Genomic DNA, 288,358 nt, shown 5'->3' with positions numbered 1-288,358 from the left:
GAACACTTCGTACATGTGTACAAATTATAAAGCATAATTCCTTTATCAATTTATAATTAAAACGGTTAGAGACTGATTGTCACTAGAGATCCCTCAAAAGTTCTTGGCAATCAAATTACTTTGGGCCATCAAAGTCGTGACACTTGTTAGCCTATTCAACTTGCTCTTTGGAATCTTGCTTTGCTTGTGCACTTTTTTTTTTTTGGGGGGGGGGGGGGATTCTTGCTTAAATAGGTAATTGACAAAAAGGATTCACAATATTAGTCACTCTTCACAGGATGATTTCTTTCTGATGTTCTCTTCAAACTTCTTAGCATCTCCTTCATGTTTGCATTTTAAAAAAAAACCTCAGGGATGGATTGTAGATGTATACAATAGTCAAATCCCTAAGAGTTATAGAGCTTAACCCCCCATCCTGCCCAAAGAAGAATTCTTTACAATCCTAGCACTGTACAATGAAATCATAATGCAAGTTGACCATACCAACAACAAAGTTGTAACTAGAGTACATTCTCTTTTCATTGCCAAATTCTTCTAGATTTGTATAAAATTCAGTGAATCATCGTGATACTCCATGCATTTGTAAAATTCAATGATTGGATAATACTCCATACAGACCTGATCAAAAGATTGTAGCATAACATTAGCAATAAATGAAATGAGGATAGTGTGACACACTACTATACTTTTTTGCTACTCTTTTGTTGAAAGCAAGAGTGAATAGGCTTCAAAACACATTCAAAATGAACTTAAGAGCCTCACACAAATCCCTCGGGGAATCCTTTTTCAAACCAAAAATAACTTTTTCGTTGCTCTTTTGTTTGAAAGCAAGATTGAATAGGCTTCAAAACACATTCAAGAAGGGTACATTCTTAATCAATTTATCATGCGTTGCTTTCATGATGTGTAAGTAACTACCATTAAAAAAAACCAACAATACTTTTTTCACCCATACCACATCATCCCTAAATGAAACCAAACCTGCCTCATATACATAGATTCTTGAATGAAGAAGGCTGCTATCATAGACCATGTAATTTAATATATAGGATGGGAGTTGTGCTTATCTTGCCAATATTGCACATTCTCATCCTCACTATGGCTGCTGTCTACCTGATCTGCATCCTTCTTGGCTTTGAAGCTCTCTTGTGACTCCTACATCACTACTCTCTAGTTTGTGCATTATCCTTTTTAACTAATCAATCATTATTGTTTTTCTCAATATTCAAAGGGCTCTACATGTTGCCAAGCTATTAGTAAAGAACCTCCTTTCATGGCCTTTGAGCATCACAAAGAATCAATGCACTTCTCCTGTGCTTCTCTTCTATGCTTTTCTTGCTTGACCATTTTTTGTCTTCCGTTTCTTAGGCCTCAATAGCCTCAGCTTATTCTCAAACATGTAAGGCCTTCTCTTGGTCTTCCTTTACCTAAGCTTGTGCCTACTCTACCTTGGCTTCTACACCCTCCCCAAGTTGTCTCTCATGTAGTGCAACCATCCATCAATAGCTTCACCTATTTCTTCTTTATAGTTCTTCGTAATTTCTTTGAAATTAGTCCCATCAAATGCACTCCAATTCTAATGGTCTGAGATGACAATATGGCATAGTCTTGGAGATTGCCTTTATGAAAGAGACCAAACATCCATTCATTTTCTCTACTGCAATCTGAACTTGCCAAAACTTCATAGTTTGTAAAGAATTTCTTTGTCTCCTTCAAAATATTGTGAACATATGGTGGAATACTTGAAGCCTTAACTCCACAATATTTGCTAATTTGAGTGTCAGGGAAGAATCTTGAAGTTCCTTTTTATTCCATGGATTGTCCAAATAACTTGCTTGCAAAGTACCTCAAGGGATGCCAAGAACATGCGCAATTAACCTTTCATCAATGTGAACTTTTTGATTTCGACATACAATATATCTCTCGCTCATATTCATGGTATTCTTCATGCTGGTGAAGTTGATAATGGGATGCATATTGGGCACCTTGAATGACCATTTTGGAAGACTAGGGGAGCATCTCTTTACTATGCAGAGGGATTGTAGTTCATGAATTCAAGAGTGACAGAGGAGCTAGACGATGAGTTTTGAGAACTTGGTGTGTCCAAAGAGATATATTATGTACATGGGATAAAAACTAAAGGAATTTCAAGATGCCTAAGTGCAATATGGGAGTAAGATTGAGAGGAAACAATACAAGGAGTGAGAGTCAAACTCAAGAGGAAATAGTGCCGGCCATAGGCTTGCATGTGATTAAGTAGATTGAGTTCCAATTTGTTGGCATGCATGATGTTTAATTCCATCCATCACAATGGTTGTCTTGCATGTGACTAAGGAAAGATTGAAGTAATCATTACCCAAAATTTGCCGCTTCCTAGCCACAATAACTTGCCTAAAATTTCCTTAATATGGTCATGCACACAACACCATTCTTTGGTATTGATGCTTTGGTATTGATACCAAACACCCTCATGTACTAAAAACCATGTGTCCAAAAAACAAGAACCACGTGTCCAAAAACCAAGAACCACCTCATTGCAATTTCTTTAGGGCTACCAAGGCCTGTTGGCATGTCCATTTGGCTACCAAGGCCTATTGGGACTCCTATCTTATGGCTGGGAAAAAGGTGATCTCTTATTGTATTCACTAATTACAAGGCAAACTATTGACAAAGAGCAAACATTGGAAGATGGGGAATTTGTGCCCATCGGCAGGGAAGAAAAATACACTTTTGTGAATAGTCTACTTCTATTTTTACAAGTAGACAAAATAACTAGTCTCTATTCTTAGTTCACTTTCATTAAACTAAGGTGTCATATGGAATGATGCAACTTGTCACCTCTTGTAAGAGAATCAAGCAAGGGCTGTTGAAAAACTTAGTCAAGGCATAGGACATTTTAGGTTAAAGGTTGTAATGTTTAAAAAGGAAGAAATAACCCAAAGAGTAGCTCCTTATGGAGTAATAATATTCAAAGGCCTTCAAATGAGCAGTAACATGTTTGACACAATGTAAGTCATTTCCATTGTCCTTTTGCAAAACAACTAACAAACATTAGACTAGCATCAGGGTTCCAATTGTTGAAATTATCCCGGTTGTTCAAACAATAAGCTGGTTTAGGCAAAACCTTGGTTGGCTTTAGGAACCAATGTGATAACTCTCCTAATCTATCCCAATGTTTGGAACAACAAGTAGCATGGACCTATCATACCAATACAATGGTTTAGAAACTAGCCCACTGGTCAAAACAAATCAAGAACCACCAGGCTAGCGTCACGATTCTAATCACTAGGTTGGTTTAGAGACTAGCCCAATGGTCCAAGAATAAGCTAGTTGGGCACTAACCCAATGGTTGGAATAGTACATATTTGGTCTTGTCTTACAACTAGATGGTGCTAAAACTAGCCCATTGGTCTAGTTAATAAGCTTGTTGTGTTGATGAATATATTTTATTTTTTTAATAGTGTAATCTTCTTAATCTGCTGGAAGCTCATTTCCCACCTAGTTGCTTCCAACCACCAAGCTGGTTTAGTCCATAATGGCTGGTCCAATCATTAAGTTTGTTACCATGTTGAATCATATGGCTTATTACAAATAATTTCATATGTAGTGCCTTTTTCTTTATGGCGTTAATTTTTTGAATGTGTTGGAAGATCAATTTCCTCGAGCAAACATAATTTCAAACAAGGATATTGTATATATGAACATACCTTAGATTTATGGTTGAGAACTAAAAGAGCCAACTAAGACAAGATCTCAAATTACTGAAGGATACAATTACACTAGTGATAGATTTTGCATTATCGTTAGGACATAATCCAACACATGATTTGCCAATTTCTATGATTATCCAAGATTACTGAGAACCAACTTATGAGAAGTGGGATGTAGCACTTTATAGTATTCAAATGTTTGTCTACTCTCATTTAATTAAGCTATTAAGTTTTTGATACAAGACATATCTCAAGTAAATAAGGAAAAATGGTTCCTCAAAAGGGATGTGGAGATGCATTTCATGTCCCTATCTTAGACACTAGGATGATGGCAACTATGTATATGCATATATTTACAACAAAGAATGTACTACCTTAAGTATATTCTGATCGCAAAACATATATGAAATAAGCCAATGATTGTCTACCATGGTTTAGTATTATCTAGAACAAAATAATGGCAAGGAATTTCACATTGACCGATGTGTTACATGTCAATGGTATCATTAAGAATCTATCTGGGATTTTAAAGATGATGCAACATCTAAGTGTTATCAATGTGGAGATTACCCTACTTCTTTCTAATGGATTAATTTGTCTTGTGATTTCTCACACTAATTTGAAGGATTCTCTTGAGTGAGGATTCTCTTAGATGCTTTGATTTGCTTGGCTACTCTTTGCCCAGTCTAAATCGTGAGCTAAATAGAGGGTCTTGAAACTCAAAATATGTAGAGGGACCCACTATGCAAAGGAAACAAAAGTTACAAGGAGTAGGGTCTAAGCTTAAGAGGAAATAATGATGGCAGATGTTCACCATGGATGCATGAGAGTAAGTAATAGGAAGGCTATCAGGTTGGCAAGCGATCTAGGAGATTGATGGCCATCGAGCTAACTTCAAGCTAGGAAACTGGTGGCTACTAGGCTGGCAGGAAAAGCAAGAGAACTGTTGCCTTTTCATTTATGTGTATAGGTATATGATGGAGTGGTCAGTACAATATGCAAAAGATGTTCCTACATGTTTGTTAGTTACGTGAATGTTGGGCCAGATGTGGTCTAGTTGAGACGTCTAAGTTGTAGTGGGTTCATTGAATTGCAATTTAATCGAAAGACATCATGTTTTGGAGATTGGTTGATTGTGGTGTTTTCTTTAACATATCAATATTGAAGTCCCCTATCAATATTATTCTTGTGCTAATTTCCATAATGTTTGCTAGTATGCTCTTGAGGTAGGAGATGAACATATTGTATTTTATGGATGGGGTTCTATAGATGTTTAAGATGATGTAAGATCCCCTTTCTCACTTATTTCAACACTTGTAATTTGAATCCCTTGTTCTATTGAATGTTCAAGAATTTGTATCAAAAATGGTTTTTCTAACTAGTCTGTATGACCCTGAGTGGGAGTAGTTAGCGATTGTGTGGAAGTTATTAGACACAAATGCTTTTGGATGTTTTGTTCGAGATTCTTGTAAGCAAATGATATATGAGTTCATGATATGGTTTATTTTGTTAATATCCGCCTCATCTTTTGGTAGGGATCTTGTGTTGAGTGATTGAATGAGTAATGTATTTGTGTCTATGTCTTCCAATGTAAGCTACATTATAGTTTTCCATGATGCTTCTCTAGTGAGTCACTCCATTTCCTTTTGAACATTGCTATGAACATTGAAGCTATCATGGGTCAAGTAAGTATAGGTTTTGTATGTCTTTTATGCAAGATAACACTATGTATGTGAACCCATGTGTACGCACTTCTTTTGGCGAGGAAGCAAGATTTTGCATTGTCATCCCCTAAGCTCAATGGATTGTTCTTGCTGCTACTGGTTGTATAGGGAATTTCTCTCATGTGAGGATTCTTGTGATTCTAAATATGGGTATCTAGTCTGTATGTATAGATGGTGTGAATGCATTCTTATTTGCAGTTCTTGTTTGCAAGCCAGTGTCTTTGTGAGGAAATAGTATCCAAATGATCTCCGTTGTCATATAAGTTGATGATGTCATGAAGATACCATCAACTCCATTTACCAAGCCATCTTGTTGGTTGAGGTTTCATGAGCATAGTTCAACTAACATGCCTTTTTTAAATTCTATTATTGTACATAGATCATTTGTCATTTTATGGTCTTCTAATAGTTTCAATTTTGTGGGCATTGCCTTAAAGTAGTTGTCTATATCTCTAAAGATATGTTTCTAGTTGCTGATAGAGAGATGCAAGGCCTTTTGATTGTGCTTATTTGTTTGAGAGTTTGTGTAGTAGAGGTGTGGAAAAGTGTGTTCTTGTGGTACTAGTCGCAAGCACATTTGGTTAATGTAATCCACTCGAGTTTGTGTGTGCATAGAATTTCTTCGCTGCTTCCATAATGAAGGCATATCCAATCCAATGTCATACATATTCCCATCGGTGGTGTTGTGTCCAACATGCACTGTTAGGTGGGTTGGGTCATTTTCATTTGTATCATTATGAGGTTGTCATATTCTACATGTTCCTTTTGTTAATAATTGTCAAAACTCTAAAGAGGGCTTGGCTTCATTTACCACCCAGCCATTGGATCCCCACGTGAGCCCCTTCCCTTGCCTTAATACCTTTTGTGAGCTCCCTCTAGAATCCACCCCTGAACCCAACACTTGCCAAGTGTCTCCTTGTTTGGTGTCACGTGTCCCACTAGGAACCTTAGAAAGGGCTCCCCTTTTGCACCCCTCATTTATGCTTAAGTCTAGCCTAGACCCAAGCCTTCATAGCCACACCAAAAAGTAAGTGTTGTCAAGCCCTCTAGTTCCCCACCTCACCATAATCATGTCATGGTCCTTCCGTGATTATGGTTGACATAACATTCCCTTCCCCTTAAGAATGGTTTGCATCCTCAAAAACAAAATTGGGAAACCTCCTCTGGAGATTGCTTACCTTTCCCATGTTGAACTCTCTTCAAGTTTATCTTTCCACTTAACCAGACATTCTTGCCATATTGTATGCACGTTCTTTTTTCTTGTCTATCTAAAATTCTTTTGGTTTGTGTGGTAAAGATGCAGATTAAATGAGTTCAACTAGAACTTCATTTCCGATGAAATTATCATCATCTCCTAATTTCCTTTTAAGCCTGCTCACATGAAAAACTGGATGTACTCTACATCCTTCGAGTAAGGCTAATTTGTAAGCAAGTTCTCCAATTCTTATAAGCATTGTGAATGGTCCACAATACCTAGGAGACAACTTTGGACATTTACCTATCTTTAGGAATTCTGAAGATTCAGGTACCCTAAGGTAGACTTTCTCATTTACTTTAAACTCCAACCTTCTACAGTGGGGGCTTGCATAACTTTGTGCTCTATCTTGAGCTCTTCTTATGCTTCTTCAGTGAACTTAAGCATAAGTGATATATATCTTCAAGAAAGTCTTTGGATGCTTGAACCTTCTCTTTTTCAAGTCCCACTACCATTGGGACTCTTCGTTCAAATCCATACATCATCATGAATGGACTAAAACTTGTAGCTGAATGTTTGACACTGTTATATGCAAATTCTAATATGGGAAAATATTGTTCCCAATTATTTTGCCATTTACTTACATATTCTTGAAGCATATCTTCAATGATCTCATTGACCCTTTCAGTTTGAGCATCATTGTGTGGATGATCCATGGTGCTCATATTCAATGAAGTTTCCAACCTTATAAACACAGCCCTCCAAAAATGGCTATTAAATTTGCTATCCCAATCACCAACAATATCGGCTAGTAGCCCATATAATTTATAAATATGTTCCATGAATATCCTAGCTAATTTTGGAGTTCTAATGTCTTCATTAACAGGAATAAAATCAGCCATCTTGGTCAACCGATCAACAATTACCCACACAAAGTTGTGCCCCCTCTATGTTCTAGGTAATCCCACAATAAAATCCATGGAGAGGCTTTCCCATTTGCCAGGTGGAATCTCCAATGGGTGTAGGGGACCTCCTACCTTAAGGCATTCAGCCTTATTGACCTAGCATTTTTGGCACTTCAATACATAGTCTTGAACATCCTTATCTATTCTAGGCCAAAAGAATTGCCTTTTCAAAAGCACAAATGTCAACTGAATTCCCAGGTGTCCAGCACTCGAACTATTATGGCATTCAAATAGAATTTGGTGCCTAATGTCATTATTATCTGGGACACATACTCTACCCTTGTAGAGCAGGTAGCCATCCTCAATAGTATATTTTTTCCAATTGAGGCCTTTATCACACCAACTTGTGGTGTGTTGCCATTTCCATGTGACTCCTCAGTGAAAGCCTCTCAATTAATTTGATCCCTATTTCTAATTGCTTTCCAAAGTTTAGAGAAGTAAGGATCAAACTCACATTTCCCTTTTAAGGACTCTAGGAAATTATTCTGAAATCGAGTAAAACTTGTTAATGAAAATGGCAGTACTTCAAACTGATCATGCCCATACTTAGTACAAAATGATGTCTTAGAGACATCCTCTTCCCTAATTTGTACTTAGTGATATCCTAACCTTAAATCAATTTTAGTGAAATATTTTGCCCCTTGCAATTGATCAAAGAGCTCATCAATGCGAGGCATAAGATACTTATTGTTTTATGGAGATTTTATGTAATGCTCAATAATCTATGCATAAAAGCATAATACATTCCTTTTTCTTTACCAGTAAAATTGGGGTAGACCAAGGTAAGCTACTTGGTCGAATTTGTCTCTTCCTAAGGTATCTAGTTAATTGTCTTTTGACCTCAAGTTCCTCAATTTGACTAAGCCTATATGGGGGTTTACATACAGGGGTAGCTCCAAAACTAATTCATTCAAGCAAATCATTTTTTAATGGAATTTCTTTTGCATTCCAATATGTTATTTCAAGAAGCTAGCTGCTTAGAGTCACAATGATGTGAACACATGGCGATTTGACTCAAGTGCAAGAAACACGTGACTTCAAAGATTGATTTGCCCTCAAAACTACACCAATGCAAATTCAAAAGAGAATGTTGTTATGGGAGATAATAGACCTCACAAAATAGAACAAATTGCACTCTATGTCATCTTTGTTTCATCTTGATCAAAGTATGGCAAACCTTTCAATTTCCATAACTTCTGATCCAAAATAATTTTTTAGGAAAAGTTCATTGTAGCTCACGCACAATACTTGTCACATCATATGTGAGCTTTAATCAGTCTTACTTATTAGCTTCATCATCGGATCCATATCTTGTTTAATTAAAGCATCAAATCTATTTTATGATCTACATCTCTCTCAAGGGGCAAAATAAAACGAAAAAACATCTTTTAATTCCAACATTAAATCATTGAAAGAAGATTTATACTTTTTAACATTATAAAAAACAAGATTACTTCTTTCCAACGTAGAAGACATAAAACCACTAATAAAAGTAAGTTCATAGAGGTATACCTCACATTCTTCTTAGTGTAGTACTCGTTCCAATCCCATCGCACAAATAAGAGGAGAGTTGGGCACATCATGTTCTCCTTAAATGTGGAAGACTCTACCATCTTTTTCAAACATAATGGAGTTATTGAGATAACTCTGCTGTAAGCTATGCCCAAGACTAGACAATCATTCTCGATGAAGAACAACATCAATTCGATTAAGATGCATAATTTGGAAATCCAAGGCATCCTGACAGCCTTGAATATCCACCTCTAGACCATGTATCTTGGTGTCCCAAACCTTCTTATCACTTCCCTTTTCCAAAGAGACCACATATTTATGGGCACTTGGACTCTCAAGCAATTTTAATTTCTTAACTAATGAGTAGTTCAAGAAATTAGGTGTTGCACTATCATTGACCATCACTCTTACCCTTTACCCCTTTATTTTTCCATGCATCCTCATTAAATCATGAGGACCAAAGGTGGGCTACCACATTGTCGATGATAGACAGCACATGTGGGTGCTATCCTCATCATAGACCTCCACCTCAGTGTACTTTTCAGTACCATTAAGTGGCAACACCTGCACCACATGTACTTGTTTTTGTGGAGGCCTATTTGGGGCTTTAGCTCCCGCTTGCTTATTTTTAGGGCAATTCCAAGCATCATGGTCTTTGCCCAAACATTTGAAGCAAATATTTTCCTACCTAGCCCTTTCATAATCCTCTTTCTTCAAGAGAGGATAATTTTGTGTTTGAGGTTTCTTAGGTGGTGCCTGAGAAGTCTCCTTCATAAAGTTCCCCTTCCTTTTCAAATTGAAAAATTTGTTGAACTTAGGAACAAAACCTGTTTGTTCCAAAATTCCAACTTTGGATTTCCCCATGGTATCATCATATATTTAGGCATATGTAATTGCTGCTTCAAAGGTTTTGGGAGAATTTCTTTTTACCTTAACCTTATAAGTGTCTTTGACACGTCTCACAAAACCACTTATCTTTTTGAAATCATCAAGTCCTTTCAGCTTAAGAAGCAAATGGGCGATGGTGTTGGTTGGAACTTGGGGAGGGTAGTCTGAGTTAGGGAGTGGTTAGGAAGTTGATTAGGTTAAGGAGTGGTTAGGGGGTTTAGGGGGGGTGCATGCGTGTGTCCGTGCACACGCATGTGTGTGTGTGTGTGTGTGTGTGTGTGTGTGTGTGTGTGTGTGTGTGTGTGTGTGTGTGTGTGTGTGTGTGTGTGTGTGTGTGTGTGTGTGTGTCTGTGTGTGTGAGTGAGTGAGTGAGTGAGTGTGTGTGTGAGTATGTGCATAGTTCAACTAGATTTAGATGCTCGTTTGGGAGAGACTAAAATGAAATCGTTTAGACGTCACAAGCAGTTGTAGCTTGAATTAATAGATTTTGGACTACTTTTTTATTAGCCTCTCCTTTAATGCTACCCTTCATCATGGCTGAGTCTGCCCTTCACCTCCGGAGTGTCGACTGAAACTCATTACAAAGACTGTGTATAAATGGATGCTCAAGTATGTGTGGGTGTGTGGATTTGTATGTGTTTTTATACTATGGTCTACCCCCACTGTTGGGCGCTGATGACATCAGTGGGGATGCCATAGTAGCTAGTCCCTGATGTGTGTGATGGAGTTTATAGTTTTCAACCTTGTGAGTGACTATCATGAGATTGAAACTGCACTATGTTGTGTTTTTAGAGGATGAGTTTGGGAATGTTCCTGGATTCATCATCTGGGTATATGTGCATAGTTCATGAATGCTAGTATGCCAAAAAGATAAGGAGGGAGGGAGAGAGAGAGAGAGAGAGAGAGAGAGAGAGAGAGATGATTAACACCCATCATGAGACAACAAAAACTCTTCAACATTAAGTTAGTTGATCATAATAATTATTTACACTGTTGTCTAATCATTTCATAAATAACATAGCACAATTGTAAATAACATTTCCAAAATTTTATGCAGTGACCTTATGTGTAGGATTCTCTGTCAACACATATTGGTACTTCTAAAGATCTATCTTAATCTGTTAGGACCATAGCGCATCTAATAGTAGGGTCCACGGACATGCTATTTTGTGCACGTTAACATGTTTCATCCAAAGCATATCCATAGCCTGAGAATCCTAATTCTCATTGTGTGCAAGGTTGCCACCAGCACTAGCTCAATCGCCTCAACAATCATTGCTGTCAAGGTCTACCAGCCCAAACTCAGCCTCTAAAACTACTCGTTTCCGTCAAGGTCTATCTTTAGGACTGTTCCAAAGCTTGAAAGACCCTACAAGCCACCATTGCCTTCTTGTTTTGGCCGAGCTTTGTTTAGAGCTACTCCAACAACAGCTCGACGAACTCTGTAAGTATGCCATTCATTAGATTGTACAAAAGCTTCCACCACACTCGCCATTCTTGTCTATGTTAGGCCTACTCATAAAGCCCACCAGTCAATATCTTGACAAATTACCATTGCAAGAATAGCTCAAAAGAACCTTTGACTACAACTTGAATTGTGTTTACACAGCTGGATAGAATGGTAATCTTGGAGCTTACATGATGGAATCCTATTTTTGTTGACGAAGAATGTTGCGTGCTTGAATCCCTCTTTCTCCCGACAGAACATGTTGCAAGAAGACGCTATGCTTTTGATATAATCATATAGCATTGATCTTTGCCCAACATGACCAAGCAAAGGTCAAATCTTTTGCACAAGTGGTAGTTTTTTGTATAGGGGCCTCACCAATGGCAGCCTAAACCAAGCAAGGTGAAAGTCTGCAAGAACAAGCTGAGAACCTTCAACAAGAAAACAGTGAGCTAAATATATAGATGGACGGTGTCCTCAATTGTCTAGCCGCAATGGAGACCCAACTAGAGAAGCAATCTAGCCCCGAACGCAACAAGACACTATACACCAATGTGTTAGTGACTCCCTTTGCATGTCATTTCCAAGCTTGATAATTTGATTTCGCATTAGGTCAAATCAAAAATCAACAAATATGTGGATTTAGAACTTGAGAAGAAATCTAGGGAGACGCTTGCTCTTAAAGTGAGGATTGGGGGGTTGCCAGAGCAATCACAAAGTGAGGATCTTCAAGTTCCTTTACTGCTTGAGCAATGCGATGATATAGCAAAGCCATGCCCATGCTCACTTGGGACACTACATTAGTAAAGGCATCCAACATACACCACAAAATCATGCCATCATGTCATTCAAGACACGAGAGGACAGGTTGGCAATTCTTCACCAAACCAAAGGCTTTAAAGGCACAAAGATATGACCAGAAGATTTTTCACCCCTCAACAGCTTAGGATGAAGGCTGAAGCTCTCCCCAATGGTATGGCTTTAGGTCTCTAGAAATGTCTCAGTAGAACCTAGTGTACCTAAAGTACCATGGTTGAACAAATTCATCCTTAGCAATATAGCAACCGATGGAAGTGCAAATAAATAAAACGATGTCAATTTTCAACCCCCCATTGTAGATCTCTCATGCCCAAGCCTTCTTGAAGATGTACAAATGTATTGATGGAAAGGGTTTTGGTAAAGATGTTTCAATGTCGCCCATGGATGGAATGGATCTGTCTCAATACAATCCTGAATGTAATGCTGATGGTTTTCAATGTGAGCATGAAAAACGCATGATATTGTTTGCTATGGCGATGCAACTCTGATTGTCACAGTAACTGGGAGTGGCCACGCTGTCTTTCGAAAGATGTAGATCATGTTTTAACTTCCTTAACCACATGCATTCCATAGTGGTGGTGTCTGTTGCCTTATATATCAAATCACTGAGACCCTAGTTTGCTGTGCCATGAAATGCAAGCTAAACTCTGTTACGCTCAAGTCGAGGTAACATGACCTCGGAAGGGTCAATCGACATTTTCCTTTAAAGGATCAATGTTTGTATTATATTTGTTTGGACTTCATGTAAATGATAAAAAAGGAATAAAGGTCAAGGTCCTTGGTGTGGGTGACATGGCACTAGACTAGGTGGATCTAAGGCTAAGGGACCTTAATGCATTAAATGTACCTAGGGGCAGATGAATTCAAAGATATCCCAAGAGAGGGGTAAATGATGCATTAAGGAAGGACCCTAAATTGAGGACATGTGGCATACTAGATCCATCTAGGGAGTTTTGGGGCTCATTGGAATTAAGCAAGCAGAAAGCTTTCATGTAAGGATTTCTTGGGATTTCAGTAGAGAAGCTTGCAACTAATGAGGTTGGCTGGGAGGATAAACTAAGTGCGTGTGCCCGTGATTCAATGAAAAGCTGGAAGAAATCAGATTGGGATGTATCATTTGGTATCAGAGTGCAGAATACATTGCGAGCGGTCTGGGACTGGCTGGGCGTTTGACGATGGACAGTGTGGAGCCCAAACTCTACGTAGATAGTAATTGGGGATTCGTAAGTCTAGGTAGCGTGGATGAACAGCAGGTGATGGTGCAACTGTGGGTTCACGCATGTCATCACAGTGCTAGTCACGGCACTAGCTGTTGTAAGAGGGTACGGTTCACGTAAGCTGGTGACGAAATAGGTGACGGATGACGATACAGCTAAACCGCAGGTTCATACCTTGGTATCTCGGAAGGCAGACATGATGCAATTTTTGGACACCCGATGGTTTACAGCTAGCTTAGGGCCAGGGAACTTTGGCTCTTGATACTTGCATGACATGGAGGCCCTTCAATGTAAAGCTAGAAGGAACAGGGTATAAGCACTGCCTCTTTTGAGATTCGTGTGCAAAGTTTTGCCGCGCCTCCAAGAAATGAAGAGAGGACCAAAGCGTAGTCACTTGAGACTGGCAGTTGCCTAGCTCGAGGCCCTGCGTGTGAACAAGCCCTTAGAAGCAGGAAGCGCACCTTGGTGGAGTCAATTGTAGACACTGCGCAGAATCACGCTTATAGCATACCTCAGCATGTGTTGTTCACGTGGAAATACAAGGGGCCTTTCGATTCTTTTTTCCCTCTATTTTATTTGGTTAAATTTCTGAAGTTTCGAGGTGTGTGAGTTGGATTGGGAACAAATTTATGCCTTTGGATTTAAGGGCTTGAGGTTTCTTAGATTGTAGGAGTTTCCCTAGTATAGGGAAAAGGGAGTTTGGTTACAGTGTGATATATACTTGGTTAGTTGTAAAATTGGAGGTTGGACATGAGTTGGACATTCAATTTGTAATTACAGTTGCAAGCGGTGCCTTTTTTATTATTTAAAAAAAAAAACACACAACCCCATTGACCTGAATGGAAGTAGAAGAAGAAGCTTCTAGGATGGATCCCGTAGAGTCGGGAGTCCGGCCGACCTCGCAGGTGTCGTGCCCAGTAGGTCATACATTGTCAAGCAGAATTGCAATGTTAGAGGATGCCTTGCAACAGATTTTAGCATAGCAGTTACAAACAAATGTAGGGCAATCTGAGCTCAGGAAAATGGTGCATAGTATGTCTGCCAGACCATCTTGTGAGGAGAAAGGTAAATCTCCAATGGGACCGAAGTCTAGTGTTCGTACAGTCGAGCCTAGGAGGGCTAAGGTGCCTAATATGGCCAATTATAGGCCAGAAAAGTATTCTGGTCGGATGTCTGACCATAGTTCCAATATCATTGACACCTGCTTACACAAATGGGACAAGGCATTCGCCATTTATGAAATCAGGAATGATATGAAGAAAATCCGCGAGGCTACCCATATGTTTAATGAGGCAGTGAATAGGTGGTGGATAAAACAGTAGAAAGATGGAGTAGCATCCACTACCTGGGAGGGGTTTAAAAAGGAATTTAGAAAACACTTCCTACCTCCTGACGAAGCATCCCGAGCTTGGGATCGAGCTTGGGATCAATATCAAAACCTTCGTCAGAGAAATTTATCAGTGGCAAAATACACTGATAAGTTTAGAGAAAGTGTAATGAAGGTTGATGAACCCTTACCTCAATCAATCCAAGTAAAAGATTTTATCTTTGGATTGAATGATCGGATAAAGATGGAAGTTCAGGCTAAGTATGCAAACATGCTAGATGAAGCAAAACCATAGCCCTGAATATGAAGATGCAAAAGGGAACAGACCAAGTGGGTTTGTACAGGTTGGGACTCAGTATGGGTACCCGAAGAAAACTGGGTTTAAGAAGAAGTGGATTAGCAAAGTGGGTGCCTCACAGACTAGTGGTCAAGCCAAGCAAGCAAAACCAGTTGAAACTCCTAAATCAAGTACCACCATTGGAATGAAAAGAAAATTAACACCAATGGCAGCCCGGGGTTGGGCGAAGTCCTCTTTGAACCCAGAGCAAAGGGAAAAAGCGAGGAGAGAAGGCTTGTGTTTTGGTTGCCTTCAGCCTCATCAGTGGAAAGATTGTCCACGGAACAAAGATCATCGGATGGCTGAGATGATGGTCTCAGAATGTGACGTGGAAATGGAGGGAAGTCCCAGAGTAGAACAGATGCAGATTTAGCTAGCGGGATCTTCTCAAAGGCTGGCACCTTTTTTGTTATGTGTGTCTGTTGCTAAGTTAGTAACTAGTGCACCTGATAATATCCTGTCAAAGCCCGCAGCGACGGGGTATACAGCCTTTAATGATATGGAGTTAGTTAAGATGAAAGGGCAAGTAGCTAATCATCAGGTCATTGTGTTGTTTGACTCAGTGTCAATGCACAATGTAATTGAACTCCAAGCTTGTAAAGAGGTTGAAGCTAAAGACTAGCCCGTCTGACTATGCATATACAGTCAGGATGGCAGACGGAAGTTCAACTGAAGTATGGGACCAAAGGGTTACCCAGTTAGAGCTTCGAATTCAGGACTATGTTGAGAAGCTTGACTTTGAAATGACTAAGCTTGCTCATGCAAACATAGCCCTGGGTAAGGCTTGGCATTCTAGGAAGAATCTAGCCATAAATTGAAAAAAGCACATTTATCAATTCAAGATGAATGATGTGTTGTATGTCTTACGAGGTGAAAGGGATATACCTCGAGGACCATTGGTTTTCGCGATGGAGATTCAAAAAGCTCATGAAGAGTTTTTGTTTCTTTGTATAGCATCGGTAGAGCCGATTGATGATTCTTCGACTAGCACCGATGTTCAAAATGGAGAGATGGCCAAGCTGGCTGATCAAATAATAGAGGAGTTCTTTGATTGTTTTAGGGATGAGTTACCTTATGGGTTACCTCCAGAGTGGAATGTTCAGCATAAGATTGAGCTGATCCCGAGGGCAAGACCTGTAAATAGACCTCCTTATAGGTTGAGTTTTACTGAAGAGGCGGAGGTACGAAGACAACTGGAAGAATACCTCAAGTTGGGGCAAATTCAACCAAGTTTTTCACCTTTTGCTTCGCCAGTGATATTAAAGAAGAAGAAAGATGATACTTTTCGTCTCTGTATAGATTACAGAGCATTGAATAATATCACTATCAAGCACAACTATCCGATGGCTCGGATCGATGATTTGCTAAAGTTGCTGATGTGTTGTCACGCATTATGCATAATATGAGTTTCATGGTATTCGAGAGTGCTCTAATGACCGAGATAAGAGAAACTCAAAAGGTGGACGAGTTCCGTCCAGAGCCTTTGGCCTAAGGCTCATGTGTTCAAACCTGGGGAAAAGGATGACCTGGCATCCAGAAAAGGCCAAACTTATGCAAGATATGCCATAAGGGATGGTATGCTAAAAAGAAATGGCAAGGTAGTAGTACCTAATCAGAATGATCTCAGGAAGAGAGTCATTCAACAATGCCATGATAGCCCATGTGCGGGACATCCAGGAGTCGAGAAGACCTATGATCTTGTAAAGCGAGATTTCTTTTGGCCAAAGATGAAAAAGCATATTCATGAATATGTGACACGTTGTTTTTCATGTCAGGTAAGTAAGGCAGAGCAGGTGAAGCCACCCGGACTTTTACAGCCCTTGGAGAGACCACTAGGTAAGTGGGAGAGCATTTCCATGGACTTTATTGTAGGTCTACCTACGACACAATGTGGATATGATTCTATCCTTGTGGTGGTTGATTGTCTTACCAAGATGGCTCACTTCATTCCAACTAAAGAGTCTGTTAGTGCCCCGCAAAGTGGCAGATTTGTTTATTAGACATATATTTCGTTTGCATGGATTACCCAAATCCATAGTGTCAGACAGAGATGTCAAACTTACTGGTCATTTTTGGACTGCAGTATTTGAGACACTAAGGACTGAGTTGGGAATGAGCAGTGGGGATCATCCAGAAACGGATGGTCAGATGGAAAGAGTCAACCAAATTTTAGAGGATATGCTTAGAGCATATGTGTCATTGAGGCAACATACATGGGACAAGTGGTTGCCATTGTTAGAGTTTGCCTACAATGATAGAAAACATTCCTCTACAGGGTTCAGTCCGTTTGAGCTGAACTATGGTTATAGGCTAGTGAATCCAACTATAGTTGGAATACCTCAGAAAGTGCCTAGTGCTATGAACTTTGTGGTTCAGATGCGGGAGATGCTAGCACTTGCTAGAGCTAACATCCGCCAAGCTATGGATAGAGCTAAGGTGTATGCGGATGAAAATCGATCCGCTAGAGAATTTAAGGAAGGAGAAAAAGTTTTTCTCAGAGTTCCTTCGCACTCTAAGTCTTTGACTGCAGGAGAGTGTGCTAAGTTATCACCTCGATATTGTGGGCCATGGTTAATTCTAAAAAGAATAGGCAAGGTAGCCTATAAGTTAGAATTGCCATAGGGTTGTAAGGTGCACCCAGTGTTTCATGTTTCTCGTTTAAAGAAATTTTTGCATACAGGTGACTCACTAATCGAAGGTGTTGTTTTGTTTCAGGAGATAGAGGATAATGCAAGACGCAAACCAATAGGAATCCTAGACCGAGGAACAATGCAAGTGCGCAATCGGAAGATACCCACGGTGTTGGTTGCATGGCATGGTCTACCTCTATCAGAAGCTACCTGGGAATCCATATATCAGTTACGGAGAGTGTTCCCAGACTTTATCATCGAGGACGCTCATGTCTGAAGAGGGAAGGAATGTTACGCTCAAGTCGAGGTAACATGACCTCGGAAGGATCGGTCGACATTTTCCTTTAAAGGATCAATGTTTGTATTATATTTGTTTGGACTTCATGTAAATGATCAAAAAGGAATAAAGGTCAAGGTCCTTGGTGTGGGTGACATGACACTAGACTAGGTGGATCTAAGGCTAAGGGACCTTAATGCATTAAATGTGCCTAGGGGCAGATGAATTCAAAGATATCCCAAGAGAGGGGTAAATGATGCATTAAGGAAGGACCCTAAATTGAGGACATGTGGCATACTAGATCCATCTAGGGAGTTTTGGGGCTCGTTGGAATTAAGCAAGCAGAAAGCTTTCACGTAAGGATTTCTTGGGATTTCAACAGAGAAGCTTGCAACTAACGAGATTGGCTTAGGATAAACTAAGTGCCTGTGCCCGTGATTCAATGAAAAGCTGGAAGAAATCAGATTGGGATGTATCAAACTCAATGAGAAACAATGGCCCAAAGTGGATCATCAGTCATCAACGTCCTTGACCAATCATAGTTTGTATACCCAAGAAGGTCAATGCCAAGCATAATGCAAACCAAAAAGTAAACTGATGAAGCAACCTTGTAGCATAAGCAATGTCAAACCTTCTAGAGCGTAAATTTAAGGTTGGCCACTTACTATCTATAAAGCATACCATCAAATTATTATGTTGTGTTATACTTATTGAGCTTGAGGCCTCTTGGAAGTTGACCAAACGGGAGACAGTCATCACGTACAAACTGGAGGAGCAAAACTTCATTCAAGAAAAATTAAAACTGACATAACTAGATTAACCCAACTACAGTTGGTATACATGACCATACCATTGTAACATTCCTGAAAATCTCTGCTCATAAAGTACCGTGGAAATGTTTTCTTAGTACTTTAGGGTACCTAAGTAGCTGGTTGCACAAACTCATTCATAGGAATATAGGAACCTATGGGAGTACAAATAAATAACAATATGATTTTAACTCTTAAACTTTGCATCATATTATCATGTGATACAATTTTTTATCAAAGATACATGCCTCAGTAGATATAGCACCTTCTTAAGCAAATGAAAATACAAGACATAAAAGCCGCAGTAGCAAACTCCAAATCTGAAATACTAGAACTAGCTCACAGAAGACTTTGTCCACGTTAACAAGGGAATTCAACTTAGGGGGGACGATCACACTTACAAAATCATGAAAATGTCATAAATTGTACTTAGCAGAAATCAAAAGAGGTCTACTAATATGGAGAAAAAGAGGCTGGATTTCTAGAAACTCTCAACCTTGTTCAATAAAGCACATATGATCCCAACTCAATTTCATCCTTTGATTCTCCTGGTCTGACTCTGCCTCACTTATGTTTCTGTTCTGCTAGCATCAACATTTCAAGTAAGAGGAATAAACACTACCATAGTTACACTAGGATTACCAATAGACCTCACAAGAAAACTATCCATTCTTGAAAACATGAATGTGGTTAGCATCTCTGACAAGAATAGTTCACTGCTCTACTTCGGATATATTTTGATATATGTGCTGTAGCCGAATGACAGTCTCTGCAAGCCTGAAGATTTTTTACAACATGTATGGGTACCCCTTGGGTGTATTAATCAGAGCACAAGCGATAGCCAACTTTCACTCTGCCCACATAACTCAAATTTCTTTAGATTATCAGGTATGTCCCGAGATAGCAGATGCAAATCTGGTACATATCCCTCTTCCCTTATTTTGAAAGATCTTCAAGCTTTGCATATATATAATTGCTTTGGGAATGTCCTCTATCCCCTAACAAAACTGAAAGCCGAATCCCGATAACATCAGTCCACAACTCTATCCTGGCTTCTTCCGTGCTTGTTCTTTTAATCTCATTAACTCAACCTGCCTAGTGTCCTCCTGCATGTGAGCATCTGCATAGATGTTAGACATCAAGACATAAGCGGCGGCATCCTTTTTATCCAAATCCACTGCATGTTCAAAGGCCCACCTTCCAAGCTCCACATTCCCCCACTTCCGACAAGCACCCAACACAGTATGCCACAACACGAGATTATAATTGATTGGCATCTTCTTTATCATCACTACTGCCTTGTCTAATTGGCCTGCACGGCCAAGGAGATCAACCATGCAAATGTGGTGCTCAATAGTTGGAGTGATGCCATAGTCTTTGCTCATGGATTCAAAGTATGTCTGGCCCTTCTCCACTAGACATGTGTGACTGCATACAGTAAGAATGCTAAGAAATGTGACCCCACTTGGTTTTATGTCTTCTGCTCTCATTCCGTCAAACATAAGAAAAACCTTATCACTATCTCCTAGCTGGGCATACCCTGTGATAAGTGCATTCCACGAGACTGCATCTCGAACCGGAAGTTTATCGAACACTACCCGTGCATTTGCAAGCAAGCCACACTTGGCATACATATCAACCAAGGTGCTACCAACAAAAAGATTTCGTTCCAACAACCCCATTCTCGTAATCTCAGCATGTATTTCTTGGCCCTTGTCTATGGCTCCTATGCTGCCACAAGCTTTCAAGCTGCAAATAAATGTGACCGCATCAGGAGAGACACACTCCAATTGCATCTGTTCGAGACAGTCCAGTGCATCCTGACCAAGATCATGTTCAGAATACCCTGCGATAAGTGCATTCCAGGAGACTGCATCTCGAACTGGAAGTCTGTCCAACACTTCCTGTGCATTGGCAAGCAAGCCACACTTGGCATACATATCAACCAAGGTGTTGCCGACAAAAGGATTTATTTCCAACAACCCTTTTCTCACAATCTCAGCATGTATTTCTCGGCCCTTGTCTATGGCTCCTATGCTGCCACAAGCTTTCAAGCTGCAAACAAATGTGACTGCATCAGGAGAGACACCCTCCAATTGCATCTGTTCAAAACGGTTCAGAGCGTCATGACCAAGGTCATGTTCAGCATACCCCGAGATAAGTGCATTCCAGGAGACTGCATTTTGAATTCGAAGTTTGTCGAACACTTCCCGTGCATTTGCAAGCAAGCCACAATTGGCATACATATCAACCAAGGTGCTACCGACAAAAGGATTTATTTCCAACAACCCATTTCTCGCAATCTCAGCATGTATTTCTTGGCCCTTGTCTATGGCTCCTACGCTGCCACAAGCTTTCAAGCTGCAAACAAATGTGACTGCATCAGGAGAGACACCCTCCAATTGCATTTGTTCGAAACAGTTCAGTGCGTCCTGACCAAGGTCATGTTCAGCATACCCTGCGATAAGTGCAGTCCACAAGACTGCATCTCGAATTGGAAGTTGGTCAAACACTTCCTGTGCTTTTGCAAGCAAGCCACACTTAGCATACATATCAACCAAGGTGCTACCAACAAAAGGATCTCTTTCCAACAACCCCATTCTCATAATCTCAGCATGTATTTCTCGGCCTCTTTCTTTATCTTTCAGCCTGGCACAAGCCTTTAGTAAGGCCACGAACGTATACCCATTAGGATGTACACAATCGTCCTGCATTTTTTGGTGCAGTACGAAGGCATGCTGTAACTCGCCACAGTCAACATAACCTGTGATGAGAGAATTCCAGGAATACGCATTCCGATCAACCAACCTATCAAAAAGCTGCTGGGCATCACACATGCTTCCAATTTCCACCAACATTGGGACGACGTAGTTCCCGAGTGACTTATGAGCTTCCAGCCCACTTTTGCGCAAATAGGCATGCAAGCGGAGCGCATACGCTGGATTTTTGTGTTTTTTGCATTTGCGCAAGATGCGTGTCAAGTTTTCAACCGAAGGCGGATTGGGCATGCGTTCCAAAGAAGCGAGTGCCTCCTCTAAGCTAAGCTCTGGCAGTTGTGCTATGGGGCTGTGCATGGCGTTGTTTGCAGTCTCCATTTTTTTGCAGCGTGCCTTTAGCCCAACTGGGATTGTACCAGCCGTATATCCATACCGACTTGGTAAGTTTCTGCTTGAAATCTGGGGCTCTTGCGAGGGTCTGCTACGAGTGAAGAATTCAATCTACAGCTAAAAAAGGATTGAGTTCAGCTCGTGGTACACGTACTTCGTTGTTTCGGGCGAAGTACTCTTTCCATGAGCGCCCAGTACGTGATATATCTGCTTTTGCAGAAGTGTGTCGCTTGTGTGGTACAGGATGACGCTCAATCACAGCATTCCATACATATCTCTCTCTCTCTCCCCACTCAATGCCACCAGACCTCTGTGTTGTGTGTTTGATCCTCGGATCTACTTCCAATGAGCTCCTTGGAATTGTTAACAAGGTGGAAATTTCAGTGAGGGTGTTTACACACTACAAGTACTGAACTCGTGCTTTGCACGGGCAAAGATACATGACCATCCTAAACCACTCCTCATCTCAACGTGGATCTTTGATTCTTAAATTTTGGCTAAGTCTTAACGCATGGCTTTGAGACCTTCCCTTTCATTCCATTAACCTTCCATCTCCTTCTTCCTCCCGAAGGTGACCTTGTGACCTTCCATCTCCTCCATTCCCTTGACCTTCTATCTCCTCCATGCCCCTAAAACTGCGTGTTTGCTTTCCACCTCCTCCCCAAAGCTTGCCTCTTGTCTTTCCACCTCCTCCCCCCTCCAAGCCTCCATCCAAGAGCTCCTTCTTTGTGACACGTGGTAGGCTCTTCACCTCCAAGCTACCACATGTCCTCTCCTTTTTTTTTTTGGGTATTCGTGGGGTTAATAGGTTAAAGATGGGGCCCAACGTTTATTGAATGCATCTCCACCGTGGGCGGGCAATGAGCGGGCAATCTTGCCTGTCCATGAACCTTGGGCATGCCCACTGTGGGCCAAGTGTGTAAACACCCTAAGCTTGCCAAAGGAGATGTGACAACCTCACCCTTTGATTATGACAACCCTTAAAGCCCCTCTCACTTTACCCGTTATCATAGCCTTCCTTTAAAGCCCTTGCACAATTCCCATAATAAGAGAACCCAAAACAAGCTCTATGGCTTTGCCTTTGGCATGCCCAAAAAACCCTCCTTGTCCTTCTCTCTCTCTATGAAAGCGACTGGCTATATTTACGCCTCGGGATGGTTGTAGATCATGCGCGTTTGTAGTTTTGTTCACATGGAAAAATGTGTCCGGCTTTTCAACGCCCATGGTCAACATCCTTTTCCGATGGCATCTCCCACTTCCTAGTCACGTAAGTGGCACACTTGCCATGTCGACATGCCCCATCACGAGACAAGCCACAAGAGACATTGGGTGGGTAAGAAGTATCATCTCCTACACATGCAAGAGATTTATGAATTCAATAATAGCAAGTGATTACTAAAACAAGGAGATATCCAAGCTAGTAGCAAGAGACACTAAAAACAAGATTCGTAGCACCTTCCAAGACATGGGGTGCCTTTGAATTTTCTAGAAGAGACAATTCACCATCAACTGACTAAGATCCAAAATGATGGAAGAGAAGAAGTTTTCCTTCTCCCAAGAAGTCCTAAACCTCACCTTTTCCTATCTTCGCAAATTCAAACCTTGATGGTGTTACAATGTTAGAGGCAAGCCATAAGAGACATTGGGTGGGCAAGAAATACGATCTCTTGCACAAGCAAGCAATTTCTAAATTCAATAATAACAAGTAATTGCTAAAACAAGAAGGCTCCTAACATATTTGTAAGCACTAAAAATTGGCCACCATATTTGTCGGATGTTTATTCTGCTTGTTCAGAGATGGGACAAGTGACTTAATTTGGTAGCTCTAAAAATTTGGATAGTTACAACCAACAAGTTTGTAATTGGCAACTTCAAAAAAACCAATGAATTAGTTTGGTAGCTGTAATAGTGTGGACAGTTACACGCACCAGGCTTGCATGTGGCCAAAGTCATTATGCAATGAGGACAATCTAATCTAGTGGGATCTCGTGGGATTTGGAAATGACTAGACTCTAGTGGATAGAAATTTTGGGTGCCAAGATAAATTCCACAAATTACAATGATCTATATGATTGGCTCCAATATTTGATGCTAGGCTAGGAATGTGGTGGGTCCTACTTATTTAAGTCCCATCTCCACCATCTTGCTTCACTCTCCTACTTCATCCTGCTCTCCACGATCATCTTTAAGCTCCATCTATGCCAACTATCCCTCACATTCAAATCTAGGTGGATTCTTGTCGTTAGCTTCTCACAAAGGGTGGCCATGCATTGCCACCACCAGATTATGTCCAATGTAATCCAAGACCTCACATGGCAGGGAAGTATGCCTTACAAAGTGGAGATTTGTCCAATTTTTGAATCCCTCTTAGAGGGGATTTTTTTGCTAGTTTCTTTTGGGCCTCATGCCCTTGTTGCCAAAATGGTGAACATGTTTATGGGGTAGTTTCTTCAGTTACCCCTCATGATGCAAATAGCCATTTGTAGGCCTCACCACCAAAATAGTCTGCAAAGGTGTTTGCTTCAAAGAAAATTTGAGTAGCTAATGAAGCACAATATTCTCTTATTGACAAGCAATGAATGTATTTTTAAAGTGAATTTTCCATTTGGAGGCCTCACCACTAGAATATTCTTCAAGGTGTTTGATTAGAGGAAAAGTTGAGCAACTAGTGGAGCTCAATATTCTCTTGCCCAATGGTAAATCTACTCCAAACTATCATAATTGTTAATTATGATATAATAATTAAGATAATTGGGCAATTATATCAAACTATCATAATTGCTCAATGGTGAATCTACTTCAAACTATCATAATATAATTGTTAATATAAAAATAATTTTTTGCTTTCTCAAACATGAGTGGTGTCGAGAGTAGTGTGTTTATTAGCACTGCCTACTTAGAGGCAGTGCTATAGTCCTTTGTGAATTTCAACATATAATTTTTAAGAAAAGTTAGTTGAGTTGGCATGCTTTCTTTAATTAATTGAACTTGTATGCTTTTTATGGAGATCATTATACAAAGCTTTTTCTTTTAGGTAAAACTACCTTTCAATAGCCCAACTCACTAACAAAATCATGTGGTATGCCGCCGTCACATAATATATAGTGAGCCAAATTAAGTTAGGCATTGCCAGCCTAGTGGCCATGAAATTTCTAACTCACATCTAGCCCAGTGGCCATCATTCTCCTAGCTTGCTTGATAACCTAGTGGCCCTCACTATTTACTTACTTCGATGCATGCATGGTGGTCATCTACCATCACTCTTTCCTCTCTACCTCACTCCCTACAAGCCTTTCCTTGATCCCTCTCAAGACCACTCCTTGAAACTTTTGTTTACTTTGCATATTAAATCCTTGGCAAAGAGTGGCCAAGTGAATAAAACCACCCCCCCAAGAGAATCCTCACTCAAAAATAAGGGGAAAAAAAGAGGCTTCCTTGTGAAGGGAAGAATCTCCTTGATCAAGGCCTCTTCTTGAAGTTGGGGTGACCATTTAGACAACAAGTTGAGCCATTAGAAAGAAGCAAGGTTACCTCCACATTGATAACTCTTGGATGTTGCATCATAAAAAGATGCATGTTGAAAATTCCACTTGTTTGTGATGTTTTACTATCTTTTTCTCTCTCTTAATTTAACTACACTTGTTGAGACAAATTCTTGTTGATACCACAAACATGTAAAATATCAGTAAATGTGGAATTCTTTGCCATCATTTTCTTTTGGAAATACTAAATCATGTTACACAATTAATATATCGGACCGTCTTAGTTCATATATGTTTTGTAATGAGAATATACTTAGATAGTACACAAAGTTTTCATAGTGTTAGAGTTTAAGATAGAGACATGATGTGCCTCTCTTTTGAAGAAACTTTTTCCCTTCTTTCCTTGAGATATAGCTTATATCTAAAACTTAATATTTTTAAATAATTGAGAGTATACAAACATTTTCATACTGTATCTATGATTTGCAAAATAGCTCAACCAAATGAGAGTAGATAAACATTTCCATATTGTTATGTGAAAATCTGTATCTATGATCTTTGTTGGAAATTTTAAATACCAAATGTACACAAAACTGATACATCCCACTTCTCATAGTCAATGGTCTTAAATTTCTTCATTAACATTATAATAATTATGGAAATGGGTAGATCACATGTTTGATTGTGTCGTAATGATAATCCAAATCTATCACTCTTAAATTTCTAGAATTTCTTGTCTTGTCTAGCTCTTTTGCCCATCATCCATAAATCTAAGATGCACTCACACATATACAATATCCTTGTTAGGCCAAGCGCCTGGCCCAGTGGTCGAACGTGTGTGTGAGTGAGGGGGTTGTGTATTCTAAACCATCCCAATGATGATAATCATCATTCTAACTTTGTGATTGTTGGTTGTTTTGACCAATGGGCTAGTTCCAAATCATCTAGTTAGTAAGATAGGCCAAGCTTACTTATTGTTCCAACCACTAGGATTGTTAACAGTAGTGGTTGACACCACCACATTTTGGTACCTCGATGTATTCTGAGCATTAGTATTTTGTTAACACTTTGTCTTGGATCCAGATGCGCGCAAAATGATTGTAAAAGGAGAAGAAGAGAGAGGCACAAAGAAGAGGGTTGGCCCTTCCTTCAAAAGTTATGTGTAAAAGGCCAAATGGTTGACTTTGGTCTTCTCTTGTTGTATCCTCTCATTGGATTCCATTGGAATACAAGCTCTCTTTCATCTTGTGAAGTTTTTTCTTGTTTCCTTTGCATGTTTTTTGTGAATTCCATGTTATCTTCCCCTTTCCCTTCTCCTTGCATACTCCCCCTCCCTTCTACATTCCCCCTCCATACTCCCCCTTCTTCTCTTATGGATTCATGATTACAACAAGTCGGGAGTTGATAGAGTGACACTAGTGGGATGACATTGCATGCATTGCTCTTCATCCAGAGTTGCTTGGAGGGAGTACCTCATCGGTGTATTGGCTAGATCCCCATGACATGTGAGTCATCGCCAAAGACCACACATTTTTTGCACCATTGTCGGGGAGGGTGCCAAGTACACTTTTTCATGCATTGTCTCTCTTATTATCTTCCCATTGCAAAATGCTTAGTAGAATAACAAAAAGCTATTGGTTTTGGAGTGTAGGAAAGGTGTGAGTGAAAAGAGGAGTGGTGAAGTATTTTTGAGTGATTTGCAGTGTTTTTAATTGTTAGATTATAGGAAAGGTAGTTGAGGTGATTGGTAAGGCATTTTTGCTATCAAATGCAATCAAAAACACTAAAAAAAGAGGCTCTATGTGAATTTTCAATTGGTTTGAAATGGAGATGACATAAAATGTAACCATGCCACTAGAGCATAAAGACTTTGGCCAATATCCTAAAATAGTGGATGGTGGGGAAGGTGTCAATATTCTCACAAAGGATCTCTATGGAGAATGGGGCCTCCCACCAATGAGGAATGCCCTCGGAATGCCACATTCAACATACACCTCACCGAACACACCAAAATGAAGCCATTGGGAATTGTTTAGGCAAACCAAAGAGCAACAACAAAGGGTAGGGAACCAACACACACATAGTATTGACACAATCATTGAAGACACCACCAACCCAAGAGTAATGGATCTACATGCAACTCATCGCCAATGGGCAAGATCAGATTGGTGGTTGAGAGCCCAGAGTCCCTCCCATAGTTGATCCTCCTCGAGACCCTCGAAGGGCCTAACTTGATGAGGTCTTGGTTATTTCCATGATCTTAGTTTGTATTTTGTGGGTGATCATGCTTCTTAAGGTCTCAGAGACATGCTAGAGGCCAAAGCAAAAAGAATAAATGAGAGGGCAAGATTTAGAGTCATGCATAGGTGGAGGGTGACATATCGAGGATTACAAGCAAACCTGGTAGGGAGAAGGTTGGTTCTAAACCATTGCATTTACCCTATATCTATATTTTATTTGTCTTGTTGGGATCATTCCAAATCTTACTTGGAAAAATTCACTAGAGTTTGTAGATCCTTTTTGTGGGGAGGGCACTCCAAAATTTCTAAGGCTAGATGGTCTAACTGGGAGCATCCTTTAGAATTCCGCACTCAAACTTTTTGGATTTTCATAATTTCAAACATTTAGAAAAATCCCTTCCAATTTGGTAAGTAGCCACTGCATATACCATTACCACTCCAGCTTGAAGCATTGATTCATCTCCCACAACATTTATGGATAATGTTGGTGCATAATATAGCTTCAACCTATAACCATTCACCGGTTTCAAAACTGCATTGCCATACATATCCTCCAATCTAAATGTTCCTTCTCCCAACACGTCCATAATTTTGTAAGGACCATTATATCTCAACTTAAGGTTTCTTGGATGAGGACCTAACTTAGAATTAAACATCAATACTAGATCTCCTTTCGAAAACACTTTAAACTTGAATTACTATTTATCCAAGCTTGCCTTCTCTTTTGAATCACATCTGAAATATAGGAACTCGCCACCCTGTCTTCCTCCAGCTTCAACAATTGCTGAATCCTATGATTAATTGATTCCTCTAGTGACAATCTATTCTCAGCTATTTAGAGACTAGGTATAATAAACTCCATTGGGACTACCACTTCACATCCATAAACAAGGCAAAATGGTGTCATTCTTGTAGTTACCTTATAGGCGTGTTCATGAAATGAACCCCTTGATCAGAAACTCTCTCTATTGGACAATCAAACCTGGTTATGATATTGTAATAGATAAACTTAGCTGTGCTAGCTATTGTATTATCTCACAAAGCAATTACCTCTACCCACTTCATGCAATAGTCGGTGGCTACCAAAATATACTTATTGGTTGCCAGTATACTTAGTCAAAGGTTTGATTGGACCAATGAAATTGAGTCCCCATTTCTGGAATGGACCCAAAGGTAAGATAGGTTGATGTGGCATCCAATTTGCATCTATTGTCCTACCATCTCTCTGACATGGTAAACAAGTTTTGGCAAATTAGTGAGCATCTTTCAACACTGTAGGCCACCACAAACTTGCATGCAGTAACTATTTTCCAGTAATATCACCAAAAAATTGACCTCTTGAATTTCTAGCATGTGCTTCCATTAGGACTGCTTTCCTTTCATGATCTGGTACACATCTTCAAATAATCTGATCAATAGCTATCCTATACAAAACTCTAGCTATGACAAAAAATGGTCTACCTTGCAACACGAATTTCTTCCTCTGATCTCTTGATAGTGACTAAGGTACCATCCCCTCCATCAGAAAAAGAAGCATTCTATCATACCAATCTTACCCACCATCTAGGTTGACAGAATACAGATGTGCATCAGGTAAATCATCCTGAATTCCCAAAGGTGCCTCACCATTCATCAATTGGCTTAAATAATCCTCAACAACATGCTGCTTACCACGTGTATGAACAATGTCATAATCATATTCTTGGAGGATTAATATCCATCTAGCCAACCTTCTAGACAACTGTGGTTTGTTTACCAAATAAATGAGAGCTTGATGATCCACATGCAAGATCACTTTATTCCCCAATAAATAGTGTCTCAATTTTTTGAGAGCATAAACCATTCCCAATGCCTCCCTATGAGTAACACTATCATTCTGCTTTGTTTTTGCCAATCTTTTACTGGCATAATATATGGGCTGAAACCACCTTTTAACAAATTTTTGTGTTAACACTGCACCGACAGCCACATCCGAAGCATCAACAAAAATATGAAATGGTAACTTCCAGTTAGGAGATTTAAGAATTGGTGCCACAACTAACATATTCTTCAATAAAACAAAAGCCTTTTGGTGTTTCTCCTCCCATTTATAAGCTCCTCCATTCCTAGTAAGTTTTGTCAATGGTGCACAAACATTGGAAAGATAGTGCGAAATTCTACTATGCCATTTTATCTGCCCAACAAAGTGTGAAAAACTGTTTAAGAGTTCTTGGTGTAGGAGCATTCTGAATAACTTCCACCTTCCGTGGATCTATCGCCATGCCTTCTTCAGAGATTATATGACCTAATAGAACACCCCTCTTAACTGCAAAAGCACACTTCTCTAGATTAAGACTAAGCCGTGCAATTTTGCATCTCTCAAGGCATAATCTGCGATGTTGCAAATGCTCCTCCCTCTTTCCAAACACAGAGAAATCATTAAGAAAAATTCTGATAAAATTTGTCAAGTATGGATCAAAGACTTCCTGAATCCACTTCTGAAATGTGGGAGGTGCATTCTTCAGACCAAAGGTACATCTCATGACTTACCATAGCACCAAGCATTGTGTCATAGAAAGGTAATGGAAAAGGACATGTTATTGTTGCTGCATTTAGCTTTCTATAATCAACACACACTCTAAGTTTACCATTCTTTTTAGGTACTATGACTATGGGTAAAAGCCATGTTACCTTATCCCACTGGGTAAATAAACCCCACCTTGAGCAATTTACCAATTTCTTCCTTCACCTTCTAAGCATAATTTGGGTTCATTCTGTATCTTTGTTGGATCATTGGTACAAAATCCTTGCTTAAGTTGATCCTATGTTGACAAAAATATAGAGCAATCCCCTTTATGTTTGTATAATGCCAGGCAGATACACCCTTGAATTTTAGCAACAAGTGTTTCAAATTTTCATGAAAATTTTCATCCAACAAAGCACTAACATGCACCATCTTTGGATCTTGTTCTATTCCGAGATTCATCTCTTTGAGTCCATCCTCTTGAACTCTTGCACAACTTCTTAAGTGATCTTGAAATGTTGTTTCTGCTTCAATGATTGAATTAGAGGTAGAAAAATAGATGGCAACATATATGTAACAACTTACTCATGACCTACTCAAATAATGTGCAAAAGCCACATATGTTGACTTATGCCTACTAACCTTTGCAAACACATTAAGAATTGATGTTGTATTCATAATTTCATCTCAAAACTTATCTATATCCATTGCCACTCTTCTAGAGGCACATAATTTTTCAAGATCATCTTTGCTCTCACATCAGCATACTTGATAGAGCACGATGCTTGATGTCTATATCTATTCCCTATATGCCTTGTCTACACTTGATGAGGGAATCACGTCTACCTAAATATAAATCAATTCCACTAAAGTACAATATGCTAGACTACATATATGGTATGACTATCCATAACCTTCCATTGTAGCTATCATGAAGATTGGCAAGTCTGCAAGTCACTATATGAGCAAAAAATCTTGCCCATGGGAGTAGTCACCAGTAGTGAAAGCCAAGGGCAAGGAGTAGTCACCAATACTTAACTCCAAGGTCAAGGGACACAACATGTACATATCATAGGAATACCAAGAATTGGAAGGCACTCATCAACAATGACCTGGTTGCTACCCTCCCCATGCCCTTCTTAAATCCCCCAAGCATTGGTGTGTTTTTCTAGCATAAATGTTACACCATCATGCCCTAAGCCAATCATACTACTTGATGATTGGGATACGTTTCCCCTTTCATATCCCTCAAATCAAGACCTTAGCATGCTAGCCTTGTAACCTGATTAGTGGTCTTTTAAAATGCTTTTGATTACAGCTTAGTGATATAATACTAAAACATCATGGATAGGACTTTCGAACTTTGAGCCTCTGCTCCTACAAGAAGGGGCATAACAAAATAGGAAGGCCCTTTAGAAATCCAACACTGGTCTACAATAGAGGAACTTGCTACTGAGAGAACGATAGTTTTTTATCCCCCTTTGCCTATCTAATGGCCCTTTAGCCTTTTTTATTTCTCCCCATTATCAAATAAAGTCTCGAGGGGATCACATAGTGTTGGGATATCTCAAGGTGTATGCCTCAGGCACACCTTATGTTTCTATGTGTGAGTGCTAGAGGCACAGTTAGGTGCCCACAAGCACAGTTAGGTGGTGGAAAAGCCACATAGGATGATTGAGTGAATCTAGGAGCAGATTGAGGAGATGATTGTGGAGCTTTGAGGTCATCAGTGATGTCAGTGACCTTGTATGAGGTGCCTACTTAAGGACCTCTCTTTTCTTCATTCCATAAGCAAGTATTCTGATTTTGTGTCCACTCTACTCTTTCCTTTCAGTGTTCCAACATGGTATCAGAGCCATTTGATCCTCCTTGAGCCCATTTCTGCCACATGATCATCTTCTTCCTCTTCTTCTTCTTCACCATCTCTCCCTCTTCTTCCAAAAATTTTCTTGAGATTGTTCTCCTCCGATTCTCACCCATTTCCCACGCCCTTCCAGCCGGAGATCCCTCTTGTTGGGGCAAATTTCGGGCTGCAAGGAATTGAAGAATTACAAGCTCTGCTGGTCGCCATTGTATGAAGTTCGTCGAATCTTCTTGCTGCGTTTTCTCTGCGCCTGCTCTGTCTTTGTCTAATTCCTTTCAGGGCAAGCTTCTCCATACCTAGAGATACCTTGTGCTGAAATCTGAGCAGCAATGGCTGCATATTGAAGGAGAAAACAGAGAAAAACCAGTCGACTTTGTCGAAGAAGGAGAAGGCGACCTGACACATTTTTTCACCTCTTCTTCCCAGTGGATCTACTGTGGTATACCAGCTTTCTTTTGCCTTAGAAAGCCCCCTTTCTTTTGCTTTGAAGAGTGAGCTATGAGCCCTCCAAGTTCAGCTCTCTAGTTTTGACAGTTTTGACAAGCCTTTGAAAATGATGCTACATAAAATGCTACTCTAGCATTTCTGGTCTTTTGAAGTTTTCAATAACTTCACTACAAGTGTTGCTTCAATTTTGTTTTGACTTGCTAGACCTGGTTTTGATTGGAAAGTGTTTATTTCATCCACTTCTATGAAGCATGTAAAAAGAAGCATCATTGTTTGAAATCTAGTCACTACTATTTGCTACATCAAGTGCTCATATTTTGGAAGTCTTTCAGTTATTTTTGCCTTGTAAGAGAGATAGACACTACCCAATATCTGGGTTAGACCCTCTCATGGCTACCATATATAATCTTGAGAAGTTCAATGGAAAGGGCTTCCATACATGGCAAATGAAGGTGAAATTTGCATTGATGCGGGAGAACTTATGGGGACTTGTCAAACCTACTCCTACCACTTCTTCTACGGCCTCCAATGCTGGACAATCTTCAACTCTGACACGACCGGCAAGGGATCCAGCAAGAGAAGAAAAAGCATATGGTATAATTGCTTTAGCTTTGGGTGATGATTACATACATCATATCTCTGACTTGGAGTCTCCTTCGGAAGCTTGGCAGAAGCTAGACATGATTTTTGGTGCAAGCTCTCACATCTCTAAACTATCACTTAAAATCTCTTTCTTTGAATTAAAGATGGCAAGTGATACTACTTTAGCTACTCATGTCAACTATATGCGGAGTCTTATGACTCAATTAGCTTCTATCAACTCTCCTATCACCCCTGATGATGCTATGGCAGTGTTACTTAAGAGTATGCCTGAAAGTTTTGATCACATGGTTAGCACTTTGAAGAATCTTCCCAATCCTAACCTTGAAGGCATTATCTCAGCTCTCCAAGAAGAAGAAAGGCATATGGAGCTAAGGAAAGGCAATGACACTGCTTATGTTATGAAATTCCAAAAGGGCAAGTATACTCCTTGCAATCACTGTGGAAAGACAAATCACCTTTCAAAGGACTGCTTCAAAGTTAATCCATGCAAGCACTGTGGCAAAAATAACCATAGTGAGAAGTTTTGCAGAGCCAAAGAAAAGACAGAAAATGCAAATCTACTTACAGTGAATGAGCCTCCACAAGATGAGGCATCCTTTGAAGATTATGCATTTTAAATCATCTCTATGTATGCTCCAGATCTCTCTTTTTATGTCAAGGTACTCAGCCTAGATAGTCCTCCAAAATGAATGAAAATAAACTATTGTGTTTTGTGTGTTTTGTAAACACCTCTGGTCACCTTATGATGTAGGCCATGTGTATGTTTTGTTCCATGGTACCTCCTGCAGACATTGTGTGCATGTACATGCAGGGGAGATAACCATTGGAAGGACTGTTTGTATCCCTTTTTGTTTACCTTACACCCAAGGGAACCCTTGCTAGCATGAGAACCTAGCCATAGATTTATCCTTGACCACCATGAGATGGCATGAGAAACTATGAGACTAGATGTATCCTTGACATAGCCTGAGGCATTTCCTTGAGGGGGGGTTTGTTGGGATATCTCAAGGTGTATGCCTCAGGCACACCTTATGTTTCTATGTGTGAGTGCTAGAGGCACAGTTAGGTGCCCACAAGCACAGTTAGGTGGTGGAAAAGCCACATAGGATGATTGAGTGAATCTAGGAGCAGATTGAGGAGATGATTGTGGAGCTTTGAGGTCATCAGTGATGTCAGTGACCTTGTATGAGGTGCCTACTTAAGGACCTCTCTTTTCTTCATTCCATAAGCAAGTATTCTGATTTTGTGTCCACTCCACTCTTTCCTTTCAGTGTTCCAACACATAGCATATATGTAAGTTACCACGTGCATTCAAATGAAGGGGTTTCCTAATTCAAATCTTTAAGGTAAATTTACAAAAATTAATTTATAGATGGGTTTTTCAAAGCAATTTATAAAAAAAAACCCGTAAGCTCATAAAGAAAAAGGGGTCATTTAATTCATGAAACTATTTTAGGAAAGGGTTTTTTACATACCCTTTGAATGCACATTATACATAGGGTCTACTATATTAGTAGGTGCACCCCCTGAGAATAAAGTACAAGGTTCCCATGAGGTAAAGCTACAAAGCAAATTATGAGAAAGAAATATGCACAATTTATAAATTAAAGGCATTGGCCCAATAACCTAAAACACAAATGTCACACTAAATGAAATCATCATGTTCCACAAGGGCATTGACCTTGTTCTCATCATACCAAAAAGAAATTTATCCTTTACATCATACCATTGTCTTCTCCACACACAACCGATTCTCAAGCTGCTCTATCCCCCTCTTTCAAAAACTAAACTTCCTACCAAAAAAAGTAGATTCGAAAACAAACTTTTTTATCTAAAAACATTTGCAACTATATAAACATCTGTACATAAATAAACATAAACATATAAATTCAAAAACTAAAAATTTCACAAATTTAAAGTAATAAAATATGAAAAAATAAGCATGTATTGAGATAAAAGTGTAAATGCATATTTACTTTTGGTACACACATGAAAAGACTTCACATCTTAAAACATCTATAACTATATAAATGTTGGTACTAAATGCATACAAAAATGAAAGTTTAAATGTATATTTATTGACTTTAAACCATACGTAACCTTGCAAAACTATATAAACATCACTAAAAGCATTCAAAAACTAAATTTGGTAGAAAATTAAAGTGTAACTACAAAGAATAAATCCACTTATAAGACCTAAAGCATTCTTAAGAATATAAAAATATTTTCAAAAATGTACCATCACTTCCTAAGTCCTAGAATTAAATTTTGGACAAAATCAAAGAATAAAAATGTGAAAGATTGAATCTTTATACTGCCACCTCCATCAATATTAGAAGAATGGAAAACAACTTCTATAAATTCCATTTAAAAGTTTGCAAACAATTAAAAATCTACAATATATTCACAAATCTCTCACGACTTCCTGGTATATTGAACCTTTCAATGTAGTCAATACTATCCACAAATAAAACAGTGTCATATTGTCCACTGATACTAGTCATTAAGGCATGTTCACCAAATAAAAGATGAAGAATATGCTTTTTCTACATAGTAGAAACTCAAATCCGTCAAGAAATTTCTAAACCAAAGCCCGTCAATGGATTCCAAAGCATTATTCTTACACTTGGCAACTAGCTCTTGTCTGGGAGTAGTTTTGCTATGTAGTAAAAACTAAGATCCCTCAATAAAATTGTGAAATGACATCCCTCACCATAGCTCACAGGATAGAGAAAAACATGTATACCCATTTCAATATATCCTCGAACAGAACCATGTAAATGAACTTATTTCATGTAGAGATTCAAAGGGACAGAAGACTAGGTCCATGAGATTGGACAACATCCACAAAGGAAATCACTTTAATCTACCAACATAGGAAATGGCACATGGAGGCCAATAGAATGCAACACACTGCAGCAGTAGAGCAGACGCATCCATGCCTTTCCATAGTATTATGTAGAAGAGAGACAAAGGTACACCCACCATCACAAGAGCAAAGTGCAAAGAAATTGCTGAAATCTTACAACATAGAAGAGAGAGAGTTTCAACCACCATTAGAACTATGTAGAAGAGAGACAAAGTCTCACCAACCATTAGAAGAGAATAGCATGCAAAGCATGCAACAAAACTAGTGCATAGTGAAATGAGGCAAAAAGGAGAGCATGCAAAGTGCACATGTTATCCCTTGGGTTAGGCTAACATGGATCTATAGGTCTAAGTGTGGACACTGGGTGCCAACCTGGGAAGCAGTGGAGTCTCAACTGAACACCATTTTGTAGCAAAGGTGTAGGAGATTGTGGTGTCACCACCAATCAAGACATGTGGGTTGGCACACCAAGTGCTAGAAGGTGGTTTTGTTAGGTAGTTGATATGTTTGTAATAGGAAGAGAAGAGAACAAGAGAGAAATGTGTCGAGTTCTCTTCTTTTGACCTAAGCTTGCTAGGATAGGGAGTTTTCATTGCAAGTTGAGGTAGCTTGGTTGTACTTGAGATAGTTTGAGTGGTTTCAATACAAGTGGATATTGTTTGCTCATGTACTTGACTTTGTTGATGTAATGCACTTTGTATTCTTCTAAGTGTATTCTTTAAGTGTGTGTGTGTGACTCGATATTCTCTCATCATCATATAGTTCTCCTATCATAGCTAACCTTGAACTTCAAGTGAATGTTGTCATTTGTTCTAGCATGTGAGCACTCCATCCTTAGGACTACAAGAGAGGAAATATTCATCGAGAATGGCACTAGGTTTGGTTAACACCAAGCACCTTTTCTAAGTTAGATACAAAGTTCAATGCCCAAAGGAGGCTAGTGTAAGAACCAACTATCCAACATGAGTAATGAGCGTGGGTGATTTTTTCATATTAGTTTCGTTAAGAAGAGAAACTTTTATATTGGTGTTGAAAGTTTGTATGCCTTGATAAAAATAAAGGTTTGAAAAATTCACCAAATTTTGAAACTTTTATGAGAAAAAATTCAATGTTTCGCCAGGATTTACAACTTTTTCTTAAAATTCAAAAGAAAATATATAAAATTGTAATATACTCTATAAATATTGTGAAACTAAAAAAACTAGTTCGGTAAACTTTTGCCAAGATTTTATACTAATATATAAGTATAGCTTCGATAAAAAAGATCCCTGGTAATGAGCGTGAGGAGAGAGACTTGGCTACACTACCCCAGGGGTAGAAGTTGATTACTATAGAGAGCTAGAAGGATAGAACATTGGTTTTGGGATGAGGCATCCCAGGAGATTGGCAGATGAAGGTCCATCCTCACAAGTGGAGTTTGAGCATTCATCTACAGAGAGCTTGGATTTTGAGTGGATTTCCATTTCCTCAATGGAACATCAAAATCAATGCAAAGACAAACTCCAAGGATGAAGAGAGCATCTTCAAAAATACTGAGCTATCATTCCAAAAGAATTATACCAGGAAAGATATGAAGGTATAGCTAATGGTCCAAGAAACAACCGATGGGAAGAGTGGCATGCTTCTGATGGAGAGAGACACCACCAAAGACCCAAGGTGAATGTGGAGCAACTAAGTCAATTTTCTCGAGTTCCTCTTACAAAAGATAGAAATTCTACTCGGCCAATATACATACATCAAATTGTACCTCTACAACCTGAGGACAACACTAACCAACTAAGGGAGAGTCTACAACAACCTCATATACATGGTGGTTATGGTAGGTGGAAGGATAGTAACTCAGTCCTTCCAAGTGGAATACTTGCCTACTCAAGTTATGGAGCAGAGTAGTCTAAGTCTAGCAGCAACATTAAGGTCAAATTTCAAAACTTCAAGGGCATATATGATGAAGGCCCCTATAGTCTCTTGCAGATCTTCTTGCATGTCTGTCACATCAATGGTTCAACAACAGATGAGGAGTCTTGGTCTCTATGGTGTGATCCTTTATGTAATTTCTTCCCTTCTTGGAAGATTTCTTGTTGCAAGGACTTGATTTATAGTCACTATTGCTGTAAGAGTCAGTCATGCCATCCTTGATGTCAATTACAGCTTCATGAGCATTGCAAAAATGTGCATAGTTTTGCTAACTTTTTTCATATCTTTGTGAATGGCCTTTATTACTCCAGAGATGAATCATGCAATTAGGTACTTGTCTTCAAGATGGGGAACATACTTGGCTATCAATATCTTCATTCTACCCAAGTGTATTCTAACCTTCTCCTTTTTTTGTGTTTCCATAGTTCCTAGTTGGAGGACAGGGTCATCTTGTAGCCTTTTGGTTTGGAACCTTCTTTTGAATTGCTTGGATAGTAGTGTCCATGTGGCTCTTTCCTCTACAAGAAGATCTAGGTACCATTTCTAGGTCTCATCAATTAACAACATGGGAAACTATGCGGCATTAATCTCATTTGATTGGTCACCTCTAGCACAACATGTTGTGTCAAAGAGTTGAACGAATCTAATAGGATCCCCTCATCCATGGTACATTGGAATTTCTAATCTACCAAAGTGTCTTCTTCCTCTCTTTTTTATGTTATTGTTGCATCATTGATTGATAAATCATTGGGATGTAGAGTGTCAATTACTATTTCTTCTTTCAGCCTTTGCTCCTCCATGACACTTGTCAATAGGGAGAGGTTGAATTCTTAGAGAGCATCGAGAGTAGAAGAAAGTTCTCATAAGTAGGTAGGTGCTAGAATTTTTCGTGATTTGAAGTGCATACACAATGCTTAATTGTGCTTTTACGTGAATGCATATTACTCTGAAGTCTGTCTGAAGATAGTGGGAGAGAGGGAAGGAGTCTCACTTGCGGCTTTCTCACATACACAATGGGGGAATACACACAAAGGTGGAGGCTGAAAACATTTTTCCTCTTCTTAGTTGTGAAAGCCAAAAAGAACACTAGTACAAAGAAATAGAAGAACCCTATATGTGGGTCTCAAACCAAACTCAACTAACTAAGGTGGCATACTAACTGAGCCAGGAACTAGAGTACATAAGGATAGCTGTCATCCAGCTATTATTCATGGGCGGTGTACCAACCACATCTGCAGCTAACAAGTCGGTGACATAAATGAACAACAGTCACCCTGGCATATCACGAGTGGAGCTCGACATCTCAACACTCCCCCTCGAGCTCAATCCCAAATCTTGCACACAAAGCAGGTCTCTGAACTTGCGCAGATTCTCTGCGCCCAATGCCTTCGTGAATATGTCAGCTACCTGATCCTCTATGATGACATAAACTAGATTGATAAGACCTAGTAAAACCTTCTCCTGCACATAGTGATAATGCACCTCAATGTGCTTTGTTCTAGCATGATAGACTGGGTTATTTGCCAAATGTATACTGCTCATATTGTCACGAGAACTGGACCCTGATGCATATCATAAAGTAGCTTATGCAACCAAGCTACCTCACATGCAACCATTGTTGCACCCCTGTACTCAGCCTCTGTGCTTGACAAGGCAATTGTAGGCTGTTTCTTACTACTCCAAGTGACTGCAGACTCCCAAAAGAGAACACATATCCACTGGTAGATCGTCTATCAGAAATACTGCCAGCCCAATCAGCATCAATGTATCCATGCAACTGTATCTGAACCCCAGTCTCATAAAATAGTCCATACTGTGATGTGGACTTCACATACCTGAGTATGTGTCTAGCCACATCCGAATGTGGTTTCCTTGGAGCCTGCATAAACTAACTTACCAGTCCAATAGCATAGCTCAAATCTGGCCTGGTGATAGTCATATAAATCAAACTTCCTACTATGCATCTGTACATAGTAGGGTCTTCCAAAAGCTCACCTGCATCTACGCTCAGCTTCACATTCTACTCCAAAGGAACTGAAATAGGCTTACAGCCTGTCATCCCATATTTGGATAGCATGTCCAATCCATACTGCCTCTACAAGAGCTGTATCCCACTTGGTGATCTAATCACCTCAATGCCCAAGAAATAACGTAGCTCTCCCAAATCCTTCATCTCAAACTTGTGCTTCAATAGCATTTTCACATGAAGGATATCTTCATCACTATCACCTGTGATAATCAAATCATCAACATAAATGACAAGCAACATAATACCTTTCTCTGTTTTTCTCACATAAAGTGAGAAATCTGCCTTGGAAATCTAAAAGCCAATAGTGACAAGATACTATCCTATCTTGACAGACCATGCTCTAGGTGCTTGCTTCAAGCCATACAAGGCTTTCTTCAATCTGCAAACAAACTTAGGATGAACAGCATGAACATAACCTGGTGGCTGCTCCGTAAAGACCTCTTCTTGCAAATCACCATGCAAGAAGGCATTCTTTACATCCATCTGATGTAAAGACCATCCATTTAATGCAGCCATAGCAATGACTGCTCTTACGATTGCCATCCTTACAGCCGGACTGAATGTTTCTTCATAATCAATGCCATATGTTTGTGCATACCCCTTGATAACTAATCTTGCCTTGTATCTGTTCACACAACCATCTGCATTGTGCTTCACCTTATAAACCCACTGACAGCCAATTGCATTCTTGTCTTTAGGCAAAGGCACCAATTCCCATGTAGCATTTGCTTCCAAGGCATCCATTTCTTCATCCATGGCTTTCTCCCATTTTTCTTTTCCCATGGCTTGCTCAAAAGAAGTGGGTTCTAGTTCCTGTATCACTTTGACCATATAGGCATAGTGAATGGTTGTAAATCCATCATATTTAAGCCTATCCATAGGATACCTAGCTTTGGTAGACCTGCGCAAAATAGGCTCACTTCCAGGTGCTCTCAAAACATCCCTAGTCTTCCTTACTCTAGGTGTAACAACAGAAGGAATACCCAACTCATCATCAATGCTCTGTTCTGAGCCACTGGATTAACCATCCACATAAAAGTGACATGCATTCACATCAAACATGGGCTGATCTACCTTCTCTTTTCCTTTTTGTGATACCTGCATACCACTATCTGCATTGCTTTGAGGAGATTCCTCTGATCTCAATCTACCTGTCCATGGCAAAGTATGTGAACCACTGCCAGAGGACACTACAGGTCCACTAATATTTTGTGATTGCTCTTGTGAATTCTGTCCAGCATTACCATTTTGTGCATTTACATCATCATTCACATTTACTGGTTTATACCAACTGCTCATCTCATCAAAAACAACATCTCTGCTCACTGTAAACTTACGAGTAGAAGGGTTATAGCATCTATACCCTTTCTGCTACAGAGAATAACCAATAAAGATGCACTTCTCAGCTTTTGGATCCAACTTGGACCTCAACTCATCTGGCACATGAACATAGGCAATGCACCAAAAATTTTCACTGGTTTCCTAATATTATACATCTCCTCTGGCGTCATGCCATGTATTGCTACAGTGGGAGTCCTGTTCATTATGTAAACTACTGTAGCAACTGCTTCAGCCCAATAATAATCTGGTAGGTCTTTTTCATTTAGCATGGCCCGAGATACCTCTCCAATATGCCTGTTTTTCCTTTTTGCAAGTCCATTTTGTTGTGGGGTATGACTACATGAGTATTGCTGCTTTATGCCATGCTCCTGCAGGAACCTTGCAAACTTGTTTGAGAGGTACTCTCCCCCTCCATCTGACCTTAGCCATTTTATTTGTAGGCCTATTTCTTTTTCAACCATAGCTTTAAAAGCTTTGAAATGCCCAAATACTTCACTTTTCTTTTTCATAAAGTACACCCAAACTTTTCTATTGTAGTCATCAATAAAAGTGACAAAATAATGATAGCCTCCAATAGATGTAGCTTTAGTAGTCCAGACATCAGAGTGGATTAATTCCAATGGCTTCTTACTCTCTTGAACATGTCTAGGAAATGGTTTCCTTGCCTGTTTTCCAAATTGACAGGCTTCACATACCTTATGCATTTTTGTAACCTTGAATTTAGGCAATCCTGCAACAATATTTTGGGCCTGCATTGATTTAAGTCAATGTACATTAACATGACCAATGCGTTTATGCCAGATATCAATATCTACAACTACACCGATCCCATGTGCAAACATTGCTACACTCAATTTAGGCATGTCCACATCCAATGTAAACATTGCAAACATTGCTACACTCAATTTAGGCATGTCCACATCCAATGTAAACATCCTGCCCTTCTTCTTTCCTTTTGCTATCAAGCGACCGTTATTTTTCATATCCTCAACAAAGCATCCATGAGGATTAAATCTGACCTGCAAGCCCTGCTCAACCATTTGACCAATAGAAACCAGGTTCTTGGTGATATTCAGGATATGAAATACATCAGATAGGTATTTCTTTTTCCCATCCTGCATAGACAAAGAATTTTTACCAATTGGCACAATAGAATGTGCAATATCATCACCAATCTCCACAAATCCTGGTCTTTCCATTTTCCTTGCATCCTACATTAATTCTGCATGACCTGTCATGTGGTTTGACGCACCTGAGTCAACATACCACACATCATTGCTTTCTTCTACACTTGTCATAGGTTTGGTCATGTGGTGCACCATAAACATATGCTCATTTTTGTCATCACCTTGTCTACTAGAAGATGCATAATTCCCTTGCTGCAATTTTCCATTCATGATGTCATTCTTCTTTTTATAGCAGTCTTTAGCCATATGACCTATTTTACCACAGTAGTAGCATTCAACATTGCTGTTTGCATTTTGGCCTCTCTGCCATCCACCATGACCTCTTTGGCTCCCCATGCCTCTAGAGTTACCACGTCCTCCTCCATAGGACTGGTTTTCTTGAGTTTGCTACATATTCTGATTTCTACCATGGCCTCCAGATCGGCCTACTCTACCTCTACCTCTACCTCTTCCAGCATTTGAGTAGAAGATAGTTTCTTTTGAAGTTCCTCTTGCAGAAGATGCACCACCATTTCTCTGCTCTTTAGAAATTAGAAGAGCAAACAATTCCTCAAAATCAAGAAATTTTTCACGAATGGTAATGGATGTCCAGAACTGTGCATAATCCTTTCCCAGACCATTCAAGGTCATAGAAACTAAATCATCATCTTCCATTGGCGACCCAATGGAAGCAAGTGCATCTGCAATTTTCTTCACGTTCATGTGGTAGTCATTGATGCTCATATTTTCTCTCTGCACATTGTGCAACTCCTGCTTGAGCTGCATTTTCCTGGCTTGTGTATTTGTGCTGTACATTTTTGCCAAAGTACCCCATGCCTCCTTTGGCGTACTTGCATCCTGAATATGCACAATCATGGAATCTGAAATATTGATAGACAGCTAGTACATAACTTTTCTTGCTCTCTCATGCCATCCTTTAAATGCCTGCATTTCCTGTTGATTAGGAACGTTAGGAAGAACTGGTTCTTCTTCATTTCCTGTAATGAACTCCCAATAGCCTTTTCCCATAAGGAAATTCGTCATTCTAAACTTCCATGCTTGGAAGTTGTTCTTGTCAAGATTTTCAATGAGAATCTATGAAAGAGAATTAGATGCCATTATAGAACACTGTAAAATATTCTATCACTGCAAAAAACACAGCTTTTGCCTCACAAGGGCAAATTTGCAAAACTGACGAAAGTGGTATTTGACCAGACAATCACTTCCTAGTGACGATTTTGCATGAACGGTCAAAAAGGATGATTCTGTAACTCCCAATATCTCTGCGCATAGGCATATGATGCAATTTCTGTGGCAACTTTTCACCGACCTGTGGAGGAGTGGTCGCACATCAAAAACAGGGCCTTTTTCTCAATGCTTGTGGAGAACTTCCACCTCCAAAACGGGCCCCGAAATGGCCTCGAATCAGAAAAATAAAGTCACCGAGGGCATTGCCTGGACCCGCAGCATATACTGCCCTCTCACCACACCGCGAAGGGCATCTCAATCTGAGACAATGCACTCTTGCACTTTCCGGCTGTGCTACCTGTAGAGATTTGCTCCCAAACTCGAAAAAGGAAAGCAACACTGGTCCTCTTACCAGGACACCATGAACTTGGTTTGCTTTCTTGAGCTCCTTACCACGAACCAGGCTCTGATACCATGTGAAGATAGTGGGAGAGAGGGAAGGAGTCTCACTTGTGGCTTTCTCACATACACAATGGGGGAATACACACAAAGGTGGAGGCTGAAAGCAATTTTCCTCTTCTTAGTTGTGAAAGCCAAAAAAAACACTAGAACAAAGAAATAGAAGAACCCTATATGTGGGTCTCAAACCAAACTCAACTAACTAAGGTGGCATACTAACTGAGCCAGGAACTAGAGTACATAAGGATAGCTGTCATCCAGCTATTATTCATGGGTGGTGTACCAACCACATCTGTAGCTAACAAGCCGGTGACATAAATGCACAATGGTTTCCTGGCATATCATGAATGGAGCTTGATATCTCAACAGTCTGCAATTTATTTCAACCTCCTTCATAGCCCAAGAATGGCAACAAATATGTGATCAACAAGCCAAAATCAATGCCTACATGGTGGCAACTACTAGGACCCCAAATGATGGACAAAAGATCCAAATAATTTATTTTTATGTAGATCTTTGTGTGTGTGAAATTTGGGTTCAAACAGGGTGCGGTTTGGTCACTAAATGGCCAAGATACAAGCCCTTGAAGAAGGGGCAAAAATGGGCAATTTTTTGCTAAAGGCCCCCCTTTTTTTGGTTGTTGTTGTTGTTGTTGGAGGATTGGTTAATCTAACCTAACCTTATGTCCCTAGCTATAGTTAACTAGACTAACCTATGGGTTGCCTCCATTTTAAAAATTTTTATTTTGAATAGTTGATTAACCTAATCTAACCTAATGTAGTTAGTTATAACTACCTAGGATTAGTTTCTATCTCAACTCTCTCTACACTCTCCTTCTCTTTCTTACTCTCTCTCTCTCTCTCTCTCTCTCTCTCTCTCTCTCTCTCAACACACACTCTCTCTCACCTCTTCTCTCTCACTCTTTCCCTACTCTCTCTCTCTCTCTCTCTCTCTCTCTCCACTGCAACTTGTATCGGTCAATGGTCGTAGGGGTAAAAGCAGGTGTTGGCACCAGGTGGGCACATAGAGTAGGGTGGATAGAAATTGAGGTCAGAGCATGGGCGACCAGATTGTTCTCGATGGCATACATGACTTGTTAGCAACAATGACCTACAAAAATTAGTGACGCTAGTGATGGCGTTCAGTGGCAGTGGCAATTACGTCAGTATTTGGAGTATGTGATGGCGATAGGCGATGTGCAGTGCCTGCAGGCAGCCCACAGCAACAGTGTAGTGATGCTTGCGAAGCCCACTGGCATACATGTTGACACCCACGATGCACTAGGCGCTGACAACCATTGTGCATTAGTCAAAAGCAACCACTCATGCACACGATGCTCAAAGTGCCCGTGATGCCCAATGCACTTGAGGCATTCAACGCTCGATAGTAGTCGACGTGCTATGCCTGAGGGAGTGGACTAAAGGGGACGATAGAGGGAGGAGAGAGGAGTTATAAAGAGGGTGAGGGGGAGATAAGTTAGAAAGAGGGGGGAGGGTAAAGAGAGGTTAGAGAGGGGGTATAGAGAGAGAGAGTAGAGCATAGAGAGAGGTGACATGCGAGGGGGGAAGACAATGGATGAGGGGAGAGGAGAGAGGAAAAGGGGGGCAGGTGGAAGAGGGGTAGTGGAGATGGAATAAGAGGGTGTCGAGAGAGGAAGGGCATGGTGGGGTGGAGAGGTATAGGGGGATGGTGGTGGTATAGAGAGAGGAAGAAGATGGTGTGGTGTAGTAGGATGGTGGAGGTGGAGCAAGGAAGAGGGTGAAGAGAGAGGAAGAGGTGGTGGGGTGGAGAGAGGTAGAGGGCTGGTGGAGGTATAGAGAGAGGAAGGGGTGAGGGTGTAGAGAGAGAAAGGAGGTGGTGGGGTGGAGAGAGGTAGGGGGTGGTGGAGGTGGAGTAAGGTAAGGGGATGGTGGAGGTGGAGGTGGAGCAAGGACAAGGGTGTAGAGAGAGAAAGGGGGTGGTGGGGTGGAGAGAGGTAGGGGGATTACCTTGAGTGGTAGAGATGGAGGTAATGGAGATGGAGGGTGGGCGAGTTTTGACAAAAAAGTGGTGGTGGAGGGGATGGATGACCGAAAGTGAGGGTGGAGGGAGGGGACGGATGGAAAAAGTGAAGGTGGTGGGGACGTAGATGATGGGAGGTGAAGATGGAGGTGGGGAGCTTGACAAAAAAAGCCAAGTGGTGGTGGAGATGGTGGTGAGTGGGAGGTGGAGGGGATGGACGACAAAAATTAATGGTGGAGGGGGGCAATAGTGAGTGAGGAGCCATGTAGAGCATGCGTCCAGCTTGTTCCTTACCTTGGATGCAAGAGGCATGGTGGTGGATGAGGCGGGAGCATTGGGTGTGGCTTTCTCTAGGTAGTGACTGTGCGCGGGGGAGCATCTTGAGGTGACCGCTCGGAGCTACTATTACTACGTTACCGTTTTTTGGACATCGGTTCCAACCGAAGTGACGTTAGGTGCAGAGGATAACATGTTGTACTTGTAGCTCTCAGATTTCTTGGGCGGAGGTTGGTAGCGTTGGTTGAGCATGCAATGGCATTGGTTTATCACTGTGGCAAGCCTTGTTCTCCTTTCGAGCTGAGCCCTTGCGTGGTGTGCTAATGGAGGCTAGGGCTTCCAGTTGGTTTTGTTGAGTCGCTTCATTGTCATCAATGAGCGAAGAAGTTCAGGCACACAAGTCAATTTGGTAGTTGACAGCATAGCACCAAGTTCTTCCTAGGATAATCTACTCTTCAATGGCTTCTATAGGGAGAACATAAAAGTGTATATCCATAGCTTGGCAAACAACCATTAGACTTAGATTTACATAACCCAAGGTTTGTAGAAGTTAGTCATTTATAGCTCTTATTGAGGCAATAATGAGGGTTAGGGGTATCTATATCTTTTCCCATACCTCTCAGGAGATGAAATTATGGCTCGCTCTTGGGTCCATGAGTGCTTTGATGCGCATGCGTGGTATGTGTAGCTAGACAAGCAACCTAGCTGGCTCTATTGTTAGCTCAGCCATTAGTTGCATCTGTTCAGTCATTGCCTTAAGCAGGGTCATTTGTCTATGTTGCCAGATCTTAGCATTACGAAATCATTCTTCCTCGATGGCCTGGCGCTTCATCCTAGCCACCTTCGCCTTGAGTTCTTTTTCTCTATGCATGGCTTGAAGGGTGGAGATAGTGAGTGGTCCGTAGTATCTTTTCAATTTACTTCCGTTTAGGTAGCCATCCATTTATGTTCCATTAAGGGTGGCTATTCGGTACGCCCCTTGCAGGGTAATCTCAACTACATGGTAAGGACCCATTCCTCGATACTTAAGCTTACGTTTGGTCTTGCGGACACTGTACAAGAGTGCCAAGTCTCCTTCCTGTGAAGATAGTGGGAGAGAGGGAAGGAGTCTCACTTGCGGCTTTCTCACATGCACAATGGGGGAATACACACAAAGGTGGAGGCTGAAAATAGTTTTCCTCTTCTTAGTTGTGTAAGCCAAAAAGAACTCTAGTACAAAGAAATAGAAGAACCCTATATGTGGGTCTCAAACCAAACTCAACTAACTAAGGTGGCATACTAATTGAGCCACGAACTAGTGTAGATAAGGATAGCTGTCATCCAGCTATTATTCGTGGGCGGTGTACCAACCGCATCTGTAGCTAACAAGTCAGTGACATAAATGCACAATGGTCACCCTGGCATATCGCGAGTGGAGCTCGATATCTCAACACTCCCCCTCGAGCTCAATCCCAATTCCTGCACACCAAGCAGGTCTCTGAACTTGCGTAGCTTCTCTGCGCCCAATGCCTTCGTGAATATGTCAGCTACCTGATCCTCTGTGCTGACATAAACTAGATCAATAAGACCTAGTAAAACCTTCTCCCGCACATAGTGATAATGCACCTCAATGTGCTTTGTTCTAGCATGATAGACTAGGTTATTTACCAAGTGTATACTGCTCATGTTGTCACAATAAATGACAACTGGCCCATCAGTAGACTGATGCATATCATAAAGTAGCTTATGCAACCAAGCTACCTCACATGCAGCCATTGCTGCATCCCTGTACTCAGCCTCTGTGCTCGACAAGGCAACTCGACAAGGCAACTGTAGGCTGTTTCTTGCTGCTCCAAGTGACTGCAGCACTCCCAAAAGAGAACACATATCCACTGGTAGATCGTCTATCAGAAATACTACCAGCCCAATCAGCATCAGTGTATCCATGCAACTGTATCTGAACCCCAGCCTCATAAAATAGTCCATACTGCAATGTGGACTTCACATACCTGAGTATGCATCTAGCCGCATCCAAATGCGGTTTCCTTGGAGCCCGCATAAACTGACTTACCAACCCAACAGCATAGCTCAAATCTGGCCTGGTAATAGTCATGTAAATCAAACTTCCTACTATGCGTCTGTACATAGTAGGGTCTTCCAGAAGCTCACCTGCATTTGCGCTCAGCTTCATATTCTGCTCCAAGGAACTGAAATAGGCTTACAGTCTGTCATCCCATATTTGGACAGCATGTCCAGTCCATACTGCCTCTGCAAGAGCTGTATCCCACTTGGTGATCTAATCACCTCAATGCCCAAGAAATAACGCAGCTCTCCCAAATCCTTCATCTCAAACTTCTGCTTCAATAGCATTTTCACATGAAGGATGTCTTCATCACTATCACCTGTGATGATCAAATCATCAACATAAATGACAAGCAGCATAATACCTTTCTCTGTTTTTCTCACATAGAGTGAGAAATCTGCCTTGGAAATCTGAAAGCCAATAGTAACAAGATACTGTCCTATCTTGTCAAACCATGCTCTAGGTGCTTGCTTCAAGCCATACAAGGCTTTCTTCAACCTGCAAACAAACTCAGGATGAACAACATGCACATAACCTGGTGGCTGCTCCATATAGACCTCTTCTTGCAAATCACCATGCAAGAAGGCATTCTTTACATCCATCTGATGTAAAGACCATCCTTTTGATGCAGCCATAGCAATGACTGCTCTTACAGTCGCCATCCTTGCAACTGGACTAAATGTTTCTTCATAATCAATGCCATATGTCTGTGCATACCCCTTGACAACTAATCTTGCCTTGTATCTGTTCACAGAACCATCTGCATTGTGCTTCACCTTATAAACCCATTTACAGCCAATTGCATTCTTGTCTTTAGGCAAAGGCACCAATTCCCATGTTGCATTTGCATCCAAGGCATTCATTTCTTCATCCATGGCTTTCTCCCATTTTTCTTTTCCCATGGCTTGCTCAAAAGAAATGGGTTCTAGTTCCTGTATCACTTTGACCATATAGGCAAAGTGAATGGCTATAAATCCATCATATTTCAGCCTATCCACAGGATACCTAGCTCTGGTAGACCTGCGCAAAATAGGCTCACTTCCAGGTGCTCTCAAAACATCCCTGGTCTTCCTTACTCCAGGTGTAACAGGGTCTTCTTCACTTTGAATTTTGTCCTTCTTGTAGTCTTCTTCAAGTGTTTATCATTTAAAGATCCCTCAGAGCTTGGCATTTTGACACAAGATCAGTTCTAACTGAATTTCAAACTGAAAATACATTCTCTGAACTGAACTTTGGCACTACTTCAAACCTCAAGCATCAACATAGCATTTACTCTAGCATCAAATTTTCAAAATCAAATTTTCAAAAAACTATAAAAAATTCAAGACAGTGCTCCAAAGGTGAAGCTGGAAAATGCTTTAGATCACTTCAAATGAGAAAGCATCCAAAAGCCCAAAGATTACTCACATAATAATGAAACTTTCTAGCACTTAACCATGTTCAATGGTTCATAGTAGAAGTAGATATCACTGTTACCCCCAAATTGAGTAGTCTGAAATTGGAGGGTGCAATTGAAGCTGAAGAGAAAAGCTTTGAGAGGGCTTTCAAAGGCAAATGGAGGCTCTTACTAAGAGGACTACTTCTAGTAGAGAGGATTGTCAAAAAAATGCGCAACATTGCTCATGACAATAGTGCCTTCCCCGACTGGTCTTTTGCTTGTTTCTCCTTATTCCCACAAGCATTTGAGCTCAAAATTCATGACCAGGAAGCTCATAATGTTTCCCACCCTTGGCTAAGAGGAATTGGCAAAATATTGCATCAATAGGCAGAATTGCTTGAAAGTTCATCAAGCAGAGATCATGTTAGCACGGGCTATAGAGGGCATCTCTTCCTAATTACTTGGTGTCAAAGGTGTGCCCTAAGTAGAGGAAACTTCAGCTCAGAGGGCTCTAGGAATGGTCGCTTAATGGAGAAGAATGGAGCTAAGCAAAATTTGGAGAGAAAGAGGGCAGAAATGAAGAAGTAGATGGAGGGTGGAGAAGAAGATGATAGTTAGCATATTGAAGCTACAATGGGATAGGGACTCAAGGAGGCTTTGATACCAAATGTAGAGGAGTGTGGGGTAGAAGAGATGCATCATGGCACAAAGAGTGAGAGCACGAGTGAGGCAAAATCCATTGTTATTAGAATGAAGGAATGACCTCCATTTTATAGAAAGAGAGGAGGTGTAGGCACCTCCCCTATATCAGTGGCAGTTAGCCCCTACATTAGTGGGACTGGCCTAAATCAAAGGAACCTCCCATGTGGGGGCCTTTGGCTTACATCATCACTTAGGTCACACACTAGACACATCATAGCACTTGATGTGCCTCTACAACACACACACACACACACACACACACATGTGACTCCCCTAGATGCACACATGCACCATAGAGCAAGCCCTTGATCACACTTATCTCAACAGGCTGGTGGGGCCGGGGCTATTAGAGGGTCATAAGGCATTCCACCTTTTAAGTTCGTGGTACTCCCTAGACTCGAGCCCTGTCGGCAGAGTTCCCTCATCCATGGATCTTCCCCGTCCATGTTCTCCCACTGGGGGGGTCTAGCATAAGCGGAGGAACCTAGATCGGTGAAAGTAGTTTCTGTCCTAGCCTGTGGCTTGGGAATTGTATGTTGCTGGCTTTCCCTTCTTGTGGACATGCTAGCAATAAAGGGGTACTCCATGTCTGTTGACTCTGTTCTTCCTAAGCGGCCGAACATGTTAGAGAACGTACCTCTAAGCCTGGATGCAACCGAAGGTGCAGGAGACTTGGGAGAGGCTACACTCATGAAGGGGGCTTCCGATGCCCTTGGACCCGTTAGGGTCTTGCATCACTCCTTCAAGACTCTCTGTTTCGTCTGAACTAGATGGAGTTTCTGGATAGGGTCCTACGAAGAACGAGTGGAGCTCGGAATCGAGCTTCGGAACCCCCAACTAGGACAGAGGGTGGGCTGAGCATAGCTTGAAGCGCTTTCTTCTAGCATTGGAACCTTTGGCAAATCCTTATGGACCTCAAGTGCATGTGGGATGCCTCTAGTTGGGGACACCCAAGCTGAACTAAGGTTCTGGAATTTTATGTTAATTCCTTATCTACTCTAGAGGTATCGAATCGGTCGGCGAGATAACTCTATAGCACCGGTTGGTGGGCTACGAGTATAGCAACGAGCGATGTAGTATGGTTTTAGTGGTAGGAAGTGACGTAACCTTACAGCGATGATCGACAAAATAAGGAAATAGCACTAGTCGGTGTGATGGATGTATCGCGACAATGGATGGGAAATTAATTGCCACGTGGTCGGTGCGATCGGTCAGAAGGGATATCCCCATGAGCGTAGGGATATGGTATGACACCAGTCGACCGGATAAGGACTCAGCTGGATAGTATAGCAATGACGACGGGGTAAGTGAACAACACTAGACGGTGAGATTGCATAGCGACGGATGGTGTGATGGAGTAGCACCACAAGGGATGGGAACGATTATGACTACGGACAAAGGGGTGGGTTCATCGCACCAACGGTGGGATAGTAAAATAGCAACGGTCGATGGGGAACCACTACAGCACCGGTCAACGACTTGTCAGATCGGTGCAGAAGTAACTCTGACACGCATTAACTCTAGGCGGCGGGGTAAATCGTAGTAAGAGGTTAGGTCGATGGGTAAGCGTTACGACACCAGGTCAACGCAAGTTGACTAGTAGGATCTGGTAATACGTCAATCGGCGAGGAAATTGCTCGGTGCGATACGCTATGGCGTCGATTCGGCGGGATAGTCACACACAGTTTTGCCAACTGAGATTTGGTGATTTCTGAGGATTTTGCAGTTTTTGTTCCTGATTTTTTGTGATGGGGGGGTGCTACACTGCCTATTCTACCTACTCCATGAAAAAAAACTAGAAAACAAACACTTTTTGAAAGTAAAAATGCAAAAACTCAAAAAAGGGAAGTTCTAGAACACGGAGCTACTTCAAAACTTGACAAAAATCCTTAGTTTTGTCATTTTTTGAGGTGATTAGACCACACACACACCTTAGCAATCAAGCCTACTAAGTTCCTATCAACTTGAAACACCAAAAAACATCCAAAACAAGCTTCCCAAGCTCACAAATGGCATTCCTACATGAAAAAACAGATTTTCATCCTCTCTCTCTCTCTCTTTCCACCTCTCATCTCTTCCTACAACTCCACTAACAAGCTCCAAGGTAAGCTTGAAAACTTGTGCAATGGGAATATAATTAAGGGAGACAAGTGCAAATGCAAAAGCATACCTTTTCTCCCCAGTAGCGGTGCCAAAAATGTGATGGGCTCAACAGTGACTCACATGTCGTGGGGGAGTTGAAGATATGCCGATGGAGCTTCCACTCCTGGCTACTCCTTGTGGGAGCAATGCATAGCACGAGCCATCTGCAAGTGTCACTCAAGCGGCCTCCAGATTGTTGCGATGTGGTTTCACGTGAGGAAGAGGGAAGGGGAAGAGGGGAGGGAAGAGGAAGAGGAGGGAGAAGGGAGGAGGAGGAAGGGAAGAAGAGAAGGGAGTGAAGGGGGATAGAGTGACAACCACAAAGGCACTACAATGGAAACAAGAGAACACCCAAAAAACTCTCTTGGAAGAGAAGAGGGAGCTTGTATTCAAACTTGTGCAAACAACAATGAAGACCAAAGTCAAACATTTGGCCTTTTATATGTCACCTTTTGAAGGGAGGGCCAACCCTTTTCCTTTTTAGCACTCTCCCTCACTTTACAACCATGGGCTCTTGGGCTTGTAGGACACCAAGGCATATTGCTATTCTTACCAACTCTCCCTACTAGCGGAAATAGCACTTGTGTTAACCATATTAAAGCGCTTAGGACAAACTTGATATTAGGAGGTGGTCCTAACTGGTTCCCAAATAGCGCTTGAGTTAGCCTCACCACTCCTAGGCTTGGGTGATTTGGGGCTCAAACTCCCTGAGCGCCCTCACACCTTCACCTGTTTGTGGTCATGCATGATGCATGAGACTCAAACCTGGAGTAGCGGGCTCATCTTTGTCGAGACACTCAATGGTAACCTTGTCTCGGGATGATATTTGGGGAACAACCTCCCTGAGTTTGAGCTATACTCCTTTCATGGCTATTTTTATTGGCATCGCTATTTCTTATGGATGTGGAGCTGAATAGTACAAGGCGCATGCACTCTTCATGGTGGCCTAGAAGTGTGCATCTCCTTGTTCCTACACCTCCTTGTTCCGGGCAGGGGTAGCTGGAACATACAGCCTGTGCACGTTGCCTAGAATCTTTGGATCTTTGGACTTTGGAGCGGCGGGCTTTGCATATTTGGGGATCAAACTCCTGAGTTTGAGCTATACTCCTTCTGTGTGCACATTGTTTGTAATCATTGACCTTGGTGTATTTGGGTATCAAACTCCCTTGAGCTTGTCTGAAGAAGTAGATCATTTGGCTTGGTCACCTTTACTCATTGATTATCCTGCATTTAGTGGTTGTACTCTGTGGATGTTAATAATGAGGAGAGAGGGCACAGCTAGAGAGCACACCACAGATGACTAACTGTACACTAGATTTAGTTGAAAATGTTGAATATATACAAACCCATTTAGGGTTAGGGTTAGGGCATCTAACCCTTTCCTTTATAGCACTCTATTGGGTTAGTGCTATGCACATATGATCACATGATGGTGCTATGCACATATGATCACATGATGTTGAGCGTGAACTCTCAACATCTACATTGTTGGAATGGTCAGTCGTGGCAAGTGATAAAGTACTAAAAGAAACATAGTCAAACACAAAGACAAGATTGGAAGCCATAACACAGAAATGAGGGATACAGTGCTCAAAGGTTCCTACGAAGTACTACGACTCAACCACCAGGTCTAACTAAGCAAAGTCACCTGTATTTTAAAAGTTTGGAGTCAACAACTTACAAAGAGGGACAAGGTATCCCTTATAAATCCTACTTCCCACCAACAGTCATCGTAAGGTGCTGTGGGATTTTCAACTAATTGCCATATGAATAAAATGGCTATGGCCTCGCGGTAGAGGTCATTGGTCATTCACCAGGGGTGCCATTGCATTGAACAACTAGGTATTGCAACGATGGTAGAGGTCATTGGAGCATATGCTACTGACTTGTGTTGCTTAGGAGTCATGGAGGGGTTGTTCGTTGCACAAGGCATTGAAAGTTGTGTCTAGTCAGTTTGTTGCTCCTTGTACTCACATAGCATGCTGAAGGATGTGATGGTGCAATAGACCTCTTGAGAAGATGCAAGAAATGTGGACGTTGGGTTGCTATGTTGCGCTCGTGGCTTGAAGCTTGTTGACTTGCTTTTGCTATAGAGGATAGTCACTTGCATGTAGATTTGTTAGGGCCTCTGCTTGCTTTCTTTGCTTGAATGCTCCTTGTGTGCACTGTTGGAACTTATGCATCTTGTCAATTGCATGTAGAGTTTGCAATTTTGGTCGTTGAGTATGCTGGCACTGTGTTGAAGCTATCGGTAGTCTGTCTTGATGCTGAACTCGAAGACCAGCGGGACAACCTTATAAAAAGTTCATAGGCAAAAAGACTATCGCCAATAATAGACTACTCTCACTATATTCACAAAGAAAAGAACCGAAGTCCTACATGAATGAATAAAAAACTCTCTCTCACAAAGATTTCACACAAAATGAAGAACTCAATCTAGAAGAAGAGCTCTCAAAAGCTCTCTCAAACTCTCAAGCTCTCAAGAACACCAAGATGGGGAATGCCGCAACAATGGAGGGATTATTGCCTTGACAAGATGCAAGGGCTTTCACTCACCAACAACGAGAAATCTCTCACAATGAACCTCAGCTCTAATACCATGATACTACATGTGAGGGAGAGAGAGAGAGAGAGAGACAGAGACACAGAGAGAGAGAGAGTTCACAAGATAGACTAAATGTACACTAAGTTGTACTCTAAAGAAATTGAGAATATATACATGGACCCCTTAGGGTTAGGGTTTGTCCCATAACCCTATGGTGCAATTTACACCATTCTCAACAATGTTCACAAGTTCCAAAAGTTCCTTGCTCTAATAATAAAGGATGAACAATTGCTTAGAAACATACTTGATTACTTCTTCATGACAGAGTTTCAAAATAGAGGAAGCCAACATGAACATGGCATCATCTCGATACAAAAAACACCTACGTATGCTGTAAATAAAGATAATGAAATAACATCTTTTGTGGACAAGTACTTAACATGCTATAAGAAATTATTGCCTAAAAATATTAAGGACATTCAAACACACAAGCACACATCGACTGGTAGTAAAAGCAACAACAAACTCTACAGGTTCCATTCCCTTAAACATCCACTACTTGAAACCATGATAATAACACCACTACAAGATAGTGAAAGAAACACCACTACAAATAAATATTTTTTAACATCGATGCATACACAATCTGCATTGATCTTGAAATAAATATGACATTTGTCAAATGGATAAATCATAAATTTATTATCAATAAGGTCACAAATAACAAAATTAACTCTTTTCCTAAAAACAAAGCCAAGAGACAATTTCACAAATGCTTTCAATAAAAAGATGAGCTTCTTATGGCAATCAAACATGGACATAAAATTCATAATGTATCTATACTCGGCAACAACATACTACACCTGATACATTGCCAAAACAATCACAAAAAACCTTCAATAAACAATTAAAACATGCATACAAAATAACTATACTGCACACAAGAGCCTACAAAAAATGGGAAATGGAATTTCAGATGCACAACAAAAGAGTGTAATACTCTATCTTTTCCACTACATAGAACAACAAGAGAGTTCTACTTCATAAACACAAACAAACCAGAAAACTAAGCACTCACTCTTAAAAGGAAATAACAACGGCAACATCTTCATGTTGAATCAACAAACATACCATGCAACTCTATTATAGATAAATACATAACAAGGAAAAACGTGGAGGACATTGCCTTGCGGCATTCATAGTAGAATATAACTATAATGATGGAACAATTAGAAAAATAAAAAAGGCAAAGAATCATCAAGCTCACAAACTTTAGGTTGGCAAGGGACTCAAATAATTATTATCGTGAGCAGTTATTACTATACTACCCCTATAAGCAGACAAGAACCATGAACTACTAATACACGGAACTTGGCAAGAAGCTTACAATCACTGAAGTGAAACTATCATAAGAAATAGAGCCTTATACACAACAAATTACAATAATGAAAAAACAATAGCAAAACATGACAATGAATACATGGAACATCAAGGACTGTAGACAAATTAATTGACAACCATGGCCTACAAGAAAATGACTTCCCAAATTACGATATCACATTGGACATGAAGAAAATACATAAACAAATAACAAATGACAAATTCACTATTCCATTAAAAAACAAGTCCTCATGCAAAACAAAGAATTCCTCAATAAAATTGGATCACTAAACATAAAACAAAGACAACTATTTGATGACATCATGATACAAAAACGAATTCAACCATCAAAAAAAGTACACTTGTTCCTAACATGTACGGCAAGTATAGGCAAAACATTCCTACTCCTACTCATAGTTCAAGGTTTGCTACGTTTTAAGAATCAAATACTTCCACACATGAATTTTGAGCTACCACACATCCTAGTGTTAGCTTACATAGGAAAAGAGGCTTACAACATAAATGGATGTCCCATTCACTCTACATTACATTTACCATTACAAATAAAAAACCGAACCTCCCTTTCAAGGAACAAACTAGACACATTAACTTATCTCTATGACCATGTGCAATTACTCGTCTTTGGCAAATTTTTTGCTATTGCACATCCTCGCTTCTCTTTCCAAATGCACAAAAATCCTCTAGGAACACCATCATAATGCCTCAGCCATCTATATCAGGTTGTAGCCACTAAACCGATCAAGAAAGATATACATCTCATGCCCCACAATGGCATCTAACATGGTGTTCCATAACGGCAAGGGACATGGGTTACTAATGGTGGCTACATGTAACTTTCTATAGTCTACGCAAATGCACAATTTGCCATTCTTTTTTGAAACTATCACAATAGGTGAGAGCCATGTCACCTTTTCCAATTGATAGATGAATCTCACTTTCAACAACTTGTCAATCTCTTGCTTCATCTATTTGGCAAAGTTTGGGTTCATCTGATACCTTAGTTGAGCTACTGAGTTTGCATCCTTCTTCAAATTAATTTTGTGAACATAACTTTGGTCTACTCTGCTCATATGTCTATGTACTCCCAAGAAAAAATCTCTTTAAATTCTATTAGCAACTGAACCCATTCTTCTCTGAATTGCCCTTGAGTATGCACACTTATTCTCACTGTTTCCTTTCACAAGACTTCACGTCTAACACATGTGAAAGGAATTGGATTGTGTTCGTACACACTTTTTTTTTGTGAGAAGAAATCTTTATTGCTATGGAATAATTACAATCATAGCTGCTTCGAAAAGCGAAGTAGCTACTACTCAAGAAAAGATCTCAGTATAGGCCGTATACACATCCTGATCAATCAAACGAGTCTGAAAACAATCGTAGAATGATTGTTGCAGAGATCGTTTGAAAAAAAGGAAGGATGAAAATAATGGATCACCAAAGACTCTATGATTTCTATCCATCCATAAAGTCCATAGGGTCCAATATCGCACCCATACAAAAAATAAATCAAAACCCTGTCTCTGGGGATGAAATCCAAACAGCCAGAAAAATCTGCCAAAAGTAACAGTAGGAAATCGCTGTCGAAGCCTCTGTCTGATGAGAGCAATGAGATCAGAAGTAGTTGGACAGGACCAAAAGATGTGGAGCACTGATTCAGTAGAGTGCGAGCATCTGTGACAAACAGCTGAAGCAATATGTCTGTGTGCGAGTAACTGTCCAGATGGAAAAATGTCTGTGTGTTCGTACACACACTACGAAACAAGCTAGACTACACACTCTACAACATGACAAGTAATTTATATGTACGTATAAGCATATATATCATCTATTACGTGCACCAAAAACAAGAAGTCCATCACTGTGTTAGTATTTGCTGTTAATTTATTCTTTATATGGTAGGCTCATGCATCTCCATACAAATCTATGACCCCTGCAATGAATGAATAGCATACAAGGGCTGCAGGAGGTCTATCATATCCTCTCTCTCTCTCTCTCTCTCTACCATAGTTGCACTAGTATTACGAATAGTCCCCACAAGAACACTTTCCGTTCTTGAAAACATGAAAGCGGTTAGCATCTCTGACAAGAATAGTCCGCTGCTCTACTTTGGATATAATTGCTGTAGCCGAATGACAGGCTCGGCAAACATGAAGATTTTTTACAACATGTATGGGTACCCCCTTGGGTGTATTAATCAGGGCACAAGCGATTGCCAATTTCTCATTGTGCCCACATAGCTCAAATTCGTTTAGATTATCAGATATGTCCTGGGGCAGCCAATGCAAATCTGGTAATACATATCCTTCTTCCCTTATTTTGAAAGAAAGCTCTTCTAGCTTTGCATATATATACTTGCTTTGGGAATGTCCTGTATCCCCTACCAAAAACAAATGCACAATTCCGCCAACATTAGTCCAACACTGTCCTGGCTTCTTCCGTGCTTGTTCTTTTAATCTCATTAACTCAACCTGCTTAGCATCCTCCTGCATGTGAGCATCTGCATAGATGTTAGCCATCAAGACATAAGCTGAAGCATCCTTTTTATCCAACTCCACTGCATGTTCAAAGGCCCACCTTCCAAGCTCCACATTCCCCCACTTCCGACAAGCACTCAACAGAGTATGCCACAACATGAGATTAGGATCCAGCGGCATCCTCTTTATCATCACTACTGCCTTATCTAATTGGCCTGCACGGCCGAGGAGATCAACCATGCAAGTGTGGTGCTCAATAGTTGGAGTGATGCCATAGTCTTTGCTCATGGACTCAAAGTATGTCTGGCCCTTCTCTACTAGACCTGTGTGACTGCATACAGTTAGAATGCTGAGGAATGTCATCCCATCTGGTTTTATGTCTTCTGCTCTCATTCTGTCAAGCATAAGAAAGACCTTTTCACTCTCTCCTAGCTGGGCGTACCCTGCAATAAGTGCAGTCGATGAGACTGCATCTCGAACTGGAAGATTGTCGAACACTTCCTGTGCTTTTACAAGCAAGCCACACTTGGAATACATATCAACCAAGGTGCTACCAACAATAGGATCTATTTCCAACAACCCGTTTCCTGCAATCTGAGCATGTATTTCTCGGCCCTTGTCTATGGCTCCTATGCTGCCACAAGCTTTCAAGCTGCAAACAAATGTGACCGCACTTGGCGAGACGCCCTCCAACTGCATCTGTTCGAAACAGTTCAGAGCGTCCTGACCAAGGTCATGTTCAGCATACCCTGTGATAAGTGCATTCCAGGAGACTGCATCTCGAACTGAAAGTTTGTCGAACACTTCCTGTGCATTTGCAAGCAAGCCACACTTGGCATACATATCAACCAAGGTGTTACCAACCAAAGGATGTCCTTCAAACAACCCCTTTCTCACAATCTCAGCATGTATTTCTCGGCCCTTGTCTATGGCTCCTATCCTGCCACAAGCTTTCAAGCTGCAAACAAATGTGACTGCATCAGGTGTGACGCCCTCCCATTGCATCTGTTCAAAACAGTTCAGTGCATCCTGACCAAGGTCATGCTCAGCATACCCTGCAATAAGTGCAGTCCATGAGACAGCATCTCGAACTGGAAGTTTGTCAAACAATTCCTGTGCTGTTGCAAGCAACCCACATTTGGCATACATATCAACCAAGGTGCTACCAACAAAAGGATCTCTTTCCAACAACCCCTTTCTTGCAATCTCAGCATGTATTTCTCAGCCCTTGTCTATGGCTCCTATGCTGCCACAAGCTTTCAAGCTGCAAATAAATGTAACCACATCAGGAGAGAAGCCCTCCAATTGCATCTGCTCGAAAGAGTTGAGTGCGTCCTGACCAAGGTCATGTTCAGCATACCCTGCGATAAGTGCAGTCCATGAGACTGCATCTCGAACTGGAAGTTTGTCAAACACGTCCTGTGCTTTTGCAAGCAAGCCACACTTGGCATACGTATCAACCAAAGCGCTACCGACAAAAGGATTTCTTTCCAACAACCCCATTCTCATAATCTCAGCATGTATTTCTCGGCCTCTTTCTTTATCTTTCAGCCTGGCACAAGCCTTTAGTAAGGCCACGAACGTATGCCCACTAGGATCTACACAATCCTCCTGCATTTTTTGGTGCAGTACGAACGCATGCTGTAACTCCCCACATTCGATATAACCTGTGATGAGAGAAGTCCAGGAATACTCATTCCGATTAACCAACCTATCAAAGACCTGCTGGGCATCACACATGCTTCCAACTTCCGCCAACATTGGGACGACGTAGTTCCCCAGTGTCTCATGAGATTCCAGCCCACTTTTGCGCAGGTAGGCATGCAAGCGCAGGGCATACGGTGGATTTTTGTGTTTTCTGCACTTGCGCAAGATGTATGTCAAGTTTTCAACCGAAGCCGGATGGGGCATGCGTTCCAAAGAAGCGAGTGCCTCCTCTAAGCTAAGCTCTAGCAGCTGTGCTAGGGGGCTATGCATGGCGTTGTTTGCAATCTCCATTTTCAGGAGCGTGTCTTTAACCCAACTGGGATTGTACCAGCCGTTTATCCAGAGCGACTCGTTGGTGAGTTTCTGCTTGAAATCTGGGGCCCTTGGGTGTGTCTGCTACAATTGACAGCAAAGGCGTCAGAATTCAATCTACAGCTATAAAGGATTGAGTTCAGCTGGTAGTAAGCGTACTTTGGTGTTTCGATTGTCGAACCACTGGGAGGGATCGGTGAAGTAATCCTTCCATAAGCGCTCAATACGTGATCTATCTGCGAGTTGCTTGTATGGGATTACACTTGATGGAGGAGGAGGAGCACTTGATGGAAGTGATTGGAGGAGGGATAGCACTTGATGGAAGTCATCCATGGAAGAGATTCGGATAACACTTTAAGGGAGTAGAGGAGGTGGGGAGAGAGCTTTAGCATTGCTTTTAGATGGCACACCAATGGAAGAGTCTCTCTCTCTCTCTCTCTCCCCATTGCACTCTACGAGTAGCATGACCTGTCATAGACGGGTCAAAGTTGGGATTCTAGGCTCTCGTTAATTTCAAGGAATGCAATTTGAGATTTTATTTATAAATCTCAATATCGAAATGCTTCTTAGTGAATTTTAAAGTTGGATCTATGTTTAAGTCTTGTCAGTGCTTCTAGTTGGGTAAAAAGTTCTTCATAGCATTACACACATCTCTCTCTCTCTCTCTCTCTCTCTCTCTCTCTCTCTCTCTCTCTCTCTCTTTGTGGGTGCATTCTTGCTATGTTTTAGTAGATAATGAACCGATGAAAACAAAATCTTAGTATGATGAATGATGCAAAACGCTTTTGAACAACCTCCAACCCAAGCTCTATGGACTCTAAGGGTTCTATCTCTAGAGTAATACACTAATGGGGGATAAATCTATGGCCTTGGGAAACTGCTTGGCCCTAGCACAGCTTCATCTCAACTTGAATCAACTCTCCAAAGCCATTCCATAGGGGTATGATGCACAAATTATGGTGGCTTGCTCTTGATAGAAATAATTTAATGGGTGATGTCAGAACTACCTTGTCTAGTTACTTAGCTCTACAATATATTGATCTATCCATGCATCATCTCTCTGGCAACATCCCATCTTAGCTCAACATGTTGAATAGTACAGCATGGGTTTCCTTGTCAACCAACAAATTTATGGGCAATGCCTAACACCTTTGACAAATAGGACATCTTTGCATTATCTCAATCTTAGCTACAACAAAGTCATCGACAATCTTCAAGTTCTCTATGAATTTCCAAAACTGAGATGGTTGTATGCTTTGGTCTTGGTTCATTTGCTGCTTGGATTTGTTTGTAGATTCATCTCTGAAGTTCGAGACACTCTTATAATCCCTGAAAATGGGGCTTTTCACATGCCACCTAATGCCCATGAGACCTACACCCCACTATACTTGCATCAGTCAATCTTTTTCTTTGCTCCTTGAGAATCAATAAATGTAGAGAAAAAGTGGCAGCTTCCAACATCTTCATTCAAGACATAGTTATCTTCTACAGCTTGTGATGTGAAAGAGATTGATCGGGAAAACATCTTCGTCATCAAAGCTACAACATGCATATTGTGAAGCGTTAACCTATCCTACAGCTTAAAGAGGTTGTATATTTTGCAGTTATAAACTACAGAAGGGAAAGCCAATGAAGATATAGAAGCCATTGTAGTAGGGCTACTTCATCGTCATAGAGTCATGTTTCATTCTCTTGAGTAAGAAAGCTTTGTTTGTCCTTCTTTTGAATCTTCGCTTTTGAGAGAAATTGTAGTTTAGCCATGGCAACCAAGGCATGGCTCGTACCTATATTCACTTCTACAGTTCTCCCTGCATATCATCTATGCCTGAGCTTTTGTTCCTCCTCTTTGGTTCTTCTCTTCTTGACAAAACAATTCATGTCTTCCTCACGGACCTTCTCAACTTGCTCAATCAAAGCAACAGGGTGCGGCCAATGGATCTCCTTGTGTTGCAACTTCAGCCCCACAAACTACCAGTACGCCATTAATATTCCCCAAGTAGATGCAAAAGGCCCATGGAAAGCTCTTTGCACAACTCAGGTTGTCGTTGCTAGTAGTCTCTCAAAGTGGAGTGCCATCGATTGGAAGACAGATGAGATTGGAGAATAGGAAGTGTAGCAATGATCAGTAGCGACCTGGATGAGGTTGTAAGTGGACCAAGGGGTGATGCGAAGAGGGGGAGAAGACATGGTCAGAGCAAGTTGGAGGAGGAAAGCATCAGAAGTTGCCAAAATGTTCATGTTCCTGGTAAGCAAAGTCGAGGAGGGAGGAAGACCGTATGAGAAAAAGAGATATGTTTTTGAAACAGAAGCAAGACGTTGGAAAGGCACTAAGGGAGACTTGCTAGGCAAGGCACCGTAGGAGAGGCTACGAGGAGGGGGCACGTTGCATGCCATATGAGTGACACGTGGAACCTTAGAAATAAGGTATTATAGATGAGTAAATATCAGAAAGTGAGCTACTCAGGGTGTTTATGCACTTGTGCCACCCACCACACAAGAAAGGGCCTAGCGTAGTTGACATGCCCTCAATGTGCATGAAAATTATTCGATCCATAAAATGGGGCATCCTTCAATTGGATGACCAAGACTCCCCACCCAAGCCCCAACGATTGTGGGTCTGCACACCAATAGGAAGATGCACGCCCCTGCAAACTTATCAATTCAAAGTTTTGTTCGCTTTCTCTCATGCTCTTCCTGTGGAGGCCATGGGAAAGAGCCAGTAGAAATTTATAGACTTTTGGTATATAAGGTAGAGACAGGGTAAGAGGCAATGTCACTTTCACTTTTAAAGAGCCATAGTCCTACTCTTAAAATCATCTCTCCCTCAATTGCTGGAGCTCGAGGGGGGGGGGGGTCACGTTTGAAAATTTTAGTGTAGTGTATGCATTCAAAAGGAAGTTTATTTTAATTCAACTTTTGAAAAACATTTAATAGGATTACAATAACAAGACGGGTTTTTTAATTCAACTTCAGATAAAAATCCATTAGATCATAAGTAAAGAGGGGTGCTTTTATTAGTGAAGAAATTTTAGTTGAGGGGTTTTTTTAATTCCCCTTGAACGCACGTGATACATAGGGTTTCTTAGAGGTGCACCCCTGAGTGCTATAGCAACCATTTCAAGTTTAAATAAAGATTCAAGGAATCAAGGATAGGGTTCTATAATTGTCAATTGAAGATGCACTCACGATGCACATACTAACTAGCTTTTTTTAGTCACTAGCCTCCTAAACTTACAATAGATAGAACACTCATTGGGTGACATCTTGAATAAGTATTTTTCCAAATGAAAGCACATTCATGGTATGCATATCTTAAGAGATTTTCTATAGGATGAATTTTCTTCCACTAATTGTGTATGCAAGTGCTGAAATGACATAGATGCATGCTATGGTTGGGAAAAAGATGGAGGAGCACTCATGTTGAAGCTTTCAACAATCAAATGAGTTTCTAGTTTTTGCAAGTCCAATGACTGACTAGCACTGTGTCAGTCATGTGAATGATGTGCTCCTGTGTCTCCTCCATAACCTATAAACATCCTTCTTGTTTGGAGAAACTCTTGTGTTATTATGCTAGAGCAATGTTATTGTAGTGAGATGACTTCCTCACTTCCTCTTTCCATCTAGTTGATCTATGCTACATGGATGTTTTTATCAAAGCTATGTCTTTATATTAATTTAAAATGTTGGTGAAAGTTATCGACTCATTTTTTTAAGTTTCATAATATTGATAGAATGTGATACACATTTATATATTTTCTTTTGAATCTTGAAGTAAAAAATGTAAATCTAGGCAAAACTTTAAGTTTTTTGCATTAAAGTTTCAAATCGTGGCGATGTTTTAAACGTTTATTTTTATTAGGGCATACAAACTTTTGACACCAATATAAGAGTTTAGTTTCTTAATGAAACTAACATGAAAAGATCATCCATGCTAAGCTATGCCCCCCTTTGACATTGTTGAGGCCATCCCCCAAGTTAGAGCGTATGATCTCTTGGGCGTGAAAGGTAAAGCTTTTCAGGATATGATCCTGTTAGTCCCCCAAATGATAAGATGTTGCTACCGCGAAACCACATCTCATGTTCTTAACCTATTCTTTATTTTGATCTCAGGGGGGTCACTATGTATAAACCCTCTATATCACGTGCGTTCAAGGCCTATTTCTAAAATCCCTTATCTGTAAATTTTTCATTAATAAAATGTACCCTTTTTCTATACAAATCTGTAAATTTTTTCCAAAATTGTTTTAAATACTCCCTTATGTAAATTAACTTTTGTATAATTTAGATACTAAAAATGTCCTTCTGTTGAACTCACGTGATAGGGTTACATATGATGAGTGACCCCCTCGAGATTTTGATATCACTCCGTGAATGGGTGCATTTACTACCTTCGAGGCTAGCTGCTTAGCAAGGCGGCATTTTTCTTGGCATTGTCTCTCCATTGCATTCATTGCAAATGCATCTTCCATTGCCATTTGGACATTGTATCATCCTTGGGATCATTATTTTCCATAGCCTTCAACCCTCGTACCTGTGGGGGTTAAAGGTCACTGTGCCTTTACCCCGATTATGTACAATACTCAAACACATATATAAATGAATGAAAAAAAGATTAGGGTGGTTTTGCACCCACCAAAACTTGTGGATCTCTGTCTCTCTGTCTCTCTCTCTCCTTCTTCCGTTCTTGCTTCCGTTGAGAGCACTCTCAACTGGTATCAAACCCCGGGTGATCTAGCTGAGCGTGCGTGAATGCTTGAAGCTCAGCAGCTCTGTGGGAGGAAGGAGAAGCTCTGTGGGAAGCTTTGTGGGTGACTTTACTTGCATTCGAGTGTGCAGAGACCTTGGAGGAACCTTGGAAAAGTCACTTTGGCTTTGCGAAGTGGTTTTGAGAGCCTGTTAAGTGGTTTGAAAGAAAAAGTCGTTTTTTGAGCTTTTCCCTGTTCCGTTCGACGACAGAGACTCCATATTGACTTGTAGAGGCAACTATTGCTTGCTTTTGGTGTCCACTTCACTTCAAGAGCTTGGAAACACCTTCATTCTTGAATCTGGGGTCATTTCATTGGATTTCTGACTCACTGTGTCAGTTCCTGCGTTTTTTGCCCGGGTGTTGGAACTCAAGTTTGGAGCAACCATTTGCAGATCTGTCAGTTCCGATGGACTCAGGAGGTCCTAAAACTTCTATGTTGCTCATCATTCGCACTCCGGTGAAGTTTACAAACCGCTCTGTTTCCAAAAACGTTTTTCAGTCCGTGTGTTGGACCCAGTGATTGAGACCACGGTTTCGAAAACCTTCTGTCCCATTGTGTTCCGGATGCCCAAAAACCCCTACCTATCAGTTCTTGCGCGATTCAGTGGAGGATTTTCAGAGTTATAGATCTCTGTGTATTCGATTTCGTCTCTTTGTTATGCATTTTTCCTTCTAAGGTTTTGAAACCTTAGATTTATGCCACATGGCAGTGGATAAGTGTTGACTCCCATTTCTCACTCATCGGTTGGGATTTTGGAGTTCTGGTAGAAGAGAGATATTTGCAGATTTTCTTGCTGATTCTGATTATGCAATGGCGCCCATATTTTGAGGCATCTCAGGTTCTATTTTCAATAGCGGTCATTACCGTGGGACTATGATTTCTTGAGCGTACCTTATGCAGATCACTCTGGTTGTAGTTTGAGCAGTGTACGCTCATTTGTGGTGTGCATTGGGTTGCAGTGGATGATTTATAGGCCATTTGGATGCATTACGGTCCTTATTGGATGCGCTGATAGGCCCAAATTGCCTTGTGGGATGCTATTTTTTATGGACGCTTTGCACATGGATGCTATTTTATGCTGAGGGACAGCTTTGACACATTGCAGGTGATGCACTGATAGTGCTATGCTCTCTTGGATGATATATATTAATGCATATGCCCGTGGACGATGTTTATGCTTGAGTCATTTGGCACTTATTGGCATTTTGGATTGCCATTGCAGTTGGCATTTTCTTTTGGGCCAGATTTGCTCATATGGATGCATAGTATATGCACATGAGTCAGATGCATCTTTTGATGCTTTGAGCTTTGAGTTTTGGTGATATTTCACTCTATTGTGGCATACACATTTGGGTGCACCTAGTATTTGGTGCGATTCTCTCTTGCAGGCACTAGCATTTGAGATTTTGTTTCATTTGCATCATGGCATCCTCTTCCATGTCTGAAAAGGAGTTTTTCAGCATTAAAAAGTTTGATGGGACAAACTTTTCTTTGTGGAAAGAACAAATAAGGGATGTGCTTATTCAAAAGAATATAATATCTATCTCCACCTATTTTATATTGCTTCTCCCATGGACTTTGAGCCATATCTCACTTAATGCAGCCTAGGTGGAGGGGTGGCACATGGAGGAGCCATGCCACCTTGCATTTTATAATATTACTATCATGGATTATGTACAACACACCTTATGGGTCCTCTTACATGGAAGGGTGGCACATGGTCATGCCCTGCCACCTCAACCCTGGGCCCTATGCACACCATATTTTATTATACTATTGCCACATATACAAACACACACACATATTAATGCCTTTTTTTCCTTAGACAATTTTATCCATAACAGTTCCCCCCCCAGGCAGGGAATGCACAGCATTTCCATGCCTGGGACCATCACGCACAAAGAAAGGCTTGAGGTAACGCTTGTTGATCACCTTCTTGCCATATGGTTCATGCAGCTCCTGAACTTGTATAGACCCATTGCTACGTTCTTTGATGACTTTGTATGGACCAACCCACAGTGGCAGAAACTTCTTATCCATTTGGTGGTTCAATCTGTTATCAAAGCATAGCACAACATCCCCCTCAGTAAAGTGTCTTTCCCATCCCTTGCGAATCTTAGCATCCAATCGGGCCTTTTGTCGATTCTTTTGGATCTCTGTTTGGTGTAGTGCAAGGCGTCGGGTCTCATCTAACTTCTCAAGTTGTACCAATCTGGCCTCTACATGTTCATCTTCTGACATCCTCTGTTCCTGTGCCAATCTCAAGGCCAGAATCTCTATCTCTAGTGGTAAAACTGCCTCAATACCATACACCAACTCAAAAGGGGTGTGACCTGTAGATGTTTTATGAGTGATGTTGTAAGCCCACACGGCTTCAGTGACCTTCTGATCCCATTGGCTCCTGTTCCCTGCGGCCATTTTTCCTATGGTTTTACAGAGGAGGCCATTGGTTCGCTCTGTTTGACCCATGGATGCTGTATAATAAATGCTAGAAGTGTGATGATCAATGCCCGTGCGATCCATGAGTAACTCCACTGCTTCATTTAAGAATGGATTCCCATGGTCAGAGACTATCTCCATGGGTGTCCCAAACCTTGTGCATATACGTTCAAATATGAAATTTGAAACTGCCTTGCCATTTGCAGCAGGGAGAGCGATAGCTTCAGCCCACTTAGTGACATACTGAGTGGCTACCAAAAGATACTTCTTTTTGCGGGCAGTCATGGGCAAGGGCTCGACAAAATCTATTCCCCACTTCTGAAACGGATGGATGGACATCACTGGGCGATGTTGCCCGGGACGCAAATCCTTCCTATTAAAGAATTGACATGGTTCACAGGTTTTGCAATACAAAGTGACATCCTTGAACAAGGTCGGCCAATAGTATCCAGCATGTAAAATCTTCTTAGCTGTATAGTCACTGGCATAGTGGCCTCCACAAAATCCATCATGATAATGCTTCAATACCTTAGGCACTTCATCTGCATCAATGGCCCATCTGAGTACCCCATCCATGCCTTGACGGTACAACACCCCATCAAGGAGGGTGTAGCGCCTACTATCTCTGCAGATCTTCTTTCTCTCATAGCTTGTACTTTCTGAAGGAAAGGAGAAAGCGGTCAAAAACTTGTAGATACCACCATACCAAGGATCCCCAACTTCTATGGCTGCTACCAGGGTTACATCAAGGCACTCCTCTAAATCAATCAAAGCATTCTTCAAGTTGGAACAACCCCCTTTTACAATTTTGAAAGAAAAATCATATTCTTGTAGAACTGCCAACCATTTGGCCAACCGGCCCATGGGATTTGGTGATTGAAGAACCTGCTTTGCAAGACCAGTGCCAGTGAGTATAAAGAAGGACTTTCCAGCCACATAATGCTTAAATTTCTCAATGCAAAACACCAAAGACAATGCATGCTTGTCAGCCTCTGAATAGCGTCGCTCAGTGTCGAGCAATTGTCGAGAAGCAAATCGAACGGGGTACATGAACCGATCCTCCCCTTGCTGGAGAAGAATACCTGCCAGAGTGTGCTCACCAAACCCAGGATTGATATAGAAGGCCTTTGACCAGTCTGGATTGCGTAGAATGGGTTCTAAAGCCAGAGCATTCTTGATTTGTGCAAACCCATGATCACAATCCTCATCCCAAGAGAAATCAACCCCATCTTTTAATAGCATAGTCATGGGCCGTGTCAAAGCAGCATATTGATCAATGAAGCGGCGATAGTATCCTGCTAGATTGACAAATGAGCGTACCTAACGTTTGGTTGTAGGTGGGGAGAGCTTGAGGATGGCTTCTACCTTCTCGAGGTCAGGCTTGATGCCCTCAGATGAGACAACATGTCCCAATAACCTCCCTTGAGTGGCTCCAATGGTGCATTTCTCAGGGTTGAGACTGCCATTTGCATCATTGACCCTTTGGAAGGCCAATCTAACCTTCATGATGTGCTCCTTACGTGATGAGAATATACAGAAATCATCTAAAAACACCTCCAAGAAATCCCCCAAATAAGGAGCAAACACCATCTGCATAAATCTTTGAAAGGTGGCAGTTTCATTGGTGAGGCCAAATGGCATTACTTTGAATGCAAATGTCCCCCAGGGTGTGGCAAATGTGGTTTTAAGCACATCTTCCTCGGCAATTCTGATTTGATAAAACCCAGAGTAACCATCACATAAAGTATACATCTCATGACCACTTACCTTCTCAAGAATGAGGTCTTGAAAGGGCAGGGGATGATAATCCCTCTTGGTGGCAGCATTGAGTTTCTTATAGTCGATGCAGACCTGCCACTTGTTGTTTTTCTTTGGGATGACTACCACTGGTGAAACCCATTCAGTATTGTGAACCGGAACAATAAACCCAGCCTCTACAAGCTTCTGCAACTCTGAGCGCAAAGCATCGGTCTGCAAGGGCCCTAATCTCCGATACTTCTGAGCCACAGGCTTTGCATCAGGCTTCAGCTCTATCTTGTGCTCTATGGCAGTCACATGGCGAAGGTGGTGGTAGCTAGTTGCAAAGAGGTCAGGGAAATCTTTGAACATTTCAAGAAACTCATCTTTCTCACCTGGAGTGAGGTCTAGAGAAAGCATTGATTCGAGCTGTTGAGGACTAGCTGTTATCTTTTCTGCAGGTGGCAGGGTCGGAGACACCCCCATCATGTAAACTTCCTCCTCTGAGAATTCCTCCCCCCCGTCTGATTCTTCCATGGACTCAAACACTGAAAATGAGATAGTATCACTGTCATGCTCCTCTTCTTCTTCCGGTTCCATGGCACCAGGTTGCACTGGGATCTTCTCCTTCGAAGCACCAAAAGACATGTGTCCTGTCTTCCAATAGCTGACTGCATCACTTTTTCTCAACCATGGTCTCCCGAGTATGGATGGGTAACTTCGGCCTGTATCTTCAATGTCCACTACATAGAAATTGACAGTGGTGGTCAACCCATTGACAGTGATGGGCAAATCCTCAATGACTCCCATGGTGGAGAGTCGTCGACCATCTGCTACCTTGATTCGAGTGGAGGAACGCCTTGTACATTTCAAATTCAATTTCTTCATGATTCGGGGCACCATGATATTACATGCAGCTCCCCCATCAACACACACATTTTTGACACGGCAATTATCTATGATGACATCTACTGTATACGGATGCCGATCAATTTCTTCAGAGATAGAAGATACCTCTCGTACCTTTCCCTTTTTCTTGCTCTTCCTTGTTGAGAGACCTTGCTGCAGCTCACGTCTCACCTTAGGGCTTAATGCTATTAGTTGAGGGAGTGTGATGCTCAAATACTGATGAGCAAGGTCCTGAACGACCGAATAGTCCTCTTGCCCTGAGCCGATGGGAAAATCCGGGGGTGACCACTTACTCCTGCGAGATCTTTTAGTCTTCTCTGTTGGTGGGTTTGCCATCTCAGCATCTGAGGGCTCTGAGAAGGACACCTTCTTCCTGGGGCGGCGGTCGTCCACGGTTTGGAGAGGGGTCCGAGGTGGCACGACTTCTTTTCCCGAGGTCAAGGATCTCTACATCAGAATCCTCAGTGCCCGACTCACTTAGAAGATTCACCCTTGGAATATTGGGGCATTTTGTACGATAATGACCCTTCTGGTGGCACTCGTAGCATACAACATTAGCACGATCTCTTGGAGGGCGGTTGGCTTGATTTCTAATGCCCACCATCTCAAGCCGAAGGTCATTTAGGGCCTTGGCTAGGTCATTGACTCCAGGTTCTGTTGTAGGGGGGGCCTCTTTCGTTGGAGGGGCCACGGGAGTAGATAGGAGGGGGGCTCGTGGGCGAGGCTGGGGAAATCTTCGAGGCGGAGGATGAGGATATCCACCTTGTTGAGGGTAAGCATCTAAGGGAGGACCATGATACATCCCTGATGAGGGGTGGGGGTATGCCCCTGAGTTAGACCCCCCAGGTTGTTGTTGCAGGAATTGAGGGGGATGCGGAGGGACAATCATCTTCTTTGAAGCGGGGTCAGACTGAACTTTATCAAACTTTTGAGCAATCTCATGCGCTAGCACCATAGTTTCTGGATTCTCCCATTTAAGCTTAAGGCGGAATTCATCACTCGCTCCTGCTACAAGGTAGCCCAGCACATGCTGAGTCATTCCGGCATGAAATCCGGCATTGTCCTCATGTATGGCAATCAAACGGTCCAGGAGCACGGCCGCTCGATCCACATATCGACGTGCCGTCTCACCTTCTGACTGCTTCAAGTTTGCCACCTACAGGTACACATTCTCCCGCTCCTCTTCTTTGCCGAAATACTCAATCATAGCTACTGTCAACCTTGGCCAGCTTTGGCGAACGTCTTCGGTTTGCTTCTCATACCACACTTGAGCCAAACCCTCTACATGTGGGAAGAACCAATAGCCATCTGTCTTCAGTAAGAAAGTTAAGAGAAACACAACGGCGCTTGAAGGCCACAAGATACTCATTGGGATTTTCTTCTACCCGTCCACAAAACACGGGAATGTCAGCCATGCTTAGAAGATGGAAAAGAGGGGCTTATCTATGGACGAACAATAGTAAGAGGAAGCTTGAACTAAAAATCGGGTGAAGATACCTCCAAAAAGCACACATAGGCAGGATAGGGTGTGACTGGTGTAGTGTGAAATATTACACGAGAAGAATCTTCAGCATAGAATAGCACATAGACAATCTTAAAAGGACCAACCCTCATGATATCACATCGATCATTACAAGCGAGGGTTAGAGGCGCGGCATTGCATGAGGTTGTTCATCAAGGCAAACAAGAATGCCATGACAAATGTCAACAGTTGGAGAGCTTGCACATCACCTTCAGCTTCTTCCAGTTCTGGTAGTCGCCATGCTATTTCTTCAAGGGGTGTGCGGTCTGGCATCCTTCTTTTGAGCAATGTCCTTGAGAACCCTCCTGATGATCTGCCGAAGTCGGTGAACTCGTATCAAGTATGCCCAACACTTAGTTTCATGATGACCACAACCTTTGCATTCCTTACAAATGATCACCCTCCTTCATGGCTTGCGGCTTTGTTGGGGTGGCGCTTCCACTCGCATCATGCGTGATTGAAGTACAAGCTTCACGTGCCAAGAAATCAGCAACAAGATTTCGAGTTCGAGGGATATGCTGAATTTTTACCTCTTCAAATTGGTTGCAAGTTCCAAGGCTTGTTGATGTCATGGAACCAAGCCTTTGCTCCGCACCTTCCACCTTCCACTAACTTGTTCACACACTAGTTGAGAATCTCCTTGCACCTCCAATTGCTTGGCATGATGTTCTTGTGCCTTTTGTAGCCCAAAAATGAGCGCCGAGTACTCCGCTTGATTGCAAGTACTTGCGGGTGAAGACTTGCTGTAACAATACTCCTCACCACCCGGTGAAGTGAGCTTCACACCCACGCCAGCCGTCTTGGTCGAAGGTTTGTAAGCTCCATCAAATTGAAGAATCCAAGATGTCATCACACCAAAACTAAAATTCGGACATCCCAAGTTTCTCGGTAGTCCAAGATAGGTAGGAGGAGAGGGTGGGGAGAATTCAACACTTGAGGCAAACGTTCAGCACCAAATAAACTTGCAATCCTTTGTTGATAGTTTATCTTAAGCCCAAAAAGAATTACAATTTGAAGCTCGAAATGAGGCACAAAAGGCTGATTAGGTACAAATGGATTCCTTGGTCGAAACATTACCAACCATAGCCGAGGCCTAGAAACCTTTGTAATGAGATTGTGAATAAACCATTCAGGACGAGCTTTTCCACAGGAATCAAAAGGCAGATGCACCAAATCTCCCCCCAAGCTTGGGGAGCATCCCACCCTTCGATGAAGGACACCGTTTTAATTACCTCTGAAGCAGCAACTCTGAAGCAGCAAGTAGTTCGATCAACGCACAATGAGTAGAAGTAAAATCAAAATCCTCCTAGCGTATCAGTAGTTCTTCACCATGAATCATCCACGGTGTATCATTCCACCCGTCATCTCCTTCAATAATGCACTGGACAATTAGCCGTTGAAGGTCGACATGAAGATCAAGGAAGACATCTCGTGCATTGGTAGCCGTAAGGTGCGGAGGAACAGGCACCAATTCCTTAAACACGTCGAGAAGTGACATAAATGTCCACTCTTCTCATGAGGCGTGCATCCGTGAAGTGAGCTTGGAGAAGTTCTGAATCGGCAATCTAGCAAGAGATGTGGATAGAGCACATAAAATGAAGTATTTTTTCTTTTTACAGCAAGAGCAAACTCCCTATGGTTAGAGAGTTACAGCTCCCGCGATTTCAATATATGAACAAAAATCATTACATTTTTACCACTTCCAACTTGTTGGCCCAATAATAAGACTTTCTTTTGTGAAGGGGGAGGTCTTGGGTTCCAATCCTACTCTTTAATAAAAAGAGAGGAGAGGAGAGGAGAAGGAGAAGAGAAAGAGAAGAAGAAGAAGAAAAGAGATAGGGGGGCGTGGGATCTACTGTTACTCTTTTGCAGGGGCTCAGAAAATAGTCCGCGACCAGAAGCCGCAGCAGTCTAGAGAACTGTCGCGCAGGTGAGTGCAGAAAACTGTCCACAACCAGAAGTCACAGCAGTCCAGAGCACTATCGTACAGAAAACTATCCACAACCAAAAATCACAGCAGTCTAGAGGACTGTCGCGCGGGTGAACGCAGAAAACTGTCCGCAACCAGAAATCGCAGCAGTCCAGAGAACTATCGCACAGGAGACGCACGAGTCAAATGCACGCGCAGTAGCTTAGAAAGTGCACAGATGGTATAGTTTTGTGGATGTAACCCGTACGAGTAGAAGATTCGCCACTAGCCGTGGGAGATTCATATCCCAGTAGCCACACCAAAACTTTTAGCCGGAAAAGTTATCGAGACCAGAGGCTAGAGGCTAAGTATGGCGACGCTCAAAGGCCATAGAGAAAAGGAGATCATGAGGGCGAAGGGATGTCATTGGGGTGAAAAAGGAATTAGAAGTGGAGGGAAGGAAAAGGGAGACTATGACACAAGGGGAAAGGGAGAGGGGGAAGAGAAGCATGTACATGATAGGAGGAGGAATGTGGGGATGTAAACATCAAGGGAAGAGAACCATACTTTATTTGAAAGAAGGGATGAGAGGGAAATATCAAAATACTAGCTAGGTGGCTTTACAAGAATGAGCGTGTCTCATCAAGGAATAGCCCCTTCCTTTTATAGCCAAAAGAGGGGGTCTCTCCACATTAATGTATCCTCCCACATGCATGGTGTGTGTGGAAAAGTCTCCCATGTGGGCTAGGTGGTTACACACTCTCAATTGTGTGCGACAACCCTTTGCCTCAATTTTCCACATAAATCAAGCCCCATATCTCAAGTCTATGATACTCCCTTGGTCTCTTTCCAATTTTATAATATGTTCAAACCTCTAGGAGGACAAGTGGAGGGTTGGCACAAGGAATCTTGCCACCTCATCCTACTTTCCCCATTATTTAACTAGCTCTCTTGGTCCTTCTATACCTCCCCCACATGGGCCTATCCCATATGGAGGGAATAACACAATATAATATCTATCTCCACCTATTTTATATTGCTTCTCCCATGGACTTTGAGCCATATCTCACTTAATGCAGCCTAGGTGGAGGGGTGGCACATGGAGGAGCCATGCCACCTTGCATTTTATAATATTACTATCATGGATTATGTACAACACACCTTATGGGTCCTCTTACATGGAAGGGTGGCACATGGTCATGCCCTGCCACCTCAACCCTGGGCCCTATGCACACCATATTTTATTATACTATTGCCACATATACAAACACACACACATATTAATGCCTTTTTTTCCTTAGACAATTTTATCCATAACAGTACAAGGCCCGTTTGGTTGCTAAAGTGTTCAAGCAAGAGAAGGGTGTGAACTTTGATGAGATATTCTCTCCGGTTGTGAAGATGACCACACTTAGATGCATGCTTGGACTAGTGGCATCAGAGGATATGGAGCTTATGCAGATGGATGTCAAGACAGCTTTCTTGTATGGGGATTTGCATGAGGAAATTTACATGGTGCAGCCGGAAGGCTTTGAAGAAAAGGGCAAAGAGCATTTAGTTTGCAAGCTGAAGAAAAGTCTCTATGGTCTTAAGCAAGCACCTAGAGAATGGTATCACAAGTTTGATGCTTTCATTCGGTCCCACGGTTTTAGAAGGGGTGAAATTGATCACTGCCTCTACACTAAAAGGGCTAAGGATAATAGCCTGATAATCCTGGCACTATATGTGGATGATATGCTATTGGCTAGCAAGAATACTTATGAGCTAGATGCATTAAAGGCCAAGTTGCATGAGGCCTTTGATATGAAGGATTTGGGACTTGCAGGTCATATTCTTGGTATGCGCATTACGCGTGATCGGAGTAGGAAACTCCCTTGGCTTTCACAGAAGGAGTATGTTACAAAAGTATTGCATCGTTTCAATATGGAGGGGGGGAAGGCAGTGAGTACTCCATTGCCTCCATATGTGAAACTGAGTCATACAGATAGTCCCAAATTAGATGAGGAAAGGGCCATGATGGCCAAGGTTCCTTATGCATCAACGGTTGGGAGTCTTATGTATGCTATGATAGCTACTAGACCAAACATTGCATTTGCAGTGGGAGTTGTTAGCCGGTATATGGCTAATCCAGGAAAGAGGCATTGGGAGGCAGTTAAGTGCATCATGAGGTACATGAAGGGTACCAAGGAGATGTGCATTTGCTTTGGTAAAGGAGACATGCGTGTACTTGGGTACACAGATTCAGACTATGCAGGGCATGTGGATAGTAGGAGATCCACTTCTGGTTATGTGTTCACCTTTGCAGGTGGTGCAGTGTCGTGGATGTCTCGCGCATAGAAGTGCATTGCTTTGTCTACCACAGAGGCTGAGTATGTGTTGCAACCACAGAGGGTTGCAAGGAGGCTATATGGCTTGATCGGCTAGTGGGAGTTTTGGGGATTCATACAGGTGTGCCGACATTGCATAGTGATTCCATGAGTGCTATTCAGATAGCACGGAATCCGGTCTTTCATGCAAAGACCAAACACATTGAGGTCAGGTACCATTTCATCAGGGAGGTACTTGAGGACAAGCGCATAGAGCTTGTTAAGGTTCATACAGACGATAACCCTGCAGATATGCTGACGAAGAGTCTACCTAGTCAGCGGTTTGAGTATTGTCGTGTATTGATGGGCATTGGATAGTATGCTCACTGGTTGTTCTCCCTTAAAGGCACATTGTCCTTTAAGTGGGAGGTTGTGGGGGTTAAAGGTCACTGTGCCTTTACCCCGCTTATGTACAACACTCAAACACATATATAAATGAATGAAAAAGAAGATTAGGGTGGTTCTGCACCCACCAAACTTGTGGCTCTCTGTCTCTCTATCTCTCTCTCTCCTTCTTCCGTTCTTGCTTCCGTTGAGAGCACTCTCAGTACCTTGGCTGGGCATATCAACTTTCCTATCTTACAGCCTCTATCTACAATGATTAAGGAATTAATAAAAAATTAGTAAGTAATAAAAATTAATGATTAATAAATCAAATATTAATTAAGAAATTAAATAATTACCAATTAATTAATAATAAAATCTAAGTATTAATTAGTTAAGGAATAAATTAATAATAATCAAGAAAGTAGTTAGTAATAAAATAGTAATTAAGAATTTTGTATAAAAATTAGCTAGTAATAAAGAAATTTATAGAAATTAATAATTAAGGAATGAATTATCAAATTATCAATTAAATAAATAATTAATAATTATTTAGTAATACAAACTAATTATTAATTGAATAAGAATTCAATTAGTAATTTGTTAAAAACAAGTTAGTAAAATAAAAAATAATTAAAATTTTAATTAGTAATTAATTAAGAATTAATCAATAATCAATCAACAAGCTAATCAATGATCAATCAACAAGCTAATCAATAATTAATCAAACAAGTGATAGTTAAACTAACAACTAATTAGGTAGCCTCTCTTATTAAGAAATTTAATAGATTGATTAATTAGATCCCCCTTCCAACATATGATGCATGTGATATGTGAGCGCACGTAACATGTGACACACTCCACATGTTCGCCCTCATCCATGGGAGGAAACAACAGTTATTTGTGTAGACCAATGCAAGAGGAAATTGATATATTGGTCTCCATTTCATGTGAAAGAGGTGAATTGCCAACCCTCCACACGTGGTTGGCTTGGTGGGATGTTAGATTCAATCAATGGGGGGGAATGTTTTTGCAACAAGAGGAAAATTCTAGATTTGTTCCTACAGTAAATCTCTTGGAGACAAAACACTCTAGCATGAGAGCAGCACATGGGTATGCAAGGCACATAACATTGTATGAAGCTTGTGCTGCAGATCTTGCAATGAGTGTCCTTCACAGTGCTCACTATAATGCCTTTTTTAATGGAAAACACTTGGGTACATGCCCAAATTTGGATGCCCTACGACAAAGAATACTTGATGGCAGTAGATCTAGTAAAGGAGATAGAAATAGGCTTGTTGATTTGTCACCCACTATGATTGAAGAGACCGGTCTATACTCTCCAAACCTGAATAGACCAATGACAGAACTGATGCATATCATAGAGTAGCTTATGCAACCAAGCTACCTCACATGCAGCCATTGCTGCACCCCTGTACTCAGCCTCTGTTCTCGACAAGGCAATTGTGGGCTGTTTCTTGCTGCTCCAAGTGACTGCAGCACACAAAAGAGAACACATACCCACTGGTAGATCGTCTATCAGAAATACTACCAGCCCAATCAACATCAGTGTATCCATGCAACTGTATGTGAACCCCAGCCTCATAAAATAGTCCATACTACAATGTGGACTTTACATACTTGAGTATGCGTCTAGCCGCATCCAAATGCGGTTTCCTTGGAGCCTGCATAAACTGACTTTTCTGTGAATAGATACAAGGCAAGATTAGTTGTCAAGGGGTATGCACAGACATATGGCATTGATTATGAAGAAACTTTCAGCCCGGTTGCAAGGATGGCAACCGTAAGAGCAGCCATTGCTATGGCTGCATCAAAGGGATGGTCTTTACATCAGATGGATGTAAAGAATGCCTTCTTGCATGGTGATTTGCAAGAAGAGGTCTTTATGGAGCAGCCAGCAAGTTATGTTCATGCTATTCATCCTGAGTTTGTTTGCAGGTTGAAGAAAGCCTTGTATGGCTTGAAGCAAGCACCTAGAGCATGGTCTGACAAGATAGGATAGTATCTTGTCACTATTGGCTTTCAAATTTCCAAGGCAAATTTCTCACTCTATGTGAGAAAAACAGAGAAAGGGATTATGCTGCTTGTCATTTATGTTGATGATTTGATCATCATAGGTGATAGTGATGAAGATATCCTTCATGTGGAAATGCTATTGAGGTTGAAGTTTGAGATGAAGGATTTGGGAGAGCTGCGTTATTTCTTGGGCATTGAGGTGATTAGATCACCAAGTGGGATTGCAGAGGCAGTATGGACTGGACATGCTGTCCAAATATGGGATGACAGGCTGTAAGCCTATTTCAGTTCCTTTGGAGCAGAATGTGAAACTGAGCGCAGATGCAGGTGAGCTTCTAGAAGACCCTACTATGTACAGACGCATAGTAGGAAGTTTGATTTACATGACTATTACCAGGCCAGATTTGAGCTATGCTGTTGGGTTGGTATTGAGGTGCATTATCACTATGTGTGGGAGAAAGTGTTACTAGGCCTTATTGATCTAGTTTATGTCAGCACAGAGGATCAGGTAGCTAACATCTTCACAAAAGCATTGGGCGCAGAGAAGCTGCACAAGTTCAGAGACCTGCTTGGTGTGCAAGAATTGGGATTGAGCTCGAGGGGGAGTGTTGAGATATCGAGCTCCACTCGCGATATGCCAGGGTGACCATTGTGCATTTATGTCACTGAATTGTTAGCTACAGATGCGGTTGGTACACCGCCCACGAATAATAGCTGGATGACAGCTATCCTTATCTACACTAGTTCGTGGCTCAGTTAGTATGCCACCTTAGTTAGTTGAGTTTGGTTTGAGACCCACATATAGGGTTCTTCTATTTCTTTGTACTTGAGTTCTTTTGGCTTTCACAACTAAGAAGAGGAAAACTGTTTTTAGCCTCCACCTGTGTGTGTATTCCCCCATTGTGATTGTGAGAAAGCCTCAAGTGAGACTCCTTCCCTCTCTCCCACTATCTTCACAATAGCCCACTCCTTTTATAGCCAAAAGAGGGGGTCTCTCCCAATTAATGCATCCTCCCACATGCATGGTGTGTGTGGAAAAGTCTCCCATGTGGGCTAGGCGATTACGCACTCTCAATTGTGGCGACAACCCTTTGCCTCAATTTTCCACATAAATCAAGCCCCATATCTCAAGTCTATGATACTCCCTTGGTCTCTTCCCAATTTTATAATATGTTCAAAACTTTAGGAGGACAAGTGGAGGATTGGCACAAGGAATCTTGCCACCTCATCCTACTTTCCCCATTATTTAGCTTGCTCTCTTGGACCTTCTATACCTCCCCCACATGGTCCTATCCTATATGGAGGGAATAACCCAATATAATATCCATCTCCACCTATTTTACATTACTTCTCCCATGGACTTTGAGCCATAACTCACTAAATGCAGCCTAAATGGAGGGGTGGCACATGGAGGAGCCATGCCACCTTACATTTTATAATATTACTACCATGGACTATGTACAACACACCTTATGGGTCCTCTTAGGTGGAAGGGTGGCACATGGTCATGCCCTGCCACCTCAACCCTGGGCCCTATGCACACCATATTTTATTATACTATTGCCACATATACAAACACACACACACATATTAATGCCTTTTTCCTTAGACAATTTTATCTATAACAGTTCCCCCCCCTAGGCAGGGAATGCACAGCATTTCCATGCCTGGGTCCATCATGTACAAAGAAAGGCTTGAGGTAACACTTATTGATCACCTTCTTGCCATATGGTTCATGCAGCTTCTGAACTTGTACAGACCCATTGCTACGTTCCTTCACGACTTTTTATGGACCAGACCACAGTGGCAAAAACTTCTTATCCATTTGGTGGTCCAATCTGTTATCAAAGCATAGCACAACATCCCCCTCAACAAAGTGTCTTTCCCATTTTTGCGAATCTTAGCATCCAAGCGGGCCTCTTGTCGATTCTTTTGGATCTCTGTTTGGTGTAGTGCAAGGCATCGGGTTTCATCTAACTTCTCAAGTTGTACCAATCTGGCCTCTACATGTTCATCTTCTGTCATCCTCTGTTCTTGTACCAATCTCAAAGCTAGAATCTCTATCTCTAGTGGTAAAACGGCCTCAGTACCATACACCAACTCAAAAGGAGTGTGACCTGTAGATGTTTTAAGAGTGATGTTGTAAGCCCACATGGCTTCAGTGACCTTTTGATCCCACTAGCTAATATTTCCTGTGGCCATTTTTCCCATGGTTTTACAAAGGAGTCCATTGGTCCACTCTGTTTGACCCATGGATGCCGGATAATAGATACTAGAAGTGTGATGATCAATACCCATGTGATCCATGAGTAACTCCACTACTTCTTTTAAGAATGGACTCCCATGGTCAGAGACAATCTCCATGGGTGTCCCAAACCTTGTGCAGATACATTCAAATATGAAATTTGAAGCTGCCTTACCATTTGCAATGGGGAGGGCAATAGCTGAGAGTGCTCTCAACGGAAGCAAGAACGGAAGAGGGAGAGAGAGCGAGAGAGAGAGAGAGAGACAGAGAGCCACATAAGTTTTGGTGGGTGCAGAACCACCCCAATCTTCTTTTTCATTCATTTATATATGTGTTTGAGTATTGTACATAACTGGGGTTAAGGCACAGTGACCTTTAACCCCCACAACCTCCCACTTAAAGGACAATGTGCCTTTAAGGGAGAACAACCAGTGAGCATACTATCCAATGCCCATCAATACACGACAATACTCAAACCGCTGACTAGGTAGACTCTTCGTCAGCATATCTGCAGGGTTATCATCTGTATGAACCTTGACAAGCTCTATGCGCTTGTCCTCAAGTACCTCCCTGATGAAATGGTACCTGACCTCAATGTGTTTGGTCTTTGCATGAAAGACCGGATTCCGTGCTAGCTGAATAGCACTCATGGAATCACTATGCAATGTCGGTACACCTGTATGAATCCCCAAATCTCCCACTAGCCGATCAAGCCATATAGCCTCCTTGCAACCCTCTGTGGCTGCAACATACTCAGCCTCTGTGGTAGACAAAGCAACGCACTTCTGTGCGCGAGACATCCATGACACTGCACCACCTGCAAAGGTGAACACATAACCAGAAGTGGATCTCCTACTATCCACATGCCCTGCATAGTCTGAATCTGTGTACCCAAGTACACGCATGTCTCCTTTACCAAAGCAAATGCACATCTCCTTGGTACCCTTCATGTACCTCATGATGCACTTAACTGCCTCCCAATGCCTCTTTCCTGGATTAGCCATATACCGGCTAACAACTCCCATGCAATGTCTGGTCTAGTAGCTATCATAGCATACATAAGACTCCCAACTGCTGATGCATAAGGAACCTTGGCCATCATGGCCCTCTCCTCATCTGATTTGGGACTATCTGTATGACTCATTTTCACATATGGAGGCAATGGAGTACTCATCTGATTTGGGACTATCTGTATCTCCTACTATCCACATGCCCTGCATAGTCTGAATCTGTGTACCCAAGTACACGCATGTCTCCTTTACCAAAGCAAATGCACATCTCCTTGGTACCCTTCATGTACCTCATGATGCACTTAACTGCCTCCCAATGCCTCTTTCCTGGATTAGCCATATACCGGCTAACAACTCCCACTGCAAATGCAATGTCTGGTCTAGTAGCTATCATAGCATACATAAGACTCCCAACTGCTGATGCATAAGGAACCTTGGCCATCATGGCCCTCTCCTCATCTGATTTGGGACTATTTGTATGACTCATTTTCACATATGGAGGCAATGGAGTACTCACTACCTTCCCCCCCTCCATATTGAAACGCTGCAATACTTTTGTAACATACTCTTTTTGGGAAAGCCAAAGGAGTTTCCTACTCCGATCACGCGTGATGCGCATACCAAGAATATGACCTGCAAGTCCCAAATCCTTCATATCAAAGGCCTCATGCAACTTGGCCTTTAAAGCATCTAGCTCATAAGTATTCTTGCTAGCCAATAGCATATCATCCACATACAGTGCCAGGATTATTAGGCTATTATCCTTAGCCCTTTTAGTGTAGAGGCAGTGATCAATTTCACTCCTTCTAAAACCCTTGGGACCGAATGAAAGCATCAAACTTCTGATACCATTCTCTAGGTGCTTGCTTAAGACCATAGAGACTCTTCTTCAGCTTGCAAACTAAATGCTCTTTGCCCTTTTCTTCAAAGCCTTCCGGCTGCACCATGTAAATTTCCTCATGCAAATCCCCATGCAAGAAAGCTGTCTTGACATCCATTTGCATAAGCTCCATATCCTCTACTGCCACTAGTCCAAGGATGCATCTAAGTGTGGTCATCTTCACAATCGGAGAGAATATGTCATCAAAGTCCACACCCTTCTCTTGCTTGAATCCTTTAGCAACCAAACGGGCCTTGTACCTAGGCACATCATCACCTGTGACCTTCATCTTGTAGACCCATTTACATGGCAATGCTTTCTTTCCATGTGGCAAAGAAACCAAGTCCCAAGTCTTATTCTTCATAAGTGAACTCATCTCTGATTGCATAGCATACTCCCACTTGCGTTGATCCTCACGCATCATAGCCTCTCTATAGCAAGAAGGCTCCCCGCAATCAGTAAGCATCACATAGTCTACCCCTGGAACAAACCTATCAGGCGGTCTAGACATTCTAGATGATCTTCTCAATGGCATTTCAGCTTGCTGTCCCACTTGCATATCAGCCACATTTGGCTCATCATTTCCACCAATAGATGATCCATCATCTACCCTTGATTGTATACCTGTGGGAGTACTTGGTTGTACCATTTCTTGCACATTTGGTGCATGGGCAGCTTGCTGCCTATCAACATATGCAGGTGGATTCACATCCTGGAAACTGATTCTCCTCATTTCCACATCCCTCATGGGTGCCTTATGCATCTTCTTCTCATTGAAGACCACATCATGGCTGCGTATGATCTTCTTTGCTTCTGGATCCCAGAGACGATAGCCCATCTCTCCACTTTCACCATAACCTAGAAAGATGCATTTCCTAGACTTAGGATCTAGCTTCTTTCGAAGCTCTTTTGGCACATGTGCATATGCCTCACACCCAAATATACGCAAATGAGAGTAAGAGGGCTTCTTGCCACTCCATGCCTCTTCAGGAATACCACCATCCAAACTCTTACTAGGTGATCTATTGATCACATGCACTGCAGTCTTCATTGCCTCAGCCCAAAAACCACCAGAAAGACTTGCATTGGAAAGCATGCATTGCAACCTTTCTTGAATGGTACGATTCATCTTTTCTGCAACTGGATTTTGCTCTGGAGTACGAGGGGATGTAAGCTCCCTCTTAATCCCACGAGTATCACAGAAATGCTGAAAGTCATGAGAGAGATACTCTCCACCATTGTCAGTCCGTAGGCATTTAAGCATTCTACCTGACTGATTCTCAACCAAGGCCAGCCATTTCTGAAATACCTGGAACACATCACTCTTCCGAGCTATAGCATAAGCCCACACTTTCCTAGTTGCATCATCAATGAATGTCACATAGTATTCAGCCCCGCCTAATGACCGTGTAGGCATGGGACCACATACGTCTGAATGCACCAAATCAAGCATTTCAAACTCTTTCTTTCCCCTTCTTTTATGGGCTGATTTAGTCTGCTTCCCATAGAGACAATGCTCACAAAATTCAAAATCAGAGAAACTCAAATGCGGTACATAACCCAAACGGCATAAGAGTTTCATTCCATTCTGGCTCATGTGCCCCAACCTGCAATGCCACAAAGAAGTGCTTGGCTGCTCGGTTATTGCAACAACATGATCAAATACCCCTGATACATGTAAGGGATACAAAGTCCCACACTTGGCACCCCTGGCCAAAAGCATAGAGCCCTTTTGAATTTTCCAACTTTGAAAGCCAAAAAGTGGTGTGAAAACCAGCATCATCTAGCTGACCCACTGAAATAAGACTCTTGGTCAGCTTAGGCACATGTCTCACATGTTTCAAAACAAATGCAGACCCATTTGCAAAAGAAAACTTTATGTCACCTGCTCCCACTATGTCACATGCATAGTCATTTCCAAGATGCACACAACCTGTCTTTCCACTGTCATAAGTGGAGAACCATTCCCTATGGGGAGTAACATGGAATGAAGCACCAGAATCCAAAATCCAATCCTGGGAATATGCATCATCTGAAGTGGTAAGCAACTCTGCAGATAAACTAGACATGAAGAGAACGTCATTGTCACTATCATGTGTGACTGCATTGATCTCCTCGATCTTCACTTTTCCTTTGTCCTCCCTTGGACTCTCTTCCTTTTGATTTGCACCCCAATTTGCATTCTTTTTCTTATCCTTTTGCTCTCTTTTTAGCTTGTAGCAATCCTTTTTCATATGGCCCTTCTTGCCACAATGGTAACACTCAATGTTCCGTGCCCTGGATTTGCTACGAGACTTCCCTCTTTCTTGGGACTTCCCCCTGAACTGTGATCTGCCCCTTTGCACATTTAAGGCTGCATCCTGCTTGTTGCCATCCATAGACTTCCGTCTAATCTCCTCGGCCAACAAGCTACCCACAACCTCATCAAATTTCAGTACTCCACCAGGTGCAGAGTTATTGACAGCTGTACGGAAGGTATCCCATGAGGATGGCAATGAACATAAGAGAAATATTGCCTTAGTCTCCGCATCAAAATTCATTTTCTGAGCCTGAAGCTGGCTGAAAATAATATTGAATTCATTCAAATGAGAAGCAATGGAGACCCCTTCCTTCATCTGCAGCTCAAACAACCTCTTCATGAGGTAAACTTTATTAGAGGCAGTTTCCTTCTCATAAGTGGCACACAGTTTCTTCCACAAATCTTCAGTAGTCTGCTCATTTACTACTGTGAAATAAACTGACTCTGCAAGATGAAGTCTAATAGTAGACTTTGCTAATGCATCCAACTCATTCCAATCATCCTCAGACATATTTGCAGACTTAGCTTCAATACCTGCCAAGGGTTTAATCTGCTTCTTTTGAATAAGCACATCCCTTATTTGTTCTTTCCACCAAGAAAAGTTTGTCCCATCAAACTTTTTAATGCTGAAAAAATCCTTTTCAGACATGGAAGAGGATGCCATGATGCAAATGAAACAAAATCCCAAATGCTAGTACCTGCAAGAGAGAATCACACCAAATACCAAGTGCACCCAAATGTGTATGCCACAATAGACTGAAATATCACCAAAACTCAAAACTCAAAGCATCTGACTCATGTGCATATACTATGCATCCATATGAGCAAATCTAGCCCAAAAGAAAATGCCAATAAGTGCCAAATGACTCAAGCATAAACACTGTCCACTGGCATATGCATCAATAATGTCTCATCCAAGAGAGCATAGCACTATCAATGCATCACCTGCAATGTGTCAAAGCTGTCCCTCAGCATAAAATAGCATCCATGTGCAAAGCGTCCATAAAAAATAGCATCCCACAAGGCAATTTGGGCCTATCAGCGCATCCAACAAGGACCGCAATGCATCCAAATGGCCTATAAATCATCCACTGCAACCCAATGCATACCACGAATGAGCGCACACTGCTCAAACTGCAACCAGAGTGATCTGCATAAGGTATGCTCAAGAAATCATAGTCCCACGGTAATGAGTGCTACTGAAAATAGAACCTGAGATGCTTCAAAACATGGGCGCCATTGCATAATCGGACTCAGCAAGAAAATCTGCAAATATCTCTCTTCTGCCAGAACTCCAAAATCCCAACCGATGAGTGAGAAATGGGAGTCAACACTTATCCACTGCCATGTGGCATAAATCTAAGGTTTCAAAACCTTAGTATGAAAAATGCATAACAGAGAGACGAAATCGAATACACAGAGATTTATAACTCTGAAAATCCTCCACCGAATCACGCAAGAACTGATAGGTAGGGGTTTTTGGGCATCCGAAACGCAATGGGACAGACGGTTTTGGAAACCGTGGCCTCAATCACTGGGTCCAACACACGGACTGAAAAACGTTTTTGGAAACAGAGCTATCTGTAAACTCCACCGGAGTGCGAATGATGAGCAACATAGAAGTTTTAGGACCTCCTGAGTCCACCGGAACTGACAGATCTGCAAATGGTTGCTCCAAACTTGAGTTCCAACACCCGGGCAAAAAACGCAGGAATTGACACAGTGAGTCAGAAATCCACTGAAATGATCTCAGATTCAAGAATGAAGGTGTTTCCAAGCTCCTGAAGTAATGTGGACACCAAAAGCAAGCAATAGTTGCCTCCACAAGTCAATACGAAGTCTCTGTCATCGAACGGAACAGGGAAAAGCTCAAAAAACGACTTTTTCTTTGAAAGCTCTTAACAGGCTCTCAAAACCACTTCGCAAAGCCAAAGTGACTTTTCCAAAGGTTCCTCCAAGGTCTCTGCACACTCGGATGCAAGTAAAGTCACCCACAAAGCTTCCCACAAAGCTTCTCCTTCCTCCCACAGAGCTGCTGAGCTTCCAAGCATTCACGCACGCTCAGCTAGATCACCCGAGCTCTGATACCAGTTGAGAGTGCTCTCAACGGAAGCAAGAACGGAAGAGGGAGAGAGAGCAAGAGAGAGACAGAGAGACAGAGAGCCACATAAGTTTTGGTGGGTGCAGAACCACCCCAATCTTCTTTTTCATTCATTTATATATGTGTTTGAGTATTGTACATAACTGGGGTTAAGGCACAGTGACCTTTAACCCCCACAATAGCTTCAGCCCACTTAGTGACATACTGAGTGGCTACCAAGAGATACTTCTTTTTGCGAGGAGTCATGGGCAAGGGCCCGACAAAATCTATTCCCCACTTTTGAAACAGATGGATGGACAACACTAGGTGATGTTGCCCAGGATGCAAATCCTTCCTACCAAAGAATTGGCATGGTTCACAGGTTTTGCAATACAAAGTGACATCCTTGAACAAGGTCGGCCAATAGTATCGAGCATGTAAAATCTTCTTAGTTGTATAGTCATTGGCATAGTGGCCTCCACAAAATCCATCATGATAATGCTTCAATACCTTAGGCACTTCATCTGCATCAATGGCCCGTCTTAGTACCCCATCCATGCCTTGACGGTACAACACCCCATTAAGGAGGGTGTAGCGCCTACTATCTCTGCAGATCTTCTTTCTCTCATAGCTAGTACTTTCTGGAGGAAAGGAGAAAGAAGTCAGAAATCTGTAGATACCACCATACCATGGATCCCCAACTTCTATGGCCACTACAAGGGTTCCATCAAGGCACTCCTCTAAATCAATCAAAGCATTCTTCAAGTTGGAACAACCCCCTTTTACAATTTTGAAAGAAAAATCATATTCTTGTAGAACTACCAGCTATTTGGCCAACCGGCCCATGGGATTTGGTGATTGAAGAACCTGCTTTGTAAGACCAGTGCTAGTGAGTATAATGAAGGACTTTCCAGCCACATAATGCTCAAATTTCTCAATGCAAAACACCAAAGACAAGGCATGCTTGTCAGCCTCTAAATAGCGTCGCTCAGTGTCAAGCAATTGTCAAGAAGCAAATCGAATGGGATACATGAACCGATCCTCCCCTTGCTGGAGAAGAATACCTGCCAAAGTGTGCTCACCAAACACAGGATTGATATAGAAAGTCTTTGACCAATCTAGATTGCATAGAATGGGTTCTGAAGCCAGAGCATTCTTGATTTATGCAAACCCATGATCACAATCGTGAGAAATCGACCCCATCTTTTAATAGCATAGTCATGGGTCATGTCAAAGCAGCATATTGATCAATGAAGCGGCAATAGTATCCTGCTAGATTGACAAATGAGCATACCTGACATTTGGTTGTTGGCAAGGAGAGCTTGAGGATGGCTTCTACCTTCTCGAGGTCATGCTTGACACCCTCAGATGAGACAATATGTCCCAATAACCTCCCTTGAGTGGCTCCAATGGTGCATTTCTCAGGGTTGAGACTTCCATTTGCATCGTTGACCCTTTGGAAGGCTAATCTAACCTTCATGACGTGCTCCTTACGTGACGAGAATATGCAGAAATCATCTAAAAACTCCTCCAAGAAATTCCCCAAATAAGGAGAAAATACCATCTGCATAAATCTTTGAAAGGTAGCAGGAGCATTGGTGAGGCCAAATGGCATTACTTTGAATGCAAATGTCCCCCAAATGTGGTTTTAAGCACATCTTCTTTGGCAATTCTCATTTGATCAAACCCAGAGTAACCATCACAGAAAGTATACATCTCATGACCACTTACCTTCTCAAGAATGAGGTCTTGAAAGGGAAGAGGATGATGGTCCCTCTTGGTGGCTGCATTGAGTTTCTTATAGTCGATGCAGACCCACCACTTGTTGTTTTTCTTTGGGGTGACTACCACTGGTGAAACCCATTCGGTATTGTGAACCGGAACAATAAACCCAGCTTCTACAAGCTTCTGCAACTCTGAGTGCAAAGCATCGGTCTGCAGGGTCCCTAATCTCCGATACTTCTGAGCCACAGGCTTCGCATCAGGCTTCAGCTCTATCTTGTGCTCAATGGCAGTCACATGGCAAAGGTGGTGGTAGCTAGTTGCAAAGAGGTCAAGGAAATCTTTGAACATTTCTAGGAACTCGTCTTTCTCACTTGGAGTGAGGTCTGGGGAAAGCATAGATTCAAGCTGTTGAGGACTAGCTGTTACCTTTTCTACAGGTGGTGGGGTTGGAGACACCCCCATCATGTAAGCTTCCTCCTCTGAGAACTCCTCCCCCCCATCTGGTTCTTCCATTGATTTAGACACCGAGGATGAGAGAGTATCACTGCCTTGCTCCTCTTCTTCTTCTGGTTTCGTGGCACGGGGTTGCACCGGGATCTTCTCCTTAGAAGCACTAAAATACATGTGTCCTGTCTTCCAATAGCTAACTGCATCACTCTTTCTCAACCATGGTCTCTCGAGTATGGCTGGGTAACTCCTGCTTGTATCGTCAATGTCCACTACATAGAAATTGACAGTGGTGGTCAACCCATTGACAGTGATGGGCAAATCCTCAATGACTCCCAGAGTGGTGAGTCATCGACCATCTGCTACCTTGATTCGAGTGGAGGAATGCCTTGAACATTTCAAATTCAATTTGTTCATGATTTGGGGCACCATGATATTCCATGCAGCTCCCCCATCAACACACACATTTTTGACAGGGCAATTATCTATGATGACATCGATTGTATGTGGGTGTCGATCAATTTCTTTAGAGATAGAGGATACCTCTCTTACCTTTCCCTTTTTGTTGTTCCTCCTTGTTGAGAGCCCTTGCTACAGCTCACGTCTCACCTTAGGGCTTAATGCTATTAGTTGAGGGAGCGTGATGCTCAAAGAGCGATGAGCAAGGTCCTGAACAACTGAATAGTCTTCTTGCCCTAAGTCGATGGGAAAATCCGAGGGTGACCACTTACTCCTACAGGATCTTTTAGTCTTCTCTGTTGGTGGGTCTGCCATCTTAGCATCTGAGGGCTTTGAGAAGGACACCTTCTTCCTAGGGTAGCCCGGTCCACGGTTTGGAGAGGAATCTGAGGTGGTACGACTTCTTTTTCCGAGGTCAAGGATCTTTACATCAGAATCCTCAGTGCCAGATTCACTTAGAAGATTCACCCTTGGAATATTGGGGCATTCCATGCGATAATGACCCTTCTGGTGGCACTCGTAGCATACAACATTAGCACGGTCTCTTGGAGGGCGGTTGGCTTGATTTTTGATGCCCACCATCTCAAGCCAAAGACCACCATTCAGGGCCTTGGCTAGGTCATTGACTCTGGGTTCTATTGCAGGGGAGGCCTCTTTAGCTGAAGGGGCCAAGGGAGTAGAAAGGAGGGGGGCTCGTGGGCATGGCTAGGGAAATCTTCGAGGCAGAGGGTGAGAATATACACCTTGTTGAGGGTAAGCATCTAAGGGAGGACCATACATTTGAGGTGGAGGCAGTGGATACATCCCTGATGAGGGGTGGGGGTATGCCCCTGAGTTAGACCCCCCAGGTTGTTGTTGCAAGAATTGAGGGGGTTGCGGAGGGACAATCGTCTTCTTTGAAGCGGGGTCAAACTGAACTTTATCAAACTTTTGAGCAATCTCATGTGCTAGCATCATAGTTTCTGGATTCTCCCATTTAAGCTTGAGGCAGAATTCATCACTTGCTCCTGCTACAAGGTAGCCCAGCACATGCTAAGTCATTCCAACTCGAAATCCGGCATTGTCCTCCTGTGTGGCAATTAAACGGTCTAGGAGCACTGCCGCTCGATCCACATATCGACGCGCCGTCTCCTCTTCTGATTGCTTCAAGTTTGCCACCTATAGGTACACATTCTCCGGCTCCTCTTCTTTGCCAAAATACTCAATCGTCATTGCTGTCAACGTTGGCCAGCTTTGGCAAACTTCTTCGGCTTGCTTCTCATACCACACTTGAGCCAAACCCTCTAGAAATGTGGGAAGAACCAACAGCCATCTGTCTTCAGTAAGAAAGTTGAGAGAAACACAACGGCGCTTGAAGGCCACACGATACTCATTTGGATTTTCTTCCACTCGTCCACAAAACATGGGATTGTCAACCATGCTTGGAAGATGGAAAAGAGAGTGGCAAGATGAGGCTTATCTATGGACAAACAATAGAAAGAGGAAGCTTGAACTGAAAATCGGGTGAAGATACATCCACAAGGCACACATAGGCAGGGTAGGGTGTGACTGGTGTATTGTGAAATATTACACGGGAAGAGTCTTCAGCATAGAATAGCACATAGACAATCTTAAAAGGACCAACCCTCATGATATCACATCCATCTTTACAAGCGAGGGTTAGAGACACGGTGCTGCATGAGGTTGTTCATCAAGGCAAACAAGAATGCCATGACAAATGTCAACAGTTGGAGAGCTTGCACATCACCTTTAGCTTCTTCCAATTCTTGTAGTCACCATGCTATTTCTTCAAGGGGTGTGCGGTCTGGCATCCTTCTTTTGAGCAATGTCTTTGAGGACCTTTCTGATGATCTTCCGAAGTCAGTGAACTCGTATCAAGTATGCCCAACACTTAGTTTCATGATGACCACAACCTTTGCATTCCTTACAAATGATCACCCTCCTTTGTGGCTTGCGGCTTTGTTGGGGTGGTGCTTCCACTCGCGTCATGCGTGATTGAAGTACAAGCTTCACGTGCCAAGAAATCAACAACTAGATTTTGAGCTCGAGGGATATGCTGAATTTTTACCTCTTCAAATTGGTTGCAAAGTTCCAATGCTTGTTGATGTCGTGGAACCAAGCCTTTGCTCCACACCTTCCACCTTCCACTAACTTGTTCACACACTAGTTGAGAATCTCCTTGCACTTCAAGTTGCTTGACGTGATGCTCTTGTGCCTTTTGTAGCCCAAAAATGAGCGCCGAGTACTCAGCTTGATTGCAAGTACTTGCAGGTGTAGACTTGCTGTAACAATACTCCTCACCACCCGGTGAAGTGAGCTTCACACCCACGCCAACAGCCTTGGTCGAAGGTTTGTAAGCTCCATCAAATTGAAGGATCCAAGATGTCATCACACCAAGACTAAAATTCGAACATCCCAAGTTTCTCGGTAGTCCAAGATAGGTAGGAGGAGAGGGTGGGGAGAATTCAACACTTGAGCCAAACATTCAGCACCAAATAAACTTGCAATCCTTTGTTGATAGTTTATCTTTAGACCAAAAAGAATTACAACTTGAAGCTCGAAATGAGGCACAAAAGGTTGATTAGGTAAAATGGATTCCTTGGTCGAAACATTACCAACCATAGCCGAGGCCTAGAAACCTTTGTAGTGAGATTGAGAATAAACCATTCAGGACGAGCTTATCCATAGGAATTAATAAGCAGATGTGCCAAATCTCCCCCCAAGCTTGGGGAGCATCCCACCCTTCGATGAAGGACACGATTTTAATTACCTCTGAAGCAACAAGTAGTTCGATCACTGCACAATGAGTATCAGTAACTGGACAATTAGCCGTTGAAGGTCGACATAAAGATCAAGGAAGCGATCTCGTGCATTGGTAGCCGTAAGGCATGGAGGACCAAGCACCAAATCCTTAAATGCGTCGAGAAGTGACATAAATATCCACCCTCCTCGTGTGGCGTGCGTCTGTGAAGTGTAACTTGGAGAAGTTCTGAATTGGCGATCTAGTAGGAGATGTGAATAGAGCACATGAAATGAAGTACTTTTGCTTTTTACAGCAAGAGCAAACTCCCCACGGTTAGAGAGTTACAGTCCTCGACAACTAGGCTACATGCAAGTGCGGGAAGGCATCCCATGACTGACCGCATTGAGGGTAGACGGAGCATTTCCCGGGGTAGCCCACACTCTCAGGTTGCGGGGCTCGTTTGGAGTCCCAGATGATCTCGGATGGCTGTGGGCTGAACAGAGACAGTAGGTTAGTTGCTCTATTTTGCACACCGATTCTATCGTGTGGTCAATCGCCTATTTAGGGACCGACCCCCAATCAATCATTTTGGGCAGACTCGGTCAGTCACCCAATTGAGCCCAACCGACTGCGACTGGTGGCTATATAAGAGCAAGTGCGTGAAGCCCATTTCATCACTGGCTACAGCAACCCTGATTCCTTAGCATCCAGCCTCCTTCCTCTACTGTTTCCAGCTTGCCATCAAAGCTTCTTTCACAGGAGCGCATGGTTGGGAGGTAGTGCCATCTACTGTATCAGTTCTACAGTAATCAAATTTTTTATTCTCCATACTATCTGTTTTCTCTCTTGTGTACGAGATCTTGTTATCTATTGAGCACAGACGTTGTATTGTTTTCTTACATGGTATCAGAGCCTGGACTCTAGCAAGAAGATTTGGTAGTGTGTTTCTGTTTGCGAGCAGATTGTGAGAGATGGCCCAACCTGCAAGACTGGCGAATTCCACCGTTCGGCGAAAACGAAAAGTTGGACGGCTCTAACTATCCACTCTGGAAGTTCCATCCTAAGCGCATATGAGCTTTGGGACACTACTACTGGGGTGGACGTGAGGTCGAGCGAGACCGGCGGATCCAGCCAATGCAGGATAACAGATAGTACCAACTGCGGATGAGATTCTCGCGTGGACAAGAAGAAATGCAAATGCGCTGTGTTCTATTGTCTACAATGTAAGTGATTCCGTCATGGCGTTAATTCAACATGTCACCACAGTGGAGGAGGCATGGACAGTCTTGAAAAATCAGTACGAGACCACGAATCAAACGCAAATTTAGAATCTGGAGACCGTGAACAAGAAATTGTCTAACTCTGAAGCGGCAAAGAAAGTCATCACCAGGGTGAAGAATCTGCGCGATCAGATGACTGCGATTGGCATCACCATCACCAACGAGAATCTAGCACGAAGGTGTATACAAATTCTCCCACCAAAGTACAACAATCTTGTTACAGTGCTGAATACACAGAACAAGAATCCGCCCCTCAACTTTGAGGATTTCAGCGCGATGCTTCTAGAGGAGGAGATGCGTCAAAAGACGAGGACTGGAGAAGATTCGGCTTTCTACGCTGGATTAAAGAAAGGTAAGGGTAAGGACTCTAGTAACCCATCTTCTTCTGATGATAAAAAGAGAAAGAAGAAGATCAAGTGCTTCTATTGCAACAAGGCAGGGCACAGGCAGAATGAGTGCCGAAAGAAGATTGCTGATGAGAAGAACGGAGTAAAGAAAGAGTCCAGCAACAGCGTGCAGGCAGCACCAGTAGAGCTGTTTGTAGCAATTGAGGAGATTTGCATGGAGGCAGTTCATGTACTTGCAGATGAACCTTGGATCATTGACAGTGGTGCATCGTGCCACATGGCTAGTCGGAAGGATTGGTATACCTCTCTACAGCCGGTAGGGAATGACATCCTGGTAGCAGTCAGCAATGATGCAAAATTTCCAGCAAAAGGAAAAGGTACGATTGCTCTCAAGTCATATGGAGTTGTAAAACAGTTGTCCGATGTTTTTTATGTGCCAGATATCAAGAGGAACTTGTCCGTTTTTGCGATCACGGATCGGGACCTCAAAGTTCAATTCGATAAGAATGGTGCACAGATCCTGGATCTTCAAGGAAAGGTCGTTGGTAAAGGTACACGGTGCAACAACATCTACGAACTCTCAGCTTTCAGTGCTCGAGCCGATGTCAAGAACACTAAGCTGTGGCATGAGAGGTTTGGTCATCTAAACCTTAGTTCTTTCAAGGAGATGCATAAAAGTGGAATGATTGCAGACCTACCAAAAATTTCAGATTTGCCGATGTATGTGAAGCTTGCATGATGGGCAAGTAGCATTGGCAGTCCTTCCCTAAAGAGGCTAGCATGGCAAAGGCTCCTCTAGAGCTCGTTCACACGGACCTCTACGGAAAGATGGAGACGGCGGGCTTTGGGTGGTTCCTACTACTTCATGATGCTAATCGATGACTACAGTAGAAGGATATGGATATACTTCCTGAAGACTAAAGACGAGGCTTTTAGTAAGTTCAAGGAATGGCATGTAATGGTCGAGAAACAAACGGGGAAGAAGGTGAAGAAATTGAGATCAGACAGAGGTGGAGAGTTCACATCAACTGAATTCAAGAGTTACTGCAAAAGTCACGGGATCAAGAGGCAGGAACCCGTGCCACATACATCACAGCAAAATGGACCGGATGACAGAAGTGATCCGTGCTGATGAACCCAAGTGTCTTGAAGAGGCACATGGTGATGATAGGTGGATGGAGGCTATGCAGTGGGAGTATGGCTCCATAATGAAGAACAACACTTGGGACCTTGTGAATCGTCCACCAAAACGCAAGGTAATCGGCACCAAGTGGGTGTACAAGTCCGACAGGATAAGTACAAGGCTCCCCAATCGACCGTTTTGGGCGAACTGGGTCGGTCACCCAATTGAGCCCAACCGACTATGACTGGTGGCTATATAAGAGCAAGCCCGTGAAGCCCATTTCATCATTGGCTACAGCAACCCTGATTCATTAGCATCCAACCTCCGTCCTCTACTGTTTCTAGCTCGCCATCGAAGCTTCTTTCACAGGAGCGCATAGTTGGGAGGCAGTGCCATCTATTGTATCAGTTCTATAGTAATCAAATTTTTGATTCTCCATACTATTTGTTTTCTCTCTTGCATACGAGATCCTGTTATCTGTTAAGCATAGACGTTGTATTGTTTTCTTACAAGAGTATCCAAAATGCTCCTCCAAATGCCTAAGGATGAGCTCAATGGACAAAGGATGGGAGGGGCTTGGACAAAAGGCAAAGCAAATGCCTGGTGCCTAAATGGACGGGAGGTGAAGCCAATGTATACATCTCATGATGAAAAAGAAACCTATGATTTGATTACTTTTCATGAAAAAGGGCAGCGCATTGACACGCTGCCATTTCTCATGGAAAGTATATCAAAGATGGAGCAAAAGATTTTGATTACTTTCCATGAGAAAGAGCAGTGCGTCAACGCACTCTGCCATTTCTCACTCAAAGTACATAAAAAGGAGCCAAAGCACTTAGGAACTTACCTTCAAATTTTGTGATATCTTGAGGTTGTATCTCAGAGGACCAGGATGTGAGGTGTAGGAGAAGCGGTTCCTGGAGGAGAGAGGAGGAGCTTCGAGGAGGAGCTTCGAGGAGAGAGAAACAACTTGGGATCGTTAGAGCTATTGCTCCACGGGGAGAGCTCGTATGAAGCCTATTAGATAGAGCATGGAGAAGGCTGTTTATCTAGGGAAATCAGAAGGGAGCGGAACTCAGGAAGGAGAAGGTTATTAGTCAAGGGAGCTCAAAAGGGAGGCTGGAGAGATGGCATCGAGGGAGCCTGGAGAGATGGCATCACAGAGAGAGACGATGCACACAGAGAGAGATGGTGTCAAAGGCTGGAGAGCTCATAGAGAGAGATGGCATCAAAGGAAGCTCAAAGAGAGATGATGCTGCACTTTGCAATTGAGGTCCCTACAATGGAGGTCACTGCAATTGATGGCTTTCAATGCTTTCTTGTGAGAAAATTCCCCATTTTCAGAGCTTGCAAGATTAAAGTGAATGCTTTCTTGTGAGAAAATTCCCCATTTTTAGAGCTTGCAATGCATGAGAAGTATTTTGGACGGTATGAGAGTTTTGGATCGTTGGGGAGAAATCCGAGTGCATGGGAAATCTGAGCGAATGACAGTTTTGGATCGTTAGGGATTTCTTGATTTGGAGCGCATGAGAAATCCATGCGTAGAAGGATTCCTTGTTTTGGAGAGCATGAGAAATCCGGAGTTTGATCTGAGCATAGAAGGATTGAGATAGCGAGAAATGGGCTTCCACCATTCCTCTGCCCACAGTAATAGTAGGAAATAGAGGAGCTTCTTTCAGTTTTGTGTTCGCTAAGTTTGTTGAAACGATTTGCACTATCATCAGCAAGGAGCACCAATGGAGCCCTAGGCTATAGACTATTTCAGGTGCTAAAATATCATATGGATGCCTAGATGGCAGAAAAGCAGCTGAGCTTTGCCCATATAGAATTTACTTACTGCGCCCTGATCAAAATCTTAGCCTGTGCATAGGACTTTTAGGGCCTCTAACAGCTAATCAACTTAACCCCAGGACCACACATTGTATTTATAAATAGCTATGCAAGCGTTGGGAAAGTGGATGAGGCAGCGAAGGCTTTTCGTTCAATGTTAAAAATGTAGAAGTATTAGCCGATTCCATGTTTCTTCAAGGCAGAGAAAACTTTGAACGAAGGAAGGAGGAGGTATTAGATTTGAACTCGTCCATCAGAGATTTGAATGATTTGATTTGTTCTTTGGTCTTTGCAGGGATAGAGAATCAAAGATAGAGATGAAGAATCAAAGACAGAGAGTCTGCCCAATTGGCCCATCTTCAAATACCACCATGACAACCTGGTATTTGGCCCGAGTTCTTTGGCTTGATATTTTCAAAATCGTGAGCTCGGTGAAGGTAATTGTCCCACCCATGGTTGCTTATGGAAAATGGTCATGTAATTCTTATGGAGCAGAGAGTGAAAATGGTCAGGTAATTCTTAGCATCTTTGAGGAGTGCTACAGAATCACTTAATGATTACCCGGTTTAAATATGTTATCATGCATCCTTTATCACTTAATGATTCTTGGCGGTGAGAAAATCTTCTCAGGATTCTTGGCTGCATTCCTAAATATACAAGAATTTGCCATCTAAGTTCGGTCTTCTTGCATTTTAATGAAGAGCAAGTGTTTGTAGTTTACAACAACCAAAGCAATGCAGAGGCTAATGTCTAAGATTGCCAACGTCTAGCCAATGTCTAATATTGCATGACTAATGTTCTAAACTAACCCAAATATTGCTAACTAGACTAACCAATGCTATCATTACTAAAATTTAGCATTCTTACATGACTAACACTTCATGCGTTGCTAGTATTGCTAACATTGTTAAACATTCTACCATTACATTAACAATGTTCTAATAGTACTGGCATTCTAATATTCCTAATAGTACTAACAATACTAATATTTTTACATAAATAAAATTGCTCCATTACTAACATTGCAAAAAATTCTAACATTCTAACATTGCTATTATTACTAGCATTACTAACATCGCATAAATTGATGTGAAATAAGTTCAATGCATTAAACTAACTATTGTTATTAACCAATTTACTTTCCACGTACCTTTGACATTCATTAATTGGCAATATTATAGGCAAAGATATCAACTTTTTCCTCTTACTAAATCATGTTAGCAAGTCATGTAGCCTTTCTCCAAATTACCATCTTGTGAAATGATTACCAATTTTGTGGTTTTAAAAACTAGGATATTATGAAACCATGTTTTGCATGTCATGGAGTCTTTATAAAGATAATTGTGATAGCACCAGCAGCATTTCAAGAGCCATCTGTCTCGCCACCTTTCAGAGACAAATTTCATTCACGTCATCTCTTCAAGTCTATCATCTCTTCTATCAACCTCTTCTCTGATATTGCCATGTCTTTTGTTGTTGTGATGTCCTCTTCTATAAACCTCTTCTCTTCTATTGCCATCTCTTGTACTTCCATTTGCTCTTCTCTTGCAAACTCTTCTTTAGCAATGTATTTTTAAATCACATTCCTTCATTTGGCTTTATCTTCTTTTGTGAGCGAAGCCCCACTACCTTTTCTTCTACTCCATCTTCTTTCTCACTTACATATTGATAAAATTATTCTGGTAGTGGGCAGTGCCAACCCTTTAGTGTTCATTTGTGCATGTGAAACATGCCTGCATTTGTGTTTATTCGCTTTGGAGAACCTGAAACATTGTCCTTCCTCTTTCTTTATTTAGAATATTAAAATGTAGTCATGTTTGTAGTCAAAACGATAGGAAAAGGGCCAATGAATTGATTTTTCATGTCAAATAGAAAATACTATATTAAAAAACATTTTTCCTTCCCCTCACATTCTCTTTCTCACCCACACCTTTACTTTGTTTCTATAGGCCACAATTGTGTGCAGGTGAATATATGTGGTGTTGCAAAAGTAGCCAATTTTGAGTGTACTAGGTCAATATAAAGTGGAGGTGATTGGTTTGGAAAAAAAGTCCAAAACAAGAGAAAAAGTCAAAAATTTTTGAATACATTGTTGGTGCATACTTACATACTTAAATACATATACATATATATACATACATGTGTGTGTGTGTGTGTGTGTGTGTGTGTTGTTATGGGATAAATTTGACCAAGGTAAAAGGCATAAATATGTGTGTATGCTTGTATGTGTGGCAATAGTCTAATAAAATATGGTGTGCATAGGGCTCAAGGTTTGAAGTGGCAGGGCATGACCATGTGCCACCCTTCCACATAAGAGGACCCATAAGGTGTGTTGTACATAATCCATGGTAGTAATATTATAAAATGTTAAGGTGGCATGGTTCCTCCATGTGCCACCCCTCCACCTAGGTGGTCCCATGCCTACATTTAGTGAGACATGGACCAAGAACCATGGGAGAAGTAATATAAAATAGGTGGAGATGGATATTACATTGGATTATTCCCCCCATGTAGGATAAGCCCTTGTGGGGGGGGTGTAGATAGTCCAAGAATGCAAGTTAACTAATGGGGAAAGTAGGATGAGGTGGCAAGACTCCTTGTGCCAACCCTCCACTTGTCCTCCTAGGTGTTTGAATGTATTATAAAATTGGGAAGAGACCAAGGGAGTATCTTAGACTTGGGATATGGGGTTTGATTTATGTGGAAAAATGAGGCAAAGGGTCGTCGCACACAATTGAGAGTGCGTACCCACCTAGCCCACATGGGAGATTCCTCCACACACACCTTGCATGTGGGAGGATGCATTTATTGGCAGAGACCCCCTCTCTTGGCTATAAAAGGAGGGGGCTATTCCTTGATGGGACACGCTCATTCTTGTAAAGCCACCATGCTAGTACTTTGATTTCCCCCATCCTTCCTTCCTTTCAAATGAAGCATGACTCTCTTCCCTTGAGACATCTCTACATTCCACCTCCCATCATGTACATGCTCATCTTCCCCCTCTCCCTTCCTCTTTGTGCCATGGTCTCCCTCTTCATTCCCACCCCTATTTATCCCTTTTCCCCACCCATGTTAACGCTTCTCCCCTCGCGTTTCCTTTCCCCCATGGCCCTCGAGCATCGCCATGCCTAGCATCTAGCCTCATGCCTTGATTTCTTTTCTAGTTAATTGTGTGTGTGTGTGTGTGTGTGTGTGTGTGTGTTGAGAGAGATTTCACCAAAAAAAAAGTGTGTGTTGAGAGAGAGAGAGAGAGAGAGAGAGAGAGAGAGAGAGAGAGAGAGAAAGAGAGAGAGAGAGAGAGAGAGAGAGAGAGAGAGAGAGTATTATTTTCTTTAAAATAAAAAAAATTAAAGGCCTATTCAAATTTCCATGTGTAAGTAACAGTCAATTTGTCCTAGATTTATAAGGATTTTAAACTTAAGGTATTGAAATAGCTTTACCATAATCCAAAGGCATTCTATGAGAATATACCAAGATATTATAAGGATTTTAATTGTTAATTGAAGTTATTGAAATAGCATTACAATAGTCCAAAGATATTCTATAAGAATATATCAAGATGTTGACTCAAGCTACAAGATGGATCACCAAAGTTGCCATAAAGCATCTATTACTCTTTAATTTTTCAATCGTATTGATGTAGACAATTTAGTTGCATCAAAAACCTTGAGTTTGTTGCATTTGTGAAATCTGCACACAAGTTAATTCCATGGCTACAATTTAAAAAAAGGAGAAATTCATTTCATGCTAGAGCTATGTAAACTTGTGCAAAATTGTATACTAGCGTATTGTATATTCCATGAAAAACATTCTTCATTTTGAGTATGAAAGCACTTTTTCTTTTAGAGTGAGTATTAGGATAGCATTATGTTGAAACTAGGAACCTGAGGTAATCATGGATTGCCCTCACAAATGTGGGCCTTGGATCTTATTGGCCCTTGCTATATATTTATAGTATTCATTGTAGTGGTCCTTATTTAAGCATAGGCTTTTTACCTTCAATGAGTCTTTTATTTTCTTCTAAATTGTTATATTGCAATCTTTTGGAGGCATTGCAATCTAGAAAACCCAAGGGCATTCACTATGTGCTAATCCTACATAGCTTGTGTGCTTAGCTCGAGTCAATTTTTGAATGTTGGATGTGGATAAGGTCTTTAAATCTTTACCATGAACCCATTTCCTTAACTTACATGTCTAAAATTGAAGGATTTAAAGATAATACGCTTTTATATTCTTTTTCTTTTCAAGGAAAAGAGTGAAAGAGATGTTACCAAGGGGCGACAACAACACAAATGGTAAAACAATTTAATCTCAAATTTTGCATTTAGAGGATTGATTTGGTGTCTACATCATTTTTCAATGCTCATGTCATGGACTTAAATGATAGAGACCACAACCATAAAGGCTTACAATCCCAAGAGCCCATAGGGCCGGCCAAGGTGAGGGATAGGTTATAATCCCACCATGCTTGCAAGGGGGGGGGGGGGGGGGGGGTCTCTGTATACTTGTTTAATATGGGCCCTTATGGAATATACATAATTACAACACGTGGGTTCATTTTAAAAATTTCCAATTTTGAAAAACTCTAAAAGCTTCCCTATAGCCTATAGAAGGGGTTTCTTACTTAGAAGAAATGGGATCCGCATCAAAAAGTTGTGATATTTATGGATAAGGTGTTTTAAATAGACCCCTTTAACACATGTGCTATATACTATTTCTATCTTGTGAACCCTTAATGTGTCTGCCAATGTGGATGGATAAAATACAAGCAAGCTATGTGGGGGATGGATGCATATGAAATAAGGAGGATAATCCACAATTGGCTTGGCCAATGGGTTCTGACCCCAATTAATGATGGCAAGGTACAAATTTAGGCTTGTTAATGTAAGATGGGGTGGGGATGGAGTGATAGCTAGTCCCTCATAAGGCAAGGATGGTGATCATATATTTTTAGGGATGCCAATTCTAGTATTAACAGAGCCTTGGAATCATGGAGGAGCATGCCACAAGAGACTATGCATCTGATGTAATTTTAAACTAGGGCGGCTTGGATTAGTTCTAGAAAAACATTGATTGATTGTACTCAGTTAAGAGATCAATTGGAAGAAGAGCACGTCTAAGATAATCACCAATTTTTTCCATGTTAGGGGATTATACTAGTACTTTTGGGCCAAAGCATTGAAATGCTTGAGCATTTTGGTTTATTGTCCAAATGCAAGGCACTAAAGTACTTTATAATGGCCAAAACCTCATCAGTTAGTGAAATGCCCTGCTTGCTTAGCAATTGGGTTCAGCTTTGTTCATGTTCTATTGCCTCCTAGAGAGCTTGAGCCAATACACTCTCAACCATGTGTGGCGATTCACGATGTAATAAGCATGTATGTTCTTAGAGAACTGGTTTAGATGCCCTTCTCTTAAATATAGCATGTGTTTTCTCGAGGGACCAACATATTTACCCATATCTTACATAGGTGTTTTATATAATTTCTTCTAAAAGCTTGATTTGAACTCCCTTTTACAGTTACAATTTAAAATATGCAAATTGCATATTGTCTCGACTCTCAAGTGAAACACGCCTTTTGATGATTGCATGTAAACACTATCTTACATCTTCCTATGGACCTCGTCCCTCAGGTTAGTGAGTGATTTAAAGGGTTTTTAAAGCTTTGTTGGGCCTTTATTAAACGTTTCACAAGATGCTCCACTTGCCTATTTTAGTCATTTCTCCTTTAAAGAGTAAGCTAGCTAAAAATGAGGCATAGTATGCAAAATTGGCCATTGTGGAGATCTTGTTATGGTATACCACCTTGCTCCCACCTTGACCGTTAATCTCCATTAGACATCTCGTGATGTAATGGAGGTGCATTAGACTGGGTTCACACCAGCGGCGGCCGACCCATCCTCCATAAGGTGGTGTGAAGGGTTGCCATCTCAGTTGGCCCAATAGGAGGGACGGCAGGTCCAGACATTGACACAAAAGATTTGTATCCAACCCATGAAATGATGCCCGCTCCATGGCCAACTCCTCTAACCACTACACGATTGGCCCATTCCATCTCCTCCAACCACTACACATTGGTGACATAAATTAGCAACTTAATGACCTCCATCTAGTGTGAAGTACCACACCCAGCGACCATCCTCCAATTCTATTTCCTTCTCCATGGTTGGGCAAATGGTCTAAACCCACCCTTAACATTGAGTTGATGTAGAGATTCCCCGGCCCTTGATGTTGATACCAAATCTTGCTTGCCGTTTTGTGTTTCTTGCTCGACGGGAGTGGGGAAATAGGGCACAAAGTTGTTAATTATTGCTAAAGTTTGTGCCATGGGGGGATGTGGGTTTCCGGAGTAACTCTTTTCCATCACTCTCTCCCCAATATGAATCAAGTTTTTTGTTCTCTCATATCCTCTTCCCTTTCTTGGTAGAAGTTCATTTTCCTTTTGAGAAAGAAGTTTATGTTCTTATTTATTGAAAAGAAATACACAAATGAAAGGAGTCTCCATATGATGCCAATTATAATAGTTTTTTTTTTTTGCGGAGAAAGAGGATTCATGATAATATTTAAAAAGTAAGAGAGAAATATAGCCAAGGGCTCAAGCAGCGTCTTTCAACGCTCTGTAAGCAACCTTCAACTTAGTGTTCTTACATGAGAGGGCATTCCCCCGTCCACAGCAAGATAATAGGAGGCTCTTACGGCTCCAAATGCGGAGGCAACGAGGAAACAAGAGTGCAAAACTTTGCACCGAAAGAGACATTAACATCATTGGAAAGTGCAAATCTCCATTCATTGGAAAGTCCTGAACCTTCTGCCCTCCTCTATATCTCTGCTTAGCATCAGGGAAATTCCCGATGTTAGCAGGTGCCCTCTGAAGCCCTTTGAACACAGCAATATCTTCTCCAGCACTCTATTTTTTTACCTATCCGCAAATTCCGGTTGTACAATACACCTGCGTGGGAATGCGCTCTGAGAAACATATGAGGACATCTATAGAAGTGTCTCATCTAGGGTGCCATAGCAAGAGAAAGTACTTGCAAAATTTCTTTCTTGATGAGGAGAAGATAGTTCATTTTCTTACAATTTGTAAAGCTACTTTATATTCTTAGGAGTTCACGATGATGCCATTCTATGACTGTCTGCTGTTTTGTTGGCTTAAAGAAAGAAATGAGAGTGAGCTGTTTTGTTGGCTTAAAGAAAGGAATGAGAGGAGAGATGATGTGGGAAGTAAATAGGCATTTCAAAAGGGGCCACAAGACAAGTCACACAAAGCTTCAAAAAATGGGGTCAAGCGGACGAATCTAGTGGCCGCCAACCCCGGCCACGCCGCCAACTCAACGCGCCGCGAAGATTCTTTTATCATCGCTAGTACTTTTAGAGGCAGCTACTACTTTTAGGACTTGCTAGCGAAAAATGGAGGTTCGGATATATAACAGACCTTGTTAAACCCCTAATTGCAGCCGCCGCCGCCGCCAGGCAAAATTTTCTCATCTCCTTCCTTCTTTCCAAGCTTTTGATCTGGCTATGGCGCCTGCCTCTTACTATATACTTTCATTGCTGCTCGCTAATGGCTATGGCGCCTGCCTCTAGTATATGCTTTGATCTACCTGCTCCTGAGTGACCATAGTAGCCCTATGCCCCTGCCACCTCAAGCATCACCACCACCCTCGACATTCCGTGCTACTCTTTGATTCCTTTCCCTGCCATCGATCGTCGTGGACGCTTGTCCATGCCTGCCTCCGGTTTTGGCTGTACACTACGACTTTCCGCTTTTCAAATTTAGCAATCCTGATGCCGCTCCCTTATCTCCTTGCTTGCTGGCTGCGCTCGACGCCTCGGCCCCGTCCGTGCGTTCCCAGCTAAGGATCGCTGAGGATGTGACATATCAGGGGGGCCGAACCGACGCACAGCACTCGGAATTCGAGAGAGAGAGAGAGAGAGACTCTTTCTTCTCAACCGCCAAGGCAATAAACATGCAGATAATCGGCAAATAGGGGAAGAGAGAAAATTTTCTCACCGCTCGGCGAAGAGAGGGAAAGAGGGGGAGAGACAGAGAAAGAGAGGGGAAGAGAGGCTTCGTTCACCGAAGTCCATTTTGAGAGCCCACCATCACCGTCTGTAGTAGGCTATGGCCACCTTAGGAGGCCCTCTGCCGACGTGCCCCAAGGATCAACGCTGTCTGGAATGGGTTCGCAAATACCTCAAAGATTGCGTTTGTAACACCAGGGACGAGATTTCTTTCGCCCTGGGGATGATCAGTGTTTTCTGTTGGGGAGTCGCCGAGGTGCCTCAAATCATCACGAACTGCCGGGAGCAAACCACGGAGGGTGTCTCGCTCGCTTTTCTCATGACATGGGTTTTGGGGTCATAACTCTCTCTCCCTCTAGCTTACATGGAGTTGCTACAAAATGAATGCATTGTCGTTATTCCAGCATCGTAAATGACCTCAAGAATTTGACAGCTCTCTGACTCTATATCACCCCCGGTTGTGCAGAGATTTCTTCAATCTTGCCGGATGCTACCTCGAACCATCCACGGTAAGTTGGGCTTCTTAACCTAAGAACCGTTTGTTCGTTAAGTACACACTGAAATCTTTCTGCTGCTTATATGTGTCCATGTCTCCATAGCTACTCTGCTTCACAGTCTGCTTTGTACCGCCGAGTTAGTTGTATTTAGAAAGGCTGAGATAGAATCAAGTTTTTCTGTCTTTCTAGTGCTTCTGAACTTGGCGATTTTGGTCTCATTCTCCAAATTGTGAAAATCGCGAAGCATTCATTCATTTCCCATTCTTCAAGCACTGCAAGTATGGTACTGATGGCTTGGGACGGAGTTAAAGTTTTGCTATAACCCTGTTTTCTTTCCATTGCAGCTGCCGACACAATTCTACATGGCATTGGTACGCTTCTTAGCATGTTCCCGCAAAGATTAATCATTTTTTGCCTTCAATCTTGTAAACCATCAGGCCTTGTCGCTATTCTGTTTCGTGATCGTAAGAAGTTAATTTTTCACGGCTGACCGTGCAGCTATACACGATCACGACTCTGGTACTTGTCGGGCAAGTCATCTATTACGATTATATACGCAAATGGAGGAAAACGAAGGCCGACGATAAAGCAGTAGGACGCAAAGAGGTAACGTCGTTTGGATTTTCATGGAACACGTCTCCATTGCAGGTTTTATTATGCTACGACATTGAGGCATTTCTTTGAGCGTTTTCAGGCCAAGGACATTCAAGCGATTGAGCCCTTAAAACCTCAAGAGAAAGTGGATGCAGTGACTGTACCGGCGCAACTCGCTACAAGCCTTCCAAGCAGGCCCATAGCAGCTATTCAGTCTATGAAGCGAGATCTCTATTATATGTAAATTGATGGAACCCTTCAAAGCCTCCGAGTTTCTACTAGTTTCTTGATTTGCTTCAATGCAGCACCCGTCACAAACCGTGTCCGCACTCACTCTTGTTTTTTGGGATGTCTGTCAGGTCTGCGAGATCGTTGGCAAGCAGCCATACCCCCACTGCAGGCTCCTACCTTGCCACCTCCCGCGGTTCTGGAGGCCGTGATTCCTCCCTTCTGCAGCCAAATTCTGTAGAGGATTCGAATGGTCGCGCTCCGAGCCTACTCACATCCCAGTCCGCGCCACATGTTATTCCATCTTCAATACTTAGAGCAGTAAGATTTGGAATCATCCTTTCTACTTGATGTTAATTTTGAATCTTATTCAGTGGTCTTTTATGACAATCTGTTCTGAGCAATGAGCGATCCAAAAAAAAGTAGGAAAACGAATCACGTTTCGAAAGGAGGATAAAGAATTGTCCATGTGTTGGCTGAATACGCAGGTAGTATCTTCAGCAATATGTTTGAGTGGGTTTAACATCCATTGGCGTCTCAGAGTGAAACAGAAGGTCGATCGCGCAGAAACTTACTCGGTCCTTGCTGGACGTCCGGGAAGAAAATTGTTCGAGGTAAGCTCAACCTGATCCTAGACATACAGGGGTTAGGCATTCTTCAAAGATTCTTTCTACTTCAGGACAGGATTTGGAGTTGAACCAAATCCAGCTTGTCAGGTCCTGTTGACCAAGAACGAACACTTTCGAAGCTGTCATTCCAAGTTTTGCCATGAATATCCCCATGGAGCAACTTTTCTTAAGAGTGGTGGCGTGTTGTAGGCCAGATTTAGTGACAACTTTCATGTAGCAATGTCGGAAGTAAGTGACATGACTGAAAGTTTGGGCGTATGGTTTGGATGGATGATGGCGGCTATTTACATGGGAGGCCGAATTCCTCAGATATGGCTAAATGTGAGTCCTCCCGACGGTATATAAACAGCTTATCTCCGGATTATGAACATACTTAATATGCTGGTACAGAACCTTGAATTTTGGAAGACTAATCTTCTCGCTCGTTTTGGCTTATCATCGGCATGGTGGCACGGGGCAATAACGTATACAGATCAAACGGGGAAGCGTAGAGGTAAAGTTGAATATAGCGAACTCTAATGTCTTCTTTGTTACTGATGGTTTCTACGTTCTTTTCTGCTGTCTCATACTTTTTTTGGGGGGGTGAGATTATGAGTGCTCTTCCATAACCATATAACCAAATAAGCGAGCAACCAGAGACTATATTTAGGTGCGCAACTAAACAGGCTAATCGAGGTGGATTTCTCACTGACCAGTGATACGGATGGATGGAAAAATTCAGGGGCTGAATCCGCTTATGTTCACTTTCGCGTTGCTGGGGAATGTGACGTACGTGGGGAGGTAAAGCTACAATTCTTAACTTTTTATCGTTCCAAAAAGTGGTAAGGATCTTAGCGATGATCCGATATATATATTGGACTTACTGTTTGTGATGGTTGCAGCATATTGGTGCGCCATACTGAGTGGGAAAAGATCAAGTCCAACATGCCGTGGCTTGTGGATGCAGGGGTTTGTGTTCTTTTGGATTGCTTCGTATCCTTGTATTTCACTTTTTTAGCCTTTATCTATACGTCAAGTGTCAATCTTTTGTCATTTGGTTTCTTTAACGGTATCTTAGATTCTTTGTCAGTTCATGTACTATTACACCAAAAAATCTAAATACACTCCCAAGGATCCACAGGAGGACAACGGGGATTACAAGGCCCTTTGAAACGCCAAACTCCTTTTCAAAATGCTATAGTCCTTCTCTTAACATGAGCAAGATGCATTGTGCTTCTTGTAGAGTTTTCCCTTGGTACGAATGAGTTGCTAATTTTAGAGAGAGGATGTATGATTAAGGAATTCATACGCAAGAATGTCATATGAGAGAGAGAGAGAGAGAGAGAGAGAATCAGAATGCTTGAGAAGCTCCTTCCAGAAGCATTGAAATGCCAAATCTTGTGGAAGACAAAAGGAAAGCAATTAAAATGCAAAGCATGTGGTACACAAAAAGGAAAGCACCTAATTTATCACTCATCATAATTCTTATATAAAAGATTTGTCAAAACTCGAAAACAATACATATTTCGTGGCATGTTTCATAACTTATTAAAGTTTTTTCTAAACAAAGTAAAGCACTACACTTATGGAGCCACTACATGTGTGTCTTAGAACTTTTATTTTTTGCGATGTGCTTGGCTTAAATGGATGCTACAGAAAATATTCAATTCACTTGTGCAATGCTCTTTGAATAAATCCAATGTTGTACATCATCTTGCATTGTTTTTTTTCATGCGATTTCTTGAGTCAATGTTTGCTTTGGTGAAGCTATTTTCGGTGAGGTTCAGGGTATTTTTTGCATATGGGTATCTTGCCGGACCCATAACTTATGCATTATGCATTGTTCAATAGAATTCAACACAACTATCTTCCAAGTAGTAGTACACATCCAATCTTGAACATGAGACCAAAAACATCTGAAATAAAGATTTGGAATGAGATCGTTAAAGCATAACAAGTGCTATGTTGCATGTGAAGCATGCATCTTGAAGAGTATAGGATCTCTATAGAATATAATAATTTATTCAAAAACATTAAAATTTTGTTCTACACACATGCAGCCAAGTAATCATTCAAAAGTACCCTACGTGAGCTCTTCCTCAACCAAAGGACACACCTGATTGAGAACCTTAGATGTGGTCTAAGGGCCTTACAATGTTGTGCTAAAATCAATGTTGTGCTAAAATTATGCACACCCATTCGAGGACACCCTCTTAACTTTTTCATGTTTTGTTGAAAACTAAAACCAATTGAAAAAGTGGGACTAGTGCATGGTGGTTTTAAAACATTGACAGTTTTTTATATTGGTAGCTAGATTCACCATATTACTATTTAACCACACTAGTTTAGGATAATCACATAACTGTCTGAGCTAAACCAGCACTGTGATATATTGCATGATGTTCCAACCGGACAATCACATTAAGTCCAAGCCAGTCTAATTTAGAAATTAAACAATTAAACTATTTCAAAACTCATTCACAGACAACCACAGGATTGGGGAAATATATTGTTGTTCAACCATGCTGGTTTAGGACCACGGATGATTTTTTCATGTTAGGTTCGTTAAGAAGCGAAACTTTTACATTGGTATCGAAAGTTTGTATGTCATAATAAAAATAAATGTAGGTATCAAAAGTTTGTATGTCATAATAAAAAAAATTGTTTGGAACACTCGCCAAGTTTTAAAACTTCTATGCAAAAAATTTAAAGTTTTGCTAGGAATTACATCTTTTACTTCAAATTTTAAAGTTTCGCTAGGAATTACATCTTTTACCTCAAAATTACAAAGAAAATATATAACTTTGTACTATGGTCTATAAATGTTGTGAAACTAAAACAATTATCTCAATAAACTTAACCAAGATTTTACATGAATAATGAAGTATAGTTTCGATTAACATCCATTCTCAGGACAATCACATAACTAGTGTTTGACCTAAACCAACACAGTGATATATTGCATGATGTTCCAACCACTGGACTACTTTTTAGACAATCACATTAAGTCCAAGCCATCCCAGTTTAGAAATTAAATTAAACAATCAAACTCATTCACAAACAACCACCGGGCTAGTTTAGTCAACCAATGACCTGCGTTGTATCGTGTGTATGATGTGCTTGTCCCATATTGTCACTTGATCAATAACTTCCGCAGTGAGACCTCACTTAGACTCTCTCCTTTCTTTTGTTCTGTTGAAGCTCTCAGACTTCTCGGATCAAGATGATCCTGCATTGCTTCCACTCCAAGGTATGTTGGTCCTTCTGATTAACAACCTCTTTGACATTGTGGGCCAAGCCGTTTCTCCTTTTTTTCAAAGGATACAAACATAGCTAATGTCTCCCTCTTTGCAGCTAGTTGATCTAAGTTGAGGAGGCTAAAGCTTGTGAAGACTCAAGACTAGTATTCACCTAAAGCGCCTGATGTTGCCTCCTCGAATGCTCTCACCAAATGTGAGACCACAACTCATGTTCTTCGTTTTGAAGGCAATGATCAAATGCGTGCATCTACAACCGCTTCCTGCTACTGCTCTGCAAGGAGTTTTCTTTCTTCTCGTTGTTTCTCCCTCCACAAACATTGCAAATTTATCTTCTACTGTTTCGATACCATGTCATTTCTTTCCTCGTCTCGCAATCTATTCCTTATGCCTTGACCAAGGTTTTCAACTTCCTATCTCGTAGGTTTTCAACTTCCTATCTCGAAGCCTATGGTTGGTTCTCTTGTAAGCCATGACAAGCTACGTCTTGCCATTGACGCCATGGAGACGATCAATGAACCCACTAGAATGAAGATCAACTAGCTTGCGAGACAAGGAAGGAATAGAAGACGTCTTACTCGAGTGAAGGAGATAATGCCAAACCAAAAGAACAAGGTCACATTGAGCTAACTCTGCACAAGATAGGAGGATGTAGTTTGCAGGATGATAAGAGGTTAATGTTCAAAGATTTGTAGAACGCCAGGTGAATTTTCAAAAAGTAAAATTTTCAACCGCCTTGATTTCCCCCCTCCGACGATATCGGATTTGATGATGTATGTTATAAAATGCAATGACCTTTAGCATGCTTATGAGCCACATCGCAAGGAATTGCATGGAAAGAAAAAAGCGTGTCCCATAAAGTGTCACTATATAGCAACTTTAGGCAAACGTCGCTATATAGCGACCTTTGTAATGGTCGCTATATAGCGACTTTTAAGTGTCGCTATATAGCGACACTGATATACTATTTTATAGCGACGTTTTCCAGAGAGGTTGTTTACTCATATAGGCCTTAAAAGTTAGTTTTTTCCAATGACAAATTTTTTTTTAATTTTCATACATGTTTGATCTCATAGAGAATAAAAATATGAGAGCATGTACATCAAGCCTTTGAAGCTCATATATTCATGTCCAAGTTTGAGATGAAAAAAATCAATGAAGAGCATTTACATCAACTGTTTCATCTTGAGCTAAGTCTAAGGTGCCAAACAAGTCTATCTCCAACTCTATACCGAGTTGATCTCCTATATCATCATCGTACTTTAGCACCGCACGTTCACCTAAAAGTGCTTGATCATCTTCTTCAATAAAGTGTGGTGATTCTTGATGATCGTCGTCTTCTTCCTCAATATCGTGATCTCCATCTTCCTCCCGTGCGATGTCATTATGCGCATCTTCCTCTTGGCTCATATTGTGATCTTCATCTTCTTCACTAGATTCATCAGGATTAATTGGATCCGGCATTGGTAGTGGCATCTCCATATCCACATCTCTATCTTCAAAAATTTGCTTACTTCGTGGTGCAACTTGGATCACGTACCACCATCTTGGATCAAAACGATCCGGATGAAAAACCACCTATATTGAAGATGGGTGCCAAATGTCGTCAATTATATATATGAAATTATGCTCAAGTACATGTATCAATGGATCTTTAAAAACGAAAGCTTCGATTAATTAAATCATTAGTATGCACTTGCTCACAGTGCTCAGGAAGAACAAAAGTATCACTTTCATCAGTCCAATGTTTGGTGGAGTCTATTGCAAAGAAACCGCTACTATCTTTTCTCACTATCGCATGGGGACTGTTGTAAATAGTTCTATACCATTTTACATCAAGAATGAAAATACTAAATCGTTTGAAATCAACTTCATAGATTTCGCATATGGTTCCACAATAATCCAACTGTGAGGAGAGAAGATTGGTATCTGAAGCACTTGCTCGGCTATCTTGTGTGAAGTTAGCCATGACTCCACAATCATACGTGACTCTCTTTGAATCAATGCGTTCCACGTGAAAATGTCGTCCATATGACCATAATGCACTGTACTTTTTGTACTGTAAAAGAGCATCATTAAAACAATGAAGATGCATCTATTTTATAGGGTATATTGCCACAAATAATTACTTAATTACGTCAAGAGGTAAGAAACTTACATGCACCATACATCCAGATGATAACTCTCGCTCACGCTCGTAGAAGTCATGTCAACAATATAACATAATCATAATTACGCTAACGCATCATGATTATCGGTACACTAATTCTACAGCTTAGAATACCTGTAAGACCTTGTGCCAATCATGGGACTTGAGCCCAATAAGCTTATTGTCCTTTGAAAATTGTAAATATTTGGTGAAGGCAACATCTTCTGGAGCAACCCATCACAATTCAAACATACATAGGCTTCGAACAATGATGATTCGGTACACTAATCCATCCATGATGATTCTCAAAACAAACAATATCCAAAGAATGAGTCAAATTAATGCAAGAGCTAACCTCATTAAGGCCGAGACACTTGTATCCGACCACCCATACTTTACTTGCAGATTTAGGATTGAGAGACAAGCACGTAGTTTAGACATCCTAGCACCCTCTTACAATTGTGTTGATTGCAACTCTCGCATTTTGACCTCAGACTCTGACATCACGTGTACATGGGATGTAGTGCCCCTAAAAATAGAATCCATCATGTCGACCATACCCTCGTCATCATCCGGGAGACTATAGTCTTGCTCAAAGTGTGAAGGTATATGCGTACCCTCGTCAGCCTCCTCATCCTGTTTTAAGATTTCGTGTAAATATAAGATCTTGTATTTCCTGGTATCCAATATTAACAGCGAACTTAAATAGCTTTGACTTACCGATAATCCATCAACACGTGCAACACCAACGGTGGGTACTAGTTCGGGCTCCTCCCCATACATCCGCAAGTGACGCATGATAATACGACGTTGATGTCGTACTTCTCGCTTGCAATGAGTGCAATGACAGTATAACCTCTCCGTAGGCCACTTTGTGCTCCCGAGCATTGGCGCATCATCGGACGAGCTTCCACTCGTCCCTTCCATCTACACTTATAAAATCACAACATAAGTTGCAAGAAAATATATTTAACAGTTATAAAATAGCATCTATGAGCTTCTTTTTTAACTTAGAACATAAAGTGTCTTAAAGCATCACTATATAGCGACGTTTTGCTCTGTTCCGTCGCTATATAGCGACACTTTCAATTAAAAACGTCGCTATATAGCGACGCTGTTGGTTAAAATCGAAACCCGACGCAACACACGGCGCTTTCTTTAGCACTCTCTAATCTCTATTGTAAGCAAGGCAATCTCTCCTCCCACCTATTTCCGATGACCTCCTACTCTATTCTCCACTCCTCACCACTACTCACCCCTCTCCTAGCTCTTGTGCTCCCCCTCCACCCTTCTCCCTCTTTGGTTTCTTGAAAGGAAGTTTTTCAAGAGGTGAGTCTCTTTCAACAATGTAGGTAGGTTTTTTGTGAGATTTCGTTTAGTGAGTGCTTCTCCTTGTATTGCTAAACTTGTCCACCCTTCTCCCTCTTTGGTTTCTTGAAAGAAAGGTTTTCAAGAGGTGAGTCTCTTTCAACAAGGTAGGTAGGTTTTTTGTGAGATTTCGTTTAGTGAGTGCTTCTCCTTGAATTGCTAAACCTGTGTACTAGTTTTCATGCTTGATTTCAAAGGATTGAAACAAAAAACGAGATTTCAAGAAAGAAAGAAGACTCACCTCTTGAAAGGAAGGTTTTCAAGAGGTGAGTCTCTTTCAACAAGGTAGGTAGGTTTTTTGTGAGATTTCGTTTAGTGGGTGCTTCTCCTTGAATTGCTAAACCTGTGTACTAGTTTTCATGCTTGATTTCAAAGGATTGAAACAAAAAACGAGATTTCAAGAAAGAAAGAAGACTCACCTCTTCTAGTCTTTTTTGTATTTCTCTTCCTTCTCTTTCTCCTTGTCTCCCTATTCCAATCTTTTTGAGAAGTTGCTTTTGTAATCTCCTCCTTCCTCTAACATCTTATTTGAAAAATGGTATGTTTCCTCTCTTTTGTAGGGCTAGTCCACAAAACACCGAGCGAGACGTACTATTCCAAGTAAGTGCTTTCTCTTTTTTCCATTTGTTATTTTTGTTATTTGCATTGGCCTGCAGCTAGCGCCTTAAGCGCTAGCTATAGTGATGGGCATAGGAAACCTCTCTTCCCCTCTCTTTCTTCTTCTTTCCCTCTTCTCTCCTCTTCTTTCCCTCCTTTCCTTCTTCTTCTCCTTCAATCTTTCAATCTCTTTCCCCCTCTTTTTCCATCTTTCCTTTCCCTCTTCTTCTCTCTTTCCCTCTTTATCCCTCTTTCCTTTCCCTCTTCTTCTCTCTTTCCCCCTTCTTTTATGCTCATGCATAAGCATAAGCATGAGCATATGTCTCCTTCTCTTGCATATGCATAAGAGAAGGAGACATATGCTCATGCTTCTCCTTTCCTCTTCCCCTTTTCCAATCTCTCTTTCCTTTCCCTCTTCTTCTCTCTTCTCCTCTTTTCCCCCCTCTTTTCCCTCTTTCATGCTCATGTTCTTATGCTCATGCATAAGCATAAGCATGAGCATATGTCTCCTTCTCTTATGCTCATGCTTATGCTTATGCATAAGAGTCGTCTTATGCATAAGCATAAGCATGAGCATAAGAGAAGGAGACATATGCTCATGCTTATGCTTATGCATGAGCATAAGAGAAGGAGACATATGCTCATGCATAAGCATGAGCATATGTCTCTTTTTCCCTCTTTACTTTCCCTCTTCTTCTCTCTTTCTTTCCCTCTTTCCCCTTTTCCAATCTCTCTTTCCTTTCCCTCTTCTTCTCTCTTCTCCTCGTTTCCCACCTCTTTTCCCTCTTTCATGCTCATGTTCTTATGCTCATGCATAAGCATAAGCATGAGCATATGTCTCCTTCTCTTATGCTCATGCTTATGCTTATGCATAAGAGGAGCTTATGCATAAGCATAAGCATGAGCATAAGAGAAGGAGACATATGCTCATGCTTATGCTTAAGCAATAAAGAGAGAAGAAGAGGGAAAGTAAAGAGAGAAGAAGAGGGAAAGTAAAGAGGGAAAAAGAGACATATGCTCATGCTTATATGTCTCCTTCTCTTATGCTCATGCATAAGCATAAGCATGAGCATATGTCTCCTTCTCTTATGCTCATGCTTATGCTTATGCATAAGAGGAGTCTTATGCATAAGCATAAGCATGAGCATAAGAGAAGGAGACATATGCTCATGCTTATGCTTATGCATGAGCATAAGAGAAGGAGACATATAAGCATGAGCATATGTCTCTTTTTCCCTCTTTACTTTCCCTCTTCTTCTCTCTTTCTTTCCCTCTTTCCCCTTTTCCAATCTCTCTTTCCTTTCCCTCTTCTTCTCTCTTTCCCCCTTCTCTTATGCTCATGCATAAGCATAAGCATGAGCATATGAACCCTAAACCCTCTTTCCCCTTTTCCTTTCTCTCTTTCCTTTCCCTCTTCTTCTCTCTTCTCCTCTTTCCCCCCCTCTTTTCCCTCTTTCATGCTCATGCTCTTATGCTCATGCATAAGCATAAGCATAAGCATAAGCATGAGCATATGTCTCCTTCTCTTATGCTTATGCTTATGCTTATGCATAAGACTCCTCTTATGCATAAGCATAAGCATATGCTCATGCTTATGCTTATGCATGAGCATAAGAGAAGGAGACATATGCTCATGCATACGCATGAGCATAAGAGAAGGAGACATATGCTCATGCATAAGCATGAGCATATGTCTCTTTTTCCCTCTTTACTTTCCCTCTTCTTCTCTCTTTCTTTCCCTCTTTCCCCTTTTCCAATCTCTCTTTCCTTTCCCTCTTCTTCTCTCTTTCTCCCTTCTCTTATGCTCATGCATAAGCATAAGCATGAGCATATAAACCCTAAACCCTCTTTCCCCTTTTCCTTTCCCTCTTCTTCTCTCTTCTCCTCTTTCCCCCCCTCTTTTCCCTCTTTCATGCTCATGCTCTTATGCTCATGCATAAGCATAAGCATGAGCATATGTCTCCTTCTCTTATGCTTATGCTTATGCTTATGCTTATGCATAAGCATAAGCATAAGCATAAGAGAAGGAGACATATGCTCATGCATAAGCATAAGCATGAGCATATGTCTCCTTCTTTTCCCTCCTCTTTTCCCTCCTCTTTTCCTCCTCTTCTCCTTTTTTAATTCCCTCCTCTTTTCCTCTTCTTCCTCTTCTTTCCCTCTTCTTCCTCTTCTTTCCCTCTTCTTTCCCTTTTCTTCCTCTTCTCTTCTTTCTCTTTTCCCTCTTCTCTCCTCTTCTTTCCCTCTTCTTTCCCTCTTCTTCTCTCTTCTTTCCTTCTTTCCTTTCCCTCCTCTTCTCTCTTTCCCCTCTTCCAATCTCTTTTCCTTTCCCTCTTCTTCCTCTTTTCCTTTTCCTATGCCTATGCCTATGGCTATGCTTATGTTTGTTTTTTGTTTTTTGTTTTCGTGTTTGTGTCTATGTTAGACATGGGATCACGTCGCACGTCTGACGAGTACGGACAGCCTCGCAGGAGGAGACATCACGATCTATATGCTCCAGAGGACTTTAATTCCTTTCAGGTGACACCTGAGGGGACTGGTCCGACTCCTCCCGGACCTAGCACTGCAACTACCCCTAGTCTGACTCCTCTCGGACATAGCACTGCGACTACCCCTCAAGGAACTCCTTTGCTAGCTGTGCATGGCTTTGTTGGGAGTCCCGACGAGTTTGTAGCATAGATGAGTGATGAGGAGGCAACGAGATTCTTCTCTCTGCTATCTCAGAGGACCTCAGCAATTCCCTCCCCTACACCGACGGCTGGACCTACTGCCCAGCCGTCCCCTCGTGCCCCTTCAACCGAGGGGTCATCACCTACGCGTGCCTCTCGTAAGGGAAGCAAGAGTAGGAGGGGCCGCTTATGGTGTGCTAACTCGAGAGATGTAGATGAGTCAGCACACTCACATCCCTACAGGTCTCCACTTGGTCCGGAGACACAGTATCAGTCAAGTCCCTTGCCCTCTCCTACTCCCACTGCTACTCCTCACTCCAAAAGCGCTCGCACAGCATCCACTCCTTCTGACTCTGCTACCATCAGTCCTCCTTACTCATCAGAGGATCTCTCCTATCAAATCACGCCTGCTGGAGAGATAATAGAAGATAGAAAGGGCAAAGCAGTGATGGCCACCATGAGGCGGTTGATGAGCCATCACTTCAAGAGCGGCATTGCTACCGATTGGCGGTATCAAGATGACCAAAAGAAGCAAGCGGTCATCGATGAATTAAAACAAAAATACCCTAACCCGCCAAATTGGGAGTTTAATGAGAATTATATGCGAGAGTGCATGGGTTTGGTCTTGAAACATCGTAGATCAACCTTGCATACTTCCATCATAAAGGGGTTGGCTAAACCCAGCTGGGCAGACAAAGCTGATTGGAAGTTCTTCAAGAAGCATAATAGGGACCATCCCGAAATGTTCGAGGGTCAGAGGAGGGCTGCGAAGAGATGGCTGGACATCGTAGGTACTTCGCACTTTGGTGCAGGCGGACGGTTGGCATTCGAGGCAACCGTGGTAAGTCTACTTCTTCTCATTTAATGTATTGTTCTATTTGTTTTACTACATATTACATGCACTTTAGCTAACTCTAACTCTCGTAAATTGGATCCACAACAAGCTACGATGGGTCATCTTCCTATAGATGCAGAGACGCGATGCGCATTTTGCATGGGAACAAGGCCGTGGTTTATTGAGCAAGAGGCAATGGGAGCGACAGTCGATTGGGCTGAGGTGGTTGCTCGCACGGTATAAGTCTACTCCTACTTGTAATATCACTTTTTAAATTGTTTTATTCTTTGAGTTCCAATCTAATTTTCAATTTATATGGTTCACTCTTAGGGTCAAAGCTCAAGCGTCCCATCACCAGAGGCGAGCGATCACCAGGGCCAGGGATCAGACGCACGTGATGAGGATCAGGGAGAAGGCGCAGCTCACGAGGGCCAAGGATCAGGCCAACAAGACGACGATGAGGATGAGGATGATTCAAATGAGTAGTAGTAGTAGTAGTAGTAGTAGTAGGTAGCAGTTTGCATATACTTCGCCATGTATGTCATTTTGTATATCCGCTCATTTGAGCAATTTTGTATCACCCTTTTGAAAGGGTAATTTTGTAACAAACAATGTTGTATATGTTCGACATGTATATGCTTTTGTTGTTCGATCATTTCATTTGAGCGATTTTGTATCACCCTTTTCACAAGGGAAATTTTGTAATAAAAAACTTTTTTTTTGTAATTACAAAATAAAAAAAGCATTAGTGGGGCAAAACAGGGCTTGTTATGGCCCTGTTTAGCCCCACTTATGCTTTTTTTTTAGTTCTATTAATTGTCGCTATAAAGCGACATTTACCAGTGTCGCTATATAGCGATGATTATCAGCGTTGCTATATAGCGACGCTTTATAGCGACGGTTCTTTTTTAACACTTTTAACGACTTTAATAACGACGTTTGTGCCCGTTTAAAAAAAAATTAATGTAAAAAGCATCGGTATTTTCATCAGAAAAGGGCCTATGCCTTGTAGTGATTGACATTTACTTACCTTTTTAATTTGTAACTATTTTAATTTAACTTATGTCCACTTTTTATAACTATACTTGTTAAATATGATAAATGGAGAATTTTTTGCATTTAATGTTCAAAGTTTTTTTTTAATCGCTTGTTTCAAAGGAATTTATTAATTTAATTGCATTATCTTCTATTAATTTATATGCTTCATTGAAATTATTCACTTTATCTTTCTATGGTTTCACTTCTTTTTTCTCATATGTATAGAACATGGATGTGGAAGACCCCCCATGAATTTAATTTCCAAAGAAAGTTCATCCCCTCTTTTCTCAAAGTCCCTAATATTCTTTCATTTTCAACTCTACTAAAAAATGTTAATCATGGGTGTGGAATACCCCCTGTGGTACTATTTATTATGGGTGTGGACTATCCCTCATTTTACAATAAGTTCCATTAACAAACAATAATTTTATCTCAGTTATTTGGGTGTGGAATACCTCCCTTTATTTTCTTTTTTTCAAAAAAAGAATTCAACCATCTCTTGTAAGGGTGTGGGATCCCCCCTTTGTTTTTAATTTTGATGCCCCATCTTCTTTCAATTATTTTAGAATCTTGATAGGTGACTTGCTCTATGGTATAAGCGATAAAAGCGATACTTTTCATGCACCTTCATGTCATTGAAATTAAGGCTTGTACAAAATTTCATGCACATCAGATATGGTTTGCATGGTTAGGGGACATATTATACCATGTTTTCCACCATCCATCATGCACTAGGATCTCAAAACATGCTTTGTTTCAATATTCGAACATGCAAGTCTATGATGCACACGATACTTTTCACATGCCACAAAATAGCACCCATTTTAAAGACAATGCAAAGTATCATGCCCATAGAATATCATTTGCATGGTCAAGGATGCATTAAACCATGTTTTTCCCACTCATCTTGCATAAGAGTAAAAAAACACACTTTGGAGTGCATTATTCAAATGTGAAAATATTTGATAATCATGATACTTTGCACATGCCTCCATGTCACATACCTTAAGGACCATGAAAAGTATCGTGCCCATTAGATATGGTTTACATGGCCGGGGACGTATTATACCATGTTTTTCACCACCCATCATGCACAACGGTCAAAAAACACAGTTCAAGGTTGCTTATTTTAACGCGAAAGTCTTTGATGAGAATGATACTTTGCACACGTCTCCATGTCACTTATCCTAAGATTCATGCAAAGTATGGTGACCATCAGATATAGTTTGCATGGTCGGTAACATATTATATCATGTTTTTCACCACCCATCATGCACCAGGGAAAAAACCACACGTTTGGGTGCATTGTTCAAATGTGTGAGTCTTTGATGGGAATAACACTTTGCATGCATCTGTATGTCACCTAACTTAAGGTGTGTGCAAAGTATCATGCCCATCAGATATGGTTTGCATGGTCAGGCATTACCAGCTTAAAGTACCAGCTTGTAGTACCTTATGAAACTCAAACTACCCAAGGGTATGGCATTACCAGTCATCCGAATTAAATTATCAAATTTTATAGAGAATTTTATTCAACTAAAATGTTAATAGTTTTTAATTCCCACCAATTTAATTCCCCAGCCAATCCCTAATATGCACAAATTGCCCATTTTCAAATTCTTCCATTCTAGGGGGAATCTAGATAACAATTTCACCAACTGTCAATGTTTTAAGACCACCATGCAGTAGTCCCCACTAGTCTCGCTTCCATATTTCTATTTGGTTTTGGTTTTCAACAAAACAAGAAAAAGTTATGGAGAGTGCCCTTGAATAGGTGTGCATAATTTTAGCATAACATTGGAGGCCTCTTAAACCACATCTAATATTCTCAATTAGGTGTGTCCTTTGGTTGAGGATAAGCTCACATAGTGCACTTTTGGATGATTACTTGGTTGCATGTATGTGTAGAACAAAATTTTGATGTTTCTTTATTAAATTGTTGTATCCTATACTCTTCAAGATGCATCATTCACATGTTACATAGCACTTGTCATGCTTTAATGGTCTTATTCCAAATCTTTATTCCACTTGTTTTGGGTCTCATGCTCTAGATTGGAATGTGTACTACGACTTAAAGACAAAGTATGTCAAATTCCCTTAAGCAATGCATAAGTTACAGTCAGCAAATGGCTACACCCAAGCAAACACTGACCTAGCTAACATACTATAGTGGTAAGAGTTCTAGATAGTGTATTACAAAACTTTGTAACAAACTTACAATCTAGTTACCATAAAAGAAAGAAACTACAATGCTAGTCTACATAATGTAGCTATATGCCTACTAGGGTGTTGGCTAGCATACTAGAGAGTGCTAATTACCAAAGCCAACATTGTTATATATCAAGTGGGAACACTATTTAGTATATCAAAGGTCTAGTTAGGAAACATGAAAATAGCAAACACTCCATAGTTAATGAGATTGGTTTGTCCACCGTCCTTAAACAACTAGCTAGAGGGACCCTACATCTAGTCTCTTGTGAGCACATAGTTCCAAAATGCATAGGAGGTTATACATGTGCCTACATGCCAACATGACCATGGCAACAAGATAATCAACCTCAAGTGACAAGCCACAACCAAAGCATTTGCTATAGCATAACCCTTCTAATAAAGGATTCTTTCTCCCGCATCATGTCTTCTCCTACAGATGGTGCAATTAAATGTCCTATAGTCAAAATATGACACAAGGAGGTGGCAATGCTTGGGTCTAATGATTGGATCTTGCTCTTCATTTACAACACCAATTGAAATTAATGTTCATGTACCTAAACTTTACTGCCCTTTCAACTTCACTTCAATCCAGAAATGAAAGGAGACAACAACATTACTTGTGCATCTACTTTAAAACATAAGGTTCTCTTATTATGCTAACTAGAGCTCGAGGGTGCACTATATGTATATCCTCTATATCACGTGCATTCAAGGCCTAATTTAAAAGTCCCTTATTTGTGAATTTTTCATGAAATACACACCCTTTTTCTATTCAATCTATTTGTACCTCCTTTAAATGGTACCCTTTTGTATGTAAAAAGTGTGCAAAAAAGGATTTTGAAATTTCCTTTTATTGAACCCACGTGCTATGCTTACATATTTGTGAGTGACCCCCCCAAGAACTAGATTAACATAAAGCATGGTACCATTGACATCCTTTCTAAATATTTTCTATTTTCGAAGCCACAAGAGTTTCGAGAGTAGATTTCATGGTGTCATTGACTACCTTGAAGACCAATTGCCTCTATTAATGTTAGTTGGTACAATAGTAATTTGACCCTTGCTCTCCCCTTGCTTCTTTTAGCCTCTAGAAGTGTGACAATTGGGCCTTGCCTTCATTCTCTCCATGTTATTAGGATCTACAACATTGTGCTATGACCAATTCCTATAGCCTTTTTTCTTGAACTCATGATGCTTTTGCTACAAGAGAAGTGTGGCTTTCATAGTCTTTGCTGTGGTGCTAACCATGCCACCACGTGGTACAGATTCCTCATCACCCAAGTCCTCAAAGTATTTTGGTCTTGGCAAGGCCCCACTACGCATCCTCCATTTCATGATATGGGCATCATATAGTACCCCTCTTAATATAATACCCTTGCCAATTGAAAGACATGGTTGACCTAGTCTCAAGGCCAAACTCCTTCACATATCCCTTTGCAAATGTTGCAGTGCTCTCCATGTTTGTGCGATGGTACAGTCTAGTTAAATTTGTGATGACACAACATTAGCTTTGTTGAAAGCACTACGGACACTGTTACATTTGATGTGTTACTGATTGGGATGCTTGGCATGTCTAAAAATGCTTACAACTCACAGTTAGTCAACTTGTCCCACCTCAATAAGTTAGGATCAAAACCTTCCATGGTGAGATCATATTATGTAATGAATTCAAACATGCTATGGATAAACCACCTTGGAAGTTTTCCACTGACCTACATACAACAACAAGAGAAATTAGCAAAAGAGATGGTAGGATTCCCTCTCCTGCATTTGAGAGAGAGAGACAGAGAGACAGAGAGACAGAGAGAGAGACAGAGACAGAGAGAGAGAGAGAGAGAGAGAGAGAGAAATCCTACCAAAGCTCTGAAAGCTCCTTCCCTTTCCTTAAGGAGACCTCACTAATTGCTTGTCCAACTTGAGTGGAGAGGTCTTGTTGTTAATCAAATTCATATTTTATCGTTATGGTGGAATGCTAGAGTGAGCTCTTTGAGGCTATATCTCGGAGCTTCTTTGCTCGAGCCAGTGCACCTTTTTCTCCCCCTGGTACTGTGGGGTGGTGTCAGGTGGAGAGACACTATCCTTTGCTTTCTTTTCCCTAACACATTTTGCATGCTGACATTGCTTGGGCTCTACCCCCAACATTGTCTCCCCTATGCTCCTCCTCGATATTGTCTTTCCTACTTCTATTTCTTGCTTGTGACCACCACTATCTTCATAACCCCATAATTGTTTTGAAATAGAATCCATAATAGCTCTGAAATGCTCCTCAAAATCTACTTTAGACCAATCTCAAATGCAAATATGAATGCATAAGAAGCCAAGCCCTTAGCACACCTTTTCATGAGAACTATGTCTAGTCACTTTTCCCATTGTGAATTCAAAGTAAAGGAAGAACAAATATTTGAATTGCAACATACAAACCTCATATGTTCTTATATGCTAGCAAGATATGGTATTTTGGTACATGCTAACCACCATAAAAAGTGTAGCATGTAAACGTGCTTATACCCTCTAAAGCTCTTCTCCATATAACTTAGCAAATGATGAAAATCGATGTGATACTAAATTCCATTCAAATCATCCTTGGGTGATCATTGCTAGGAGCCTAATTCAATGCTAAAGTGTTTTGGGGATTTCAAGTCGCACGCCCTCATGGCAAGGATTATGCTATGCAAGTTTCCTATTTGCATTAACCATTCTAAATTTCTCTCTAAGCTTCTTGATCCATGGAGGAAATGATTGGGTGAATGCAGCTGGGAAATGTACACTCGCACAATTGTGTTGTGACATTTATAGGGAGACTAAAGGGTGTGTTTTAGCAGGGTTTGTATTCGTGCTCAACAAGAAGAAGATAAACTTTGGAGCATTTATTTAATTTAATATTTATGTTTGATTAATTAACTCTAGTGATTTGTTAACACCTCTTGTAAATAGTTTCTTCGAAGGAGAGAAAGTACAATTCAATGCAGAGAGAGTCCATAATGGGATTATTGAGATAAATCAAATTTGATAATTACAGGTACTCAAGACTGACGATTTCGTACATATAAAAGATAGAGAATTATTGTCTTTTTACTCTATTTTGAAATTCAAATAGAATGTTGATTCTCTGTGGTAATCAGCTACTTCTTTTTAGGCAGCCCTTGAGGCAACATTTGATGCTATGGGTGTCCTTAGAGAGAAGATAATTTGGGGGAATTTGTCAAACAGTCACTATCACTACTTGGATGCAAGGTGAGAGTCGGACACAATGGATTGCTCATTCTTTGTAAACTCTAATGAAGAGCAACAATAGCAAAGATCCCACTGGTACCTGTACACTGATTTTGTTAATATATGGATTGGTTTAAATCACTCTTTGATTGTAATCTCAGCATTGTACATGCTTTTTAAATATATTTCCATATTCATGAGTCAACTCTCTCTCTCTCTCTCTCTCTCTCTCTCTCTCTCTCTCTCTCTCTCTCTCCCACTTTTTATCTCTCTCTCTCTCCCTCTCTCTCTCTCTCTCTCTCTCTCTCTCTCTCTCTCTCTCTCTCTCTCTCACTCAAAAAAAAGGCCATTTCTAAAGCATTTTCCTTTATCATATATGCATTAGACTATCAAACAAAGTTACCTTCTGTTATAATCCAAAATCATCCCTCAAGGGAAGAATAATGTGCCATCTAGTCTAATGCTAAACTCATATTTGAGGTTGGCCCTCAGTCATAGGATCATCTTAAGGAGAGTCATGAGATGAAATGTGCTGCAAAGACAATGGCTAACCCTGTCACGCATCTTGGGTAAATTGCTGATCCTATGTGGGGTTCTTAGATCCAAGCTCAACATATTGACATGGAAGCTGATAATCCTAATGTTGAGGATTTGGTTCAGGGTCTGGCACTTGTACATGAGGCTCCTCAACCTTCTCTAGCTCCTCAATCTGCTATGGCTCCTCAAGTGGAGGCTAAGGGTCTAGTACATGTACATGAGGCTCCTCAACTTGCTTTGGCATGGTGTCTCCCATTGTCTTTGATCTTTTGTCCTCCCCTATGGTCTTTGATCTTTTTGCCTCCATACTTTTTACTTTTGGTATAGAGGAAGCATATTGAAGGAGCTCCATGATCATCCTTGCTCTAAAGTCATATTGTGCATCATAACTATCCTCGATCATCTACACAAATAGAAACAAAATTTAAGTTTCCTAATGTCAATTTTATATACATGAATGGAAAGCTAATGGTACTTATAGGTGATGGTGCACTCTCTTTGAAATAACTACAAAAAATATACTTAGTATTGATGAGAACGCTCCACCTGCAAAAATGTGCATCTGTTTGTTGTGGTGTCTGTAAACCACATGCAGAAGATCTTTAGCTTAAAGGTCTCTAGATAAAGTCCAAAATGAATATTCACTGGACAAAGGATTTCAATTCTTACCTCCATGTGCAATGGTTCAAATATACCCAACTTATTAATGTTTTGAGCTACAATTACATAAATCTTATTATCATCTTTCTACAAAAGAAATCATCTATTGAAGTTAAAAATTAAGATGCTTCTTGTAGGCAGTGGAGAACCACTTACAGGTTGATTTCCCTATGAGTATTTTGAACGGAGTTGAAATAGAAGCACTCTAGTGAAGGTAGATGACATGCTGCTAGACTCCAATGTTGACTACATTTGAAGATGCTTATAGATATTAGAATTTGGGGATTTAATGGAAAGCTTTAGGCCTCTATGTAGCATAACTGAATAATCAGTTACTTCGAATTGTAGGGAATGATCTCACAAGGGAAATTGTCTAGAAATCACAAAACATAAACCAATAGGCGAAAATGGAGACTTATATTCTCCTTATAATAATGATGGAGCGGAGAGCAAAATGATGGTGTGGTAAGGATAAGTGGTGCCCTCAGAGCTTGATTAGGATAAGTGGCAGCCCTCGGAGCTTGATTAGGATTAAGTGTGATGATTTAATGTGACTACTTTTTAGCCATCGGCGGGCTCGTAGACAATTAAATAGCCACTAGGCTCCTATAGCCACCTGGCTTGCATGATGGGATGACCATTTGATCAACAAAGCTTGCAACTCTCTTGAGCCACTGTGGTGATTGGAGCCTGGTGGTGCCATCCAAATAATCATGAGCCATCTTAATAAGACACATTAATTAATCAAAATCTGAGCCAGCGTGGTTACTGGAGGTCTGGTGGTGCCATCCAAATAATCATGCCATCTTAATAAGCCAACTTAAATTAATCAAAATCCAAGCCATCATGGTGACTTGAGGCTTCCATCCAAATAATCATGAGCCAACCTTAAATTAATCAAAATCTAATCCCTACGTGGTGACTGGAGACCCAGTGGGGCCATCCAAATAATAATGAACCATCTTCAATTAATCAAAATCAAGCTACCAATTAATCACATGCTTGGCTGCCCTGTGAAAGGGGGTTTTTTTGCTTTCCCCTCTTCAAAATGAAAAGCCACATTGGAAAAATCTTATAATGATGCCCCTTCTGAAGTGGTTAGGCAGCTAATTGCTAGCAATTTGATCAAAATAGCTTAACTAGAAGGATGACAAGCTCGTGGAGGTGGCTCGGTGGGTACTGGATATTTAAGTTCCATGTAGCCTCGTTGACTCCGCATTGCTCCACCATCTTTTTCGACTTCATACTAGTCTACCATCATCTCTACCACCCTCATGGACTTCACACAACTCCACCATCGTCTCCTGCTCTATCGTCTCCCACCCTCATCTCCACCACCTTTGTCGAATTCAGACTACTCTACCCTCACGTTCATCGACTCACATAGCTCCACTCTCCTCCTATCAACCCTTTTCTCCACCCTCTAGCTATGTCTCACCTTGAAATTATGTTCTTATTATTCCTAGCTATCTCCAAAGCAATGGCAATTCTATTGGTTGTTCACCTAGAGATAGGAAATTTTTTGTGGGATTTTTTGTTAGACCTTTTATTTAAAATCTTGAAAATTATCAGTTGCAAAACGTTGCCTTTGTGGTTGAAGAGAATGAAAGTTTGAATGTTCCCCTAGCAATGAGTCATGTTTGGCCTAGACAGTGCGATAATAGAATAGTGGAGTGGAGAGCTAAACTAGGTGAATCCTTTCAAGAGAGGATTCCAGAGACTCAATGTACTTCCTCCTCAAGTGATCCAAGAGAAAATAATAATTCCATATGAAATGCATCTTCTCTATGTGTGTGCAAAAAGTTATAGTGGCAAGGGTCTAATATATGCAAAGACAATATCATATTTTCCACTCTATTCAACACATAGGTATAGGGTAAGAGCAATGCTTACTCAGTATTTAATGGGGAAAACATCAAACATAAAATACAAGAATGCATGCTACTTTTGCAACACAAAACAGGGATTAGAATATGAAAATCAACAAGAGCCCTCGATCAAACTTCCACCTTGATCAAATGCAGTTGCTCGAATTCTAGTAATCCCCTAGCCTCAACATTGAAAAGATCAAGAAATGGCTAGGTAGTCCCCCTTCAACATAGGTGTACTGCGATTACTCTCATATTCTTTACATTGTTTTCACTTTGGAGCAATAGTTCGACCCACTCCTATGTGAGGGGTGGACTATTGCCCTCACTAGGAGTGTGCAGGATTCTGGTCGGTGGGAACACACACACACACACACGTGTGTGTGCGTGCGAGCACGTGCAGGCACACACACACACACATGGCCACTTTCATTGGCATTTCTTGCCTTGTATTAGTGGGCATTGATGGGAGTGGAGGATACACACTATTGGTGGTGTGGTGTAATCCCCATAAGTGGGTGGAGAATCAATGTACCTAGACCAAATAATCAATGGAATATTTCATGTTGGACTTTTCTAGTGATGTGTCATGTGTAAACACTAATGGAGTGGGTAGGAGAAAACACTTTTGGCATATAAGCCGTTTTCTACTTGGGTTTATAACTAGATTGAAGAATAAAGGGAGAGGAACGGTAATTTCTACTTGGTGGAAGGTATTGGAGAATACTTGGGTTACTAAATATGATGTGATTGTTGAGAATTAATCAAGGGTTATTGGAGAAAGGATGGGAAGGATTCAGCCAATAATGGGTGTATAAGTACTTATGGGTGAGACCAAAACCCATGACCATGAATAATTATACTATAGACATTTGGGTAAATGGACCCCCCAAAAAAAGGGGGGAGTAATATTTGTGACCCTCCCAATTACAGGGATTTAGGACATTAAGAAAATTTTCCACACGTTTTAGGAGCATATAAAGAACAAGAAAAGGTGGTAATACACAAAGGAGATGGAGGAATATATGTCGCCACATGCACGAGATCGTGGCATCTCCTACTTTGGCACCAGATATTACATTATTTATTGGGGGAGGTATCCCTTTAACCCCATTGAAACAGTCAAGTAGGAGGCCTACTAGTAATTACACAACAGAATCAAACCCTCTTGCAATGGTTATTTGAATGGCCCATAGGGTATTAATGACAACCAATGACAAGTTGAATTGAATAAACTAGTATGCTATCAGTTTGAATGGCTAAGAGGAATGGATTGGCATGCTTGCACTAAAGCTTGGATGGAGTAATGGAGGTGTGTTATTGCAACGCCCAATACACTTCCCATGGCCAATCGGCTTGGGAAGAATGTAGGCTCAACTCTATGAGTGCACTTGAAAAAAAAGGTATCCAAAGCTTGAATAGCCAGGGAAATCTTAATACAGTATTTCGTCCTACTTTCCCCTAAATTTTCCTTATCTAATTTTCACCCTTTTTTGCCCTATTTTGTTTTCGCTAGTTTCCCCATTCCCCTGATCAAAGCACTTGCCAATCGAGGTATTTTTTTGAAAGGAGGCTCACACCTCAAGAGCTTTTGCAAGAGCTATCAACATAGCAACCCTATCGGGGCCGAGCTCAAAGTGGAAAGAGATACGCGAGCCATGGTACTAGAACAAGCAGCCAACAACATAACTAATGCTAAAACCATGAAGCCAAAGGAAATATAGAGGGTGGTAAAGGTAGTAGTGAAGGCAGCAATTAATCGTGTAGTAGTAGTCGAAAGTAAGGATAAAGTCTCACAACGGTATGCATGCAAGAGACAGTAGCATATAAACAAAGGAGGGATGAAAATGGCTAAGTGAAGAAGAAATGGTGCCAAAACAGGATCCAAGATGGATAAGGGAGTCGTGTCATTAATCAAGCTTAGAGTAGACAACCACCTGAGTAGCAAAAGAAAGAAAAATATATTGTTATTGTCTGATGGATGACCAGCCCGATGGTTGAAATCGTTGTGTCTCCTGGTAGAGTTAAATATTAGTTAAATTTATTTTTTTTGGCTGGTTCAGATCATATACCAATTAATTTCTAAACCTGGCTACTAGCTTGGACTTAATGTGATTGTCCTAAACTAGCCTGGTGACTTGAACATCATGTACTATATCGCCGAACTGGCTCAGGCAAACAATAGTTATGTGATTTTCCTAAACCAACGTGGTTGAAACAAAAAAAATTTCCACAACAGAAATAATTAATGACCAGCCTGGTGGTTAATTGACACTACTGCATTTATTAGTATTTAAATTATTTAAGTTTAATTTTTGGGCTGATTTGGGTCATATACCAATCAATTTCTTAAGTAGGCTTTCTTGGACTTATGTGATTGTCCTAAACTAGCTCGGTGGTTGGAACATCATGTAATATATCACTGAGGTGGTTTAGGTCAAATCGGAGTCATGTGATTGTCCTAAACCAAAACCAATGTGATTGAATAGAAAATAAATAGAAATATATTTTGCAACTGAAATAATTAATGACCAGCTCAATGGTTGAAATTGTTGTGTCTCCTAGTAGTTAAACTAGTTTATTTTACTAGTAGCTAAATTACTTTATTTTACTAGTAGTTAAATTACTTAGTCTAATTTTTTGGTTGGTGCACATCATACATGGGCTGGCTTGGACTGTGATCATCCACAACCAGCCAAGTGGCTGGAACAACAATATATTACGAAGTTAGTGTAGGTTAGACTCCATTAATGTGACTATCCTAAACCAACTATGTGAAATTGTTTTGTTTTGTAGTAGTGAAATTGATTTGGTTTCTAGTAGCTTTGATTATTTAAATAGTAATGTGATTATCCTAAACCATCCCAATGGTTGGAACTCACCAAATATGAAGAGGGGAGAGGAGGAGTGGAGATGAGAAGAGAGGGCACAACTAGAGAGCACACCACAAATGACTAACTGTACACTAGATTTAGTTGAAAATGTAGAATATATACAAACCCATTTAGGGTTAGGGTTATGACATCTAACCCTTTCCTTTATAGTGCTCTATAAGTGTTAGTTCTATGCACATATGATAACATTTGTCTTCAAATGCAGTGACTTCTACAAAAGTTCATGAATGCTGAAGACATGTATTCACCTCCTCCATCTGATTTCATGACTTTGATCTTTCTACCTGTCTGGTTTTCTACCATGGCTTTGAATTCTTGAAATCTGGAAAACACTTCTGATTTCTCTTTCAAAAAGTAGACCCAACAATATCTACTATAGTCATCGATGAAAGTCAAGTAGTAAAATGAACCATTGATGCTGCAGGTCTGGGCATAACCCCATACATCTGTATGTATCAAATCAAGAATACCTCGTGCTCGAGAGGTGCTTCCACCGAAGTTGGTTCGCTTTTATTTGCCAAAGCAGCATGCTTTGCAAACTTTTCCATGAAACTATAGCTTAGGAATCCCAATTGCCATATTTTGATTCTTAAGATCTAGCAAGCTCTTGAATTCGACATGACCCTATCTCTTGTGCCATTTTGTGGATAGTGGCATTGTGAAGATAGTGGGAGAGAGGGAAGGAGTCTCACTTGCGGCGTTCTCACATAAACAATTGGGGGAATACACACAAAGGTGGAGGCTGAAAACAGTTTTCCTCTTCTTAGTTGTGTAAGCCAAAAGAACTCAAGTACAAAGATATAGAAGAACCCTATATGTGGGTCTCAAACCAAACTCAACTAACTAAGTTGGCATACTAACTGAGCCACGAACTAGTGTAGATAAGGATAGCTATCATCTAGCTATTATTCATGGGCGGTGTACCAACCGCATCTCCAGCTAACAAGTCGGTGACATAAGTACACAACGGTCACCCTGGCATATCTCGAGTGGAGCTCGATATCTCAACACTCCCCCTCGAGCTCAATCCCAAATCCTGCACACCAAGCAGGTCTCTGAACTTGCGTAGCTTCTCTGCGCCCAATGCTTTCGTGAATATGTCAGCTACCTGATCCTCTGTGCTGACATAAGCTAGATCAATAAGACCTAGTAAAACCTTCTCCCACACATAGTGATAATGCACCTCAATGTGCTTTGTTCTGGCATGAAAGACTGGGTTCTTTGCCAAATGTATACTATTCATGTTGTCACAATAAATGACAACCGGACTGATGCATATCATAGAGTAGCTTATGCAACCAAGCTACCTCACATGCAGCCATTGCTGCACCCCTGTACTCAGCCTCTGTGCTCGACAAGGCAATTGTAGGCTGTTTCTTGCTGCTCCAAGTGACTGCAGCACTCCCAAAAGAGAACACATATCCACTGGTAGATCGTCTATCAGAAATACTACCAGCCCAATCAGCATCAGTGTATCCATGCAACTGTATCCGAACCCTAGCCTCATAAAATAGTCCGTACTGCAATGTGGACTTCACATACCTGAGTATGCGTCTAGCCGCATCCAAATGCAGTTTCCTTGGAGCCTGCATAAACTGACTTACCAACCCAACAGCATAGCTCAAATCTGGCCTGGTAATAGTCATGTAAATCAAACTTCCTACTATGCGTCTGTACATAGTAGGGTCTTCCAAAAGCTCACCTGCATCTGTGCTCAGCTTCACATTCTGCTCCAAAGGAACTGAAATAGGCTTACAGCCTGTCATCCCATATTTGGACAGCATGTCCAATCCATACTGCCTCTGCAAGAGCTGTATCCCACTTGGTGATCTAATCACCTCAATGCCCAAGAAATAACGCAGCTCTCCCAAATCCTTCATCTCAAACTTCTGCCTCAATAGCATTTTCACATGAAGGATATCTTCATCACGATCACCTGTGATGATCAAATCATCAACATAAATGACCAGCAGCATAATCCCTTTCTCTGTTTTTCTCACATAGAGTGAGAAATCTGCCTTGGAAATCTGAAAGCCAATAGTGACAAGATACTATCCTATCTTGTCAGACCATGCTCTAGGTGCTTGCTTCAAGCCATACAAGGCTTTCTTCAACCTGCAAACAAACTCAGGATGAGTAGCATGAACATAACCTGCTGGCTGCTCCATAAAGACCTCTTCTTGCAAATCACCATGCAAGAAGGCATTCTTTACATCCATCTGATGTAAAGACCATCCCTTTGATGTAGCCATAGCAATGGCTGCTCTTACAGTTGCCATCCTTGCAATCGGGCTGAAAGTTTCTTCATAATCAATGCCATATGTCTGTGCATACCCCTTGACAACTAATCTTGCCTTGTATCTATTCACAGAACCATCTGCATTGTGCTTGATCTTATAAACCCACTTACAACCAATTGCATTCTTGCCTTCAGGCAAAGGCACCAATTCCCATGTAGCATTAGCATCCAAGGCATCCATTTCTTCATCCATGGCTTTCTCCCATTTTTCATTTCCCATGGCTTGCTCAAAAGAAGTGGGTTCTGGTTCCTGTATCACTTTGACCATATAGGCATAGTGAATGGCTGTAAATCCATCATATTTCAGCCTATCCATAGGATACCTAACCCTGGTAGACCTGCACAAAATAGGCTCACTTCCAGGTGCTCTCAAAACATCCCTGGTCTTCCTTACTCCAGGTGTAACAATAGAAGGAATACCCAACTCATCATCAATGCTCTGTTTTGAGCCACTGGATTCACCATCCACACAAGAGTGACCTACATTCACATCATACATGGGCTGATCTACCTTCTCTTTCCCTTTTCGTGATATCTGCGTACCACTCTCTGCATTGCTTTGAGGGGATTCTCCTGATCTCAATCTGCCTGTCCATGGCGAAGTATGTGAACCACTGGTAGAGGACACTCCAGGTCCACTTATATTTTGTGATTGCTGCTGTGCATTCTGTGCAGCATTACCATTTTGTGCATCTACATCAATCATCACATTTACTGGTTTATACCAGCTATCATCTCATCAAAAACAACATCTTTGCTCACTGTGAACTTACGTGTAGAAGGGTTATAGCATCTATACCCTTTCTACTGGCAGAGAATAACCAATAAAGACGCACTTCTCAGCTTTTGGATCCAACTTGGACCTCAGCTCATCTGGCACATGGACATAGGCAATGCAACCAAAAATCTTCAAATGAGAAATATCTGGTTTCCTACCAGTATACATCTCCTCTGGCGTCATGCCATGTATTGCTGCAGTGGGAGTCCTGTTCATTATATAGACTGCTGTAGCAACTGCTTCAGCCCAATAATAATCTGGTAGATCTTTTTCATTTAGCATAGCCCGAGATACCTCTCCAATATGCCTATTTTTTCTTTCAGCAATTCCATTTTGCTGTGGGGTATGACTGCATGAATATTGCTGCTTTATACCATGCTCCTGCAAGAACCTTGCAAACTCATTTGAGAGGTACTCTCCCCCTCCATCTGACCTTAGGCATTTTATTTGCAGGCCTGTTTCTTTTTCAACCATAGCTTTGAAAGCTTTGAAGTGCCCAAACACTTCACTTTTCTTTTTCATAAAATACACCCACAGTTTTCTGATGAAGTCATCAATAAATGTGACAAAATAGTGACAGCCTCCAATAGATGCAGCTTTTGTAGTCCACACATCAGAGTGGATTAATTCCAATGGCTTTTTACTCTCTTGAACATGCCTAGGAAAAGGTTTCCTTGCCTGTTTCCCAAATTGATAGGCTTCACAAATCTTGTGCATTTCTGCAACCTTGAATTTTGGCAATCCTGCAACAATATTTTGGGCTTGCATTGATTTAAGTCGCTGTATATTAACATGACCAATGCGTTTGTGCCAGATATCAATATCTGCAACTACACCGGTCCCATGTGCAAACATTGCTGCACTCAATTCAGGCATGTCTGCATCCAACGTAAACATCCTGCCCTTTTTCTTTCCTTTTGCTATCAAGCGACCATTATTTTTCATATCCTCAACAAAGCATCCATGAGGATTAAATCTGACCTGCAAGCCCCGCTCAACCATCTGACCAACAGAAACCAGGTTCTTGGTGATGTTCGGGACATGAAATACATCAAACAAGTATTTCTTTTTCCCATCCTACATAGACAAAGGAATTTTGCCAATCTGCACAATAGGATGTGCAGTATCATCACCAGTCTCCACAAATCCTAGCTTTTCCATTTTCCTTGCATCTTGCATCCATTCTGCATGACCTGTCATGTGGTTTGACGCACCTGAGTCAACATACCACACATCATTTTGTTCTTCTACACTTGTCACAGAATTGGTCATATGCTGCACCATAAATAGATGCTCATTTCTATCATCACCCTGCCTGCTAGAAGATGCATAATTGCGTTGCTGCAATTTTCCATTCATAATGTCATTCTACTTTTTGTAGCAGTCCTTAGCCATATGACCCATTTTGCCACAATAGTAGCATTCAACATTGCTTCTTGCATTTTGGCTTCTCTGCCATCCACCACGGCCTCTTTGGCTCCCCCTGCCTCTAGAGTTACCACGTCCTCTTGCATAGGACTGGTTTTCTTGCGTTTGCTGCATATTCTGATTTCTACCACGGCCTGCAGATCGGCCTCCTCTACCTCTACCTCTACCTCTGCCAGCATTTGAGTAGAAGACAGTTTCTTTTGAAGTTCCTGCTAAAGAAGATGCACCCCCATTTCTCTGCTCTTCAGAAATTAGAAGAGCAATCAGCTCCTCAAAATCAGGAAATTTTTCACGGACGGCAATGGATGTCCGGAACTGTGCATAATCCTTTCCTAGACCATTCAAGGTCACGGAAACCAAATCATCATCATCCACTGGCGACCCAATGGAAGCAAGTGCATCTGCAATTTTCTTCACTTTCATGTGGTAGTCATTTATGCTCAAATTTTCTCTCTGCACATTGTGCAACTCCTGTTTGAGTTGCATTTTCCTGGCTTGCGTATTTGTGCTGTACATTTTTGCCAAAGTATCCCATGCCTCCTTTGGCGTATTTGCATCCTGAATATGCACAATCATGGAGTCCGAAATGCTGATAGACAGCCAATACATAACTTTCCTAGCTCTCTCATGCCATCCTTTGAATGCCTGCATTTCCTGTTGACTGGGAACATTAGGAAGAACAGGTTCTTCTTCATTTCCTGTAATGAATTCCCAATAGCCTTTTCCCATCAAGAAATTCATCATTCTAAACTTCCATGCCTGGAAGTTGCTCTTGTCAAGCTTTTCAGTGACAATCTATGAAAGAGAATCAGATGCCATTACAGAACACTGCAAAATATTCTGTCACTGCAAAAAAACACAGCTTTTGCCTCACACAGGCAAATCTGCAAAACTGACGAAAGTGGTATTTCACCACACAGTCACTTCCTAGTGACGATTTTGCATCAATAGGCAACAGGCATGAATCTGCAACTCCCAATATCTCTGCACACAGGCATACGATGCAATTTCTACGGCACCTTTCCACCGGCTAGCCGCGCAGTGGTCGCACAGCAAAAAACAGGGCCTTTTTCTGAGTGCCTGTGAAGAACTTCTGCCTTCAAAACGGGCCCCGAAACGGCCTCAAATCAGAAAAATAAAGTTACTAAGGGCTTTGCCCCCTCCCACAGCATATACTGCACTCTCGCCACACCGCGAAGGGCGCCTCAATCTGAAACAGTGCACTCCTGCACTTCTGGCTGTGCTACCTGCAGAGATTTGCTCCCAAACTCGAAATAGGAAAGCAACACTAGTCCTCTTACTAGGACACCACGAACTTGGCTTGCCTTCTTGAGCTCCTTACCACGAACAAGGCTCTGATACCATGTGAAGATAGTGGGAGAGAGGGAAGGAGCCTCACTTGCGGCGTTCTCACATAAACAATTGGGGGAATACACACAAAGGTGGAGGCTGAAAACAGTTTTCCTCTTCTTAGTTGTGTAAGCCAAAAGAACTCAAGTACAAAGAAATAGAAGAACCCTATATGTGGGTCTCAAACCAAACTCAACTAACTAAGGTGGCATACTAACTGAGCCACGAACTAGTGTAGATAAGGATATCTGTCATCCAGCTATTATTCGTGGGCGGTGTACCAACCGCATCTCCAGCTAACAAGTCGGTGACATAAGTACACAACGGTCACCCTGGCATATAATCTTCTGGATTTATCTCTGATAGTGCAGTCATCTCCATCACAGATGACTCGATAGTTGTGTTCTGCCATTTGACCTACTGACAAGAGGTTATTGTTGCTGAGCTTTGGAATATAGAGTACATCTTTCACCAATCCTTTCATACCAGTGAAATTGTTCATAGGGATAATGTATGTCCCTTGAACTTGATTTGGTGTATTATCTCTGCTGCTGTGTAGATGACATTCTTTTGACCTTCTAATGGTTTCAACTCTGTGAACCATTCCTGATGATTTGTCATATGAGATGATGCATCATTGTCGATGTACCAAGGATCTTGATCTGCTTGGTCAACTTGATAGCTGAAATCCTCTTTTGGATTGCAATTAGTGTCTAGGTACACTGTATCAGTTTTTTGAATTTCCTCATTTGCAAGAAACATATTCCCATGTTCATTTGCAAAATGATTGTGACTAGAATGTTCACCATGATGATTTCCTCTTCCACGGAAATTCCCTTGATTACTACTAGATTGACCGCCTTGGTCGTACTGCTTCTTGTGGCAATCTCTTTCATTGTGTCCAAACTTATGACAGTAATTGCACTGGATGTTTGACACATTGGTGGATGCATTCCCTTGTCCTTGGAATCTTCCTCGATTGGAATGATTTCCTCTTTGATGATTCTGATGTTGCTGAGGATGATGCTGATGCTAACTTTATTGATGACTTTGTTGCGGATGATGACCACTTCTCTGGAATGATCTACCTCTGCCTTTGCTTCTGTCTGAAGCTGTGAATGCCTGATCATTAGAATGACCTTTGCGTGCATGAATGGCTTGAATCCTGAGTTCTTCACCAAGTAAGACTGACTGAAGTTCTTCCAGTGTGAGAATTTGCCGTTGGATGGCAATACTTTGGACTAGATTCTCGTATCCCTCTCCTAGTCCATTCAAGATGACTTGAACCATTTTTGCTGGATTCATGGTCTCTCCTACTGCTGCAATGAGTTGATTGTTGTAGTCTTTGATCCGGAGTACGTAAGCATGGCCGGTTTAGCTGCTGTTGTGAAAACTCTAGTTGATTTGGTTTCTTAGTGTGAGAATCCTGGAAGTGTTCTTAGACTCGTAGAGAGCTGCAAACATATCCCATGCTTCTTTTGATGTCTTGATGATGTTGAGCTATCCTAGCATGAAATCTTGCACATTCTGCTTAATCAGATGATATGCATACTTATTCTCCATACTATCTTGTTTTCTCTCTTGCATACGAGATCCTGTTATCTGTTGAGCACAGACGTTGTATTATTTTCTTACAGTGCTACCCCTCAATTTAAATCAGCCCATGGATTACAAATTGTTGTGCCTCTACAAGGCATTGCCTTTGAGTCATAAGGTTAGGGTATTCATTATGGCTGAATATACTTAAGTCGCATCTATGTGGCTATGTCTCACTTACCCTATTCTTTTCCTTAGGCCATAGTGCTATAGGATCCAAGGTCACCTGGGCGAGTCCTAAAGATGTGGATGTGGAGACATAGCAGTCTCTTCAATTTGAGCCACTATGAAGGATAACTTGATCAAAGTCCTTCCCTACTTTGATTGCAGTCGCACGGCCTTTACCTTTGGACTAAGATGTGGCTGCTTTTTCCCTCTTGGCTTGTTTTCAAAGTTCCTTGCTCATGGCTCCTGGCTTGGGCCCTCGTAATCACATTTAACAAAACTTGGCCTCTCTCAATATTCACAGTAAATTAATGCTGATTTTAGGATCAGGGGTTGTTTTGGGTGCTCTTCTCATGGGGCAATCCTTGTATACTCCACAAACTAAACACAATGGAGCATTCAGGTTAATGGCAAATGTTCCAAGCAAGGGTTGATCATCCTTGTAGGAACAATCTTTAAGGAAGTGGAGTCCCTGGAACTTATAACAAGCTATAGGCTGAGTGGTAGTTACCTTATAAGGACATTCACTTGCACTGTGTGGGCCTTGGCAAGTGTAACATTGGATAGGTGGTCTGCAATTCACAGTGTTCATATCTCTAGCTTGTAGCATCGTGGAAGTAGTTCGATATACCAAAATATATTGTTCATCCTACATGATGTAATAGCTTACCCGGCTGGCCTAATATATAGGACTTTCATATGGCAAGGGACTAGATTGCAGAATGGCATAGCCAAGATCCTCCCACTCACTCAATGGTTATTCAATAATAACCTGATTTATGGGAGCAATCCGTGGTGGCGGGGGATGCGGTCCTAGAACAAGTGGTGGTAGTGGTAGGTTTTGAACCCTAGGTGGCCCTTGGTTGGCTGAGAGGATCCATGTATAACTAGTTGGCCCTGGTTGTACTAGTTTGTGGTGTAGGCAAGGACAACAGTTGCCTCTATTGGTACATGGATGATGGCATAGTATTGGGAAATCGACATTGAGAAGTCTTGGGGTCTCTCCATCTAGCATAGTGAGCATAGTAGAGCATTGGCCTAGCCCAAAGGAAAGGGAAATCATTTGTAGGGTAGTTGCCCATGCATATCCCACACCACACATTGTCTTATCTCGGGAACAAGTGTGGATTACTGGACCCATCTCTGCCCAAGCCCCCATTAAGCTATTAAGCCACTTGATTCAGTAGGTTCATGGCTACTTCCTCTATGTTCACACCCTTAGCTAGCAGAGTTGCCTCCTTGGACTCACCTATACTAATTTTGTTGCCCGTATGGAACACATTGGATAGAGTTGCAGGCGACTTTTTTAATTGCACCTTATCCCTCATATTATCATCCAAGAGCACAATAGTTTTGCTACACAACTCGAAAAATAAAGGGGGATTAAGGAAAAAAGGTAATAGGAGAAATTATTAAAAATAACAAAGAAAAGAAGGTAAATATTAGGGAATTTTATTTTTTTTTAAGGGAAATTAGGGAGAAATTAAGGGGAGAATAAGGGAGTTTGAGGAAAAAGAAATTAGGGAAATTAAGCGGAGTTGTTGAGGGGAGCTCTAATGAGCAAGTGGCAAAAACCTAATGGAGGAAGGGATTAGTAAGTGTGTGTGTGTGTGTGTGTGTGTGTGTGTGTGTGTGTGTGTGTGTGTCTTTAAACATACATGGATTTCACCCCCTTGAAAAAAAGTATACATGTATGTATGTGTCTGTGTATGTATACATATAAATGAATACATACATACATACATATTGTAACATACTTACATACATACATACACACACACACACACACACACACACACACACACACACACACATATATATACACATACATACATGTGTGTGTGTGTGTGTGTGTGTGTGTGTGTGTGTGTGTGTGTGTGTGTGTGTGTGTGTGTGTGTGTTATATGCTCACCCAAAAAAAAGAAGTGTGTGTGTAATATGTATTATATGCACACAAACACACTTTTTTTTAGTGAAATCCATGTATCTTCTATTAAAAAGAGGCTTCCCTAAAGTGGGGATCGACAGACAAATCCAAGATCAAAAAATTTTATTGTAGGACAAGTAGACAGTGTAATCTATCTAACAAACAGCCAGGCAATCATAAAAAGATTGAGTAACATCCAAAAATATTAGAACATGGAAGAAGTACGCTCTCAAAAGACTCTGTGGTTCTTGTCTTTCCATAGAGTCTAGAGTGCCTAATATAGAACCCACATGAAAAATAGACCAAACTCTGCTCACCATGGGTGAATGCCAAAGATCCAAATAAGCTTTCCAAAGGAAGAAATTGGAAAGCAAGCCTAGAAGTGCTACTGAAGAAATAGCAAGAAATCATAGGTGATAGGACAATTCCAAAAAAGTTGGAGCAAGGTCTCCCTTGGAGCCAAACATATGTGGCATAGAATAGGAGCAATATGTTTATGTGCTAAGAGTTGGCCAAAAGTAATAACACCAAACATCACTCACTATAGAAAAGCCTATTGATGATGAAGTGAAAGTTTGCATGACTAGAGCTGCTACAATCTTTTACTCAACCATTTGGCATTACAACTTAAAAAATAAAGCTGATTTGCATGATGCAATATCCAAGGAGGCAGCATCAAAACCCTATGTAAATCGACCTAAGATATTAGCCAGGCATAATGGGTGGGTAGAAGATAAGTATAAAAAATCAAATTTCTGATTCAAAAAATTCAAGAATTCGGACCAAATAATACATAAGGATGAAAAATTAGGCTAGAAATTGTAACTACATCACATTTTGATGGTGATTTGCCATGTCATCCATTTATATTCATACAAATAAATTTTATTCTCATATGAATAAGTATTCATACAGATAAACTTTATTCATACAAATAACTTATCCATACAAATAGTTTGGGTTATTATAAGCTAACAAGCGACTCTCATGTGTTTATCTCACGCTTGGTTCTCTAGCCAAGGAGAAGAGATTGAAAAGGGGGGAAAACAAGGAAGGCTCATAAGGTTTCTTTAGCAAGAAATCTTGAAGGTCTAAACTAAAATGGAATCAGTTTATCATTTGTGTGAGTTCTAAGGGTCTCTATAGACTCTTAGATCTCTTTTGTGAAATGTGATGGAATTTGTTTATTGTCTGTGTGAGTTCTAAGTGTCTCTATAGACTCTTAGATCTCTTGTGTGATGTGATTTTTGTTCTTGTTTGTGTGTCAAGTTTGTGTGAGTTCTATGAATCTCATTAGAGATTCAAATATCTCCAGTGTGAATAGTTTATTTTTGTATATTGGTAGAGTTCTTAGGATCTCATTTGAGTTCTTAAGATCTCTCAGATAGGCTAATTATTGAATAGTACTTGATAGAGTTCTTAGGACCTCCCCATTTGAATTTTTTTAATTTGATAGACTTCTTAGAATCTCATTTGAGTTCTTAGTGCATTCTTATACTTACTTTTGAATGAAGATTTTGTATTCTTCTAGTAATTGTATGTGAATGAATGCATAACTATTTGAAATATGCACTCTTAATTATTGAAAGAAGACATATGTGTTCTTTCAATTTTATGTGAATGAACGTTAAGTAAACATTCTTACACATAATTTTGCATGAATATTTTTTATTCTTCCAATAGTATGTAAATGAATGCTTCAGAATTTCCATTTTTGTATTTGCCAATGTTACATTCTTACACTTACTCTTGCAAGAATATATTTATTCTTTGAATTATACGTGAATGAATGTGGCACTATTTGCAGTCGGGGCTTGGAACTCTGCAAGTTTTTTCCTTGCGAGTTTTTTATCCTACAAAAACATAGCTAGTGGCTAGCCACACATTTTCCCCAAACCCAATTAACTCCCCCCCCCCCGCCCTCATCTGACACTTGCAATTGAAAGAATAAATACATATTCTTTCAATTGAATGTGGATGAATGAGTATTCTCTATTCTTTCAAAAGTATGTGAATGAATAGAGATATTTGAAGTAATAACATTCTTACACTTACTTTTGAATGAATATTCCCTATCTTTTCAACAATATGTGAATGAATAGATGTATGTTAAAGAATTTAATATACTTTGAGTGTTTTTCTAATATTCTTATACTTTGAATGTATATGTTATTATTTACATTCTTATACTCTCTTGAAATAATACTTTTATTTTTTTTATTGGTTGTACAATATTTTATCCAATTACTTTTTTACATGTGCATTTAAATATGTATGCTTTATGAATAGTTAATGAATTAAAGCATAATAATTTCTATTAATATCCTTGAAACGTATGTTTTGGTTTGTTACTCTTAAGTATGGTGCATGGTAAAATCTAGTCATACTGTACAAAAATATAAAAAGTGCATGCCTGAGTCTCGTACTTACAGTGTAAATCTTGTGGGCATAAGTTTACTAGAAGCTCTACTTGCATCAAGCAACATCTCTTAGGGATTGGCACATATGTTGAAGCTTGTACATGTCCTCTATCCTATGTATTTCCCTTATGTAAGTCATATCTAGAAAAGATAAAGGGAGCAACTGATCATACTTTAATAAGAAGTGCCAAAAGTGTTTTTGCGGGCGGTGATGAGCAGTAAGGTTGATGAAAATGAGGAAGTGGGAGAGCCTTCTAATATGGGAGATGCATCAGAGGATGCAACATGATGCCCTGAATATGAGTCACAGTAAAAAGAGAAAAAAACCATAACAAACATCCATGGATCACATGTGCAGCATGATGCCTTGGATATGAGTTAGGGTAAAAAGAGGAAAAAGCCATGACAAACATCCATGGAGGATGGTTCCCAAAGGCAACATGCTCTTAAAGAGCATTTGATATGGATGGCAGTGTTCATAAAGAATGTCATTGCATTCAAAGTCATAAGAGACAAGACGTTTTGTAGTGCATTAAAGTCATGCACAAGACCAGGATTTGTCTTGCCAGATTATGATAAAATGATAGCGTTCCATCTCGACAAAGTAAAAAGAAACTGTAGCAAAGTGCATTAAAAAAGTGATTCTAGATTTTATTCCAACATATGGAGGTATTGTTGCTTTTGATGGGTGGACGACAAGCAAGCCAAGCCCTTAATAAATGTAATGTGTATTACCACAAAGGAAACGATGTTTTTAGAGAGTATTGATACTTCTCTAAAAGAAAAAAAATTGCCATACATTTATAAAGTGTATGAAAGAGCAATCACTAAGACTAGTGGTAGCGATAATGTTATTGCATTAGTAATAAGCAACATGGCAAATTATAAGACTGTAGGTGAGATGATCATGAAAAAATATCCCACGATGACATGGGTGCCATGTGGTGCTCATACTCTCAATTTTTTGTTGAAATATATTGGAATATTGTCATTTGTACAGCCAATGCTACAAGATGCTAACATGCTAGTTAATTTCATAAAACAACATCAGTACTTGCATGGTATATTTAGAGATCACTCAATGAAATAGCTATAGCAATTCTGTCAGACTAGATTTGCCACATCTTTTCTTGTGCTTGTAGGCTTTACTTGAGACTGTTGCAGTAGACATACGATGGATGAACCACCTGGCAACAAAAATGGACACCTTGTATAGTCAGGTTTGGAGAAACGTTGAAAGAACAAAACAAGGTGTAGAGCCATTTGGGGTTTTGTTAAGGATAGTTGATGCAGATTCCTTTGTTATGGGGATGGTTGGTTAAAGATTCCATGTGCTTCTCAGCCAAGGAGAAGTAATAGCTCATACAATTGGCTGATAAGAGATGGAAGCAGATGTACAGCCCTTTGCATGGAGTTGCATTTGGACTACATCCACAATATCAGATGCATGTCCGATCTCAAAATCTAGAAGTCATAAATAACTTTTGAGATGTTTGTAGAACATTGCTCTTGGGAGAAGAAGGTAGATTAGCTACCAGCAAAGAGTAAAATACATGAACCATGAAGGTTCATTTGGAGATCCTTGGCACCTTGATGCTATCAAGACCACTGCTACACCTACTTGGTGGAAGGTATGTGGTGTAGAGATATTAGAGTTGCAGCATGTTGCCACAGGTGTGTTCTCTATTGCTACATCATCTACTGCATGTGAGTGAAACTGAAGTGCATACAATTTCATCCATTCAAAGAGATGCAATCAAGGAAAAACATCAAGATCTAATGACTTGGTTTATTATTTTGGAAACTCGAGGCTATTGAAAGGGTTGAATATTGCAGCCAGGGCAAAAAGTGAATTGAATGCTTTGAGAATCAGTGAGCAATCAACTACAGAAGTTGCTGTTGAGGGCACCTTCAGTGAGGAAGAGGATGAGTTTGAGCTATTCAATGACAATTGTGACATGGAAGAGACTGATAATATCATACATATGCTAACTGCAATTTATAATGTGATTCCTACATGCATGCAAAGGGATGGATTTGAGAATTTCAGCGCATGCGAGGTGATGGGTATGAGAATATACTCACACTCATGTTTTGATGCATGCAAATGGATACAAGAATATGTTAAGTAAAGAGTGCATATGCTCATATCCATCCTAACTCTGTACATATCTTGCATTACCATGCATACGAATATGACAATTGACTGAAGAGTATAATGTTTGTATCGAATTCTGTTGCATATGAGGAGTTGGTGCGAATATATTCAGTGAGACTAATAGCGCATATGCTCTTATCCATCTTGTCACTCCATGTACCTTGAATTGCAATTCCTTTGTTATCTCAAATTTGCAAGTGTACTATGTACTATTTCACTTAGTTGATGCCAAATTTTAATTAACTATGGCTATGTCATGCCATTTTACACGAGCTAGAGGTTATAATTGCTCATTAGATCATGCATGATCAAGAGACATACAGGTAGAGATAGTATATGAATTTAAAACTCAAAGTATACACATTTGAAACTAAAATATAATGTTGCATTTTCATGTTCCTGTAGAGAGTTTGAGATTTCAAAGATGCCATGCAAGTTGATGCCAAATTTTAATTAACTATGGCTATGTCATGCCATTTTACATGAGTTGGAGATTTATAATTGCTCATTGGATCATGCATGATCAAGAGACATACAGGTAGAGATAGTATACAATTTAAAACTCAAAGTATATGCATTTGAAACTAAAATATAATTTTGCATTTTCATGTTCCCATAGAGAGTTTGAGATTTCAAAGATGCCATGAAAATAGTAAATGTCACATTACATCTATTTGAAAGACTATATTCAACATGATATTTATATTGCAACCAAAAAGTAAATACAATGATATTTACTACATTTACATTGATATCTACTATATTTGAAAGACTATATTTACATTACAACCAAAAATTTAATACAATGGTTGAAGATTTCAATACAATGTTTCTCAAAGAACATGCTTTGCAAGGTGCTTGGCATTCCATCTTGGCTATCTAAAGTTCCTTGGATGCTAGGTGATGCATCTTGACTCTTTAAGTTAATCAATGAAGCAACATTGAATGATTCAAATGCCTCGTTTGTGTCTATATCTCCAAAATCTACTCTGTATGTAGTGAGCTCAGCTTCCAATCTCTCGATGTTTGCTTGTAGGGCCTCTATCTCTTTAACCTGGTATGTAATGAGCCTGCAAATCTTCAAAGGTGATGCCATGTTGATGGAGAGATAGGCCAGTTATGGCCAAATCAATCAGATCACTGTGTGCCTGTGGAGTTAGCACATGAGGTCTCTATGACACTACCTCTCTGTTCTCAAATCTTGCCCTCTTTCGCTCAGCTAGTTGTCCCTTTCTCATTCCTAATAGATGATGTTTATCTATCCAATCAACACGTTGGTGCAATATGTTGGATCTAATGATTGTTGGGCATGTTCTCTTCTACCTCAATAAAGCGATGTAGTAGAATATAAGCAAGGTTTTGGTGTCTCAGGTCCACAAGCTTTGCTTATGGGCACCTATTGCATCCATTTTTGAATCAAAGAAACAATGTGTTCCATGAACTGTCCAAGAGATTCCTTTCCAAGAAGCTCTCTCTATTGAGGATCGCTTATGCCTGTGCATGATTTAGTTGCTCATCCAAATCTTCCTCTTGAGGCATAAAACCCATGAGCACGTTTGGCATGTCTTGGGGGGCTCTTCATTCATGTGTGTGATGCCTTCCTCTACACTCATGATAGAACTTGAAATATATATAACACTTTATTTCATTAGGATCGTGCAAAATACAACACAAAATTCAAAATCAGATTCAATGCCTGTATACCAACACAATCAACAAACAATAAACTAGTACTGCAATGCACAGCTACTAAGGGATTCAAATACTACACTAGAAGTTTGTGCAAATGTCTATATATCATGTCAAATTGCATCACGCTTCTATGATTGTTAGGATAAACACATGCAAATAACCCTAAACTTAGGCTACATCATACAACTTTCAAGAGAGAGTTAAGTGCTAAACTAAGCATTTGTACAGATGCAAGCTACATCATACAACTCTCAATAGAGAGCTGAGTGCTAGCTTGAACTGAAAACAACCCAAAACACAAAACTGAGAGTGCATTACACAACTCTCTTAGAGAGATCAGTTACAGACTGAGGTAAAAACAATATCTAAACATAAGGCTCAGACTACATCTCACAACTCTCATTAGAGAGATGAGTGCCAAACTAAGTTGCAAACCTGTCTAAACATGCAAACATATTATGTAGTAGGAACATACACCTCAGAGTGCATCACATAACTCTCAAGAGAGAGATGAATGCCGGACTAAGAGTAAACCCAATCTAAACATGCAAACATATTATAAATACAAACATACAACTCAGACTACTACAACACACAACTCTCAAAGAGAGATGAGTGCCAAACTAAGATTAAACCTATCTAAACATGCATATATATTAAATAGACAACTAAAACTGAAACACACATCTCTCAAAGACAGATGAGTGCCAGATTCAAGGGAAAAAAACTAAATTCCATTAAATAAAAAACTCAAATTGCAACCACAACTCTCGGAGAGAGATGGGTGCCACCTGAGGATAAACAAATTTTTTTTTTTAATTACCTGAATGTGATGCGCAAGAGTACTAGTAGGTAGGATGTCAGGATGGCACATGGAAAGGAGGTAGCTGTATCGCTCGAAAAAAAAAGACCAAAAAACTTATCATTTTTAACAAATATAAAGATTATTTGTACGAATAAGCTTTCATCCATACGAATAACTCTACTCGTGCAAATAAAAGTTATTTGTATGAATAAAATAGGAAATTTCATTGGATTCATTTTAAATCAATAAATTTGTGTTTTGGGGGTTTTTTAAAATTAAAAAACATTTTGGGTGAATTAATGCAAGTTAGGGTAGAAGAACCCTGACGAAGGACCAATCAATAAGGGATACATAAGCTCCAACCTGGGTACCAAAAAAAAGGAATAAAGCATATCTTAGAAAGATAGTACCAAAGGGGTTGATAATGCATCCCCAATCCATATTGTCTGGCCACCAAAGGAAAAGGCAATAGAGTACCATCATCATGAAGTACGTTACCACCAACAAGTGTAATTCCTTTGGATAAAATAAAATATGAGTGTGGGTTTTTGCAAAGCAAGGGGTCTATCAAATGCCTTTGGCTAGTGCAAGTTCTCCATGTGCAAGGAATTTCCATCTAGAGAGTCACAACTATGCCATTTGAGATGAGAGAGAAACTCCTTCTAGGCCAAGAACATTTTAGAACAAAAGGACGACCTTTAATCGTACCATCAATATAACCCAAAATGAAGTTCCATGGAGTAGGATGCCAGTGCCCAAAAGCAGGACTAGTCAGCTGCAGAAGTAAATGAGACATCGTAGCAACCTAAGGTTGATCACCTTGCAAAAATTGCAGCATCAATTTCCCCTTGTGTGCCAAAATATGAATATTCAATATGTTCAAGCCATCGTGCATCTTTGGGAAACACAAATGCTTTATAGAAAGTAATTTGATACTCTTACAGTCATGCTTTGAGCACCAAAAAGTCTCCATAAGAGTGGACATGAAAGAAGAGATGTCTTTTTTATCAAACATCATCAAAGGTAAGAAAAACCAAATGTACGCTACCAAAATTGATTGTACAATTCAGAGTCAAACATGAAGAGACCAAGTGGCTAATTTTCAATATTCTAGTTTCTTCTTGAGCTTTACAAGTACCCAATCTACTTTTTGATGATTAGAGATGGTCCATCCCAAAGGATAGCCAAGATGACGAACAAGTTGGTTGGGAAAAACAATTTCCCCTAGCCACAAAGAGCTATGCCAATCCTTAGCATGCAAAGGTAGAAGCTTGGGCTTTTGAAAGTTTAACTACAAGCCAATAGCTATTCCCTACAAGGATAAAGCCTTCATGAGTTGCGAAAGACTAGTTTGTGTGTTCATGGGAATGAAGAATGAATCAGTAGCATAAGCTTGCGCAATCATGGGCTTTCTTTTGTGTATCTATAGACCATGCAGGACATCTGTGGCCACAAGATGATCAATATAGCAAAGTATCAAATGATCAACTATTGCATAAAGCAAAGGACTAAGAGAGAATCCATGTCTCACTGAAGGATATAAAGTCCACTGATCAGATATATCTCCTGATAAAATACTGTAGCTTTACTATCACTATAGAGCTAGTAGGATAACATGTTGATTCAATGCCTAAACCCGAAAGATTGCATCGTCTACAAGATGAAATCCCACTGCTCATTATCAAAAGCTTTGGCAATGCCCAATTGCAACAAGAGTACATCTTGTTGGGTATACTTTGCATTTTCCATCCCAACATAGGCATTTGCAATATTATTAGTGATGTGTCTACTGCAAGGAATAAAGCTATATTAGGTATGATGTAGACCATCATGCATGAATCCTTTTATTCTATCAACCGCCATTTTGGCAATCATCGTATAGCTAACTGGCATGAGTGTAATAGGCCTCCAATTAGCAAATGATTCACAAAGAATCAACACTTTCTTCCAGGAATCTAGCATTTGCTAATTTGGCCTGGCACTATTAACCATTTGCAATAAAACTTGCTTAATGGCATCCTAGTAAGCCAAAAAGAACTCCACTGTAAGACCATCCCAACCTTGGGACCTCCATTTACCATGTGACTTCAAAGCATCAAAAAGCTCCCTTTCTATAAAAGGTGTCTCAAGCAGTAGAGCCTGGTCAAGAGCAATAATAGGAGAAACATGTTGTACTAACTTCTGTCTTGCTAACAAAACCTCCTGTGAAGAGGACACCAAACTTCCAAACTATCGAGCAAAATGACCAACACATGCTTGGGCAAGTTGTGCCCATGAGGAAGTCAATGTCAAAACCTAACAAACATTTTGAGCGTGATTTTTATAATACAAACTTTTAAACAATTGCTTAGAAGAACAAGCTTTATCCAAAAGAGCTTTCTGCATGGCCTTGGTTTCCCATTTGGCAATTTTCGTGGTCATTGCTCTATAATAAATGCTTAGCATGACATAAGCAACCATGTCAAGGGATCCTTCACATGGCTGAGTCAAATCCTTGACATGCTTAGGTTGAGTCAAATCCCTGATTTTGACAACTTTTGATAGTTAACTTTAGCATCTACAACCTGTTTTCTCAAGTCATTCAAATTATGCTTCCCATAATCACGGATAACAGACTGCATGTCAGAAGCGAAGGCATTCCAAGCATAACCAAGATCAATCTCGCACTATTCCCCGAAGGGGTGCAATGGCATAACTAACCATTTGCTTATATTCATCATGCTCCAAATAGCTATTATTGACAATAAGAGGACTTTTATCTGGCATCCTATCATGTGGTGTCTCATGAAAAGAAAACCTCAACCATAATGGAGCATGATCCAAATGAGGGAACGCATAATCTACCCACATTTGACAAGTAAGAGCATTATACTGCTGTGCATTTATTATGTACCAATGGTCCAACTTGGCCCAATATGCAGAGTGAGGATTATGCTGAAAGGTATATCCTAAAAGCATGGGTTTTAACTTTGTCCAAAGATCTACAAGACCAAGTTGAGGGATCAAGCATGACCAATGGTGACGTTCCAAAGCCAACATGTGAGTATTACTCGAGGTATTATTCCCTTGAAGTGGTGCATTATTAAAGTCCCCACAAAGAAAAATATGCTGCCTCCAAGGATATTACTTCATATCCTCCCAAATTAAAGCTCTTCGATGAGAAGATTGAGGAGCATAAATAGATGCAAATTCAAGTATTTCACCCTAGATGAGACACTGAATGATGATCCATGTGCCTTCTTTATCATTTATAGTCGCCACAATTTGGTGAGGAGTATGCTTGACAAGAAAAGAAACACCTAAAAAAGAATGTTCTCCTGCAGAGAAGATATCATAACCAACATAATGGCCTGTCCTGCATCCATACATATGCTGATTGTGCTCTTATAGAGCCACCATATCAGGATGCAAGTCATTAACATATGCCCATACAAGCTTCCATTTCTGAGTGTCACACAAACCCTACAATTGAAGGTCAAGCACTTGATTTGTTTACAGATGTTTTATATAGCTATATATAGTGGATAAAGTAAATATATTAAGTCTGCATGTCCACCTCAAGATCTAGGCCTTGTTGTCCTTGAGGTGTCACAACAGCCTGATGGGAGGATAGCAAACCAGCCACTTCTTCTTCTGGAAAGAACTATAGCTGGTTGTTACAGCGGCCCAAGTAATCCCAATTCCTGAGTTTTTTGCAAGAATATGACCATTAGAAGAACCACTCTTTAGGCTGAGACATAGAAGGCACTAAGCGAGAGGCATTCCCATTGTTCAAGACTTGAGCATTCCTCTTATTTGGTGTTGCATTTACAGGTTTATTGGCTTTATTTTTTATTCCAAAAGGCCCTTACTCTATATTGGAGAAGGCATGGCATGTGGGGGCATTTTATGCAAAACCAAGAGACACGGTGAAGCCATATGTCCAAACTTCTTGTGCTCAAAGCATGCCCTTGTAAAAAGACCCCATTTCAGCCTATAGTAGGCACTTCCCATAGCCACATTATTAATTGTGATAGAGTAAGATTTTGGATTGGGCTTATTTGTGTCCCAAGAATGTCAAACCTATTAGAATTTCCATTTGGGTGAGGTGGACATACCACCTTTCCTAATGATATGGCAATTTTTGGAAAAAGTGAAGGCAAGCATTGGGGAAAATCCACCACCTCCACCCAAACCAGGCAATGATTTCTAATCAATGTATGGTAACCCCAACTAGGTGACCAAGGCAAAACATGAACCATTTGCTGCCCATAAAAGAGTCGAGAATGCCTTAAGAGCATTTGTTTATGCTACTCATCCGTCATGATAACTTTAGCATAATGCACCTTACGAATAAAACAACCTCCCAAAGTGCTTTTGTCAACTGATTGTCCACATTGGCTACAATAGGCATACGACCTAGGAAGAAGATGATGATAGCATGCTTGGCATATTACCATATCGAGTCTACAATTTCATCAACCTCCACCATAATTCCAATAGAGGGAGGAGCCTCTTTCTAATCCTTTCTTGTGCCTTCAAAACTTTTGTGCATAACATAAAAAAACAACTACTCCTCTTGAGAGTTGTAGACACAAAGCTTGCTTTCGCTTCTTGTTTTGAGCCTATATTTCTATGTTGAAGGTCTTTTAAAATTCATAACTTGCCAAGGTAGGCAAAGCAGAAAGCAAAATTTGAGCAGAACAAAAGTCCTCTACAAAGCTAAAGTATGTATAGATGGTGAGGGAGAACTGATTTTATGGCTATGTACAATGGAAATCAAGCGAAAACCCCCAGCAAAGAAGCCATAGAAGGAGGCAATAGAAAATCGAGTTAATGACTGAGAATAAAAGGGTTTTAAAAAGGGAGAAAACAACAAACCCCCTAAAAAACGAGATTAGACAGAGAGAGGAAACGAGAGGTAAGAGTGCAAAGCTCAAGTAAAGGAAGACCGAAACGAACTGTAGACAGGCATGAACACCCACCACCCAAAGGCAAAATCTGAACATGCAAAATAGAGCTAGAGGCAGGTCACTACAGCAGACAAGAAAAGGCAAAATGAAAACCTTGCAAACAACGTGTGAGAAGAGAGAGCAAATAGAGACAAAATGTGCATAGATAGAAGGTGACTTGCCCATGGCCCTAAATTCCCCTGGAAAGTGAAGCGGAATAGTGATAAATTGGAAGGATGATGTTAGGCAGCAGTCATGACCTCTCAACAGCTCAAATGAGGGGTGTACGAACAACTAAGTGTCCCCAAAGGGTTGCCTTGGCCAGCAGCACAACAGGAGGAAGGTGGAAGCGTTGACCTACTGCTCCTCTCTTTCTTAGAAAACTCTCTCTCACTGTCTCTCTCTGGGCAATTTTATTGCCAAGATTCTTCAATATCGGGAATGTTGTATTACTCAATGTATTTCAGAATAGTTGTTTTCCTACCCCTTCCATAAAAGAAGGGAGACACTTGTATTGTGATTTTCATGGGTCCCATGGGTCGGTTTCTCGGCCCCCAGAGGACGGTAATACATTCTTCTTCTTCTTCTTCTCTCACACACACACACACACACTTTTTTTTTTTGGTGAGAATCTCTCTCACACACACACACACGTGCGATCACGTGCACACACACACACACACTTACCATCTATGTATGTATGTAGAATATGTGTGTGTGTGTTCCCCCCCCCTCCCTCTCTATATACATGTACACATACATATACATGTACATATATATACATATATATGTACATGTACATATATATACATATATATGTACATGTATATGTATATACATATATATACATATATGTATATGTATATATATGTATATGTATATGTATATATGTATATATATGTATATGTATATACATATATATATGTATATGTATATGTATACACATATACATATTCAATACATATACATATACAAATATATGTATATGTATACGTATATATATATATGTGTGAACATGTGCTTATCGTATCGCCAAGACATGTAGAGATGATCCACTCCACGCAAACTAACGACATCTTTCGATCTGACATGTGTGTCCCAAAGGAGAGAAATTAGCTTCTCTATGCAGTGATGGTCTCAGATATATGAAAGGAACAATTGTATATTTGATATCGGTTTTCTTTGCCATAATATAAAACCCCCCTTTTTTGGGAAAATAAAAAAATAAAAAATAATAACAATAAATAAATAAACATATATATATATAGAGAGAGAGAGTATACATATATACATACATAAACACGTGGGTGTGCACACATAGACATATGTGTGTGTGTATAGACACACACACTTTTTTTAAAAAAAATTGATATGCAGGCTTCTTTTTTTTTGGGGGTAAAATCCATTAGGCTTTATATTACAATGAGCAATCCCCGAGTATGATCTATTAGACGAGCACACAGACAATCAAAGAAAGATTGCCTCAATGACACCCGGAGTAAGTGGGATCTCGAAAGACTCTATGATTATGGTCTTTCCAGAGACTCCAAAGTCCCAAATAATGAACCCACGTGAAAAAGAGATCAAAGCCTTGTTGCTTTGGGTGGATTTCAAACAGCCAAAAAACTTTCCCAAGGAAGTTGTAGGAAAGCGAGCCCTTAGGTGTTGCTGCAGAAATAAAGAAAGTCGCGAGTGTAAGGGCATTGCCAAAAAAGATGAGCCAACGATTTGTGGGGAGCCTGACCTCTGTGACAAATAGGAGGAGCAGTATGTCTGCGAGCCACTAGTTGACCAAATGGAATGATACCAAGCATCACCCGCCACAAGAAAACTTGTTGACGAAGCGAAAATTTGGATGTCTAATGTCACCACCATCTAGCATCACGATGCATACAACTCTATTTGAAATCCAAGGTGAAGGCATGAAGACCTTATAAAGCTTAGCAACCGTGATGTGAGCCAACATTAACGGACGAGTGAGCAATCTTCAAGACGATATTGAAGTCAAGTCTTGGAATCGGCATGAATATGGGTAAGGTACTGCCATAAAGACACACACACACACACACACACACACAAAAATACTTTTTTTTAGTGAAATCTATGTGTCTTTATATTACAAAAGATTGTCTCCAAAGTGAAAAACAGAAATTACAAGATCATCCGAAAATTTCAATGTGGAACAAGCAGATAGTATAATCTTACTGTGAATATAGGCAATCATAAAAGGATTCCCTTAGCGGCATCCCGAAGAAGCATAACATAGAAGAAGGAGATACATACCTACACACACATATACATACATACAAACATACATATACACACATATACATACATACATACACACATATACACACACATATACATACATACATACATACATGCATTTTTTTTTGAGTGAGAATACATACATACATGCACACAGAGATACATCACAGATACACATGTACGTATGTACGTACTCTCTGACCATATGCGGAAGGTTGTCCTGCACCACACCAGCATTTGCAATGCTGGGCCAAAAGATTCCAATCGTGGGTCTCCCCCGAGCAATTACTCGATACCCCTACTTTACCCGGCAGTACCAGATGAGGGCTCTCTCGAAAGATGAAGGAGCCGAACGATCTGTCACAGGTAGTTTCCTCGATGAGTTATGAGTGTTGCATATTCTTACTGCGTCAATCATTGAAACCATGATACATGAAAATCCACATCTGTTAACCTAACTCTCAACAATAGCGCAACTGTGTTCACCTAATGTTTAGAGCTTCCCTATGGCAACCGTTCCAAGGAGACTCCCTATTGGAGGATAGCATATCTTATGTTTAGTAGGCGGGTTCTCTAATCTAGTGTTGTACAAATCTCATTTCACTGACGCGATACTCTCTTGAAACAGAGCGCTGCTTGAGTCTAACGGGAGATGGGCGGTGAAGGGCTTTCTTAGTCACTGTAACATGAGGGTGCCCAACACATGGACATGGATTACTTCTAATAGCAAAAGACTTGGATGTATGCTACTATCTACTGACAGGTTTTGCAATCAGCAAGTGCACAAAGAATACAGGATGTTCTCTTGGGTAGTGAGCCCAGGATGCTGAGTGTCTGCCTGGGCTTATGCTTGCTGAAGGTCTGCTGAGGTTGCGGATTGCTAGTGCTTGTGATGTTGAAGCGAGGAGGGAAGTCCTCTTGAGAGATCCCTGCTGAAATCTCCCTAAAGGTAGGGGGGAAGTCCTCCTGACAGACCTCTGCTGCTGGCGGTTTGAGTCATTGCTGACCTGGCCCACTTTAGGTCAAACCTTGGCTGACATTATGAAGACTGACTGGCCCAACTTGGTACGGGTTGGCAGACCCCTGACTGACCGACTGCTGCTGTTCTGCCTGTTAGATACTGTTGCTACAACTGCTGCATCTGCCTGCACGGTAGCCCCACCTGGCAGCTGCCCTGCTATGCTGCTTGCTAAAGCAAGCTTAGGCCTGCGCTTGGTCTTAGGCAGCCCTAGTGCTGACAGCATGCTCAAGTCACTCCTAGGCTAGGGGATGAATGGTGACAATGAAGGAAGAAGAAATGAAAATCAGGGTTAGATGAAAGCGTTTTGATGGGCAGCCCAACTTTTATTGCACATCACTTTTACGAATTGCAATGCAATATTTTTCCTACAAGGGTACTTTGTGTAAATGATCTCATTAATCTTCTCAGTGCTAGCCTTTGCGATGACCGAGTGCACAAGACGTTTGGACTTTTCCAAATGTGCAACCTTTTTGCAGGTCCCCACAAAGAGGGCAAATCTGCATTTTGGGTCTTAATGCAATTTCTTGGGCATGTGTTTTTTATGCAAATTCTTGCATTTTCTCATGTTTACAGCAGATCTACATAATATTTCTGAAAATGTGGAGTATATGCACATTTCCACAACTACAGCAGATCTACATAATATTTGTGAAAATGTGCAGTATATGCATGTGCAAAATGCATGATTAGAAAGGAAAATAAAATAACCAAACATTTCCAAACGCCTGCTAACGTGTGCTGCCCCCCCCCCCCCGCCCCCCAACCCCAAAAGGAATGCCTGACCAATGAGAAAAGACAGCTGGCTGTTATGCAGCCTGCTTTCAGAATCCAGCTCATTGCCTAGAGTATCCTAGAATAGGTGCCAACAACTAGGGTGGAGGGCTATAAAACCAGTGGATTCCTCGATCCATGAGAGTGTAAAAGTGCTTGCAGGCCATGCCTTGCAGAACGATCCCACCTTTCAGCGATCTTCCTAGACCTTGCGCTCAAGTGGTTTGCAGGGTATTGATGATATCGTGCCAAATGTTGACAAGAGTGGCTGTAGGCTGACCCCCATCATTAAACTACAGCGCACTACCCAGAGATTCCAAGCATTGATGTTGGCGACCGTCCCACAAACTCCGTCCTCCAGAGAGAACTCAGGTCTCTGTTGAGAGGGGGGATGACTCTTCAATGTCCAGGTGGGTGACACTTTGTCGATCTATCTTGTAGGCTGGCGAGACCTCTTGATGGGGAAAGCATGTTGTCCCTTGTCAACCAAGCTGCCATGCCCTAAGTGAAGTCTTGTTGGATCCGTTGCATCCTGGCCACAGTCCTGAGAGAGCATAGATAGATCCTCTATGCCCCTAGACAGCTCCACAAGCAATGAGCAATGCCCCTGGAAACAGACATTATTGGGCTGATACTTCCTTTGAGATAGGACAATGAGCTCTTGGATAGTGAGCTAGCTGATGATACTTTTTTTGGATGCCACTCCATAGAATCTCACTTTCTCCAGGGCAACCTTGGATTTATTTTGTTACGCAGCAGGTGCACACATCAATTGGAATAAATCAATGTCTTTTGGATTAGTGACGAGGACACTCTAGTTTTGGGGGCTCATTTCCATTGTACATGAATTCAAAGAGGGGTTTTTGTTAGATACTTGGGCTGCCACATTGGTGTGGACATCTCTCCTTCACAACAATTTGCACAGGTATTGGAGAGTAGTAGGAGGAAGCTTTTTTTTGGAGCTCAGACAAACCTGACCTTAGGGTGGTGGTGATCAACCACATGGATAGCACATTGGCTGTCGTGGACAGCAAGCTCACAAGAAACACAGAGAATGGGGCTGTCACATGGGGAGCACATAGGCTGCCATGTGGGCAGCACGTCTAGGAGAGTACCTAGCAAGGTGGAGCCTCTGTAGTGGACAAACCGTACGGAAAGTCCACGTGTCAGTCAGCAGCAGTTCATTGCAGTTTGGAGCAGATCTGGAGGCAATGGTGCCTCCTTTCAAGGGGTGCAGAAATGGGATCTCTAGGGCGAGGGAGTACTCCTTCCAGACCTTTGTGTAGTCTAGGACCCCAGGCGCTAGAACTCAAATGGGAGTTGCTAGCTTGGGCAAGACTTGAGCCGTGGTAGTTGGAGGAGATGAACAGAGACCGGAGAAGACAATAAGGAAAGACCTATAGAAGGAGAACCCGATGAGGCGTGGCTTTCTTTGAGAGGCAGGGGGGTGTCAGGGGGGCAGCGGGATGAACTTGAGACTATGGAGTGGGCCTAGGAGGAGTGGTGGGGGGTAATGAAGCCTGGAAGGAGGTCGGTGAGAACAATTGGAGTAGGGGAACAAGGGGCGGAGGGGAGGGGGTGAGAGAAAGGAGGAACGGGCTAGTCTAAAGATGGGGGGTAGTAATTGGAGGATGAGGTGCTGGGGGGGTGGAGGCAGAGGTGGAGGCGGAGGTGGGGGAGGAGAGGCAAAGAGAGAGGGATCTTTGGCATTGGCTTTGAAAATTTCTTAACCCGCCAAAGGAACCTGACTTGTGCCCTCTAATAGTAGTAAGTTTTAGTTTAGTAGTCAGTTAAACAATGGGTCCTATTAGTTTATAAAAGGATCACAATAGTTGTTGTCTCTTAAGTATTTTTGTACATACAATAGCTTTTAGTGGGTTTTCATGGGGGCATGCCATGTGGCACCCCTGTTGCATAATTCCACATACAATTACGTGCTGCCCACTTCCCTAAGCCTATAAAATGGGCTTCAGCTGTACTTGCAGGAACATTCGTCAGTACACTTTTGAATCCCTGATACAATCAAGTGTTGGCCCACTTTCCTAGGCCTATTAAAGGGGCTTCAGCTGTACTTGCAAGAACATTCAAGTGCAGTACACCTTTGAATCCATAACTCTTTGATACTTTCAAGCATTAGCCTTGAATGGATGCAAATGCAAGGACTGAATCTAGCTTTCGCTAGCCAGCATCATGGGAGTTGCCTGGGTCCCATGTCCTCTTCTGTAGCGGGAGATAGACTGACTCACTCTCTCTCAAGCTCAACACTAACTGAACTAATAGAAATGATATACCCAGTACACAAGTGATGCTGTGGATGTGAGTGAGAGAATCAGAGGGAGAGAATATAGCGGGCCTCCGAAGAGAAATATATAACCGAATGTATGAATGCCCAAAGGGCTGAATACAACTGTATGAAGGGATGAAACCCTCACTATAAAACTTTAATGGAAACTCGCATTGTAGAGAGGAGGTGAATCCTCACTGATGATCCCTAAAGGCCAAGGGCTACCCTGCTGGTCTGCTGCTGGGGCTCTTGGCTGCCTTTGTTGAGCATTGAAAGCCCAAGACTGGATGAAGAATGAGGGACAAGGCTGCCCTTTTATAGGTTGTTATGTCAGATTGGTTGGCCTAGTCGATGCCGACCGTTGCCCCTAGTCGGTTGGTCAACACCGACTGTTGACCAGGTCAGTCAAAAAGTCAACTCTGCATGTTTTAATGATGTGATGCTTCCTGCATAGCTGTATGACTTGATGACGTGGTTGTATGGTCTATCTACATGGCTGCCTATGTCGCAACTGATGTGGCTGCTGCGCTGGCACATAGCCCGCATGTCCACAGCATTAGGATGCCCGTGACATAATCCTAGTAAGAGAGAGTTTCCTTAGCTTTCGTGTTATGCCTGCTATGTGGTTTCTTTGGATTGCCTAATTGGCTACTACTAGGACTGCTGGAACACCTCCTCATCTGTAAGCCCCTGTATGAGGAGAGCGTGGGGGAGGGAGACCTAGGGCATGTGCCCAAGAGAAAAGAAAGAGAGGGGCCTGCCACATGGGCAGCACCTCACATCAAAAGACGAGAGGAGGGTACCTGGCTGACCTAGCTGATCTGCAGGAGCATAAGGCGGAGCTGAGGACAGCAGCAGGGACATAAGAGAAGAGGCTATGAGGTCACGGATGACGTCAGCATTAGTACGGAACAGTACAAAGCTGAGGCGAGAACAGGGTGCTGAAAAGGGGCGCAACAGGACGGGGCAGACCAGCATAGAGTGTCGGCCAAGAGAGAGGCTGGTTGGGCTGCTTGGAGGCAGCCAACCGGGCCTTTTATAGGGCAGACCTAAGGGCTGAGCCCTTGTCTTGAAGTGTGGGCCAAAGGCCCTAGAAAAGAGAGCCCCACAGGCGCCTTTATAGGCAGACCAGGTCAGGGCCTGGTCGGCCTGTTTGGATCGGCCAGAAGCAGCCAGACTGGTCGGTTTTTTGCAGCAGGCCCTGGGCCTATAAAATGGGGCCATTCAGCCCTCACAAATCATCACCTGGAGCAGCAGGAAGACCTACCTTGAGCCTATCTTTTGGAGGTGAAGGAGGTACATTATAGCCTGCAGACAAAGCTGAGAAAGGGCTGCCACCTAGGCTGGCTTCCGAACAGCAAGGTGGAAGGAATCTGGACGGAGAGTCTACATACACTCAAGGTGGAGCACGCGGGCTCAAGTTTAGAGATATCCGGCGGACCACGCTCTGGTGGGACTTTGGATCTATCTCTCTTTTGTTGTGTCCATAGTTTTGGATGGAAATATAAGGTTTTTGGTAGCTTCTCTGGCTGGATTATTGTCTATTGATGAGTCTGCACATCTATTTGATGCACATAAGTTTAAGAAGTTTGTGATTCCACTCCCAACACACGTGCCCTTGCGAGGAGGAGGGTGACTCAGGTTCAGTCAGGTGCATACAGAGTTTTGGTCTATGGAAGGTTGAGTTTGTTCGACTTTGCTGTGTGGTTTAGCAGCAGAGATGTCGATTTCAGAAGCCTCTTCAGCCCCTTCTCTCCCTTCCTCCTCCCCTAGATTTCTTTCTTTCACCATCCCTAACTTTGGAGAGTTTGGGAAAAGTTCGTGGTCCCGGTTATCTGGAGATATTCTTGGGATTTCATTTCTCGAGATGGTTCTTTTGTTGCGGACCTTGCCAAAGGAAGGACGGGTTGAAATAGACCCTTAGAGCATGGTGCCTGGAAGACTCCAGGTTGTTCACTCATTATGAGGGGGACAACTGGAAGATCGTGGCATCTGGATTGCTCGAGTTCGAAGCCGGGAACGTGACTGATGATATAGGGTGTCGGCCTCCTTTTGCTTCAGGATGCCAAGGTCCTTCGCCAGGGGATCTGGTCGGGAAACACCTATCAAGATGAAATCTCCCAGGTCGTATGACTAACACATATTCCATCATCACCCGCCAAACGCTGTAATTGAGCCCATCCAACTACCGGTCAACCGGGAATGTGGGCAACACTGGAATTCTAGTCTTGTTCTTTGCCATCCCAGACAAAGTTGCCATGTCGAAGTGAAGGGGACGATATACTGAAGAGAAGGTGGATGAGATGGAAGGGATCTTAGGATTGAAGAAAGGAGAAGGCGGAAGAAGAGGATGAAGGGGCTGACAGCGCAATGTACCTTCACACCTCGCTTTCTGTCCCTTGGAAACGCCTCCTCTCTGATCTGAAAACACCCTTCAAAGTCACCCTTTTGCTGGTCACCCAAACAGTCCACTCCTCGAATGCGCTCCTCCTCAAAGACACCTTCGAACAGCACCCTAATCCTCCTCTGTGTCAACACTCCCTCCGCCCCTCGGGTCTTAAGCCAACCGTGGCTTTGCTACCATGTGAGAAGTGCAGCGGAAATGAACGGAAGGAAGAGAGAGAGAGAGAGAGAGAGAGAGAGAGAGAGCACGCCTCACACACACACACACTAAGAAGCCCTGCTGCAACTGGGGGAAAACCTTGGAACCAACAGGCTGCTCGAGAGCTCTGACAAACAGCTCAACAACCACAACAAACGAAGGCAGAGAGAGTGGATGATCTGCACCACACCTCCGCCCTAGGACTCCTCTACAGGGTAGGCACAGCTGCTCCAGAACTGCTCAACTGAGCTGGCTGTGCTGCTCCATTGGATGCACCAAATAAGGCTTTTTTGGGGGGGGGGCGGGGGGGGGGGGGCAATATATAGCCCCCCAGCCCCTCCTAGTCGGCTGGCATAGGGCAGGCTGACCCAACAGGCCTACATGGCCGACTCTCCAGCCCTACAAAATGGCTCATCAGGGCCCTATATCAGGGCTGAGACCCTGCTGCAAACAGGCCGACCTGGCCAGTTGGGCCGACCCACCAGCAGGGATGCACACAGCCCTATACATAGGGCTCAAGCCCACTGCCCAAGCACATGCCAAGTGGTCGACCAGCAGGTCGGACCAACACAACAAGAGCAGCATCTGCTGGGGCCTACACAACTGCCCACAGAGCTGCCTACAAGGCCACCTCCACTGGCACAAAAGGGCGCCTCCACAGCCAGCCACTATAGCATGAGTACGGGCCAACATGAGGCGAATACCTATCCTCACGGGGGGTGAGCACACCCACAACATAGGCCCTGACTCATCTACCCTAGTCTCTCACTGGTTGGGCACACCCACAAACAAGGCCCTCTCTCTCTACGGTGACATCAGGAGATGACCTCTAACACGATCTGCACATATACAGCTCGGTTTTTAATCAGGTCTGGTACAAGGTGTCGCTCAGCTATTTGGATATGGTTGGCCAAGCATGATGGTGATCTAATCAAAGTTTCTGTAGCTTTCCAAAACAGATGGCATTATGGTCAAATTTTTGAACTTTATTATGCGTGATGGAGTTTATGGTTTTTAACCTTACGAGTGACTGTCATGAGATTGAAACTGCTCTATGGCTGTGTTTTTAGAGGATGAGTTTGGGCATGTTCCTGGATCATCTAAATATATATAAATCTTTGAACTTTATCATATTGCTCCCAGTCAGGAAGAATATCTATGTAGTTTATTAGGGTAACTTATCCCTGTAAAAACTGACTCAGATTTTCTTTCATGCTTTGTAATGTATGACAGGGTCAGATGTGCAGGTTTTCCCAAAATATAAGGCACTACTTGTCGATGCCGGTGGAACATTGCTTCAGCCAGCCATGCCTGTGGAAGAGACCTATGCTGCATTTGGTGCAATGTACGGTGTGTCTTTGCTTTCCAATCATTCTTTGATTTTTTCTAGTGTGCAATGGATTGATTTCATGCATCCAAAAGTTCTTGAATTCATTCGCAACTACATTTGGAACTCTAATCTGCTTTGTTGCAAATGAAAGGGAAAAGAGTCTTGAGGCGTTGTATGCTCTTGATAATGCAATAGTGGCAAGGTAATGCTTGTTTCTATGTGCACACGTATTTGAAAAGTGAAGGCATGCTGATTGGAAGCCTTATGGACATATTTAAGACCTTGAATATGTTTGACGAGTAATCATAGAATTTTCACGACTGAAAGATCTGACTATGAATAAGAAGCAAAAATTGCTCGCCCTTTCATTGATTTAACAGCCTTGCAACAAAATTTGTATGCTAACCTTTTTGTTAGGTCTCTTGCTTTTTTTCCCTTATTTTTTGACATACTACATTCTATTTGTGGTTTCCTCTTTGAGTTTACTCTGTTGGAGGCTTTCTTATAATCAAACAATCTCTTAGCAATTATTTGATGCCTACTCCTTTGGTTCGCAACATAAGTGGATCAATGTTTGTTGTATTACGTACAATCTAGGTTAGAAACAATGCATTGATGCCGTTGTGTTCAAATTGGGCTGATGTAAATACAAAAAGTGGCATTTGTCTATTTCTTGAGAAATTTGCAACAGTATAGACACATGCATGCAAGCATACAGGCTTCTAATATTCTACAAACTTCTATCATCTTTGTATATCAAAGGTGTGTAAATATAGAGATTCTATTCTCCCTCAATTTTTTCTTGTAGGTCAAGTCCTTTAAACAGCCTTTTGGGGAGTTTTTCAAGCTCAATTTACTTTAAGTGTCGATATGTTGCAATCCCTTCCATTTTCATGTTCAAGAATATGGTGAGGAGGGTGAAGCTCAAGTATGGATTGTGAAAGTGTTATGCTCTAGCCGAGATAGCATGACCTCGGAAAGATCGGTGGGCATTTTCTCTTAGATGACCAAATTTTGTAATAGTTATTGTGCGTAATTGAAATGGTCAAGAGAAGTAACTGCCAAGGTCCTAGGTGAGGGTGAAATGGCATTGACTAGGTAGTTCTGAGTGCTAAGGCCTAGGTGCACCTAAATGTGCAATAATGCCAAGGGGCAAGTGGTCTTAAATGTGCCCAAGAGAGGGGTAAAAAAGGGTGCACCAAGTGGAGAGGCTAAAATGATGACATTTGGCAAGGAGAACTATCTAGGGAAATGAGGGTCTCGTGGATAAGCATGAAAATAACAAAGGAACGTATGAATCTGACGATCTGCAATCCACGAGAGTAGGCTGGGTGGAACAATTGAATGCCATCGCCCGTGATCTGTGTCAACGTAGACTTTAGAGATCCAAGAGAGTAAGAAATAGAGTCTTTGATAGTGGACCAAGTGATGAAGTGTCTGACAGAAAGATTTCGAAAAGTCTGAGTCAAGTATGCTAGATGCCATAGTAGGCTTCAAAGGCGCCTTAGAGGCTTTAGGGGTCTAACAAGGATGTGGGGACTCTTTTCTTACCCATGACGGTCTTTTAAATCTACTATTCAAAATTTTGTCTTTAAGTCCCCCCCACCTTTTCTCCCCTGCTCACATAAGGGGCTGGGGGGGAGGGCAGGGGGGTCATTGTTGGTGGGGGACTTGCGATAACTAAATCATTGCTCTAGCGGTCCAAGAGGACAGCTGCTGAAGTTGGCTAATTAGACTGAGCTGGTTGCCCTGTAGACAGGCAGTTGCGTAAAAAGCTGAAGCATGAAAGTCTTAGCTAAAGTAACATAATACTCAACCTCAGAAAATAGGGGGAATGCATCCGAGTGTTGCTTGCCCTCCATGCAAGCCTGATAGCCTTTTGGGATGTATGCAATATGTGGAAGTCCATCCACTGGGACAGCCTTGTGAACGTTAGAGAGAGTATTAGACATGGCTGAATTGATTTATTATTTTAGCTAAAACATGGGTACATTGCATTGCAAAGAAATCCGAGGCTTTCAAATACGTCTTGGATGGAAGGCTAGAGTGAAAAAAAAGAAGTTGAGGGCCTCTTGCACTAACAAAGGGCGAGAGTTCACGTCCTGGGCTTTCCATACCTATTGTAAGAAACAGGATAGCAAGAGACAATTGACAGATGTGCATACAACCTAACAAAATCGAGTGGCAGAGAGGAAGAACAAGTTGCCACTAAGATGGAGCTGTGTATGTTGATGAGGAAGAAGCCTCCAAGGTCCTTTTGGGGAGAGGGGATCAATGCGGTCATCCATATCTTTGACATGACAGAGACCATAGCGGTTGAGGTGAAGGCTTCATATGAGGCGTATCATGGGAAGAAACACATCATCACTTATCTAAAGGTTTTTCGATTTGATGAGTTTGTTCATATGAACAAAGCAGACAAGTCAAAGCTGGTTACCATGAGTAAAATGTATCTTTGTAGGTTACAATGAAGAGTCAAAGGCTTATCGGTTGTATGACCTTAAAAAAAAGCAGTTGGTGCCGAGTTGAGACATAGTCTTGTAGGAGATAAAATCTCAGCGTGATCAAGTTGTACTTGTAGTAGGTTGATCATGCTAGTAGTTGAAGGAAAATATCAAACTGGGCTCGACCTTCCTCATCAAGGCTTGCGCAATCCAATGTCATTTTCATGCAGGAAGCAGTACTATTTGGGCAGGTGATTGTAGGGTGAGGTTTCTTTGTTTGCTGATTGTGCACACAATTGCAACGGATGACTTCATCTCTTGGAAACCCACGCAAAGCTTGAAAGTATTTGTTGCCAGCTCCCACCATCACTTCTGCTTAATCTTCTCCGCCATCTTTTTCAGCCCACCATCTCCTCATCCTTAGGCCGGTGAGATGGAGGACAGGGCCACTCTAATCACCCAGCTAGAGGAAGTCGAGGCTCATCCTTAGGGCAGTGCCACTCTAATCACCTAGCTAGAGGAAGTTAAAGCTCATATACATTCCCCCGGACATTGTGTAGCTTATTGATGTAGTAGAGGAGGGATTTCGACAAACACAATTTATTGGTTTCCTTTCGAACAGAGGCCAACAACATTGAGACTGGGTATACACCAATATGGCAAGGTTGCAAGTAATAGTCACGATGTTTAAACTAATAGGCTGGGGTTACGTCTTGATTGGTTTGCAAACTGCTGAGCATGCACAAAGAGCCCTTGTGAGTACGCCTTAAGTGTACCAGGGTAGGGTAATCACCTATGGCCATGGTAGAAACACTTCTCATGACTACACCGGGCCTTAGATAGCTTTCTTTTTCGGGGGCTCTCAGATGAGATCAGCGTGTGTTCCAAGGCGGTGGAGCATTTGGCTGGTTTTATAGGGTCTAGATTGACATATGCTTAGACTCTTGCGGGGTTGGGAGCCACTAGGATGACACAGACTTCACAGTTTCCATTTCCGCAACCTGTTCCCACGATGATCACCATACACCACAGGTGATGGATCTCATGTAGAACAGAGAATCACGTATGAGGGTCACCCAAACTAATGTCTCTTCTGTAAGAGAAAAGGATATTTCATCAAAGATTTTCCGAGTAGACGCTTGTGCTGAAGATTGGGATTGGGGTTGGCAGAGATAGGGGGACTAGGGACAACAGATGCATAGGACTAGCATGATACATCTTGAGGCCATCACCACCCCCATGATGGTCAGGAGTCCACATTGCTTCTAGAGATCCCTATGCCTCTTGGGTCTCCTGAACCTCCACCAGCATCCATAAAGGTTGCCATAGTGCCACGGGAGCCTCTAGAGAGGTTGACATTGTGCCACCAGGACCATTGGAGCCTCTAGGGCCACCCCTAACAAGCCCTCAAGAGTTGTCTCACACTCTGAAGGGTCCATAGATTACTAGGGACTTATAGGTGGCAGATTCTATGCCCAGACACACAATGGAGCTGCTAGAGCACCGATCAAGGAAGATTTCTAGACAGAGGCATAGAGGAAGACAAAGGAGATGCCCATAGACTGCTATAGCGCCTTCTTCTCCAGAAGGATCAGGGTTAGCCTCTACTTAGAGAGAGCCAGAGGATGGAGCTCCACCTCTTCTCTAGGAGGGTTCATGAGCCGCATCACTCCAAGGTACTTAGCAGAGACTCCGTGGACTCCCCAACAGTTGGAGACTTTGATAGGATGGCCCTAGCCACATCGCAAGTGGTCTTACTTACTGTGCGGTCTACTCAGGGGGGTAGGTCAGGTTCAGATCTCATGTTGTCAATTGGATAACCTTGCTGACACTGTCTCGACATTCATACCTATGAGGAACTACTTGCATGACTCACCTAGGAGTTCGAGGTTGGCGGATCAGTCGGCTTGTCATAGTTGGTCAGAGGTCTTTGCACAGACGGTCTCACGATTTCTCGATAGGTTGGATGCTTGGGAGACATTTGTTGTAGAATGGAGGGAGACAGCTACAGTCCACAGGTCCCCTCTACTTTTGACATATTGCTACTACGAGCCCTAGTGCCTCATGGTTAAAACATACGTCAAGAGAGAGGGTCGAACCCTCATGTACTTTCAATCTTTCACTTCCGCTTTAGCTACCAGTATGGAAGGGGTTCATTACCTCGCTTCCAAAACTGGCTCCAGGTTGACTGACGGAGATATCCCTTCTATCTTTTGGTCTCAATTATCACCATGTGCTGCAGAGGAGGGCCATCATAGACTAGAGTTGATTCTAGTTTTTGTAGACAGTCAGGTGAGGCAGAGTAGTATTTGACCTCTGTAGTATCCACTAGGGAGAGTCAGATCTTGTGCTCTACTTCAAGGAGTTTCATGGACCCTAGAGGAGGTTGACAGTGAGATTGCCAGCATACGATGTTAGAACACGTACATCTACTGTGCACAGCCTGTTGGTTCACATATCCACTCATGTCAGAGGGCACTTCAGCAAGGATTTGGAGGACGAGCACTGCTATTTCTATTCTTCATGGTCCCTGGAGACATTCCTCTAGAACACTATGCATGGTGGTTTGATATACAAGACCTCGCATCGCGACATATTTCCTTCAGACTTGAAGGCACCATCATTTTAGAGATGAGTCAGGTGTGGCATTTAGTATGAAAAAAAATATCTGATGAGCTCAGTGATCAACTAGCTTAGTCAGCCTCGGTTCTTGATTGTGTACAAGGTATATTTCATAAATTTAGAACTGAGCTCTTATGAAAGCTCAAATACAATCATTTTTTAGGGGACTACCCAGGGCAGAGAACCCTTACAGACACAAGCACACAAAAGGACAACTTAGAAAGGGATCTCCTTTCCATTTGGAAGAAGATAATTGTGTCATCTTATCCTCATCATCAGGCTCAGTCTTAAGGTGGAAAGGAGATCCCTTTCTCCTTCGGTCCTTCTAAAGTAGTGCCACCATATCTTCAAATGTAGTCGATGCGACGCGACACACTTCTAGAGAAGATTGGAAATGGGGTGCAGCATCTTTCATGCTCTTGATCAAGAGTGCCATCTTATCCTCATCATCAGGCTCAGTCTTAAGACTAGTGAGTTGATTGATGATGGAATACATAGTAACTAGTTGATCACTGAGCTCATCAGATTCAGATCTTTTAAGTTCATAAAACTTTAGCTTCAGAAAACCTTGGAATTGGTAATTCTATTAACGAAGATATCTTCGAGTCTACCCCATCCTTGGGTCTGCTGATGATCAGATGACTTAAAATCGATATGGTGAATGAGAGAATCAGCGAGTTCAAGACCAATAATGGCAATGGCACGTTGATTGCGCTTCTTGCAGGTCTTAGCTGCTCGTATTGTGTTGAAGGTGTTTTCTCATCTCCGGGGACAATTTTCCATAAATCTTCCCTCATCAAGATGAGTTGCATCTTTGTTTGCCATATAGGATAACTGGTCCTTGAGAAATTCTTTGATGAAGTCAAGGGAAAAGATGAGGTAGATAGAGCCATGGAGATGTGGAGAAGCCTCGAGGCAAAAGATAGAAAATCAGTCACTGCATTTCTTGAGGGTGAAACAGGAGGAAGAGACTATCCGTTGGGAATACAACTGAAGTAACCAGGGAAGAAATCATTTGCTGACGATGTGGATCTGCAGGTAATGTAGTGAAGTGCACATAGGTTTTCAAAGAAGAGACCTTTATATGAGTTGTGATTCAGATCTGAGAGGCGGTGTCTCGAGAGCTGATTTCAATGCAGCATTCCGTAGGACGATTCACAATCTTGAGGGCTAAAAATCTTCATTATTGCAGAGTTAATGATGGGTAGACATTACATATATGAAAGTTGTTCATTATGCCCATTCAGATGCTGAGATTTGTTATGTACAAAAGTGCTGCTTTAGAGTCAAACAGCCCGGTGGAGAGAAGAGGAGACATAGGCAACGAAGGAGTGATGCATATACGATGGTCGTGGATAGCCAAAATTGAGATTAAGGAACCTTAGTAAAGTTTCACTAAGGCTTTAGAGAAAATGGGCGTTGGGCAACAGAGAAAATTGGCAACATGCTGTAATAACGTCTTTGAAAAAAAACAGGCGTGGTGGCTGCAGAATCAGAGGCGGCGGTAGAAAGTATGACAAACCAGTCCTGAACACCATACAGGCAAGGAAGAACCCCCTTCAACGATATGGCGATAGCTCCAACCTGCACTCCATGGCAGAGATTACAGCAAATTGACCAGGTCTAGAAAAAAAATACAGCAACAGAGATGAAATTGAAGGCGACGTCTCAAACTAGAGGCCTAGTTCTCACAACCTAACAGGACATTGTACTCATTGAGGAACCCAAGTTGTTGCAGGCGAGGATTGACAGATGCAGATCACTTATCAGGGAGATTGCAGGACTATATATATGGAGTCCAGCAGATGGCATTAGAGGTGGGATTTGCACTTCTGTTTTTGCCAGATGAGTTGCAGATATCATTCAGAAGCAGAGCAGTTTACATCATCATCCAGTTTGAGAATACTACCATTGGTATTCTCAATGTATATGCTCCCATTATACCTGGGCATAGACGCATCTTTTGGAGGCAGCTTAGGGAGACACGTCCATAGGCAGACACTTGGATTGCTGGAAGAGATTTCAACATGGTTGAATTATCCAAAGACAAGATTGGTCAGAGGGAGGGCGGATGACAGATAGAGAGAGGTAGAGTGGGACTGCTTCATGCTTCATGCTGGACTTCAGGATTCATCTCGGCTGGATGATTTCACTCCTGGCAGATAGTTTACAATCATTGGGTCTCCTATGGATCCTTTCCTTAATTAGTTCTCTCACTAGGACCCGGTGTTGCTACAGGTTTTGTTGACATTCAAACTAGGTGGCGCTGGTGCAATCAGAGTTTCGGATTTTTTTGTTGAGGAGATCGAGTTTGTGCAGGAGCTTCAAGACATCTAGCTCTCAGAGGACAGACGAGTGGGGCTAGGACGGGTGGAGAAGGCTCTAGGGAGGTCATTGTTGCATGCCAGTTGAAAGGAAAAGCGAAAAAGAAAACATAGAGAGAGGGAGAAGGTGGACGTTGCAGAGATAGCTAGATTACATCGTATGGTACAAAGGTTACTGGACTACATTTTCTTGGAGAGCAGCACAGGAGAATTGCAAGAGTTGCAAGCTAGGAGAGCTCAGTTCCTCTTCTACTCACAAGAGACCTTCTGAATCCAGAAGGGTGATAGATGCTCGAGAGAGTTCTTCAGAGCAGTTGGATAGAGATATTCCTCCGATTGCCTATAGATGATGCTGATGTATTGCAAGCGGACCCTCATCGTCTCATGGAGATTGCATCAGACTTCTATTCCCGTTTCTATACAGCAAACCCAATAACAGATGAATAGCCAAAGCGAGGGAGTTTTGCAGGTCGTCTCAGATAAGATGAGCAACTGTTGGATAGACCAATCTCTCTTTAGGAGGTTACAGATGTCCTACAAGAGCTACCCATGGAATGCCCCGGAGAGGATCCACTATTTTTCAGGACCATGTGGGAGATCATTGGACCTCATCTTCGTCTGCTTTTGTAGTGGCTCTTCAGCTGGGATCTTTTGGAGAGCCCTTGTGTATAACTCTTATTAGTCTCATCTCGAATCTTAGGAACTGGAGACACAATACACTTCTTGGGACTACCTACACGATCTTGGTTAAGACTTTGGCACTGCATGTTAGACCCTTGTTGTGCGACATCATCCGAGCCACTCAAATAGGCTTTGTTCAGGATCACTGCATCTTAGACAATGTGCTCACTTTTTGGGAGGGCATAGGCTAGCTAGCAGGATATTGCCGTTCTACTTCTTGATCTTGAGAAGGCACATAATAGAGCTGACTAGAGTTTCCTAGAGGGCACCTTTAGGAGACTAGGCTTCAGTGACGTGGATTTCATGTGTATCTTCCCTTTTCTCAGAATCGGCTAGCAGAATGGTGATATGTGGAATGTGGCCCAGCATTCCAGTTATCCATATCGGTCAAACAGGGGTGGGCCTCTTGCACCATAGCTGTTTCTTTTTGTGGCGGAGGTGATGGGCTACTTCTCGTAGGCTACAGGGACTTTGGGGCTATCTCCCAAAAGTGGGAGCTTGTAGAAACAGAGTTTGTAGATGATATGCCAATGACAATTAAGGGAGATCAGCAGCATAGCTTGACTGCTACTGCCACATCCATTGACAAGTTCTACCTAGCCTTAGGGTGGCTTGCCAATTGGGGCAAATCAAAGGCTAGTGCTGAGCAAGATATTCCGGATTGGGGAGCTGATATAAGTTTTGTTTTGGATTCCCAAAGCTACTTCCACCATGTACTCAGGGATTGAGGTAGGTGTGGATCTGTCCCTTGTTTTGGAGACTTTTCTTGGCTGGTAGAGCACTGGTGCTCAATCAGGTACTTTTGGCCATCATGTGGTATGTGGTCTCTTGTGGATGTTTCCATGCTGACAATATGAGACAGGTGAGGAAATTGCTTAGGAACTTCTTGTGGAGTGGAGGGGATGATTTAATGGACCCTAGAGCCAGAGTATCATGGGACACTATCACTCTTCCTACATCATAGGGAGACTTGGGATTCTTGATCTAGAGCTTCAGAGTAGGGCACTCCTGGTTAAGCTTCTTGTTAGAGGCTTGACTCTAGGAGACGAGCCATGGAAGCAATTCCCATTTCATGGTTTCTACAGTGCACATCAGGAGCAATAGGGCAATGGTTGGGTAGTGTGTTGGGGTAAAGGCACATTGCCAACCCTTCATTAAAAGATAGGACACCTATGACTGTCTTAAGACAGTCATAGGGCAAACCTAATCCTAATAAAACATAAGTGAGTTTGTGGTGTGGCTCACATTGGACTTCACACCCGCACTAGAGTGTCTCACTCTCACTCTCTTGCTCTCTTCCACTCCACTCTTCTTCCCCCCTATCAACTGGTATCAGAGCCTCCTTTTCCCTTGCCTCCTCTCCCTAGCTTCCTCTCCCTAGCCTAACCTTTTCCGTACGGACGTACGGACCGTACCGTACGACCGTACTTCGTCCGTACAGTCGTACGGACGGACTGCGACAGCGTAGCAGCACAGTGCGCAGGCGGCGCAGCAGTGCAAAGTGTGGTAGCGGGCGTGGTCACGGGCGTGGTCACAGGCGTGGTCGCAGATCGCGGGCTGTACAGCAGCTACATAGCTGCAGGGCGGAGCTGCATCAAGCAGCTATACAGCTGCCTGCAGGTGCATTTCGCGCGCAGGGCGGCGCACTTCGTACACAGGGCAGCAGCAGATCTGCGGGCGCACTTCGTACACAGGGCAGCAGCAGATCTGCGGGCAGCAAGGCGGCGCATCGCGCAGGTGCAGGCCTCTTTCGTGCGCCGTACATCTGTACGGCCGTACAGTTGTACGGTGGCCGTACGTCCGTACTGCCATACCTACAGGGAGCTGTTTTTTTCGTTTTTTGTGCAGCAGGGAGGTACTTTTTTCGGTTTTTCGGGAGCTGTGTCAGGGACTTTCGACAGGAAGACATCGTTTTTCTGGATCTGCGTCAGAGGAGTACATTTCTCCTTGGATTTGTACCCTGCACAGGTACAGCAGGTACATCTGTACCCTGCACAGGTACACAGGTACTAAAGTACAGCAGGTCCAGTCTTTTTTTTTTGGGAAAGAAAGAGAGGAGAAAGAGCATTCTGCTCTTCATTTCTCTTGATTCAAGGTCATTTTTCAGTTCACAAAAACTGTCTTATCTTGAAAGTACAGCCAGTACTTTCATTCATCTCGTGCTTGAGGTGAAGGAACCACAGTGCGTGGTTGATTGCACAGTTATTCTGTTCTGGGAATGTAATGCCTTGATTTTGCAAGAGGACATATGCTTTTACTGGGTTGAATCTCAGTTTACAGGTGAGCAGATCATAGGGCTTTTGCACGGAAGGTGATGCATTGTATGCCTTGAGGCAGTGTGGTGCCAGAGAGCACACTTTTGTCTTGATTTCCGCAGTGTCGAGGTGACATTTACTTGCAGGTCACATTTCTTGTGCAACACTCAGAGAACTTCAGTTGAGCCACGCTTGGCCAGGGCGCATCGAGTTTACTCGGTCCCTAACTGTCCATCGTTGACAGTGCTCAAAAGGTTCCTCATTGAGTGTTTGTACGTTGGGATCTGTGTATGTCATTTCTACACAGGGCAGTATATGCATTACACTGGTGGATATTTTTTGTCAGAGAGATTTTCATGTTGCATGCTACCTCAGTGTTGAGGTGTTCTCCACTTGATTCAGTTGTCAGATCAAGGGGCTTTTGCCCAAACTTTGTTTGACAGCACTTGGGATACTGACAGAGATCTTCAGATGCATTTTCTCCCCTTGGTATAAGGGTGATTGCTTGGGATTTATCCCATTTTCTGTTGCAGGCTTTGTAACAGGCTGAAGGATCATTTATTTTTTTTTGGATGTTAGTCAAGTGGTTTCTGCAATTTAACTCAGTGCAAGACCTCATCTGAGGTGGGAGAAGTGATCAGTACAGTCAGTACAGCAGTGTTTACAGCAGTGTTGGTGATTTTGTCAGATGATTATGCACTGTTAAGCACTTGTTGAGCAGCAGCAGTCTGAAATTACTGTTCTTTTATGCCTCTTTGAGCTCAGAACAGTGTGTCAGAAGGTACAGTTTTTGCAGGGTCATTTACTGTTTTGCTGCAGATTTTACTGACAGTAAAAACAGCACCATTGAGAGTGCTTCTGGCTCTTGAATAGAGCAGTTTTTTTTTTTCTGAGAAATCAGAACTTTTATTCAGTCTTTTTACTTCCAGGGTGTCAGGTACTTTCCTCATCTGATATGGCATCAGGGGGAAGTGATGCTTCTATTCTGAACATAAAGAAACTGGAAGGAGCACACAACTATCCATTATGGGCAGAACAATGCTTGAATGTACTTCTGTTAAAGAAGATTGCTAAGCCCATAAGGGTGAAGGGTGTCAAGCCATCTGATATGTCAGCTGATGACTGGGAAGAGCTTGACTTGTCCGCGAGGGCAGCTATCATGCTCACTATTTCAGACACTCTTGTGTTCAATGTACAGGCTGAAAAGACCTCTTATGGTCTATGGCAAAGACTAGAAGAATTATATGCCCAAAAGAGCTCAGCCAGTAAGGTTTATTGGCTGAAGAAGCTGGTTGATCTTCGCATGAAAGAAGGTACAGCTATGACCTCACACTTGAGTGAGTTCAATGCTATCTTTACACAGCTGATTGCACAGGGGTTGAACCTTGATGAGGAGTTCAAGGCTACTTTCTTGCTGTGTACCCTCCCCGAGAGTTGGGACACTTTCAAGACCACCTTGTCAAACTCGAATGCCACTCTTATTTATGCTGATGTAGAGAGCTCTCTCCTTATGGAGGAGATGAGCAGGAAGAATAATGCAGGCAGCAAGTCTTCAAATGCTTTGCAGGTACAGGACAGAGGCAGGACTCAGCAGAAGGGGAGATCTGCTAGTAAGTCCAAATCCCGCAGTCAGTCCCGTGGCAAAAAGGACATTGAATGCTTTTATTGTGGCAAGAAGGGACATGTGAAGTCGAAGTGCTTCAAGTTCATACGGGATCAGAAAGCCAAGAAGGCTGAAACAAAGGATGCAGGAAATGCAAGCAAAGGCAAAGGCAAGGCCAAGGCAGATGACTTGGATGCAGTGAATGTTGCAGCAGAGGACAGTGACAGTGACATACATGATGTTTTATGTTCTTCTGCTGTAATAGCACATGCTTTGGTTATTGATGGCCATGACATGCACACCTGGCTCTTGGATTCAGGTGCCTCTTTTCATGTTACTCCTCATAGGGAGTGGTTTACTTCCTACACAGGTACTCATGGAGTTGTTCATCTTGGGAACAACTATGCATGTCAGATTGCAGGGATTGGCAGTATACAGATAGTATTTCCTGATGGACGCACATTCATGCTTGATGGTGTCCGCCATGTGCCGCAAATCAAGAAAAATCTGATTAGCACTGGCTTATTGGATGACAGTGGTTACCACACCACATTTGGGGATTCCAAATGGGTGATTACTGATGGCCAGACTGTAGTGGCTGAGGGTTTTAAGAGTGATACCTTGTACCCTCTTAATGTTTCCAGTGTGGGTAATCATGTTGTTGCCATAACCGAGCTGCCAAAGGTTTCATTGTGGCATAGCCGGTTGGGACACATGTCTGTTAAAGGAATGCAAGAACTGTCACGTTTGGGTTATCTGCCGCCTCTCTCTTTTTCAGATTTGCCTACTTGTGATCATTGTATTTTTGGCAAGCATTCTGTGACTCCTCATAAGAGGAGATCTCCCCAGAATAGAGCACCACTTGATCTAGTGCACACTGATTTGTGTGAGATGCCACAGTTATCACTAGGGGGTGCAAAATATTTTATTACTTTCATTGATGATGCCACACGTAAGGTGTGGGTCTATTTCTTGAAGCATAAGGGAGATGCCTTAGATGCTTTCAAGAAATTTGTCGCTCAGGTAGAGAATCGGACAGGTCGTAGGCTGAAATGCCTCAGATCCGATAATGGGGGTGAGTATGTGTCACATGCTTTTGTGCAGTTTTGCCAAGCTAAGGGCATCAAACAGGAACTCACAGCCCCTCATAATGCATCTCAAAATGGTGCAAGTGAGCGGATGAATCGAACTATTCAGAAAAAGGTTCGATGTATGTTGTCTTATGCTGCATTACCCCATGGCTTTTGGGCAGAAGCCGTGCAAACAGCAGTTCACATTATTAACAGGTCGCCAAACAAGGCTTTGGAGTTGAAAGTGCCAGAGGAGGTGTGGTCTGGCAAGCCACCCTCATACAAGCACTTACGTGTATTTGGCTGCGAGTGCTTTGCTCATGTACGCAAAGAACTACGCACCAAACTGGATCCAAAGTCTATCAGATGCATCTTTATGGGTTATGGTGACGAAGGTGAAATGGGGTACAGGTTATGGGATCCCGTTAAGCGGAAGATTATACGCAGCAATGATGTCATCTTTAAAGAGGATAGTGTACACAAGGAACCTGTGCAACCTGTGGAATACAGGAGGGTTATTTATGATGATGTTGGACAGCAAAGAATGCCCATTTATATGCAGCAGCAGGCTGCTGCAGAGCACCCTGTTCAAGAGGGTATACAGGCTGAAAATCAGCCAGATAATTTTGCCAATGATGCACCACTGGATGTGCCAACAGATGGGGCTGTAGAACAGCCAGATATGGTGGTACAGCCACCCGTCATGCATGAACAACAGGCTGGACAGCAGCCTAATGCGGAACATTTTGTTAGGAGGAGCTCCCGTGCACAACGGCCTCCTGCCAGGTTTGTTCCAGGAGCCAATAATGTGGCTGATTTTATCATGCTGACTGATTGTGGTGAGCCTTCCAGCTTCAAGGAAGCTATGGGAAGAACAGAGAAAAAGAAGTGGGAGAAAGCCATGCAATCTGAAATGGACTCCCTACTTCAGAATGATACATGGGACTTGGTGCAGTTACCTGCAGGCAGAAAGGTTTTGCCATGCAAGTGGGTTTACAAAGTCAAAGTGGATTCAAATGCTTTACCTCGGTATAAGGCCAGATTGGTTGCCAAGGGATTTAAGCAGGAGAAGGGCATTGACTTTGATGAGATCTTTTCCCCTGTAGTCAAGATGACTACTTTGAGAGCAGTATTAGCTCTTGTTGCTCATGATGACATGGATTTATGTCAGATGGATGTGAAGACAGCTTTTCTTCACGGAGATCTCCATGATGAGATCTATATGAGTCAGCCAGAGGGATATGCTGTTAAAGGGAAAGAGCAGCTTGTGTGTAAGCTCAAAAGGAGCTTGTATGGACTCAAGCAGGCACCAAGAGAATGGTACAAGAAGTTTGATGCCTTCATGCAGTCCCAAGGGTATCATCGGTGTGAGACCGATCATTGCTTATACACCAAACGGGCAAAGGATGGCAGTTTGATGCTACTCATTCTGTATGTGGATGACATGCTTATTGCCAGTAAATCTCAGCATGAGATTAATGCTTTGAAGAAACAACTGCATAAGTCTTTTGACATGAAAGACTTGGGTGATGCAAATCATATTCTTGGCATGCGTATTACTCGTGACAGGTCCAAGGGACTTTTGTTTCTGTCACAGAAAGAGTACATTGACAAAGTACTGCAGCGCTTTAAAATGGAAGGGGGGAAGTCCATTAGTACCCCGTTGCCTCCACAGCAGTAAGGACAGCCCCAGATCAGATGATGATAAGGCTGAAATGGCCAAGGTTCCGTATGCATCTGCAGTTGGATCTTTGATGTATGCCATGGTTGCCACTCGTCCGGATATTGCTTTTGCGGTGGGAGTCATCAGCAGGTATATGGCAAATCCAGGCAAGCGGCACTGGGAAGCAGTGAAAGGTGTCTTGAGGTATCTCAAGGGTACCAAAGACTTGTGCATATGCTATGGTAGGCAGGATGCATTGGTGCATGGTTTTACAGATTCAGACTATGCAGGGAATGCAGATAACCGGAAGTCTACTACCGGTTATATTTTTACATTTGCAGGAGGTGCTATATCATGGGTGTCTCGGTTGCAGAAATGCGTTGCACTGTCAACCACAGAAGCTGAATATGTTGCAGCCACTGAGGCTTGCAAGGAAGCAATATGGCTTACTCGGCTGGTGGGAGATTTGGGCATTACAGGAGATATGCCAGTTTTGCATTGTGATAGTCAGAGTGCTATCATGTTGGCAAAGAATCCGGTCTTTCATCAGAAGACCAAGCACATAGAGGTGAAATATCATTTCATCAGGGAGGTACTGGAAGACAAGCGACTTGAGCTTGTGAAAGTGCATACTGATGATAATCCTGCAGATTTGCTCACTAAGAGCTTGCCTACAGAGCGGTTTGCACATTGCCGCCACATCATGGGATTAGGATGAGACCATTCTTACTTTATGGTCTTGTATACAGTAACTGTATATTGCTGTAATTTTTATTCTTTTCTCCCCTTTAGGCACATTGGCCTTTAGGTGGGAGGTTGTTGGGGTAAAGGCACATTGCCAACCCTTCATTAAAAGATAGGACACCTATGACTGTCTTAAGACAGTCATAGGGCAAACCTAATCCTAATGAAACATAAGTGAGTTTGTGGTGTGGCTCACATTGGACTTCACACCCGCACTAGAGTGTCTCACTCTCACTCTCTTGCTCTCTTCCACTCCACTCTTCTTCCCCCCTATCATAGTGTCAACTGGATTTTCATAGTGGATCATTATCGACAGCCCATTCTCTGATGGTGAGGAGACTTTTTCAGATGTGGGATCATTTTCTCTAGTATTAGAGCAGTTCTGTCCACCAGACTAGTTAACAAGGCAGCCTTTTTCCCCTAAACCCCCTAGTGTAGTAGCAGGGTGCTACCCTTGGCAGTGAGCAGAGGTCTAGATTGGCACGTTGGCATTCACTTGTCTATAATTGGCGATTGGTCTAGTGGAGGACATGAGATTATGGAGGAGACCATCATTCACAGATGTGGGCCTTTGCCCAAGTTGCGGGTACCAGACTTTAGATCATGAGAGCCATTCCACATGCTTGGAGAGGGGACTCTCATGGACCCTCAGTACCCTCAGATAGAGTTCAAATGGTCTGGGAGCTTCAGTGAGCCGGGCACTTTGTTTAGATGTGAGAGGCCCATCGACACCTTTCTCATACTTTACTCCAGACACCTCTCATTCATAGATATGGACCTCCCTAGGTTGCTGATACTTCACTTTAGATCAAGAGAGCCATTCCATAGGCTTGGAGAGGGACTCTCACGGACCCTCAATACCCTCAGATAGAGTTCAGATGGTTTGAGAGCTTCAGTGAGCAAGGTGCTCTCTCACACATAAACAAGACCTTGTTCAGATGGTTTGGGAGCTTCAGTGAGCAAGGTCTTGTTTAGGTGTAAGAGAGGACCGGCACCTTTCTCATACTTTACTTCAGACACCTCTCATAGGGACACCTCTCATAGGCTTATGTTGTCACAACTGATTGATCAGGAGGATTGACACTTTTGGTTGCGAGACCTGTCTCACATTGACATTGTGGCTGAGTCTAGGTGGAGGCTATGGATCTTTAAGGAGAGACCTCGCCGAGTTGGATTGAGATCCAGGGGACTAGTGCTTGCAGCTCTTATTGCTTCAAATTGTCCAGTCCCTTTCTTTCAATATTCCATGAAGATTGAATACAGGATTCAGCAGTGTCTCCCACTTACAGCTTTTTAGCATTAGCACACACAAGGGACCTCAGAGCACCAGTTGAGAGATTTTAGGCTCACTTTTGTGGGATCATAAGGAAGGTCTCATACATTCTTTGGCTCACCATTCAGAGAGGCATCCTAGTTGGCTCTTAGCTTTAGCATATGGGCAGGCTTTCCTTATGCATGAGGTGCTAGAGGGATCTGGCAACCATTGTTTGTGGAGTTGCCATATCTCCAGGGTGGTTTGGAGAGGAGTCTTTAGATTATTTTCATACATTGACGCTGTGTTCTTCACTTTGACTTGGGGAGCAGCTCTTTGGGGTAGAGGATTTGGTGCTTTTGCTTTGTACGATGCAGAGGCGGGTGATCACGCCTTCTTCATTTAGCAATGTCGCAGATGTGGCCTTGTAGATCACTGCACCATTGAGCCGCAAGGCTTGTTCTTTCTTCCTATTCTAGCTCAGGACCCACTGCCTTCTTCACAAGAGGGTTCGGCTTGGGAGGTGGTATCCAATTATAACTTTATGGTGGATATGGTGCTCGAGATTTGCTCTTGTCATTGGCAGATAGACATCCACGGTTCAATAAAAAAAATAACACTTTGTTTACTTTGCCATTGAAAATTTCTTTTGGATTTGATAGGTCTAGATATATTTTTACAATTTGGTGTTAGTGGGAGAGATGCATTAGGACATTTGTAGCTGCTCTTGACAAACTGATTGCATTCATGAGGACTTGGGACTGTTCTTCCTTGCTTATTTGTGTTACTCCATAAGGGATGACATGGCGGAATGAATTACTTCTTACTATAAAAGCTGCTTTCTTGCTTTTTCCAACAAGTTCTAACTTTGGACTCAATGTAGTAATTTGATCACTTTACTATTACACAAGAGGAAAAATAATGAAAAAAGTACGCGCATTCTTAGATATGAAGTCTTTTATCTATGGTGTATCAGCCTTAGGTATGTTTAGAATGATTGATCATGAGCTGAAAACAAAAAGCGGGGAGCTGAATAGCCCTTTTTTCTTTTAGTTTCAAAAGAGAGTTTGATTGTCACATGGACGTGATGGTGATGGTGATGGTGAAGTGTCTAAACTAACTGTCACTGAATTTAGCCAGGGGTGCCAGGCTAGGGGTCTTAGTTAATGCCCAAAGGATACCTATGATTTCATGTGCAATAAGTGCAACTCCTAGTGCTTTTAGAGGGGTTCCAGTTTCTAAGGTCATTGGTTTGGTTCACTTGGGTCATCCTTTAAAAATTGACCCCCTAGAGATCCTATAAACTAGGGTCATTGGTTTCAAACATTAGGGTCATGGTTTGCCAACTGACCCCCCCTAGGGGCATTAAATTTCCATGCCCCATTTGCCATGTGTCTGTGTGTAGAGCTTGTGTGGCCTCTCTGCTTCCCTTGTGGCACCGGGGTGTCACCTCTGGAAGCACCTGGAAGGCCTTGGAGCCCTTCCTTTCCCTTCCTTGCTGTTTTAAGTCTTCTCCCCTACCAGAGGTCCCTCATTCTGAAGATGGCGGATTTTTTGCTGCTCCTCTCTTGCTGGCTGAAGTGGATTTTGAAGCTTTCTCCACAACAGTTCTCTTCCCCTTGGTGTTTCCTGCTGCTGGTGGCATGCCCCTGGACCTGGACGCCTCCATTCTAGGCCTTTTCTGGTGGTTTTCTTGACTTTCTTCGTAATAAAAGTCCTCCTTTCCTGCTTCTGAGGCCATATTCTTGGACACCTCACTCCTAACTTCTGTCTGGTGCAAGGTGCACTGAGATCTGAGGTGTTTGTGGGATGGAATCTTTATTCTGGTGGCCGCAATCATGGCGGATTTGCTACAGCTTGCTGGACGCTTTCTTTTGACCTCTGCCAGTGCTGGAAGTCAGTCAAGGGCAGCTCCCTCCTACCAGAGTCTGCTGTCTTCTGTTCAACCATCTTCTAGGGCTGTTTCGGGCTGAAACATGCTCTTTCTGTTGGCTAGATTCTTATCTTCTCCTTCTACTTTATGCTACTATCATTCTTGCTGAGTTTCTGCGAGGTTGGATGCCCTGCCTTTGGCCCCGGAGAGGATTGGGACACTAGTTGTGATACTCTCTTCCTGGGGGTGCAGTGGCAAGCCTTGGGCTCAGTAATGGCTTTGATCTATGTGGATGCATTGCTTGGCATGCTGTTGGGTTGTTCTACTGGTGTTATGCATGGCTATTGAAGGGAACCAAGAGAATAGCACTGGGAGTTGGTCACGGGCACAGCCATGGGTTGGCATTGTACTAGGTTGCACCTGCGGGTGAGCTCTTGAAGGGAGTCCCTTGTATTTGAGCTAACCAGTAATTAAATAAATACCGCAAGGGGCGCCAAGTGTTGGGGCCAACAGGTGTCACTTTGCATGCTTTTGGGTAGGGGCATTCTAGCCTCCCTTGTTTTAAATGGTTCAGTGATGCTATGCTGTGAAGATATATGTTCTAAGTATTGCTCGTGGGCAATGGCAATGGTTCATGTGGGCTGCATTTCAGATTTGTGAGATAATAGTGTCAACTACACTGCCCTTTGTCAGTTGAAGGCCGGTTACATTGATTGAGCATGCTTGTGCTTTCTAAGCTAGGAATGTAAGTTTGCCTCTTTGTAAGAAGCGATACATAAGTATAAAAGGTCCATTTAGCTTTTTATGTTATAAATAAGAGAGAGAGAGAGAGAGAGAGAGAATAATGTCCTCGGAAGACCTTGCGGGTCTATGAGAAAAAAAGAAAGAAAGAAAGAAATTTTATTTAAGTCTTCGGGAGACCGTGAAGGTCTATGAGACTAAAGATAACTAGTACAATGAGCATAACGGTGGCGGTCTCAAAAACGGGCCGGCCAACCGTTTCTTCAAAAAAAGTTATGAAGGACTGTGTGTCTAGTCCTGGTACAAAAAATGTGTATCTATCTCCAGATGATACAAAAAATGGCACAAAAAATGGAGCAGAAGGGGGGAGATACAAATATATATATATGCATGTGGTGATCGTCAGAGGCCAATCATAGAGGGGCCGTAAAATGGGAGGTCGAAAAAAACCCTGCGATGGATGATTGGCCTCTCACGTCACGCTGCCTAGTCGAGCTTGGTCGTCGGGGGCGGCGGGTGGCCCTATGGTGAAGAACGAGAGCGACGGTGACCCCAGTAGGGCGGGCTGAGAGCATAGAAGGGATGTCATGGACCCGGATGTATCTGTCGCTGCTGGCGCAGCTGTCGTGGCTCTGGCTCTCGCTCACGTCCGCATCGTCGGCTAGATTGAGGAGAGGTATCCTGTGACTGGAAGAAATCAGTGATGGGTCGCTGAGTGTCCTCACGCCGTGTGGGCTGCGCATGCTGTCGTGCCCGGAGAGATGCATCTCGGTGGCAGGTCATCTCATGTAAGAAAGCGGCTAGGCACCGTTGGTCCGAGAACTCCAGCATGCGTGGGAGGGGGCCGAATCCATCGCGGAATAGGCAGTGGTACCGGCCTCGGATGGCATAATAGATAGGGCATCTGAAAGCAAAGTGCTCCTCCGACTCGATCTCCTGCAGGTTGCAAAGTGGGCAGATGCGGCCCTCTCGTGGGATACCCTCTGTGCGTCCGCTCTCGATCCGTAATCGGTGTGACGAAACCCTAAACTGGCCGAGTGAAATCCGGAGCGCATGCAGTAGATGAATCTGTGTATAACCCGGGGGCATGATGAAACCCTCCTGTGAGATCTGGAGGCAGTGTCGACGATAGCAATCGAGCTTCACAGGAAGCTCGGGGTGAAGAAACCAAGTCCTCCAGGTGTGAAGCTAGAGCAGGTCCTCGGATGATCTGGTTGACCTCCTGGTCAGTGGGGGAGAAAGGGGATGGTGGAGCATCGAGGCTATACTGAAAAGGAGGCAACCGGTCCATGTCGAGGCCGAGTCGGGTGAACCAGCTAGAAAGGCGTCCATACCAACATCGTTGGTCCCCATCAGCGGATGCCATAGAGGAGGATAAGGCTAGCCAAGGTAGGCGGAGGCGAGCGTCAAAAGAGGAGCTGAAGTCCCTGACCCTGTGTAGATAAGTGATAGCCTGGAAGGCCGCATCAAGCTGTACTGGTGAGGCGCCGAATTCTGCTAAGATGATCTGATGAGGTATCGATGGTTTGCTGCGGATCATCCAAGCAAACATCAGTATCTGTAGGCACTCGACGCGTGCCCACTCTGTGTCTGAAAGGTCGGCCCCCCACCATGGGCTGCCGTACATGCCTGCTGGGCGGACCAAGGAATAAAAAAGAAGAGACTTGGTCCGCGGGTCTTGAAAGTGAGAGTGGTAGCACTGTCGCTCCAGTCTGGCAAGAGCGGCATAGCCTCGACTGATCCTGGCCTGCATGGCCAGGCGCATCGTGAAGATCGAGCCTGAGAATACAACGCCCAGGTATGTATAGGAGTCGACTATCTCAACAGGGTCGCCGGCGAAGAGGAACTGCTCTCGATGCATAGCGGGTCGGGAGGTGTTGAAGATCATTACCTTGGTTTTCCCAAGGTTGACCTTCAAGTCATGGGTATCACAGAAGATATGAAGTCCATCCAGGTGTCGCTGAAGACCAGTAGCAGAGGAGGATAGTAGTACTACATCGTCTGCGTATAAGAGAATCTGGATGACAGCCTCCGCAAGAGAGCAGCGTGCACCTCCGAGTGTCCTGATGGTGGTCTCGAGCTCGTCGATGTAGAGGCCAAATAGAGTCGGTGACAAGGGACATCCTTGTTTGACCCCTATAGTGCTCGTGATCTCTGTGGTCCAGCTAGTACCAATCCTGACCGAGCCCGTCACCCTAGTGAGGTGTGGGTCAGCCCTAGCATTTCGCTGGGTCGTGAGTCAGAGTGTGCGGCGTAAGGCTTTACACTCGTCATCATACCAGCTATTGCAAAGGGTGGAGCCAACGGGTGGGGGGCGGGTAGACCGAGTAGTGTAAGGAAAGATGTGGCGGGCTGCATTGTGGAGAGAGTGGGTGATGAGGGCAGCTCGGTGATCTAGAGAGGGTATGGTGTCTATGTGTCTGAGGAGAGAGGCTAGGTGGGCTGAGTAGTCAGGTGAGAGGTTATGATCAAAGTGTATATCATGATAGGTGGTGTAGTGCGGAGTGTGGCTGGAAGGGGCTCGAGGCGTAAGGAGATGAAAGAAAAGGTAAGTGTGGTCGGCTCCTGGGGGTAAGGGTGCGGTACGGAAGTGAGTGATCTGTGAGGCTAAAGCAGGAGATCCCAAAATGTAGTCGACGACACTGGCTCCTCCGCCATGTGGGAAACATGTGAAACCAGAGGAGGCGGGCCACCGATCTAGTCCATTGTAGATGACCAGATCATGTATACATCCAAGATCCAAAAGAGCCTGCCCATATGCAATAACGGGGGCTCGACTGTCAGCGGAGGAGCGGGGGAAGCCCGAGTCCTCTATGTCCATCTCAGGTAATAGGACCGGATCTGAGTGGAAATCCAGGAGGGATGTCTGATGTGTGCCTGTCCTTGCGTTGAAATCCCCAACTAGGAGGACCTCTCCGCGTCTGGAAAACTCCACAATGTTTGGATGGATATCTAAATAGGGAGATACCCCCGTATCCTCGCGTAGCACCCGTGCAAAGTGTGACGTCTCAGGGGGGAACTAGCAGACTGCAATAAAAAGGTCGCGTGTGGAAGGGCGTCGAAAGCAGAGCCATAGGTAACAGGTGTGAACATCCCGTCTGACCACGGATATCAGACTAATGAGTGCTGAACAGAAGAGTACTGCAACTCCGCCTGAGCCTCGGACCCCCCCAGTATCTCTGGTCTCCTCACGGAATATTGACTCCGAGGTATAGCCACTGACCGAGGGGAGAGGGCGCTCGAGGCTTTGGTGTGTCTCTGTATAGAAAACTATGTCACGTCCAGTGTATGACTCTGAGAAATTCCCAGGGTCAGACCATAGGGTACCATTACAGTTCCATATGGTGCATGCCAAGGGTACTGTGTGCTGAGTCTGAGTCTCATAGACCATGTCTCCCTATTTGGGGGGCGGAGCCTGCTACCGTGTCTTGAGTACCTGGTGGGGCTCGGCGGCGGGGGCCAACTAGCAGGCGGCCATCTCGGACGACAGCCCACTTCCCCTCTTGATGGGCTGCATCTCGCTGCTGAAGTAGGGTGCGCCGCTCCTCTACTTGCATAGGTGTGAGATCCTCATCCATGAAAATGGTAGGGTGGTCCCGTAGTGTAGCGTGCTGCCTGAGTGCTGCAAGTTGAGCCTGAGTGTCCGTGAATCGGATGATAAGTGGCTGTGGACGTGTGGGATCCCGTCCCGTGTGCCATGCATGCTCGATCCCATGCTCGGCGAGAGAGAGAGAGAGAGAGAGAGAGAGAGAGAGAGAGAGAATAACGTCCTCGGAAGACCTCGCGGGTCTATGGGACTAAATACACAAACCAAAAAACTACAGCATCAGTTAGAGACTGAGAGTCTGTGGGGGAGTACAACAACTCAGCCCCATATTATTATAATAGCATAACATAACTACATTCAGGTATTATGTAAGAGTGATCTGAATAACATCGGTTTAAGACCCAGAGTCTTTGGGTTTAGGTTTGAAATGTCTTATCAGTGCTTGCCCATCTTGGTAGACCGCCCATTTACCTTCCTTCCTTGCTTCTTTCACTTTGATGAGTTCATTTGCCCGTTGTTTGAGTTGGGTCATAGTGAGCTCTTCAGATATCCAAATCCTAGTACCTTTCAGCTTGTTGGTTTGTCTAAGGATCTTGACCCTTGAGGCTTTTTCTTTGAAGTAAATCTGTGCCTAGTTACCCTTTCGAGTGATGAAGCTTATGCCATTCTCATCCCAATCAACTTGTGGTACTGCCTTCTTGAGAGAGAGAGAGAGAGAGATTTTATTCCTGTTTTTTGGAAGATTTTGTTTCTTGACTTGCTTCTTTATTTTTGCTTAGTCACTTTCTTCCTTTCTTCTTCCTTTCTTGTTTTCTTTCTCTTTTGTTTTTTTTTTGGAGGTTTTTTGTAAGCACTGGGTTTGCCCAAGAGACTCCGTGGGTCTTTAGAAACCCAGTATAGCTACTTATGCTTGGGCACTGATGACGACATAAGTGTTGCTTTGCTGGCTAAGTATGTCTTCCTTTTGTTTTTCATTAAAGTTTTTGTTTAGCTCTTGGAGTTTGCCAAGGCTATCTTAGCCGTCTTCGTGCTTCCTCGTATTCTTCCACCTTGCCCTTAGTTGTGCAAAGATTCCTTCAAGCTGAATTTCTAATTTGGCCATAACTCTCCATCGGCCGTTTCCTTCACCATTTTCTCTGTTATGATCATCTTGCAACCCACAATCATCATATATAATCAAAGTTGCTACTCGTTTGTGTGGGCAATAGTCAGACAAAGCAAAACACAAGAGGAGTAGCTGACAGAGAGGGCTCTCTAGGAGGGCATTACAAAGGCGGAAATGCCACGTGGCTGTCCATGACTGGAGCAAGCCGGATTGCGCAGGGTTTCCAGCATCAAAGGGCTGTGATGAGGAGGTTGAGATTATGTTATTTGCAGTACGGACACAAGGACGATCCTGTTGGAAGGTGTGCCGGGACTTGGACAAGGCCTGGCAGGGTGCGGATCTACAACAAGAAGCAAGAGCAGGAATCACGGCAGATTTTGTAGGCCAAGGGGCCTTGGATCAGGGATGATTAGGGCAGGCCTGCCTAGGGCCAGTGGCAGCCTGCCACGTGGCCAGGCAGGGCCAGCCAAATCTCAGACTATGTGCCCCCACCTAGGGGGGATTTTGAAGAGCTGCAAAAGTCAGGTGTAGGGGCTGATTGGGTCGGCCAATTCGCCCCCTACTAGGCAGCTATTTTGAGGGGGGCTTTGCCCCTATAAAAAGGGGCCTTTGGGTCCCCTTTAGGCATCACCTGGACCAGCCTTCAAGGAGCAACAAGGAGCAGCAGACCAGCAACTTTTGGGCCTACATCCAAGAGGAGAAAAGTGGGCTGGAGGGCTGCAGATTAAGCTTGGAGAAGCTGCCCACCTATTTTGACTACCCGGGCAGTACAGTGGAGGGATCACCGAACAGAGAGCTCAAAGGAGCACGTGGGCTCAAGGATCTAGAAGAGCCAATGTCACCAGGCTTTAAATATTCAAAAGTCAAAGCATAAGTTGACCATTTATTGATCATAATTAATGAGTTCTTCTTTTATTTAATTATGTTCAAAGAGTTACTTTCATTTGGCCAAAGTCTTGACTCCGGTCAAAGATACTTAACCTCGGTTAAGTAAGCCTAACCTTGTTTAGGAAGATCTGGCGTCGGCCAAGATGGTTAACCACGGTTAACAAGGAAATTAAGGTGCTGACTTCGGTCCAAAGAGTGTTGACTTTAGTCAACGAGACTTGGCTCATGCCAAGAGGGTTAACCTCGTTAACTAAGGTGCGCTAACTTCGGTTGGAGAGACTTGGCCATAATTAAGGCGCTCTAACTGATGGCCAAGCCCCTTAATTACAGCCAAGAGGATTGACCTCGGTCTACTAAGATTTTTGTTTTATGTTTTGTTCATGTGTTTTGTTCAGTGGGGACGCCCACAAGTGACTAGGATTAGTCTATGGTCTAATTGCATGCAAAAGTGCTAACCACTATTAATGGGTACCATGGTTGTGCGCTCTAGTTGTTAATTGTAGGTATCAAGTGGGACTGAAAACCCAAAAGTGCTATGGAGCCTGACAAGCATCTAGGAGGACATTCGCGTGACCAAGTGCTTCGAGGACTCCAGAAATTGCCCTTTAGTGGCATGTAACTAGTTTTTAGTTAGGAAATTTGACAAGTGGCATGTTGCCAAGAAAGAGAGCCTGAGAGCTCATGTAATTACTTCACGTTTTGGATTTTTGTAACAACAGTGCTACGCTGAACTCATGTACTCAGTTTTCTCTCAAGTAATAAAAACCTAGGGGGGTCCAGCGCGACGATTGTCGTGGGCCCTAGTGTGTTTGTAGAGACAGGGCGAGAGAGAGTGTTTGCAGTAAATTGTCAAAAGGCTAGTGGGCGTGACATCTCTATGCAATCATAAGATCACTATACGCGAGTTGATGCCTCGTTGATAGCCTACAACTTGGGTTTTAGGATGTTCCTTGCGTATTTCTTTTTTGTTCTTCTGTGTGGCCTTTGTATTTTCAATGAGCCTTGCGAGAGGCGTCGATTTCAGCCCCGCCGTGCGAGGATCCAAGAATGAAAGCAGAGACCCCACTAAACTTAAGCTACTGTGTGGGTAATGATTGGGTTGACGGGAGCATTGACCTTGTGTGTAATCTAAGCGCCATGCTCACGAATGTCTGACGGAGAATTCTCAGTGTAACAATGCCTCCATGCGCAGTGACTCTTCACGCGGGCACACTTTGAGAAGTGACGCAGGGCCGATGGAGATCTTGGGAATTTCTTTGCGGGTGACGCTCATCTCTGTGAATGATCTCCGTAGGTCAACGCTAGCTTAGGTGTCGGTGAAGATCAACGACCAGATGGTGGTTTCGTTCATTCGAAATGAAGCATTGACTACCAGAAAGCTTGCGCAAGGTTCGACCTTGCATCGTCATCTATTCCGCCATCTCCTCCGCTCACGAGATCTTGCACATAGAAGCCGACGCGATGTGGGGATTCTGGCCGTCAAAGAGCTGATGTGGTAGCACAGGAGGGCAGGTGACGTGGCACGTAGGCAAGCAAGCGTGCTGACGTGGCAAGTGTTCAAACTTCATATTGATGATGTGGCATTGAGTTGTGACATGTGGCAACTGATGTGGCGCTGACGTGGCACATGCGTGTGCGATGACGTGGTATACATGTGGCACACACACATGCTAAGGTGGCAGACCTATAGTTAACCCATGTTGGGTTGAGTAACCTGACCATAGTTGGTTAATCCTGGTTAGTTGACTCTGGTTAGTTGAACCAGTACTCATTTAGTTAAACCTTGGTCTAGTTAACCTGGCCTAACCAGACCAGTTTGGTTGGTGTAACAAGATCAGTCTGGTTGGTGTAACCAAACTATGATCAGTCCAGTTACTCTTGCGAGAGTCCAGTTACAGACTAATCAGACCAGAACCAGCTTGTTTGGTTAGTGTAACCAGTCGGTTACTCATCCGGTTACTTTTTTTTTTTTCATAAAGACAGTTGTAGAGACAGTTCTAGCTTACTCTTTGAACTTCCAATAGTGTTCCCAAAAAACAACCCCACCGTGAGGCTACTGCAACTTGCTCCACCGTGGTTGCTCTCTGCATCCTTCCTAGGCTGGAGAGTTGCCTCATTGTCTTCTCCACCCCGGCTGCTCTCTGCCCCATCCATCGCAACCTTGAAGCTCTCTTGCAGATACTGCATCTCTGCATCCTTCCTAGGCTGGAGAGCTGCCTCATTGTCTTCTCCACCCTGGCTGCTCTCTCTGCCCCATCCGTCCTGGCCTTGAAGCTCTCTTGCAGATACTACATCAGTTTCCACCTACCTTTCAATTATTTCCTGCCAGAAAATCAGCAGAAAACAGAGAAAATCATAGTTTTGCAGAAATAAAAGAGATGCATGCCTTTGTGCACAGAGAAGGGAAAACAGATGCATTCTGAGTGCTTTCTACAGCAGCTAGAAAAGGTTCAATGAATGCTTAAGCAACTTTGGGGGTTTATGCATTGAGTTGACAGCCTGGCACTGGCACGAGTTGTGAATGCAATACATCTCTTGTTGAGGTATTCCTCTTAGGAAAGAAAAGGCTGAGTGCATTAGTTGCATACACAGTGTGCGTAAGAGAGTTGCAAATCTCAGATTTTGGTTGCAGTGATGGCTTCACAGCAGCATGCCCAATCATCCCATGAGGGAATGGCAGAGTTTCATCAGGTCCAGTAGACAGAGGCTATGCAGATTAATAAAGAGAATGCCTACAGAGAGCTGATTACTCAGTTGGGAGAGGCAAGAAGCGACCCTTTGTTTCGTAGGATGGTACAACCTCTCTTTGAGGAAGAGCCAAAGAAACCTCCCTATGGAGCAAATCAGGACATGATGGGCAAAAAGAGATCTTTGAGTCCTACTCCTTTTTTCACAAATGAGGTATTGGGAAAGAGTAAGAAGTCTCGCCATAGGGACAGCAAAAAGAGGAAAAGAGTTGATCTTCCCAAGAAGAAAAAGGCGAAGCATCATCATAGTTCATCTAGTTCGTCTTCTTCTTCTAGCTCTACCTCTTTATCCTCAACATCATCTTTTTCTTCTGGATCCTCAGAGCCAAAGCATAAGTAGAAGAAGAAGAAGAAGTATGGCAAGAAAGCAAAGTTTAAAGATGGTGGGAAGTTAGCGAGATTTGCCACTTACAATGGCCAATATGGCCAAGCTGAAAAGGCAATGCAGTTCATAAGGCAGTTTGATGCTGCCTTGAGCGTGGAAAATTTCGGTGAGTCCTCGAAACTTTGTATGGTTGGTTTGCACTTGATTGGTACAGCCAGTGCATGGTAGCTAGCTAAAACTGCTAATTATACAACTCCCAAGAAATGGAAGTATTTCAAGAAAGCCTTTTATAAGTAGTTTATTCCCAAGCAGTTTTGGGATCATGTCCTCCTTGGTTGGGAGAGTATGCATATGGAAGCACGAGATACAGTTGAGTCTTATAATCAAAAAATTTGGGACTCATATTTACAGGTTTCACCTTTCAAGAAAATCTTTGACAAGACTCAACTCAGGAAGTATTGGGCAGGACTCACTCCAAAGATACAGGCCCAAGTAAAAACTAAGGATATCAAAGATATTTCAGATCTTATGCATTCAGCCAATGTAGCTAATCTTATATACATGCAAGGTCCTACTACTGTACCTTCACTACAAGCCCTTGATAAAAAGTCAGTGACCCCCAAGTCTGAAACAAGAGACTTTCCCAAGGCTCAGAAGAGGGGATTTCAGCCTCAAAAGCCGAGGGGAAACCACAGCAACTCTTCCCAGATCTCTCTCTGCATCCCAGAGTCTCCTGCTCTCATAGGCCACTACATGACCATTCTAATGCAATGCAGCCCCAACACACTCCCCACAAGCATCACAATCCACATCAAATGGCTGATACAAATTTGGAACTATCAAGATTGGCTCGGTAGTCAACCTCTCTTTGAGTGTGGTGAATGCTGTCTTTTGTGGAATTCCCCATCTAAAAGCTGCATTTTTCTTAATAAGGTCGTGAAAGTGAAGCGGCTATGTCCGCAAAATGCCTGATTCATCTTCTGTAGTAAGAACATAGGCCTAGGAAACTACGGACTTCATGCACAATTTTCAACTTTGGTCATTTCTAAATGGCTTGGATCTTTGCCGGATCCATCCTTATCCCATCTTTGGATATTATATGCCCCAACGGACTTAGAAAAGACAATTATGTCATCAAAGATGTGAAGAACCAGCCTTCTCAAGAATGCAAATGTGTGCAATGCATGCAAAATTTGAATGCCGATTGGCCCTCCAATGGGGAAGAGCGCCCTAGTGAGAGTGCTTGTTTCTATTTCGACCTACTTGCAAGGTGTGTGAGAGATGGCGGATGAATGCAATGTGGTAGACAGAATGCTATGTGAGATTCACAATGAAGGGTGATACCCTTTCATTAATGTCCCTTGAGATCACTCAAGTTCCATCTTCCCATTTACACCTACCCTTAGCCTATGACCCATGCATCTACCATTCAATGCACCTTAATGCACCCTTCCCTTCCAATGCCCCGAGGACCTAGACACCTGTGTGTACATTTTTATTAATAGAATAAGTGTCACATGTCTCAATTTGATGCCGTCTGAAGCAGCGGCTCCAGCTCGACTAGTCTTATCTACTCAGATGATCCACCGCCATAACAAATCGGTCGATGTCCATCATAAATACAAATACATGTTACACCATTGGCATATAATATATAATAATGTTTTAATGTCTACTAATCACGGATTAGTGATTTCTCTTGTCATGGGCATTAGTCAATCCAAAAGGCATCACCAAATACTCATACAACCCAAAAGTAGTGTGAAATGCTATCTTATGCACATTATGAGGCTGTATCCTCACTTGGTAATAGCCACTCTTTACTTCTATCCCGCGGAAAACTGAAGTCCCATTTAATTGATCCAGCACATCATCAATGCGCGGAATAGGGAATCTATTCTTGATGGTCATTTTATTTAGAGCGCGATAATCGATGCACATACAGAATGAACCATCTTTCTTCTGTACCAGCAGTACAAGAGAGCAAAAAGGAGAAGAACTGGGCTGAATCAACCCCTTGGACAACAAGTCCTGCATCTGAGCCATAATCTCCTCTCGTTGAGTTGCACTAACTCTGTATGGGGGCCTATTTGGTGGCTCATTGCCAGGACTGAGTTCTATGCCATGATCTTCAGGTCTCTCATGGGGTAACTCCCTTGGCAAAGCATTAGAAAAGCAATCTTTAAAATTTTCAAGAAACTGAAATTTATTCTGATCTGCCTCACTTATTTCAGCATGCATTTCCACATCTCTCTCTTTTACAAAAACCATGTAAGCTGAAACTGTAGACTTTATTTCTTTTCCAACAGAACTATTTGATACAGTGGGAATAGTTTCCCCTCTATTCCTAGCAACCACACGATGTACTTTGCCCCTATGTACAAATTCCAACACTCTCTCAAGAAGAGTCAACTTCACTGCCTTGTGATGGAACCAAGGCATACCCAAGACTACATCATGATGTTTCAGTGGAGAAATGAAGAAGTCTTCTTGATCCACATAACTCTGTACATGAAGACGGAGCTTCCCTATCAAGGGAGTGACTAGCAGAGGGTTCCCATAGAACATTTGGTCAGCATCCAGAGCCCTGCCCAACTCCTCCGTCTTTATTCCCAGCCTTAGTACTAAATCTTTTGATATAAAGTTATCTGTAGCCCCTGGATCAAATAAAATCAGCGCTTGCTGGTCTCTGACTTTGCCCCATGATAGCAGCAATTCTCGTTCCTCTGGGTTTGAAACATGACCTAGTATATCAGGAATTCCTCCCGCCATTGGTTTGTGCAGTCCCCGTGGGTTCTCTGCCTCTTTTCCCTTCGGAGTTAAAGGATTTTCTAGGCACTGGGCAGCCACATGCCCCTCTTTGCTGCATCTGAAGCATTTGCCCTCTTTCCCGAAAGTTTCAATCTGTTCAGGGGTAAACTATGGTCTTCCCTTATAGGGCCTCTGTACTGCTGTAATTCATGCCATCCATACATGGAAGCATTATCTTTTGGGTGCGGATTTTACTATTAAAACAGATCACCAAAGTTTGAGATACTTTCTGACTCAGACATAGCTCTCCGAGAAGCATATGAAATGGGCAAATATGCTGTCAATGTACCATTTTCAGATTGTCCATACTCCAGGAGTTCGGAACAGAGTGGTAGATGCCTTGTCCCGAAGATCCCAGGTCAACAATGTGACTGTTGCTTATCATCAAGACCTGGAAGACATGAGGGAGCAATATGCTAATGATGCAGATTTTGGTGAGATTTTACAGCAAGTACAAGAGGGGCAGTCATACACAACTTGCTAGTCAACACAAAGAAGAGTGAGTTCTTCATGCTAGAGATACATTTCCTGGGACACATCATCTCACGAGATGGAGTGAGGATGGACCCTGCCAAGATAGAGTCAATCAAGAATTGGCCTCCATTGAAGAACCTACATGAAGTCTATAGTTTTCTTGGCTTATGTTTATACTACAGGCACTCCATTCGCTATTTTGCTGAGATAGCTTCACCCTTACATGCTTTGTAGAAGAAGGCAGTGACTTTTTGTTGGGGGAAGAAAGAAATTGCAGCATTCAATGAGCTGAAAGAAACGCTATGCTCTAATCGTGTTATCATTTTTCCGGACTTGTGAAAGCCTTTTGTTCTTCAATGCGATGCAAGCGGCAATAGTGTTGATGGAGTGCTTATGCAGGAAGGCAGAGTGGTTGCATATGAGAGCAGGCTGCTCCGAGATGCTGAACACAACATGAATGTGTATGAGCAAGAATTGGTAGCTGTAATTCATGCTCTTACTATGTGGAAGCACTATCTTTTAGGTGCTGATTTTTATGTGCAAACTGATCATCAATCGTTGCGATACTTTCTCACTCAGAGAAAGATGTCAAAGAAGCACATGAGATGGGCAAACTTCCTTTCCATTTTTCATTTTCAGATTGTCCATGTGGCTGGAATGAAAAGCTGTGTGTAACGCAGCCATTGAGGCATAAGGTGCTCACTGAAAGTCATGCCCCACAGTATGCAGGGCATAGGGGTATCGAGGCTACAATCAAAGCAGTAGAGTACTACATTTATTGGCCTTCTCTACGGAAGGATGTTGAGGCTTATGTCAGGACATGCATCACTTGTCAAAAGGTGCATGGCAGGCAGAAACAGCCTGGTTTACTTCAGCCTTTGCCTATACCAGATAGACCATGGCAGAGCATCGCTATGGATTTTGTTTTTGATCTCCCTCACACTCCTTCTGGTCATGATGGAATATGGACTATAATTTGTAGATTTAGCAAGATGGCTCACTTCATTCCAGTAAGGAAGAAGATTCCAGCCGAGTAGATGGCAAAGGAATTCTTGAAGTCTGTTTTCAAGTATCATGGGATGCCTGAGTCTATCGTGAGCGATAGAGATCCACGGATGACCAGCATGTTCCGGAGAGGTTTGTTTGATAACATGGGTACCTCACTGCTGTTTTCATCTTCTTGTCATCCATAGTCTGATGGTCAATCAAAAGAGTTCTACAGCTTTGGATTTGCTACGTTGTTATGTGTCTGAGCACAAAGCAAAGTGGGAACAATATTTGCCGCTGATTGAGTATGCATACAACAATACAGTGCACTCTTGCATGGGTAAGGCACCATTTGAAATAGTGGAAGGAGTGAGAAAGGTTCCTCCTATTTTGCATACAAAAGAGAAGATTTTTGTGGCAGATGAGTATGTGGAGGACTTGCGGGCAGCCTATGAAAAGGTTAAGTATGCCCTCCAATGCAGCCAGGACAAGCAGAAAAGAGCTGCAGATAAGCATCGTAGGAACCTGGTCTTCACAGAAGGTGATTGGGTGTTGCTGCGTTTTCCTAAGGCACGACTCAGGAGCAAGAAAGGGAAGGTGAAGCTGTACACCAAGCTAAATATGAGGTACTACGGCCCCTTTCAAGTTCTTGAGAAGATCAATGTGGTAGCTTACAGGTTGAAGATCAATGTGGTAGCTTACAGGTTGAAGGTACCTGAGCAGTGGACCATCCACAATGCTTTCCATGTTAGCTTGTTGAAGCCTTTTCATGGAGAAGTGCCACAAGATATGCCAGTTGAAGAGCAACCTGAAGTTAATGAGTAAGATGAGGTCTTGATTCTTGAGCAGATTGTGGCACATAAGGATCAGAAGGTTAATGGTAGAGTTGCCAGATGCTATCGAGTGAAGTGCAAGAATTATCTTGCGAACGATGTGATCTGGATGGAAGAGAGTGAATTGGCAGATTCACCACATGTTTTACAGCTCTACCTTGAGGCATTTGGTCTTGAGTCTACTGCGGTAGCGGCTCATTCCGGTTCAGTAGAGTACATGTCTGGAGCATTACCGGATGCTCATGGGGGGGGGTAGCACCTCCGCACCCACAGTGCAGACAGGTTCATAGGATATCTAGAGGTCGCTTGGTGACACTACGGTTTCACCCGAGGCACTGATGCTGACAATGTTTCTGCCGTGAGACTTCTATGATGAGTGATCATGACACTCCAGTTGGTTGATACACTGCCATACGGATGGATCTGCAATCCTGTTGTATGTACATTGTATTTTTGGTACTTCATGTGATGTTGTACTATGGATTATGGGCTGTTTATGCCTATTGTGACACTCTTTTCTATTTGCTGTAATTTTGGGACAGCAAACAAGATAGTTTGCTGTTTCAAGAGGGAGGTATGTCACGAGGACGTGGTGGTGGTGGTGAAGTGTCCAAACTAAATGTCACTAAATTTAGCCTAGGGTACCAAGCTAGGGGCCTTGGTTAATGCCCAAAAGGTACCTATGATTTCATGTGCAATAAGTGCAACTCCTAGTGCTATTAGAGTGGTTTCAATTTCTAAGGTCATTGGTTTGGTTCAGTGGGGTCATCCTTTAAAAATTGACCCCCTAGAGATCCTACAAACTAGGGTCATCGGTTCCCAAGCATTAGGGTCATGGTTTGGTTCAGTGGGCATCATCCTTTAAAAATTGACCCCCTAGAGATCCTACAAACTAGGGTCATTGGTTCCCAAGCATTAGGGTCATTGATCCCCCTAGGGCATTAAATTCCCACACCTCATTTTGCTTGTGTCTGTGTGTGGAGCTAGTGTGGCCTCTCTGCTTGCCTTGTGGCACCTAGGTGTCACCCCTGGAAGCCCGTGGAGCCCTTCCTTTCCTTTCCATGCTGTTTTGTGTCTTCACCCCTACCAGAAGTCCCTTATTTTGAAGATGGCGGATTTTTGCAGCCTCCCTCTTGCTGGCTGAAGTCGATTTTCGAGCTTTCTTCGCGACAGTTGTCCTCCTCTTGGTGCTCTCTGTTGCTAGAGATTTTCTCGACTTTCTTCGCGACAAAAGTCGTCCTTTCTTGAATTTGAGCCCATATTCTTGGACGCCTCTCTTCTTGCTCCTGTCTTGTGCAAGGCGCACTGAGAATTGAGGTGTTGGTGGGCTGGAATCTCCATTCTGGTGGGCCCAATCATGGGGGATCTGTTTCAGCTTGCTGAACCCTCTCTTTCTTGATCTTTTCTGGTGCTTGAAGTCACTCATAGGCAGCTCCCTCCTACCAGAGTTTGATGTCTGCAGTTTGCTGTTCAACCAACTTCTGGGGATTTTTTGGGCTGAAACAGGCTCTTTCTGTTGGCTGGATTCTTATCTTCTCTTTCTACTCTATGCTACTATCATTCTTATTGAGATTCTGCAAGGTTGGATGCCTTGCCATTGGCTCGGGAGAGGATTGGGGCACTGGTTGTGATACTCTCTTCCTGGGGGTGCAGTGGCAAGCCTTGTGCTCAGTAATGGCTTGGATATATGTGAATGCATTGCTTGGCATGTTGTCAGGTTGTTCTACTTGTGTTATGCATGGCTATTGAAGGGAACCAAGAGAATAGCATTGGGAGTTGATCACTGGCACAGCCACGGGTTGGTGTTGTACTGGGTTGCACCTGCGGGTGAGCTCTTGAAGGGAGTCCCTTGTATTTGAGCTAACCAGTAATTAAATAAATACCGCAAGGGGCACTAAGTGTTGGGGCCAACAGGTGTCACTTTTCATGCTTTTGAGTCCCTGCATTCTAGCCTCCCTTGTCTTAATGGTTCAGTGATGCTATGCTGTGAAGTTATATGCTCTAAGTTTTGTTTGTGGGCAATGGCAATGGTGCAAGTTGGCTGTATTTCAGATTTGTGAGATAATAGAGTCAATTACACTACCCTTTGTTGGTCAAAGGTTGGTTACAGGTTGGGTACTTTTGAAGTTCGAGAAAGCTAGGCTCTGCAAGTTTAAAGGTAAACAGAAAGTGTATGCAAAGTTATCTCCCAGCTACTATGACCCTTTCAGGGTTACAGAAGAAATAAATGAAGTTACATACATGTTGGCATTGCCAGAGCATTGGAGTATTCACAATGCTTTTCATGTGAGTCTTCTAAAGAAATTCGAGGGGCCAGAGCCTATTGAGCCAGTAACAGAGGATCCACCAAAAGTAGATGAGCTAGAGGAGGTCCTTCAGCCAGAGTAGATTGTGTACCATACTGTACGCAAAGGCCCTCAAGGCAAGGAATTCTACAGATATCTTGTAAAGTTCAATAATTATTCAGCATTCGATGCCAAGTGGATGGATGAAGACATGCATGTTGTTTGGTCATCCACAGCTTTTGGATGTTTACAAAGAAGCTTTTCAGTTGAGGTCAACTGAATAGAAGCCGAGGGGATGTCACCAGGCTGTAAATATTCCAAAGTCAAAGCATAAGTTGACCATTTATTGGTCATAATTAATGAGTTCTTCTTTTATTTAGTTATGTTCAAAGAGTTACTTTCATTTGGTCAAAGTCTTGACTTTGGTCAAAGATACTTAATCTCGGTTAAGTAAGCCTAACCTTAGTTAGGAAGATCTGGCTTTGGCCAAGATGGTTAACCACGGTTAACCAAGCAATTAAAGTGCTGACTTCGGTCAGAGAGTGTTAACTTCGGTCAACGAGACTTGGCTCACGCCAAGAGGGTTAACCTCGTTAACCAACGTGCGGTAACTTCTGTTGGAGAGACTTGGCCAATGTTAAGGTGCTCTGACTGATGGTCAAGCCCCTTAATTACTACCAAGAGGGTTGACCTCGGTCGGCTAAGAATTGTGTTTTATGTTTTGTTCAGTGGGAGCGCCCACAAGTGACTAGGATTAGTGTATGGTCTAATTGCATGCAAAAGCGCTAACCATTAATGGGTTTTAGTTGTTAATTGCAGGTATCAAGTGGGATTGATGTCTAGTGGGTGCAAGCCCAATGCAGCAAAGCAAATAAAACAAAACTGAAAAACCAAGTGCTATGGAGCCTGACAAGCATCTAGGAGGACGTTCGCGTGACCAAGTGCTTCGAGGACTCCAGAAATTGCCCTTTAGTGGCATGTAACTAGTTTTTAGTTAGGAAGTGGCATGTTGCCAAGAAAGAGAGCCTGAGAGCTCATGTAATTACTTCACGTTTTGGATTTTTGTAACAACAGCTCTACACTGAACTCATGTACTCAGTTTTCTCTCAAGTAATAAAAACCTTTGGGGGGGTCCAGCCTAACGATTGTCCTGGGCCGTAGTGTGTTTGCAAAGAGAGGGAGAGAGAGAGTGTTTGCAGTAAATTTTCTACGAGAGAGAAAGCACATTCATCAGTGTTTTACAGCCAAGGTGATAGTAGCATAGATTTTGGTAAGGACTGAGGACCATGGTTTGGTGGGACTGAGGCCCCTTGTTTATTGTATCCATTTTTGGATGGAAATATACTTTTGTTGGTGCTATATCTCTCTTGGATCTCTATCTATTTTCTAGCTTGCACAGACATCTATGGTTGTGAAGTACATTACAAGTAAAGAAGTTTGATTTTTCCGCGTGTAATTCCTTGGGACGCTCTATCAGTCTTCTGCTCCATGGGATACCCTCTGTAGGGATTTCATTTCTAACAGGTGTGCTCTCTGCATGTAGTATACAGATTCCCAAGTTGCCTCTGATATTGGCAAACCATGCAATGCAACCAATACCGTGGGTATCTTCTGATTACGTACTTGCATTGTTCCTCGGTCTAGGATTCTTGTTGGTTTGCGCCTCATTATCCTCTATCGCCTGAAACAAAACAATACCCTTGATTAGTGAGTCATTTGGGTGCCAAAACTATTTTAAAGGAGAAACATGAAACACTGGGTGCGCCTTACAACATAGTTACCAGGGAACGGGAACGTTTCGAAAGTTAGCCGTAAGGCGGAGCGAATCCAGAAAGATTGCCTCCGGGTGTCGGAACGGGAACTTTCCGGGAAGGGGGAACGGGGGAACGAGAACTAGAATGCCACATCATACACAACACTTCATCATATGACATGATACTATGCTAGAAAATGAAGGAAACTAACATTTTACAGCTTTGAACTTTCTATATAAGCTCTAAAATACCCAGCTGAAACTTTCAAAGAGCAAAATAAGTAAATAAAATGTTGGGGACTTTTCGGGCCCGTTCTGGTTCTGGAACAGCATTCTAGATGTCGGAACGCCTTTCCGTGGTAACTATGCCTTACAACCGTGGTAATTCCAACCTATAGGCTGCCTCTCCTATTCTTTTTAGAACTAACCACAGCCCCACAATATCAGGGTGATAACTTAACATACTCTCTTGTAGTCAAAGACTTGAAGTGTGAGGGAATAGTGAGAAAAACTTTTCTTAAACTCTCTAAAATATATATGTTCATCGGCATATGTCTTAGCCCTATCCATAGCTTGGTGGATATTAGCTCTCACAAGTGCTCGCATCTACTCATCTGAACAACATAGTTTGTCGCACTAGGCAATTCCCAACTGTAGTTGGATTTGCTAGTCTAAAGCCTTAGTTCAACTCAAATGGTCTCATTCCTGTAGAGGAATGTTTTCTGGTAAAATGCAACAATGGTAACCTCTTGTTCCACAACCCATTCATCTCCCGGCAATCCCCACTACTCATTCCCAACTTAGTCCTCAGTGCATCAAACACTACAGTCCAAAAACAACTGGTAAGTCTAGTATCCTTGTCTAGCACTAAGGTCTATGTTTTCCATGCACACATAATATATGATTAATGGACCAATCTGCAACTTTCGGGGCACTAAAAGACTCCCTAGTTGGAATAAAATGAGCCATCTTGGTAAATCAGTCAACCACCACAAGGATATTATGATATCCACCTTCCATCGTAGGTTGATCAGCTGTAAAGTTGATGGAAGTGCTCTCCCATCTGCCTAATGGTATATCCGAGCTCATATATCCATGAACATGCTTTTAATGGGATCATGTCTCTCGACACCTGGATGTCCCGCACATGGCCTATCATTGCACTGCCAGATGACCCTCGACCTAGGAGTTAGGCATGCACATGATTTACTCTCTTTTGTCTACAAGGATCATATACACGCAATAAGAGTGCATGTAGCATTCAGATACAGCAATAGTATCTTCAGACTTGTGGACTGATCGGTTTGAACGATCTTTTTTTTTGGGGGGGGTGTCAAAATCGTCCTAGTCTAATTTGAACAATGGGCTGTTATGGTTTAGGGCATTACTTTCTTAGTCCACAACATTACATAACTGAAGTTCCTTTTTTATGACATGCATTCCTCACCCATGGCTAGCCATATGGTTGTGAAAAAGACTTCATAAAGCTTTAACTCAGTGGAAAACGGTAATGGCCAAATAGTAGATAGCGACATATTTATCGTCATATTTTCTTGGAATTTAGTCGAGTTCCCTACAGATTTTTGTATACTTGACACAATCTTTGTGACAGCATATACAATATAGCTTTGCCAATCATCGCTTATGTGCCGAGAAGTTTGTATGCTGGATGTCTTCATGGACTGTTTTATCTTCAAGAATTCTTGGGGTGATTCTTCCTTTTCTTGTGGAAGACATACGAATTATTAAGAGAATGCAAAGTTCTTACTTAGTGTAGTTTATGGATACTGAGACTTGTCTTGTTATAGGTGTAAACTTGTCTACAGAGGACATAAAAGGAGGTTTCAAGAGGGCTTTTGCAGAACCATGGCCAGAACGCTTGCGATATGAGGTTTGTAGTCTTTTTGTTGCATATCAAACGATGAAACTACTAAACTGGTGGAACATATTTCATGCATGAATAGGATATAGTGATTTTAATTGAGCATCATTCAGGTGAGCAAGCTGCATGTATGTCATTGCCCCTTGGTTTTTTCATTATTTGATTATATTCAAATGTTCGGATGAACAACATGCTCATCAAATAAGGAAAAATAAAGGTTGGTCTGTTTTTAATGGAATAATGGATTTCTTGTGAATAGGGAAAACTAGTTCAAGACATGATTTTTGTTTTGAGCTTGTTTGGACTTGAGAAAGATAATTGCAATTATGATTAGCCAATGCCATATAATTTTTTTCTTAGATTGGCAGTATTTTACTGTTGTTTCTACTGCAAGAAGGGAAAATAAATGCGATAATTGCAATTCATTAAAGGCCAATGCCAAGGTTTTCCCTCTTAGATTGGCAAGGTTCTACTATTGTTTCTGTTGCAAGATAGTGATGCCTATGACTAACATGCTACATTGAGCTAGAAAAGGTTGTTGTCACAGAAAATGATGGAAGATTTGGAGGACTCCACTTATTTCATAGATTGTGAACCTTTTGAGATGAAAAGTGAAACCGGTCTCAAGGTTAACAAGAGAGTGGTAGTAGACTAACTAGCTAGCCAATGCTTTCACATTAACAATACTCAGCAAATATAGTAAATACAGATTGGGAGCTAGAGTGCTCCTGCTCAATTACAAGGACACAGATTGCCTCCAAACCCTTGGCGCCCCTTTCGGTATCTCTTTATTACTTAGAAGTCCCTTAATAGGATTACACAATGGTTACCAATCCTTCTGAACTCAGAGCATTCCACATTTCCTCAGGCATCAATGCCCAACTTCTGCCCTGCTGAGCAGGTGTCCTAGGAAGATCAAATATAAAATCCATTGCAATGCTCTCCTCGGATTCGCAATGGCTGCAACAATCCAGGTGTCTTCTGCTAGTCAAACTTGACCTTCTAGCAGATGATGCATGTTCTAACAAAGGCATCCACATCCCGTCTCAAACCCTCCACAGGATCAGAAAAAGTGCTCCATAGGACCAGTGTCACAAGAAACGTTTCTAGAATTGTACAGGCATTTCGACTAGAAACGCCTAAAATATGTATTTTACATATATTTTTACAGAATTTTACATCTACATGTAAAATTCTGCAGATAGTAGGGCCTAGGCTATATCTTCTGCAGATAATAATAGGCTATAGATATTTTTAGAAATGCTATAGAATTTTACATCCGAGTCCCGAAATAGATCTTAGTGGTTGCAAGTACATTATGCTGCACAGTACATGCATATTCCATGGTCCATATTTTAAACAGTAAGCTTTATAATTCAAAATCAAAATTCAAATTTCATCACGATTCATTCATCTTCAAAGTTCAAGTTTAAACTTTAAACTTTAAATTTTAATTTTTAATGCCCATTTGAAGTTTAAAGTTTAAACTTTGAAGGTTACGCATTGTGAAAGATGGTCCATGGATCGTTGCTCAAGACTCAAGAGTCAATCATCGATACAAAAGTCAACAAAACGTAATACATGTAACATGTCTGATGTCATAATGTTATATTGACAGCTGTATACATAAAATATAAAACCAAGGTCCAAGACTCGAAGGCCTATAGGCAGCAAGATACAAGCTAGCTGCTACAGCCTACACTCTAGTCCCTAGAGCTAGGGGAGCCTAGGGCTCTTCTGGCTCCTCTCCAAAATTTGCTGCCTCATCACTGTGATCAGCAGATGAATCAGCATCCTCTGAGAGGAAGAGGAAGTATCACCCTTGAACCAACCTGTGGCTCGCAACTGATCTAAGTCCTCTGAGTCCGTGGTGTCTTCGAATGCCTCCTCCTCCTGCTCTACCTCATCTTTGCCTCGATGTCCTCGGGATGACCATGCAGAAACAGATACATGTGATCCTTGGCTCCCTTGTGAGGCTCATGCTTGACGTTGATAACCACGAATCTGAGAAGGACCCTGGAATGATTCTGTGGCCGTGGGTGTCTCTGTATGCTCTCTCTCTCTCTCTCTCTCTCTCTCTCTCTCTCTCTCTCTCTCTCTCTCTCTCTCTTCGTTGATCCTGTCGTCATCACTCATCGTTGATCGCGTCGCGAGGTCGTCGTCGCTGATCCCGTCATTGTCATCATTGCTGATCCCATCATCGTTGCTCTCGTTGATCCGTCATCGCTAATCGTTGCTCGTCGTCGCTGATCCCATTGCTGATCCGTTGCTTCCCGTTGTTTCCATCTGATATCCGTCGCTTATGCCCCGTCACTTTAGTAGCTCTTCATCTGCTCCTCTCCCATTTCTCATGTTTGCTCCTCTCGTAGCTCCATTAGCCCTTCCGCCTGCTCCTCCCGTAGCTCCCGTCTGCTCCTCCCGCACCCCCCTCACTCGTAGACAGTGTTACCAGCAGGGTTGTAGGTAGGCTCGTGAATTAGGAACCCCTAGTTGGGTAATCCCCAGCTCAACTAGGGGGTTAGCTCAGCCAAAGGGTAACAAGAGATATGGCCAGTAAAGAATGGCCTAGCCTACCCTCCTCTTCAAAATCACCCTTTACTCCAGCAACTTCCAATAGCATAGCCCGATACGCCACTGTTGCAACTAGGACGCCTTCCCCGTATGCACATATCTATGGATAAGGCGGTCTTTTTGACCGACCCATTATTGGGTATCATGAATAGATTTGCTTCTTACAGGATCAAGTGAGAGAGCTGTGGATGTAGCTGGCAGATGCCATAACTAGAATCCAAGTTTTGGAAGGACCTGGTAAGGAGGAAGTCATTGACGAGGTTATAAAGTCATGCAATGCTTCCCCCCTACCCCAACTAGTCTTTGCAGTTAAGAATCTTGTTCAAACTAAAGTGCAGACAGCCAAGCAAGAAGTGATTGTGGAGTTTGATGCAAAGGTCAACAAAGTTGATATTCAAGAAGAAATGAAAGAACATGCAGCTAGAAAGGATAATGCTTTGAAAGTGAGATTTGGGGGGCTTCCAGATGGATGGCATAAAGAAGATGAATAATTCAGTGATACCTTTGCACATGTCAAAGCAGCCATGCCTACTATTGATTCGACAGCTGACACGGATGACAATCCTGATGATGATGGTGAGGCTTGAGTAGTCCAGATCACTCGGTGTAATGGTCATGCTCATTGCTATCATTACATTCAACTCACGAGACATACGTAAAAAAGTACTACGACAATCTCACAAGCTGAAAGGGACTAAGATATGGATAGTTGAAGAACTCACAAAAGGTCAACTAAAGGATAAGGCAAAGGAATTAGCAAAGGTTCAGGCTGCCAGAAAGGACGGTAAATGGGCAGTCTATCGTGAAAGAGTAGCACTCATTAAAGAGTTTAAATCAAAGCCAAAAGACTCTCAGTCCTAAACCGATGTATGGCCAGCTATATATATATATATGTATGTTTTATCTAGGTTTACCACGTAGGTACTTTAAATAAATGGAGCTGCCTTTGCACCCCTTGGGAGCTGCCCTGTGCCCTCCCAAAGCTGATGTACTAGTTGGTTTCTCATGTTGTCCCATAGACTTCTTTGTCTTCCGTGGACGTTAATAGACTTTCTTTCTTTCTTTCTGCAGTAGTACCATAGTTACTCGTGGTGCAAGAGCTCGAGCCATCGAACGTTACTTTCTTTCTTTCTTTCTACAGTAGTTACTCGTGGTGCACGAGCTCAAGCCATCGAACGTGTCTGACGTCAGAATCAAAGTGTATCCTTTGCAAGAATTCATAGGCATCGTCATTCTCTCAATTTCGCTAGATGGTAGACATTTCGACAGGTTTCAGCTTTATCTTGTCGGTATAACTTGCTCCGATTTCTACTCAAGGTTGCCAGTACCATTTGCAGACCTGCACGTCTCAAGCAGACATAGGTTCGCATTTACAAACAACAACCTATTGAGCTGCTCCACGCTCAACGCGACATAATTTATAAAGGACAAAGAAGTCAATTCTCACAACTTAAGAAAGAAAGAAAGTTTATTAAAGTCTTCGAAAGACCGATGGGTCTATGAGACTGTGAAAAATCTTGATACAAACAAGCTGTGTGGGTGGAGCTACTAAACGAGCATCCACTCCAATGCAGAATGCAAATGATAAGTGCTGAGTGCTACATAGTCATGTCAAAATGATAAGTGCTGAGTGCTTACATAGTCATGTCAGAATGATGATCACCTACACAACACTAAGTCCTCATCATCAGAGCGTCGAGGGGGATGAGGTAGAGAGGGCATAAAGTCAGAGATAGAGTGCCGGCAGCTGTCCGCGGACGTGGTCCTATGTCGTCTCCTAGCTCTACATCTGATAAGGGCTACAACTCTGAACAGAGAATAAATATCCCCAAGCGTAATCTGTGCATCAATCCTTTGTCTGAGCTATCGTGTCACTGGCTCTATGTCACGATCATGGCGGGGCCTCGTAGTGTGGGAGCGCGCATGGTCTGGTCGAAAGAACTCAGTGATCGAACTCTGTGAAGAGTCTGTCAAGGAGGTATGCTCATGTCTCTATGATCAAAGGCGGCTAAGCATATTTGGTCTGGAAAGGAGAGAAAGCGGGACAATATTCCAGAACTATCTCTGAAGAGGCAATAGAAGCGTCCTTAGATCTCATAGTATACTGGGCATCTAAAAATGAAATGCTCCTCTGGCTCAATCTCTTGGATGTCACATAATGTGCATGTGGGCCTCTCCCTGGGCAAACCCTCAGCCCTGCTACTCTCAATGTGAAGTCTATGTGAAGAGACCCGAAACTACCTAATAGAGATCCTCAGTGAGTGGGATAGGTTGATCTGCGTATATCCTAGTGGGTCGATAAAACCCTCCGCTGTGATATGTAAACAATGATCTCTGTAGAAGCTGAGCTTCACTGGAAGCTCGCTCAATCCCAACTAGGTCCTGAATGTGTGTAGTTGCAAAAGATCCTCACGAATGACCTGGTTGACCTCATGAGACAAGAGGGGGAAAAGGCGCGTCAATGCTATACTAGAAAGGGGGGAGTCTATCCATGTGGAGTCCCAGTCGCTCAAACCATCTCTCTTTGCGTACAAACCAACATCTTTAATCACTTGCTGCTGATAGTGCCATAGAGGAGGACAATGCTGGCCATGGTAATTTGCTGCATCCAGAAGTGCAATCTCCGTACCCTCTGGCCCGATATAGGTAGGTGATAATCTGAAATGTTGCATCAAGCTGTAGTGGAGATGACCCAAACTCAGCCAGAATGATCTGGTGAGGAATGACGGCTTATTGTGAATCATCCGTGATAGCATGAGAACCTGTACGCGCTCCACTCAAGCCCACTCTATATCTGATAGATCCGCCCCCCAACTAGGGCTGCCATACATCCCTGTTGGACGGACCAAGGAGTCAAAAAGAAAGCCCTTGGTCCGAGGGTCCTGAAAATGTGAGCGGAAGCATTGCCTCTCTAATCTAGCCAATGAAGTGTATCCTCTACTCAGTCGGGCCTGCATCGCCGGTCTTATAGTAAAGATAGGTCTAGAGAAGAGAACCCCTAGATATGTATATGACGAAACAACCTGACTCAGCAACCCGTCGAAAGTGAACTGCTCCTGGTGCATAGCAGCTTGGGAGGTGTGAAGATCATGACCTTGGTTTTACCAAGGTTGACCTTCAAATCATGGGAATCACAAAAGGACTGTAGTGCATCTAGGTGTCTCTAGAGACCCTTTGCTGAGGAAGATAAGAGTGCCACGTCATCTCCATATAACAAGATCTGAATTAGAGTGCCGGCGAGAGAGCATCCACCCCCCCCCCCCTCGTTGTTTGCATAAGTGTCTCAAGCTCATCAATGTATAGGCCAAACAAGGTTGGTGATAAAGGACACCCTTGCTTGACCCCAATAGTACTTGTGATCTCATTTGTCCGTCCAGACCTTATCTGAACTCTGCCTGAGACCCTCTCATAAAGTGCCATGACAGTTCAAGTGATCTTTTGGTCATAACTCAAGTCCTGCAGACGCTTGATGAGGTAGACTTTCGGAACCGTATCGAAAGCTTTGCGAAAGTCCACAAAGCAGCAATAAACCCTCTGTTTCCGTGTCGTCGCCTCCTCAATGATACACTTAAGTGTGAGAATGTGATCCATGGTCCCATGATCACGTCGGATTCCAGCCTGTCCATTTGCTCCCAGGTCCCTGCATCTCTACGAATTGGCTAACCTCAGAATTAAGCACTGATGCATAAATCTTGGACATGACATGTCCGATCATAATGGTCAAAATTTAACTGCCAGTCTAAACTTATTGACTAAGCAATTAAGAAGTTTCTTGTTTCTCTTCCTAGTGTGTATGTCTGCACGTATACTCCATGTTCTTTCAGATGGACCTGATGTGCAATTCTGTGAGAGGATGCGAAGAGCTAGGGTCTGCAATGAGGGATTCAAAATCCCAAATTTCTTTCACTAATTAAGAGCCAACAACCAGTTGTCTCTTTCCTTGAATTGCACGGGAGAAGCGACCCGTGTCATTGCGAACCTCCACTATACGATCTTTAATTCTATTGCAATTTGCAATACAAAAAAGACAATATAAATAATTAGATAATATAAAGCAATTAGACTACTGCAGGCTGCAGTAACTTACTAACTTAAATCTAGATTTTTAAATCACCTCAAGGCTTACCTATTTTGGACCGATGGCTTGCATACTTTCTCCAAGTACTGGGTCCATTCGCTCACAAGCACGCAATCATTCCATTTAGCAAGCTCCTTCCACAAGGGATGGAGAATATGTGCAACAGTGTGGATCGGCCTATGAAACTAATCCCATCTCTTCCTCCAAATCCCTTATATGTCATCTTTTCTGAAAATGTAGGGTTTACCAACAGAATTCAAGTTAGAACTTAGAGCTAAGGGCTTAGAGGAATCATGACTTAATATTAAGTAATAAGGGTAAGCTACAAGACTTTTGTTTTTACCTCCTCTTCTCGAGGATAGGGCAATCCTCCGTGGCTTTTCGGAGCCTCAGCATAAACTCATATAGCAGTCCCATAGTACAATCCTCGTGGTCGAAGAGTCGAAGCACAAAGTACAAGGGCTCTATGGACATCTAAATGCAAAGGGCTGCCAACACTGATTATCGAAGACAATTCCCACATTCTGTCCAGCAGGCAATATTGAGTCATTGCAGTCCAACCAATCTGGACTGGTCATCATTCGCCGAAGGCTCTCTTTGGTCTTAACTAGCCTATGAAAATTAAGCCCTTTGTGAGTCCTTGGTGAATAAGAAATTTCCAAGAAAGAATTATAAACAAATTTAAACAATCGATAATTTGATGAATGAAAATTTGAATGATGATTCATGATTCAAATTTCATACCTACTAAGAACCAAGAAAGTGCAGCCAAAGCATGTCTTCGAGGGTCTCACAAGCTCCCACGTGCACTCCCTTCTAAATAGGGCTAGTGCATGTGGCTTACGAGTGCTATGCATGATGGAGTTTATGGTTTTCAATCTTATGAGTGACTATCGTGAGATTGAAACTGCACTATGTTGTGTTTTTAGAGGATGAGTTTGGGAATGTTCCTGGATTAATCTAGGTATATAGTGCATGTGGCTTACGAGTGATATAAGTCACTAACTGCATTGCTTTTTTTACCACAACGGACACCCAAGGCAGCGTTGCAATATCCTCCATCATCAAGTCAAGAGAGTGTAAAGCTCAAGGAGTCATACTATCTTGGGATATTTCTCCTCAAGGAGACTTCCCGTTCTCCTGCAGTTGGAGCCATTGGAGTCCGAACAGGCAGCCCAATCACTATCAGTGAATCCATGCATAACAAGTGAAGTATCAGCCTCATAAAGAAGGCCCAAATGTTCAGTGCCTTTGAGATACCATAAGACACGCTTCACAGCATGCCAATGGTGCGTAGAGGGATGGTGCATATATCTACTCAATTGTGAGACAGCATACTGTAAATCAGGTCTCGGTAGAGAGTGACATGCACCGTTGCCATCCTCAGAAGAGAAGTGAAAACCAAGCTCTAATGGTGTGGATAGTAGCTTGCAATCCTCAAACTGAAAACGCTGCAAAATTTGTCCAATTTACTTGGATTATGACATCAAAATGCCCCCCTCACTGCTAGCAAATTGGATGCCCAGATAGTAGTGCAAAAGACCAAGATCAGACATAGCAATTGTCTTATGCAAGCTTAAAATCTGCAATTTCCTTAGCATGTGTCCGAGTCACAAGCATGTCATCCACACCAAGGATCCACAAACATCACTATGAACCAGATAAAGCTTGCGTGAAGCACCAACTCTCCCATCCTTGGGAAAGTTGAGGTGTCCAAACCTCTCATGCCACAAATGGATGTCTGCCATGGTAGAAGAATCAAGAGCAAAGGCATGTGCATCTGCAAGTGCAGCATCATCCAAACATCTATCATAAGCATTAAGTCTATACAAACCTCTAGTCAATGTGTCAGTTAAGACCATGGTTAAGACATGTGTAGCATCATACACTGCACACTGAACACCATCAAAAAGAACATGATAGCCACATGTAGCTATGGCTGAAATAGAAATGAGGTTCTTGCGAATGCCTGGGACATAAAGCACATTCTCTAGAGTGACAAGACTATCAGAAACAGAAGTAAGAGCAACTTGCCCAACACCTTTCACGGTATATGATGCATTATTGGCACATGTGACACTCCCTCCCTTAGATGTATGCTCTAGTGAGCTGAATAACTTCCTGCAGGAGTAATGTGCTTGCTAGCACCACTATCAAAGAACCAAGCATCATGAACATCAGAAATTGCCATGCAGGCATCATGAACATCAGGATTATACTGACATGTAACCAAGAAATCCCAATGTTGGTCTTGTGCAAAATTAGTTGACTCATGTCGATCGTCTACACTATGAGAACCAAATACTGCAAGACTAGACTCTTTCTTCTTCTTTTCAGATGCAATTCTCTTCCTGCATTTAGAGATATCATGCCCAGGTTTTCTGCAATAGTTACATCTCGTCTTCTTTTTGTTATCCCCCAAAGAAGAGGCACCATGAGAATGATCAGCATGTGAATGAGGGGGTTTACCAGCTGAAACCTTGCCTTTTCCTTTGTGTTTATGTTGGGCAGCAAAGGCTTGATCACTAGCCAGAGGGGAAGAGAAGGTGGCTTTGGCAAAAGGTAAGATGGGAGGGCGAAGGCGAATCCAAGCCCATGCAGAATCCTTCCAAAAACAAACACTCAGTCAACAGTCAGTGGAGCACATGCCAACCAATCACCAAAAAGCCCTTACTGCACCATCCTTCTTGAAGGGAAACCTGTGCATCTTCCCAAGTATGCACCCTTCACAGGCATGAGGGCGAGGTGACTCCAAGGGAGGCAAAGCATCAACCATAGAGTGTTTTTGAAGTGGCATCAAGATGCCATAACTCATATGTCTATATCTGGCATGCCACAACTCCGCATTCTGCATAGCAACAATGGGAGTAGAAACTGCAATTGCATTATCTGATCTTTTCTCAAAAATATCAAGCTGAAAAAGACCACAAAACAGCATGCCAGATAGTCTCAAGGCATAATCATCTTCTCTATCTTGATCTGCACACTTGTTATCTTCAAAGACAACCTGAAATCCTCTTTTATTGAGAGAGGACACTGAAAGCAAATTCTTCTTGATTCCAAGTACATAAAGCACATCATGAATTCTGAAATTTGTGCCATCTGTGGCTGTAAGTACAATCTCACCAATACCACAAACTGAATAAGAAGAATCATTTGCACAAGACACCCTTTTTCTAGCGAATCTCACCAATACCACAAACTGAATAAGAAGAATCATTTGCACAAGACACCCTTTTTCCAGCGGGTGATGGATGCAGAGAATCAAACAAACACTTCCTGGAAACGATATGTTTGGTGGCACCACTATCAAAGTACCAATTGTTCAATGTCTCATTGACATTGAAAGTGCATGCATCCTTAGAAGGATCATAACTGCAAGTCAGAAAAGCATAAGAGTCACTCTCAGATGTGGCTGTAGTATCCGGGGCAGCCACGTGAAAATCAAAAGAAATGCAAGTAAAAAAGGCATAGTCTTCCTCCACTAAGTTGGCTGAAGCATCACCACCATCATGTGCACGAGGAGCTGAATCTGTGACAGCCATACTTGAATCCTTTTTCTTTACTTTGGCAATTCTTTTCTTGCACTCTCCTATGTAGTGACCCGGCTTCTTACAATAATGACAAAACGCCCTTTTTCATGGGCTTCTCTGCATCATTCTTAGTTTTGGAGAGCAATGCATGCAAATGCCGTCCATTAGTGTCACTCTAGCGACTTGAGGAGAGGAGAGGGGAGAGGAGGAGGAGGAGAGACTTGAATTTCGAAAGCATGGCATACTCAGCAGCCCCGTGAAGCCATGTTCTTCCTGCAACAAAAGCCCTATCAACTCATGAAACGTGAGAGGGTTGCCACCTCCCCTCAAAGACAAGTTCAATGAGGTATGAAAACCAAGATAAGACTCAGGAAGAGAATTCAAAGTGGTAGTAACCATCTCTCAATCTGGAGTGATCTCATCAATATTGAACAATTGCTCTTAGAAATCCTGAAATTTAGTTAGGTGTTCAGACATAGAGTCACCCTCATCCATATGAATATGAGTCAACTCTCTCTTCAAGAAAGATACCCTGGCATCATTGTGGGCCGCAAACATACTCTCCAAAATATCCCAAGCTGCCTTTGAGGTCTTGCATGACCGAATGTGCGGTATAATAAACCTTTTGACAAAAAGAGAGAAGACTGAAAGTGCTTGTGCATCACGTGAATCCCACCTTTTCTGTTCTTGTGTGGGAGGCACCACTGCACCTAGCACTTGTCCTGCACCCTAAGCTTGTCCTCTATCCCTTCCTCCACCTTGTTGAGGAGGAGTGACAAGTGCAACCGCTGGCCGTGTCTCATCCCCAATGACATTGTTACGCTCAAGTCGAGGTAACATGACCTTGGAAGGGTCAGTCGGCATTTTTCTTTAAAGGATCAATGTTTGTATTATATTTGTTTGGGCTTCATGTAAATGATAAAAAAGGAATAAAGGTCAAGGTCCTTGGTGAGGGTGACATGGCACTAGACTAGGTGGATCTAAGGCTAAGGGACCTAAATGCATTAAATGTGCCTAGGGGCAAATGGTTTTAATGATATCCCAAGAGAGGGGTAAATGATGCATTAAGGAGGGACCCTAGAAAGAAGACATGTGGCATACGAGATCCATCTAGGGAATTTTGGGGCTTGGTGGAATTTAGTAGGCAGGAGCTTCACGTAACAATTGATTTGGATATAGGAGATCTTGCTACCACCGAGGTTGGCTGGGAGGTTATTGAATGTGCATGCACCCGTGATTTGACGTAAGAGTTTAGGAGCAAGCAGATTTTCGCGTATCATTTGGTATCAGAGCGTTGGTCGAATCAAGCGTCGTGATGGGAAACTGCTACGCGGAGTGGAAGCAGAAAGATCAAAGGGATTGCTACGTGCGCTTGGAGATATCCCGTCACCTGCATGGGTATATGTTTCGAGGTGTGTGAGCTGGATTGGGAAAAAAATTATGCCTTTGGACGGGCTTGAGGAGGATTGCAGGAGTTTCCCTAGTATAGGGAAAAGCGGGTTTGGTTACAGTGTGATATATGCCTGGTTAGCTATACATTTGGAAGTTGGACTTGTGATTTGTAATTACAGTTTCAAGCGGTGTTTTATTATTATTATTATTTTTTTAATTTTTCTAAACACACACCCATTGACCTAATGCAAGTAGAAGAAGCTTCTTCTAGGATGGATCCCGTAGAGTCGGGAGTCTGGCCGACCCCGCAGGTGTCGCGCCCAGCAGGTCATACACTGTCTGGCAAAATCGCAATGTTAGAGGATGCCTTGTAACAGATTTTAGCGCAATAGTTACAAACAAATGTAGGGCAGTCTAAGCTCAAGAAAATGGTGCATAGTATGTCTGCTAGACCATCTCGTGAGGAGAAAGGTAAATCGCCGATGGAACCGGAGTCCAGTGTTCGTACGGTCGAGCCTAGGAGGGCTAAGGTGCCTAATATTGCCAATTATAGGCCAGAAAAGTATTCTGGTCGGATGTCTAACCGTAGTTCCGATATCATTGAGACCTGGTTACACAAATGGGACGAGGCCTTCGCCATTTGTGAAATCAGGAATGATATGAAGAAAATCCGCGAGGCCACCCATATGTTTAATGAGGCAGCGGATAGGTGGTGGATAAAACAGCAGAAAGATGGAGTAGCATCCACTACTTGGGAGGGGTTTAAAAAGGAATTTAGAAAACACTTCCTACCTCCTGAAGAAGCATCCCGAGCTTGGGATCAGTATCGAAACCTTCGGCAGAGAAATTTATCAGTGGCGGAATACACTGATAAGTTTAGAGAAAGTATAATGAAGGTTGATGAACCCCTACCTCAGTCAATCCAAGTAAAAGATTTTATCTTTGGATTGAATGATCGGATAAAGATCAAAGTTCGGGCTAAGTATGCGAACACGCTAGATGAAGCAATAGCCATAGCCCTGAACTATGAGGATGCAAAAGGGAAGAGACCAAGTGGGTTTGTGTAGGTTGGGACTCAGTATAGGTACCTGAAGAAAACTGGGTTTAAGAAGAAGTGGATTAGCAAAGGGAGTGCCTCACAGCCTAGTGGTCAAGCCAAGCAGGCGAAACCAGTTGAGACTCCTAAATCAAGTACCACCATTGGAATGAAAAGAAAAGTAATACCAATGGCAGCCCGGGCTTGGTTGAAGTCTTCTTTGAACGAAGAGCAAAGGGAAAAAGCGAGGAGAGAAGACTTGTGTTTTGGTTGCCTTCAGCCTCATCAGTGGAAAGATTCTCCACGAAACAAAGATCGTCGGATGACTGAGATGGTGGTCTCAAAATGCGACGTAGAAATGGAGGGAAGTCCCAGAGCAGAACAGATGCAGATTCAGCTAGCGGGATCTTCTCAAAGGTCAGTACCTTTTTTGTTATGTGTGTCTATTGCTAAGTTAGTAACTAGTGCACCTAATAATATCCTGTCAAAGCCCACAGCAACGGGGTATACAGCCTTCAATGATACGGAGTTAATTAAGATGAAAGGGCAAGTAGCTAATCATGATGTCATTGTGTTGTCAGACTCAGCGTCAACGCACAATGTAATTAACTCCAAGCTTGTAAAGAGGCTGAAACTAAAGACTAGCCCATCTGACTATGCATATACAGTCAGAATGGCAGATGGAAGTTCAACTTAAGTATGGGACTAAAGGGTTACCCAGTTGGAGCTTCGAATTCAGGACTTTGCTGAGAAGCTTGATTTTGAAATGACTAAGCTTGCTCATGTAGACATAGCCTTGGGTAAGGCTTGGCATTCTAGGAAGAATCCAGCCATAGATTGGAAAAAGCACATTTATCAATTCAAGATGAATGATGTGTTGTATGTCTTACGAGGTGAAAGGGATCGAAAAGCTCAAGAAGAGTTTTTGTTTCTTTGTACAGCATCGGTAGAGCCGATTGATGATTCTTCGGCTAGCACTGATGTTGCTCAGAATGGAGAGATGGCCAAGCTGGCTGATCAAATAGCAGAAGAGTGCTCTGATTGTTTTAGGGATGAGCTACCTTATGGGTTACCTCCAGAGCGGAATGTTCAACATAAGATTGAACTAATCCCGGGGGCAGAACCTGTAAATAGACCTCCCTATAGGTTGAGTTTTACTGAAGAGGCGGAGGTGCGAAGACAACTGGAAGAATACCTCAAGTTGGGGCAGATTGAACTAAGTTTCTCACCTTTTGCTTCGCCATTGATATTAAAGAAGAAGAACGATGATACTTTTCGCCTCTGTATAGATTACAAAGCATTGAATAATATCACTAGTAAGCACAGGTATCCGATGGCTCGGATCGATGATTTGCTAGATGCATTACATGGGGCCGTAATTTTTAGTAAGATAGATCTCAAATGTGGCTACCATCAGATCCGTATTAGAGCCGAGGATGTGCATAAAACCGCGTTTAGAAGCAGGTTTGGACATTATGAGTTTTTGGTAATGCCCTTTGGACTTACCAATGCTCCAGCTACATTCGTCATGCTTATGAACGACTTACTACGTCCGCATTATTGAGCATTACTGAAAGTATTACTGAGCATCATGAACACTTAAGAATAGTGTTCAGTACTTTGAGGAAAGCCAGTCTTTATGTAAATACAAAGAAAACTATACTATGTATGGTAAGACTTGAATACTTAGGATTCATAATTACTCCTCAGGGGGTAGAAATGGATCCAAAGAAAGTGCTGCGATACTGACTTGGCCAATCCCAGAGAGTTTAACCGCTTTGCGATCATTCTTGGGATTTGTCCAATTTTATTGAACGCATATCAAAGGATATTCCGAAATAGTATCGCCATTGACTGATCTGACCTCAGATAAAGTACCTTTTATATGGGGACAGAATCAACAGGAAAGTTTTAACATCATAAAACAAGCTGTGGTCTCAGAACCGGTGTTAAAAATAGTTGATCCCCAGAGACTGTTTTTCCTTGAAACCGATGCAAGTGGCATTGCGGGATGGTATGCTGAAAAGAAATGGCACGGTAGTAGTACCTAATCAGAATGATCTCAGATGCGGGAGATGCTAGCACTTGCGAGAGCTAACATCCGCCAAGCTATGGATAGAGCTAAGGTGTATGCGGATGAAAATTGATCTGCTAGAGAATTTAAGGAAGGAGAAAATGTTTTTCTCAGAGTTCCTTCGCACTCTAAGTCTTTGACTGCATAAGAGTGTGCTAAATTATCACCTCGATATTGTGGGCCATGGTTAATTCTAAAATGAATAGGCAAGGTAGCCTATAAATTAGAATTGTTACAGGGTTGTAAGATGCACCCAGTGTTTCATGTTTCTCGTTTAAAGAAATTTTTGCATACAGGTGACTCACTAATCGAGGGTGTTGTTTTGTTTCAGGAGATAGAGGATAATGCAAGATGCAAACCAACAGGAATCCTGGACCGAGGAACAATGCAAGTGCGCAATCGGAAGATACCCACAGTGTTGGTTGCATGGCATGGTCTACCTCTATCAGAAGCTACCTGGGAATCCGTATACCAGGTATGGAGAGTGTTCTGAGACTTTATCATCGAGGACGTTGATGCCTGAAGAGGGAAGGAATGTTACGCTCAAGTCGAGGTAACATGACCTCGGAAGGGTCAGTCGGCATTTTCCTTTAAAGAATCAATGTTTGTATTATATTTGTTTGGGCTTCATGTAAATGATCAAAAAGGAATAAAGGTCAAGGTCCTTGGTGAGGGTGACATGGCACTAGACTAGGTGGATCTAAGGCTAAGGGACCTAAATGCATTAAATGTGCCTAGGGGCAAATGGTTTTAATGATATCCCAAGAGAGGGGTAAATGATGCATTAAGGAGGGACCCTAGAAAGAAGACATGTGGCATACTAGATCCATCTGGGGAATTTTGGGGCTTGGTGGAATTTAGTAGGCAGGAGCTTCACGTAACAACTGATTTGGATATAGGAGAGCTTGCTACCACCGAGGTTGGCTGGGAGGTTATTGAATGTGCCTGCACCCGTGATTCAACGTAAGAGTTTAGGAGCAAGCAGATTTTCGCGTATCAGACATAATCCCACAAATGTTTGCCAACTAAAATATTGCGTACCATAAAGAGTAATTGGTACCATCCAGCTTATCCTCATATGTGAGGATGCCAAATACTTCATTGGGATTGTTTTGGGCCACAACTGGCAAAGAAAACAAAATGCAGCAAATGTGACAAGAAATATCTCTTCCTGGGATTTCAGATGCACAACCCAAAAACTGCCAAAATAATACTGCAAAAATGCCAAATGTCTGCAATGTCACTCAAACTGAGTCCAAAATTGCCTACAAAGATGCCAAACAGCTTGTACACTGCAAAATTGCATCTAAATGCCAAAAGCCCCAAATTCTTGCAGGAAATTGCAACCGAAAGAGGGCAAATTTACTGAAAGCCCCAAATTTTGCAATTTGCTTGCAAAAGCCCCAAATTTGCAGATTTATTTGCAAAGCTTGCAAAGCAAGAGAATTTGCCCTAAATTTCTCTTCCAACAGATCTACGAAACAATGGCTATCCTTGCAAAATGCACCTGCAAGAAGACCCTGCAAGGTGACTTTAAAGAGAAAAGAACCTGCACAGAAAGCCTTCTTCACCACACCTCCTGCAAATGAAGCAGCAGTCCCGTTCAAGTTATACAAAATGTACGGACTGTTTTACGAAGATGTGTACGGACACCGTGCACTGTACGGTGCAATCACGTGCTGTAACTGTACTGACGGTCAGATGTACGATCAGGCAACGTATGGAAGAACTATCAGCATACGGACTGGTACGGTGCCTACAGATTCATTGTACGGACGGGTAGTGCACGTGCACTGGTAGGGAAGCTTGGTTGCGTGTACGGCGGTATGTACGGACGAAGTATTGTCGCACATGCAGGTACTTATGCTGGAGCATACAGAATCTATACGGCAGTACGGCGTTGAGTGTGTACAGACATGTACCATACGGACGAGCCTGTATGGCAAGACAAAGCTGTACAGCAGAGGGTTGTTGTACGGCAGAAGGAGCTGGTCGGAGCAGGAGGAGTTGATCGCGGAGCTTGTCTTGCTCTGATACCAAAATGAAGGAGAGAATGAGAGCAAGAGCAAAGAACAAGAGAGAGCAAACCACACAAGTGTACTAAAAGAGATAGGAAACAAGATACAAGCATAAGGTTTTGTTTTAGTGACAAAACCTTATCCTAACTACTAATTGTAGTCAGGGGTCCTCACTATGGTTAGGGGAAAAACCTCTAATGAGGGAAAAGTGCCCCTAACCCACTTATTGGTCAAACGTTGGTCAATGCCATGAATTTTGGCGATAATTTCAACATTCCTTTCTTCTATATTTAAATGTTATCTTTCTCTTTTGTTTATTTGATGTATTTTAGTAAGCATTGGGTTTGCCCAAGAGACTCCGCAGGTCTTTAGAAACCCAGTATAGCTGCTTATGCTCGGGCACTGATGACGACATAAGTGTTGCTTTGCTTGTTAAGTATGTCTTCCTTTTGTTTTTCAAAAAATCGTGTTTCCTCTTTTTTCTTCTCTTTTGTTTTCTCTTCTAGATTTTTGGACTTTAGAACAACAAAAAATCTAAATTTGTACGATTGGATATATTCTAGTCTCACACAAATGTCTTTACATCATAGGACATTATAGTATGTTTGTAACATGATCTTAAAGAGTAGAGAATCCAATGGCCTGAAAACCTTGTGGACTTTGAATTGAGAACCAGATGTTGTGAAGGGGAAGGGCCTATATATTGTCATCATACCCTATAAAAAGTGCATGAGGGTGCTGTTTTCCCATTGGATGACATACAACTCTTTTTGTGATTTGCAATTTCTGAATGCAGCATTCAATTATGTGCATATCGATTGTGTTTGGCGCAATTGGTTCATAACACCCACTCATGGGTTTTGGTGGGATGAGGCCAAATACAGCCCTTGCAGTCTTTACTTTGCATGAATATCATGAATTGAGGCTGTTTTCAGTAGACTGCTGAATTTGCATTGCAAATGTATTTTAAAGTCTTTAAGGGCGATATTCTTTTGATTTTAGTCACAAAATACAATAGACATAAGTTATTAAAAGTTTTGAATGTCTGAAGAACATTGTTGGCAATCTATCTTACCTTCCTCAAATTAAACACTTCATCTTAGCAAAAACTAACCAAGAGAAACAAATTTTGAATGACTTTGTACTCCAAAATTATTCCAGGGTGATGGCAAACCATTCTGGAGATATGCTGTGGCACTGGCGACTGGCTGCAAAGATGAGAAGTTTTTTGAGGAACTTTATTATGTACCCCTCTACATGCTGTCAACTATCAATTTTCACGAGAATTCGTTAACTAGTTTTCTGTTCATAAGACCTGCCTGCTGCTATCATCTTCCTACAGAAAGGGGTGAACAATTTTATTCAACAGTCCAAGTCCCTTCCCTTCCTTCTATACACTTTAGCATTGCACTTTTGTAATATCTTGTGACTGCCTTCTCTCAGCATTTTTCAAGGGCAGCAGCTTGGAAACTACCAGCCGGTGCTGCGAGTACTTTAAATCGCTTAAAGAATTCAGGAGGTATGATGATATTTACGTGCTGTGGTCATCAATGTGGATGTGCCAAAGTCCAACTGCTAGAACACGTCCATATTTGTTTCACATTAGTCCTATATATCTTATTTATTATTCTTGAATGAGGTTTCAAGTCACTGATGGACATTTAATTTATATGCCTTCAGTGAAACTTGGAGTTGTTTCAAACTTCGACTCTCGGTTGCGCCCACTCTTACAAGAATTAAACATTGCCAATTTGTATGGGTGGCTTGCTGCTTGCAAATTTTCCTCCTACTAAGAAACTTACATAAAGTAGATTTATTTTCACTTCAGGTGTGTTGTGTTTGTTGTCAAAGAGTGTGAACCGATGACCCTTGTCTATTGGTTATTGCCTTCAGGTTCCATTCTGTTATCGTGTCATGCGAAGTTGGTCATGAAAAGCCTGATCCTCAGATATTTGAAGCTGCTCTTAGTAAGGAATTGTGGTTGTGTTGGAATTCATCTTTTTGAAGGAAAACTTTGATTAGACATCTGTGAAATATAGATCTTTTTCTTTTGATTTACATACTGAAATTCAAGAAAGAAAAGGAACATGAAATGTTACATTTTAGGCTCAATATACAAGCTACAAAATGAAATGGTTAAGTGACAAGTTCCACAGGAGCTTCCCTTCTCTGGTCTGATAAGGTGGAAGAAGGGGCCATCTGTAGGTGAGGCTGAAAATGGCAGTGCTTAGCTAGATGTCAGCAGATTTGTTATTGAAGAGCCTATATCTTTGATCAAAATGGTCATTACTCATTCAGGATGCTTTAAGTAGCAAAATTTGATACTCCGCTATTGTTGACCCCCTCCATAATAGTCAAACCATTTTAATGATTAGAAGATGTGACACATAGTACTTGGTGGCGTACTGTGACACAAAAAATTAATATTTTTCTAATTTTGGTTTTGTACATATCTAAGAGGCTTCGCAACAACAATACTTGTGGAATAAGCTTGTGGGGCTGACAAGATGATGCAACATAAGACATGAGAACCAAGTAGCGTGATGAAGAAGTTGGTGACGAGAGACAGCTTTGGCGGCGACGGCGACAGCTAGTCTCCATTATGGCTTGGCGATCGTCTGATGATGACTACTCATGTAATAATAGTGTGGAATGTAAGTATGATTGGAGTGAATATTTGTAAATACCATGTATATGAATTATAAATACCTTGGTATGGAAATAGAGTGTTTGGAGTGAAATATTATTGGATGTTATTGAGAAAATAGAGATGAGTCATGTATTTTGAGTGGGCCAAATGACTATATGGACTCCATAATGCACTAAAATAATATGGAGAGCACATACCAAGCACATGGAGGTCATGTGGAGGAGTGAGAAGGAGTGTAGAGTCAAGAGGAATCCTTTTAGAATCTTTATGTGGAACATGGAGGATGTTGATATGTGGAAAAGAGACGGTCCCTATGGGCTCTAAGGGGGAAGACACTTGACTTTCTCAAATTTCAAAGAGTCATGAGGATTTTGTGATGGGACACTTTTCAAAATGTGCCCAAAAGGACATTTGATGGTGACCCATGTCCTTATGTCACCAAAGAGTGAAGGAATCTACTAGCTGGAAATATAACAAGGTGAAGGAGGGTGAGAATTTCTCTATAAAAGAGGCCTCTCTCCTCCCTCTCCTATATCTCATTCTTCTCTTTGTAGCTATGCCATCACATATTTGATGGTGATCGATGTCCTTATGTCACCAAGTGGTGAAGGAATCTACTAGATGGAAATGTAACAAGGTGAAGAAGGGTGAGAATTTCTCTATAAAATAGGCCTCTCTCCTCCCTCTCCAGTATCTCATTTCTCTCTTGGTAGCTATGCCATCACTTGTATCTATATTTTCCTTCCTTTCCCCTCTCCCTAGACCATTAGGCTCTCCCTTTGTACCCCTCTCTTCGCTTTGGATATCTTGAATAAAGTTTATGCTTACTTTTCCTCATTCTTCTCCCATCTACTTTCTCCTTGCTTCAAAGCTTAGTATGTTGGCATGAGTGAGTTATCTTCAGATCTATTGTGATGGTATTCTCTACTTCCTTGCTCAATTCGCCATGTATTTTGGAAGCTACTTCTCTACTGAAGGAAATCGTTGCCCCTTTCCAAAACTGCAGCTGGATAGTTTTGACAATCTTTCATAAAATGGTCATAATGTTTTGCTCCGAACGTTGATTTACATGAAACTTAGATCAATTCGATTTACATGAAACTTAGATCAAAATCTTCGTCTTTTCAAGATCTATCTGCTCATCCATTCATATCTCTGTTCTGAGCAAAGCAGCATGTTTGAGTAACCGGGTCTGTTGTTCGGGACAGTTTTAGTAGTCTCTAGTTGTGAGCCCAACACAAACTTGATCAGGAAAATGCATTAGCTGCGTAAGTGGACCAAAGCCATGGGTAGACACATAGTGCTCCTCTGTCTCGATCTCCTCCATCGGGCAAAGTGTGCAGATCCTCTACTCTCTGGGTATGCAGCTCCTGTGCCTCGATCCGTAGCTGAGAGAGAGAGAGAGAGAGAGAGAGAGAGAGAGAGAGAGAGAGGGAGAGAGAGAGAGAGAGAGAGATTAATGTCCTCGGAAGACCTTGCGGGTCTATGGGACAAAATACACAAACCAAATACTACAGCATGAGTTAGAGACTGAGAGTCTGTGGGGGAGTACAACAACTCAGCCCCAGATTATTAGAATAGCATAACATAACTACATTCAGGTATTATGTAAGAGTGATCTGAATAACATGAGTTTAAGACTGAGAGTCCTTGGGTTTAGGTTTGAAATCTCTTATCAGTGCTTGCCCATCTTAGTAGACCGCCCATTTACCTTCCTTTCTTGCTTATTTCACTTTGATGAGTTCATTTGAGTTGGGTCATAGTGAGCTCTTCAGATATCCAAATCCTAGTACCTTTCAGCTTGTTGGTTTGTCTAAGGATCTTGACCCTCAAGCCTTTATCTTTGAAGTAAATTTGTGCCTGGTTACCCTTTCGGGTGATGAACCTTATGTCATTCTCATCCAATCGACTTGTGGTACTGCCTTCTTGAGTTGAATGATCTCGCTCTCATCAATGTGTTCCTCTTCCTCTTCCATTCCAAAATAGCTAAGGTAGCTGTCTTGCAATCCTCCAATGCGTAAATCTTCTTGTTAGTTACTATGGTTTGCTGCTCCCTTACCTCAGTATAATCACATTTGTCGATCTTGTTGTGTATTGCTGCTGTAATTTCCTGTCCCATGGATTTGAGCTGAGTGTTGACCATTTCTTGGACCTTGACTATGAGCTGTGGTGTTGGAGCCGCGGTGTTGCATTGCTGTAGGACTTCTTGTATTACCTCTTGTCCGCCTTCATTCTTCATTTCTGAAACTATCTTCTCCAGAGAAGCAATGCGAGAAGCAATGTTGAGCTTTGCATCTCTGAGTTCTTGCTGTAGGAAGTAAATCCGTTCGTGTGGATCAAGCTTACTTTGAAATCTGTGATAAGTCAGAGCATAGGGGGAAGGCGTCGATGCCATGGCGGCGTAGGATGGTTTCTTGGTGGCTGGAGTTGATGGGAAAAGCTTCGTTTTTGGGAACTCCATATTGAAAACGACCGGCGCAATCAACGGCCCTTTATTGGAGCTAACACCTCAGACTGAGCTAGGGGCTCAGCTCAGCCTGAGGCTGGGTTAGCTGATGAAACCCCCCCCTTATATTGCGAGCTATATAGCAGGAGGTACGGCTAGCAGGCAGCGGTGGAGGGCCTAGTAGGCAGAGGGGGGCTAGTGGATGGAGAGGCTAGCAGGTGGAGAGGCTAGCAAGTAGCGGCTAGCAGGCAGGCGGCGGTAGAGAGCTAGCAGACGGGGAGGCTGAGCGGTAGATAGAGAGAGACAGAGAGAGAGAAAGAGAGGGGGGGGGGAGGGGGGAAGGGGTGGAATGTTGGAAAAAACACATGAAAGCAAAAGATGGCTACATCTTGTGATCCCTGGGGAACAAAGCCGGCTCTCAAAACAAATATTGATATGTAGCGCACCTCTAAAAGGTCCAACTGAAATAGAGTAACCTTGTGTTTGTGCGTGTGTCTGCAGACGCATGATTACAACCTTGTCAAGAGGGAGGTAACCTTGTGTTTGTGTTTGCATCTGCATGATTACAAGCTTGTCAAGAGGAAGTTAAGGTTTGTGTGAGCCTTGCTAGGATCCTATCAAGTATCTTGGTGGTTGCAAAGCATGTTGATCCACTCTTGGCAGGAAAGCTGCCTTCATCGTTTAGAGAGAGAGAGTGATGATGATGGTGATGATCATTTTACTAACATTCATTGGAGGCTGATTTCTACTTATGGGACGAAAAACCACAAAAAGAGCAAATGTGTTAAGTGATGTGAGACCTGCCCTAGTGGTTGTTCATTGTAATGTATGTTATCTAGTGGTTGCTGCAAGAGTTGTCTCCTAGCCTTCGTGACTTGGGTGATGTGTCCATAGTATTTGTACAATTTTGCTGCATGAGGGAGCAGACAATGATTTCAGGATGTGGTAAAAGTTGTCTCATACAATAGCGTATCCACTGATATATATATATATATATATATATATATATAGATATATAGATATAGATATAGATATATATATATATATATATATAGAGAGAGAGAGAGAGAGAGAGATGTATTAACGTCCACAGAAGATCTCGCGGGCCTATGGGATGACGTACAAAGTACACCAAAAGGATGATCTCATACAAGCCTATCGTTGCCGGGGAGACTAGCGTCTCAAATAACGAGTAAACATACGCAAGTATGTGTAAAGAACAAACTACAACGAACTATCACGAACATATTACTCAAGGGCTAGAGGGTTCTATTGGATAATTTTTATTATGGAATGCTAAGGGTTAGTAGTTGTAAACTTATAGTTTCTTGCTATCTACTTTGCCATAATTTTTGAAAAGATTGGTGGATCTTATCTATAATTGCTCTTTGGTGATAGTCTCTGACCATGGTCCTTGGTGAATACTGGAGCAAAGGGCGCACTAAGGCCCTTGCTAGGTGCTAACACTACTAAACTGAAAAACTGAAAAACTGATATATAACCCGAAGACTATCAACTATCAAGGGTGACATATCGGCTTTGACAGTTCCCTCTGAGAGAGTTGAGATAGCCCAGACCTTCATCGTGCGTGCTCTCATCAGCCTTTGTATCGTATGTAGTCTCCGTGTCTTTGGCAGCTCCGCGTTGTCTCTTCCTGGTGACCCACTCTGCCCTCATGTCAGCTAGCTCCTCCTCTACTCCGCTATATCCTGGGGCTGACCCAAATGCGTTGAATTCTATGACATGTCGTGCTCGGCACAGTTCCTCCTGTTGCTCGATCTAATCCAGGTAGGGTATCTTTGTGTTGCCGCATTTCAATCAGATAGAGGCCAACATAGACCTGGTCATGGAGCCGAGAGAGTGATCCAAAACCATGCCCCTCTTCAAAGAGACAATGGTATCGTCTGCAGATTTGATAAAAGATTGGGCACGTGCATAGGAAATGCTCCTTTGTCTCCATCTCCTTTAGTGTGAGTAATTTGCAGATCCATTGCTTCCTAGGTGTGTGCCTGCAGCTCTCCCTGCCTTGATTTTCAACTAATGTGACGAAACTGGCATTTGGCCACTACCCTTTGATACTCTTAGAAAGTGGTTTGAATCTCGGTGGGGAATTCCTTGTTCCCCGAGTTGGAATAGATCCAACCATACGATACTGTTGATCTCATTTCGTGGGAGCAAGGGGGCTGGGCATCCAAGCTGTACTGGGGGGGGGGGGGGAGGGAGAGAGAGAGAGAGAGAGAGAGAGAGAAAGAAAGAAAGAAAGAAAGTGTATTATTGTCCACTAGAGGCCAAAATGGGCCCATGGGACATCAAGAACTCTGCATACAAGATAGCACAAAATCAACGTGCCCCAAAGAAGAGGCATCGTCGAATATCATCTAAGTGCTACGCAATATAATGCAAGTGAAAGTACATAATGTCAAATCTGAGCCTAAATACAGAGTAAACTAGATGCAAGGAAACCGCCCCCGGGTGCAAAATGGGGGGGATGAGCACAATATGCCAATGCAAAGATACAAGTCCAGGTGTCACGGAGTCTGAGAACCAAAATAATACTGGAAATCCTGTCCATCGACTCTGCCTCCTGCTATGAGAGTACAAATCTGGGCAAAGGTGAGGTGAGCGGCTGGTGGGGCGAGATCTCCATGAGTAAGTCTCCTCCGAAATGCTGCCATCATCCTGGATCGTTTGGAGATGAAGCGGCGAGTACGTCCCCTATGTAACAAAATCCTGCGGCGTCTACAAACCATCTCATATGTACATCCACATGGTGGAGGAATGTGTCCTGTGTGGGCTCTGCCGTCCTCGTGCTCCTCCTGGTCTCTGTCCTCTGGTATGGCGTGTGCCTGAGCTCTATGAGGCTGGGCTCTATCACGCTCCGGTCTGTGCTCTCTGAGGTAGTCTCGCCGAAGCATAGTGGCCTCCCTGACATAAAGGGCTAGGCAATGCTGATCCTCATAGTCCATCACTCGTGAGAGAGGTCCAAAGCCATCCGTGAAGAGACAGTGGAATCTACCTCTGATCTCATAATATAGCGGGCATCTGCAAATGAAGTGCTCCTCTGACTCCACCTCTCCCATGGTGCAACAAGGGCAGATCCTGGTCTCTCGGCCTGGTCGCCGTCCATCCTCCATGCGTCGCATCCTACCAGCCTCTATCTCGAGCTGATGCGAAGAGACTCTAAGCTGGCCGAGGGCAATCCTCAGTGAGTGGGACATGTGGGTACCTGTATAGCCTGGTGGGATGACAAATCCATCCTCTGAGATCCGAAGGAAGTGGTCACGATATGTGGCCATCTTCACTGGAAGCTGCGTGGGATAAATCCAAGTGCGATACGTATGAAGCTGCAGCAAGTCTGCTCTCGTGACCTGGCTAAGCTCGTGGCGAGTCAACTCGAGATGAGGGGCATCTATGCTGTATCGGAACGGAGGCAGTCTATCCATGTCTAGACCAAGGGATGTGAGCCACCTAGTAGGTCTGAAGTACCAGCAGTATCGGGTCCCTGATCGTGCCAACTCCATAGAAGATGCAAGTGCTAACCATGGCAACCGAGCTCTGCCTGCTGCTGAGTCTCCAAACTCCCTGACCCTGTGCATATACATGACCGACTGAAACGCTGCATCCAATGCAAGGGGAGTAGCTCCAAACTCTGCTAGCATGATCTCGTGCGGAACTGTAGCCTTGGCCCTAATGAGCCGAGAGAGCATGATGATCTGTAACCTCTCTACTCGTCTCCAATCTGCAGCGCCGAGGTCTCCTGCCCAGAAAGGAGCTGCATACATCGCAGCTGGTCTCACCACTGTATCAAAAAGCAAGGATTTCGTATCGGGATGCTGAAAGTGGGACTGAAAACACTGACGCTCAAGATGAGCCAACTAAGCATACCCTTTACTAATCCTATCTCGTGCTGCATATGTCATGGTGAAGACCGGTCCCCTGAAAACTGCCCCCAAATAAGTGTACTCTCTAACAAGCTCAATGGGCTGTCCGTCATAAGTGAAGCAAAACTCATCCGTGCTGTAAATACGATCAGAGGTGTTGAAAACCATAACCTTGGTCTTGCCAAGGTTTACGGTCAACCCCCTGTCCTAGCAAAACCTGTGGAGTGCCTCAATATGTGCCTGGAGGCCCTGAGCAGTAGAGGAAATGAGAACCACATCGTCCGCATACAGGAGGATAGGAATGGAGGATCCTAAGAGAGTAGAGCCCACACCGCCTGTCATCTGTACAAACATCTCTAGCTCATCAATATATAATCCAAAGAGAGTAGGAGAGAGCGGGCAGCCCTGCTTCACCCCAATCGTGCTGCATACCTCCTCTGAGAGCCCCTCACGTGTCCGAGCCCGACCAGTGACCCTCTCATACAAAGCCATGATAGCCCACTGTATCTCTCCACTAAAGCCCATCTGGCGAATCCTCTGAAACAATCTGAATCGCGGAACTGTGTCAAATGCCTTCCTGAAGTCCACGAAGCAACAATAAAGCCGTTGCCTTCGTGACTTCGCCTCCTCCACCAGTGCCCTAAGTGTGAGGATGTGGTCAAGTGTCGAATGATCCCTACGAAATCCAGCCTGCCCTCTGGCTCTGAGTCCTGTCGTCTCGGCATGGTCATTTATACGGCTTTCCAAAACTGATGCAAAGATCTTGGCCATAACATGGCCGATCATGATGGTCTTGTAATTCGACGGCTCCATAGGGTCCCCCGACTTGTGGATAGGTACTATGGTATTGCCTAACCAGGACTGTGGTAGGCCTGTACAAACAGACTCATTGAAGAGACGGGAAAGAACAAAATCTAAGGCATCAATCCCATGGATTACATACTCCGCTTGCAATCCATCATGATCCTTAGCTCTCCCGTTCTTCAATCGGTGGACTGCTGCACGGACACTCTCTTGTGTGAAAAGAATAGATGAAGCTGGCCTAGGGGAATGGAATAAATCGATGGCTGGCTGATCTGGAACATCGTATAGAGCTGAAGTATATGCAGACCAGACACGTGGATCTGTAAGGGGGCTCTGAGACTTCGAGCGGAGGAATTTTCTCCAGAATTCCTTGGAGTCACAGCTGAAAAGCAAGCTTCTCAGCTCCTCCTCATTCTGGGCTAGAAATTGGCGTTTCTTGCGCCTAACCAACCACTTGTAGTCTCTCTTGGTTTCGGTAAGGAGGGGAGACTTCTCCTTGGTCTCAAGGTGAAGTTTCCTGCGGAGTTCCTTACACTCCTCGTCATACCAACCGTTGCAAGGAACAAGACTAACCGGTGGGGGACTAGACGAATGACACGTGGCAGGGAAGGACATGTGGGCGGCAGAAACGAGTGAAGAATGTACAAGTTCCCACCGGTCCTGCGTGGATGGTAGAGCATCTAATAGATGAGGACGGAGTAGGCGGCTGAGGTTCTGGCTATATACATCATCGAACTGGTGGTCGAAATGAACCTCATAATAGGATTGGCGGTCGTGATGACGAGGGGGGGTGGGTCATGGGAGACATGAGTCAAAGTAAAGTGGATGAGTGCATGGTCGGCAGAGGGCATGAAGGGGCTAACAGTAAGGCTATGGATGGAAGGGACTAGAGTCGGGGGACCTATGATGTAGTCGATCACGCTAGTGCCACGCCCAGAAGTAGAAGAGAATGTAGGCATGGAAGACTGTGGCCACCTGGACAAGCCGTTATAAATGACCATACTGTGCGAGGTGAGGAGCTCCAGTAACTGACGTCCCTGATCTGTGGGCTGTACTGTGCAGTCTGATGAAGTCCGACAGAGGCTATCATTGTGAGATGCCGAAAGTATGACCGGATCCTCCATGAAGTCATAAGTGAGGGCCTGTCTGTTTGAGGTCCTCGCGTTGAAGTCTCCTAAGAGGATGACTTCTCCGCGATGTGAAAAATCTGCAATGTCCGCTGAGAGATCCTCAAATATGGACTGGCCTGGTCCAGTGGAGGAATAAAACGACTGCGCCGGGGGGAAGTAGCAAACTGCAATAAAGAGATCTCGCTGAGGGGCTCTGCGGTGGATGCGTACCCACAAGAATCGGGCATGTGAATCCGCTCTCTCCACTGTGATGATCCGATCGAGATGCTCTCTGTACAAAATGGCCACTCCTCCAGATCCTCTCACTCCAAATGTTCGAGTGTGCTGTCTGAAGGCAGATCTCCATGTATATCCTGTCACTCGTGGCAAAGGTCTCTCTGGACTCTCGTGTGTCTCTGTGAAAAAGATGATATCTCTCCCAAAGAAAGCCCCCCGTAGATTGCCTGGCTGTGCTGTAAAAGAACCATTGCAGTTCCATACAGCGATGCGTAGACTATCTGACAGGTGGTGTGTCCCATGAGCCCTGTCCCGTCAGGCGGTCGGAGCAGGAGGTGGAGGTGGGGCCATATCTGCTGGTCTGTCATCCCTAGGCACTGTGGGAGCACGCCTCAAGGTGCCTGTGATGAGTCTGCCATCCCTGATCATTGCCCACTTGCCCTGAGCTCGGGCTGCGTCTCTCTGAGGCATGAGCGCCTTGCGCTCCTCAACCTGTATCTGAGTCAGATCCTCGTCCATGGAAATCTGTGGGTGGTCTCTGAGTGTCCCTCTCCTCCTGAGGGCAGCTAGACGTGCCTGGGCATCTCTGAATCTGATAATGAGGGGCTGCTCTCTAGTACGATCTCTCCCGACTCTATATGCTCCTACTATGCCATGATCCTGTACTCCCAATGTCTGAGAGACAAAGGTCACAGCTTGTGTCATCGTGGACTCTGTCTCCGAGGGCAAGATACCACGAATGCGAATGTTGAGGGCCTTTGTGGCCCTCTGCTGTGACTCGGCCAATGTAGCTGATACAGTCGATCTCTGAGGCTGTGATGGCTGACGGCGGACGACATCCACCCACTCTGTGGCTCTCTGGACCTCTGTCTGAAGGGAGGTCAAACGCTCCTCAACCGCTGCTACTGCTGTAGTGGGAGATGTGTCTATGTGCTGAACGCGAGTCTCGATCTGTTGCACTCGCTCTGTGTGTCCATGAATCTCTCCAGCAAGAGTCCTATGAGTCGCCTGTAAGACCTGAAGATCTGTTCTAATAGACAAGATCTCCCGGTCCTGCTGTGTCACTCGATCAGTAAGAGATGCAACCTGAGCTGTAAGTAGAGTAATGGTCTCGTCCTTCCTGTGAAGCATCTGAAGGGCATCTCGGAGGTGGGTCTGAAAGTGCTGAAGCTCTGGTAGGATGTGCTGGCAAGGACAAACAGTGCAAGGCATGGAAGGAGAAAGAGAGGGAGAAAGGGGGGAAACCGGTAAGGTGTGTAGCGGGGATGGGGAGAAGGCTGGAGAGGGGGAGAGAAAGCGGGTACCGAGGATGGAGAGGAGGGGAAGGCTAAAGTTGGAGAAGGGGTAGGAGAAGAAGGGACCTGAGAGGGGAGGGGTGAAAAAAACTGCGGGTACAAGGTGGCTATGGGTGGAAGATGAGATAATGGGGCTGAAACCGGTGTACCTGTGACTGGGAGTGCGGCAAGTGCGGGCACTGCGCTGGGCGGAAGATGAGATAGTGGAGCTGAAACCGGTGTACCTGCGAATGGGAGTGCGGCAAGTGCGGGTATTGCTCTGTCCTTTGAAGAGGATGCAAGTCCTCTTCTACTATAGTGCAGCATGTCGGTCATGGAGGCCATTGATGTTGCTGCTGTTGCTCCTTCTGTAACATGCTCGACGATGTCGGCCATGTTTAATTACGGGAAACGGGAAACCGGCGGCATTGAAAAGCGGGAGATGGCGAGCGCTGCCAATGCGCGATGAGCGGGTGAGCGGGGTGGGGGGCCTGAGCGGCTGAGCTGCGAGGGGGAGGGTGTGAGCGGGGTGAGCCGCTGCGAGGGGGAGGAGCTGCGAGGGGCGAGGGGCTGGGAGGGGGGTAGGGGGGAGCTGCGGGGGGGGAAGGGGGGAGGGGGGGGGAGCTGCGGGGGGGGAAGGGGGGAGGGGCTGCGAGGGGGGGGGGGGGGGGGGGGCTGCGAGGGGGGGGGGGGGGGGCTGCGAGGGGAGAGGTGGGAGCTGCGAGGGGGGGGGGGGGAGGAGCTGTGAGGGGGGGGAGGGGCTACGAGGGGGGGCTGCGAGGGTGCGAGGGGCTGCGAGGGGGGAGGGGTGAGCTGCGAGGGGGGGGTGAGGGTCTGCGAGGGGGGGGTGAGCTGCTAGGGGGGCTGCGGGGGGGGAGGGGTGAGCTGCGAGGGGCTGCGAGGGGAGCTGCGAGGGGGAGAGGGGAGCTGCGAGGGGGGGGTGAGGGGCTGCGAGAGAGAGAGAGAGAGAGAGATTCTATTAACGTCCATGGAAGACCAACAGGTCTATGGGACAGCACAGAACCAACTAATACATCAGTTTAGGGAGGGCACATGGCAGCTCCCATAGAGTGCAAAAACATCTCTATTTATTTAGAGTAGCTACATCTAATAAAGCATAAAAACATACAATCGGCCATACATCAATTTGAGACTGAGTCTTTTGGTTTGGATTTGAATTCTTTGATAATTGCCATGCCTTCACAGTATACTGCCCATTTTCCATCCTTCCTTGCAGCTTTAACCTTCGCTAATTCAGTCGCTTTATTCTTCAGTTGAGTTCGTGTGAGCTCCTCAGCTATCCATACCTTTGTTCCTTTCAGCTTATGTGATTGGCGAAGAACCTTGGTTTGTAGTTTACATGACTTGAAAGTGATGACGGCATGTCCCTTGGAATGTTTGATATTAGTTGCTACCTCATCGTCATCATCTTCATCATCATCCTTTCATTCAATGTTGGGCATGTCTGCTTTGACCTGTGCTAAAGTTTCACTAAAAGAGTCCTCATCCTTGTACCAGTTTTCAGGAAGTCATCCTATCCGAATCTTCAGTGAGTTTTCACATTTGGCTTCATGCTCCTTAATCTCTTCTTGAATGTCAGTTTTACTTGCCTTTGCCTTTGTCTCAACTTCCACACTTACCTCCTTCTTGACTGTTTGTACTTCAGAGTGAATGAAGTCTTTAAATGGAGATTAGTTGAGGAGTGGGTTTGGCTTCACATTTGGCTTCAGGCTCCTTAATCTCTTCTTGAATGTCAGTTTTACTTGCCTTTGCCTTTGTCTCAACTTCCACACTTACCTCCTTCTTGATTGTTTGTACTTCGAAGTGAATGAAGTCTTTAACTGTGGAGATTAGTTGAGGAGTGGGTAGGAAGCCTTACATGCCTTCATAAATAAATACATGATTGCCTTGCTTGCTAGGTCCTTCAAAAACTGAAGTTTAGTTGTCACGGCTGCCAATTGCATCTTTAAGTCATGAATCTCTTGTTGTAAGTAAAAGATTTGTCATGGTGACCAATGATAGGCCAATTTAAACCTCCTTTATAGTATGTATGTGCCTACGGGGAAGGCGTCTTAGCTACAATTGTGGAGTACTATACTCGATTGGTTGAAGTCAGTGGTGTAGAGAGGGGGGAGGATTTTGATTTCGAGGAGAGGCTAGACCTCTCCATGCCGGCCATATGTGCAGGACCCCAAGCTAACGAACCCTCGAACTGGGCCAGGGGTCTTAGCCCAATTCGAGGTTAGTTCGTTGCTAGGCTAGGTAAGAAGTGAGAGGTTAGACAAGGGCAGGGAAGTAGGTAGGCGGAGAGGCTATGCGGCTAGGCGGAGCAAGTGGCGAGTTGAGTGGTGCGTGTGAGGGCTGAGTGGAGCGGGTCGGGCGGTTGAAAGCAGGTGAAAGCTAAGAGGAGTGGAGAGGTTGGGTGGCAAGGTGTGTGAGGGCTGAGCGGAGGGGAGAGGCTAGGCGGCTAGGTTGGGCACAGAGAGAGAGAGAGAGAGAGAGAGAGAGAGAGATGTACTAGCGTTGTAAGAGGCCTCGCGGGCCTATGAGACAAGGTACAAGCCAAAAAGTAACTCATACAAGCCATAGAGGGCTGAAGCAAAGGGTTCACTAAGACCCTTGCTGAAAGCTGAAGTGCTAAAATGCTAAACTAGTGAATCAAGTGTCCAAATACTAGAGTAGCAAAAGCAAAATAACAGAGATAGGTGCTCAGAGCTAGCACTCCTAGTACATGCTCAGGTTCTGTATATCCAGGTAACCTAGGGCTCTCTGATGAGATGAGAGAGAGAAAGAAAGAAAGATATATTAACGTCCACGGGAGGCCTCGCGGGCCTATGGGACAAAGTACATAGAAAACCGAACTCATACAAGCCTGAGTTGGCTGAAGCAAAGGGCACGCTAGGACCCTTGTTGAGTACTAATCTATGCTAACAAAGTCATAATCATAGTATAGAAATAGTCAACTGCAATTGCATGCATAGTGGGTTAGATCAATCTATCCAGTATCAGATTCAAACTGAAAAACAAGTCAGTCTTGGGGTTGGGGTAGGCCATCTTCTCCCGGTCGTATTGATGCCCTCTAGGCCCTGGTATGTGCCATGTAGCTTTAATTATTGGCACTTAGGTCACCCACTCCTTTTAGTGTCTTATGACACCTAGTACTAGTGGTACCACTAGGACACTAGGTCCTAGGGTTCTCTTTCATTTTCATTCTAGTTGATTTGACGGCTTCCACTTCTTGCTCCACTCTTTTGCATCCTTTTGCTTCCGTGAGCCTACAGTGGTATCAGAGCACTTCCTTCCAAACCTGCTCCCTACTCCCAGCTTTTTGCTTCCAGCTCTAACTTCCACATTTTTGCTCCATTGTCAAGCTTTTGCTCCCGGACGTCCGCATAGCTCCGATGCGACCTGCTGTCCGTACAGTCCGTACAACCGTATGGATTTCGTACAATGCGTCAGTTCGTCCATACAGTTGTATGGATTTCAATTTTTCGTATTGCACGTCAGTCTGTACCATCGTACGGATTTTCATACTGCACGTTAGTTCGTACTGCCCGTACATGCCCGCATTTCGATGTCCATACATTCCGTACAGTCATTCGTATATTGTACGGATTTCGTACTGTTTTATACTTGTAGATTCTTTTGCAGGCTGAAGGTGTCTCGTGTCCGTCATCTATTGGTAGGATTCATTTACAGACTCAGCTGTGCATTTAGCCATTGTTTGGCTTCGATTTTGGGAGCAGACATTGCAGTAGATCTGCAATTTTTGGTGACATTTGGGGCTTTTGCATTTGGGCTACGATTTTGCAGGTAGATTGCAGATTTGCAGACAATTTGGGGTTTTTCCTGAATTTGCCCTATTTTTGGCTCAGCTTTGCTCTACAAATTGGGGCTTTTGGGTCTATTGCAAGAAGATTGCAGGATACTTTCAAATTTGCAATGAATTTGGCAAGAAATTGCAGGCCATTTGATCACATTTGCAAATTACAACTTAATTTGGGGCTTTTCCAGATTTGGACAGCAAGTCCTATTTTTTTGCAGTGGCAAGCCTTGAGGCTATCTTTTGGGTCACTTTGTCAGTGCATTTTTGACTTGTCCTATTTGCAATGGCTGGCAACAATCATGATTTATTCGGCGTTCTTCGTGAAGATGATAAGTTGGATGGCACCAACTATCCGATGTGGTCTTATCTCATGAATATATTCTTGTTGCAAGACATTTTTGGAAGATTGTTTCTGGGATTGATTTGAGGCCAGCCAATACTGCAGTGGCTGCCCCTAATGCTGGTCCCTTTGCAGAGGGGACTCCTCCTGATGCTTTATCCTCTAGCACCGCTGTTGCTGCTCCTCCAACTCAGAAACAAACAAGATGGGATGCAAGAGATGAAAATGCACATTCCTGTATTGCTTTATCATGCAAGAGAATCATTCCACACATCCGGTCATGCAGGACAGCAAAGGATGCTTGGGATAAATTGGCTTCTCTTTATCAGATTCACAATGAGTCACGTGTTGCATATTTAAGAAGGCAATTGCAGGAAGTCAGCATGAATGAAGGTGACTCTATGGATGCATACTTGACCAAGGTCAAGGACCTCATGGAACAACTTGCCATTTGTTGATGAGGTGGTGACAAATTCTCAGCTTGTCAGTACCACATTGAATGGGCTGCTAGGTACATATCAAGGGTTTGCTACAACCCTTCGACTAGTGGCCATGGGTAATCCAGACCACTACTCTGATCAGCTAGTCACTTTGCTTTTGCAGGAAGAGCAAAGTCGTGCTAATAGGCAAGCTACTATTCCTGATCATGCATTTACTTCATCAGCAGAAAGGAAAAGGCAAGGCTTCCAAGCCTATGGGCAAGCCTAAATATGCGCCCAACAGTGGCATTTCCTCCAATGTATCTCAAAATACAGCAGATAAGTCAAAGAAGAAAAGATGCAACTATTGTCGCAAGTCAAGGCATGAAATTTCAGAATGTAGGAAGTGCATTGCTTCGGAGAAGAAAGCAGGATTAACAGTAAATGCCTCACATGCAATTGAATCCCATGAGCCAGCAGATGCCTCACATGCACATTGATACGCTCACTTTTCTATTCTCACTGTTCCGTCGAATTACGGGCAATACATAGTCACAGGTGTTGGCATCATAAGTTTTCCTCCCAGCCTCTCTTATAGATTGCATGCACACAAAAGATACGTAACTTTTATTTCCTTCATGCCTATCCACAAGCCCACAATTCCCTAGATAGTTCCCCCCTGCCACATGTCATTATTTTAGACCTTTAGCTTGGTACACCATTTACCCCTCTCTTGGGGCACAATTAAAACATTTGCCCCTTGGCATTATTACACATTTAGGTGCACCTAGGCCTGAGCACTCAGAACCACCTAGTCGATGCCAATACACCCTCACCTAGGACCTTGGCAGTTACTTCCCTTAACCATTTTATTTACGCACATAAACTATTACAAAAGTCGGTCATCTAAGAGAAAATGCCCACCGATCTTTCCGAGGTCATGCTATCTCGGCTAGAGCATAACATTCCTTCCCTCTTCAAGCATCAGCGTCCTCGATGATGAAATCTGGGAACACTCTCCGTAACTGGTATACGGATTCCCAGGTAGCTTCCGATAGAGGTAGACCATGCCATGCAACCAACACTATGGGTATCTTCCGATTGCGCACTTACATTGTTCCTCGGTTCAGGATTCTTGTTGGCTTGCGTCTTGCATTATCCTCTATCTTTTGAAACAAAACCACACCTTAGATTTGTGAGTCACCAGTATGCAAAAATTTCTTCAAACGAGAAACATGAAACACTGGGTGCACCTTACACCGCGGTGGTAACTCTAATTTATAGGCTACCTTGCCTATTCTTTTTAGAATTAACCATGGCCCACAATATCGAGGTGATAACTTAGCACACTTTCCTGCAGTCAAAGACTTAGAGTGCGAAGGAACTCTGAGAAAAACTTTTTCTCCTTCCTTAAATTCTCTAGCGGATCGGTTTTCATCCGCATACACCTTAGCTCTATCCATTGCTTGGCGGATGTTAGCTCTCGCAAGTGCTAGCATCTCCCGCATTTGAACCACAAAGTTCGCGGCACTAGGCACTTTGTGAGGTATTCCAACTATAGTTGGATTCGCAGGCCTATAACCATAGTTCAACTCAAACGGACTGAACCCTGTAGAGGAATGTTTTCTATCATTGTAGGAAAACTCTAAGAATGGCAACCACTTGTCCCATGTATGTTGCCTCAATGACACATATGCTCTAAGCATATCCTCTAAAATTTGGTTGATTCTTTCTGTCTGACCATCCATTTCTGAATGATCCCCACTATTCATTCCCAACTTAGTCCTTAGTGTCTCAAATACCACGGTCCAAAAATGACAGGTAAAATTGACATCTCTGTCTGACACTATGGATCTGGGTAATCCATGTAGACGAAATATATGTCTAATAAACAAATCCACCACTTGCGGGGCACTAACAGACTCTCTAGTTGGAATGAAGTGAGCCATCTTGGTAAGACTATCAACCACCACAAGGATAGAATCATATCTACCTTGTGTCGTAGGCAGCCCTACAATAAAGTCCATGGAAATGCTCTTCCACTTACTTAGTGGTACCTCCAAGGGTTGTAAGAGTTTGGGTGGCTTCACCCGCTTTGCCTTACTTACGTGACACGAAAAACAATGTGTCACATATTCATGAATATGCTTTTTCATCTTTGGCCAAAAGAAATCTCTCTTCATGAGATCATATGTCTTCTCGAGTCCTGGATGTCCCGCACATGGGCTATCATGGCACTGTCGAATGACTCTCTGCCTGAGATCATTCTGACTAGGTACTACTACCTTGCCATTTCTTTTCAGCACACCATCCCTTACGGCATATCTTGCATAAGTTTGGCCTTTTCTGGATGCCAGGTCATCCTTTTCCCCGAGTTTCAATACATGAGCCTTAGGCCAAAGGCTCTGGACAAACTCGTCCACCTTTTGAGTTTCTCTTATCTCGGCCATTAGAGCACTCTCTAACACCGTGAAACTCATGTTATGCATTATGCGTGACAACGCATCAGCAACTTTATTATCCTTCCCTCTTCGGTACCGAATCGTCAAATTAAACTCCTGTATGAGTTCTGCCTACCTAGCTTGGCGGCCTCTCAAGTCAGGTTGTTTACAAAAATGTTTCAGAGTATCATGATCAACATCCACATAAAACTCTGATCCATACAAATAATGTCGCCATGTTTTCAAAGCATGGACAACAGCATACAACTCTAATTCATGAGTTGGCCAATTTCTTTGAGAGGGAGAAAGCTTCTTGCTTTCAAAGGCTACTGGCCTTCCCTCTTGGAGGAGAACTGCTCCTACCGCAATGCCACTTGCATCGGTTTCCAGGAACAACGGTTTCTGGGGATCAACTATTTCTAACACCGGTCCTGTGACCACAGCTTTTTATGGTGTTAAAACTTTCTTGTTGATTCTGCCCCCATATAAAAGGTACTTTATCTGAGGTCAGATCAGTGAATGGCGATACTATTTCGGAATATCCTTTGATATGCCTTTGATAAAATTGGACAAATCCCAAGAATGATCGCAAAGCGGTCAGACTCTTAGGGATTGGCCAAGTCAGTATCTGTCATGTGTACGGGTTGGTATCTGACGTGTACTGGGCATGTGCACGGGTTGGTATCTGACGTGTACTAGGTACACAAGACTAGCTCAGGTAGCCTGGGGAGGCTTAGAGCTAGGCAGGCTTGATTCTCGGGTCGAGTGGCAAGGGTACGAACGAGTCATAGGTCTTCGCTATTTTTGGCGCTTGGGGCCCGAGTCTATAAAAGGGGCCCAGGGGGTTCAGTTCTCAGCAAGTCGATGGGAGCAAGTTTCGTTCCCAGGTGCTAGATCTGATTCTGGATTGAGTCGCGGACGCGTGCCTGCATCTTAGCGTAGCCCAAGGCCCAGTAGCGGATCCCAGCCTTCACAGCACCACTTGGTGGTATGGGACACCAGGCTGGTTTGGATCTGGTTGGGAGTTCGTGCCAGTAGCTCAGCTCGTGGCTCGGAGGGGACATCTCTTGATTTGGGATCATATCCCATAGATGTCATGGTTGGGTGGTGAGGGGTGGTGAGCAGCCTACTCAGTTCCTCACGTTGTGTGTATGATCTTGTGTTTGCTTGCAGATCAGAGGTTTCAGGAGTGCTGGGACGTGTCAGTTGGTATCAGAGCCAACTCCTGAGGTAGGAACTTCTTATGTGAAAATTTTGGATGATTTCTTCCTCTAGGTATGCCCTAATTTCGAAATTTGCTGCTACAAGATCTTGTTGGTTCATGGGTTATCGGATGTGGTCAGGATGTAGGGTAAAGGTAGGAGAAGGAGAGTCTTGATTTCGGAATTGCTGAAGGGATAAGTGAGAGAGGGTTGAGGCGTAGCTAGGAGAGAGAGGAGATGAAGGTAGGAGAGGTGTGAGAAGAGCTGAGTGGCAGGCGAGGAGTTTTCGTTTGCTGGTCAGGGCTGCATAGAGGTAGGTGACGCTGGTGCAAGTGGCTGAGAGGTGCGCCATGGCTGGAAGGGATTTTGGCCAGGCAGGGAGGTGCGCCAGGGGCTGGAGCAGGGTGCGGCCACTCTGTTGGAGGTGTTGCTTTTTTTGAAAAAGCACCACCCTCCAAGTTTGGGAGGGTGAGCTCTTCTGGGAAGCATAGCTTCCTAGATTAGCTGCACCACCTCCTATATAGTCTGGCAGGGTCCCAAGCTCAGCCATAGCCTCAGCTAGTGAGCGCAAGAAGACCTCCTTGCACATCTACTGGATTGCGCCAGCTAGGAACGGCCATAGCCTGCGATAGGCTACCGTACAGCCTGCGTCAGATTCGGTACAGCCTGCGACAGGCTACCATACAGCCTGCGTCAGCATCCGTACAACCTGCGACAAGCATCCGTACAGACTGCGTCAGAATCCGTACAGCCAGCGGGAGGATTTCTGTACAGTACGGTCTGCTGTAGACTTCCGTACACTGCAGCCTGCAGCGAAACCAGCAAGAAGAGACTCCGGGATCATCTACGCCCACTGATGGTTAGTTTCCAGCATCTTCTTCCGTCACATCCTCTTGGGACGGTTTTTTTCTGCTCCACTCTCCTTCCAGCTTCGATTCCCCCAGTTATTTCTCTCAGTTTTATACTCTTTTCAGATCAGATTTCAGACATGGCTGATTCTGTAAATCCTGAATTTGCCATGGGAGATAAGGATTTGGACTACCCTGCTGAGGAAGACCAGGGTCTTTACGACGATCTGATTATGAAGAAGGCCTTCAGTGAATTTACCACTACTCTAGATGGAAAATTTGAGCAGGTTAATGCGAATCAAACGGGGTTGACACAGCAACTCCAAGGGATTCAGGCTACTCTCACACTTCTGACTAGCACTGTGCAGGCACTCACGCATGTGGATGCCATGGCTTCAGTGCTAGGTCCGAACATAACTCCAGACCCTTTTCCCGGAGATCAGAAGTCTCGAACCAAGGAGGTTGTTGACACTTGGTTGCACAAGTGGCAGGTACACTTCTAGTTCCATCCGTACCCATGAAAAGAAAATACAGCTTGCAGCCGGCTTCATGTCAGGGAAGGCTTTGTTATGGTGGAAGGAACTCCAACCCAAGCCGGTTACATGGATAGATTTCGAAGGGGTCTTCAGGAAGGAGTTGCTGAAGAAGGAGGACGACTATGATATTGTTGGCAAGCTTAAAGCCCTCGATATGTCTAAGCTGAACTTGTCGTTTGAAGTTTATCTTCAAAGGTTTCGAGATCTGCAGACCAGGGCCACAAAGATGATCGAGTGACCTTGTTAGGTTTCTTTGTGGATGGTTTGCCAGATTCGTACAAGTTACAAATCAAGAACAACAAATGTACAACGTTGCAAGAGGCCATGAATTACGTGCGTATTTATGATGATACCATGACCGGTGCAAAGGCAACTACAGTTTCCGACACGAGTGGAAAGAACAAACGGAAGTTCTTTCAGTCTACGACTGGTACCGGGGAGACGAAGTCTATAGACAACGCCTCCAAGAAACACTTGACTCAGGCAAAGAATGGTCGAGCCCGTTTCCTTCGTACCTTGAAGCTTAAGAAGGAAGGACGTTGCTTCTACTGCAAGGAGCGGGGCCACACCAACAATGAATGTCCAAAGCGCAAGAATAAAAAATTAGCGCTCGGACCGAAGCTCCAGGCGGGTCCAGGTACCAAAGCCAAGGGAGCGAACCAAGTTTCGATGACAGGTATCTCTGTAAATGTCATTACCTGCCCACTTTCTTGTAATTGTACTTTCAATACTTCGTTATTTGGTTCCCATGATCTTTTCCGAGTTTATGGAGAAGTTAGGGACCAAAGGGTTCACATTCTCTTTGACCCGGGTAGCTCTCACAACTTTGTTAATTACAAATTTGTGCAAAAGATGGGGCTGTCCACGATACCTAGCGATCACACCTATGAGGTGCAGCTTCTAGCTGGGAAGCAGTTTTGGGATCGCAAGATTGAAGCGCTTCCTCTCCAGATTCAAGCTTACACAGGGGCTCTTACGTGTTATGTTATGCACTTGGAGCATGTAGACTTGTTAATCGGAATAGAGTGGTTTAAAATCCACAATATTCAGATCGGATGGACGGAGCATACCCTTTCTTTTGTGGATAAGGACACCCAGTTTTGTATTCAGTGTGATAAAATTCCCTCTTCTCAGGGACCTATTGTATCTGCGATGCAGCTTCGGAATATATTAAACACTTCTCATTATGATGTCTATCAGTGTGTTTTGATTCCGCTTTCTTCATTTATTGTCTCTGTAATTAACAAGAATGATTTAAGTGTGTTTGAACACCGTGAATTGAGAATGTTGTTAGATAGTTTTAAGGATGTATTCCCTGCTCAACTGCCAGAAGGTTTACCTCCAGAACGGGCAGTAGATCATCGCATAGACTTAGTCCCAGGGGCTCAACCTATTAGTGTACCACCTTATAGGGATGAGCCAGCTTGAGGAGGATGAGGTAGCTACACAGCTACAGGATTACCTGAATATGGGCTATATTCGCCCAAGTAAATCACCTTGGGGTGCACCTGTTCTCTTAAGGAAGAAGAAAGATTCTACATGGAGAATGTGTATAGATTATAAACGATTGAATAAAGTGACAATTAAGAATCGATACCCTCTACCTCGTTCCGATGATCTGATAGACCGTTTGGCCGGAGCGAAGTATTTCACTAAGATTGATTTGCGTACGGGTTATCACCAAATCCGTATCTATGCTAAACACATAGATAGAACCGCATTTCGAACTAGGTATGGTCACTACGAGTTTCTTGTATTACCTTTTGGTTTGACCAATGCTCGTGCCACCTTTCAGCAGATGATGAACGATTTGTTCCGAGATTTTCTGGGCAAATTTGTTGTAGTGTTCTTAGATGACATCTTGGTATATATTCGAACGCTTGAGGATCACATAGGACACCTCCGGCTTGTCTTAGTTATTCTAAGACAGCATAAGCTCTATGCCAAGATGAGTAAATGTGACTTTTGTATGAAGGAGATCATTTACTTAGGACACAAGATTTCTTCTGAAGGTATTAGCATTGATCTCGATCATATCCAGAAGGTTTTAGAATGGCCTGTCCCTTAGACTGTGAAACAACTTCGTTTTTTCCTAGGATTTACGGTATTTCTACGGAAGTCTGTGCGTGATTATTCACATATCACGGCACCCCTGACAAACATATTGAAGGGTCGTGGACGCAGGTCTACCCAGCCGATCTCTTGGAATGATGCATTGAACAGGGCTTTTGAAACCTTGAAGTTTTCTATCAAGGAAGCACCCGTTCTTGCATTACCCGATCCTACCCGGCCTTATATTTTAGAGGCCGATGCGAGTGATTTTGCGATTGGGACAGCTCTTTTCGAAGAGGGCAGACCTGTAGCTTTTGAGAGTAAAAAGCTAGACGACACCCAATATCGTTGGCCCACACTAGAAAAGGAACTCTATGCTGTAGTGTATGCCCTTAAGGTTTGGAGACACTACTTGTATGGTTCGAAGTTTCTTGTATTGACTGATCATCAGTCAATTAAGTATGTGTGTGAGGGATCTGAATTGAGGGGATGGAAAGCTAGATGGGCAGAATTAATGCAAGACTTTGATTTTGAAATACGTTATCGAAAGGGATCGTTGAATAGTGTGGGGATGCCTTAAGTCGAGTCAAGTTTGTAAATGCTATGTCATTTACGGAAATATCCTCAGACCTATTTCAATCCTTGAGAGAGCTATACGCAACTGATAGTTATTTCAGTTCTTATTGGCAGAGAGTCCAGGATGGGAGCTCCATGGTTGACCAAGACTTAGGGATTGTGCCAATTACGGTACAGGCGGCGGGAGGTCAGTGGATGATTAGGAACGGCTTGCTGTTCTGGAATGGAAAGATTTGTGTGCCAGATGGTCTGGAACTTAGATCCAAGATTCTTTGGGAGTGTCATGATGCTCCTAGTGCTGGACATCCGGGTATACATCGGACTCTGTCTCTTGTGAAGCATACCTTTTATTGGCCTAAAATGCATGCATTTATTGAGAACTATGTAGTAGGTTGCCGGGTTTGTCAGGTTACTAAGGCAGAACGCCTTAGAAGCGCGGGTTTATTACAGCCATTACAGATTCCAGGCAATAAATGGGAAAGTATTTCCATGGATTTTATTACTGGTTTGCCTCGAACGCGCAAGGGTCATGACTCCATTTGGGTCATAGTTGATCGTTTGACAAAAATGGCTAGGTTCTTACCTACTCGCACAACTATTTCAGCTGTTCAGCTGGCTCACGAATTTGTGGACCATTTGTTTAAGCTGTATGGTTTGCCATCTGACATAGTCAGTGATAGGGACTCAAAGTTTACAAGTACCTTTTGGACACTTGTTTTTTAGAAGTTGGAAACTACTCTAAGTATGAGTTCCTCAGATCATGCATAATCCGATGGTAGTACAGAGAAGGTCAACCAATTGGTTGAAGACATGCTTCGGGCGTATGTATCTAAGAGACAGTCTTCATGGGAAGATTATCTACCTATGATAGAATTTGCTTACAATAGTGCAAAGCATTCGAGTACTGGTTACAGTCCTTTTATGCTTATGTACGGGTTTCAACCTAAGTCACCAGTTATGGTTGGGTTAAAAGGGATTCAAAATGATGCTGCAAAGAACTTCTTGCAAGACACGCAGGAAATGTTGCAGTTTGCCAAGGAGTCTATTAGAAGTGCCCAACATTGGGACAGATTTTATGCTAATAGACATCATTCACCTAGAGAGTTTTATGAAGGAACGATGGTATATTTGCGAATTACCAAGGAATCCAAGAGCCTAAGTACTGGTTTGGTTCCGAAATTATCCCCCAGATATTGTGGTCCGTTCAAGGTCATTAAAAGAATTGGACCAGTTGCATATCGACTAGAATTGCCTCCTGATGTTAAAGTCCATCCAGTCTTTCATGTCAGTAGACTGAAAGAAGTATTGGGTGCCGATGATCAACTTGTTTCTCCTCAAGAGATAATAGAAGTTACAGATTTGACTTATATTCCACACGAACCTGAGTGTATTCTTGAATTTCGTGAAAGACAGATTCGAAATAGAACTATCACGGAATACAAGATCAAGTGGAAGGATCGTGTTGAGGAGGATGCAACATGGGAGACATTACAAAACCTCCAAAGAACATTTCCGGGTTTCTTAGCGAACTCAGGAGTGAGTTCTTAGAGGAGGGGAAGTATGTCATGTGCACGGGTTGGTATCTGACGTGTACTGGGCATGTGCACGAGTTGGTATCTGACGTGTACTGGGTACACAAGACTAGCTCAGGTAGCCTGGGGAGGCTTAGAGCTAGGCAGGCTCGATTCTCGGGTCGAGTGGCAAGGGTTCGAACCAGTTATAGGTCTTCGCTATTTTTGGCGCTTGGGGCCCGAGTCTATAAAAGGGGCTTAGGGGGTTCAGTTCTCAGCAAGCCGATGGGAGCAAGTTTCGTTCCCAGGTGCTAGGTCTGATCCTGGATTGAGTTGTGGACGTGCGCCTGCATCTTAGCGTAGCCCAAGGCCCAGTAGCGGATCCCAGGTTTCACAGCACCACCTGGTGGTATGGGACACCAGGCTAGTTTGGATCTGGTTGGGAGTTCGTGCCAGTAGCTCAGCTCGTGGCTCGGAGGGGACATCTCCTGATTCGGGATCATATCCCGTAGATGTCATGGTTGGGTGGTGAGCAGCCTGCTCAGTTCCTCATGTTGTGTGTGTGATCTTGTGTTTGCTTGCAGATCAGAGGTTTTAGGAGTGGTGGGACGTGTCAGTATCGCAGCCACTTTCTTTGGATCCATTTCTACCCCCTCTTGAGTAATTATGAATCCTAAATATTCAAGTGTAACCATACACAGTATAGTTTTCTTCTTATTTACATAAAGACTGGCTTTCCTCAAAGTACTGAATACTATTCTTAAGTGTTCACGATGCTCAATAATACTTTTACTGAATACAAGAATATTGTCAATAAAATGTACTACAAACTTTCTGATATACAGACGTAGTAAATCGTTCATAAGCATGACGAATGTAGCTGGAGCATTGGTAAGTCCAAAGGGCATTACCAAAAACTCATAATGACCAAACCTGCTTCTAAAAACGGTTTTATGCACATCCTCGGCTCTAATACGGATCTAATGGTAGCCACACTTAAGATCTATCTTACTGAAAATTACGGCCCCATGTAATGCATCCAGCAAAATCGATCCGAGCCATCGGATACCTGTGCTTAATAGTGATATTATTCAATGCTCTGTAATCTATATAGAGACGGAAAGTATTATCTTTCTTCTTCTTTAATATCACTGGCGAAGCAAAAGGTGAAAAACTGGGTTGAATCTGCCCCAACTTGAGGTATTCTTCCAGTTGTCTTCGCACCTCAGCTTCTTCTGTAAAGCTTAATCTATAGGGAGGTCTATTTACACGTTCTGCCCCCGGGATCAGCTCAATTTTATGTTGAACATTCCGCTTTGAGGTAACCCATAAGGTAACTCATCCCTAAAACAATCAGAAAACTTCTCCGATATCTCTTTAGCCAACTCGGCCATTTTTCCATCTTGGGTAGCCTCAGTGCTAACCGATGCATCATCAATCGACTCTACCGATGCTATATACAGACACAGACACTCTTTCGGAGTCTTCCGAATTTCCATGGCTGAAATCAATGGTCCTCGAGGTAAATCCTTTTCACCTCGCAAAACATATTCTACCCCGTTCATCTTGAACTGGTAAATATGCTTTTTCCAATCAATGGCTGGATTTTTCCAAAAATGCCAAGTCATGCCTAGGGCTATATCTGCATGAGCTAGCCTGGTCAATTCAAAGTCCAGCTTCTCAACATAGTCCTGAATTCGAAGTTCCAACTGGGTAACCCTCTGGTCCCATACTTCAGTTGAACTTCCGTCTGCCATCCTGACTGTATAAGCATAGTCAGACGGACTAGTTTTCAACTTGAGCCTCCTAATAAGCTTCGAGTTAATTACATTGTGTGTTGACGTTGAGTCAAACAACACAATCACATCATGATTGGCTACTTGCCCTTTCATTTTAATCAACTCGGGCTCATAGAAAACTGTATACCCCGTTGCTGCGGGCTTTGAAAGGATGTTATCAAGTGCACCACTTACTTAGTAAGAGACACACTTAACAACACAAGTACTAACCTCTGAGAAGGTCCCGCCAATTGCGTCTGCATATGTTCCGCATTGGGACTCTCCTGCATTTTCGTGTCGCATTCAGAAGGCAGCCGAAGCACAATCCTTCTTTTCTAGCTTTTTCTTTTTGCTGAGGGGTCAACGAGGACTTTGACCAAGCCCGGGCTGCCATTGGAGTTACTTTTCTTTTCACTCCAACAGTGGTACTTGTCTTTGCTGGTCCCTCAACCGGCTTCACTTGCTTGGTTTGGCCACTTGGCTGGGAGACACTTGTCTTTGAAGTCCATTTCCTCTGAAATCCCCCTTTTCTCGGGTACTTATGCTGAGTCGCTGCCTGCACAAACCCACTAGGTCTGCCTCTGGCATCCTCGTAGTTCAGGACTACTGCAATAGATTCATCTAATGTAGTCACATATTTAGCCCGAACTTCCATTTTAATCTTGTCGTTCAGTCCATAGATATAGTCTTTCAACTGAACCGACATAGGGAGAGGGTCTGTTATCTTCATAACACATTCCCTGAACTTGTCAGTGTACTCTGCCACCGACAAATTCCTCTGGCGAAGGTTTCTATAAGCATCCCAAGCTCGGGACTCTTCGTCAGGTGGAAGAAAGTGTTTCTTAAATTCAGCTTTAAACCCTTCCCAGGTGGTAGGGGCAACTTGATCTTTCTGTTGCTTAATCCACCATCTACCGCTGCCTCAATAAACAGGTGAGTGGTCTCGCGGATTTTCTTTAGAGCAGATCTGATTTCACAAATGGCGAAGGCTTCATCCCACTTGTGTAACCAAACCTCGATCACATCAGAACTGCGCTCGGTCATCCGACCAGCGTACTTTTCCGGTCTATAGTTGGTAATATTAGGTACCTTGACCTTTGCACATTCTGATGAGTATATACTTGGCTCTGGCTCTGCTGGAGCTTTGCTCTTTTCATTTCTAGATGGTCTAGCCGACAAGGCTTGTACCATCTCTCTAATTTCATTTTGACCAGCGTTCACTTGAAGCTACTGGTTCGTGATCTGCTGTAAAGCATCTTCTAATACAGAAATCCTACCCACCAGAGTAGGTGTTGTATGATGGGACACTTGTTGTGAAGATCGTGCCCTAGATTCACCAGGATTTGCCGTGGAATCTTGTCCCTCTTCCTCCATTCTTTTAAAAGGAAAAATAGATTTTTTTTTTCACTTCTAATTTCCCTCTGCTGTACAGGAATAATTCGACTGCAAATTGGAAACTAAAATTTTTTACAAAAGAAAAAAATGATGCTCCCTGGAAGCTCCACGAATCCCAGATGTGCAAATTTCCTTCTTTTGCCAAAGTCTTTGCGAAAGTGAAGATCTTCATCATCATTGATGCTGACCATGACCCAAGATCGTTTTACTCCTGTATTTTTATCGATTGCCTCAACTGCGTGGATAGCTGCATTTATACCTTCCCTTACTGCGCGCACTACCGACGGATCCAAAGCACAGTCGATGCAATCAACGCCAACAAGCGTGTAAATCAAGGATAGGTTGCGAACGTCAGCCACCTCCTCAAAACTTGCTCTGCAGATAAGCTTTACCCACGTTCCTGCTACCAAGGAATCCTTGGTAGAAAACTTGGATAGAAGGCAGATGAGGTGGTGAAAGCTTCGCAGTGGATGGGAATGGTGGATGGATAATTTGCTGAAATGGAATAAGTAAACAAGCATGAGAGGATGTCGTCGCCAAGAGCCCGTTAATGCTCGTCGCCGCCCATTGTTAGCCTACCCCGTTGATTTCCCAGGTCTCTCAGACATAGTCCCTCGCAACGGAATCAGCCTGCTCTTCTATCACCTGCCTATGGGAACCTTGCCCTGCGACAGCTGTACCCGCTCCTGTAGTGAATCCATCAACGGCTCAGCCGCTCCATCAACGGAAGCCCGCACGAACAAAGCCACCTAAAACACACGTCGTTCGCCTCACACACCCAATACGTCCTGCGCCTTCTTGATATGTAACTCATATGAGTCCCCTCGTCCAGCCTGAGGCTCTGATACCAAATGATACGCTCACTTTTCTATTCTCACTGTTCCGTCAAATTACATGCGATTGCATGCACACAAAAGATACGTAACTTTTATTTCCTTCATGCCTATCCACAAGCCCACAATTCCCTAGATAGTTTCCCCCTGCCATGTCATCATTTTAGACCTTTAGCTTGGTACACCATTTACCCCTCTCTTGGGGCACAATTAAAACATTTGCCCCTTGGCATTATTACACATTTAGGTGCACCTAGGCCTGAGCACTTAGAACCACCTAGTCGATGCCAATACACCCTCACCTAGGACCTTGGCAGTTACTTCCCTTGACCATTTTATTTACACACATAAACTATTACAAAAGTCGGTCATCTAAGAGAAAATGCCCACCGATCTTTCCGAGGTCATGCTATCTCGGCTAGAGCATAACACACATGCGCTCCAGGATGCTTGGGCATGGGCTGTCCATTGCTCTTTTGATCCCTCCAAAGTTGATGCATTCTTTTCTACTAATGATGCTTAGTCTTGGTATTTTGATAGTGGTGCTTCCAAGCACGTATCTCTTGCAGACAGTTGTTTCATTCCTTGGCTAATGCTCCTCGAGGGGGGACTGTCACATGTGCGTCTGAATGCCCACAAGTTTTTGGTTCAGTTCTGCCTTTTGGAGCATCTTCATGCTGTGTTTTGATTAGGGTTCGTATTTGGAGCACCACCAGCCACCTATAACTGCCCTTTTGCACACCTGGAGTCTACTGAAGCAGGTTGGAGACCTAGAACAGCCATCTCAGCTTGCTGTAGACACCTACAAGAACACCTGATTATCTCAGTTTGCATACATGGAGCCTCGTCCTCGTGGTGAAGACCAATCAGCACAAGTCACAGCTTGGGATGGGAAGAATGACAAGGCACTAGAGCTTATTGGTTTGAGATTGGTTGACAATCTACTTCATCATCTTGACCTCAATAGTTCAGCCAAGGCGACACGGGACACGCTCAAGAATCTTTTCGCCACATCTACTGGACCCGAGGAGCAAGCTTTATCTACTATATTGGATGATATATTCCTCTTAGAGGTGGGGGAGAGAGAGCAAAGGTGAGAACTGAAAACGGGAGAGAGAGAGAGAGCTGAAAGCTTAGTTGCAAATAGATGAGTGTGAGAGAGATACAACTGAAGGAGTGAGATAAGGTTTTGTCCTAGTGACAAAACCTTAGTAGTCACTAACCATAGTTAGTGGACTAACTGCGGTTAGGGGAAAAAACCTCTTAAAGAGGGAAAAGTGCCCCTAACTAGCTTATTAAATTACATTGGTCACTGCTGAATTATATCTATAATTCTAACACCCCCCTGTAGTGCCAATGTCATGTACAAGGATGATTAATCACCAAACGGATATAAGTTCCAGGCATTGCGAAATGCCTCAAACTTTTCACGTGGAAGTGCTTTGGTGAAAATATATGCAACATTGTCATGTGTGGACACAAAGATCATACTGATCTCTCCTGCATGCAACTTCTCTCTGATGTAGTGATAGTGAACCTCAATGTGCTTTGTGCGAGCATGAAACACTGGATTCTTTGCCACTGCAATGGCACTCTGACTATCAGTGAGAATTGAAGAAGGACCCCCCAATGACAGATGAAGATCAGCAAATACACGACGCAGCCAGACACATTCAACTGTTGCTGTGAAAGCTGCCCTGTGCTGAGCTTCATATGATGAGGTAGCCACTGTAGATTGTTTCTTGCTCAGCCAGGAAATGCAAGCTTTACCCAAAAAGAAACAATTGCCACTAGTGGACTGCCTAGTGTCATAATCTCCAGCCCAATCTGAATCACTGTAGGCATGCATCTGCAAGTCACCCCCCCTGGGAAATAACAAGCCAAAAGACTTTGTGCCCTGCAAATAACGGAAGATGCGCTTAACTGCCTGCCAATGCATAGTTTTTGGGCTGTGCATATACCTGCTCACCTAAGATACTGCAAACTGAATATCAGGTCTAGTGTTGCAGAGATAAATGAGGCATCCAACAGCCTGACTATAAAATGTGGCATCAACTGATTCTCCTGCATCATGCATTGTGAGTTTCAGCCCCGGCTCCATGGGAGTGGCTATGGGCTTACAATCATGCATGTTAAATCTGTCCAAGAGTTTCTGCACATACTTGGACTGAGACATAACAGTGCCACGTCTCTCTTGAGAGAACTGGATCCCCAAATAAAAGTGAAGCAGCCCCAAATCTGACATGTCAAAGTTGGTCTGCAAATCAGCTTGGAAATCTGCAATATTATCTTCATTGGACCCTGTGAGCAGTAAGTCATGGACATAAAGAATAATGACTAAAATTTGCCCCCCATCCTTCTTGATGTAGAGGGTGCTCTCAGTAGGACTATTGTGCAGGCCCTTGCTGGTCAAAAAGGCATGAATCTTGGCATACCATGCACGAGGGGCCTGTTTCAGCCCATACAAAGCTTTATTCAGCTTGCATACCTGAAGTGCATTTCCTGAAATTTCAAAGCCTGGAGGTTGTTTGACATAAACCTCTTCCAACAAGTCTCCATTTAGGAAGGCTGTTTTAATGTCCAACTGATGAACATTCCACTCAAAATGTGCAGCCATTGCAATAACAAATCGGATGGTGGTCATCCGGGATGTAGGAGCAAAAGCCTCCTCATAATCTATGCCCTTTTTCTGAGCATAGCCTTTGGCAACCAGCCTTGCCTTGTATCTGTCAATGGAGCCATCTGGCTTCCGTTTCACCTTGAAAACCCATTGTGTACCAATGGCATGTTTACCTGGTGGCAAGTCTACGACATCCCAAGTCTGATTTTTCTGAATGGACTGCAATTCATCGTGTATGGCATTCATCCAATGCACATTGTCCTTTGCTTCTTCGAATGTTGCAGGCTCCTCCTCATCGAGAAGAGTACCTGCATATGCTGATTCCACTGAATTAGCACCTTCCATGTGCCTTACTGCACTGCAAGTCCTGCCAGGTAATGGAGCATCAATCTTACTCTCCTTGAGAGTCTGTAACAGCCAGTTTGGGACTGTTTTTGCTGCATGTATGTCTGCAATTTCTTGCTGAACCACCTGTTCCACTGCTTGTGGAGGTGGCAAGACATCCTGTGGCTGAACTGGAGCATCGGGAGGTGGCTGTAAATTCTGATTTGCATCAGAAATATCAGCAGGGGAACCCAAGGCAATGGGTAGCAACCCCTCAAAAACATCCTTTGAAGAAGAAGGCATATGAAATTCAGCCTGAGTGTGAGCTGAATTTTCTGCAAATATCACATCTCTACTGACAATGATCTTGCGTGTAGCAAGATTGTAGAGACGGTACCCCTTGCTTTCTGCACTGTACCCAACAAATATGCACTGAATTGCCTTATCTGACAACTTATGCCGAAATTCAATTGGCACATGAGCATATGCAAGGCATCCAAAGACAAGGAAATGATCCACTGAAGGCTTTCTCCCATTCCAGACTTCATAGGGAGTTTTTGTTTTCAAAGCCTTAGTGGGAGACCGATTTAAGATGTAGTTGGCACACATTAGACCTTCAAGCCAGAATTTGTGAGGCATGTGTTTGCTTTTCAGCATACATCTGTCCATCTCCATAAGAGTTCTATTTTTCCTCTCAGCTTTGCCATTTTGCTGAGGGGTCAGCCTCACTGTGAGCTGATGCACAATACCCTTGCCTTTCAGAAAAGCATCAAAATCTGCAAACAAGTATTCCCCACCTCTATCTGTGCGCAATGTTTGTATCTTGAGTCCAGATTCATTTTCAACCATGGCTGAAAAGTGTTTAAACACCATGAACACTTCTGATTTGCGCTTCAGCCCAAAGACCCAAGTGAAATTGGAGTAATCATCAATAAAAGTAACAAAGTAGAGATGACCACCCAATGATGGAGTCCTCATGGGACCACAGACATCACTGTGTATAAGCTGTAATTTTTGGACAGCTTAAATTGAACCATCCTTTTTGAAGGGGAATGTGTGCATCTTGCCTAAAATGCACCCTTCACAGGCATGTGGAGGAGGTATCTCAAGAGGTGGCAATGCATCAACCATAGAGTGCTTCTGAAGTGTCATCAAGCTGTTGTAATGCATGTGGCCATATCTGGCATGCCATAACTCTGCATTCTGCATGGCAGCAGTAGGAGTAGAAACTGCAAGAGCATGGGCTGCTCTTTTCTCAAAAAGATCAAGCTGAAAAAGCCCACGCAGCAGAGTAGATAATCTCAAGGCATAATCATTTTCTTTGTCTCGGACAGCACATTTGTCATCCTCAAAGATGACCTGAAATCCAGCCCTGTTAAGAGTGGACAGTGAAAGGAGACTCTTGGTGATACCAGGCACATACAAGACATCTGAAAGTCTGAAAACTGAGCCATCAATGGCGGTAAGCTCAACTTCTCATGTACCACATACTAAATATGACGAGTTGTTGGCACAAGTGACTTTCTTACCAACGAGAGGTGGATGCAAGGAAGTGAAGAGACACTTCCTAGAAGTGATATGCTTGGAGGCACCGCTGTCAAAATACCAAGTATTCAGTGTTTCATTGACACTGAAAGCTGATGCATCCGTGGAAGGATCATAACTGCAAGTCAAAAAGGCACATGTATCATCATTACAAGTGGCTGTACTATCCCGAGCATCTGGAGCAGCCAGCCTAGAATCTGAAATGCAAGATAAAAAGGCATAATCTTGTCCAACAAAGTTGGCTGCAGCATCCCCACTGTCAGATGCATGAGGAGCTGAATCTGAAACAGCCATACCGGAGCTGATTTTCTTCTCTTTTGCAAGCCTTTTCCTGCATTCTGCAATGTGATGACCTGGCTTTTTGCAGTAATGACAAAAACCCTTCTTCTTGGGCTTACTTGCATCATTCTTAGCCTTTTGTGAAGGCTGTCCTGACCCACTAGAAGGCTGATTTACTGATGTCTTTGCCTGTCCCTTTCCTTTTGACTTGAACTTTGACAACATAGCTTGCTCACTTGCACGTGAAGCCAAGTTTTTCCTGGTCTGCTCTTCCTGAAGCAGAAGTCCTATCAACTCATGAAAAGTGAGAGGATTTGCACCCCCCCTCAATGATAAGTTCAGCGAGGTATGAAAGCTGAGATAAGTCTCAGGAAGAGAATTCAGAGTGGTGGTAATCTCTGAATCAGGAATAATCTCATCAATGTTCAATAATTGCTCTCTGAGATCCTGTAGCTTTGTGAGGTGGACTGACATGGAGTCACCCTCTTCCATATGTGTATTACTTAACTCTCATTTCAAGAAAGATACCCTTGCATCATTCCGGGCTGCATACATGCTTTCTAAGATATCCCACACTGCCTTCGAGGTCTTACACGACCGAATATGCGGAATGATAAATCTTTTCACTGAAAGAGAGATGCATGACAAAGCTAAGGCATCCCGTGAATCCCATCTCTTTTGTTCTGGAGTGGTGGCTACAGCTGCACCAACAACCTATCCTGCAACTGCACCCTGTGCACGACCTCTGCCTCCTCCTTATTGGGGAGGGGTATTAGGTGCCACATTTGCTGGCCGAAACTCATCCCCACTCACATAGTCCCACAAATTACGAGAAATCAGAATATTGCGTACCATAAAACTCCAGAGGGAGTAGTTGGTACCATCCAGCTTGTCCTCTTGTGAGAGACCACTGAAACTGAAATCATTCTGATTTTGCTGGGCCATATCTGAAAAAGAGATTTTAGCAGATACAAAACTGAATTCCCTTACTGGGAATGAAATGCATAACTCCCAAAAAACACAGCCAAGCATTGGCTGTAAATGCAACTCAGATTTCTGCACTGGCACTGTCAGAAATCTGTCCAAGCATCAAAAATTCTCCAGAATCTGCCAAAAGTGCTGCAAAACACTTCAAGAAAGGCAGTGTGAAATCTCCAAAATTGCTTCTCCAACACAAAAGCCCCAAAATAGACCTGAAATTGCAACCAGAAAGGGGCAAATTGAACAAAAGCCCCAAATGCTGCACAAATTTTGCTCTGACTGCAAAAGCCCCAAATTTTACTGCAAAAATGCAGTGTGAATGCAAAGGCCCCAAATTTCTTCAACACTTGCAGATTTACTGCAATGTTTGCCCAAAAAATCCAACTGTGCTCCCACAAAGCTGAGCCAAACAATGGCTATATGCAAAGAATGTGCCTGCAAATGAACCTTGCTAGTAGAACCCTGCTCAAAAGTCCTGCATTGAAAACAACTGATGCATGAAGCAAGAAGGCCCTGCTGGTACGGTGACTGTACGACAGAGTACGGATGACCGTACTGTACGGTCGATGCATGTTGTATGGCGCCACACGTGCGGGTTGTACGGACGAAGGTTGGCGACGATGTATGGAATCTGGTGCAGGAGCCGTACGGTCTGTACGGCGAAGATACCACCAACAGAACAAATAGTACGGCGCAGTTACGTACGGGGCTGCAAGCTGTACGGTGACAAGCTGTACAGCCGTACGGTGCTGCCCAGACTGTTTCGAGATGTACGGCGATCGTACAGACGACTACTGCGTAGGAACTGCAATACGGTGCAGGTACGTACGGCGCCTGTGTACGGAGCTGTACGGCGATGGAGCTCGAAGCTTGAGCTGGAGCTGCGAGACGTCGAGAGCTTGGGAGCTGAAGATGAGAGCTAGTCTGGGGGCAGGAGGAGATGGTCCAAGAGCTTAGTCTGCTCTGATACCAAATGTGAGATCGAGAGAGAGAGCAAAGGTGAGAACTGAAAACGGGAGAGAGAGAGAGAGAGAGCTGAAAGCTTAGTTGCAAATAGATGAGTGTGAGAGAGATACAACTAAAGGAGTGAGATAAGGTTTTGTCCTAGTGACAAAACCTTCGTAGTCACTAACCATAGTTAGTGGACTAACTGCGGTTAGGGGGAAAAACCTCTTAAAGAGGGAAAAGTGCCCCTAACTAGCTTATTAAATTACATTGGTCACTGCTGAATTATATCTATAATTCTAACACTAGTAAAGCTGCGATAACTCTTTTCTCAATGGTCCAATTTTAGTTCTTCTTATATGGATGTAAAGATTTCTTAAAGATCTATACTTGTATAATTTTCATTCTCTATAAGAAGTGATCTATCAATTCATCTCTTTGTTCAGATGGTTTGTCTTCCATATAGTGGAATCAGTTTCTGATGTGTGTCACCCAACTCTAGTCCTCCATAGGGTGTGTCATTATCTATAATTCCGCCTTCTATTTGGGGTCTGTGTGAGATTTAAAAATGCTTCGTTCTAATCGTCCAATTTAGCCAAATTAGATTTTTAATTTACGCCTTTCACATCAGTTCACATTGTGTTGAGTCACAAGGTGTTCTTTCAACAAAGGCTCGCCCTTACTTTTGGAGCTGAACGATGAGCTCAAATAAATGCTTCCCCTCACTTATTTCCGATGCTAGAGTACAATCTCGCCTTGATTTCTATATCTTTGTTTTGATCTGAGGAGATAGAGAGTGAGCGTCTCTTTTGGCTTCATTTAATGCCCCAATCTCCTCTCTCTTCAATACGTGGGTTGAGATGTGACCGGGGTGAGGGAAAAGGATGGGGAATGCATGGAGAAAGAAGAGGGAAGAGGGTGAGAGGCATTCACAAAGGCAAGAGCATGAGAAACATAGACAACATCACTTGAAAAGAAGGAAGTCTTCTATTTCTCAAACTTGCATATTTATAATTGAATTAAATTGTGACACAAAGCTAGGGGTTTAGTTTTTCTCCTCTCTCCATCTCTCTCTCTCTCTCTCTACCCTAGGATAGAGGGGTTGTCACTGACATCATCTCTTCCATCTCTCCCTTCGTCTCCCGCTATCGTTTTCTCACCGATTATGACACCTACTTTGGAGGGGTCATACACTATTTTGCACTACACCTCGACCTTTCTCTCCGCTTTGCCTCTCAGTCAGCCCACGTTCCCACACCCTGCTGGGATCTCCTCATCCATGCCACTGTCATCTCCATACCGCACTCGTCTCACCCAGTCATCACCCAGCCTCCAGTCTCATCCTCACACTTTCATGCCAGTCTTTTCAGTTCTCGCTAGGGCACAGACGAGCTGACCCATCAGAGGCTTGGGAGAACCTGCTGATGGAGGTACATAGTATCCGAGAGCGCGAGATGGAGTTGTCACGCTTCTCACAAGAGTAGACACGCTTCACCCAGGGGCAGGTGCGTCTCATACAGGAGCAAGCTCATGCTATCCGACACCAAGCTGATCTTATTCAGGGACTCCGACAACAGGAGATCCCATAGCTCCGACAAGATGTCACTGCTATACGCACAGTCCGAGGGAGCACCCCAATTGTGGAGGCACAGATTGCGAGCATACAATCTGCCATTAAGGAGACGTTCAGATGGGTTGACATAGCCAAACGAGAACCTGCAAGGGTAACCGTTTCGGCTACCCTCTTGGAGCAACAGCAGAGAGCCATTAAGGCTCTCAACATTAGAGTACGTGGGGTCCCACGCACGGAGACTACACGGATGGCAGATGCGACGACCTTCGTAGCCACTACTCTAGGGGCGACTGAGCACAAGATTGAGAGAGCATGGCGGGTGGGAAGGGACCCCAGCCCTTGATCATACGGTTCCATGATGCCTAGGCACGACTTTTGGCTTTATGTCGTAGGTCAGCCTTACGAGACCAGCTAGAGATCTCCATGGATGAGGACCTCACTCCACTACAGGTTAAGGAGAGAAGCTTTCTATTGCAGCAGTGGGATCAGGCCCGCAAGGAGGGGAAGTGGACAGTAGTACGAGATGGACGACTCCTTACAGGCCCCCGTCGGGCACCCACCTCCCCTCCCACATAGGGAGGCGGGGTCTATGAGACTCAGATATCCAAGACCCTATCCTGCACCATCTGGAACTGTAATGGTACCTTATGATCAGAACCATGGAACTTCTCGAAATCCTATACAGGCCACGACATAGTCTTTTATACAGAGACACATCAGAGTCCAAAGCATCCACTACCAGGAGTCAGCAGGTATACATGGGAGTCGGCCTACAGAGATGAGACGAGGGATACAGGAGGGGTTTGAGGGTTAGGAGTCGCAGTCCTTTACAGATCCACACTTTTGGGGACCATCTCAGTAGAGCAGAGAGATGCACATTCCAGGTTTCTTTGGATCCGGCTCCGGCACATGGACAGCCGAGATCTGTTTATTGCAGTTTGCTACTTCCGCCCTCAGACCTCCCGTTTTGCCAGAGATATTCGAGGCAAGGATGAGACATCTCCATTTGCTGCTCTATATCAGTCCATCGTTGAGTTCTCTAGCCGTGGAGAAGTCCTCTTAGTTGGGACTTCAAGGCGAGGACATGCGCTCGTCAGTCACCACTCCTCGACTTCAGGGATGATTCCACTCTACTGCCAGACATTGACCTTGAGGAGATAGGTATGCTACAGGTTTCGGCCGACAAACGAGGACGGTTCACATCTTATGGGCAAGCCCTGTTGGACCTCGGTAGGATGCATGATCTCATTATTTTAATGGTCTTGACAGATGGCTAGCATCAGGTGGTTTCACGTGCTTTCCACATGGGGAGGCTCCAGTGTTGTTGACTGCATCATGGGATCCCCTGCCTTCACATCTCGCATCATCACTGACTTTACCGTGGCACCTCTTCCTCCAAGGGCTGATCATACCTATCTTTTCTTTAGCATTCCCACTCCTCGTCGCACAGCACTTTCCACCCGGCTGAGTTCTTACTCCACCTACCATGATATACGCTTTGATCGCAATCACGCACCTACTTACTCTGGTCGTCTGTACATACTTCTCGCCTACATTGACTTCATACCCCTATTAGAGGATCGTGCTGTCCTAGTCACTCGCTCACTACAGTGCTCTTCACGCTTTCCCTCACACCACCCGCTCTACCCGCCCACCATCCCTTGGGACCGTACCCTGTAATAGATGGTAGGATGATGAGTGTAAGGCTCTACGCTGTAAGCTCAGATTCGAAACCAAAAACAATCTTTCGAGCGAACCAAAGACGCTACGTGAGTACTGTCGACTGGTACGCAGAAAGAAACTAGACTTTGTTTGCCGGAACGAGGAGCTACTGAACATTTTGTTCAGTAACAACTCTAAGGACTTTTGGCGGAGATTTCTAGAGAGGGACGGTCCCCCTCACCACTCACTAACACTTAGGTGTGGTTCGATTATGCACGCACACTCTATGATATCCCAAATCAGCCAGTCCCTAACCTCTCACATATGCCACGTCCCACATCTTGCACCCTCTTCACTAGGGGAGGGAGTAAAGGATGCTGCACCCTCTTCACTAGGGGAGGGAGTAAAGGATGCCGTAATGAAGCTTTATAATGGCCAAGCGAAGGATCATGATGAGGGACTATGCACTGAAGTCTGAGTTCATTGCATATGGGATTAACCTCCTAGTCCCGATCTTAGCAAAGCTATTTAATGAAGCTGTTTGTTTGGGGTTCCCATGCACCTGAACCATTAACACTATCTCACCCATTCACAAGACAGGGGATCCCATAAGCCCGGAGAACTACAGGACCATTATGATTGGACATGTCATGTCCAAGTCTCAAGATTTATGCATCAGTACTTGATTCCGAGGTCAGCAGATTTGCGGAGTGTCGAGGACTTAGAGTAGCAGGATAGGCCGGATTCCGGCGAGATCATGGGACCATGGATCACATTCTCACGCTCAAATGTATCATCGAGGAGGTGAGGCACGGAAGTAGAGGGTTTACTGTTGCTTTGTGGATTTCCACAAGGTATTTGACACGGTCCCGATATCCTGCCTCATATGGCGTCTACAGGATTTGGGTTACGACCAGGAGATCATTTGGGCTGTCATGGCACTTTACGAGAGAGTTTCAGGCAGAGTCAGGGCAGGATCTGGGTGGACAGACGAGATCATGAGCACTGTCGGGGTCAAACAAGGGTGTCCATCATCACCTACCTTGTTTGACCTCTACATTGACGAGCTTGAGACAGTGATACAGACACAGGGGGGGGTAGGTTGCTCTCTTGCAGGCACATTGATCCAGATATTGCTTTACGCAGATGACATGGCTCTCTTGTCTTCCTCAGCAAAGAGGCTCCAGAGACACCTTGACGCACTACAGTCCTTTTGTGAGTCTCATGTTTTGAAGGTCAACCTGGGTAAAACCAAGGTAATGATCTTCAATACATCTCGAGCCATCATGTGCCAGGAGCAGTTTGCATTTGATGGGTCACCTATTGAGGTAGTTTCATCATACACTTATCTTGGGGTTGTCTTTTCCGGACCCATCTTCACTATGAGACCCGTGATGGAGGCACGCTTGATCAAAGGATATGCTTCATTGGCCAGACTAGAGAGGCAGTGCTTCTGCTCTCACTCTCAGGATCCACGGACCAAAGGGTTGCTTTTTGACTCTTTCAGGTCATCACTTATATGTACCGAGTGAGGGGGTATGGGGATTACTCCTCTGGGCGTAGCAGGCTCCCATGGCTCACACTGTCCTCTTTTATGGCACTTGCAGTAGGAGGGGACTAGAGGTGCTAGTATGCACGCACAGAGAGATGGTTTGAGGGACTGGGGCTCCACATGGACAGACTACCTCCCTTCCAGTACAGCATGGATGCTTTGTTTTCTCCCCTCCTATCACACAAGATCAACCAGGTTATCCGTGAGGATCTATTACAGCTACACACATTCCGGACCTAGCTGGGCCCAAGTGATCTTCTAGTGAAGCTAGGCTTCTACAGAGATCACTTCTTACATATCACAGTAGAGGGTTTTATTGACCCACCAGTGTACACGTAGATTTACGTACCCCACTCACTGAGGATCTCTCTTGGGCAGTTCCGGGTTTCTTCACATAGACTTCGTATCAAGAGCGGCAGAGCAGAGCGACTACCCAGGGAGAGGTGCATATGCACTTTGTGTGACATGTAGGAGGTGAAGACAGAGGAGCACTTCATCTTCAGGTGTCCTGTTTACTATGAGATCCGCGGACGTTTCTAGTGCCTCTTCAGAGATAGCTATGGGATTTTGGCCCTATTCATCTCCTACCTAGCCCAGCGATGTTTGGCAGGTTTCGTTCATGAGGCACTCAGACACCGCGAGAGGATACTTCGAGCACGGAGACAGGAGCAGACTTCTTCCTTGGATGATCCCTCTCAGAGCTCTATCACTGTGTTTTTCCAGCCAGATCACATGGACACCCACGAGACGAGGCCTCGACATGACCGTGACCCCAAGCTTGTGACTCGACAGCTCAGACAGAGGGTTGACACACAGATCACACTTGGGGACATCCCCTCCCTGTTTAGAGTCGGGTCCCGCCCGACGGGGGTCATAGTAGCCTTGGTTAGACACAGAGCGATGACTAGGAGACATGCCAGGGCTGCACCTTCGAGTGGCCGACAGCATTCTATCACCGATTTCATGCCCCGATTGCCTCATCCACCCTGATGTCTTGATGGTGATGATGATGATGATGAGATAGTCGACTACCAACATAACTTTGTTGTACTTAGGATCTAGTACTGACATTCTGCATTTTTTGCATTTGCATTGGTGTGGATGCTCATTTAGTAGCTCCACCACCACAGCTCGTTGTACCAGGTTTTTCACAGTCTCATAGACCCATCGGTCTTCCGAAGACTTTAATAAACTCTCTCTCTCTCTCTCTCTCTCTCTCTCTCTCTCTCTATTCCTCAAACTTGCATATTTACAATTGAATTAAATTGTGACACAAAACTGGGGGTTTAGTTTTTCTCCTCTCTCTCTCTCTCTCTCTCTCTCTCTGCATTCCCCCCTTGAGGATTCACATTGTTGCAACTTCGGAAGCCATTGAAGTGACACCTTGGACCACCTGGGCTATCTAGGGTCTTTCATTTGATCCTGCAGATGATGATTGAAAATGCAATCTCAAATAGGCACACATGCGGTTCATTTTAAATGCGCATCAGATGCTCAGAAATCTTCATACTGGTTCAAGGTGTGCCAGGGTTACTTGGGTGTGTTGTGCATTGCCTAGGTTTTGGAACTGTTTATCGAAGAGAATTTCACATGCACATATGACAAATGCTGCCCAAATAGGCTGAAAGAAGCTCACAAACTCAACAAATAGCCACGTTTTTAAGGCTATTGGGGAAGTTGTTTGGCCCAGCCTCTAGGGCTGGTAGGCCAGGCTATTTATGGCCCTAATCCTGGTCGAGTTACGATTCAGGTGTTCATCGCTCATCCTTACAAAGCTCCCTCCAAATTATGACATAGTTCCCCGAGCATTGAGGAGCCAGGTGACAACACGTCAATTAGACTTAGATGATTTGAGTTCCCTTCTCCTAGACGAGAAGTCTGTTCTTATCTCCCAGGGGAAGGTGAGGATTACTTTGGTGCCATTGCAGGCGCTACTTCAGGTGGAGGTGAAGACCTTGCATCAGTGCACCGCTTCTTTCCTTTGTTGAAAGGAGGCTTGGAAGCATTTCCTGGCTTCCCTGCTTTCTTGAAACTCTCAGACTTACTGTTTTTATATCCGCTGGATTTTCCCAACAATAATGCATCAGCTGTGGTAGCATTCGCAATGAGTTGAGACATGTTGGTAATCCTTGTTTTAGTACAATAGTCCCTAATTTCCTTTGCCAGCCCACAACAGTATTTTTCAATCTATTCTGACAAGGGCACATGCCTATAAGAGCTGACCGGCAAGAGAGCTTCCCAAATCTTTTTGTTGTACTCTTCCAAGTTATCGCAATGAGCTGCATCCAACTTGTGCCATGCTGTCATAACATCTACCTTAAAGGTAGTGGTCAACCAGGTAGCTGAACACCTGCTTAAACTGAACGTGGGTGCTTTATTTTGGAGCAGCAAATTTGTCCACCACTGTAGAGCATTCCCCTTCAAGAAGGTGGCTGCCCTTCGCGTTTTAGATGACTCAGTAAAGTTCCCTCCTGAAAAGGTTGCATCAAACTGCTGCACAAAAGTTAAAGCCGTCAGCCTACCTTCAGCCCCATTAAAGGTCTCAAACTTCACTGCCACACCACTTCTTTGTAATCGTTTACCTTCCCTTTGAGTGCCAGATTATCATACACATGTGGCTGCAAAAATGGAGGTTGAATTGCATTCCCTCCAGCCTGTCGTGCATTACCACTACCCATTAGAGGGTTTGTCAAACCAGCCCCAAGCATACCAAACATACGTGTAGGAGCTCCAAAGGTTCTTGTCCTTCCACTTTGCATTCCTGGCTGCATGCCAATATTGTCATACATCATGTTGGGCATTGTGGGCTGCATTTTCCCAAATACATTGCCTTGCATCCCTTGCATCCCAAGATGTAAACCAACAGGGTAATTTTCAAGCATTCCTTGACCATCATTAACTTGACCAACCATTGCTTGAAATACTGAACCCCCACCAAAATACCCTAGATGCATAAAGGTTTGGGGAAAAGCTTGCTGCCCTTGATTTAGATTCTGAAAATCAGCCCGTTGGCCATGCGTAACCATACCAAGACCTTGAAAGGGCTGCTGCCCTGCAACTCCCTATACATTTGGCATTAATGGAGGCTGTCCATCCAATGAATCCACTCCAAATGGCTGTTTTTGAACCCCAGTAGGGTCCCCTGAATGAGAATGTTCCTTTCTCTCCTTGAATCTCAAAGGAGTATGCATAAACTCAAGGAACCTCGGGTCCTGCGTGAGCTGCCTGAGTGCTCCCATAGCGCTCGCTAACTGTGTCTTAAAGATAGCATTGGCTTCCTCTGCATCCTCAGCCTCTTTTGACCCTTTTGACTGAGAAGCACTCACCCCAAAATCATTTACCACTTGCTGTGCCTCAACATTTTGGTCATCCTGAAAGGCTCCCTTATGCATAGATTGCTCTTCTTGCTCATCCTGGGAGGACTACCCCTCCATATCCTAGTCATTATCTGTCAAAGACATATTTTTTGATTTTCTTCTCGCTGTAATCGAATTACAGCAAACAACACTTCACCAGAGACAATCGCAGGCTCACCTCCTTAAGAAAGATGGTGATGTCCCGGCAACAGAACCATGAAACCAACCTCAAGCGTAACAAGAGGATGGTAAAACATTAACCAAACAAAAGCGTTCACAAAAGAATACTCAGCAAACAATCCACGGACAGATCGGGGGAGCTATCAAAGCACAAAGTCATAGATTGGCCCCAAAGCCTTGGCGCCCCTTTCGGTACTTTTTTAATGATTGAAGAGTGCCACAAAGAGATTACACAATGAGTACCAACTCACACGCATTCAATGCTCTTCCCTCACTCAGAGGCATCAGTATCACAACACATTAGCCCTGCGGGGCTCTACAATCACACCCATGTGACCATAAGCATCCATACTCAGTGCAAACACCTGCATCTAACATGGGAGCCATTATTTACAGCCCTAGCAAGGCCACACGCTCCCCAATCAATCACAAGTGTTCACTAATCCACTGGGATACCCAAACAATGGGTGAAAGCATAATTGAGCTGCCCCCGGTGCTGAAAAGTACAAACAATATCTGCAAGCATCCATTGCGATCTCCCTACCAAGCAAGTCTCTTCAAAAACCAGCCCAATGCTCACGGGCATTCTCTAGAAAGGATAAGTGCAATGAAATCACCAACCAACAGCTCAACCAAGCTCATTCATGAGCTATTTGCACACCCATGTGAATCCAGAGCATGCCCTGTCAAGCTGAAATGTGCTTCCATTCAGCACTCAGCCACAGCCCATATTCAAAAGGGCAAAAGAGTGGCTGTCGTACAGCCCAATGAAACCACGAAGCCAGCACTTAGAAATCAATTCACACATCCTCGTAGTTCTCGTCCAAAAGCTACAGTTCAGAACCGTACATCCCACGCTGATTGTCAGTACGTACATGTACTGCCATCATCAATGACCCTGTACACTTGACCGTACAGCTCGCCATCAATGCTTCCGTACCGCTCAAAGCTCTGCATGTCACCATACCAGCAGCATTTAATGCGTTGATTTCCCCTTCCGTACCATTGTACGGATTGTATGCATTCTCTCCGTGGAAGCGCCAACTTCCGTGAGGCCTCCTCTGTTACGTGTTTCTGACCCCCGCGCCATTCTTTTACGTCCAAAATCTCTTGCCCAAGGCCTTCCTTGGCCTTCCTTTCCAAAAGGGGGGGGCTGCATGGGCTTGCCACTTGACAGCCCATCCCTTAGGCCCCCTCTATTGGGGCCTTTTAAAAGCCCACCAATGACCAACTTAAAAGCCCCAAGGTTTTTGGGCCCCTTTTGGCCCTAAACCTTTCTCAATTGCCCTCAAGGCACAATTTCCTAGGGGGACCTTGCACACCCCCATCCCTTGACCTCGCAACTTGATTCCCAGGGTCGAGGCCACATGCGAGTATTAAAACTCACGCCCTCATGACACCCACGCACTGAAATAGAGGTATTAGGCTTTTATGTTGCAGACCTAGACTATTGAGGGTCACCGAAACTAGATCATCATCATCGACAAGTGAATTAATGTTTGGCCAAATCTTCACCAATCTGCTTGATTTCTGCAATTTAGTCAGTAATAGACCTATTTTCTCTCCAAATGCCATGTACTCGTTGGTTTAGTTGGATCTTACAAGCCTCAAGCTTCTTTTGGATTCGTAGCTTTCTTGATGTGTGAGATCAAAATCTCTGAAACACAAAGAGACATCCAATGCAACGCTTTCCAAGATTTTTCAACCCATGCTTTATATCCTTTCACCTGCTCCTCTGTTGGATTCTCTTCTAGCAAATAGAGGCATTCATCCTCACCAATCTCCATAAGTCTTTTTCCATAAGGAATTGTCCATATGATACAATCATATCATGTATTTGTCCTTAGTGAGTTTGTCACCCACTACCTAAGTAACTTGTGAACTCTCTGTCATATTCATTTCAAAGTTGGAGGCATAAACAAGCTCAAATTGCAAGGATTTCCACACTTTAAGTGCATACAACAAGCTGAATTTCAGCAGCTTGCAGCAACTTTTTGCTGTTTTAGGCAGCCCATATCTTTTCTAACGGAAAATCTGATGCAAATACTGTAAGAAAGCTGACTCCTTACCACCAAGAAAAAAAGCTATAGCTGTAAGTGGGTCTACAAGGTGAAGTGTAAGCGCGATGGACCAGTAGAACACTATAAAGCAAGACTAGTTGTAAAGGAATATGTGTAGACGCATGGCCTAGATTATGATGAGACATTTAGTCCAGTTGCAAAGATGACAATGGTTAGGATAGTGATAGCATTGGTTGCCATGTATGGCTGGGAAATTATGGCAAATGTATGTCAAGAATGCGCTCTTGAATGGTGATTTACAGGAAGAGGTGTATATGCATCAGCTAGATGGGTATGTGCATCCTAAGTCCACTTCGCATGTGTGTAGATTGAAGAAGGCACTATATGGATTGAAGCAAGCATTGCATGCATGATGTGAAAGGATCAGTAAGACGTTGCTGTGCATGAAGTTCAGCCAATCAAAGGCTGATTACTCTTTGTATGTGAAGTATGAGGATGGCAAATTGATGGTGTTGTGATTAATGTGGATGACTTGATCATTACGGGGAGGCATACAGGTGAAACTTCAGCTCTAAAGAAAAGACTATCACAGGAGTTTGACATGAAGGATCTTCATGAGCTTCAATATTTCTTGGGCATTAAGGTGATTGACACTCCTACAGGTAAATGGATGGTGCAAAGGCAATATGCCTTGGGTATGCTAAAGAAGTATGGGATGACAGCATGCAAGCCCATAGACACACCGCTTGATCAGAATGTGAAGATGTTGGATGATGGCAAATACATACAGGATGTCATGATGTATTGGAAAATGGTTGGGAGTCTCTTATATCTAACCATTACACACTAAGACTTGAGCTACGCAGTTGGAGTGATCAGTCGGTTTAGGCAACAACCATGTAAGAGCCATTTTGAGGTCATCAGAGGGATTCCACTCTATGTGAAGGTAACTAGGAGCTATGGCATGTTTAATGTAAAAGATGGAGGCTTATGCTTGTATGGACACATGGATGCAGAATCGCAGATTGGGCTGGTAGCATCATGGATAGGAGGTCTACTAGTGCATATGCGTAGTGCTATGGTCTGCTAGAGTAGGAAGAAGCACCCTACCGTCGCCTTTTCTAGCACGGATGCAGAGTATCGTAGAGTAGGCATTGCTGCATGTGAAGAGGCTTGGTCGAGGATCCTACTTGCTGATTTTGGGATCCATATTGAGGAGAGTGTTGTCATTTATTGTGACAACATGAGTAGCATTATGCTAGCCAAGAATCCAGTCTACCATGCCAAGATGGAACATATTGAAGTGCACTACCACTTTATAAGAGAGAAGGTGATTAGTGGAAAGGTCCATCTAGAGTATGTCAAAACGAATGAGCAGATGGCTGATATATTCACCAAGGCTCTCGGGGAGGAGAAGGTCAAATCCTTTCGAGAAGCATCTGGTGCAAGCTCATTCTGAGCTTAAGGGGGAGTGTTAGAATAGATGTTGTACACACTATGATATTGTAAGCATTGTATGTGTGAAGAGACCCTAATGAAGATGAGGGATGATTGAAGAGGAGAGTACATAGAAAAGAGGGAGAACCAACTTCCATTCCTTTGTCAATCCATCTTCTTCCTTTCTACATTCTTCTCCTTCATAGGCATTTCACTTTATCCATACTCATTCACATAATTTGGTATCCCCTTATCTTCATAAGGGTCTCTTCACACATACTATGCTTACATTATCATAGTATCACAACATCTATTTTATGTGAGACCCTTCAAGATCTATGGGACTAGTGATCGCTATTAACTATTAGTGATCCCTTACATCCTGCGAAAGAAAATCCAGGGATCACTATTAACTATTAGTGATCCCTTACATCCCTATTAACTATTAACTATCAGCAGCCATTATGCCCATAGCTCCATTCATCTCCTCCCCTTTGGCCTCTCCACCATTCGCTCCTTTCAGCAGTCCCCTCTCCCTCTAGCCTCTCCCCTTGCTCCTTTCAGCAGTCCCCTCTCCACCTCTCCTTTTGATCAACCCTCCCCCTCCCCTCTCCCTCTCCCTCCACGCTCTTGCTCCGCTCAGCCCTCCCCTCCACTCACTTGCTTCCTCTCCCTCCCCTCCTGCCACTCAGCCCTCCCCTCTCCCTCCGTCTCCCTCTCCCTCCCTCTCTCTATCCCTCTCTGCCTCCCCCACTTCCCCCTTAAATACTCGTTGCTAAGGGCGGCTATACGAACTTTCTAGATTTCTGAGAACTTTCTCGATTTCCCCATACATTAATTCGTCATAGTTTATTCGGCGCCCCTTGCTTATGTTACTTCATCCTAGGTTAATCAGCACCCCTTGCTTACGTTACTTCGTCATAGGTTAATCAGCACCCCTCCACAAAAACAAATGAATTAATGTGTTTTTACCGACTAGGGTCCCTATTGATTTGTGTTGCTTCCATTGCCTTGTGCAATATCCAATTGGCATCCATCTTCTCCACTGTTGAGGTAGGCCATGAAATGGCACAAAGCTGCTTCTTCGAGAGGTATCATACATATCTAAGCGAGTAAGATGGGGTAGGTTGTCTGTGCTTTAACCCCTATCTCCTCTATGAGAAAGCATTTATGCAAAGTTTCTATTCTTTTCTAGTATGAGTTCTTTTGAATTGCAATAGCCCGTGCTACATTGAAGTTCAATAATTACTACTCTTTGCTTCAACAAAACGTCTTTTTGGAATCACCACATCTGTTCACCCTTTGCTTTAGAAGCTTTGGCTTAGTTTTGCCAATGCATGATCCTTTGTAAAGTCGATTGGCACTTGGGACCGTGCCACTTTTTAATGCTATATGTTGGTGATTATGGCGCTTTCAACACGTTGTGCGTCGATACCGAAAATATTGTGCTGCACATATGACTTTTTGCGAGTCATTTGCAGGCTTAGCCTCTTGTGTGAAAGTCATGTTGTTAGTATTTGAGTCTCGTCTTCCACATGCAGCAGAGTTTACTCTCCAATGAAATTCTTGCAGTGCTGCCTTTACAATTGTCTGATTTGCAAATTGCATCTATAGATCTCGTGTCATGATTTGCACATTGTTGCAACCACCTCTTTTTTATTGTCTTTGTCGAAGGCTTGAGGTTCTTGGCAGGATGTTCTGCAAAGATTTCCACATTCGTCTTCTTTGTTGTGGACATTGTATTGGGGATCTCTCTCGGGCTTTTTATACCTAGGCTCAGGTTGTGCGCCTGTTGGAAATGAAGGATAGAGTCACTCTAACTTCACAACCTATGTGGAATAGGAACATGTCTGTCGCACTCACTCAATGATGTAGACCACACACTAGATCCTCACTCAAAAGATAGAGTATAGATAGAATATCCTAGAGAGAGAATATGAGAGAGAACTCAAATGCATTCCTCCGCCAAATAGTGGGCAAAATCAAGCTCAGGGTGAGCACAAGATATCTTGCAAGGGGCTGGCCAAGATCTGGAACTCTCCTAGTAGACTACTCCTGCTTCGTGCTACCTCTCTGTAGAGGTCATTGATCTCTAACACCCCCTCTGAATGACACAACTGTGGGCCGATCCCCATGCGTCTTATGAGGTGCTCCATTTGCTCCCGTGGGAGAGCCTTCGTGAAGACATAGGAAAGGTTGTCGGTGCTCGGGCAGTACATCATTTCTAGGATGTCATCGACGATGAGCTCCCGTATGAAGTGGTAATGGACTGTGCATGAAACACTCGGTTCTTCGTGATGGCTATGCAACTTTGGTTGTCGCACATGACCACCGTTGCCTTCTCCTGAGTCACGTCCATATCCTCAAGTATCCACCTAAGACACAATGTCTCGCATGCTGCAATGTATGCAACTCGGTACTCCGTCTCTGTAGAAGAAAGGGCAACTGAGGGTTTGTCTTGCTCAGCTACCAAATGGCCCTTGATGCAAGCACAAAATCTCCACTACTTCCTTGGGATCGAGGTCATGCAGAACAAGGGCATCTTCATCTCGCAAGAGAAATACTGTCAGGAGATATTGAAGCGGTTCGAGATGGAGGACTGCAAGGATGTTGTGACACAGATGGAGGTCGGGCAATGTTGAGCATTTGTCACTCTTCAAAACTGGTAGATGCTAGCAAGTATCGACGATTGGTGGGCAGTCTATACTTTATCTAACCAACACCAGGCCGGACATCTCCTTTACGGTTGGGATGTTGTGCCAATTCTCTGCGAAACCCAAGGAGAATCATTGGAAGGCAGGTCTACGGGTGCTGAGGTATCTGAAGGGTACTTGCACATATAGGATTGTATACACCACAGGGATTGAGGCAGGCGGACTCTGTGACTCAGATTGGACAGGTGAAAGCGACACCAAGCGTTCGACTTCAGGTCACCGGTAAGGATCAGATCATCCACGTATAGGATCAGAACCAGCCCGTGACCCCCTTGGTATGGTCACCGGTAAGGATCAAAGCGTCCACGTATTGGATTAGAACCAGCCTTTGACCCCCGCTAAAAAGAGAGAGAGGTTTGCATCTGATGGCTTCGATTGAACCCGATCTTCGAGAAGAATACATCGATGTGGTGGTACCATGCTCTTGGGGCTCGTTTCAGCCCGTACAATGCCTTTCCATTCAAGAATGCTGACTTCACATCGTGATGGGCAGCCAAAGCGATCACCGTCCGAATAGTGAACATCCGGGCAGTGGGGGCAAAGGTCTCGTCGAAGTCGAGTCCCTCTGACTAAGCATAGCCTTGTACCACCAATCTTGCTTTATATTTGTCCAAGCTCCCATCAGGCTTGAAATTTAGCTTGTACACCCACTAGGTACCTATTATCTTCCGCTTGTAGGGTTTGGCCACCAAGTCCCAGGTGTCATTTTTTAGAATGGCGTCCATCTCTGCCTTCATGGCAACATGCTGCTACGGTATATCTTTTGCCTTCTCAATGGTGTGCGGCTCGTGGAGCTTAGCCATCAAGGCGAAGTTGGCCAAGGGTTGTGTCGTGACCATCGAACTCTGGAATGTCCTTGACCCCAGAATCTTGCAAGGTCTTCAGATACCACGTCGGTAACTTCCTATCATCGAAAGTTGACTTCGGGGGTGGCTCTGGTGCATTTGGCTTTTTCGCAGGTTCCTCGGGATCTTCAGTCGTCGCTACCTCTATAATGGTCAACTTGGGGTGTCGAAACTTGGGAAACTTTGATGACCTCTTCTTCTGCCTTGGACGTTGCTTCCTCAAAGACCACGTCCCTACTTATCAATGTCTGTTTCTTCATCGGGTTGGAGATGCGGTACCCCATAGATGCTTCACAGTACCTAACAAAGTCACATTCTTGCTCTTGGAATCTAGCTTTGACCTATCATCTTTATGCAAATGTACGAATGCATCCAGAACTAAAAATCCTCAGATGGGAGATAGTGGGCTTCTTACCGTAGTATGCTTCGTAGGGTGTCATATCTGCAACGGCCTTGGTCTTGGCCCTGTTGAGGATGTGAACTACATTATTGACTACGTCACCCTAGTAAGCTTTCGAGAGAGAGCTCCCTCTGATCTTGGTCAATCCCATCTCTGTACCCGTTCCGTGCTTTTGCTCAACAACCCCATTCTGTTGAGATGTGCGAGCACAAGTAAGCTGATGCTTGATTCCATGCTTTCTGTAGAAAGTGTTGAACTCTGTGGAGGTGAACTTCTCCCCTCGATCAGTGCGGAATGCTTTGACATCCTTCCCTGTTTCGTTCTCTACCTTGGCCTTCCAGTCATTGAATTTCTCAAATGCCTGAGACTTCTTGGTTAGGCAACATATCCAAGTCATCCCACTAAATAGAAGAGTATACCTAGACCTTGCAAATGATTTGGTTGACATTGGTCTGCAAATGTCGGAGTGGACCAGCTCCAATGGTCCCTTAGCCCTCGATGCAGCCTTTTGTGGGAATTGCTCCAGGCGTTGCTTGCCCTCCAAGCAAGCCTGGCAGACTTTCTCTACGCTTCTGATAGCTAGAAGTCCCTCCACCATCTTGGACTTTTGCATTTGTGTAAGAGTACTGTAATTGACATAACCAAGCCTTTCATGCCTCATTTTGGAGTGCCCATGGTCCCCATGAACAACTAAAGCATGTAACCCGGTATAAGCCGTCCTCCTTGACATCTTGGGCCACCCTCTGTCCATCTTCCTTGGAAGTGATGATGACTTCCCCCTTCTCGAAGAGTACCGACATCTTATGCTTATCCATTTGACTCACATAGAGCAGATTCTTGCACAGATTTTGGAATAAACAGCACACCGGAAATTACCTTCTCTTCTCCCGCTGTGGTGATGATCGAAATACTGCCAACCCCCTTCACATGGCACGTCGAGCTATCCCCATGGTCACCTTTGAGTCAGGATGGGTCCCCTCCATGGTCTTGAACCACTCCTCCTTATTGGACACGTGTTTTGAGGCACCGTTGTCCACGTACCAAGCCTTCTTGTGCCCGCTGTTATCCCCACAGAGTCCGCCCTCGAATCCAGGGCCCGGGTATCTCTATCCTCCCATGCTTCAAGTTCATCTTTGTCCACCGGCATCAAAATCCTGACCTTGTGATCTACAACATCCTCCGGCTTCGTGTCTACTCCTGTTGTGAGCTTCCACAGCTTCCGGGCCACAAGGTGACTCCGGATCTTTGCCTTCCAAATGGGGTGATTTGTCCCATCCATCCATGCTCCTAGACTCTCCAAAGTTAGGGGTGGTATAAGAGGGAACATGACTAGCGGAGGGAGGATGAATAGTAGTGCCAGAAGAGGCTTCTAACTTCAACATGTCTGCTGTAAATTTCACACAGCAAAGAATCTCCAAATAAAACGTGTGGTAGATGAAATAGAACTCTGCAAACCCGGTTCGAATCAAAGTCACTTTCCTGCAGAAGAACTGCTTCCTTCGATGTGAGAGCTTCTAGAGCTGAGAATCGTTCTTTCATACAATGTTCGAAATGAAGGATAGAATCACTCTAACCTCACGACCTCTGCGAAATAGGAACAGCTGTATCTCAATCACTCAATGATGCAGACCACACACTAGAACCTCACCCGAAAGATCAAGTATAGACAGCATATACAAAAGAGAAATCAGATGTATTCCTCCACCACGTAGTGGGCAAAACCAAGCTCAGGGTGAGCGCAAGGTATCCAGCAAGGGGCTGGCCAAGATCTGGAACTCTCCTAGTAGACTACACCTGCTCTGTGCTGCCTCTCTGTAGGCTTCTGTGGATGCTGTGGCTGATGAGAAATGAGGTGGGAAAGGGTCCCCTTATATAGGGGGCTGGAAGGGCCTCATCCTGGCCAACTTTCTGGTTGGTCCAGGGGCTAGCAGGCCGACCTGCTAGTCGGGCCTTACCTGGCCTCAAAGAGGGCCCCCTGGGCAGCCTATATAAGGGGCTGCCAGGGGCTTCACTAGGGCTGGCCTCTGTTTTCTGCTGGTATGCAGCCCAAACTGTCCCTTATAGCTACCCCTCACAATCATATGTTCCTGTGATCCAATGCCCCTTTTTCCACAAATCGGGGGCTCAAAGGTGGGGTCATTGATCTCTAACATCGCCTCTGAACTAGAGGACTGCCCAACTGGGTCCTCTGAGCAGGTGCAACTGGTAAAGCTCAACCATACTCTAATACTATGTGAGAAAACAGGGAGTCCTACCATATTATATTGCCCTTTACTATCAAGCACACACAATGAATCACTGCAAATCAAAATGCTCTAGAAGCTGAGAGAATTTGCACACCAAAAACTGCAGCAACTCAAAGGCTGCCTGCGGAATGTGAGGGGGCATGCCCATCATGTGGCCCCTTAAAGATGGCCAACCATGCTTATGACATCAAGTCATAGTATTTGCTTAGGCACTATGGTCTAGCTACACTCTTGTAACGTTTTTAACAATCGGGGCGTTCCTCCAGTGAACTAAATCCATAGCTCATCACTCATTTTTCCAACAATCTTACCTATCCAAAAAGCTAATTACCCCAAGGGTAATCCGATGAACTAAATCCATTGCTCATAGTTCATGTTTCTAACAATATTAAGAAGACCTCAAAGGTTTATTTTTTATGTTTTACTACTTCAAACGGGCTGGAACTGATGCAAAGGTGATGTTGAGTATCCTGAAGTTATAGTGCTTCAAAATAGTGTATCATATTCACTTTCTCGAATGACTCCCAAATTGATAATAATGACTTCAAAATTATTGTAGGACTATCAATAAACACGAGGCCTTAAATTTGTCTTGAAGCTAGCTTTGGAATGCTCTTTGAAAATGCCAAAAGGGACATGGTTTGATGCCTATAATGATCTTGAGTAAGAGCTGTCCAGAAGATGTCTCAGATCTCATACTGATTACCATCAGAACCATGGTTAAATGTGTCAAAATGGGCTTAAATGGACATGGAAACTAGGCCTGAAATAGCTTTGAAAATGAAAATTTAGAGGAATTTTCTTTGATTTTACAAATATATTTTTCTTTGGATTTAAATTGAAACTGTAATAAAATGCTTAAAAAAGGGAATGTTCAATTGGCAGATGGAAAGGAATATTCGAAGACATGGCGTTGATGATGGAATGTTTTGGAGATTTCTTGATAACGTAGTGTCATTGATGTGGTACACATTATGATGACGTGCCAATGTTGATGTAGCAGTAAGCAGATGTTACAATGTAACAGTCTGTGTGGCATTGATTTGGCCATTCTGGTAGTTCTGTTGGAGGGGCAATGATCATGTTAGCATGTCTGACAAACATGGCATTTGGCTTTTGGCTGTGTTTTGACTGTCACACGTGGCAAATAACATGTGAGGTAGAGGTGCTATCAGAAGATCGATTGCAATGAGTTAAGGTGATCAGAGACCTACAATTCAAGGTCGAAGTCCTCGCACTGCGAGCAACTACCATTCCCACATATTATGAAATATTTTGAGGAGTTAAAAGAGTCAAATTGACTCAGTGAGAGCATGGACTATGGCTCAAGTTCAAATCAGAAGTCAACGCCCAACCATGTGGCCAAAATGGTCAATGCTACCACCATGGGGCATGTCAACAGTCATGCCAATGTTAAAGGTTAGCTTGCTCAGTCGTAGAAATGAACTATACCATGACTGAGCGGGAGGGACTTGCCATGGTGTATGCCAAAAAAAAATTTAGGCATTACTTGTTGCTGGCAAACAAGTTTGTATTCTTTGTAGACCACTAGGCCCTCCTCTATTTAGTCAATAAACCCTGTATGACAGGACACATCACGTGGATGCTCACTTCTAGAGTTTAATTTCACTGTCGCTGTAAGGAAAGGATGTACCCACTTTATGGCTGATCACATGTCTCGTATCTCCAATGGAGAACCAGCAATAGGAGTGGAGGTTGGTCTTTTGGATGCCTCGCTATTCCTTGTCGATTTAGTTCTAGAATGGGCCCAGGAGATTGGCCACTTCTTAGCCAATAAATTCCCTCAGAACAAGGCCCTTAATAAGGACCAGGCCAGGAAACTCATTAAGGATGTGCACCATATCAACTGATAGCCGGCCAGCTCTATTGCATGGGCAAGGACGGTATAATGTGCCACTGCATTCGTGAGGATGAACTTGTGGAGGTCTTGGGCGGAACCCATTCAGGCATCACGGGTGGTCATTTTGGTGGGGAGCTTACGATCCATAAGGTATTGCAAGCAAGATTATGGTGGCCAACTCTCTTTGCGGATGCCTCTCTCAAGACATGGTGCTCATGAGTCCGTGGTTTCCACTCAATGCTATCTCGTACTGTGTGAGCTGTTTCTCAGATTTTTTGGATTCTCACCAGTTTAATTCTCACCCACACATGACAATGGCCAAGCTCCATAAAGTGAGCTTCCTTGCGACCAACTGGTCAAGGATCCAACAAATAAACTTGTGGCAGCAAATCTCCGAAACAAATCCTGATACCCTTCTGATTAACCAGAATACAATATTGAAAAGGAAGAAAAAGGATCTTTATACAGCTGCCATAGAGCACGGCATTGTGCCATCAAGTTGTATATGGATATAAATCCCACAATGCCATGTGGCATGACAAATACTAACCAGTCAATTTTTAGTTTAGTCTACATTGATTTGCATTGCATGATTGAGCATTCCTCCTCAACAAGAAGGTGTTAGGGTTTGAAGTTGAGAGGCTGCAAGGGAATAGAGAAAAAAAAACCTGGGTAAACAGTGGTGCAACAACAGAACAGACAAGTGAGTGAGGGGAAGCCTTCGTAAGATAGGAAAGGGGGCCATAAGAGGCGCACTGCATGGTTATCGCAGAAAGGAGCAGCAAGCACAGGATAAATTTAGCACAGGAGGAGAGAAAGGGGAACCTATCCTCGTATGGACAAATAGAGGGAAAAAGAAGACTCGAGGAGAAGACAAATTCCACAAACTCACAACTAGTGAAGGTAGCCTCTTCTCTCCTGATTGAGATTGTAGCCAGGAAGAATAGGTGATACTAGGGTTATGACATGACAACGTGCATGTATATGATAAATTCATCAAGCACTTCACCAAACAGTGAGAGCACTTTTGAGACTGGGACAGTATGCTTCACAATAAGTGTGCTCTCAAGCACAGGACTTTTCCTATGGCAGTTTTTGGGGTATGTTTTTCTTTTTTTTTTTCTTTTTTTTTTTTTTGGGGGGGGGGGGGGGGGGGCGGTGAGGGAGGGGCTCTATTTTGTAAGCCTTTGACACCTAGGCAGTTCTCTTTTCGCAAAACATACATAAGAAAAAGAACTTGCTGTACAACATAGGATCCATAGAAATACGGGCTAGTGTATTGTTGAGCTATCATCATGATGGTCAGTGTTCTGTCTTTGACGAATATTTTTCCTGAATCCTCTATTGCAGGTCAATTGGGTGTCAGGTCCAATGAAGCAGTTCTCCTAGGAGATGATCCAATCGCAGACAAGGAAGGAGCCAGAGCTGTTGGAATTGACGCATGGTTTGCCAGTTTACTCTCTGTGAGCTTTTGCATAGATTAGGATTCAGAAACTTTTATGATTATAGTGCTTTGATTTTTTTGTTATCTCTATGGATAAGGTTATGGAGAAAAGAGGTTCAATCGTTTGAGGAGGTAGCAGATAAAATTTTGCAGTGCAAGTCCACCCACTGTGAGCAAATTTGAGGTCAGAGGAATGAAGCAAAATCTGACTTGATTTTTTTTTTGATTGAGAAGTGGAATCTGCAAAGCATCAATACCTCATTAGCTAGTAATATCCATCTCCCTCCCGACACATCAAAAGCTACAACTTTGATTTTTATGTTCTTGTGTCAAGATTTTGAAGTTTTGTTACTTTCATTTTTCCCTTTTGTTGTGCAAGGCTCATTGTTGAGGGTATGGTCGACATGAGTACCGTGCAGTGGTTTGGTCTATGGATTACTGCTGCTGAATTCAAAAGACACCCTGTACTCAAAAGTGCTTCACACAAGACTCTTCATTGAGCAACTTTATCTGGTGTGCCTGTATCTTAACGGGTATAATTATTTTCACAACAATTCAAAGGACATTTTTAGTAGATTGTTAGCATGATCTTTTTAATGTAGGTTCTATCTCATCAAAACTTTTAACTCAAGTAATACCATCGAATAATTGGTTTTCTCATTTCATTCCTTGCAACAGTTATGACATCACCTACTGGTGTCTTAAAAGTGTGTATTTAACTAAGAGGTAAACTTGGCACGACTCTAGTGCCAAGTTGTGCCTTCATAAGGCTCTTTGTTGGTCAATTATGACATCATTAGTGGTGTCTTAAAAGTGTGTATCTGACCGAGAGATAAACTTGACATGACGAATTGAAAAGCCAAGTTGTGTCCCAAAGTGTTCGAACTAAATCAATTTCTTTCCAAGTGAGTTTGGCATTTTTGTACCTACATTCACCTACTTGCATGAGTTTATGGCCACATATTTTGGAAAAAGTTTGGATTCTAAGAGTATGTGCTTCCTATCAACAATTAAACGAGAAACATATGGGCATCCCTTTACTCTGCCTTCAATGTGACCTAAAAGAAAGTCCCATTGAGTGGGTTGCCAATGACCAAAAGCTGGAGACAAGTACATAATCAAATGTCACATCATGAAAATCCATGGATGTTCACCTTGCATGAATTGCAGCATCCTTTTTCCTTTGTGGGTAGCAATATGTAAGTGAATATTTAGGGTATTCAGTCCTCCATGTATTTTAGATGTACAAAGATGATCGCAGCCTAAGAGCTTTCTGTAAAAAACGTGACCTCCAAAAAAGCTCCATAATCGCAGCCTAAGAGCTTTCTGTAAAAAATGTGACCTCCCAAAAAGCTCCATAATAGTAGACATAAAACAAGATATGTCTTACTTGACAAGCATCATCAAAGGCAAATAAAATTGGATGTATACAACCATAATTGATTGAACTATGTGGTAGTACACATGTAAAGGCCACGTTGCTGGTTTCTAGTATTCTAATTTCTTCTTTAAGCACTTAGTCCATTTTTTAACTGCGAGTAACCGTTAATCCCTCTCTCAGCCATAATAAACAACGCCAATCCTTCTCATGGAGAGGCAAAAGCTTAGATGTCTGAAAATCGACATGTAGCTTAGTAGCCAAACCATATAACAATAGAGCACGCATGAGACATGAAAGATCCCCTTCAGTATTCTGGGGTAAGAAAAAGGAATCATAAGCATAGGCATGTGTAATCAAGGGTTTGTTGCCATGTATCTCCAGTCCTAGACATACGTAATAATATTTACACATACGCGTGCACGTGTACAACACACACATACACACACATACATTGGTGGCTCAAAGAAGAAACCTAAAGCATGCAATAATAGAAACTACTTAGAGATTGAAAAATAGGGATAATCATAACCAAAGCTCAATTGAATTGCAAAGAATAAATGACTATACAACATCAATCCTCCTCATTCCTATGGGGCTTGTTCGAGTCACATCCTGTAGAGTTAGCATGTGATTAGCTTACAATAGCATGCCATAAATATATAAGATATCTTAAAACAACGTGCCATGATTTTTGGTGGTGGGTAAACGCCACCGACAAAAATCATGGGAGAGTAGGTGACAAACAGTCGATAAGATTTTGCCGCAAAATAGGCAGCACAGAGCACCAAAGAACTCCACTAGAAAGTCAACTTCCTCATCAAAATAATGTCATTTGTAGGTGGCATGTGTAGTATGACTACGTTCACCTCTTAGTGGACTCAACTAAGAACTCTAAGGCCTTAGTCCCTTACTACAGCTTGCCACACACACACGCGCACACACGCACACGCACACGCGTGCACAAAGAGAGAGAGAGAGAGAGAGAGAGACAGAGAGAGATTTTACACACACACACACACACACGTCTACATATTTACATACATAGATATATAGATGTATATATACATATATTCATACACTTTTTTTTTTTGGTAATACTTTACATTGCTGTGTTGGAAACCTTAGAAGAGACAAAAACCCATCATGAAGTACAAAAGCTAAAAATTACAACTATGAGCTTTTGGCAAAGAAGTCAAGAGGACAAAGTAAACATCAAACCTTAGGAAGAAGTAGAGTTAGGCGTAAAGATGAAATCATCCAAGGTCAACCTGTGGTTCTCTAGAAAAGTATGCAAGGGGACGATATCACCAATGTCAAAATGAAGGCATTTGATCCCTTTTTGATACTAGCAAAAGGGAGCTATTATTTTGAGTTTTTGAAGCAACAACTTCATAAGAGGATGAAACAGCTCTAAATCAAAGGAAGTAGCAGCCTCGAGGGTTCACTATGTACATGTCCTGTACATCATGTACGTTCAAGGCTTCTTACCCGTATGTAACCTATTTTATTTACCCCTTTGTAAATTTCTATCAAATTTGTAAATCCCTTACTATAAATAAAATTGTTCAAGAGAAATTGAAAAACTTCTTATGTATAAAGCAACACAAATCTCAACGACAATGGTTGCCATGATCTCCCAAAGTAGGATATTTATAATATTTTTGACATAGGCACGTTGCTACCAGAAAAAGACATGATATGAGTAAAACAAAAAGTAGGCTATACAAAAAAAGATTTTCCCTTGAGTCATCTTAACTAAATTGATCATACCATATGCATTGAGAGCATATCAGATAATCTACATTTTCATCTACAATTCACATAATATGTCGATAATGTTTTCCTATTGTTTGCTCATTAATACTTATTCATACATACATCCAATGCTAACTATTCATGAAGAAAGGACATGCACGAACCACCTAAGAAAAGGTAACTATTGTGATAGGTTTTTGTGTGATGCATAGTGTACATATTGGGGTGTGGAGAAATGGTCATGTTCATGCATAGGAGCTCATGTGTAAACTTGTACATAATTTAGATAGCCTTGGAGTAATTAGTTAGTAAGGGTGGTTGGTTGCCAGAAAAGGACCAAAATACTTGACCATTCATTTAGGCAAAAGTGGAAAGATCATCTCGTGGGCTAGAGAGAATACTTGAAGCTTGTTGCAGAGGAGAGATAGATCAAAAGGTTGCAAAGGAGCTATGGAAGGCCATAAGTTGAAGGGCTGGATTGCTTATTAGTGATTAGACGCCATGGATTACCTGAGACGATCAGAACTTGTAGACTGATGGGTGAAAGATTTGAGTGGGTCTTAAGATTTCAATTGGAGCCACAGATAAGGGCTAGAATATAAGCTTTCCTCATGATATCCATTGAAGTATCCATGTGTGTTTCTATGTTGCTCTTACTCCATTTCTATCTCCTTCTCTCATAAGAGAATGGTCTTTGGGTGGTAGTTTGTATCTCTTTGGATGGAATACCATGGCAATGACTCCTCGAGGTTAAGTTTGGGGCTCATAGGGGTATCAATTACTCTTGCTATTAGTGGCCAAGGTGCCCTATTGAAGACCCATGTCCTCTCTTGGGAAAGTCATACTGTAAAAGGCCCAATAGGTCTTGAGAGCTTTTCAAGGTTTTGTAAGTGTGAGTTTGGGATGAAACTTGGTGTGGAGGTAGAGGGCATCTGTCAAAACTAAGCTAAAGTTGTTTGTCTTAGTTTGCATGATTGGAGTGTGTATCGTGATTAAATTTGTGGTTAGGATTGTCAATATTAAACAAGCATCTGCACACAATTTTGGATTACATTTTCTCAGAAAGCGACTTGCAATGCTGACCAACTACCAACACGACTTGTTTATGCCTATCGAAGAACATTTTGATGCTAATTCGCGGGAAACTTCACCTCTTCAAAGATTCTTTCAACCACATATATTCGTTCTTCTCACCAGATCCTACTAGCTCAGGATTCTCACCAACTGGTTGCTTCACTAGCAACCAACCTAAGGAGTCCACTCCAAGGATATTTGTTGAGCACGACTCGGCTATGACCTCTTCTAGGCCCATGAACAGCCCTAAAGAATGGGCTTGGCAGTTCCTCATAGACTATTTAGACTTTTGGGAGGGTTCTAACCAAATGTAAGAAGAATAAATCCTAAGAAGGCACTAGGTATATAGTATCCTAAGAAGGCACTTAATATATAGCAACCTATGTGCTGCCCATTGGGTAGTGTGTTCCTTTCCCCTATCAATCTACAATGCCACTCATCCATGCCCTCCTCATTTAACACTTACAAAGTGGGGAGTTGACCCTTCATTCTATGCTCTACAAAGAGGAGAAAGGCACCTCTTGTTTTGGGATGCACTGGTATTTTTATTTTACTACTCGGAATCACAAGTAGTAATCACTTGTATGGGACTTTGAGATCCAATTAGAATAAAACTACATTGTGAAAATGGTGAAAAATAAGATGAGAGAGATTGATTGATCTCGTCCTATGGTTTGCTAGTTTTGTCCTCAAGAATGAATTGAGAAGCTGAAATTTTGGTAGTGCAATACACCTATAGGAGCACTTGATATCACATCTGGAAGAACAAACTCTTTTTGTATCGTTTCAGCCTTAATTATTTAATTTGGGATTTTTCAATCCTTTTCACATCCAATGGCTTCATAGAATTACTCGCAAATCTTATTTTGCATACATAGTTCTTTGCTAGGATATACACTTAATCTTGATTATAACTCACATATCTCTATAGCCAACCACCCTTCTACAAGGAAAGAAACAATGGAAAAACAATAGTGTATATAGTTCCACTACCTATTTATTGTTGGAACTTGGGGAGAGAGGAGAGCTTCATCATGGAAGTGAGTGAGAACACATGAGATATTCAAATGGGTGTTCTATTGATTTGAGAGGGAAGTCCCTCTTTTATGGAATGGGAGAGAGGGTGGCCTAAATCAATGGCACCTCTCCTACATCAATGGAGGTCACTCCTAAATCATAGGAACTCCACAATCATAGGCACCACCCCATGTGGGGGCCTTTGCATTACATCATCACCTGTGTCATGGCCTATGGCACTAAGTGTGCCTCTTCTACACACACACACACAACCATATGACTGCTAGTGGATGCACACATGCACCTAGCAAGCCCTTGATCACACATATCCCAACATACCCCCCCTCAAGGGTTTGCCTCTTGCTATGTCAAGGATACATCTATTCACATAGTTTCTCATGCCATCTCATGGTGGTCAAGGATAAATCTATGGCTAGGATCTCATGCTAGCAAAGGTGCCCAAGGGTCAAGGTTTACAAAAATGGGATAGACCAAACATATATCACATGGCCTACATCATACGGTGACCAAAGGTGATTTACAAAAGACAAAACACAAAACACATAACATTATTTTTGGAGTACTATTCCAAGCAGAAAACCTCAAAAATTGACTAAGTGATGATAAATAAAGTTCAAAAGACAAAGTGCTCAAAAGGCATAGTCTTTATCTTCTACCACAAAGTTTGATTCTTCATTTGTTGATGGAGTTCTCCCTTTAGCAAGATTTTCTTTGTTGTTGATGTAGCTCTTTTTCACATGATATGGTTCTTTCTCTTTGGAGTTGTAGTGGGAGTCATTCCTCTCCTCTTCTTAGGCTTGTTTCTTGGCAAGCATATTAAGGGATAGCTTTCTTAAGTGACAGTTCTCCATAGTGTGTACAGTTAAACCACAAAATTTGCAAGGTTCCTTTCTAATGTACTCATCTTCTTGTTCTCCGGTCTTTAAAATCACCACGTTATCTACATAGATTGCCAAGATGTTGTAATCACCTTGATCACTCTCCTTAGTATCCATGAGATATGCCTCTAGAATAGAAGCCTCAAATGCATACCATATACCTTCAAAGCAACCACATTTGAAGAGGGTCTTACCAATTGTTGATAAAACAAGGGTAGTGTCTACTCCTTCACAAAGCAATTCATTCATGGCCAACAGGAGCTAGTCATATCACTTTATCCTCATAAAATGAACATCCTATCACAAAGAACTGATTTCAATGTGAACTGAAAGTAATCAAAACAGTCAACTATCAATCTGAAAAGTTAAACCAGGCTGAGAAAAAGCTTAGAATAGTCAAACCCCCAATTTGTAGCTAACTTGGTCAACCCTTTGACCACAAAACTTGAGAAAATTTAAGATCTGAAATAGTGCCCCAATGGAGGCTGAAATTCGGGCTATAGAAAGCGAATCAGAGAGGGGTTTTACAGTAGAAACAAAGCTTATATACCCTTGAACATCCTTCAGGAAGGAATTGCACCACAAGTCACCATGTCATCGATTAGAAGAAGAGAGATTTTGACTGAAAAAATGACAAGTGTAGCTCGAATATAACTCTATATGAGCTCAAACTTGATCATAGCAGAATCCTTATACTGTCACCCAGCTTGTGCTAAGAGAATTTGAGCAATGGCTACTCCTACAGGTCGAATTACATAAAAGTTTGTTGGATAGAGAAGCTATCGGCATGCGCGCCTAGAGTAGTATTTCCTTAATTGCTTGGACTTGAAGATTTGCCCTAACCTAAGGAAGCTATAGCTCATAGGGATCGGGAAATGATTGACTACAAAGGGAGAACAAGCACTTGGAAAATTTAGGGAAAGAGGTGGAAGAAAGCATGAAGAAGGAGAGAGATGGGGAAGATGATGACATGGCGGTTTTGGAAGCTCTAGATGCTCATGGAGGTCTAAGTGGCTCTGATACCAAATGTTAGAACTTGGGGAGAGAGGAGAGCTCATCATGGAGGCGAGTGAGAACACATGAGATATTCAAATGGTTGTTTTATTGATTTGAGAGGGAAGTCCCTCTTTTATAGAATGGGAGAGAGGGTGGCCTAAATCAATGGCACCTCTCCTACATCAATGGAGGTAACTCCTAAATCATAGTTACTCCACAATCATAGGCACCATCCCATGTGGGGGCCTTTGCATTACATCATTACCTATGTCATGGCCTATGGCACTAAGTGTGCCTCTTCTACACACACACACACAACCATATGACTGCTAGTGGATGCACACATGCACCTAGCAAGCCCTTGATCACACATATCCCAACATTTATTAGAGTGATCACTCTGAAATCTCTCTGTCTCTCTCTCTCTCTCTCTCTCTTCTCTCTCTCTCTCTCTCTCTCTCTCTCTCTCTCTCTCTCTCTCTCTCTCTCTCTCACGGATACTAGGGACTACCATACTCTTATGATTGGCCACACCTTGGCCAAGATATATTGGTCAATACTATAGAGAGGGAGATCAATAGTCACACAGAGGCACATGGGTAGTGACCTCTAGAATAGGCAGATTTTTTATGACAGCACTCCACCCTTCATCATACCTTCACTCTAAGGGCCATCATTGAGGAAGCCATAAAGAGCTGCTAGAAATTCCATGCCTACTTTGTAGGCTTCAGGCCTTCGACATTATTCCAAGCTCCTGTATGATTGGCTTTAGGAGATGCAGAATCCAAAGGTTCTAATTGGGGAGTGATGAGACTATATGAGTCAGTCAGACAGAGAGTTTGGGCCTTGGGAGGTTTATCAGACAAGGTTGAATGGTACCATCGAAGTGAAGCAACGATGCCCTCCTTCATCGACCCTAATCAAGCTCTACATTGACATGATTACATCCTTCATTGACTGCTTAGGAGGACAGGGATTACTGTTGGCCGACTTGTTGATACAGATATTGCTATATGTGAAATTTGACATAGTACTTATATCATCTTGAGAAGAGGGGATGCAAAAGCATATGGATGCACTAGAGGTGTTTTTCAAGGAGAGACCTAACAGTCAACCTTGGGAAGAACAAGGTCATGATCCAACACCTCACGTGCTATACTACACCAACACAGCTTTACTTACTAAGGCCAACCGCTAGAAATAGTGTAGTCCTACACATACTTGGGGGTAGTTTGGATAGGGATGATTTGCAAGACGATCAATGTGGCCACATCATGACTCTGGTCCCACATCAAATAGTATAGGTAGAATTCGCCATGACGCTACTCCAAGTTGATGCCATCTTCTATACAATGACTTTCCTCCACAGAGTATGGGCCTTACCTCACAGGACTACCGAGGCAGGCACTAGAGACTTCCATATGACTAGCAAAGAATGGGGTCGGTACATGGTATGCATGCGTATCCACATGGTTTGCCAGTCACAGTATCTAGATGGACCGATTGCCCCTCTTTCAATATAGCATGAATGCACCACTCAAGTCGATCCCTTAAGATCAGATTAACCGTATTATATGGTTAGACCTTCCCTAATCTATACATCTCAGACTTGGGGGGGGGGCAAGAGTTTCCCACCAAGATCCAGTTCCACCGTGATCATTTTTTGAGAGTATCAAAGGAAGGATGGACTTGTAATTAGAAGCTAGTACCTTAATGATAGAGGAGTCTCACATGCACTGAGGATTGCCATTCTTGTCACATCAGCTGGGGATCAAGGCATGGAGAGCTGTAGGCATACCTAGAGAGCAAGGCATGGAGAGCTGTAGGCATACCTAGAGAGCAACGGATCTATAGGTTATGCACAATGGATACAGTTGAGACAGAGGAGCATTTCTTATTTGTCTAGCCAACCTATTATGAGCTCTGGGAAAGCTATCATTGCCTCTTTCAGGAGGGGTAAGGCTTTGGTCCACTCTCCTAATAGATCCACTTCCATGATCAATGGGCTATATTTTGATTAAGATACGATGATAGAGAGAGACGCTACTCATGGACTTCTATGCATTTGAGTCAGCTCCAATCCACAGAGGGGTGGAGGAGTAGAAGTTAGCAGACATGTGTGCAGCATGGATAAGTGGAGAGAGACAGCATTGTACTACCTGGTGAGTGATGCAAAGTCCACGCACGACATGGAGAGTGACCAGAGCATGCACCATCGAGGTCTGTGACCCATCTCCTCCCTCCTTAAAGGAGACTGCCCGAGACATGCATCACTCTTGCTATAGCACTTTGGATATAGAGGACCACACCCTCCACCATAGTAGGATACAGTGTGATAAAAGTAGATCCAAGATATCTTTGTACCCCCGATAGAGCCACCACAATGTGAGGTTTTGACTACTGAGTTCTAGCTTTCTAAAATTTTCAGCTCTAGTTTGTTGTCTCTGATATTTTGAGCTATATAGTTCAGTTTAGCATAGCACTCGACAAGGGCCCTAGCCCTTCACCTCAACCCTTTGTGGCTAGTATGAATTTCTTTCCATTTTTTGTAGTTTGTCCCATAGGACCGTGAGGCTTCCCATGGACGTTAATACATCTCTCTCTCTCTCTCTCTCTCTCTCTCTCTCTCTCTCTCTCTCTCTCTCTCATTTTCTCTATTCTTGTTATTCTACCATTTAATCTTCTCGCACAAGAATTCTCACTAGCAAGAGGACTCTCCAAACCTTAGTCATCACCTTAAGTTAAAATCTCACAAATGACACTATCTAGACAAACAACAGTCCAAAGTATCTCTAGAAAAAACAAAGGCCAAAAGTATCCCCCTTGCCTCAAGCTATGTTTGTAGTAATCAGTCTCTTTTGGCCCTCTTGGATGCTAGCCCAAGTCTTGCTGATCTACTACTCCAATCTGCTTCTAAAGTCTTGCTCTAATGGACGATATATGAGCCCTCAAGGGCTCCTTTTATAGGGCCATAGGACCTCCAAAATGGACCAATCGTGTAGGCCAACCCCTTCATCTATGGGACTGACCTCTTGGCCTCTGGGATCACTCCCACATGCAACCAGTTGACCACTTTGCTCGCTTGACCACATGGTAGGTTGCCACTAGACTAGGCTTATTTTGGCTTGTCCTTGGGCCTTTCTAGGCTTGTTAGTGGCCCAAAACACCCCACATATCTATCCCTATTCACTCCAGGCATTCCACCTTATTCCTAGACCTACTGCTGCCCAAAGCCCTCCACTAGAGATCTATATAGCTTGTTGCTAGAATTTGTACACATCCGTACAGAGGCGCCTTTGTTCTTGCATGATGGATTCCTTGGCTTCCATGTTTCTTTCAATGCTTTGGCCAAAAATGCTGCATTCACTCCGACTAACTCTATAGGAGAGAGAGTAAGTGAGTGAACTCAACTACACTAGTAGACATGATGTCATCTGAACTCTCAAAGTCTGCCAGGTTAAAGGCCTTTTGACCACAAATCTTGAAACATCACTCTCCCCTGCTACTGAACCTAAATCTCCTTGATGACAATGAAAGTGATGTTTTCTTAAAAAGTTGAAGTCGTAACTAGACCAACTATGATAGCCATCTCCTTGTGGAGCTTCTTGAAGTAAGGACAATCCCACTTCTTGCAGCCTTGCAAATGGCAATAATAACAAAGATATACCTAGTAGCTTTCTAGGAGTCAAGAAAACCATTGTAGCCATTGTTTGTCATTGATTGTCAAATTCTTCTTGTTATTTTTCTACCCAATGCCATTCCTAGGCTTCTTCCCACTCATGGAAGTATCATTTCTCATAAACATGGGTCTTGGTATTTCTTGCTAAGAGTAGCCCTAGGTCTTGACCCATGCTCATGAGCATAAAGTTCTACACAAGCTCATATGCAATGTTTCAGTCTACTAGACAAAAACAAGCAATATAGCATTGAATGTCCAAGAATCTCTCCTTGCAAATCTCCATGGTTTTGTTCTATTCCTCTTGCAATTGGATGGGCACTTGGGTGAACGAGTTGGCAAAATGGTTGACCAACTTAATAAAAGTTTGAAGATTTGGGTCTCCAAATGGTCTAAGTCTTGAGGTTGCCTTTCTATTCCAAATTTATTTTCAGCTTTTACGCTTGCATGATATGTAAAGGTGTCTACTTCCCCTACATTGGATGTTGTTTACCACACAATGTACTATAGATTTTGAGCAGGAGGCAAGCCCATCTACCTTGTGTCCAAAAGTGCTGTTGTAATGGATGATGTACGAGCCCTAGAGGGGCTCCTTTTATAGGGCCATAGGCCCTCCAAAATGGACCAACCAAATAGGCTGACCCCTCAGGATATGGGGCCGACGTACTAGTTTACAGGCTCACCCCCATTTGCAACCAGGTGGCTACCTTGCTCATCCCACCTAGTCACGTGGTAGGCTACCACTGGCCCATCCTTATTTTTTCCTAGCTTGGGGCCTTTCCAAGCCTGCTACTACTGGCCCAAAACACCTCATAGATCTTCCCATGTTCACTCTAGGCATTCTGTTGCCTTGATCTTAGACCTACTATAGTCTAAAACCCTTTGCTATAGATTTGTACATCCTGCTACCAACATCTATACACATTTGTACAAAGGTGTCTTTGCTTCTGCATGATACCTAGCTATAGATGCCTTGTCTCTTATCAGTCGACCAAGGTTGGCCGACCAGCTTGCCTTGGTGCCTATAAGAGTACCCCTAGACTGCTTTTCATTTTTGCTCATTATCTGGGCCGATGGGAGCCCATTATGCCCCTCCAATGCAACCACAAATAGTAGGCTAAACTCTTGCCCTAAAACAGAGTCCATGTGTGGCCCAAGGGATAACCATCTATCTCGATTGATCTCTCTTAAATACAAGGAC

At 42.9% G+C, this 288,358-nt stretch overlaps 2 protein-coding genes and 3 pseudogenes across 10 annotated transcripts; 2 read left to right on the top strand and 3 right to left on the bottom strand.

Moving 5' to 3' along the window:
• Positions 1-19,359: 19,359 nt before the first annotated feature.
• On the bottom strand, positions 19,360-22,134 carry LOC147905699 (pentatricopeptide repeat-containing protein At1g15510, chloroplastic-like; annotated as a pseudogene).
• Positions 22,135-58,576: 36,442 nt separating this feature from the next.
• LOC147905698 (putative pentatricopeptide repeat-containing protein At3g11460, mitochondrial) lies at positions 58,577-61,429 on the bottom strand (annotated as a pseudogene). Its single transcript, XR_015540916.1, has 2 exons — positions 61,232-61,429; positions 58,577-61,153 (listed from the first exon to the last, which is right to left on the bottom strand). The product of XR_015540916.1 is annotated as a putative pentatricopeptide repeat-containing protein At3g11460, mitochondrial (transcript).
• A 44,050-nt stretch (positions 61,430-105,479) lies between these two features.
• Positions 105,480-108,897, top strand: LOC147905697 (vacuolar lysine transporter YPQ1-like). 2 transcript variants are annotated; one of them, XM_087381299.1, is made up of 12 exons: positions 105,480-105,893; positions 106,024-106,066; positions 106,399-106,425; positions 106,553-106,660; positions 106,749-106,888; positions 107,008-107,197; positions 107,365-107,490; positions 107,695-107,826; positions 107,978-107,998; positions 108,227-108,285; positions 108,387-108,477; positions 108,563-108,897. In XM_087381299.1, exons 1-12 carry the CDS (start codon positions 105,658-105,660, stop codon positions 108,653-108,655), a joined length of 1,266 nt encoding a protein of 421 aa, XP_087237425.1. In that variant the 5' UTR covers positions 105,480-105,657; the 3' UTR covers positions 108,656-108,897. The 2 variants fall into 2 exon arrangements, 1 of the variants encoding a protein (XP_087237425.1); XR_015541747.1 differs by lacking the exon at positions 108,563-108,897 and having other exon boundaries at positions 108,201-108,285; positions 108,387-108,410.
• A 45,826-nt stretch (positions 108,898-154,723) lies between these two features.
• Positions 154,724-277,212, top strand: LOC147905695 (uncharacterized). 7 transcript variants are annotated; one of them, XR_015541744.1, is made up of 11 exons: positions 154,724-154,963; positions 162,509-162,625; positions 201,441-201,523; positions 219,378-219,461; positions 219,660-219,735; positions 219,897-219,969; positions 220,110-220,183; positions 220,675-220,870; positions 275,688-275,818; positions 276,266-276,359; positions 276,458-276,492. XR_015541744.1 is itself a non-coding variant. In XM_087381275.1 (10 exons), the coding sequence occupies exons 1-9, from the start codon at positions 154,937-154,939 to the stop codon at positions 276,540-276,542; spliced, it is 708 nt and encodes a 235-aa protein (XP_087237401.1). In that variant the 5' UTR covers positions 154,724-154,936; the 3' UTR covers position 276,543; positions 276,739-277,212. The 7 variants fall into 7 exon arrangements, 4 of the variants coding, with proteins under 4 accessions (XP_087237401.1, XP_087237372.1, XP_087237392.1 ...); XR_015541743.1 differs by lacking the exon at positions 275,688-275,818 and having other exon boundaries at positions 276,458-276,500; XR_015541745.1 differs by lacking the exon at positions 275,688-275,818 and having other exon boundaries at positions 220,675-220,852; positions 276,458-276,493.
• LOC147905696 (uncharacterized) lies at positions 169,067-185,268 on the bottom strand (annotated as a pseudogene).
• Positions 277,213-288,358: the final 11,146 nt, after the last annotated feature.

The sequence above is a fragment of the Dipteris shenzhenensis genome, chromosome 1 (assembly GCF_047967505.1).
Source record: "Dipteris shenzhenensis isolate YYH24624 ecotype China chromosome 1, Dip_SZ_1.0, whole genome shotgun sequence".
Lineage (NCBI taxonomy): Eukaryota > Viridiplantae > Streptophyta > Polypodiopsida > Gleicheniales > Dipteridaceae > Dipteris > Dipteris shenzhenensis.
This window is presented reverse-complemented; position numbering and strand designations above follow the sequence as displayed.

Coding starts and splice junctions, on each gene's coding strand:
- LOC147905697 (XM_087381299.1), top strand. CDS start 105,658: ATGGCCACCTTAGGAGGCCCTCTGCCGACGTGCCCCAAGGATCAACGC. Junction 107,491..107,694: donor CGGGAAGAAAATTGTTCGAG/GTAAGCTCAACC, acceptor GGCGTGTTGTAG/GCCAGATTTAGTGACAACTT. Junction 107,999..108,226: donor TCAAACGGGGAAGCGTAGAG/GTAAAGTTGAAT, acceptor GGAAAAATTCAG/GGGCTGAATCCGCTTATGTT.
- LOC147905695 (XM_087381246.1), top strand. CDS start 154,774: ATGTACGTATGTACGTACTCTCTGACCATATGCGGAAGGTTGTCCTGC. Junction 154,964..162,508: donor AGCCGAACGATCTGTCACAG/GTAGTTTCCTCG, acceptor AATGTATGACAG/GGTCAGATGTGCAGGTTTTC. Junction 162,626..201,440: donor TGCATTTGGTGCAATGTACG/GTGTGTCTTTGC, acceptor GTCTTGTTATAG/GTGTAAACTTGTCTACAGAG.